General features: G+C 25.1%; 1 protein-coding gene across 1 annotated transcript; it reads left to right on the top strand.

Moving 5' to 3' along the window:
- Positions 1–34,806: 34,806 nt before the first annotated feature.
- Positions 34,807–224,237, top strand: LOC129615131 (hemicentin-1-like). Its single transcript, XM_055530208.1, has 8 exons — positions 34,807–34,840; positions 41,504–41,699; positions 85,445–85,705; positions 85,823–86,019; positions 170,510–172,708; positions 173,017–173,400; positions 178,863–179,222; positions 223,871–224,237. Exons 1-8 carry the CDS (start codon positions 34,807–34,809, stop codon positions 224,044–224,046), a joined length of 3,807 nt encoding a protein of 1,268 aa, XP_055386183.1. The 3' UTR covers positions 224,047–224,237.
- Positions 224,238–288,358: the final 64,121 nt, after the last annotated feature.

Raw genomic sequence — 288,358 nt, forward strand, 5'->3', positions numbered from 1 at the left:
TTCCAAATATTATAAATAATTGTCGCAATTAAATTTAGCGACAGGAATAATATAAAGCTGAATATATTCCATTAAACATTTTCATCAACTTGTGAAAATTTCAAACTAGCCATATTGTAAAAGTTATTTCCAGACTTCTAACTCTAAATAATTTTATCCTAAAGGCCTTAATTTTATTATATGTACGTAATTGGAGACCAATTTACATTCAGTTTATTGTCTTCAAAACATAACACAATTAAATGAAATGTCAACTTTTAGTACATTTCTCGATTTGGTATAACTTAAGATCATTAAATTCATTTATCAAAATGTTTAGGTACATATATTTTTATACATTCTCATGAAATTCCCTTTTGCACACATAAATATATCCTGTGGGAAAAATATAGTTAAGCTTTAAAAGCAAATAAAATATACTTTCCTGTGTGTAAAATTTACTACTTGTAATACAATAAAAGTAACGTTATATATCTCTATATAATACAAAACACATAATAATAATATCACCAAAGAAAACACAACATACAATATTTTCTTTATCTTTTACAAATCAGTTTATATTTACATACATACATACATTGTTCAAGCAATGTTTCTATAAGATTATAATTGAAAACAAATAATATTGAGCTGTAAAGATGAAAAACCCAATACGATGGAAAAAGAAAATTATTATTAAGGGAAAATCTATTATTTAAAAATCTTTGAATAATTTTTACCTCAAAATAACAAGATAAAGTGATAAATTTTGTTATAACAAAAGCAAAAAAGTGTTTTCAAAAAAAGTAATCGTATACGAGATATGTAGGTGTATGTACGTAGGTACGAAAATATTTGGAAAATCTTTTAGAAAATTATCAAGGTTTATGTATGTGTGCTTATAATTTTTCTTATTTTAAGATTGCACAGAACATTATTGTCAATTGGTTAATTATTAGTTCTTAAAGAGGACTTAAATGAGAATAAGAGAACATTAGCTTTGATTAAAATTAAATGAGAACAACAGCTTTGATTAAAATCAAAGCTGTTTGTGTGCCTGAAAAAAACTTTTTCTTTTCAAGAAATTTTCTTTAGGAAAAACATTCATATCACACTTACAAAAAAAAATTTAATTTTCTGTTCATTTATTCATATACTAGTACTTACAAATATCCTTTTTTGTCACATTATAGGATTGACAGAAATAAAAAATGTTATCCTCATATTCGAATAAATATAAAATTTAAGTAACTTAGGTCTAAAAATTAAATACTTTTCCAGTACATTAATTTTTCTCATTTTGGAGAGCAAACCAAGTGAAAGAATTTTATTTATATTTTTACCTATATAAAGCAACTAAATATAAAAAAAGTAAAGAAAGGAAAATGCAAAATTATAACAAGACAAGAAAATATCCAAAGTATTCGATTAGGTATTCAAAACTAACGATAACAGAATTTTTACACCAGCACATATGTGATAATAATTATAATTGGTCGTCGTGTATAAGAACATTATTACTCCATTTGTAAGAAGTAAAATGTGCAGGGAATTAAAGGGTATACACATACATATGAATATATGAAAATATGTCGTTCAAGATGCATAATAAACTTACCTCTTTATTAAAGTATCCGGTATCTGTATTTTTTTTTACGTACGAGTACAATATTTACACATAATGACAATTTACTAAGAAAATTGAGTTCCACAAATCTAATATTCACTTTTAAAATGATTAAAATAATATAATTGGGTACTGTCGCCGTCTACAATATAACCTTCTTGATTTGCTTTGATTTCAAAAATTTTGTAAATTTATTTACAACTTTGAAACTTTGAAAATTCTGCCGAAGAAGTAATCACAACAGTTTAAATATTTGTATAAACATCTTATGGTTGAACTGCATCAAAGGAAATTTTTTTCAATTTGACCTGCTTTATTTTTATTACCTATATAATCTAAATGGTAGAATATATGCACATTTGTACAATAACACTACAGATTATTGTGGATACATAAATACACATAATGTGCACAGTATGTATTTGTATGTAAACAATTTTCAAAAGGAGAATAATATTTTATAAGGAGACCAATGAGCTTTAAATATTTACATTCATTCATACATATATACAAAAAGCTATAGGTAATGTGAGATTTACAGTTTTGCAGTCCATAAGTCAATGGTCAAATATTATCTTTAATTTTTATAAACAATACTAGTTAGGTTATTTTTACATTAAATCTAGAACGATTTACGAATTGATAAGAATATTGTAATGTAAAATGTGAATGGTTGTAAGAAATAAAAAAGTGACGCAAAATTTCTTAAAGGATAATTTATGTAAACACGTTGATATGACATTATTCAAACATCACATTACCATAAAAAATAATAAAAATTTTGAATTTGATTAATAATTTCATATATGTTGTGTATGTATGTTCAAACATTTTTTCTTTTGAGGACATAAACGTGAAATATTTGTATAATATTTCGAAGAAAAGTGAATTTTTAAATGGAAAAGAAAATTTTTTTATTGAAAGTTGTTCAATTTACTGATAATTAGTAATTTTATTTAGAAAACTCAATCTGTAAAAAGACAAATTATGGTCAGAAAAACTTATGAAAATTGTACGTCTACTTATGGTAAAAAGATTTTTGTAAAAAGCACAAAGTCCCACATAACATGAATTTGAGTTTACGTACATCACCCATACTAACGAAAATAAGACACGGAAATTAAGTTCAACTTTTGAATATTGGAAAACTTTTGAACACAATGATTTAGTACTTTAAGTTTGACGATTTTTTTTAATTTTATTTTAAATTTCCGACATTAAATCCCACTTAATTTAAGATTCACTATAATTTCCTCAGAATGATTATTTAGGTCAGTTTCAAATAAATGTAAAAGTTTCTGACATGTAATTAGAAAGTGCAAGAAGAAAATTTATAATTAATATTTTATTTTTTGCAATTCCAAAAAAATCTTAAAATTTTATCAATATTTAAGTAAAAATTGTGGTCAGCAGCATAATGGTATAACTTCATCAATTATTATAAAATTTTTCCAAAATTTAATAGAAAATTTTAAGTTTTCATAAAACGGAAAATAGAAAACAATAATTACAATTTCGTTTAATTTATTTGTAAATATTCGATTTTTAATTGGAAAAATTTGGTTTTTTTTCTAAAACAAACAAAATATTCAAAAATATGTTGTTTTAAAGCTTATGTTTAACAAAATATGAATAAAGGTGTGTTGAGCTACCTTTAATTTTACAAACCGTAAAAAATTACCCACAACAAATAGGGCACACAATTAATTATTTGGTTGTAAAACGTTCCAAACTGTTGCTGCAATGGTAGACGCCACGAAAATAAATTGAAGCAAATAGAGAAATAAAAATCCAAATAAAATTGACTAAATCACTTAAATTGATTCGAACCATAGAAAAAGGGAACTCTGTCCATGTTACTTTAGACATCACAAACGGAATTCAATTAAAATACTTTTAAAATTATTAGTATGTACATACACAAAAATGATTATGAAAAATTGTTTTAAAAAACTTTATTTAAAAGTTTCACTTTTTCCAAATTTTGTCGAAAATTTAAATTACCTTAAAATATAAACCTTTCAGTAATAACTTCTAAAACTCAACTTTGAAAAAAAAAACGAACATTTTATCACATATAATCATATTAAGCTAAGCTTATTCAAGTATGTGACATGGTGTTTGTGTTTTAATTATATAACAGATTATAGCTTTGAATACAAAAAAAAATTTTCATATAAGTTTACAAAGAGTTCATATTTTTTTTTGATAAAACGTGGTAGAATTATCATTATCTATACTTCAGTATTAAATAAAAGTTTTCATAACCGTATTATAAGGTTACCTCAGTTCTAACTTTAATATAATAAAAACTAATCCTCTAAAATTCATGAAAAATAAACAATGGTTTATTTTTCATGAATTATAAGCACAAAAACAAAATTTATTTGAAAACTATTTATCCTTCAGAGAGGTATACAGAAAAGTTTGAAAGAGAACAAACCTTTTTTATATACATATATAAAAATGCCGTTCGTTTTGAAATTGGCTTAAGTCCATTTCACGAAAAAATTATTTCAGATTTTTCGATATAAAATGCCATATTTCTAGAAATAATATCCAATATTCTCTCCCTCAAAGAACTGTAAGTAATTTAACTAAATAATTGTTGAGATTTTCCACTTTCCTCTCGAATAAAATTACCAAAATATTCTTGAATAAAATTTTAGAAGTTTTGTCGAACGATATAGAATTTTTTTAAAATTCTTATCGGAATCTTATGTAGGAGGGATTTATCTCAATGAACCGATCTTGTTCATTTTAAAAAATTCATTGCATGCATAGGAAAAAAAACATTTTTGTGCTAAATTTCAAGTATCTAGCTCTTTTCATTTTCAAATAAACGTTACAACAACATACGGACATACAATTATATCGAATTAGAATTCGATTCTGAGCAGGAATTTATTTATACATATTTGGGAACACAACACTTCTTCTTAGCGTTACTTAATACACGTTACATATATGTACGTTCTAAAAAACTTAATGCTCCTCCTCTGTATTACATAGAGTTGGTTATAAAAATAACACGAACTCTATGATGTTATGAATTTTGCTGTATTAACTATTAATATTTTTATAAATTTATTAAAACATAAAATTAAAAAAGGAAAAAAGTTGACTTAAACCATTTTTAGAATAAATGCTCCTCAATGAGCAAACAATATTTAGAAATAAGTTTTGAAAAACCTTATCTAAAATATTTTAGGAAACAGTCTCAAAAGTTTATGAATTTTGTTTTTATAAACATTTTATTTTCTTATGAATTTTTTCTATTGTACAACTTCAAGGTTTTAACATACATAAATCATTGGAAAATTTAAAAATTAAAAAATAAAATAATTGATTATTTTTAAAGGTTGTTTTCTTTTTTGTTAATATTGGTTGTGTATAAGTTGGTTTGGTATGCAGAAGGCAAGCAATAATTTTATAAATAAGGTTTTAAGGATTAAATATGTCTAGACTTAATATAAAAGTATAACAATACTGTTTGTTTGTGTAGTATACAGAACATTAAATATGTATATATGATTTGTATTGAGTCTTGTATGAAGTTTGCACCGAAATCATGTTTCATTGCATTTCTTTAATAATGTGTTGGTCTATATGTGAACTCTATTATCAGTCCTTTTTAAAACCTGAAAATTTTAGTTCTTATATTAACATCAAACACCGAAATCTCAACATTTTCAATTGAGAACTAATTAACGCTTTCAGAAATTCTTCATGGCTTTTCTATAAGATTAAAAATACGGATTTAATTTGAAATTTGAATTTTTGAAACGAGTTTATTGTGGATTATTTGTGAAGATTGCCTAGTGCATTAAATAAATTTAATAAATAGTATTAAATTAATAGCAGCTAATGGTTAAACAAATTGCCACTTGTCTTAAATTTGCATTAATTTTGGGATTACATGAGAACTTTTCTAGAATATAATGTTATAGAATAAGAGTCATTTATTAAATTATTTTAAATACAGTTAAGTTTAAAACAAAATCAGGCTATGAGAAAAAAAAATTTATATTTCTGTTCCAATTTACTTTCATATATTCGTTATGAATCATCTATCTATTCCATTTGGTTGATAACACAATTTTCTATATTTCTAAAACATTTTTAAATATATTCTCTTGTTTACTCTCATTCTTTACAAAAATTTCACATTTATTATAAAAATATTTTCATAATTTTATAAATTCAATACATCCATTTTTTAACTGGAAAATTCCGGAAAATTCCTACATTATTACAAAATTTTTGTGTTATTTTCACTTTTTATCGCTGCCTTTTTATACACAAATTATTAAATTTTATTTTTCATTCACATTTGTATTATATAATATTTAATCTAGTAAGTATGTATGTATGTGACAATGCCTTTACGAATATATATATGTAAATGTGCACATCCTATATTTTGTATGTATGCATAAATTATAATATTATCATTTTTTGTATTCGATACTACAGCGATACTTTTACAGAATAAAAAAAATTGTCCTTTTATTTTTTGTGTTATTCGAATACCCATTCAAATATTATGTGTGTCTCTTCTATATATTCATTCTATTGAGCAGCAAAAGAAAACCCTAAACAAAAAAGAGCACATCTAAAATAAAAATTCGGAACAAATTTTTAACAATCATCTAGAGAATTTATTGAGGGATCATAAATGAAAGGATAAAACAAGATGCTTTTATATACATACATAATTTTTTTTATCATTTAAATGTCATAAAATGCATGATATAAGATTGGAAAAAAAGGATTAGAATTTAAAATGTATAATGAAGCGAGGATATATTTTAATATCGGTTTGGTGGTAATAACTATCGTTTATAATATTTGGATATTAATGCTGTTAGATATTACTAGATACAGAGGATACACTGGCGGTTGCAATAAAATTATAAAATGATTCAATGGATTGTGTGTTTTGTCATGTTCCCTTAGAATTAGAAAATTGTTATCATACTCGTATATGTAAATAAATATGTTTATTTGATTAAAAAAATTTTAAAAAAATTGACAGATTAAAAAAAAATGCAAAAAGGTCGTCTTAGATTAAAAAGCTCTTGATTAAAAAAATCTCGATTCACTGCTGGAATTTACTTTATATAGGATTCATGCGGAAGGCTATATCACTGTTGTGAATTTTTCATTTTGTATTAATAGAATTATTATTTTAATGATCTCCAAAGCGAGTGGTACGCTTTGAAAAAAGAAGAATAGTTCAATTTCGAGTTTAACAAAGACAGAAATAAAGCTTTAAGTAAAAGCTACTCGTAAGCTAGTAATTCCGAAGTGATCTGCTCCTTCTAACTTGAGAGCAATGTCCGCTTTGATATCAAGTTTTATTATGGCTACTGATATGTGGGGATGGCATAAAACTTTCCAAACCCAAAACTTGTATTTATCCTTTTTTCTAAATATATTTATTTACTACTTTTTTATTAATTTCTAAAAAATAATGGTCTTGCAAGATATTATATACTCATGTATGTAGATACCTGTAACGTGAGACACTTTATTTTATATAATTTGAATAAGCATACGAACTTATAATTTTGTAATAATATTTTTTTTAAAGAATGTTTTACAAAATAAAAAACAAATATGGGTCAAATTTAACATAAATAAAGAAAAAAATGAACGTCTATGTTGTATGTAAAGTATGCGACAAAAAGCAGACTAACATGATTACATGAATTTATAATAAGATACGTCATACAGATTTTTTTTTCCATATTATATTCATAAACATAAGTATGTAAATGTACTCATATGTATACCTACGTATATAAAGTATATAAGATTACTTATGTAATTATAATATATGTATATGGTATACTTTGTAAAATCTGTATAGAATTCAACAAAATAAGAGCATGGAGCTGCTATACTCTTGTTTAATATGGAAAAAAATTTTTTTTTGAAATGACATTAATTTCATACGATATAGATATGTGAAGCATATTGTCGCATAATTCCATATTATGCAGTATATTTGCATAACACATTATAAATATTTAAAATAAATTAATTTTCTTAAATATTTATTAATGATGATAACAACAATAACAATAACAGAATACAAAATTACAACATCATACAATCTTTAAATCCTCTTTTAATAAACGTGATCCTTTTATATAATATCTAAACATTACATATTTGAATACATAGCAATGTACATATATTTTGTAGTAAGTATTAAATATTTGTTCAGTGTATATGATAGAGCTTGCATTTGAAAAAAAAAAGATGTGTGTTATGTTTTTCATATTAAATATTTTTCAACAAGGATATTTTTTATAATGCGAAGTAATATTTTTATAATTCATTTAGAAAATTAATTTGTTTTATTATAAACTACTGTTTAAATATTTACAATTTCTCTTCTTTTTTTCTTCTTTTTTTTGTAATTCAGTTTAAAAAATTATTTTATTGTTAAATGGTATTTTTTCAGTAATTTTTTTTTTTGCAATTTATTTATACGTTTATAATGCATTTTATTGCACAGAATTTATACATAAAATAGTTTTGTGGAAGGAATTTTTATTTAAAAATTGCAAAACGAATAATCTTTTTTTTATGGATTTAAGTAATAAAATATTCATAAAATGTTCGCATACATGCTTATTTAGGTTATGAACTACATTTGAATGCACAAATATTTTATATACATATTTTTTTTGTTTAGTAAAGAATTAAACGCATTTTCATAATTTATATAAAATATTTAAATTTTAAAACAATTCTCATTTTATATTTTAAAATTCCAAGGTTTTAAAAATATTCATTTTTGAATTTTGAAAATGGTGAAAATATTTTCCAAAAATATATTAAAAATCGTGTTGAATTGCTTTTAAAAAATGATAATCGAAATTATTGACAAGAGAATTATTTTAGAAAACAACAAAAAAATAGAAACAAACAAATTTCGAGCCTATCTTGTTGCAAATTTGAATTTCATACTCGGCTTTAAATGGTTTATATTACTAAATAAATATTTAAAAGTGTGTAGAAAGGTTGTTGAATATAGAAAAATTTGAAGTAGTTTAAGCCTTATTATAAAAAATTTAATAAACTTCTTCTAAAATAATTTTTTTCTTTTTTCTTTTTTTTTTAGGTAAGTCAACATTATAATTGCCAATGCACTTGAAGAAAAATCTGCATAAAAGATAAGTTTTTAAGAATATTTTTTGATATATATTACATAATGTGTATAATACACCATTACTAATAAGTAGATTTTTAATAACATACATCGAATTCCGAATTTTAAGCATAATTTCGTAGAGTCAGTAAAATTAAGAAGTTTGAAATTCAATGAGTTTGCCGTCATTATATAATGCTATTAAGGCAAAATTTCAATTTTTAGGAATTGATTTCTTATTTGGCTAACAACTCTAATCACAATTCTATCGAGAAAGTATAATTTTTATATCAACTGATCTATAATACTAGTAAGGTGATTCTTAGATTCCACCTCCTAAAAGTATGCAATAATACATTTTGAAATATTAAAAGTAAAACTTGAATTGATCACTATTTAAAAAAAAGTTACTTAAGTGTTTAAGTGTTTGCTACAATTTAATAATAATTTTTATGCCAATTTATCAGTAACATACTATTCTTGATGAGGAGGAAGAAACGCATACTATAGGTGAATTTTTCTATGGTGATCTGAAAAAATTATCGGATGTATCTTTTGCAAAGTTGATTAGAGGGTAGATTCTGTTATTTTTTCCATTGGGTCTCATTTTTGACCTAGTGCTTGGTGTTTTGTGAAAAGGCCATACAACATCCATTTACTGAATAAATCCTGTACCATAAGATATTTAAGCATTTGAACTATACTGTATAAAAAAAATAACTCGTTTTGACAAACAAACAAATTTTAGAAATTCAATGTCAAAAAGCATTCGCTATAACTAAATCATTCCACAAAATTGAAATTTTTACAAGAAATAACAAAACAATTTTAGAGATTAAAATTTTTGAATATGTATAAAATTTTGGGAGTTTATTAATAAGTATATAAACATTGAATAAATGACACTTCATTTTTGTATACATAATAATATACGACTTTTGGCACATAATAATATACGATTTTTATGAACGAGTAGAAGTTGATAGAAAGAATACATACGTAACAGCCTTCGCATGAATTGTAATATCAATACAATTATGACAAATAACTGTAATTGTATTATTCTTATCCTAATAATATTCTCATATATCTACAATTAAAATAAAGTAAGAAAATTTAAATTGCTAATCCTTCCTAAAGGGGAAGAAATTCATGTGAATTTTAAATTTATATATGATATTGTTTCGATAAGTAATTGAATTAAAAAGAAAAACACTAATCTTAATTGGGTTTATCAAGAAAGTAAAATGAATTTGAAAAATCTAATTATACTCAAATAATACAAAAAATTTATATAGGACCAAAGATCGAACGATACTATATTCAGATTTTGTGTTTGTAAAGGTTTACAAGAATAGTCAATTATAAAAATTAAAAATTTCTACATAGTAATGAGCTAGTTAGGATTTTAATAATAATATGCAAACATTTCATTTGTGTAATTACTAAATTGCATTTCGTTTTCCATTCTTTTTAGTAATCGGTTTTGGATCACTATGAAAAACAATTAGAATTATATCAACAAAACTTATATAACCCTACCTACATATACATACATATATGTTTTAATGTTCGAAACTATTTCTACATTTCAGTTAAATATTTCGGCATTATTTCTATTGTTTCTTTCTAAAATGATGTCATTTATATCATAATTTTTCTAAAGGCAATATGACGTTTGTATTACATGCATCATATGCTTATTACAAATTATGACGTGTTAAAGAAAACAACCTTACGTAAATTTCTCGGTGTATTCTTAATTCTCTATAAAATTCGAGAGCGAAAATAATTATCTAAAACAATAACTAAAGTATCAAATTTTTTACCTATAGCAAATTAAAGAGAAGTAAATTCTTAGTAAAAAACTACTTAATTAGGACCAATATGAGTATTATAGAAGTACCAAGGGGTGATTTAACTTCTTAAAGCTTTTCGGATGAATATTTTATTCGCTACCAAAAACATATTACAGGATTTTTGGTGTATTTATTGTGTTGTTTAAATGAATCTGAACGAAAAAATGTCAAATCGCGTTTGGACTTGTGATCACCAGTTGATGCAACTTATACTGCAAATTTTTGAGTGCTTTTGTACACAAGATGATTGAAGGTTTCTGTAATAATTTCAGTGGACAATAAAAACCAATGAAGCTTTTGTAGAAGCTTCAATCTATATATTCTAAATTATAAAGTTTTATAAAACATAAGATTTTTTACTTCATTGCATTTACTATCTAAACTTTTTTATTTTATGGAATCGAAATCAATACAGATCCGACCGGCTCAGATATTTACTTATAAATACAATTCTAAATTGAATAATATAAGATTGTATAAGGCATATACCTTATAATGTAAAATATATAGGCCTTGTACAAAATAACTTCAATTTGAATTTTTATACACCTGAAGTAAATTGTTTTGCTATTTTGTACATATTTTGTTTTTCTTCATTCTAAAGTAAATATGAGTTGGTGTACTATAACGAATTGGAAATAATCAACACTATTTTGTATATAGGAAACGTACATACATACATACATACATTTAAACTTGAATTCGAAAAAAATCGATTGATGGTTGATTGGTAAAAAAGAAAATTTGCTACTCACTTAAGTGTGACTAATTGGTATTGATTCAAGCGTATCCAAATGTAAGATTGGATTGAAATATCTTAACTTTATTATCCTTATCTGCATATTATAAACTTTCATATGCATACATATACTTGTGTATAAATTTTTATGTATAAGTTTATAGAACGCTATTTAGAATTTCAATCCTTTATTTATTTTTGTTATTATTTTTATAGTGCCATCCTATTGTTACGTTTAAACATTTACTTGTATTGTTCTTATTTCATATTATTTGAGCTTTAGTGTTATTTCAATTTCTCATTCTATATACAATATGTATATATATATATATATATGTATATAATATTTTTCTATTGTGTGTATATTAGTAAAAAAATTGGCGTATTAATACTTATTTAGTTTTTTCGTTCTTTCAAGTTTTATAATATTTTACGTGATCAGGAAACTAATTTAATAATTTATTATACTTTAGATTATAATGGTAAATATTCAAGGTAATAAAGAACCAAATTAATTCATTAAAATTTGATAAATTTTTTTTGGTTGCCGATGTTGAAATGAAACGAATTTTTTAATCAAAATTTTTTTCTAGTGAATTTTTAAAAAAAACTCAATTTTTACATTTTTGCTGATTATTGTCTGCTTGTTTGAATTTCTGATATTTTTTGAAATATTTGTCTAATATTTTTAGTTTAAAAATTTTAGATAAATGAAAAGTAATGTAAAAAAATTAATAGTGACTTCTCTATAAAATGTGTTTCCTTTATCTTTAAGCCTAGCTCGGGAATATGTTGTATTTAACAATGCTTTTTATATAAAATTCTACTCCTTGACATTGTTTTTTTATAGTTTAAAGTATGAAGTCCACAATGTTACATTATATCGAATTTTTAGTCACGCCAAAAAATTAATAAACCACTTTCTCTTGAACCTGTACAAAATCTTGATTTTCGGTAACACAATGATTCGAAATTGTAAGCTGTATAAAGGTTTTTAACCATCTACATGACCTATTTAAAGGAAATGTGCTTGTTCATTATTCTTTGTTTTATTATAAACTTATTTTCTTATATTTTTTTTAAATATTAATTAAAACAAACTTTTGTTAGTTTATTTAAATACACGAGTTGGAAAAAGTATTGAATATTTTTATTTTTAAAATATTCACAAGAGCACTTCATAGAAAAATATTCTATAGAAGTGTATTTGAAATAACTCAAATTAACGCTGACATAAGAATAATTGAATTTCAAAGTTTTGAAAAGTCAATATCAAAAAAAAAAATTTAAAACTTCATGCATATGCAGATAACATAGAACAATTGTGGTATCTCCCTAATTGAGGAATGTGCTGAATATTTAAATTACAAATTATATTTCAACCAAACAGGTTGAAAATGACAATTTTCGGAATGAGACCAGTTTATGCAAAATATTTTATGAACAATTTCTTTAACTGTTTAGTTTGTGTGCAACAATATTTATTAAATATTATTTTGCTTTTTACAATTTTCCTATTAGATTAGAGGTTTTGTAAATAAATTAAACAATTATTATATTTCACAGGTTCATAGAAACAATGAGGTTCAAATAAAGAATTGTATTTTATCCTCATCTAAAAGAATTTTTTATTTCATGCAGTTCAATTGTATTTCATTCGTTTTATTTCTAACCAACTTGAAAATAAATGCTAAAGTAGGAAAATTAACACATAAAACCCAATCTCGAGATTGTTCTTTTGATACAAGAAAATATCAAGTTATTTCATAATCAAACGTTAGTTTGATGTTTTCGAAAAAGGTTCTTGTCTAACAAAATGCATGAATGTAATGTTTCATGTCTGAAACCTCTATTATAATTACTCCTGTAATTTTCCAGTTTTCTTAAAAAGTGCGTCTGAGTATGCAAAATTTATATCCAAGTAAGTGAAACAGAAAATCGAATATTAAAAGGTAAACCGATTTATCATACGAAAGTGTGAGAAGAGAGGGAGTTGTCGGAAGATTGCAAGACTAAATACTACTATACCTTAATTTCCGAAAACTAAAAAAAAAGTCAGCAACAAATTTGAATTAGACTATAAATAACAAAATGAATATGTAGTGAAATTTACGAAAAAAAAAACGAATTCCAAAAGGTACGAAAACTGTATCTGATACAAATCATAATTTTTTCATAAAATTCCATATGGATAATAAATAATAAAAAACAATAAAATGCATATTGTATTATAATATACATAATGTGTGCATGTATGTGTAACACAAAGGCAAAACCACTAGAACAAAATGTATAAATTATTTCACATTTTCACCTGTAGGACTCTGGGTTGTTTTTCTTTTTCATATGATATAAAACACATAATACTTATTACTCTAAAAAATATGCATAGGTAGCAGTAAAATATATTCACATATTATTATTTATGTGTTATAAGAAAACAAATGTGTTTGTGTGTATTGTATTGCATTAGATTTTCTCTATAAATTATTTTATTATGCAAAATGCATTTAAAAATATAAAAACAACTGCCTGTTTGCTAGGTTAGAAACAAGAACAGGCAGAAACAAGAGAATCGAAGAACTTTGATTTATATTGTGAATCTCTTAACTTTTTATGTGTATGAAAACTCTCATAGGTATTGAATATGAAAATAAGGTCGATTGTTGCTTTTTGATTTTCTCTACAATATCACACATTGTCTAGCAATTCTTTAATGTTCATAATATGCAATATTTTATTTTGATATGCATAAAACTTGCACTGAATAATTAATTTGTTTCTCAATTTGTAACACTAAATATGCAAACGGTAAAATCTTTCATCATATCTTGGTTTTAAATTCTTGTGCCAAAACGTTATACCCTTATGTACATAAGTTAAATAATAAACTTATGTAGTATTGGTCGAACTTGAACTTAGTCGTTTAACATATAGTAATTGATGTTTGTTCATTTGAAAATGCATTATAAGAACCATATTATATTTTTTTTTTTTGAATTTGTAATTTCTTGATTCAGTACATCAAGAGTTGATAGTTAAAGAATACAGAATACTCACTAGTACCTTTATTATAGTTAAGGAATATCACGAGAAATATTGTAGCTTTGGAGACTGTTTCAAACTTAGTAAGCTCTTTATAGGGCTAAGTCGGCGTGTTATTTTATAAATCGTTAAAATTTTCCGTGGATAAAAGTAATGTTTACAACTAGGACCAGATTCAAAGAGTTGGCAATAATGAAAAACATGATAAAATCTGTAGCATGACATTACCCTAACCACCGTCTTAAAATTAATTAAAATCTGGAAAAAATCTGGAAAAGTTAAAGTTAGAAGAGTTTCTCTTACATAATTCAACAACGTGTTGTCATTATTTTTCATTGACAACATTTTTAAAGAAAGATCAGAAATAATCTAAATTATTTTTAATTCTAACTAACAACAGACAAACTTAAAGTAAAATTCGAAACTAAAGTAGTAATTCATATTGTTTTTATTGCCGTAAGGTTGACTTGGCGAAAAGTTCATATGAATATGTGTTTGTTTAATATAGGAGGAAGAAATTCGGAAATATCTGCTGGGTTCAGATAACATGAACAATAAAAAACAAAAATATAAACTTTAAAACAACACCTACATATTATCCACCCTTCAGTTGTGTTTTGATTTATAAAACTTGAAACAATGTGGGTATAGATAGTTTCAAATGAAACAAATACAAAATTAAACTCAGCTATGATGTGGGAATGCAATATACATTTAATGTATGTAGAAAATTTTTCATTTAATAATTGAAGAATCGCACAAGTATACCTACTTATTGAATGGATTATAAACTAGATAATATAAATATAAAAACTCTTGATATTTCACCTATGTTATGTGATATTTTTAAAGCATTTTATTCAAGAATTACTCTTGTTATTTAATTTTAAGAACTGGGTGTTTTAGAACATTTCCAAGCTTTTAAACATTTCTGAAATGATATATCGTAAATTGTGTTAAATTGTGTTGTGTTGTTTTTAATTCCAATTAAAAGATTAAACTGAGATGTTTAATTTTCGAATTTTTATGAATTTTATAAAAATATTTGCATCGGACTCACTAATTAACCCTCAATTATATTTATTAACGAATAGTATTTTATGTTGTCTATTCTGTTATGTAAATTACTAGTTTCTTTTTTAAGCATGACAATTTTCAACATAAAATTTAAAAAAATTTAATAAACATTTTATACAACTAATAACATAAATTACTTTTATAGGACACATCACTCAATAAAATGAGCAACTTGATTATCTTAACCCCTTCTGCCTATTTTTGTATTTAGTACGATGTGTTAATATCGTTATCGTTAAAGTATAACGTAATTATTTGGTTTCACTATAAATTGTTTTTATTCGTCCTTGCCTGTACATTTAGATTCACACGGAAATTGAATTATGTTAATTATATGCAGTTTTTACTTTTATCCTATAATAGGTATATTAATATTTAACTATCATAAAAACTTTCAACTTTTTTCGTCAAAACCCTGGATAATAATTTAAATCAATCTCCCCTCTTTTTGTTCAGATATAATTTTACTTTTTTTTCTCATAATATGCTCTAACTATTTACATAATTTTATTTAAACGAGTAAAAAATATATTTTTTTTAGAAAATTTTTTGCACCATGGAATGTTGGCAAATTAAATTTCTCCCCGTATACATTCACGGAGAGCTTCAAATTATATTTTAATTGTATGATATGCAAATCAAATTAATATTTACCAATATAACATAACTGGTATAATTTTTAAAGTAAATGAGACTACATATTTCTCGTTGTTTTTTTCTCCATCAACCATTATAATTAAAAGGAATAATATGGTGAAAAAGGCAAAAAAAAAAAGGAGGTGCAAATAAAATTAAACCAACCGAATAACCAACGAAAAGCCCAAAGTGCATCTATTAACTTTTAACCAGCGAACGAACCACTTAATAATTTTCACTATAATTCCCTTTTTTATGTAGTAATTTGTTATATTGTTTTTTTTTTTTTTTTGAGTTTTTATAGGAAGAAAGTCCTTTTTTGTGTACATTTAAACCATTTACTATCAGTATGCATATTATGCAACTCTCATTATAACACCATTATTATGTAAGTAATTGGTATACTGCATGTACGAAGTTTAAAAATTTTTCTGCTCTTTTCGTTGTTGTTATATTTTTGTGTTTGTCCTGAATTCGTGCTGCAAGAGTTGCTGATATCATTATTATTTCCAAAAAAAAGTTTTTAATTTTATACTTCTTTTTTATATGCTTTTAATTTTATCTTCTCATTTTTGTTTTCTTTTCGCATTCCAAATTAAAATTTTTATGTGTCGTACTGTTAAAGTAACATGATGACCCAATGTTTTAGTGTATTCTAAGTCAAAAAATAAAAAGACACGATTTTATTTCAACCCATGATTTTCTTTATTTTGTCATCTACGAGTATTTTATGAATTCGGAAGTAAATGAGGCACATGAATCCTATTATAAGCACATGAATCCGAGTTATCGCCAGAAACTTACTATAAATTGATTGCAATGAACTTAACGGGAAAATTTAAGTTTCACTTGTTATATTAAGAGTTGATATTTTTTTCCGTACTGTAATTTACACCTAAATTATTTAAATAAAAATTGTGTTCATTTCAAGCAAGAGATAAAATTGTCTCGGTATATCTACTTGCGAACTCAATTTGCTCTGTAAATATTTTTCAAAAGAACCTCTTCCTTTTCATATTTATTATAGTGTATGAAAAACCCATCTGGACACTCTAATCACAAGTCAAGGTTAATTTTTTTTTTTGAAAATCTAAGGAATTAGGTTCATTTTTTGCTTTTTAATAAGGGTTATTTTTCTTATATATTCTATAATTTTTTTCTTTTTGAGAAACTTCAACAATGTTTATATTCAAAAAGTTTTAATTTTTTATAAAAAAATCCATTTTAACTTAGAAAAAAAAAAAGAGAAAAAAAACGTTTTTCATCCTAGAAAATTTATTTTCGTTGTTCTTTACTTAAGGTTTTTTTTTTGTTCTTTAATATAATCCTTGTTTCTTCCTTTATTTTATTTTTATACCTTTTTCCTTTTCATTCCCGCTGTCGTAAACCCTTACATTATTTATTTTTATTTGTTTTAATGTAGAGAAATCAAAAGATTATCTAGAAAATAAAAAAGCTTAAAAAAAATAAAAATTATAGAGTATTATCCGAAATGAGTTACGGAAAACACGAAATGAAAAAAGCGAAAGAGGGACGGAGAAGCGAAGAGAGAAAAAAGAATAAAGCTACTGTATTGCTGTTGTTTATAATTTTGTTCACATCATTAGAAACAAAATGTCATATTAGGAAATTTTCTCACGCAACAATTATGTTCAAAGTGAAAAAGGCCTCCATTTTTTGTTTTTTATTTTTGTATTCGTGTTTCCTTCCAAGTTTTTATATTTTTCTTCTTATTAATGCAATTGTAAATTTGTTTTTTTTTTCCATCACAACATGTTGTTTTATTTATTTTATTTGTAAAATTTTTGCAGAATTATAATTTTTTGTTTTCTTTGTGTTGGTTAAATTGTAATTTTTTTTCTTTTGTGTTTTTATTTTTTATTTTAATATTCTCCCATAAAATCATTCTGCCATTATAAATTAGTTATGTTTTTTTTTTCTTTTGGTTGTTGGTAGTAATTACTTTGGAAGTAATAATGAAAAAGTTAATTTAATGAAATTGATGAAATAAAAAGAAAAGAAAGAGTGAGATAAAAATAATAAGATTTTCTCGAATGAGTTAAAAAAATGTTTTAAAGTAGTGAAATTGCAGTTATAATAAAATTAAAATTTTATTGATACTTAAGGGAATATTATCGTATTTTTCTTGTTTTGGTAATTATTGCTATTATAAAAATGATGTTGTTTAATACCTTATTAACTGTATAACAATTTTGATATCTGAATTAAATAGTCTCGAACCTACTATAATCTAGAGTATAAAGAGTCTAATGCTTATATATGTATGCATATACATTGCAGCTGTAAATTAACTAATTTAAATAGTGTGATTGTTAGCATTTTTAATAAGTAATGAAATTGTCGTACAATACATGAAAAATTATAAAATAACAATATCTTTTTAGAATTGTTCTGTGATATTGCGTACTAATAATAGACGTTTATCGGTAAGGCTCTTTCAGTGACTGGATTCGTTAATTCATAATCGATTTAACGATTTAAATTTTCGTATTTTATTAATGTCAAATAAAACAAAGAGTTTAATCGATTTGTGAAGTTTATTTCTTTTCGAAATCATAAAAATATGCTCTTTACTATGACCTTAAAAAAAATCCTTTAACTATAATGGTTGAACTAATGAATCTAAATTTCTTCTTTATATCGTGTGTAAATTTATATTAAATATTCCATAGAATTTTTTCAGTCCAAAGAATTTGCATAAATCTTTCATTTCATAGTTCAATATAAAAAGTTCAATTCAATTTGATAGCTATTTTTTGTTTTTTCGATTAATCATCCATCTGAAGGTTTTAATAGTCATTTTCGACCTGTATAAGTAGACGATCAAATTGTGAATTCGTGTAACTTTTATGAAAAAAAACCCTATCAAATAAATAATTTCATGCTTACATATTTTTATTTAAGGTCAAAATCTATTCAACTTTTATGGTCATGATTTTCATTTCACTTCATAATTTTTAATTTAAAAAACTTGACATTTAAACAATGAAAACATTATAAACAACAAATTATTAAATTTATTTTATAAACCTACACAAAAATTTAACTTTATCTATCCCTATCCTTTTTTGGGAGTGTAGCTATATTATACCAAACGAAATTTGAAAAAAAAAAACAATTCGAAAAACAAAAATACTGAACCATGAGTTAATAATAAAGGAAATTGTTTTCTCTGCATTATTATTCCACCCTAAAGAAAATTTAAGGGAAAATGTTTTTATTATTATTCAGAACAACGGAATCAAGAATTGAAAATTACTTCCAGACACGGGAAATTTCTTGTACGAACAGATTGTTAATAACGTCCATCACAATAAACAAAGCGTGCAAAAAAAATGAAATCAAGGATTTAGAGAAGGTATTGTTGAATGTGAGTGAAAGTAAGGAAAAAAATGTAAAAATAATATTTAAGATGTATTCATGCATTGCATATTACTTACGCTGATTATTATGCAGTGATGAAGTGAAATTTTTTTATATTCCGTTTTAATTTTTTTTTTGTTTTTTGGTTTTTCTACAGTGTACTACATGTCGCTAATGTTTTTAATATAAGAATTTTCATTACAAGGATAATAATTTTCATTTTTAATCATATTTATTGTGTAGGAAAATGTGGAAAAGGAAACATTTAGTGCAACGTTCAGTGCCTAAGACTTCCTTTTCCCACTTTTAATATTTCTATATACATAATCCATACACGTTAAATTTAAAGCATGAATTTAATTATTTTTATTGTTCATTGATGAAAATTAGTTGCTGCATATATAGAATATTATCACTATAAATTTTATTTTGGTTTGCTTTGAAAGCGTTTATGAAACAAAGCCGTGTGTAGAAAAATTTTAAATACAGTAAAGCTATTATATTTATTGTGAAGAATTAAACTAGTTTGATTAGATCTTGAACTAGTCATAAAAATAGTAAATTTTATGAAATGTATAGACGGCACTAGAATAAAATAAGATAAAGCAAAATATTGTTCAATAATCTATTTATTCATGCCAATCAATTGATTCTGTTTAGTGTGAGGCAGTGATGGAAATTCAAAAAATTTTACAGTACCAAATTAAGCTTTATGAGCGTACCGAACCAGAGCTGAGAGTACCATATTAACAATCTGATTAATATTTGTACTACATTATAATGACAATCATACATATCCATACATGTATACTGCAGTCATAAAAAAATTAGTGTAAAAGAATTTCTATTTTCTTCCAGTTTAATTAAATTAAGTTCATTCTTGTTATGTTGCAAGTAAAGTTTTTAATATTATTTTCTCTTTTTTGTTTTCCTAAAATTTTGTGCGCATCTGAATTAGCATACCTTTCAATGTGAGAAACATTTTCAACAATAAAGAATTACCTAATTCTTACCAGGGGGTTGTACTTGAAGATTCCTGGAATTTCCTTGGGTATCATTTCCTTGGGTTATTGTGCAATTATCAGTTTTAAAAAACTCACTTACAAGCCACCCAATTAAAAAAATATCTTTTTTCAAAATTCATATATCTACAAACTTCTTCAGCGAATTTTACAGCATTTCGCCATAAACAAAAAAAATCTGATGTGATCAGCACATGACCGACCGCATTGTGTATTGTCTTGTTAAATGAAAGTGTTACAGAATATTATAAAAATGTCTGTTAAATACTTGTTTCCAATTTTTAGGACATTAGAATAGGCTTATAGTTAACATACCTAGAAAAATTTAAATTTGGGTCTTAGTAGAGTTTCGCTTTGTACTATCCGAATTCCCTGAAATGCTCGCCAGTTAGTTTCGGTAACAACCAGAACTCAAATATCAAATTTCAAGAAATTCCATCAATTCGTTCCGTAGATATGGTGAAAAATGTAAAATCGTCCCAGATCAGTTTTCGAGCCCTGATCTTTCCAAAAAATTTATATGTTCATTGTTTTAAGACGAGGAATTCAAATATTAAATTTCAATGAAATCGCTTGATTATTTCTCTTTATATACACAAAAATGTATATTTGGCCCGTAGTAAACGTCTAGTTGCCGATGCCTGATTTCTTCCAAAACATAGGAATTTTCGCGGACGGTCGAGCTGAGCTTATATGTAAAATTTCAAGTAAATCGGTTGAATATTTTGTTCAAAAATGTAAAACGGGCCCGCTAAAAAGTGTAGTTCCCGAGGCCTGATATATACCAAAAGTTGATTATAAAATTTCATCAAAATCGGTTCAGCCGAACTTGAGATACACGAGTGCACACACAGACCGACAGACCGACGGACCGCCAGGTTGCTAAAAATAGTTTATTTACACTTCCCTACTATGGAGAAGTACGTTCCCACCGAAAACTCGATATGCAAAATTTGTTGCCATCACATAACCTACCTATTGTTTACACAATACGCTCGGTAAAAAGAGATTGCGGCTTCTTAAGTTATGGGCAACACAATAATTTTCCATGCTGTTTCTTCGTTGCATCACGATATATTTTATCTAAGAAATAAAAAACTTTCAATTTACTTTTACCATTTGTTTGGCATATTTCGTATGCCTTTGAAATAATTTTCAAAATTTGCAAGATTAAGGTAGAGACAACTGTTCAGAATTCTTCTTCAACATTATGACAACAAATTGTTTTTATTATAACTTATAAGTAACCAAAGTTGAAATTGATTTTAGAAGCACATCCAGAGTGAATTTTGGTTTTGGTTACTTATATAAAATTTTCTTTATGTGCGGCTCATATATTTGAAGTAGTTTTCAAACATACTTGCGCAGAAAAATTTTATGAAGCGTTATGTAAGTTTACCATAATATTATTACTGTGAATAAGATCTTGAGAAAATTTATTACAATATTTTTGGATGAAGATTTTGTTCTAAACTTCTTTATTGATTTAAACTTTGAGTTAGCACACGCAAATATAAAAGTCAATTTGAAAGCAATTTGTTTTTACCACCATTTCAAAAAAATTGCTCTGCGTAGTTCTCAAAAAATCTTTCTTTATTACGCACTTCATAACCTCATTCCTAATTACAGTCAGGTAATTTTTTTCCATTTCTAATAAAAGTGAAAAACATTTAATACGTTTAAAATTAACTTTCCAAAATTTAAACTTTAACCTCAAAAATATTTAGTGCTAATAAAATTAAATCTAATTTTTTAATTTGATGATTGATGATGAAAGAGCGTCTTATTTTTAATTTACTCGGTTTAATGATAGTTAACCTTTTGATTTTCATAGATACACACAACAATTTTTCTCATGCTACAAAATCACATATTTTAAGAATTTTTATATTTATTTGTGAAAATACGAGTACGAAATTTAAAGTACCATTTCCCCATATGTAGGCCAGTTGCTTTTTTAATACTCAGATAAAACTTTTAAATTTTGAAATCAATGCGTAAAGTATGACTTACGAGTATTAGTACGTAACATATTTAATAAAGGAAATAAAATTTTAGTAAAAGTTTCTGATCCTTCCTTAATTTCATGAGTGTAACAGCATAATTCTTAAATAGTCGCTTAAGAAACTATACCATAGAAACTGTTATACTACGAAACATTGATTAAGAATAACAACTTATTTCTAACACTATAATTCCTAGTTAATGGAAAAATTTTCTATTTTCTCATATATTAAAAAATAAAAAAAAGTTTTTTGTCAAGCAACTTACGGTTCTTCAAAATGACCTCAAAATTTCTGTAAATGAGTACTTAAAATATTTTATTTTTGGTATATATTAGTAAGTATCTTCGAATTTTGGGATCCTAATGTGTTTGTTGAAATTTTTGGTTTCTTATTCGTATTTTGATTATGAGGCATAGTTTCTTCTTAACAATTCGTAATTGTTATTCCTATTGCGTATTTGTTGTTATTCTTTAGAAATTCAAAATAAAAAAATATTGTTGTTTTTTTTAAGATTCAGTAAGCGTTGTGTAGAATGCACACAAACAGAATTCGTAATAAATAAAACAATTTAAATATTTTTCTAACATATTTTAAGTATATAGATATTAAATCAACATATTTTCATGTTGATTTAATGTACACATTATTTTCTTTTTCATGTACATATGCAAAATTTTACTCATACATAATATGCAAATTAGGTTTTGGAATAATTCAATAGGTATATATTTAACATTAGCTTACCATTCTTCATTTATTCTCTAATAAAGTCAAAAATCTATGCTTTCATTGCTTATCACATTTAATAAAGAATAACAATTAATTCCACATAATAAAAATAATAATAATTGTTTTACTTACCTTAAGAAAATGAGGTTTATCAAAAATGAGAGAATGAATTAAAAATATAATTTCTTATTTTTTGGGTTATTTCATAATAGAAAAACCTAAAATAGCTTAAAATTCGAGTAACATTGAAAAATTATTATAAAAAATTGAAACATTTTAAGAATCAATTTGATTTGCTTTTTATCGTAAGCAAAAAATATGAATAATTTACCCTTTTTTATTAACTTGGAGAATAGCAGGAGTTCAAAATTACAATATTTGCGTGCGTAAAAACTCGCATTTTATTAATATTTTGCTTATTTGCATATAAAAAAGCAACATGATATAACTTGGAAAATTGTGTGTGGTATTATAACATTAAACTTTCTATTTTTAGATGGTAAACATTTGATTAGAGTAATTGAGGTATATAGTAGGTAAAGCCTTTTAATTAAGCTTAAAATTTGTACTTTTGCTACTCGTATGCACTGTCAAATTAAATTACATTGCCAAATTATGACACTGTAAAGTTACATTAAGTGCACTGTCAAGTTATGTCATTAAATGAAGATCACTTGTTATAAGTATATGGTACAATACTCGTATTTAGCCTAGTGTTGATCTTGTTTCGTTTACGATGTTGTGCGTTTCTGTGTTACAGTGTCTCATGATAAATGTATGAATACCTGTATAAACCCCTATAATAATGTTGCGTTACATATGATTTATATATTCCAATTAAACTTGAAGATGTTACAAAAATTGCAAGAAAACATGAAAAATTTACGTATACCCACTTAATTTCTAATTTGTATATCATATGATCAAATTATGTATGAATATTTGTACACGTAAACATTCAAGAATGTCTTCATAAATAATTTTATTTTCTCCAATGGAATCACAAGAATTACTATACGAAATGATAATAACATTAAAAATACAGAAAAAAAGGTAAAATAAAAAAAAACATCATAAAAAACATTTTAATGAATGAAAATTAAAGAAATCAGTTATTTGTAAATTGTAATTTCTACCTACGTTGTCATAAGAAAAATAAAAGTACAAATAAATGAATTGACTACTGAAATGCCAAATGAGCACATAAGATTGAATCGAGAAAGTAACGTATTGTGTACTTTAACATTTCATGAATTTTACATTGAAAAATAATGTAGAAGAAAGCGTGGAAAAAACGAAGAAAGAAAATTTATTTATTTAAACAAAGCAAAAATCACAAGATCTGAACAAAAAGTAATTGTTTTTTTTCACATTTTTTAAATGCGATTGGCGTTTCGAAGCAAAATTTGCGAAATGTTAACAATCCTTATGTTATATGGATGGTGACGCGTTTCATTAGTTTTTAATTTTTGAGTCTTTCTCACTAAGTCATACTAAAATAATACTCTTTTGTACATCAGCTTACGTAGCAATAGAATATAATAAAGAACATTATACGAAGGGTTTGCTTAATTTTTTAGTTATTGACATTGTGTCAATGCATTCTTATTATTGTTGATTACAATATCAAACGAAAGTTTCTTATTCATCTGAAATTCTGAATAATATCACCATTATTTTCAGTAAAAGTGATTTGAGATTCATATGAGATGGATTTATATAGCAACTGCCATTATGTATAAAATAGGATTCTACATATGAAAAACATGAGCTCCTGTGAAGCAGTGTTTAGTTGATTGATCACAGAGACTCTACCTATTTTACTCCCGTTTTTCATTAAAAATTTCATTAAATTTTCACCACTTGCATATATTTAGCGGAAAAACTGTTTTATTTCAATAAAGAGGAAAACATTTTTATTTGGTTATAGAATAAGTAACGTCATATTAAAATTAAAGTCATCTCATTAAATTCCCATTTTGGTTGGTGTTCACAAATGGTACGATTAGGCACGTTTAAAAATTTTTTCTGTAGATTTTTCTTTTGAAAATTGTTGTATATGAGAAAAGAAAAATGAAAATTTTTTTATTTTAATTTCAAAGTTTTAATAGTATTTCCTTTTCAATGTTTGCTTTCATTTTTTATTTTGTCATTTTTACTTAAACGATTAATTTAAATGTTTAATTTTCTCGAATAAAAATAATAATTATAATTATTGTATGATTATTTTATTTTACTTTCTAAATTTTAATGTAACTTTTGTCCTGGAACATTGAAAATTTCGCATACTCAATTTGCCTCCATTACAATAATTGTAATCGTATTATTAGGTATAGATTGAGGGAGTTCGTCGAAGAGAGACGTAGGTTTTAAGGATATCGTGCTGAAATTGTTTTCGTGTACTTATAAAAAAAATGTGTTTCTTTTTTTTTGTTGTTTTTATTATTATTTGCTTTTATTATTAGAATTAACTAAAATAGTTGAAATTCATTTTTTAATGAACTTTTTAAGTTTTCTCCATGAAAGTTTTTTTTCTGCGAATATTTCGTGAGTAATTAAAAATGAATCTGTCGCACATATGTTTTTTGTATTGCATTTGAAGGGTATTATAAAATTGTGATTTCAATTGTGAAATTGATCGGAATGAGAGAAATATTGTAGAATGAAAAGAATTTGCTTAAAAGAAATATTAATAATAGATTTTTGAGTATTACTTTTATTTTCGTAGGAACTAGAATCCATTAAATTAAATGAATTTTGCATTTTAAATTTAATCAAGATTTCTAAAATTAAGCCTGAAATCCCTATATAGGGGAATAATAGAACAAACATAACTAGTTTTTATTTTATAGGAAACTACATAAAAACTTCTTTCCTAAATATTTGAATTTTGGACATTTCACACAAATTCATCTGCAAATTTCAAATCTTCAGAATTCATTGTACAAGTTTACACCACAATTACATTTTCTGCTTCAAACCTTTGCTGCAATTCGGGTGTAAGCTCCACCAAAAAAAAAACTTAACAGCAAATTTCACAATTCGGATAAAACTGGTCTAGCAACAGTCCTCCAAATTGTACATCCGAACTTCTAGAGACATACCCGCACCTGCAACTTACTTCAACTCAAGTTAAGGTATCACTTGATGTTTTAAACTGCAGTACGCTGATCATCAAATGTGACTCCTCATGAAGCTTTTTAATTAAAAGCCGTTTATGTTGTACTATTGGCGAAAACATGTAGTGTCTCATTTTTAATGAATAGAAGTAAGTTCGTATGTTTTTATTTAATTTCTATTAATTGAAATGTTCAGTCTATAAAATGATCTGTATTTAAACCTTATGAACAAGTTGTTATCGTATCCCATAATAGTCAAATCTATTACGTTTATTTCTTTTCTACGCTTTTACGATATTCGTGCTAATAAAAATTCTTTTTTGTCATGAAGTTTATAAAACTTTAATTACACTGTATATTATAGGATATTATTATTTACATTTTATCTGATTAAAATTTTATTTTAAATGTGTTGCTTATTGTAAATTTTTTTGCCTTTCAGTCTTAAGTATTTATGAATTAATTCATTTTCTTCAATTAAAAATTTGAATAAAAAATTATTAAATTGTGTATTGTACATTAATTTAGTATACATACTGTGAAATATGCAGTAAAAATTCTTTTTCGAAATTTCATAATGTAGTGAAATATTTGATTTTTAGAATGGGTAATTAAATTTATTTTAATAGACTTATGTACATAAAATTGTGAATAATACAAGGGAGAAATATAAACAATGACATATTTGTTTATTGTATACAATTGTTATACATAATGGATTATCTTATTTAGAATTCTTTTAAAACTTATAAATTCAAAATTATCATTCAAGGTTTTTTTCGATAGTAAATATTTGAACAACGTGCGTCCTACACGAACATCGAACTTCACGAAGTGAACAAACAAGCTGGAAAAATTATTTGATATTTGTTTGAATTTTTATATTTCCGTCTTATATATGTATGTATATGTATTAAAGGATATCAAGATTTTGTTTATATCCGATTTACAAGTAATGGTTAATTTTAATTAATATCTTATACGCTTGATTAAACATTGTGAGAACAAGGGCTTCCTTTTTGTCTAAGCGCCTCTTTTTTTCTTATTTCTTTTGTGAAATTATTTTGTTTTCTTAATTTTCTTGACAAAATGAGATCTTAAATTCGACATTTTTTTACACATGGTATATGAATAATCATCTTCGTTTTACCTGATTTTTCCGTAATGTTTACAGCTGCGAGGCTTTTTGAAGTATCCACTATTCACAACGATGCAAGGCAACAAGCAATTATTCCAAATTGACGTGCAAAATATTTTCAAAATGTTAATAAAAAACCACTTAAACTTGCCATATATCAATTGTTATTTACTGTTCATTAAAATTTTTGCAAATTGAATCACATAACAAACATTTGATTTCACTTTCTATTTAAAAGCACTTAAAATTATCCTAAATTTTCTTCCACAGTACAATAAATAATAAATTTATTACATGAGTATATTAATTTTTTACACACATGAATAAAGCTTGAACAATATTTGACATATATTTGAAATTATTGTTAAAGGTTTGAAGTTGAATTTTTTCATTTTTGTAAGTCAAATAAAAAAAAATGCATAAAATACATACTCTCAAAATAACACAATTTTTCTCATTGTTGAATTAATTTTTCATTTAATGAAATTAAGGGAGAAAACTCTTTTATTAACAAACAAAAAAAACAAAAAGAGTTCAGGTTTACATTGCATACTTGAAAGAAAAACATTTTTTTTTATTTTTGACCATGACCCGAAAATAGGATTTCATGACCGGAAAGAATAAACTCTATTAACATGATCTTAAAACGAGAGCAACTAAAACAAAATATAACGAAAACAAAAAAGGAAAATAATATTAAAATAAACAAAGTTTATAAAAAAGTATTTTTCGTAAAACAATCATAGCTTACCGTTACAACAAACTTTCAATTATTTTGTTATAATTTTATTCTTTTGTTTGGTTTGTTTATTCCGTGCTTTTTTTCCCCAATGTTTGCGTCAATTTATAGTATTAGCTACTTCTTCTCTTAAATATACAAAAATTAACCTCTCCCATTTTTTTCGGAAGTTTTTGCATTTTAAAATATACCTATATTTTTATTCCCTGTTCATATGGCTTCCTACTTTAATACGGTTTTATTGAAATATATACGCTATAGTACATTTGTGCACATATTTTTTTTTAAACATTTTTAAGCCTTAACTAAAATAATTTTTATTTTTCGTAGTTTTCTTGCTAATTTTATATGTACAATACAAAACGTAAAATAATGTAAAAATGCATTTTACAAATACATCGTAATCGTAAATGAGAAATAAAAGCAAATGCACAAACACATTCCAAAAACGCACACGTGTATTTGTACGTATTCCTGTAAATACAACTGATTCCTGTTAAATTACAAACGATTATATTTCAGTACCAAATATAATATTATACTTCGAATAACGGGTTTCTATTTAAATTTTTCATAAGTGCTTTATTTAGGTTAAAACAAGAGTTTTGTTTTGCGTAAATTCAGTGTGAAACTACATAAGTAATCAAGTATTATTAAGTGCTTAAACACTTTAATTATGTATAAGTTCAATATTACAGCGCCTTTACAGCAGCAACTAGGGCTGCGAGATCGAAGTCTTAGTTTTGAATTTTTAATATTGAAAATGTTGAAAATGTAATCGAAGAGGAAAATAATTTTTATTAAAATAATTTTTTAATAAGAGTATTGGCGTCAGAACAGAATCGACTTTTAAAAGCAAGAAAAAAAGGAGAGTTCAGTGCTGAAAATAAATATTTGACCGTTTATGCATAGTTTTTGCGTAATCGGTCATTAAAGTAATCATGTTAGATTATTGAAGCCAAAACTGACTTACAGGACTGTAATAATAAGAGACGCTCTGTGAGCCATTCATTTTTGTAAAAGAAGGGGAAACTTAGTTGAACAATTGCATAATTGAACAGAAGGTAGACATCTTTTTAACCTTGAAATTAAAGTTCAGTTGACAAGGTTGCCACCTGTGCTAAAACCTAAAATGTTACGTCACCTTGAAAATTAAAGTCTTTTAGTAATAAAAAAGTTAAAATTTAAAATTTTTTGAACATTAAGGTGAAATTATTACGAAATCTGAACAGATTATAGCTAACTTACGAGAAAACTCTCATTTTGAAATTGCAAAATCATATTTAATAATGCTTAAAATTATATTTAAAATTTAAAAAAGTAAAAAAATAAGTTGTGATTGACTTTGTAATTCGTAACCTGCTGACTTGTAAACATCGTCTCCATACGAAAGTTTTGTCATGAGGGCCTCAGATTGCTCGTGAGTATTGATATATATTAGTGCACTTAGATACCAGGCACCCTGTATATGCGAGTTTGCATTTTAGTCATTTTAGCTTTCGTATCATTGTGAAAATTTGCATTTTTGTAGGCATAAAAATACTTATAATGAGCCTGCTGTTTTCAATCGTTAAAACTGTACTTATGTGCATGCATTTTAGTGCACGCGTTATTTGTGAACCTTGATAAAACTTTTTTTTTCTTTTGTTTTGCAATGTTTGTAAGAATTCACAGCTGCCAGCGAAAAAAAAAAATATTTTAGTGACATTAATGTTACAGTAAGCAAAAAAAAAAAATAAAGAAAATAAGAGACAAAAACACGTAGAGATTCAAGAAAATATGAATTGTGCAACAGCTTGGAAAACATCAAAATATAAACTAAAGCTATAAGAATAAAAAAAAAATCTGAAAACAAGAATAAATTAAATTAAGACTAATGCACATGCATAAACGCCATACGTATATAGTACATTCACTCAGATTTAGATCGGATTTTATATTTTTCCATTTAGTTCCATTTTGCTAAGGTCTCTGTAGATAGAAAGGTAACTAACCAGTATTCCAGATGATATTTTGTTATAAAGACCTTTAAAAAAGTTTAGCTTTAAATATTCTGTTGTTTGTATAGTTTTTTAGAATATTAAAAATGACAATATGTTGACATTGTTATTTTATGCATGCATAACATGTATATTTTTATTACGTGTATGTGTGACTGTAAATTTAGTTCTAGTTTGTATGAATTTGAATACAAAGCAGAGATACAGATAATTTCCTCTTGCTTTTAGCCGCAAGTAATAGTTTTACTAACCTAATTTTGAAATTAAATATTTTTCATATTATTTTTTGATTGACCATATTATGCAGAAAGAGAAGGTATTGCATTAATACAAATTTTTATATTTATTGCCATTGCAATACGACCTGCAAAAATAAGTGTTTTTATGTAAACTTATGGTTACTTAATTTTTGTATAATTCAATAATTTTAGAGCAAAATTGGTCTATGAAATATGCAGTCTGACTTAAATGTGTTTTTGTTCAAATGATGATTTAAATTAATTAATTTTTATAAGAGCCAAATTTTATACTTACTAAACTTTTCATTATAGAACAAATTATTCTTGAGGTAAAATTCTGAACTATGCTAAGAAAATTCATTTTGCTGTCAGTTGTTAGCTGTGCACATCATACTCTCTGTTATTTCTTCAGAAGACTACATAGAAGAAAAAAACTTCAAACTTTTCATAAAAATTTTATCTCATCCGGATGATGAATTTTATTGTTTGTGCTAATTTAAATCCATTTCATTGCTATTTTTGTACATATATATATATATATATATTTGCAAACTTTTGTATATGTGTGTATGAAAAGTTGGTAAATTGAAAATGTCCTGCAGCTTAAGTTATATTTTAGCAAAAATGCAAAATATCCGGCTACTTAACAATTAAACAATAAAATTTTACGGGGAAAAAATATTGGGGGATAAATTAAATTTTCATTATTATCTCAAGGAATGATAATAATGCGAAAAAAAAACAGGAAAAAATATCAAAAAGCAACTGAAACAAAAAGAAATCAGAATTTTGAACTTTTACTTCCTTATACTAGATGTTGTTTGGGGAGGGTAAATAAAAAAAAAATTTACTACGTTTTTTTATTACGCTGGTGAAGGAATACGCTGTGAGTATAAAATTTGTATAGTTATATTCGTAAATACATATTTACGTTTATATTTTATTCAGATACAGTAATACATGGTATATAATTTTTAACAAATTACATAACCATAGAGACCTTAGTATTTCGAAATAGGAAAAAGCATCAAATCTAAAAATGGTTTAAAAGTCGGAATAGCTTTTAACCTATGATAAGGTTTAAAGATGCCGAATGATAATGTTTAAAGATGTCGTTTGTGACAAGAACATTGTTGGGGCTCAAAAAGTCTTGTCAAAATTGAAAATTTAAAAAGGGGTTAGCATTAAATTGCCATTGTGTTTGGAATCAAGATTTGTTAACTAATTTGATAGCTTGTTCATGTGCTTAAGTATTAAAAAAAATAGAATTACTTTCTCTATTTTTAAGTTGTTACTAGAATGAAAAGCCATAATGATGAATTTAATTTGAAACTCTCACATAATACTAAACTCAAAAAAATATTTGGTAATCTCACATTAAGTAGATATATCTTAAACTCAAAAACTTACTTGGTAATACTGTAAAAGCGCAACTTAATTTTGCTATCCTCACCAATTTTTCTTGTTGCAGAAAAATTAAAATCTTTCATTCAATTATTTGCTTTTGTAGTTATTCAATATGCAAACAGACTTAGGGTACACACCTATTCATAAAAAAATAATTTTTGAAATATTAAATTATTAAAAATCTGATAAATTCAAAAGAAGGTCTTGTTGTCTTATTGCAGCAGTATATGTCAACATAATGTCTAACTTTACTTTTGTATTAGAAAATTTAAACAAAAATCAAAAATGCATGAAAAAAATTTTAATTTAAAAAGGAATTAAATTTTCTAGACAGGAAATTTGAGCTTCATATAACAATTTTGACGTGGAGCTCAAAATTGTATAAAAACCTAAATGTTTTTGAAAGATAATTGGCGCAAAGTGATTTGAGATGTTAAGCCTTAAATTACTCAAATGAAAAATGAATCTAAATAAATTTCAAATGAATCTGAGTAGTGAGTATCTGTCCTAATTATTGATTTATTCATTTTTAAAGTCTTAACTTTTAAAGAAATTGCTTTCTCGTTTATGTTTTAACAAAATACCAAAATTTGCAGTATTAATATTTACTGCACTTTCATTATGTGTCTAGATAGTGATGATTTTATTGCAGTATTTTAACAAAATTTAATTTTATAAGAAAATTGTCTCAATTATTTTACGTGTGAACTGTTTTTGGAAAATTTGCAATATTCTTTCTTGATTAAAGTTAAGTTTTTATTGCACAAAATTTAAGTATATTTTAAAATGGAAGAACTAAACTAGTGGAATTTCCATATAACATAGAAAGAATATAAAAACAAAATGAAAAAAATTTGAATTGGAAAATTATACGAGTTTAGTTTATACACAATATACTCGTATTATCTCTTTAATGTGAAATAAATAAATAAATATAAATGTGGTTGAAACTAGTAGCTTTCATAAATTAGCATTTTTTTGCACACACATTTATTGTACATATGCAGAATTTATGGAATGACACAGAGTTTTCTCACAAGAATATGTATAAAAGATTCAAATATGGAAACACTAAAATGCACTTATGTCAATATATATAAAAATCTAAACTTTCTCCATTTTTTGAAGACAGAATAAATAAAATAAGGAAGCAAAAAAAAATAAAATTGTAGGAAGGATGGAAAATTTAAATTTATTCAATTTTTTAAATTCTTTTGTTAAATTTTTGCTTATATCCATTTATTTTAGCACATCAATTTTGTCCAATATTTCTATATATACTGGTTGTGATAGTAAGCAGTCTTGTATCCAGCTTTCATCGGAAAGCATTACTGAATCAATGTTTAAGTATTGAAAATTTACTGTTTTTTCCTTGTTTTTTTTAAATTGGGTGTTCCGGTAAAGACTCGAAGTTGTTCAAAATTAAAATTTTGGAAATGTTGAAAATAATTTTTCGAATTGTTTTGGAAATTTTTAATATCCATTTCATCTCCATAATTACATTTTTATACTTGTAATTGAGTTGTTTTTCATTTTTGCATTCTTCTCTAAAAGTTCTGTAAACAAAATTTGAAACTTTGATAAAAGACAAATTTATCATTGTCAACTCTAGTGCTAAGCTGTACTTCGAATAGGAACAAATCGAGCACATTTTCTTAAATTTCCATTGTCATTCTGCATATTTCTAGGCTTTGCCTGATCAATAAATCAATAAATTTGCAAAAAAAAAACTTAATACAATTTTAGTTTACATGAATTTTATATTTTATTTAATATAATTATAAAATATTTTTAAATAAAAAGCAAAAAAAAAAAAATATTTAAAATTCAAGCAAAAATTATAAATATTTTTATAAAGAATAAGAACTATGAATTCAAAATTTCAATTAAAAAGAAAATTTTTTTTTTAATTAACATCAGCATATAGAAAAATATATTTGTATAAATAACAAAAAAAGTCTTTGTTTTGTAAAATGTACTTAAAAAACCAAAATTGATTTTAAATTATTTGCAAATCTTTTAAGCCAGAAAAAATATATAAATATAAATTTGTAAAACATTATTTTTTTTAATTATTTTTTAACAAACAAAGACTTAATAATATTATTTATGAATTTATTTAATGTAATTCTTCTAAAATTTATCTTTATTTGCAAAATAAAAGTCTCAATTTTTAAATATAAGATTTATATACTTAAATAAATTTATATTCGGTATATATATTTAGTAAAATCATATAACAAACTTGTTGTTGGGATTACAGAAATTTATTTATTTTAAAAGAATATTGTCAAAATTACAAATCATGGCATCCAGAAACCTAAATTGAATAAATAGAATAGTTTTTATATAAAGAATGTATTAATTAATTTTATTTCTTAAATGTGAAATTATATAATAAATATTGATATGAATAAAAAACTTTTGATCATACAAATAACAATCATTGTTTAAAAAATCTTAATGAAAAAGTCGAACTTTGGTTTACAAGTTAGTAAAAGGTAGTTTAATAATCTAATGTCTAATTTAATTTTAAATATACTGACAAATTCACGAATCTGCAATATTTGAATCTGCAAGCGAAAGCTCTTCAATTTAACAAAGTCCCATAGTACATGCCTTCTTAGATGATAGTTTAATATTGGCTTTAGTACAAGTTATTTCAAAATATAATAAATTTTTAGCTTAATTAATCTAAGAGGAATTATTTATAGATTATGATGTGAATATAGAAAAAATGTGTTAATTTTATATCAAATTTTGACTGAGTGTAGCATTTCTATATAATGTACAATTTAAAATGTAAATCTACTTCATTTCTATCAAAACTGTTCAAGAAATTTAGAGCATTTCTTTATTTAGAGCATTGCACGATGAATAACATTTTTATATTATGACTGTTAAATTGACTGTTATGCTTTATGACAGTAAAATATTCAATGGCTTATTTTGCAAAAGAAATTGTTATTATTAAAATTAATTTAAATGTAAATTTAAAAACAATTGGTTTTAAATCGAGAAAGTACATTTTTTTCAAATTTGTTGCAAATGTGTTAAAAATTCTGATTAAAATTTCATTTCCAAAATGAATACAATATTTTGGTTTTCATTTTAATAAATTTGCAGTGTAATAGTTATAGATTTTTTTTTAATTTTATGAAATGCATATGAATTTTTCATTTTTTTCACAAAATTACTCTCAAAACTCGAAATAACAATATTTGATAGATATCTTTATTTATACGAAGAGCGTGTATTTATTTACAGTCATGCTAAAAAATACACGATTCAGGTACACTCATAAAATGTTCTTTTAAATCATTGAAATTGTAATTCATATATGTATGTATAACAGAATACAAAAAAAAAATTGATGTTATTCAAAAATTTTTTCTCACTTTGTTTTCAATTTTCCTATATTTGATGGTATTCTCAGCTGAACAACCATACATATTATATTTTATACATGGTGTATATAGCGTTTAGTTTGCACATCACAGCAATTATTCAAATTGAGATGGAAATCTAAATGCAAACAATAATATTTGTTAGAGTATATACTCGTATGCATTTACAATTTATATACAATATGAATATACATGAGCAAATACAAACATATGTACATATATTCAATGAAAACAACAATAAATGAATGGTAAATGGATAAAGGATGTCTTCGAAAATGTTCATCATTTTGTGAAGTGATTTTTCTTTTTCTTATTTTTTCTTCCTTTTAAAATTTTGTTTTGTTTCTTGCACCCTCATTTGCATGTAAAAATTGAAAATAGAACATTTGATTGTTCTTTTTTTTCTTTTAGTTGTTATGTCTTCTTAAATCTTAACGCTTTTGAGAATTTTTTTTTTGTTTTTTTGAAATTTAAGCTTTGTGCATAAAGTTACAAGTGTATCTTATATATATACATTCATAAATGTATATTTAGATATTAAAAGTAGGAATGTGTTTGACATTAGCTGATATTAAAACAAAAACAAAGTCCTTAAAAAATAAGAGAAGAAAAGAAAAAAAGAAAACTGAAAAATAGTAGGAAACAAAAAGGATAAATGAACAGTATTTATGTGTATACCGTTAGGATTACATATTATTGTACTTAATACATCAACATGTACACAAATATACACTTATGTTCGTTGTGACCTGAGCAATGAGCAGTCATATAAAATCTAAAAAGTCTTTATTGAATTACTTTTATTCAAAAGGAAAAAAAAAATATATTTTCTGATTTCATTTTGTTTTTTGTTTATGGAATTAATTCATAAACTTCTTACGTCATGAGAATTATCAGAATCAACTTAAAATAAGCATCAATATATTATCCAGACATATATGTACATATGTATGTGCTGTTATTCGTTAACAATAAATTTTATTCGTTATTTTTTCACTTTGATTCAGTTGTACTTCTTAATTTGACATTTAAGGTCCTTATTTGAATATTAATATGTATAGTATATTGTACATCGAACATGCATTCCTAAATAAGACTTCAAATGCAACAAAAAATCCTAAACAAGTGTAACAATTCAATATATTCCATATACAATATGTAGGAATGTTCGTACACACACATACACATTGCATACTTATAATCCTTTTTAAAGTAAATTGAACTATACAAAAGACGTAAGAGTATTTTCGTTCAATGTAAGAGCAAGTAAAGTACATACTTAAATGTCGCAGAGTTTAGGAATTAAAATATGTGTGCAATTATTGTTTAAGTATATATATATATATATATATACATATATATAGTGTATTAGGTATTACTTATATTTCAATGAGTTTTGTACATAAGAATTTCCTATTTTAATCCGATATAAAGGGTATTATAATGTTAGAAGGTTTCATTGATTTCTTTAAGATATTCTTTCATTTTATTCTTTATATTAGACTTTTCATATAAGTGTATAATGTATGTATATTATACACATATTAGTTGATTAAATACCAGATACACAATATATACATAATAGGAAATTGAATTTTTGAATAAGTCAATTTTGATTTCTAATTACAATTGTTGTAGAATACATTCGATTTAAATGTGTTTATAAATATGTATGCATGAATGGTATTATTGGTTTTAAATATTGTTGATATGCTATACGAAACTATGTGAATAAAATAATGAAGAACTTGTATCAATGTCTCAAATGAAAAATAAAATTATTGAAACATTTCTTTTCAAAAGTAAGTAGAAAATTCACAAAAAAGTTTTAAGAGTATAAATTTCAAACGGCGGTTTGACCTTTACATAAAACTTCTGTTGATTCCGTTTAGATTTTAATTAAAATTTATTTCAATTCGAATTCTTCTGCATGTAGGAGAAATAAATTTGCACTTTATAATTATTTATATGGAAATTATCAATATACGAATATATTTAATATAGAACCAAAAAACTCAAATGAAAAGCAATTACTCAGTTTTGTGCTACTAGCATGAACACTTTAAAAATCTTTTTGCAAAATGGCCATATTAAATATTATTTAGAAAAAAAAGGATCCATTTAACAATTCAAAAATATTTTTTGCAAAATTAGCAAAATATTTTCCTTTTTTTTTTATTTAAAACGAGCATTTTCTGAGATTGCACATTTTTTCTTTACCACTTTATCACTTGTTAGATTTTGTTTTTTCTTTTGAAAAATCCATTCTAATGTATACCTGTTTAAAATTATAAAAATTCAGAGAACAGACTTAAGTAACGTTAAATTTTATTTCACTTTGAATTTTATGGCCTTCAAAATAATCCTTTATTTTATTAAAAAAAAAAGGCTAAGAGAAAAAAGGATTCTTATTATTTCAAGTTGAAAATTTTCATCAAGTCCATATACAGATAAGTGTGCCTTAAGAAAAACTAAAAAGAGCAAAGAAAACGAAATATTGTAGCACCTCCTTTAAAAAAGAAAACAAATTGAAAAAAAAATTTAACTGCTTTAAATTTTCTTTTATCGCTTGAGACATTTGAAATGTTCAATGTCATTATTTTCATTTTATTAAATGTGGAAAAGTGGTGAAATTTCCGTTTTAATAGTGCATGAACGAACATTCGAGAAAATACTTTTTTCTTGGCGTTAAATTTATATTTTTCTCATTAAACATAAAATGAATTTTAATTTGACGATTTGATTGGTAAAAAAGCACATTTTATAGTTTTGTCGTTACGCAAATGCCAAAAATTCAAATACTATAATATTTTGAAATAATTTCTTTTGTATCGCATTGAACACCAATCAATATTTAAGGGAACCGTGAGTTCAGAACGGCCTTTTGAATTCAGAATCATTGGCCTAAGTTAGGGTTCCATTATGAGAGAATAAAATTTTTCGAAGTAGGTTGGGTTTCCTGTTAAGTAAAAAGGCTTTCCTGTAAGTGAAAAGATATCCATCTCTCTGAAATCGAATTTTTTAATGATTTAATTGTATATAAAAATTTATTAAACAATTTTATATCTGAAATGGTGTAATAGTTTTGCTAAGCAACGCGAAAATGGATGAGCGGCAAGAAAGAAATTCATAAGCATATTTTTTTTTGCAATTGCCTTGTAAAATTATCTTAAAATGAAAATTATAAATTATAGGAGAAAAAGCCTTCAATTTACGTTTCTTTATTCAAGTTTATAATGAAATTTCCTTAATTAGTAAGGGCATCTAAATTTGAATATTATAATAAATTAAATGCCATATTTACGAGTAACATAGCACTTCTCTAATTTTTCCAAAAACAATCTTTTGCATCTAATGCATAATTTACTTACATAATTTCCTCCATTCATACTTTATTCAGGCTCATATTTGAAATCCTATTCGGTTAAATTCCTTAAGTGTTTGAAAAAATTTAAAACAGTTTTCTTTATCATTTTTAAAAGAATTGTTGAATTCGTAATACCTAGAGCTTGCCGTTTATAACAGTCTTAAAAATATTTTTACATCTTTACAAGTTAAAAAGAAACGAAAATGAAGTCTAACCAATTGTTTTCTTTTCAAAATTTTATACCACCAGCACTGAAATCACTTTAAAATCTTAAGAAGAATTTACAAAAGAAAACTATAATAAATTACATAAGAAAAGAAAACTTGTTTTTACAATTTGAAAATCTGAAACTAAAAAGAAAAAAAAATCTATGAAAAAATTAAATGCAATTGGGAAAAAGGTGTGTAGGAATAAGGATTTTCTTCTTTCATTCCACCTGCGGCACTTTTATTTCACTTTTTTTACTTATTTTAGTAATTTTACATAAAACAATAATAATTTTTTTTGTTCAGTTTTTTATACAGTTTAATGTTGACAATAATAAAGATGGCGTTTTATACTCGTATTTTGCTTAAGTAGACAAAATGCAGGAAGAATATGCGCTTGCATCGGAACTCATTTTGTGAAGTTTAAAAAATTAAAAATCGTAAGCTTTATTTTATTGGCTTTAGAACACATACGAAACAATGTGTAGAATTTATACAAGTGGGCAAACTTTTTCAAAATTTTTCAAATTCTAATGGCAAAATTTTAATTTTAATTAAAATCCTTATAAAATAAATAGCAATTTATTCCTAAATTGTAAAATAAAGAACAATTGTTCAATAATGCGTTTAAGAACAATAAATTATTCCCGTGGTTGTCTTACTAAAATGACACAAAATTATTTATTAAATTAGAAAGTGAATTTGTGCCCATCTTAGAATCTTACTTAAACTCACATAATGTAAAAATATGTACGAAAATGATATTCTTGAATACTGAAGGGAATTAAACATCGCAGCTTATGAGTACATAATAATTATGGCCGTTAAATTGAAACTTCACAACTGGAATACCGTTCTTCTGCAACATTGCAACGTGCATTTCCTTAACTAATCCCATAGTTCCCTATACCTTTATTCTTACTCTCTTTTATAAACATTTTTTTCTTTTATCATTTCATTACTATTATAATTTTGTTCTCTATTTGTACAATTATTTTTATTATGTAAAAAATAATCAAGACATTTTGTTGTTTTTTTTTTATTCAAAGTTTCGTTTGTTTTGTGTAAAATTTTTTATAGTGACAAAACAACATAGAATTCATACAATTTTCATGAGTTGATTTGACGTTTTTGTCATAAAAATGATATTAAAAGTATAGTTTCAAAGTGAAATGTTTCATTTTCTATGCATCAACTTATCTTAGATCCTTAATGAAAATTTAATGTTTTACTACAAACTAATGCGTCAAAGTTTTTGAGTCGTGTACTTTGTTGCGTTGTTAAATAATCGGTTTTGAATATTCTTCTATTCAATTCTAATTTCCAGCTGATCTTGATGTAAGGGCTCTTAAATCTGTATTTTCTGTAATTTATTCATGTTTAGCTTCTTTTCCAAAGAAAATGGCATAAAAATTTTACGCCTCATTAATCGCTATTAATTCTTCACCATTTCCTCATTAAATAGCAACGTTTTCGCTTGCCAATTTGTTTTTGATCTTTCTTGCAAATGTTACTTTAAATAAAAGTTGATATTTCGCCTTCGTCTATTGAATTTTCTTTGAAATATTAAAAAATTCTTAAAAAGTTTTAAAGTTGTTGCTGTTATTTAAACTAATAACAAAATTTATATAAATTTTAACATTAAAGCTTGTACTATTGCAAAATTCGACCGGAATAAAATTAATTAAACATTAGAGCGTACACGTTTACTGAGTACCTTATTGTAAGGATGAATTTTAAAAAACTTTTCTTGAAATTTTGTTTTTATGTGCAATTAAACTAACAGAAAAATTTTCTATTTTGAATTGATTTTACCTTGGAAAATTTTATAGTTTTTGCACCAAAAAATTATTTTCATTTGTAAAAAGGATAAAAGGAAAAATTTAAGATAAAAAAAGAAAAGAAAAAATTCTTTTTATTATAGTAAGTAGATCCTTAGATTCTTTCGTTATTTTCCTGCGTTAAATGACTCTATTGTTTAGTTTTACTTTCTTTTTGTTTTTTTTTTTGTGTTTGTACATAATTTAAATAAAATGAAAATGAGAATTTTATCTTGCTCTTAACTTAAAACAAAAAAAAAAACAAGAAATTGTATTATGCAATCCAAAAAATAGGAAAAAATCTATTTCAAGATTCTAAAATAGAAAAAGTTTTCTAATCCCTTGGAAAATTTACTATGCTGTGATAACAAAGTCAAAAATGAACCTTCTTTTCTTTTAATTCTTCCTTTTAAATTGCATTTATTTTAAACAATATTTATTAAGATTAGTTAGTAGTCTATTTAAATGACAAGATTTATTGTAAATTAATTCAAGATGAAAAGAAATGAAGAAAAAAAAATATTAAAATTAAAAGTAAGAATTGCAAATAAAAGGGAATAAATTGCTTTTTCTTTCATGCTTTTTTTTTTCTTTCATTTTAATATTCTTGACATTTTAAATTTAAATATTTTGAAAACATTTTTATAGTTTTTCTAACAAAGTCTTTGTTAAAAATAGAAAACACTTTTGTTTTAATAAAAATAATCTTCAACAAATAATTAAAAAATTCAGGACACAGAGAAAACAAAAAATTAATGTGAAACTTTTTATTTTTTTTGTATTTTTTCAGGTTTAGCCATATTAGCATTAGTATTAGCAGAAGAAGCCCTTGATACTAGAGAGGGTGAAGATCTTATATTAAAATGTCGTTTTAATGAACAACAAAGATCTTCAGAATTCTCATATTATTGGGCGAGATGGACAACGAATCCAGTAAAATTCGAAAATGTAGCTATCGGTGATATACAATTAAATTCAAATTACAGGTATGTAGAGAAAAATGGATTATTTAATTTAAAATCTTTATAAAAGGAAATTTTTATTTGTTTATTTTCGCACTAAAATCTTTAATCAATGATAAAAATCATAGATCACAATGAATTGCTTCCAATCATCAGTAAGTTATATAACAAAAATTTAGATATCGTCCTGTATATTCCATTTTTACTCAACGGGCTAAAAGAAATTAAGTGAAAATGATAATATTCGCTTAATAGAATTTTTAATTATTAAGTGGGAAGAGGTTTGATTAACATTTGAAACCTTTTCATATTATGGTCTTTCATGACCAGAAACGGCCACTTGCGATGTTGTTTTTTCCTAAAACTCCAGCAATCGTAGATGGAAATGAAACGGCCTCAAAAATCTTAACTGGATCTTCGCTTAAACAAGTAGTATAGTTCCATATCTCATAATAACCATAAAAACTCTCTGAATTCAAGTTTTTTTTTTGTATTTTAAATAGATATTAAAAGTCTGTTAAAATATTTTTGATTTTGTGATTTTTATTCTACAGCTCGTGTTAATAGCATTATATCTTCACTGTGAAATATAAAATCTTATATTATTTGTTTTTCCACGACCACTTATAACTTTTATTCCATAATCAAATCAAGTATTTCTGACCAATTTTATTATTAAAGAATTTGAATTCATTTTTCTTTTATTTTTACTCGGAAAACTTATCAATTGAATGATTTGACATTTTTTTTATTATTTGAATTCACATCGCACTAAACTAAAAAAAAAATCCTTATGTTTCGACTTATAGTGCAACAAAATATCAAAAAAACCCAAAAATAAGCTGTCCAAAACTTTTAAAATTTATTTTATTCTCAGAAAAATAAAAATTTTTATTATATTAAAGTTATAATATTAAAAGCGATAAAAATCAATCAATTTTTTAGAAAATGTTTTAGAAAATTTTGGCGTACTAAAAATAATATTTTTTTTTTTATTTAATATTTAAGAAGTTAAAAAATAATGAAAGAGATAAACGCATAAAATATCTGATAAAGTTAAATTTAAAATTGATCGCCATAAAATGACTTCTAAAAAGCAAATTTTTATTCAATATTCATTGGAAAAATGCATTATACAATTTTTGCATACAATATTTTCCAATTTATATGCAAATAAATCATGCATCAATGATCCAGCGATGAGAATTCATCATTTATTTAAAAACTTTTCAAATATTAATATGCTCTGGTATGATAAAAACATATGTACACATATACAGATAACGTGGCGCCAGCCAAGAAGGATAATTTAGATTTTGAATACACACATGCATATATACGTATACGGCATACGACTTTATCAAAATTAATAGCTAAATTCTATTTTATAGAAAAAAGGGCACGTAGAAATTATTCTATATTTTTTCTGACAATTCTTTCGAAATAAACTTACTAAAAGTTTTATTTTTTTTTAGAAAATAATGTTATGTTAGATAATAATAGAAAATTTTTATGTTTGATATAGTTTTGAAGGTCATTTAATATTTTGTAGAAAGAAATAAATTTTATTAGGCTTGAATTTTTGGTATACATTAAATCAAAAATATTTGATTGAAATAGGTTCAGTTTCAACAAGTAATTTTATTTAGTTTTATTAAAGAATTTTTTAAGAAATTGAATTCTATCAAATTAATAAATGTATTTTTCCATAATTTTTTATGGTAGAGGCGCGTGTATAATTAATTTGGTTGAAAATTGATTTTATTAGTTTTTAATAAATCGCACGCATTGAAATCTTGTAAATATTCAAACCTATTTAACAAAATAAATTTGAGAAATTTCCAGTTCAAATATCAATGTATTAAAAATCCCAGTTCTCACTCCAAGTTTGTATACTATAATGTTTTTTTATAGATTTATTGATTATATTCATTCTATTTTAATAAAGAATAAAATCTAGTATTTTATTAAACCTCAAAAAATTAAATTTATCGTTCAATACATAGCTGTCATGAATAAATTTTTGCAAAATCACGTTTTTATAATAATATTTGACTCTATATACTTTCTGATCAAATCAAATAATTGAAACTCATCCTTTTTTAGGATGTATTCTATATTTTTTTCCTATATAGAATAATGAGTATATTAATTTTATATACTTTATCACAAAAAAGGTGACAATGAATTTTATTTAAAATATAATGATGAATATTGTATAACAGTTAAAATGTTAAAGTGATAGTAAGTGAAATAAAGTAAAAGTCAATATGATTTATTGGGAAGTGACTAAAAACAAAAATTTTTGTTGAAAATATCGGTATCGGTATCAGATGTATTGAAATTTGAATTCTAAATAGTTCGAAAAGCATAGTATAGAAAACATATAAGCAGAAAATGTGACAGATACAGAAACTATAAGCTTCTTGGAAGTCTGTAACTTTTTTTTATTTAAGACTTGAAAATATTTATAAGTAGTTAGGAGTGCATGTAGCAACAGGAATTGAGAGTGTTCCCTCCCATTCTTGAAAGGTTACAAGTAGTTTATTAATTTAATTCAACGCAAAATATTTTGAATGATATTCGACTAGTCTTGCTTCTGCATAGCCTTAACCTATATTGTAGAAGGTCTATATTTAATTGAAATTATTTTCTAAAAAAAATTCAATCAATATTTTATCTATTGTTGTTATAAGTGGAAATACAATATTAAATAAGTGGAAATTAATTTAATGAATAATTGACTAAAATTTTCCATGAATTTTGAACAGAGCTAAATATTTTAAAACTTTTATATTAATATTTTAGAAAAATAAAGTCATTACAAAGCAATTTACATAAAATAATTTTTTAAATTTCCAACTATTCTATAACTTTATATAAGCACCTTCATGACTTTTTCTAATATACGTAAACTTATTCATATATACGTACATTGTGTATATGCATACACAAAATAAATCAAAATCTAAAAGTAAAAGGTAAGAATAGCAAAAACAAAAAAGAGGAATTTTAATGTAGGTGAGAAAATTTTATTTCTTTCGGCAGTTTATTTTACGGTCCAATAATATTAAACCATTTTACCTTTATAAGTATACAATAAATAATAATAAAAAAAAATCAGGTGATTCATCTTTAAATGATTACCGTAGTTTATAAAACTACACTGTTTATAGGTAATAATATGTAAATAAATACATACTACATACAAATATTATGTGTGTATTTGTAGGTATACATACATTTTTATTAAATATCTGCACCTTATTTACCTTATTTACACTTTATGAAAAATCGTTTAACAAAGGTACCCGTAAGTGATTGTAGTTCTTCAGGATAAAATACTACAGAATTTGTAATTTTCAGTCCATTAAATAGAAAAAAAAGGTTTTTCTTCCTCTTTGCCTCTGTGTTAGTATGTTCGGAAACTTATTACGTACATATTCGTATATAGGTATAAAAATTCTCAAAATTCATAAGTAAATTTTCAAGTAATTTTTAAAGTTATTTTTTTTTCCTTTTTAATATTTTTATAGTTTTTCTTTTGCCATATTTTTGGTCAAGTAGATTTCTATTGATTAAAATTGGTCCATTTAAATGATTTATGATTACAGCCCTCCATAACCTATTTTATAAGTAGAGGTACACTAAAATTTGTTAACCTTATTGTTGTAAGCTTGACCACACTTTTTATATAAGAAATACAAGTCTAAAAGTACAAAAGAAAAAAGTTACTGCGCTTTTTAGCATTTTTCTAAAAACAAAAATTGCAAAATTGTGCCTTTTATTTTCAATTCCTCCGTCCGTGTTTCGATTTACAAAACTTCTACATTTAGATTCTTTATTATATCGAGACCACAAACATATATTATTTAAATTCTGTACACCCAGAAAGTAGTGACTCCATTCTCAAAATTCAAATATTACAAAACACCGTTATTTGAGACCAGTTTTTTTTTAATTTTTGACTTCGTTTTTCTTCCAAATGGTAAATTGTAGGAGCCTGAAATTTTTGAAGCTTTTTGTCACTAATAAATAGTCTACTTCCTCCCCAGTTTTTGGTATCAAAATACGTAAAAATTGAATATTTCCGAAACTGCATGCTTTTTAAAATTTCTATAAAAGCAAAAAGCTAACGGAAAATGCCATGCCATCCTAAAATATATTTATTTGTCTTCAAACACTTATAACTGTTGGATTCGACCATTACGTAAGTGCTTTTTTAAATTATTTTCTTTTGATTCTCCCAAATGTATGCAATTATTTGATGTAGGTATTTGTTGTATATTAATGACTTTTACATAATACACAGAAAAAAAAGAGTAGAGAATTTACCTAAAACAATAGTATAAATCACCTAATGAAATGCTTGATTTTCAGCCTCCTAAACTATTTAGCTACATTGCCTAATTTAAATTAGCTGAATTTACTTTTTAATAATTAGGAAAATTAACCAAATAAATTAGCTAATTTATCTACAATACTAGCTAAAACACCTAAACATTTGTCTGGATTTCAACTAAGCAAATAGTTGGTTCACCTAATCTTTTAGTTGAATTATTTTAAAATCTTTTTGGAATTCAACTAAAGAAATTGGAATTTCACCTAAATAAGTAGCTGAAAAATATTCCCTACAATAGATAATATGCCTAATTATTTAGTTATAAGAATCGAAAATATAACTATTTAATTAGATAATTAAAATAGAGTTTTTACCTATTATATTAGAAAAAGTACCTAAATAAATTCGGCTCTCTTCAAAATTTATTTAGGCTTAATCCTGAAAATAAGAGGATGTTATAAATTAAAAATTAAGTTTTGTTTTATTAAATTTTATTTTTTCCGTTAATGTTACCTTATTTTAGATTTTTATTGTTTTTAAATAAATCATACATGTTTATATATCTATATAAACGGTGGCTTAATTTTGATAAATATATTTTTATTAGACATATAGTTATTAAATGAAATCCACCTATCTTATATCATTTGTTTTAATTATTTTTAACAGTTTACACTTTTGTCTGCTTACATTATAACATAAATAATGTGGTTCATAATTATTTATAAGCAATTCTTCACAACAAAAGAAAAATGTATTATTTTTAAAACATATATAGGTAATCAAAAAAAAACTTATTGGTTTTCAAATCACTAAAAGTAATTACGTCATTAATTTGGTATAAAGTATTGTGGACATATAATTTATTTATGCAACTTAGTTTTTCAAATTTCAAATTTTTCAGGCTCCAAATGTAATGATTGACTTTCTGAAAGTCCTGCAGAACTACATCTTCGTTTCAATTTGTATCGACTTTTTAACACTCCTGCGTTTTGGTATTTTTTAGATAAACTGACCTTGACCTTTAGCTCCAACGTAAATTTACTAAAAGTAAAACTATATCAAGAATTCAAGTAATTACATTAACGTATAAACAATAAAAAAACAACTACTAACCAAATCGAAAGTTTCGCTTATGCTACTACCTTTGATATTATATAATTGATGACATTATGTATTGATAGAATATAATTTACCTGTAAAATCGGGAATTAACTCTTCCAAGCCCCAAGCCAAAAGAAGCGCTTCGGTACCCTTGCACAACCTCGAGTTCGCTATATTCAGTGGTAGATTTATAATTTCTACATTTTAAATAACAAACGAATTATTTTTTTCCATCAGGAAATCGGGAATTATTTAATTCTTTTGATAGTTTTATCAGAACAAGAACCAGATCCTGATTTTTTTTACTTATGTACTTATTTGATTTCATAAAAATTTTACACTTTTAAATTGCCGTTCACTTATGTATTCAATAGTAACAAGTTTCTCGTATAACTTTTAACACAATTTTAAAATTATTTGTAAACAATTTTTATTTTTTTTTAAGTAATAATAATGACTTTTTTAAAATTTTTTAAAATTAATTTCAATCACTAAAAATTTACTTTACAAAAACAAAACTATGCTTCTTAACTATATCAATATTCACCATGTACTAGCTTCTATTCAAATACTTTAAAAATTAGAATACAAAAAAAACTAGCGGTACTTTGGATTTTCTCTTAATAAAACGAGTGTTTTTATGTGAATTCAGCTAATGTTTTCGATATTTCGACTAATGTTTTAGTTAATTTTTTTTGGAGCAAAATAAAGTGGCTGAATCACCTAAAGTTATAGTTAAGATATTTAGAAAAGTAGTCATTGAAGAAGAAAAGTAACGGTATTTTGTTTTTTATTTTTTCTGAACAAAATATTTGATCTTTTGATAAGTCAGCCAATGCTTTCGGTAGTTCAACTAATGTTTTAGACAATTTTTTGCAATAAAATGAAATAGCTGAATCAACTACTGTTGTAGTCAAAATATTTAAAAATGTAGTCATTGATTAGGAATTTATATAAAAACTGTAAATTTATTTTTTGTTTTCTTTTCTAAAATAACCAAATGTTTAGGTGAAATGTCTATTAAAATTAGTTGAATATTTTCAACTATTTATTTTAGATAATACACCTAAAGGATTAGACATATCACCTATTTTTTTAATATTGTATTCAACTAATTCTAAATAGTTGAGCCAGCTAATAATGAATTTTAAAACAGCTAAAGGAGTTGTCAATACTTCTAATTGTTTATAAAAAACACCTAATTTGAGATCAGCTAATTACGATTAGTTGAAAAATCTTATTCATTTTTTTCTGTGTAATTGTTGTTAACATAACAATTGTTCAAGAGAAAAGTGTTACTTTGCAAACCGTTACTTTGATTCAACTTTATTATTATTTAATGTGAAAAAAGTTGATTTTTGGGCATTTTAGTTAAACATTTTGAAAAATTTATAAAACATAATTTTTATTTGTATGTATGTATATGTATAGGTATTAGGTATATTTACATTTGTGGAAATTTATTTTAGTTTTCTTTTGTATTTTATTATTTTATTATTGTTATTGTTGTTGTAAGAAAAATCCAAGGGAACAAATGAACATCAATTTAATACTAGGAAAAGGTGTTGAGTAAAAGTTTATTGCGCTTTTCTTTATTACTCATTTTTTTTTCCACGTGTTTTTTATATTCTAAGTTCATAAATAAAAAGGAAGTCGAAAGAAAAAAGCAGGAAACTATGATTTATATTATAGTAGAAATGGAATTAAGAGGAATTTTGGTTTTCTTTTTTTAAAATTACAAAAAAAATATAAGATCATTCAGAATTGTCTGTAGGTCAAAGTATTCGGTGTGAAATTGGCGAATTTAATTTTCGAGTTTTTAATTTTTAAGTGTTTGATAACAAAATCTATTCTAGGATAGTTCGAGGCTATTATATGTAATAATGTGCAACCTTATACTTGAAGATTTTTTATGATTAAAAATATTTGATGATTAAGAATTGTATGATTAACTTTCACAATTTAAATCTTCGTTAACAATGATAAGTTTTCTTCATTAGTTTTCTAAAAAACCATGTCCATTCACATTAAGTTAATCACGAACCTTTTGCATGGAAAAATTCTTTTCAGATTTTCTAAACATTTATTTATCAAACGTTTTTCGATGCGGAAGACTAGTCAAACAAGTTCTGATAAAAATGGCTTAATGTTATTGTAGGGAAAAGAAATGAAGCTAAATTTGCCAGTAAAATTTTACAAATTAGACTTTTTCATATAAAGTTAGTTTAATTAAATTGATCAATCATACTAACGTATATAGCTAGGTACATACTAAAATGAAATTTAGGATTTAATTTAAGAAGACGTCCTTTATCTAAAATTGAATAGCTTTGATTCACAAATAATTCGCCATCCATTAATTAAATCTAACAATATTCGATACTATATTAGAAGCTAAATGTATTTTTCATTTTTATCGACAATTGTAATTACGATTTCCTGTACTTTAATTTCTTTTTTAATATCTTTTGAATTGATATGCAAGTAAGTATACGAAATTCAAACCGAATCACAAAGAGAAAACAAACATAAAATTAATGCAACTAAAATATTTTTTATTTATCGAATTGTAAAAGACTTGTATAAAGAAAATCAGTTAATCATTCAATATAAAATATAAAGGATATTCGATAGGAATAGAAATGATACGAAAATGAGTAGAGAAAACTTAAATTAAAGAATTTTCTTGTTTTTTTTTTTATTTTTTACGATGAAACTTTTCTTTTCATATACATTATTTGCTATCTCTTTTTCTTTTATGTTTATTAAATTATAAATAACATGTATGTATATATGTAGATGTACATATACTTACAATATATACATAAATAATGTACATTTTCATTATGTTATTACATAACTTTATTTATTACTTTATGGTAACACATGACATGTTTAAATAAGAAAAATATTATAGATCTCAAATTCTATAATGAATGATTTTTAGGAATTTAGTGTAAACATAAAATTATCCAAAATGTTGTAGATGGATGTACAAAAATATAAATTAATATTTTATACAAGAAAATAGATAAAAGTTGATTGAATTTCATATAGGAATTGAGATAGTTAATGAAGAAAAAAATATTACTATTCTGTTTTTGTTTTATGATTTGGAATCTTTATTTTATAGGATTTTAGATGATTCCAAAAAACTTTTTATGATAATAATTTTTATAAAACCATAAAAATTTTTATATTAATACCAGCATATAAGTTGATGTGTTATGTTTGTATAGGTGGCTTGACCTTGATTTGTTTATTTTAATTGGAATCTTTGAAATGAGATTCATAAAAGTGAGTTATCTATTTTTTGACTTTTTATCTGGCAATTGATGGGCTGCCAAAATTTTTTCAACCAATTTTTTATATTGAGACCTTTAATTTACCATTTTTGTATTTTTGCGTTATGTACTTGCTTAAAAGACTTACTTAGTTAAAAATCCAACTAAAACTTTTAATCAGAACAAAAATTTTTCACAACTGAATTATTATCCCAATTACAATATCTTACATGAAAAATATTAATAATAATTCAACTTGCTTGAAATTTCATATTGTAATTTACATATTAATATTGCAGTTATAATAGATTAATGTTGCTTTTCATTCGTATAGTCAGTGTTCTTTCCTAAAGGTCATATTTAAATTACCAATTTCTCTAATTTGATAAAATATTTTTCTTCCATAATACTTTTCATATCAAATTAATTCTGAAAATGTTCATACAAATGTATGCAAATAATATGTAACTGCATGCACAGTGTTTCACACAAACGCTAGCAAATAGTACAGTCCTTATATTATAAAAAACCAGCGAAATATCTTACTACAGGTATAGAGCTCGAATTTAATATTCTCATCTATTCAAAATGTTTGTTTTAATTAATGAATTTTTTTCAGAATCGTTTTCTGCAAATATTTAAGATCTATTTAAAATAAGCACCAAAATTAATGTGAATGTTACGTACTATATTCAATAATTATTTTACAGCTAAAAGCTACTATATTTTAAAAAAATAACTTATGTAGCCTAAAAATTTTTAAATGGTTAAGTTAAAGTAAATGAAGAAAATTGGAAAAACTAAAATGGTATTTAATGCTTCTTCCAAATAAAATTCGATGATTCTTCTAAATACATGATCCTCAAGAATGCTTTAAAATTCTTGAAGACACAAAAAAAACAATATTACATTAAAATGAAAATTTCATTAGGCATTGAAGTTTTTGTTATTTTTATAGAATATTTCTTGCATCCTTAATGCTATTAATATCTTCTGTTTTGTTTTTTCCTATTAAAACTATAACCACTGTAAATATGTATGTGGTGTTTGTGAACTATAAAAATATAATTTTTCTAAGAATTGGTTTTTACATTTTATTATTTTTATAAAAATTATTTTTTAAAAATCTGTCTATCTCGACGTCTAAAATACGTCTATCTAAAGGTTATATAATTGTGAATAATAATGGCAGAAAACCATCGGCCTCAACAAACTATTGTAACATAGAAATAAATTGGTTTTTTATTTGACCACAAAACATAATGAGAAAAAATAATTTATTTTTAAATAGAAATTTAAAAATAATTCTGAAAAATTTTGATGCTAGCCTTTTTCACCAGGAGATGAAACTAGATTCTTTTGAAATGTAAAATTGATTATAATGTCCCGTTGAAAGGCAAATATAACGCTCTAGGTGTATAAAACACCTTTATCAGTCTATATAAAGTAGAATTTTAGAAGAGCAGTTAAACACGTTCTGATAAAAATTAGTTAATATTTTTGTAGGGAAAAGAAAAGTTATTCATTCAATATTTAAATTTAATTTAAACAAAATTTTTACCCCTAAACACTTAAATTTTCATACAAAACTGCGTTTGTTTTGGAGGAACAAAAGGAAAAATTGATGAAAAAGATGAGCTGAATGTTCCTTTTCTACGGTTTTTAGCTTATGGTTTTGATTTATTTTCTAATTCTTATGGAAAAATTTTTATTAGCTGTTCAAATTGAACTCAAATCTAAAGACGAAAAACACTAGATGCATAAATGTAAATTTGAAATGAAGCAAATTATCTAGTTATACGAGTATTTTTACTCCAATACTATAATCCTGTATTTTGAACCTTATTAATGAATTTAGAAAAATGTTTAAAACATTTTAAAATAAACCTAATTCGATATAACGTTGTTAACTTATAGAGAAGGAATTTGAAATTTATATATAAAGAATTTGAAAATTAATTTAATAAAAATTCTTAATTCAGAATTATTGGTTTTCAAGATTAACTATAAAATGTTAAATTTAATTGTAATCTCTATAAAGCTTGCTTTCTTTAAATAGACGTGATGTTTCTAGAAATTTCTAGGTATAGATTATTTAGACTGAGTCGCTCAACATTTTTTGTGTTAAAAAGATGACTTTGAGAGATGTCGCCTATTCGATAACTCTTAGATAACAATGGTCAAAAGAAAAGAGAATATATAAATAAAGATAATGACAAAAGGTATATTCCCAATATATTATATGTGAACATTTAATATAAAGCCTAGAGGCGTTAAACATAATGTTTGTACACGAATATCCTTTTTTTGCTCCTTTTTCTTTTTTCTGTTTGTTTTTTTTCTTATTTAATAATAAAGAAGATCTGTCAGAAAATATGTTTTTTCCAACCTTTTCTCTTTTATTTTGTCCATAATATTCTGCTTTTGGTTTTCCATTTTATTTATTTACTTGTTGTTTTTTTTTTGTATTCTTGTGCCATACTATATGGTTTTCATACTAATAAATATTCCTGTTAATAAGATATATGGAAGATAGTTTTGAAACAAACATTAATTTAACCACCTCCGTCTATGTTCTTATGAAATTCCTGAATATAAATATACAGAAGGAAAGATATACAATAAATTCAACATTCTTATAATAATGTGTAGGTCATTGTGGTGAAAAATTGAAAAAAAAAGAAACTAAACAGAAGGAAAAAATGCAAAAAAAAAGAAAAAAGAAAACGAAACCTTTGAATTGAACAAGATGGTTTCTTAGCTGCTTTAAGGATGAAATTTGGACAATATGCGTGTAATATAAAAGAATATTTTTCAAAATTTATACTGTCCAGAGGACATAAAGGGAAATAGAAGACAAAAACATTATACAATGTCGGTATGTATAGGCCAGCAAGGAGAACAAAATTATTTATTTTTCTGGTTTTAATTTGTTTTTACGTTCTAAAAGAATGTTATGTATAGGTTACAAGACAAAAAAAATTGATGAAAGATTTGAAAAATTGATTTTACACCAAGTTAAACCAAGTGTTGCTCTACCAAATTTTGTTTTTAATTTCGTAACCAAAGATATCACAAAATTTCGAATAATTTCTTGGAAAATGTAAATAAAGGTTGCCTTATTTTATATACACTTATACATATAGTAATTTATTTTAATAATTTTTGGTTTTCTCATATAAAATACATAGAAATATAATTCTATAATTGGAAAGAAAAAATACATACATTTAATAAATTATAGTAAAAATGTTGAAATTTTAATGTAACCAAGTATTAATGAGATAGAATTTTTAAAACTTAATTGGAATTTGTAAATTCTGATGGGATAACTTACTTCTGATAGCAATATAATATTATTAAATTTGTAAGTACATATTTCATTTCAATTGAAGAGAAAAATATTGCATATACAAAACTACAGTTTTTATGTAAAACGGAGGCAATAGGAACAGGTTATTCTTATCCCATTTTATTATTTTTTAAGCTCAATAATCAAATACGTATTATAAGGATCGCAAAGAAACTATTGCACAATATTAAAAAAGAAACAGACGATATCTGAAGCTATGCAACAGTTGAAATGAACTTCGAAATGAAATTGATATTTTAGAATGCTTAAAGAAATTTATTAAAAATTAAAGAAATAAAAAACCATCACGTTTAAAAAAATTTTTTTATTTATTCCCTCATTCCTTATTTTATTCAATTATTAAAATGAAAGGAGCTTGTTATAATTGAAGTGTATATAAAGAATTTTGTTCTTTTAATTAAAATGAATTGATTAAAATCTGCTATGAACTCAAAAACAAACTGCTATTCATTTATTTACATACACAATAATTTGTATACCTATTTACGGATCCGTATAGTAAATTACAGAGCTTTAAATCGTCATATGGAAAGAAAGACGAACTTTAGGAATTTCCCCTTTACTTTTCTTTCGTAAATAATTCTATACTAATACACAGAAAAAAAAGAGTAGAACATTTAGCTAAAACAATAGTATAAATCACCTAATAAAATGCTTGATTTTCAGCCTCCTAAACTATTTAGTTACATTGCCTAATTTAAATTAGCTGAATTTACTTTTTAATAATTAGGAAAATTAACCAAATAAATTTGGTGATTTATCTACAATACTAGCTAAAATACCTAAAAATTTAGGTGGATTAGAACTAAGCAAATAGTCGGTTCACCTAATCATTTAGTTGATTTATTTTAAAACCTTTTTGAAATTTAACTAAAGAAATAGGAATTTCACCTAAATAAATAGTTAAAAAATATTCTCAACAATAGATAATATACCTAATTATTTAGTTAGAGAATAGAAAATATAACTATTTTTTAGTTAATTATAATAGGATTTTTACCTATTATATTAGAAAAAGTATCTAAACAAATTAGGCTCTTTTCTAAATTTATTTAGGTTTAATCCTGAAAATGAAAGAATGCTATAAATTGAAAATTAAGTTTTGCTTCATTTAATTTTATTTTGTTTAATATTTTTTCAGTTATTTTACATTATTTTTAATGTAAAAACATGACCGTTCGTCTAAACAGCCTTTGAATATCTTGTTGTAAAAGTAATAAAAGTCTAATGTTTTTCTGATCCTTCCTTTTTATAAAAATTAATAATTTTAAGTTTGAAAGATTCCCATTTTGAAAGAAGTAACAAATTTTTCAGTGAAAATGTTTTCTCGAAGTCAAAATTCAATCTAAAATACAATTGAATATTTTTGGTTAGTTAAACAAAATAACTTGATTATATAAAAACTTACCAAAGAAGCTTCAAAATTTTGTTTTAGAATAAGTAATTAATTAAAAATTTCATTCGAATATTCTACTATGTTTTCTGCATAATAAGTTGTTTGTATTATTTTTTATACGATTTTAACTGTTTTTATTTAGAATAATACTTAAATTTATTTCACAAAATCTTGGAAATGTAAACTATGCTGGTTTACTATAGCAATATTCACCATATACTGGCTTCTTTTCAAATACTTTAAAAATTAAAATACAAAAAAAGTAGCGGAATTTTGAATTGTTTTCTTGATAAAACAAGTGTTTTTTTCTAAATTCAGATAATGTTTTCGATATTTCAACTAATGTTTTAGTTAATTCCTTTTTAAGTAAAAAAATGTGGCCGAATTAACTAAAGTTGTAGCTAAAATATCTAGAACAGTAGTCATTGAAGAGGAAAAGCAGCGGTACTTTGTAATAAAACATTTTGATTTTTTCATAACTCAACTAATGTTTTCGGTACTTCAGCTAATGTTTTAGTCAATCTCTTGATATAAAATGAAATAGCTGAATCAACTAAAGTTGTAGTCAAAATATTTAAAAATGTAGTTATTGATTAGGAATTTACATAAAAACTGTAAACTTACTTTTTTCTTTTCTTTTCTAAAATAACTAAATGTTTAGGTGAAATATCTAATTAAATTAGTTGAATTTTTCCAACTATTTATTTTAGATAATAAACCTAAATGAGTAGACAAATCACCTAATCTTTTTAATATTGCATTCAACTAATTCCAAATAGTTGAGCCAGCTAATAGTGAATTTTAAAACAGCTAAAGAAGTTGTCAATACTTCTAATTGTTTATAAAAAACACCTAATTTGAGATCAGCTAATTACGATTAGTTGAAAAATCTAATTCATTTTTTTCTGTGTATAATTCCTTTTTGTTCATTCTTTTGCAAATTTTATTTTACATAATTGATCTTAAGTATCTACACATACATACATATTTCTATAATATAGAAATTGACATTTATGTAAGATGTATGTATGTATATATGACAACACCTTATATACATGTACATAAGCACACGTTTAAACTCTTTTATTTCACATATTCCACCATATTATTTATTTATATGTACATACACACATATGTATAAATGTGTTTATTTCATTACTGAATTTTCATATGTACTCTACGTTATTTCTAATTAAATTTTTATTGGATCAGTAATTTGTACCCAGAAATCTTAAAATAATAATAAATATATAAATAATATAAATTTCATAATTAAAAAGATATAAAAGGTGGGGATTGTCGGAGTTAGTCGTTAATTTTTAAATACCTTTACTATAATTTATTTAAAAAATTTCTTATTCACAAGTTTATAAATTAAATAAGTGAAAAGTTTTTGCCATAGCAAACAATGTAGAGTTCTAGTTAATGAAATATTTTAAAACAAAGTTTAACTATAAAAAGAAATTTTCACTATAAAATACTCTTTTATTATTTTTAACTCTAAAACTTTGAATTTCTTTATTAAAATTTCATTTAATATGCAGAACTTTCTTTTTTAAACCTTTGAAAAGTGTAAATTTAAAAATATTTAATATTTATACAAAGAATGAATAATTTTAAAACTTTATTTTGAAAAGTATATTAAATTTTTAATAATTCGAATCAATTGTCTTAAAATATTCTTTTAATAAAACATTTGAATGCAAAGTATAAAGTAAAAGTTCTTAATCAAAGAATTGAAGATTTTTATTAAAAATTTTAGCGTTAGAGCTCTCGTACATTCGATGGAAGTTATAATACATTTAAGAATGGGTATTCAATTTTTAATATCTTGGGAATGTACACGCAACTATTGTATTATTCTAACAGGGAAAAATGTATAAGTATATAGTTTTCGTTACGTTAATATTAAAAATTTGAATCTGCACGAGTTTATGTTCCTTTGATCTGCATTATTATTATAACTTTGCACATAATATCTTTAAGAGCGTTTGCTTATCATAATGAACCTGCAACGTATAATGTTGTACAAATTTTAAGCTCAAATTTATTTGTTTTTCCTCAAAATTTTGTAGCAACGCAAAATGCTATATGTTTTCTAACCTAGTGCATTTCATGCTGCTATATTAAAAAATTATAAGTTTTGTTCGTAATATACTGTAGATATTTCGTAATACTGCCTTCTAATGTTTTTTTCAAAATAAACACTATTTCCATGTTTCGGTAACCAAAACAGTTAATTACTTAAAATAATTTCACTATAGTTGTTTTGAAAATTTGCGAATTTACTACATTTTGGTGACAGTCTTCCACATATAGTAAAATCATAACAATTTAGGAAAAGGTTTCATTAAATTTTTTTCAAAATTTTTCTAAGAAAAATTTTAGTTTGTTTTTCGATAGTGAATTTTTGATTAGTTTATTGATCTATTCTAGCTCATGTTCTAATAAATATTGTAAAATATCAACTTTAAACATTGTTTTTTTACCATAGGTATAAAAACTGTATAAGTTTTTGCACATTATTACATATTGATCGTCTAATATTAATAACTTCTAATACAATTTTTATTCAATTTATTCGTAGAACTTATATTTTTTGTTAAGAATGTTATGTAAATATTTTAATTTTAAAAATATACCATGTAAAATAATATTGTAAATCCGCAACTTAATTTTATTTACAAAATTTTAATATTAATTTTCTGAAGTGTATAACAATATGTGCATGTGTGTACAGATATGAAACAAATCGCATTCTATATGTAAATTTTCAAATATTTTTCCCTATCACTTTGAAGTTTTACACTTTGATAACATAAACAAATTCAAAAAAAAAATTCAAATAATATCATAAAACCACCGTAAAATTGATATAATCTGAATATTTGTAGGTAACTCAATTTAATTTTTTTAATTAAGTTTATATTTAATTAAAATATACTCGAAAATTTGTTAATATTGTTAAAAACACAATGAAAATTTATAACTTTTGATGAAAAACAATATAAGTTTTATATGTAAGTTTATACTTGGTTACGCTGACCAAACTATTAACACAAAAATCTAAAATTTAAATTTTCAAAAATAGTTTGAATATGTAATGTAATATGTAGGTATGAGGTTTGTAAAGCTATTGTAGCTTATGATTAATTTGCCTATATATAGAGAATGTATTGTGTATCCTTTATCAAAGTGAGATCTAACTTAGGCAAGCTAAGAATAAAATATATTGAACAGAAGTAGGTATTAGCAAACTCAGAAGAATACCCACATAATGTTGCTATAGGAAAATATTCAATAATACTGGTATTCAATCAGGAAATTTATACGATATTACATGATCTACAGATGTAAGTATTTCTTTACTTTATAAGTGTTATATTATGACACGCATAATAAATTTCAATGGAGAAAAAATAAGAAATAGCAAAAATTAAGGATGTGTGAAGAAAATTAAATAAATTCCATTTAACGAAATCTCGTCGTGTTGCTTAACTTTAAATTAATGAAAATTTTAATGACGAGTTTAAAATTCTTGATATATTAATCAAAAACACTTTTATTGCATTTATTATACCATATTATAAAAATATCGAAAATAACAACATCCCTTACCCGTTATATGAATTCACAAAAAAAAAGCAATTTTTAAAAATTTAAAAAAAACCTCAATCGTTTCCAAATCCATATTAAAAATAAATTCAATAAAAATGTGTGAATGCTTAAATATTATAAAAAAAATATAATTATGTATTTTAAATAACATTAAAATATTCGGCAAATATTTTATAATAGCATTAATATAAAAATAAATAAAAAGTATTTGTATGTACATACGTATGTATCAGTGTACAAAATAAATTGTATATAGATGTGTATATAGCTACATACATATTTTCATTTAAATAATATTTGATCATAGCACGTTAACACGTTTATGGTTTAAACACTCCCCAAACCAATCAGTCATCACCAAAATTACTGAAATTTTAATCTTGCCAAAAAATATAATGCATATGGATAGTGGTTAACCGCTAAAATTCCATAATATTTTAGGGTCTAATTTGAAATTTTGTATAAAAAACAATATAATAATTTTTGAATTTATGAAATAAAAAAAAAATAATAACAAAATAAAAGAGAAAACCAAATTAAAAATAAAATAAAAATTAACAGGTAAATTTTGGTTTTATTGCAAATATTTATTACCGTTATTTTGATTGCCATATTTAATAGTGCATTTTATTTTTCAATTTTATTTTTCGATTGTTATTATTACTTTTATTTTCAATAGCTTTTGCTGTTAATATTCCAGCAAATATAAAGGAATCATGTACAAATGCCCATAACAACAATATTTAAAAATTTTAAAACTTGCTTATGAAAATGAACAAAAATTTCAACGATAAAGGACATTTTGTATACATACATACATACCTAAACTTATAATAACTTGCAGAAATGGCACCTCCGCAATGAAAGTTTCCACATATCAAAAATTACCTTATTAGGTTTTTAAGTACAACACTCGGTAATTTTTCTACATTTTAAGATGACGGGTCCTTATTATTATTTATGTCAACTTCCTTTTATTGAAATTATAAAAATTGAAATTATTAAAATTATAAATTAGGACTACAATGTACGTACTTGAAAGTTATAATCATACTCTTTTAAAAATTTACACCTTTAGTCTAAATTTAACAAATTTCGTATATTCAAAAACTAATTGAAAAAATTTTAAATTTATAAAATCTATGAAAACTATGAAGACGATAGCGCACAAATACTACCACCATTAACTTGTTTTTCCGATATTTTTGCAAGTATTTTTAAAAAATTTACATGTATTTTTAAAATTCTTTTAATAACGTATTCTAAAACTACCATAATGTAGGTATGTACATGTGTACCTAAATCCCAATACAATGAAGTTCATTTTAAATTGTTGGTTTTTGTATTGCTTGTATCGTTGTGGTCGCCATTCAATATTTCCATTAAATTTTCATATAGAATTTTATTTTTTAGTAAAATAAAAAAAATGTATATCATAGAATTTTCTATATCAATATTGAGAAGACAAAAGAACCCAAATATGAATGTCCATTAAACATGGAATAATTTAATATTTATTGTAATTTATAGAAATAAATTAAATTTTTAAATATATATTTTAAAAATAAATATTTTTCAATTTGTGGGAAAACTATTATTGTATTCTAATACCTTAATTGCTTAAAAAAATTTTTAAATTTTATTGAAACAATTATTATTTAATTCTCCGTGAAATTGATTTCTTAATAAACTAAGTTAAATGATTTTTTGCTTGGTTGTGAGGCAAATAATGTTGTAAATTATGTAGAGTACATAAACGACCGATGTCCATTTTACTGTTTTTCTGAATATTGTATGATTATAATTATGATTGTTATAATATTTTAGAATTAACTAGAGACTTCAATTACTATATTTTAAGCATCCCAATATAGAATAGTGCAAGCTATTTAAAATTTCACAAAGACTTTTGAAATTTTAAATATAGCTGACAATAAAAATTATACACAAAACAAACCTATAAAAAAGATTTTGTAATAATATTTAAAGTATCAACTAAGTTAGGCATTCATCTAATTTAATGGAAACGGAAATTTCGTACTTCTTATTTTTTCAAGTTAAAACCGAATAATTTTTATTATCTATCTAGCATTATAAATTACATAATCTTATCTTCTTATATTCTTATAATCTTATAAACTTCAATATTCTACCCAAAAATTATTGTAGCATAATGTGTAAGAAATACATATATATTATATACCTAGTTTTCCAAGTTGATTTTGGAAAATAATATTATTATTTTACTTATTATACCCACTTTCTTAAAATTCATTACAAATACTTACTCAACTTACAGTTGAATTAAAATGATTTCAAATAATCATTTTAATTGAAAAGTCATCAATTTTCGTTACTATAATATAGAAAATCTAATGTAGGAGTTTTTAAAATAAATTGTTATATATAAATATTTTTGTAAAACAAGTAAAAATCTTTTTATTTTTTTACTTTATAACTTGTATACACACAAAACTTCTTAAACAAATCCATAATTTACGCTACCCTATTAACTGTACTCAATTAAACATTTTACAACCATAATTTTTAAAAAAATGTCCTTCAACTTTCATAAACTTCGTTTTAAAAAATTTTTTAAATATGAAAACTGAATTAAAGAAACAATGAAATCATAAATAGCAGCCCACGTATGTATGTACATATATGTATGTATGTATGTATTGTAAGCAAAGAATCCTGGAAAAACAAAAATAAGTATTTTTTAAGCATTTTAGGCAACAGTAGCTGCTCTCATAATAAATTCAATCTTAATCGTTTTATATACACACATAAAGAACAAAATAACATAACGGTAACGATGAAAATAACATAACCAGAATTATTTAAAAAGAAAAAACAAAACAAAAAACAACATAAACTTTATTATGTGGCAAATAAAATCTTTTTATTTTAATTTTCTCGATAAAAAGACAAAAATTTTAATGTGGAAGTTTGTGAATTCGACGTTATTGTGAATATTTTATTTGGTATACAAAATTTAATTTTTGAATTTACAGTACGAGTATTGCCGCAATTATTATTTAAAATCTCATAGCCTCAGTTAAAATTTGATAAAACTACAAAAATTACATTAATGTATTTGGGAGCTTTTGACATAAGGTTTTCTTAATATAAAATAACGTTATTTGGTATTCAATCTGTGTAAAAAAAAAAACTAATTGAGAATAAGAAATAAAATTGAGCAAATGCTCATTTAGATGATTTTCTAGAGATTCCTGATTTAGAAACGGCAGTTCTTATCTCTCATTGCCTCAATTGGAATCAATGGATGAAAATAATTAGGTTACCTTAAATTTTCCCTTTTAGTTCTTTTGAAATTCAGGAGGGTTTTACAATTTCAAAGCAATATTTTAATTGTTATTATGCTTCGTAGGTTATGCGTGATAATCAAATATATTATAGATCTTTACATTCAAACAGCATGAAAGCAAAACTGAAACTAGAACCAGTTTACTGCAAGTATAAAATTGTCGAGAAATTCACGCTAAAACACGCCATTGTTTTTTTACTGTTTTTTGTTTTTTGTTGTATTTATCAATAATAATTATTTGCTGTGTGAATGTAAAATTTTTGTACAATTGTATTAAAATCATTTTTTGTACTTGAAAATGAAAAACAAATAAAAGAAATTTTTAATACCATAAAGAATGTGGGAGGATTGGCGATGGTGGTAGATAAAAAATATAAATATAGAAAGAGGCAATAACAAGAGAAGAAAATTTAACCAGAAATTTGTCGAAGTACGAAAATGTGGGAACAGCATGCAAACATATTCATAAAAGAAAAAAAAAAAACAAAGAAAAAGAAGTAAAACAGAAAGACATAAAATAATAAAAAACGCAAAGTACTTACATATGTATAACAGGTAACCATAAATTAAAGTAAATTTCCAAAGTAACGACATTTTTTATGTTAATTAAACGTAAAATCTTGTTAAAATTCCCTTAATGTAGTCAAAGCAAATAAATAAAAAGACAGGTGAATATACTACAGTTTAACATTACCGTTACATTAAATACACGTCTATTGTATAGAATGTTGTATAAATTCTACTTTTCACATCCGAAGATTTGGACTTCAAAAGTGTTTTACATTTTTTGAATCTGCAAACCAAAATTCACTGCCTTGCGCATAATTCCAGTTTCCACGCATCATAACCAAATTAAATCTTTTAATATTTTTTTATAAAGTATGAGTTCTCTGCTTTCTTGCAGTTTTAGTAACTTAGTTTTGATAAAAAATTTCTTGTTTTATTTGAATATTAATTAGTTTTTAAATTCCAAGATTTTTTTATTGTTAATAAAATAATGAGGTTTTATTAACAGAGGCTTTCAATTTTGTTCTGTAATTTTAGCTTCTTTGCCACAACAGGCATCTTTCTTGTTTTACGTGTATTTCATTCTTAAATATTTTATGAGTTATAATTAGTTTTCAATTATGAGAATCTCAATTATGAAAATCAGAATTTCACTGTAACACCATACTAAAAATATTATTTTATTGTAGCTATTTTTATTTTTTTTTAAAGAACGAGTTAAATTTTCATTGAGTTTATTTCGTATTTAGCACATAAAATCAGTAAATTTATTTGTACTCATTATACGCATTTACATAAGATTTTGTGTGTAGGTACTATGTAAATGTATGTATATATAAATATAACTCTTTTACATTATAACAAATGTGCATATATAATAAGTAATACAAAAAAATAAAATTAACAAATATTTTTTTCTCTCTTTCTTTACCTTTAAATATTTCCCTTTTTCCTTTTAACTCTTTTTTTCTCTTTTCTCCCACATTTCTTTGTTATCCACCTTAATAATAATAATAATATAGCGAAAAATTTCAATCGACATTGTATGTTTTCTTTTTAGTTTTAATGTACATAAATAACAGGTAATTGCATAGCTACCTATGTACATGTTTTCTTAAATATTAAAATATTTGTATGTACAAAAATAATAATATATTTCAAATATAAAAAGCAGGGTACAATAATACATTAATTTTATTTAAAAAATGTTTAAAAGCCAAACATGACATATACATGTGGTTAAAGTATAAAAAATAATGTTTTCTTTGTTGTTGTTGTTAAACCACTCACTTAACATTATTATGAACATGATTAAATAATGTTTAAGGAAACAATATTATCGATTTTAAGATTTAAGTTTTAAATTATTACATAACATAAATGCGACATTTTTCCAAATGATTATTATTAGTAATAAAGTTTTTCTGAAAAAAAAAAAAAAACAAACTTCACTATACAATCTGAAAAAATTACAGTTTAATCTGAATAAATTTAAAACTCTTATGTATTAAGCATATTAGTGTCAATCATTTTAAACATAATTGCTCGCTTATGAAGGCAAAAGATTTTTGAGTAGGTAGCATTGAATAATTAAAATTTTTTGAATATATTTAGGGAAAAGCAGTTGTGTCTAGAGAATTCTAAAACATACGAAAATTAAATATTAAAATAGCGAGAATTATAACAAATTTATTTGTGTTAGCATAACATAAATTGAAGAAGTAATAGACAAGCCGTACAATAGGCAAGCATCAAAATACCCGTTAGGTACAATACTTAAATAAGGGTAGTTATTCCTTATTTATACGTTTATTTATAAACTAACTAATCTTAGCAATTACACCAATTCCTGTACCGACTGAGCCAACGTTTCATATAAATTTCCTTGTGAGTATCAAGTTCTATATTTTGCTTATCAATCGTTGACATCGTTGTCGGTCGACGAAGAAGTTTATTCTGTTAAATTTTTTGAAAATAATTTTATTGTATGATTTTGATGATCAAAATGTTAATAGTTTTATTTTTTTTTTCAAAATTTAAAATGCAGTTTAAATCAAATTAGTTGATCAAAAGTCTTCCCACCTTACGCACAGACATATATGTGTGAGGAGATTCGGAATATTGAAAGGACAAATTACTGATGAATAGTTTTCTTAAATTTCAAATTATTTTTTCGTGATTTAACGTTTATTTTAAGAAAACATTTTATTTCAGTATTACAAAGGTAGGTAAATTAAAATGCGCGTTTTACGTGTAGCATTTAAAGTAATATTAAAAAAAGTACAAGGGTAAGAAAAACTTGCAAGATAATTTTTTCGTAAACAGTAAATAAAATTGTTTGCAAACATTTTTTCCTGTTATTTTTAATACAAATTTATTACTTTATTCAACGCATTCTAAACAAAAAAGAAAAATACAAGAAAAAATTACTGTGTTTTATAAGAAAATTAATAATTCTTGGTCAACAATGTTGTCCTTGTTTTAAGGCTAATTTACATAGAACAACAAATTTACAACACAAGGAAAACCGAAAAAAGAAAAACAAAAATAAAAAATAAAGGATGTCAAAAAGATTTTTTTATACTTTGTCCCTGTAAAATTAATTTTTAAATTTTTGGGTCTTCACTTGTTTTTTTTGTTTTTTTTTTTGTATTTTTTAAAAAGGAAGGAAATTTTGTTAAATCATCTAGAAATTGAAAATTGTAGCCAACAAAAAAATTATAAAAAAAAACCAAAATAAAAAAAAATTGGAATTTCTTGATTTTTTTCTGTTATGTCCTTTTACTAAACTCGCTTTTGCTTTCTCTACACCAACAATCTAAGAAAACTAATTATTTTCAAAGGATTTCTTTTTTTAAATGGACCAAATAGGGAAAATTGCGTTTATAAATCGGTAGAAGGAAAATGTGTTGAGAGTTGAGTTGAATGAGAGAAAAAGGAAATCTTGGAGAAAAAGCAAAATACAAAATTGAATCCTTATAATGAAAAGAAAAATCTTTAGTCAGCATTCAATAAAATAAGGATGAAAAAATGTTTTGTTTTTGGGATTTATCTTTGAGCATTGAATCAAAACCATTATAATATAACAATATCGAAATATCAAAGTGTATATGCATATATATGGAATGATCGAAATACCAAGGGTTAAGAAAAATAACAATTTGATAAATGAAAGGAGAATGTTTTAACCGTGATTAATGGTATAACATTCGTGAATGTTTTTTTGAATATTTTAACTTTCTCTTATTCTCTCATTTAATTTTTAGCAATAACCTTAAAGTAATAATACAATATTAATTTGAATCATTTGCTAAGAGTTGATAATAGAAATATTTTATAAAATAGTAAAAATAGAACAGATACACGACATTTTCAGAGTTAATTCACAATCATCTATGTCAAAAATTAAAGACATCAAACAATAATTTATGTGTTCTTTTTCAAGAATTTTAGGAATATTTTCATTTGCATTGTAGATTGCAGTTTTACATTAAATGAAATCGAAAACAAACTTAAATTATTTAAAATTATTCCACAGATTTGAATAGTTTTATAGCTAATTTTAAATATCACTCTTGTAGTTATGATTTTATACCAGTTGAGTTAAAATGAAAAGAAAATTTCTAAAACTTTAAAGTTTTTGTGAATAATTTTTGTAGAAAGGTTTTTCATTAAACTTTATTTTAAATTCTGTTCAAAGGGAAAGAATTTAAGTCTAAGATGAGCAGGAAAAATTTTAATTTAGCTTTACTATATAATCTTCTTTTTCTTTTTTAAATCCAACAAAAGGGTTTTTGTAACTTCCTAGCTAATTTTCAGTCATTTTTGATCTTTTTATTTCAATTATTTTCAATGAAAATTTAAAATTCTTGATGTTTCTTTAGTTTTATAAAATGGCAAAATTCTTGTCCTACTCATTATTTTTTATTATTTTTCCATTACTTTTTCTCATCCCAGTGCGTCTTTTTATATTTGAAAAATAATTTTTGTATTTTCTTTTTTTCTTTTTCATTATTTTCCTTTTTCGTGGACGTTAATGAAAAATCAATGAATGAATTTTCATTTGATGAAGGAAAAGTCTAGATTTTGTTTTGATTTCATTCTTTCTCTTCTTTTTATTTTTTTCCGTTTTATATTTTCTCACGGCACAATGAATACATTTTGGTCCTAAAGCCGAAGAGAAAAAGGAAAATCATTTAAAAATTATTATTAAAATTACTTTTCATTATTGGAATTGATTAATTAAAAAAAAAATTAATTATTAATTAAAATAAATTTTGACAGACTTTTTAGCTGGATTACTTTTTAATTTTTTATAATTTGGAGTTTTTTGTGCTGTTTTAATATCGGAATTGGTTTGTAATGGCGATGAATTAATTTTTATATTTTCATTAATTATAATGATATGCTAATAAAATATCATGAAATTTCTGATGAATCTAAAAGATTGGCATAAAACAGTATGCTTTCATCTTTTCATAAAGTTTAATTATGTTTGATTTTCCAATATTAAAAATTTCCACGCCTTTCGATATGCAATTGTTTTTAATAAAATTGAAATTTAAACAAGATTCTATAAAACGTAAATTATTATTGCTTAAAGAAATGAATGAAAAAATTTTATGAAATTATTTTAGTTTTAAGCTATTTAAAAAGGAGATCTTGTTAACCATGCATTTTAAAAGTTTTTTTCGTTTTCATAACTTTTATAAGAAATGAGACTACTTAAAAAATTTTCCTCTTAAAAAAACTCTTAATTATTTTTAGTGCTTTTTTTATTTTTCAATAATTAAACGTTTCATATTAAATCTTTGGATCTCGTATTATCTTCTGGCACAAAAATTAATTTTGTTTATATAAAATAATGTAGAATCTGTGAAAATTAGTCCTTAACCTATATAATTAAAATCCTATACGAGTATTGTATGCATTATTTATTAGTTCATATTAATTTAAATTCATCACGTATATAGAGATTTAAATGATTTGAAAGAAAAAAATTAAAATAAGCAAAACTTTAACCTCAAACAGATTTAACCTTTTTTTAAGTTAAATTTCATAAAATTTCATATACAAATTATACTTGACTGTCAAGATCTCATCAACGAAGGCCGTCAGCTAAACAAAAACAGCAACATCATTCATGAACTATTAAAACATTTTTATTTTCTTTTTTTTTTTTGTTTGAAAAACATTTTCTGATGAGTGCCATCTTAATTTCATTTCACAATGCAAAACTGTGTACACAGTTTCTTTTATTGTATTTTTATGTGGAGGCCCACACACGTTCATATATGTGTGCACTTTTAATATGCATAACAATTTTTGTTTTTTTTTTATATTGTTCCACTTTCCGCATCCTTACAATGTACAAGTGCATATATATATTTATGTATGTGTGAAATAATTTTCACTTTCTCTTTAGTTGCATCTACATTCTATATGTGTTGCTCAAATACAATGTACAGTTGAATATGTAAAATATGCAATTGTAAAGTTTCCCAAGGATTTAAAGCCTTATGTTTTTATTCGTGTAATGAAAATATAAGAATAATATAAAATATCAAGTGCAGTAGCATTAGTCAAATAAAATAATTTTATGCAACAAGAAAAAAGCTTTTAATATAAAATGGAGATACAAAAAATTTTTTGATGTTCCTTTGAAAAAGACAGAAAAACGTTAGACAATTACATAGAGCATGCTTTAGAATTAGAATATTATTCTTTATAGTGTTTTACACCATACTGCTATGTTTCCTTTATAAAACATTCTATTGTATTTTATGACCGAATTATATGTGCATATAGGCTAATATAGTTGTCACTTGGGGTATTTTTTTCATGTATTTTAGCGTATTAAATTTAATGTACATATTTTATTTAAGAATTCAAAGAAATCACAAAAAAAAAATTATTTAAGTTTTTTGAATGAAATTTGAATGAATGAATTTTTATATTGAATGAAATTACTGTTACCTAATTAATCTACACATCTTTTCATATATAATTTATGAAAAAACTTGAACTTAATTGTTAAACTTTAAAGGTTCTTTATCAAAGAACAATCGTATTTGTACAAATATAATAAAAAATATCAAATTATAAAAATATTGCATTCCAGATATTACATTGAACTGTAGTGTGCGAATTTTGATTTAAATTATGTTATTTATTATTATTATTGTTCTTAATTAATGTCAGAATAGAAATTTGAATACCCCAAATATATAGCAAAAATTATTGTTATACTGTATGAAGAGTACAGAATAATAGCTTAAAATTGGTAGAATATCCTTTGTATAAAACTTGAAAAGTATATAACTTTCAAACAAACTGTAACACTGAGTATTACAAAACATCTAAATTAATATTGAAAACTGATTGCACAGTCGCGATTTCAGGGGTTTTATGGCGAATGGTGAGCATTGTTCCAAAATTGCCATAAATATTAGACATCCAGAATTTGTTTCCTTAAGAACAGCCTCTTTTCCTGTGATCTGTCGATAAAATTTTAAAATTTATTTGATATACATTCGTTTTACTTTTTTACACTTTGAAGTTCTATCGAACTAAAAGAAACATTCTTTAATAGCAATTATAACATATAACATATTAAAGATTGTTTCAATTTAATTTTATTTTTGAAAAAAATTTTATTGATTACTTCATTAAAAAGTTTAAAAACTTTATGTAGAAGGAAGAAGAACGCACAGAAAATTTACATTTATTTTGATTATTCATTTTATTAAAAACTTCTTAAAATAATTCTCTTCTAACTATATAGCATTTCTTTAATATAAAAGTTTACACACATTGCACTGTAAAGAAAAAATATTTATAAATTAAAATATACTTGCATAAATATATACGTTGAAATATTTCATTAGAAATTATTCAAATTTCGGAACTTCTCTTTTAGTCCCTAATTTATGCTAAATCTCTTTAACAAAATGTGTACTTCGTTGCTCTAATAGCTCTCAAAATAAGTTTTATTTCATAAAAGTTCTTATAACTTTCGTAAATTAAGGAATTATTGTTAATAGTTTCATTATAAAATTAAAAGCAATGAACTAGTAATAATTCACTTCCTCTTGAAAGTGAAAACAAATGAAAAGAAAACAAAAGAGAAAAGGAAAATTCTTAAGTAAACTTTGAAAATTTAAAATAAAGAAAATCATGTAAATGCAATAATAAAAAAGTTTTCTTGTTACATGAAACACAATTTAATTTAAAGATTTACAAAATTGATGAATTTTTGTTGTATTTATGTGTAAAAACAGATGTAGGTATACGTCTATGGTAGTATTTTATTTTGTACACTTAAAATAAAACTTTTAACTTTACTAGTCCGGGTCATTATTATATTTATAGATTTTTTCTTGATACAACATACTTTCCCAATTATTGTTGACTTATGTTTACTCTAAATATTGGAAATATTCTACATAATGATGTTTTACATATTATGTATGCATACTACACATGTGTATGAATTATATAAGATTCTTAGTATTTAAAATTAATTGACTGAAATGTCGAAAGTTTTATAATATTCATTTGAATCTGAGAGCATTCGATTAAATTCAATTAAAATAAGAAAATCCGTACTTAATAATAATAATATTGAATTTGAAGGATTGAAATGGGAATTCTCTAACTTTTTTTACTACTTAGGAATAATATTTGGGAATATTCGAAAATTCAGTTCTAATTTAGATTTAAATATAAGACATGTTCAATAAATCTTTACTTTCAAAAATCGTAACATGCATTTTAAAAGATTTTTTTAAATACTGCAAAAATATTTTAAATACTGTAATGAAAAATGTAGAATATTGAAAATTTGAAAAAGCAAAATAATTACGAGTAGTTTCTGATCTATAATGATGCAAAAAAGGAATTTTAAGATTTTAATTAGGGCCTTATGTAATTATTTGAATTATCAAAAGTCCCCTTTGAGAGTTATGTTATTTTTAATTTGTGAACAATATATAATGAGAGAAATTCGCTGTTTGCAAGCAAAAATTCTCTGAAAAACCTAAAAATGTATCACTAAATACATAAAGACATATAAAGGTTTTAAAATGTTGAACAATAAGAAACTTAATTTGTAATAACAGATGCTTTCCCTTAAGAGAAATTCAGAAAATTTTCGGAAAAATATTATAAATTTTAGGTTAAGCTGTGTGACTCATGCTTATAATTTATAGGAAAATATTTTGTACTACTTATAAAATGAATAACATCACTGTTGAATGGTCTTTCATTTTTATTATATAATTTGCTTTAAAGACAGAATTTCAAAGAATTAAAAGTAGATGCTTTCAAATTATTCACAAATTTATTGATTAATAATTAATTTACAACTAATTCTCGTATTCAAACCCCGGCCAGGTCAATGTAAAAACTATATTCAATATTGTAACTTAATATACAATACTAATAATGTAAAATATTTCATAGTATTTCATATATTCATGATATTCGATATTAAAAAGTTAGAAAAAACTAAGGCAGGCTAGATCTACCTATATAAAACTCTATGATATACTCCTCTCATACTCCTCCTGGGAGTGAACAAAGAAAAATGAAATGTAAAATTACAATTAGCGGATACGATTAGGGTGCTTTTATACATTATGAAAATGCGTTATGTATTCTGAAATTTTTTAATCAAATAGGCAGTCACAATATACATGTGCATATATACGCAAACAATTCTTGACATATAAGACAATTTCAAATGAAGTTTCGTAATATTCTTTTGTTGTGTTCATATCAAAAGAATTTCTGCAAAAATTTTCTGTCATAATAATCCCATTCATAACTCACATTATATAAATTTATTATATACATACATTATTACTCCTATGTACGAGTATGTAGCTTAAAATTGTAGGAAATTCAACATTTGACATTATGAATATGAAAAATAAAACGGTATAAATGCATGCACTGAGTAAAAATAAAAATTTCAAAGTATCAAAAAATATGTTGTCAAAAAAGAAGTAAGATAAATTTCTGTCAAAACAATGGTGTATAAAGTAGCATTTTTCCCTTTAACAAGACGTGAAAGTACTGCTTTTAAAAACAATCTACTATATTATTAAAATTACTTACATTAATTTACCAAATTTTTTTAAAGATTGCATACATTCAGGATGACGCAAAAAAAAAAATTAAAAGAGTCATTAACATGTTCGAATTTAGAGGTTATATAGTTTCTAGTTATAGATATGAAATTTCAGCTTTCTATCTTCAAGGCTGTAAAAGTATTGGAAACATGTCTAATGGACAGACGGCGGACAATTTTTTTGGAAAAGTTCTAAAAGTGGTATAATAAACTGAAAGTTTAAAAAAAGACATCAGACGAAAAAAATATTAAAACTAAAATTAACAAAACAAACTTTATTCCTATATAAGGAAATTTTATGTGAACAATGCCTAATGGTTGATCATAATGAGATTGCCGGGAAAATTTTTAGAAAAGTTCAGTAATTTTAAATTGAAGAAAAGTTGATTTCATATACTTTCATGGCAATAATTTTCATACAATTCATTTAGAAGCCAGAAACAATTAAGGAAACAATAGTTATTAAGGTCCCTAATCAATTGGAAAGTAGTATTCATTAGTTCCATTATAAAATACTTGCTCAATATTTTAATTACAGTAGGAAAAAATAATTCCTAATAGTCATGACTTTTAAAAACTTTTTAATCCCCGCTTAAAATTAGTGAGCTTTAAAAGAAATTTGTTGTTTTAAAATTAATAATTGGCCTCCTGTTTTCGCGTTTAGTAACTACTCCCAGATATTATAAAGTTTTTTATCTAGAGTGATTCAGGAATTAATTCAAAAAATTTGTGAGTAAGATTCAATTGTTGTATATTCAATTTAATTTCTTAATTTATGAAGTAAGGTTAAAAGCAAAAAAATAAATCGTCATGTCCAGTTACTGTGCTATTGTTATTATGTATTGCAATTCATATCGGGTACTTACTGTTGAGCTTCACAATTCTATTTAAATTTTGATGCTATTTCGAAATTATTTTATTTTTAATTTTTATTAAAACATATTTTACGTATTGCTGCATTACATGACTGGCAACTCTAGGTCGCTTTAACAAATTTTCATTTCACAATTTAATTATATAATTTCATTTGTGCAATGCAAATCCTTATATATCCTCAATTTTTATTCTAACAACATCAAAGGTAATAATATAAAAGAAACCTTTCAGACTTATTGTTATTATTTACTTATACTTTATAATTTGTACTCGCTATATACAAAATACAAAAAAAATAGAGTACTTTTGAACTTTTCCATTTTAGTTTTTATGCAAGTAACATTTTAAAGATTTTCCACATTTTAGTATAAGAGCTCATAATTAATTTTATAAATTACATGTGTTTATACGTACATACTTCTACATTTTAATTATCAAAAACAATTTATATGTATATAATTTTCTTTTTAACAAAAAATTTGATATTATTGAAGTTCATTCATTGTCATATGAGAAAACTTTTTTTTTTATTACTTAAATTCTGGTATTCCATTAGTTTCCAAAAAGTTTTTAACATATAGAGTGAGTGAATTTCATATTTTTTAGAAAGCATAAGTATAAAAAACATTTTTGGCTTTTTATAAACTTTGCTTTGGCAACCTTAAACAAATAAAAAGTAAAATAGTTGCAATTTTACATTAAAACAGGGAACTTTTTTTTTTTTGATAGCAAACTTATTTTACTTATGCTAATGCATTTAGTAATTAATCTTATTACCATTTTTTATTAAGGATCATTATTATTTGGCAAATTTCAGCGTAAAAAAAATCAAGGTTTATAAGAAATGAATATTAATGAAAATATGGTTTTTGGGGAATATACGAATTTGTAAAAATTCAAAACTGATTTCGTAATTATAATTATAATCTTGGCAAGCATTCGGTATTATAAATTGATATAAATTAACGTTTTACATAATTTTAGTAGACAGCAAATAAATAATTAGTATTTGCCTTTTTATTAACAAAAATCTAAAAATATTTTAAATTATGTCTACATATACAGTTCTAACTTAACTAATATGCTTAATAGTGTATTTTACTTTTATTAATTCTATCGTTAAAACTAAATTTTCTTTATTTAATTCTTGGAATTAAATATTAAACTTTTACTCTGATAAAATTCTATACGGATTAACATAATAAGACGACCATGTAAATAAGGTAGAATTGGGTATTTAAAAAAAAAATCCCTCAGTACTGATTGAAGTAGAATCATTGAAATTTTTTAATTTTTAGATTATTTGCAAAATGCTGTACGCGTTTATTTTTCTATTTAAATAAAAAAAAAAATTATTCTAAAGATTATGATATGCTACTTATTCAGCAAATTACGATTTTAATATTAATATTTTGCTTCTTACAACTAATCAAATGAATTCGAGGCAATTTTTCGCATAGAATTTCAAAATTGCTAAAATTGGTAAAGTGTCTTATTTTTCTAAAACATCTATGTAAGAGAGTAAGAGCAATGTATACTTACATAATTTTTTTTTGCTCTCATTATAAAGAAAAAACTTTATTAGAAAAACAAATATTTTTCATTTTTTCTATTTTATTGTCCTTTTATTCATGTGAGTGTATGTATAAGGATTCATAAAAATTGTTGTACAAAATGTTAAATTTAAAAGTGACCATTGTTATTATCACATTTCATAATTTATAATTCACAATAGAATAATATTATGTACTTGCATGAAGATAACCAGTATACTATGTAATATAGATACATAAGCTTAAATATAATTGTGTTGATGTAAGTGTTCTATATAGCTATACATTACATTATAACTTTTGAATTTCAAGTGAGATTTTCATTATAATAATAAATCATCTAGTATGGAATACGTATACTAGAACTCACTAATAAATGCTTGTGTTAATGGGCATACGAACCACTTCATTATAATTTTATCTTCTTTTATGATACTAAACATCTGTTATAACCCTCAAAAAATCCCTTGATTTTTGTGTTGCTTGTCTTTTGTTTTATTTCTTTTACTTTTTATTTTGGTTCCATTGTATATGAAAACACATTTCACCCATAAAAATTTACCACCTCCTGTTGATGATAGAATTAAATTCAAAAAAAAAATAAGAAAAATAAAAAATAAATGTGTTTCTTTTTTTTTTACTTTTTTATATCTCCATTGAGACTAATATCTTCTAAATGTTATGTTAGTATATAGTACACAATAATGTTTTTATATGCATGTAAAAATCTGCTAGAAAGCGGAACAGTGGTCTCAGAATAAAATCCCTGTTATTTTATCATTTAGTTTAACAAATTATCTAGGATTCTTATGGTGGTTTCAGTTCATCAAAATTCCATCACATTAGGATATTATAAAGCAAAACATACAGAGAAATAATTTTCCAACGTTTAACGATGCCATTCAATTATTTGTTCCGCTCTACTTTTAGTTTTCTAATTTGTTATTTTATTTTTCATCATTATTTTTTTTTTTTCTGATTGTGTATTAAAGATCTTTTTTCTGCCTTTGTTGTTCTTTCTTTTTTTTTGTTGTATTTTAATTCTTTACGCCAATATGATGAATTTAAATAAATAAAAAGAAGTCTTCTAAAAAAGGACGTTGAAAATTTACCATTGTTCATTCTTGTCTTACTATATACCGAAGTAGGATTCTATAATGTTTCTTGTATGTGTGTGTATAAAAAAATTTTAGCAGCCCTGACCCCTAGAGTGTAATTTACAAGTGAAACAAATTATCTTTGGCAGTCATAATTTTTGGTATTTTTTAAAATTAAAAATGAATTTTTAACTCCTAAAATTATGCTACAAATTTTTTTGCCATTTTTCTCTTTTTCGCGTTAAATTTTTTTTATTTTCTTTGCACAAAAAAAGAAAACAAACAATCAAATATAACAATAATAAAATAAAATTAAAATCTGTTGCCCCACCATTAATTTATAAGGGGTGTCCCTTAAGTTTTGCATATTATATACTTTTGCTTTGTCCTAAAAGCAAGTAGAAAAGTAGATTGTTGGGGATATTTCCACATGGTTTTAGGTGAATTATATAATCCAACACAATATACACTTTAAATGTATGTATATATCATATTTGTATGTAAGTATGTGGGTATGAATTAATACAAGCTTATGAGAAACTTGTGTATTTCTATTGTATAGTAACGCTCAAAAATAATCTTTGAAAGCAGCAATTTTATTTTGTGTTTTTTTTGGCGTATCATACTTTTCCTTTAGCATCCAACTTATTATGATGGTACTTTTCATATTCTGTCATCATACTTCTTATTTGCTGTTGTTTGTTATTTTCCTGCTAATATTTTTCTTTCTTTTTTTTTACAAAGAAATAAAAGTAAGAATTTCACATCCTTAAGGGCAAATAAAAATAATAAGAGAAAAAGAAACGTCGTTTGTGCATTACATAACGGTATTTAGTGCCACAAAGTACTGCTAAAATAGCTATAAAAAAATTTATTTTCATTTTGTAATTTTTTTCTTTTGCTTTTTATTTTTTGGTCTGGTGTATATGAGACAATATCTCCCCCGTTAGCAGAAATAATAAAAATACCAAAACATAAATGAGCAATTACTTTAAATGTTAGGACAATATTTTAGATTTGGTGCTGGTAGTAAAATTTATTTTAATGCTATATGATTTTGCTAAATAATTATTCTATAATAGATTAATAATGAAGGTAACTATACATATGTCTATATGGAAATGGGCTCAAATATTGAAATAATAAAGTGGGCAATTTGATTTTGTAAATAATTCTATAAACAATCAGAATTTGAAATTGTTCTGGGAACATGTACATACTTACAAATATAAAGTTGTGCTATAAAATTTTTATAGCGATCAATTTTTTTGCAATTTTTTTCTTTATTTATTTTATTAAAATATTTACCATTGATTATAGAGAAGTAGTCCTGAAAATCTATTCTATTGCAAATAAAGTAAATTTTGTTTCTGGTACAACTACTTAATAGCTGTAAAATTCATAACCGGTAAAGAATTTTCTGTCATATTCGAGTGTAAAGGACAATAGAGACAACTTACTGTTAAAAAATTGTTAAAAATTTAAAACATGCTCGTTAAGATTGAAACTATGGTTTATTAATAATCTTAAATTAATTAATTTTTTTTATATTTTAACGTCTACCGTATACAAAACATTATTATCTTGACCTATTTGTTTATCTAGAGCAGGACACCATTAGAATATCTAACACAATGTGTTTTTATTCTTCTTTTTCAACCTATGTTTTTAATGAACAAAGTATTTAAATGGCCTTAGATAGCAAATGTGAACAGCAAAGCAAACAAATGCGTAGCGCACTTTTTTCACAAGAGGTTGAATGCACTTTCAAAAAATCTTTTTTACATGTGCTTAGAAATTTCATTCAAATTTTTCCAATTCATTTCGTCAAAAAAGTTGAAATTTTATTAATTTTATTTATTTATGCCTATTAAATGTAGTAAAATTTTTCAAAAAAATTGTTAACATGTCCTATCATTACGTATCCTACACCGTTGTCTACAATTTATTGTGGTTAATATTAAATGTTTTATTCTCATTTCATTTACAACAAATTTTCTATCTATATACAGCAACGAAGAACTAAATATTAAACCAGGACTACGGTTTATTACTAAAAATTTTATTTTTCTTATAAAAATCAGTAGCAGCATAATCAGTATAAAGGAAGGAAAAACCAAAAATTAACAAATAAGACCGAAAATCATACTAAAATTTTCTTTCTTTTTTCTTATTTATATTTTTTACATAATAATTTTTCCTCTTTCCCTTATCATTTGGGGCTTCGGGCTCAAAATAAAAAAAAAAGCAGTTAAAATTATATACTCAAAAATTTTGACGCAGACAAAACGTTAAGCATAAAAATCATTTAAAAAGAAATGAAATAAGGAAAAAACGTTTTAATAGAGAAATTACATTTATTTTTGAAATTGTTGTAAGTATAAGGACCCAAAAGAAAAAGGACAATAAAACAAAGAGGAATGAAAATCAGTAGAACCCAAAAGTAAAACTGAAAGAACAAAGATATTTTTACTATTATTTTGCTTTCAAATAACTTAACCTAGGTTAATTTTAGGAACCATTTTCAAATAAATCCCCTAAGATATAAGTATATGTATGCGTTTATATAAAAGTAATTTAAAAATAAAAACGAATAAATATAAATTTTTAAATCACTTTATAATGATATTTAAATTATAAGACTATTTTATATATAGGTCCATTTTTTTATTAATGTTATTAACCGCATTCAATTGTATGTATTCATGTACGTGAATGTATAACCCGCGTTATATTAAAAATTTCCAAGAAATTTAAGAAATTCGTAAAAGAATTGTAAAATTTTACAAGATTATAATTTTTATTGTTCATAATTATATGAAATAAATTTCAATATTGGTGAAGCAAATATATAAAATGAATTTGGTCACATCCTTTTAAATATAAAGGAATTATCCTTTATCTACGAACAATAAATCATGTTTTTATGCTTAGCTCATTGCAGTTATTACAGGGTTTCTTTTTATTTTACTTTTATTTTCTATTTATTTTACTTTCGCAATTTATTACAATTATGTATACGTATAAAATATAAAATGAAAAAAAGAAAATAGAAATTGTTGTTGTGCTTCCGATGGTACATTTAAAATTTTTCCTTTTCAGCAATTTTTCTTTTAAATGTATGTGAAATAAAGATTTAGTTCTTAAGATTGCGAGAAAGATAATCATTAATGGTTTCTGTTTTAATTGAACTATTCTTTGAATTTCAGTCTATAACAAGTTCAATTCCAATTTTTTACGGATTAAAATATTTTTAAGTGAAACATACATACAATTTTTATAATAAAAGTAAATTTCAAATTCATTACGTATTTTAATACCCCAAAACCTGAAAAAATTTACTTCCCAGCAGTAATTAATGAAATAAAAGTAAAAGTGCAGTTATTATACACTGATTTAGAGAACTGACTTTACAAGCAACACTGGTTATGTACCAAATACTTATTGAACGGAAATGTTTTTTATAAGAATAAATAAATTGCGCCGAATAATATAAATTTGTTTTCTCTTCTAAAATATTAATGAAATAGTCGGGTCACTCATATAGAAATAAGCAATGACTGTAATATTTGCTTGCATTGAAAATAATCTTAAATTTTAAATTAAAAAGCAAGAATGTATGTATCTACATCTTTAGCTGTACGTATAAGGTATTTATTTTAAAATATTTCTAGGGCTATTTAAGGTAGCTTTAATTTTAAGTGGCAGATCTTTGCTGCCAACATACTATCAAACAATTAAAATAGTCTGATATCAAAAACTGTACGTAACAGTTTTTGTTTATATACAATCAAATATACAAGGCCGTATGAGCTTACGTGGACTCCATCGTGGCGTTTCGCAAAAATTTTAAATTAAAATAATACGACCGTCATCTTTGATTTTCTTCCCAACGTTCTGGTATATAAAATTCGTAAAAGATTTCTAGAGTGCATTTTAAACTTAAATCTTATATTTATTAATTTAAACTCAAATAATTACTGACAGGCAACTATATAGAAAAACTTTCTAAACAAATTAGTTTGATTTTAGTGCATTTATCATACAAACCTACGTATAATGTATGTATATAAATAAATTATTGTCCTAAAGTTCAATCAGTATATCCATGACAATATTAAATATTCCAATGTCATGTTATGAAAATCTCAATGGATTTGATGAAACTAAATGAAAGACTTTTATAAAAAAAAAGTTTTATAAAAAAAACACAAATTTGTACCATCACTTAAGACAAATTGAGGTTTAAAGTTATTTTTAGCTTTATATACCATAATTAATCTATAAGCCTTAACTTTTGTACGATCCAATATAAAAGTTGGTTATCTCTTTTATTTGAATGAACTTTTAATAAGCTTTAGTATTAAAAAAATTGTTTAAAAAACAAAAATGAAAAAACAAAAGAAAATTTCTAGGATCACAATCTGCACTCACATAGAATAAAAAGTTTTCTATTCAATACATTTTTTTTTTGTTTTCCAATTTTTCTTTATTCTTGTTGTTATTCCTAAGTAATTTTACAATCGATTGACCAATTGACCTAGATAAGCCCTTATCTACTTACAAAAAAAAATTGTTTTAAATTTATAAAAAGATTTCAGAATTAACGGAATAATCAGGGAGCAAACTACCTATACCCTCAGTAGTATAGTTATTGCAAAGAATTTCACAAGTTAAAAAATATCAGTAATATTAGTTTTATATTTTTATCCTTGCAAAAAACTTGCAATTTTACATCCATACACAGAAATTTGTAAGGAAATTTAAAAAGAGATAAAAAAAGGAACAAACTATTTCTTATGGCCATAAAAAGAAAGAAATTTTAAAAAGCCTTAGAAAAGGTTCAACTTTCATTCAACTTTTTTATTTAATAATTTAATCTAGATTTATTTTTAATAAAAGATGATAATTTTACATAATATAGCAAAAAAAAAAATGATGTAGAAAATTTTCAATACTCCTCTAATGTGCACAGGTCTTTTGGTGGTGTGAACTGAAATTTTCAAAATCAGCAAGACTTCCGAAAATAAGATAAGATAAAAATTTAATATACAAGGAAATGTGATAGAATGTGATAAAAATTTAAAAAGCACAAATAAAAATCTTCATTGGGCGTCCAAACAAATCCTTGTGGTATGTACAAAATCTTCAGATTTCTATTTTGGTGCCTATAAATTGCAAAATTGAAATACTTTCAACAAAACTGGTTTTCCTAATATTTTAAATACATATTTCAATGATCTTCAAACCTTTCTTAATTTTTGTTTAAATTCAATACTTAATTTAAGGACCTGCTCTTACTATTATAAAATTTATGCAATATCCTTCATTTTCTGTTGTTTTTAAGATTTTCAATTAAATATTTGATGGTAAACTTTTGTATACATAGTATAACAATTAATAAACATCGTAACATTGTTGGTGTGCTTTAGAACATTCTTTAGAAAGCTGTTTTTCCACATCTTTTAGAAAGATTAGTGATTGAATGTGAAATTTTTAAATTATATCTTAAACCCCATTTTGGATTTAATTTAAAAATTTAAAATCCTTTATGCTATATAATTATATACCTTTAAGATTAAAGTGAAAGTTAAATTTACTCAAAACTATATTTTGTGACTTACAACAATAATTTATTTAAGCGGCGTTATACATGTTTTCATTACACAATATTAGGGCATACAATCATATATGATCAAATAAAATTAATTTTTTTTTTAATAAACAACTTATGGTTCGAGAAACGAATAAATTTATCGTTTTTCCATTCAACACTAAGATATTGTAAAATATTTAAAAAATTTTGCAGATTGAGGTAGAACTTTTTTATTACATTGAAATTACATAAACTATAAAGAGCAATTTATTAAATCATTGACCCGATTATATTATTTTAGTATCAATATTATATTTATACCAAATGGATGCAATTGGTTAGGGCTCTGTAGCAAAATGAGCATTCCGTCAAATCTATATATACAATATGAGCACACGTGAAATATAATTTCAATAATTTAAATAGATTATATCTAATTTCCAACGCCTGTTTGTATGCTTATTACTTTGAAGTTTCTCTCATTTTGTGGCTAGAGGTAATAAACGGTCATAGAACTTAGGTCAAGAGAAGTCAATTATATTATACATACATATATAGTTTATTTAAATTCGGTTAATGAAAATATGCATAAAATTAAAAAAAAGGCAAGAATTTTTTCAAAAATTTAATCTAAATTGAGCTTAAATTTACTTGTTTTTTTTTGTAAATATAGCTTTAAAACCCTAAACCTTTGACGTCTGAAATGTATTTTTAATTGCAAGTAAAATTTTTTCAATCCTTAACATCTGCCAAGAAGGTAAAGTTATAAGAATTATTATGTCGACGGAATACACAAAAATTCATTAATGTTTCATCATTTTGTATGTCGAATTATAAAAATTCTCAATTCTTCGACAAAATTTTGCGGTTTAATTTTCAGAAACGACTATAGTACGAATGGAATTGTGAATTTGTTATATTAGCCTTCGTGTTATATGGCATTTTTATAAATATAAAAATTGTAAAAATAACATTGAATATTGAAGATAGCCAACCAAAAAAGCCCTTTAATTCAGTCCTTAATTTTTTTTTTTGATTTTTTCGTTTTTGCTTTTGTTCGTTCTTTTTCTTATTTAACTTCCTGTATATCCTTTTATTTGTTCATTAAAAAGTTCCAATATTTTTTTTTACTCTCCATTCTACTCTGAATTCTCCAATTCATTATCTTAGATTGGATCATGGATATATAATTAGAAGTTTATCCTTGATTGTATAGTTTTTCTTTCTCTCTTTTGTAATATAGAAGTGTATATGAATGGAAAAGAACAATTTAAAATAAGTTTGGAATGAAAAGCTCAAGGATATTGATAGTAGATATTTTTTTCCCCACTTAGAAAAACGATATTACCATATTCTATATTACGGATAATGAAAAACAAAAATGTTTTTGTTCGTTTTGAATAATTCTTTGTTCTGTAGAGCAGGTACAGATCAGTACCAATCACTTAAAATTGATTTACATATAGACACTCTATACTTTAATTGTAATTGTATAAGTGGATGCTATTGTAGATATAAAAAAAAATATTTTGCTGCAAATATAGATTTTTTACTTTCTTAATTAATTTGCATGCTTTCTTTGTTGAATGTTGTACTTGTCAGTTGTAATTATGTAAGTAAAAAGAAAATTTCTTAAAGATATTTTTTCAAGTTCTTTTTAAGAATATTCAAAGAAACCAAAGAAGAAAGGGAAGTTTTTAAAATCTGTCCTTTAATTGAAATTTATAATTAATTTGATTGCAACTCCTTTAATTGATAAAAATTTCTAAATTTGCATAGACCTTTTGAATCCTTAGTAGAATAAGAAGATATTTTATACAATTTTCAAAGTGCTGAAGAGGCACATAAAAATTGAGGTAGACTGTGATTATATTAGATTATGCATACTCCTAGTTTTATGCCATTATTTCCTTGTGGTGTGGCCAATAATGTGCTTGGAATTTGACTGAATATTTTCTAATTAATTGCAATTGTTTTATACAAAAAAAAAAATTATTATTGAAAAAATAAGGATTGAATATAAATTAAATATTAATTATTTATTTTTAATTTAGATCAGATTAATTTTCTTTATTTTCATATTAAAGTGCAAAGAGCTGGCAAAATCAAAAAGGAAACTTGAAAAAAAGAAAATCATTTTGATAACAAACATAAAAATTCGTTATGAATTTCAAAAAAAAAATTTATTTTTCTCGAATTTTTTAATAATGGTTTTGAAAAATTAATAACCATTGTCTGCAGTTATTTTTTATGTTCTATATGAATTCGCCAATCGGAAATTCATTTCCCGGTCAGGTACATTGATAAATAATTAATAAAAAAACAAGAATAAAATCATACAAAAGCTTAGAAAATTATTTGAAAAAGCAAAACCATATGAATTAAAAATTGAACATAAAATATTAAACATTTGTAATTGGGAGCGGTTTAGAAAGATAATCCATTGTAATATCCGAAATCATTATACATTTCACATCATTTTTTGAACAACGAAAATCATTATAATTCCAGTCAAATCACTCAACCACTTACATTTTATTTTTAAATATTTTTAGTGTTTTAAACACCAGTTTTATAGTGTTAACTATAATGTCTAGCTTAAAAATATAGTTCGACAATCCAATTTTTGAATGGCAGATGGAAAATATTTTTGTTTAAATTGGGCGCTGTCTACGGGGTATCAATCTTAATTTTGAAGTAAAAGTACGAAATAAAGCCAAAGTCAAAATATTTCGATGCTACTTTAACTGGAAAAGTAAAACGTACAAGCAATGAAAAAGAGAACATAACAATAATTATTCTGACTTTAAATATTAAAAAAGTTGCCGTATATTATGAGAAAACAAATTTCACCATATTAGAACGAGGGTAGAAATTCTAATATTTTTGTATACAAATTTTAATGTGATTCTTTTTTCTACTTTAATTGTAATTAAATATTACATATATTAGGGACCTGATACTGCGGCCTCATAAGTCTGTAAAATATGACATTATCGAGAGAACTACGCAATGTAGTTACCATGTTTCCAATTATGATCACGTTCTATCTCATAAGCTTCGTATTCATGAAATTACAAGTTTTGAATGTCTAAAAATATAAGAAATTAGAGAGAGAAACAAAAAAAAAATTTTGTTGAGAAAATTTCAAAATAATCATGACAATAACATGATTCATCACCTTTTTTACTTCATCGAACAAATCAATATTCAACAAAATTATGACCGGCGGTTAAAAAATATCCTTTAAAAAAAACAAGCAAAAACAAGAATTAAAAATTAACAAAAAATGAACTTAATTCTAAAAAATTGCTTTTTTCCTCTTTTTTTTTTCTAATCCTATGGTTTATTGATTAATTTTTATCCTTTCATAAAATATTTATGTAAGTGTATTTGTACCTTATAGAATGGCAAATTCATTCTGATTATTCAGAAAAAAAAAGAAAAAAACATTCATCTTTCCAATATACCCTAATATATCCTTATTCTTTATCATCGTATAAAAATAAAAATCAACAGGATTCTCGATGAACCTTTATTTTCTCTCATCGGTTTCATACAAATATATACACATAAACATAGAAAAGGGATGTTTTGTAATATTAAACCAAAAAATTTCCACCTAGATGTATAAATACATATAATATGTGTGTTTGTAGGTGGTAATTTGCCTTGGTATGATTTCCTTTCATTTTTTCCTTCCTTCTAAAATTTTCTGTTTCTTTTGCCGTAACGTTTGACCATGGAAACATATTGTGTTTATGTGTAGTTTGTTAGATGTATCCGGATGCTTACCAGTTTTTGTTGTTAATAATAAAGGTTTGTATGATATGGCTAGAATATACCATGACCTGAATCGGATAGCATAATATATAAGCTAAAAAAGTAAATAATAAGAAAAAAATTTTAATATCAACCCTATTCAATACAGAAAATTTGCTTCCCCCCACAACACTTAGAATTCAATTTTTAAACTAAGATTCGTAGTAACTCTTGCAATATTTTAAAATTCAACACAATATGCTGCCATTAAACGTTTTTAATAAAATTCTAATTTTAAGCTGAACACATCGCATTTTAGATTGATTTCAGAATATTGAAAAGAATGAAAATGACAAAAACTAACAAACCAACGACCAGATAAGAAAAACATGAAAGTTAAATTAAAAAAACGAGAAACTTTGAATCAGTAACAAAAGAAAAATTGAGAATAAAAAATAAATCATAAAATTAAAGAGTTACCAACCGGTATACGTAAAAAAATTTGAAATTAAAAACCCAACAAATTAAATAATTTCTTAGTCTCTAGCAATTCAAAATTTCGATTTCTTGTTTTCGTTTGTATTGTTGTCAGATTTTATGGAAAAGGATGAGAAAAATTTGTGTCTCATCTTCTGAATTTTTAATTCTCTTTTGTCAAAACTCTCTTACTTAGAAATCCAAAATTTTTTACAATAAGAGTACTTTTATGTATGAGTGTGCCAACTTTGTTTATTTTTTTTTGCAATAAACTAATTGTGTGAATATTTTTCTAATTTATGTATTTTATTATTTTATAGACTTGACTTTCGTCCTGACAAAGGTATATATGATTTACAAATACGAAATGTTTCGTATAATCGAGATAATGGTCGTTTTGAATGTCGAGTTAAGGCACGTGGTACGGGTGCTGATGTACATCAAGAGCATTATAATTTAACGGTTTTAACACCACCACAGCCACCATTAGTTGCACCAGGTGCTATAGCTGTAACAACAGAAGATAAAAAGACAGATTTAACATGTAGCAGTATAGGTGGATCACCTGATCCAATAATTCAGTAAGCATCTACATATTTATTTAACAGACAATAATTAAAGATTTTCAATTGTTTTATTATGAACACATAAAATATTATACGCAAAGTTTTACTAAATGAATTGTTTTATTGCTCTAGTTGGTATCGTGATGGAAGCCCGGTACCTTTACAAGCACCATTAAATCGAGGTGGTTCAAAAGATTTACACACAACTTCAACATTATCCGTAACACCAAGGCGTGAAGACGACGGTGCAAGATATAAATGTGTGGTATGGAATCGAGCAATGCCGGAAGGAGAAAAATTGGAAACTACTGTAACTTTAAACGTTAACTGTAAGTATTATAGTCCTTTATCTATATTTCTTGCTTAAAGAAATTATAAAATAATTTATAAACATTCTAAATTTTCACCTGTGCACAATATAATTTTTCTTTTTAAAAGTATCATTCTCTATAATTAAAGTTGGGCGGAATCTCAAATTTCATTTTATATGTTATAAAAATTTTATAATTCAATGAACATTTAATAATCTTTATTCTTTTTCACCTTAATTATAATTGCTCAACTTAAAACATCCTTTAATTAAATTTTACAGTTTAAATTATTTACAAAATAGCAATATTGGAGTGTCGTCTCACGTCTTACTCCTATACTTACCAACCGCATTGCATACATAAAGGAAGTTATGTGATGGCATAAAATTTCGCGTATCGATTTTTTGCCGGAAATGCGTTTCTCGTATTAAAGAAACGAAAAAAAAAACTATTTTTAGAGAGATATCAGTCGGTCCGGAATTGGTGCTAATCACATGAGCTAAATTTGCACTTTTGCTTATGTGCATAGAAATAATCAACCAATTTCGCTTCATGTTAAATATTTGAATTCAAGGTGTTAAATACATTTTTTAACCATATCTTAGCAATAAATTGGTGGATTTTGTTGAAAATTAAAATTTGAGTTCTGTTTGTGCAACACTTTCTCGATACCATAAAGAAGATTTACCATAAGAAGATTTACCAGAAGGCTCAGTGTAGGTTTTCATTTATTGTACGAAAGCTAACTTCCTCTTTTATCTATTTCAAAAACCCACCTAACTGTTGAAATATCTTTAAAACGAACTAATCCTTAAATGGAACATTTTGAGCAACCTTCCGCATATTTGTATAAAGTACATATTAAAAAAAAAAGACAAAGGTAAAAAATTAAATAATTTAGAATAGGGGAATGAACATAAATTCAAGAAGAAAAACTGTTTGTTTATATTATGCACGTGTATATCTTACACATTAAACATAAATATCCATACATACATACACATTAAAATATAAGTTGACTTGTTATCACCATTTTGCAAGCAGCAAAATGTCACACTAGTTAACTGACAGTCCTTACTAACAAAAATAAAACAATAAAAAAAATTTCTTTAAGTTGGGAGAACATTTATCTCCATTAAAGCCACATCTCCACATTTTCATATTCCTTTAATTCAAATGTGATGTGATTTTTTTTAGAAATAGTTTTATACACACACAAACTCCAGAACCTTAAATCGAGTATTTTTTTACATCACATTTAACCACAAAAAATATTTTTACCTAAAACGTCCTTCTCGTTTAAATTCTCTGCTTTATTTTTAATATAAATAAAATACAAATAAGAAAAAAAAAATAATTTTATTCTTCACTTAAATTCTTTCATCCTTCTTTTTACTTTTGTAAGGAAGATGGATTTTTATTTTATGATAACAAAAATAATGTTAAAATGTTAAAAATAAATTTAAAAATGAAGTGGGGCTGGTGGATATATGTAACAGCATTTTTGATAGTCTTTTAAAATGTAAACTATTAAAACTGTAAGTGAGTGAGTGAGCAAGGACATACAATCAAATTGGTTATCATAATAATAATTAGTAAGCAACAATTGAATGAATTTCAAGTTATTGTCCTACTTTTATTGAAGTTTATACAGCTCAGGTATTTAGTGCAATGAATTTGTGTCAACTCCTTATAATATCCTTTCCCTATGATCTTTGTCTAATTTAAATAACATTACTAACAAAAACAAAGAGATTATTTGGTGATCTTACCAAATTTCATCATAATGGAACGAATATATAATAAAGGTATTAGGGTTATCCCTAATTGCATTATTTAACTTAGATTTATAGGTTTTTGGAATGACAAAATTATAAATTTGTTAAAACTATCGAGACGTTATGATGTCAGAATAATTTATGGTAGAAGTAATTAATAATTCTGGTTATACAGGCAGAGTACTCGAAAATACTAAAAATAATTACGAAGCAGAATTTTAGAGTGTGTCTAGACGAATAAAACACATAAGAAACTTTTTTGTTTTTTCGTCCACTTCCCGGAGAAATTCACTCAAGTTTAACAATGTTGCATGTAACTCGACATACTTTCTATTTCAACACACACTTTTCTAGTAATGTATGAAAGGTGTCAAAAACGTGTACAAAGGTGTAAAATGTAAATATTCAGAAAATTAATTTCCAATAACTTTTTATAATCGTTTTTTTTGGTTACAATTATGGATTAACTTAGTTTTTTTTCTAAAAGTGGAAACTGATATTCAGTTTTTCATTTTAACACTTTATCCACCGGTTGTGGTTGAGGCTACCACTCAGTAAGTACCGGCTAAGTCGCGCCCGAATTTACTCCCAGTACCGGCTAAATTTTCACTATATCCATTGTGTTGTGCTTATTCCTTTTGGTTTAAAAAGTTATAAAAAGAACAACCCGCTGACAAGAACCGTCGACAATCAAAAACCGATTAATGGGCTACCGGTTAATATGCGCTGGCAATTGAAAAGCCGATAAATAGGCTACCGGTCTATGAGCGTAAGGAATCTAAAAGCCGATAAATAGGCTCTGTCGATAAAGTGTTTATATAACATTTGTAACAAAAATCTCACGAATAACAAATCTACGAAGCGAAATCTTTAAATCACATAGAAATTTAAATTTATAAATTAAACCTAGGACCCTTTAAAGCACAAAAAAACTAAATTCTTTAATTTATTACGTATAATCTCAAAATCTATAGTCCGTATGTATCGTATATAATATGTGTACTGGATTTAATATAAAAAATTTCAAAAATTTCTTTAAAAATCCGAAAGAATTTTTCAAAATAAAAACGAAATCGGTCCTTTTTTCCTTCAAAGAAGGTCAAAGTCTGAATTGCAAAAGTAACCTTAAAATAATTTCTCATTATATTCAAATAAGTAGAATAATAGTTTACTTTTAAAATTATACGAAAATAAATTACTTAACATTTATCTAAGTTGAAAAATTCACAATGTGAAATATTTCGCTTTGGTATACAAACATTTATACAAATATACGGGGTAAATATCTAAATAAAAATGTATAAAGTACATAAATAACTACAGTCAATCTTTATTTTCTCGACCACTTTCGTACTTTTTTCGTAATTTCAACTTTTGTTGTTAATTTTGACTTATATTTGTTGGAACAAGAATATTTGAACATGTAATATTATTGTTACATGATTGAATATCTAATGAATCGGGATGAATTTCTTAATGCTCAAATTATATTTGTTCCATTCAATAGCATAGTTAGAATATTCAATATTTCAATTTCAGGCATAGTATTTGAACTTAATTATTTTATTTGACCAGATATTTGTTTTCATAAATCTGGAACTTTCTGTATTAAACAAGTACCAACATAATTTACAATTCTAGACTAACCTTTTATATTTTTATATTATTTACGTTTATATATACTTGAACGTATATTTTCTTGTATGTTAAAGATATAAATGTGAACTTTTGTCATATGAGTTTTAAAAAAATTTGGTTTTTTTTTTTGCCGAACAAAAAACCAAAGTGACACTCGGGTCCCAAGTAATGATCTGTAACGAAAGAAAAAAGATCCACAGAAGAAAAACCCAATCTAAGGAAAACATTAAAAAAAAAAATATTTTTTATGTTAATTTATAGTTAAGTCGGAAAGGTTCAAAAATAATTTATAAGTAAAACTATTGATTTTTTTGAAAAATCTAAGGATTTGTTACAAATTCAACACGAAGAACTTAAAGTGGGATTTGTTTGTGTACTATTGAACAACGAGATTTTCTAAAATTTAAATAAAATACGAAAATAAATAAATTATTGTTGAAAAATCATTATTAAAAAAAATATATAGAATAAATGGCGTATAATACGAAATAAAGAACTTGGATGAAAATTTTTCGAATAATCGAACATGTAAAATTTTTTTTCCTTGCTTTTAAACAATCTTTAGTAGCGCGTCGGCCTTCTACCATGCTTGCTGAATTAATTTTAAACAACGATTGTTTCCCATAAGAAATATTACATTTTATTGAATTATATGCATTAATTATAAAAAAAGAGAAAAAAGTAGGTCTTCATCGTTGAACGATGAAGACCTACTTTCTTCATCCAAAATTATAGTCGATTTCTTCCAGTTTTCCCTCGAATTTTACAAAATTAAGTAAAAATCGTTTCTTTACTTACATTATGTAAAATTTTCTCTCATTATTTCTAAAATTAGAAACAATAACTAATAGCGTTAGTCTGAAGCTTCTTAATTAATTATGTACAAAAATATTAATCAACAATTTTTCTAAATTCTTCTATTTTTCCTGATCCGATCCGATGTGAAATTTGAATTTTTATTTTTCTCCGTAAAATCTAAGAAGTACAAACAAAATTTTTTTCGATATTGATTTGCTTTTTCCGAATTTCTCGAAATCTAAATAATTACATATTTCGAAAAATGAATGCACTTCTTAATTGTTATGTTGGGAACAATCGGGAAATTAATTTTTTTAATATTTAAAGAATTTATTTAATAAAAAGAGCTATAAAAATATTTTTTTATTCAAAAATTTCAAGTGTCACATGAAATTCACATGCATAGCACAATAGTGACAATTAATATAGCATGCAAAACACTTGATAATTTCATAAAGAAAATTTTTCTTCCTTAAAATATTTTTTGTATTTTTTTTGTTTCAAGATTAAGATGATTAAAAATGGTTTTTAATTAATAATTTGTTTAATGAAACAGAAAACAAATTTTTTTTATTGAGGAATTTTTATTTTTTTTTTTAAATCTTCGTTGTTCACTTAAAAAAAAAACTCTTCCTTTTATTTAGTTCTACTTAAGTGGGTTCAAGTGCATGTTCAACACATAAGTATTTCACTGTATTTTAATATGCAGGGTGAATTGTTGTATATCTGAATGTGATAATATCAAATCAATCTGTTCAAAAACATTTTTCATTATATTTGTTTACTTATTTTTCTTAAAGTGCACTTTTTATTTTAATGATAAACTCGAATTATATAACATTGAAATTGGAAAGCAAAATATTCTTGTCATAAAACAAATTAGGCGGATTAACACCATATAATAAAATGGTATATTTCAAGCTGGAAATATTTTCGTGACGAGAGTGTTTAGTTATTTTTTAATATCGATATAATAATAGAGTAGCAGAAGAGTTCCCTAACAATTGTTTCATTGCTCGTTTGAATTGCGTTTCTCAAACTAAGAACTTAGAATATAACATTGAATTTAAAAAATATTGACTTCAGAATTTCAATAGTACGTTATTAATACACATTTCACCTTGAGAATTGTAGTTGATATATAATTCAACAACTACTTTAGTATACTACTTTAATGCAATTTTGAAATCATGAAAATAGTATTTTCAACAACTCACATAATTCACCCTGCCCATAACCGTATATGTTATACGCGTTTGGTATTAAATTATAAATTTCAACATATAAAATATTTTGAATTTTATATAATATATAATAATACTTAAACCGAGTAATGTTACCAAACACATAGTTATGTATTTTAAAATTTATGTCTAATGATGTAAGTACTAAAATGTTTAAAAACAACTTCGGTGCCAACATTTCTTTTACCATTTTTATGACCACTTTATGGTGTGTATTTAATAAAATGACGTATTATGAAAATTTTTGTAGTTTATTATGTAGTTTATTATCCCTCATAGAATTTTTGGCATTTTCCGCGTCATTTCTTATACAAGATACAAATTTACTTAATCGCAAGAAAATTAAAAACTATTAAACTTGGATTATCTTGCCTGTAATATTCAAGATCGGAAAAATGTTTGATAATGTCAAATGTTTTAGACAAAAAAAAAAAGAAGCTTTAAAACAATTTTTAAATTATTTTTGTTTAATCGTTCTTCGATTTGACTCCAATTAAATTAATTAATTCGAATTTGTCTAAATGTCCCATTATTTAATTGATCCTCTTCTTATTTACATCCAGAATGCCAAATTTCCGATATGATCTGATTTACAATTAGAACTTATTCTCCTTTAATAACACTAACAATTTATTTCGTTTACTAAAATTGTTATCATTTTAATGTTTCGTATTCTCGCATGTATTTTAAATATAATTTCTTAATGTCTTGTCTTTCAAACACAAATTAGTCTGCAATTTCAATTATTAAACTTGCAATATTAAAAAAATTTTTTTTTTTTAATTTTATGACTTTCTTCTGAATTAATTTAGAAAATGTTACTGCTACAATTTTTTATATGTACATAAATACTAAATTGAAAACTTGTATTAAAATAATTAATTTAATCCTGTTGGAACTTAAGTTGAATAAATTTCGTTAAAAAAAAATAAAAAGTCCAAGATGGAGTGCACTTTTTAATCAATCTAAAAAAGTTTCTTCTTTTTTTTTTCATTTTTTGTTCATCCCATATTCATTATTGTTTTTTATTCTCAAGTTAAAATGAATATAAAAGTTAACTATATTCAAAAATTTTGTTTTTGGTTCCAAGTAAAATTTTCGTTCCTAAAATGTTGTATACTTGCAATTCGAGTTTCTTGTATTTCATGCGATGTTAGTATACGCGCAACTACAAAAATAATATACAGAAATATTTATGTCCTACTTATTTATATATGTATATGTATGTATGTATGTATATATTTCGACAATGTAAAAGTTTCATATAGGTCAATGTGTTCAGAATTCCGTTTCCTTAAATAACTTTTAGAATTAAAAAAAAAAAATTTTTTTTATAGAGTCGAATAACTTTTCTGGACCAAATTTCTTAGCTTCTTTCTATATGGAAAAAGTGAAATGTGTTCATAAAAACAAAAAAAAAATACTTCTATTTCATATGAAAAATTAAAAAAAAAAAACCTTATAGAAGAAGAAAATTTTAAAGAAATCTTTATAACGATAACTATGATTAAGGAAATATGAAAAAGGAAATTTAAATTCACCTTTGACTGCCATTTTACTTAATAAAAAATGAATCCTCAATTTAAATAAAAATTTAAGACTGGAAGAAATTTTATTTCTTTTGCAAACACAATTTGCTTTAAAAATACATTTTGTACACATTGTTACAAACTTGTTTTAGAAAATATTTGAGCATTAAAGAATTACAAAATATTTTCTTATTATTTTTAAAATTTCAATTTTTTGAAGAGCTCGTACACTCTTTTTTCTTTTGTTTTTCCTTTACTTTTTATACAAAGTCTTTTTCGGTAATATCCTTCAAGTGAAACAAGAAATATAAAGATAAACGTCAATTCGAATTTCATTTTTCTGAATAACACAAAAATATTTCAACTTTATGGCATAACTTGCCCAATTGTTTCAAATCTCCTAAATTTTTATTTTCAATTTTATTTTAAAAGAAGAGAAAACTTTTCATATATAGTAAAATTTAATGGTAAAGGTAGAAAGAAATTTAAAATTTTGATAAGCACCGACTGACTGTAAGAGATGAACTGAACTGAATGATAGGTGGAAAAATTGAATTGGAATTTTTTTGGCTTTTAATATTATTATTTTTTTTTTAGAAAAAGCAAATTCACTGACTCGCTGTGTCACACAACGCCACCAACTTCTCAATTTCTTCAGCAAATTACTTCCGGAATACGAACTAACACGAATTTCGTGGAAAAGGAGACAGGGGAGAAGATATGAGGCTCATAATTTATATAAATTTATTACAATCTAAATTTAATACTGATGTATGTATTTAGAGAGATACTCAAAACTAACACAATAAAACGGGACTAAAAACTGATTTCAGAAATTTATGTCCAAGTTAAATTAAAACCAAAACCAGTAGTAGACAAAGTTAATGTTGTAAAACTCTTGTACCACCACTGTACCGACGATTAGACTCTTTTAAATTTGAACTATTATATCTCTTTCAGACCCAAGCTTTAAATTTGATATAATTTGTATAAAAACCAACATTTTGATAAAATTTTTTGATAAAAAGTTTTGTATTTGTATTTAAAATAAAATTTGCTTACAGGATAGTCAAAAAAGGACCTAACACAATCGTGTAAGTTGGGCTATTATGTCTAAAACCGTACTAAGGACATTTTCTATTTTATTGAATTAAAAACCTGTAATTAGCCACGATTTTTAATATCATTTAACAGTTTTTCGAACAAATTAAAGTGATTAAATATAAACTTTATTTTAAAATATAAACCTAAATGAAAAATGAACAAAAATATATTAATTCATATGTATTAAAAATAATAACAAAAATTTCAACCTTCTTGGTAGTAGTACAACTAAATTATATTAATTAATTCAATTAATTAATTCTTATTCATTATATTAATTAATTCTTCCACATTATAAAATAAAACTTGAGAAAAATCAAATATTTTTATTTTATTAATTAAATTCTTTATATTTTAATAAAAATTAGAAAAAAACAGAAAACTTTATATTTTTAACTTAATATTTGCACCTTCTTGGTATTACTTCGTTGCATTTTGTGCATATAGCTCTCGAACGACTAGAACATCAAGTGTTGCGGCATCTTTTTTCTGTACCGTCAATGAATTGAGGCCAATGGTCAAAACGATCAAACCTGATGTCTTCAGGAGCATTACGTGGACGGTATTTTAAACCATAATATTCTGCTGGTATTTTAATGCTGGATGCTTCCGATGCTTCCAAAATTTTAATACTTTTGCACATTACCTCACCAATTTCAATTTTAAATTGCAAAAAATCTTTGACTTGTTTTTTAGGAACTTTAAGACGGCGTGCATCTTTCCTATATTCCGTCCATGAATTGAGAATGGCTAAATCTAATAAATGAAAAAATACTTTCACTGGCCATTTTTTAGTTTTTAATACGATAATATTCCATCATCATCTGGTCGCATATACTCGTATCAACACCGTTCATGTTTTCATTGTAATCTAAAATTACTGCTGGAATGGGCACTGGTACACGGCGTTTTAAATTCCTATTCCACCGATCAATTTCACCGACAGAGTCTTTTCCGCATATGGTGGACGCAATTGTAACACATTTGGTATCACACCACTTTACAATTGAAACTTCGTCATTTTTCACAAACTGTGATATGTCCCCTCTGTTCATATCTCTATCCAAGGGTAAATGAAGTCGCTTTTCCAAACGATTCCATAATTGTTCCAGTTGATTTGAGGCCTGTTTCGTTCAACCTTTCTAACAACGGTATTGTGGTGAAAAATCTATCGAAGTATAAATGGCTAACTTTTGGCAAACATTTGGTTAAAAATATAACAATAGATGGCCCGTGACCTAGTCCGCAATCTGGAAAGGTTCCAGCACCCTGAAAGATTTCAAAATCTACCACTAATCCATCAGCGGTAGCACAAACAAAGTTTTTTAATCCAACTATGCGAGGTTTCGATCTAATGACCTGACGAGCTGGACATCTTCCAGTGAAAGGAATCATTTGTTCGTCAATGGAGTATGCTTCTACAATAGTCGCAAGCTCATTACAGCGTTTTTTTTACCATATCTATTACAGGTTGTATACGCCATAATTTATTTTTTTTGTAAGGCTTATCTGTGTCCACAAAGTGCATGATATTTCTCAAATTGAAAAATTTATTTCTCGATAAGCTAGTTGCAATTAATTAAGCTAGTTGCAATCATCATCCGAATTTTGTAACAATTATAATACTTTCTGAATATCGTTATCATTGTTTAAGTCGTAATTTTTTCCCAAATTTATAAGAAAATTATTGTAAATATGCTCGAAACAACTAAAATAATTAAGGTAACACAAACGTGAGTCCGATTTCGTAACAAAGAAGAAAGCCCAACTTACACAATCGTGTTATCTAATTTTTAGTTTAATTTTTCTCACAAAAAAACTCAACATTCTTGTAAAATTATATATCAACACGAAAGAACAATATTTAACATGTAAAAACATGTTATAAAAAAAAGCAGAAAAAAAATTAAAACGCAAAAAATATGTACATACCTAAAGACATCGTTGTGTACTCTATGACTTCTCTCACTGGAATAAATGCAAAATACTAGAGAATTTATTTTTTCTTGTTTTGTTTTTTTTAAGCACAAAACGATAGATCACACAATCGCTGCATTTGGATTTTTATGTAAAAAATTATTTATATACGCATTTACAAAACTTAGAATTCACCTAACACAATCGCTTAACTTGGGTCTGAAAGGGATATGGGACAAGTTACGAATTAGTTCATAAATATAATGGAAACATATAAACATAAAACTGCCAGTATTACATTCATCAAGAAATTTACAATATTCGTATAAATTTAAAATACATGAGTATAATATGCAACTTTGATACTATTTTTCTAAATCATAAAAGCAAAAGGCCAATGTGTATACACTTTGTGCTGTTCCATAAAACAAGTTATTTCTTTAGTTTCTAATTAAATAAAGGAAATAGAATTGAATCGTTAAGGAAAAAGCAATTTAATATATAACTGTCCATTTCCTTTGAAAGTTCGCTTATTCCTTTTTTTCAATGGACACATGAAACAATACAAAATGTAATTTCATGTGCTAAAATATTAGGGTTACCGATATATTAAAACGAAATTTATAATCCTTGTGAATTTTTTTGCGAGCATTTCACTCAATTCATTCTCTCAGTAAATATCGTTTTAGTTGTGATGGGTGGTTTCTTCCTGGTGATAATAAATTTAATGTTCTTGAAATTTCGTTTCCGTTTATCATAAGCCGTTTCGTTTATATTTTAAATAACCGTAAAATATACACGGAATGCTAAGCTTACATCATAAATACTGTATAAAAAATATATCGAGAACCCAACAAGAGACTAAAATCAGGAATAATCACATTTTGATATTAACTAATTTTATGTGTTAAAGTATAGAGTGTCGAATAATAGTCATTTTTATCCAATGCTTTATAAAGTCTACCGGATTTTTGTGGATAATACTCATTTGTCCTAAAATGCATGAGTTTAAAAGAAGCTTAGAGTCAATTTTGCTCTTTATTTTTATTTTAACGTTAAAAATATTTCAAAAACAAATGCGTTAGTTATTGAACCCTTAATTTTTTCTAGACTCGATTACCGTTACTCTAAAATATCTTTCTGACACAGAAATTTTTGATTTCTTGGTTATCAGATGTTCGGTAACCTTTTCCAAATCTTTTTGCAGTTTTAATTTGCAGCAGAGTAATTGTTCCCTTTTTCATTTTGGCGAAATCTATGGCTAAAATTCCCATGAAAAAATTATGAAAAAGTAACAAAACCGAAGTTATTGTATTTTATTTTTAAAAAGGTATAAAGGTAAAGGTATAAAAGGAATCCCCAATAAAAAGTTATCAAAAAAAAAAGCAAAAGTGCAAAAAGTTACTTGTTTTTTCTCTGCACTTGTGATCCCGCTTTTCATTTTTACCTCAAAAAATGATTTGTTTTCCTTTGAGTTGTTGTTGTTTTGCCTTTTTGTTGTTTTTTTAAAAAACTTTTCTTTTTTTAATTTTTTGGAAAAATTTCTTTCCACCGATCCAATATGGAATCAAAGTTGATTTTGCAACAAAAATTTTCACAAGAAAGTTTTTTTTTCGCTCGTTTAACTTTTTTTTTTATTTTTGATTTTTTTTTGTTTTTATTCTTTGTATTTTTATTTGCATTGCTTTCAGCATGTTTTTTTGTTTTTGTTTTGAATTTTAATTTCTTGTTCATTTTCCGTTTTTTCTTGTTTTGTTGTTCTTATTTTCTTTGCGTTACCCGACTGAACCTTAATATATATAAAAGTTAACAGTTTTTAAAGTTAAGAAAATCCTTGAATCCTTTAAGTTTTTAACGTTTTTCAAACCACTTGAAAAGCACCAAAACAGAGCATAACAGAAAACTTTTTATTCGTACATCACGCTTTTATACTTGTGTATGTTTTTTTTTGTTTTTGTTTTTTTACAAAAATTTTCTTTAATGCTTTTTTCCATGTTTCATTTTTCCCCAAAAAAAAAAAAATAAATAAATTTTTTCTTGTTTCTTCATATAATTTTGATGTTTTGTTCTTGATAAGAAAAAAACAAAAATTGGAAAAGAAAAATATGATGGGAAAGTTTAGTCAAAGTTACAAAAAAAAATCATAACAATAATAACAACAATAATAACAAAATTACATCAATACAGCAAGCATTAAGCATGAGGAAACTATTTTACAAAAGAAAAAATTTAACAGTAGCAACAACAGAGGGAGTAAATACAAAAACTATTAAAAAGAAAAGACGAAACAACTAGACTTTTTAGAGAAAAAAAAGGAAAAATCTTTTTATCCTTCAGTTTAAATTTTTTTCAGCGTTAAAAGAATTTAATTTTTTTTTTCTCAGATGAGCCTTCTTTTTCTCCCTTATCAACAATTTAAGAATGACAAGATGAAAAACAGATGAGAAATCGTTACAGAACAAGCATTATAAATAGTAAAATAGTTTAAATTTAGAAAAAAAAAGTGTTTAACAACTTAAACTTTTAAATTTTTAAATTTTAAACTTGAATTACTATACACCAAACTATTTCAATCCACTGAAAACTTTATTACACCAACTGCCATAAAAATGCAATTTGTATTTTATTGACTTTTGCAAAATATTGAGTTCTAAACATTTTTTTATTGGAATATTCTCAATAAACTGTATTTACATATAATAGTATGACAAAAATTACACTTTAACTAAATGCAATTTAAATAGCCACATATAGAAATAAAAAGTCGAAAAAAACGTCAGGTTCTTTTCCCATAAAATGTAGATCTTTACTACACTGTAATAATTCTCCTATAGCCTCCTTTCATGTACAGAAAGCTCAACACATTTTATTTTAATCGTAATTAATTTAAATTTATTGAAATTTATATATAAAAGAATTTGATTATTATTAGTTATTATCTAAATAAATAATTTTTATTTAGATAATAACTGGTTATTTAGAATATTAAACTTTTTACGCAAAATACTTAAACTTTTAACTCTTAAATATCGAAGAAAAATAGACGAATTCAGTCTTAAATATCACTTATTGTAGCTTGTGATTTCTAAATGAAATTTGTGTAAACGATCAAATTTTATTTTGTCCTGAAAGTTCTGAGAGTTTTAAAACTAAAGCTGCTGGCCTACAAGAACTACGTTATTATTATTTTGATATAAAATAAACTGATTTTATTCCAGTTTACCGTGTTCTTAATTGTTTAATCGTAAACATAAATCTTAGTTCAATTTCTTAATTTTTGATTCCCAAAATTATTTTTAGTTCAAGCTTACTCTTTCTTGCCATGATTGTTTATTATTTCCAATATACCAATTGACCAAAAAGTAGATGTCGAAAATCTTTTCGAATTATTTATTTGGTAGTAAGGTTTAAGAGCTGAAAAATGTATTGTCCGTATGCAGTACATAATTACTGAATCAGCTGTGTTAATTGACTTAACTATTGTTCTTAAGTTTAAACTCACTGGAATTTTTGAGTATATTTTGAGAGCAAATTAAGTCGTCTACTTCATAATATTCATTATTTTCCTATGCCTGAAAAGTTGTACAACATAACATGTCTTATTCAAATGAAAATCCTAGGCCAAAAATGAACAAGTTTTTATTGTATTTTAAACTGTTTCGGAATATAAAAGTTAAACTAGACTTTTTACAATTTAAGATTTGTCTTAATCGTTTTTTATTCCCGTAAGAAATAAAAAAAATTTAATAGTTCTTTTATTTTAAATTTATTATTTGTATAACTTCAGATTAACAATTTTAATGACTCTTTAATTACAATAAAAAATTCTGTAATTTTTCAACGTTTGTTTTCTGTCTGAACATTAAATATAAATTTTTATACTAACTTATAGGCACACAAAATAATTATGTATGAGTATGTAACATTTTTTTTTCATTGTAGTCAACCACAAAAGTATATTTCATATTCATACATTAATTTCAATCTCAAACAATAGAAACAAAAATTTATCATATGCAACAAAATAAAAATAATTTTCAAGTTAAAAACCAAAATAAAAGTTTTTTAATAACATTTCGTTGAAGTCCTGCTGAAATTATAATTTTACCATACATATAATTTATAAGTACACATATAATATTATAATAATATTGTTTATATAGATATTCGCTTTAACATTAATTCATATACATATATATTCTTGTACATGTGAGTCAGGAAAACAAAAATATTAAAAATATATTCTCAACAAGCTTTCGTTTTTTTAATCAAAATTAAGAAACAAAATATACAAAAACCTTAACCAACAGTTTTGCACTTGTAATTGTAATAAAGAAATTTTCACCAAATAACAAAACATCGAAAAAAAACAACATACACATAAGCTATCTTAAAACCACAATTAATTAAAACACCCTCTTTTTTTTCACTAAAGAAAATAAATCAGAAGCTGACAAAACATAACCTTATTTTAATTAATTTTCATGATTATATGCAAAACCTTTACTTCTTGTACTCATCATTGTTATTTTCACATTTTCCGGAATATATATATATAGATACATACATATATCTGTAGACATACATACAAATATACAAAATTAAAATGAAAAAAAGTGTACAACGTAATACGTATCAACAATTTATCTCCAAAAAAAACAAACACTAACTATACAGCAGAGAAATTTCACCAATAAAAAACTGCAACAACAGAAAAACTAGGTTAATTAAAATTGAAAAGAAAATATAAAGAAAGAAAAAATGATAAAACAACAACAGTTAGTTTTTCAATTCATACATTTATATTGTATGAATTCATTTTGTTTTTAAATAAAAATACGAATATCCTTTATTATCCTTTTTCTTGTTTTTGCTTTGGCTATAGTGTTGTTGCTAAAAATATAAAATATCTTATATTATTTTGATTTGAATATTCTAAAGATTGAAAATTTTTTTTGTACATATGCTTACATATACATATTTACATTGAATTCAGAATTTTATATAAATTCTAAAATACCATAAAATCATACATGAGCTATAAACAAAATAATTCTAATTTATAGTGAGATAAAATGTACGTATAGGAAAGGATAGTTTTTATGAAATGTAAAAAAAAAAAATATTTTTTTATGTAAAAATAATATTGAAAGATGTAAATGAATAAATGATGAGCGAAACAGAAAATTTGTAAATGTGATTCTTTGTAATGCGAGCTAGTATGTTGTACTTGCTCAACTTGAATGGGAAATTCAAGTAAACGTTTGAATGAAAATTAAAATTTGAACGTAATCCAGATTTGCTGCGAAATGGTTGATTCTCAATATTTTTCAATACTTACTCTTCTTTAAGGACTATCGTTTATTTTGATATAGTTACAGATATTCTAAGTTCATGAACAAAATATTTGTGGACAAAGTGGAAAAGTTTTGGTTTTGGAAATAGACTTAGGACATTTTTAAAATGGAAGATTCAATTATGTATATGATATATAATATTATATTCGTATACAAATGCCGGCCAATACATAACAAGAATATTTTCTTGTTTTTCTACATATTGTAAACAATTTACGTCAAACAATACATATATATATATATATATACATGTATTGGTACTAGAAAATTCTAAATTTTATTTTCAAAAGTAAATTCAAAAATAAATATGTAAATATTTTTCTATTAAATCTAACTCTTTCTGACAAAATTTAATACATTTTCTTGGAAAATAAAATTTAAGTTTTCTTGGAATATATCAAGGCTCTTACAAGAAAAGGTTGTTGCATCCTACAATCGTAATTTATTTAAACCACATTGTAAATATACAAATATTGAAATATATATACAAAAATATTGTTCTTTTTCCTTTTTAACTTAAAATAATTCCAATTTCCTATGAACTCGTAAAATATTATGAAATAATTTTATGACAAAATAAAAAATAAACTTAAAAAGCAATAAGAATTTGAAATAAAACCATTTTTTTGCTTTCGAAAAGTTAAAATTTAACAGTGTTTTAGTTTCTCTTCATGATATCAAAAAGTAATGTCTATTAATTACTTTAAGATTATGTGAAAATCTGAAAATTTAATATGAAAATTTTACGTTATAACCTTTACTAATAACGAGAATCAATTCGTTTAAATCAATAGTAACCGAAGAAAGTAATCCAATTAAAATTTTTTATTTTTCACAACCCTAGAAGTATGCAATTTTTTATGATTTAATTTTTCATTAGTTTTTTTTACTCATACCCGTTATTTTTTAAATGTTTTGCATAAAAGCTGCGCTCTTCAATTTTTAAAACATTCTTAATATAAAAGTACCTATGCTCATATTACGTAAAATATGAAAAAATAACATATATATAAAATTATACAAGAGTTATACAATAGATTCTTTTATTGAAGAAAAAGTTTTAAATTAATTTTGAAAAAAAGTTTAAAATAAACTTTAAACAAAAAAAAACTTTAAAATATTTGTTTAAAATGTTTTCAAAAATATTTTTCATTTAATCTTTATGATATTTCCACCTTGTTCCAGTTGTTTAAAGATAAAACTTAGAAATTCTAAAAACTATTGTTTTTTATTTGAAATTGTGTTAAGCATCATTATATAAATCTCATAATTGGATATGATTCTTATATACAATTGAATGAAAATGAAATTACATAGTTCGTAAAAAGAATGACTGGAGGTGGAAGTATTTAGTGGTATAAAGTCCAAAATTTATTCAAAACAGTTTTATCAAAAGATTATTCTAACTGTAATAATATTTCCCAAGTTGTCAGGAGAAAAATAATAAAACTTTTTTCATAAAAACCAATTTTGAGGCTCAATGATTTAAAAAAATGGTAAATGAAAAAAGTGTTCCCTTAAATTTTTTTATTTATCTAAACCCATTTTATAGGTTCGGGAGCACCATTCTTAAAATAATTTTGAATGCTTCAAGTTTAGATTGGTTATGGACGTTGATTTTAGCATTCACTCAACTAGTGTATATTACTAGTGTTAATAATTTAAAATAAAGCAAAATTTCTTCTCCATTCTTTTTGGAAAATTCCTATAAGTTCATCCAAAAGTGTTCAACTTTCTAAATTGATTCAATAAACTATGTCCTTTAATTTAAAACATTTCAGGACCAATTGTTAAAGTCATGTCTTCTTAATTAAACAACTATTTTATAGTTTTTTATTCAAATCAAAGTCAGTTCATGAATACTTAGACATGTGCCAAAAAATAAAATTAATAAAAAATTGTGAGAATATTTCGCCAATATTTCACAATTCACTTTCCATTTCAACTTAAAAAATAGTTTTTCAAAATTAATTTTGCATTTATGCTTTGTATAGGAAAAAAATTTTTTTTTTCGGTAAAATTACATTAATTGTGTGTGTACAGCTTTTAAAATGAAAAAAAAAAAAATTTTTTAACAGTTGTGTTTGGTTGAAAATGGAAAATTAAGTTCTAAGTTCGTTCATTTTCCACACACACATTGCTTGCACATACAACATTTTATGTATATGCTTAGTTATAAGTAAATAAATTTTTATCTTCGGTCACATGACAAGTAACAAAATAAATTTGTGTATTAAAAGCACACCTAAAAATTGTTCAAATGAAAAAATGACTGCCTTTATTTTTAGCAGAATTTTTTAAAAATTTTAAGAAATAGACTTATAAATTTAAAGTTTATCTGTCCATTTTTTCATTAATTTTTTTCAATATAGAATTCAAATTTAAATTTTTTAAATCATATATATTTGGTTCTAGGTTGTCTTACCTAGGAATGATGTCTAAAAAATAAAGGAACTCGTAAACAACGCTTCTAATGAATATTAACGGCTTTAATTTAAGAGACATTAAAAGCTTTGTAGTTTAGTTTGCAAGTCAAATTCCTATTCTATTTAAAATTAATATACCATGATCAACCCTCTAATCTTCCTGTTTCAGAATTTCCCTTATTTTCTTCTTTAACATTTAATTTTAAGAATTTTTTGACACAATTTGTTTCAGATATAATTTTTTGTATTTCGGAAAAATAGTCCGCTGGAAACAAAACAAAATAAATAAGGACAAAATAAATTTGCAAAAGTCACCGCAAAAATTATTTTCAATCCTGCTAAAGTTGAAATGTGCTTCTTTGAAAATAATTGTTCAAAATATAACTTGATGTTAATTAAAAAAAAGCACAACAGAATAAATAATAATTTTTTTCCCCTTTTACTTGCTGGTTAACTTCCATTCGAAACTTTTTATTTTAATACACATATGGTCAACAATTCAATGAAGGTTTCATTATTGTGTTCATTTTGAGTTTAATATAGCCCGCACATTTTTGTACGTACTTACATTGTATATATATACTATTCGATTTACTTTTTTCATGTCATATGTTTACAAAGTTAAACTTTTAATAAAGGCAACAAAAATTTAGTGTTTTATTTTTTCTTCTTTTTTTGTTAATATACACGGCCTACCATTGTTTTTTTGTGAATATGTTTGTGTACATTTATTCAGATACACGTAATATGAGTTCTTTTAAAATTACGATCCTGTAGTGTTAAATTACACAAGACACAAAAAAAAATTAAACAAGTAAAAACGTTTCAGTCGGTATAAACCGATTGAATTATACCCTGCACCTTTCGTTATTGTGTAGCAATTACTCGAACCTGTGAAGTCATTCTATAGAAACTTCACGGATATGTCTGACCTATAATCGGACACACAACTGCCAAGTTTCATGGATCTGACTTTATTATTTTTCCAAATATTAAGAATAAGCTTTAAGACTTGTATGGGAGCTACTCGAACCTGTCAAGCAATCCCATTAAAACTTTAGAAATAAGTCTTACCTATAATTGGACACACGACTGCCAAGTCTCATGAATCTGACTTTATTATTTTTCCAAATATTTAAAATAAGCTTTTGGACTTGTATGGGAGCCACTCGAACCTGTCAAGCAATTCCTCTAAAACTTCAGAAGTATATTTGACCTATAATTGGACACATGACTGCCAAGTTTCATGAATCTGACTTTATTATTTTGCCGAATATAAAAAATTTGCTGTTGGAGTTGTATGGCAGCCACCCGAACCGGTGCAGCTATCCCATTATAATTTTTAGAGCATATGTAGAATATAATTGGACACATGTATACAAAATTTTATATTTATAGCTTTATTAGTTTTTGAAATATTTAAAATAAACTCTTTGAGTTGTATGGCAGCTACCCGAACCCGTTGTCCGAATTAGTCCAATAACAATAGGGCTCATCCTTGGCACAAAAGAAAAAACTTGTGAAAGTTTGGTGTCGATTGCATTATTCGTTTTTGAGTTATCGTGCGAACGTTTTTGAGTTATCGGACGGACGGACGGACGGACGGACGGACGGACGGACAGACGGACATGTCTAAATCGACGCAGAATTTTACGCTGAGCAAGAATATATATATATGTCCATACCGCAGATGACTCCTTCAAGTAGTTACAAACTCCATACCAAAGTTAATATACCCTTCACGAAGTGCAGGGTATAAAAAAATAGGTCTTATATACTGGAAAAAGCAAACAAAGAATTAAAAAAAAAAAATCAGAGGAACTGAAAAATTTTATATACAAAAATGTTTGTTTTGTTAGCTAAAATTTAAAAATTTTGCTTAGGTAACGATATTCGGTACATAACCATCAAAATAAAACAAAATTTAGAAAGCAAACAAAATTTTTCATATAGAGAAAACAGGCTTTAAAAACCCCTGCCTTTCGATTGTTCTGCTTTACATTTTGGCGAAAAAACAAAGAATAGAAAAAAATTAATAATGAATGGAAAAAACATCTACGTAAATGCCCGTGTAAGAAAGTTTTTAAATGAAAACTCATCAAAATTTTTAATTTTAACGCCCATAAAAAATATGCAGAACATAAAGAAAAATATTAGCGAAAATGGATTATTTTATATGGGATATTAAAGGACTTCTATAAAATATGCGCGTCACTTAAAATTAAATATAATAAAATAAAGAAGGTTCATTAAAATAAACCGCTAGTAGAAAGAAATACAGATGTACTTACCTAGTTCGTAAATTTAATATTTACAGTTTAAAGGCATCCATTTTAAGTATTTTATTTAATTTTTTTGTTTATCTTAGTCCTTATAAATGCCACATTCATATTTCATTTACTCTTATACTTGGTTAGAAGTACTGCTTTTGAAATAAAGTCGAAAATATTTATTTTATAAAGTCGAAGGCAATGACCATTAATTATTTTTAAAATATAATATTTTATTTACACTCAATTTGATTTTGAATTTATAATGAGTTATTTTTTCACATTGCTAAGCAATTTAACCGTTACACGGGTATTAAATTGGATCACTAACATATTGCTGTTACAATTACATCTTATGTCACTCTGCCCATATGTTTCATAAGGGCAAAATTATATTGTAGAAAATTAAGAAATTCAATTAATTTAAAAGTTCGGTATGTATTCTTAGATATGTTTACATGATACATACATATACGAGTACATACATACAACTTTAAAAAAAAAATGTGGTTAAACATTTAGTTTTGGTGGCGGTTGCGTTTGGTGGCAAAAAATGGTTAAACATTTAGTTTTGGTTTTATCGATCCTAAATATTTTATTAATAAGCAACGTGTATCAAAAATAAAATCTATTGCACGAAAAATATGCGAGAATTTTCACAATTATTTTGCGTAAAATCTGGGTATATTTTTGGGTATATTTTTTTTTTACTCAGATCAAAGATTTAATGAGATATTTTTAGTTTTTTATAATATATTTCTTAAAAATAATGTTTTTTTTATCAATAAATTTAAATTATTTTTTTATTTTTTTCTATTTCAGGTAAGTTCATTAAAATTATTTGCAAGCTTTATATGTTAAAATGCTGAATTGTAAGTAAAACTTTTGAAAATTGTTATGCAATCATTTAAAAATTAAATTTATATTAAAATAAAATTTCTTTTTTGACCAAACTTTCCTTAAAATAATAAGATCTTAAATAATTTCGCACTAATGTTCCATTAATAACTGAAAATTATGACCTTATAGTTAAGCTATTTTACATCTTTGAATAAAAATTTGATAATAAAGCAATTACACTTGAATGAAAATTAAGTTTGTTTGGAAATCGCAGTATAGTTTAAACATAAAATTGTCTACTCGCAAACATTATTGTTATTAGGAAAATAATGTGTAGTACAAAACGCATGTTTGAGTCAAAATTGTTTCATTAATTTTTACAGCATAAGCTGACACATTAAAAGCAGTTTTAGTTTTTTCAATAAAGTTAAAAATAAATTCGTGATAAATTCGTGAAAATAGCACAGTAGTCCTATTTTGCAATTAATTATTTACAATTAAATTAAGAAAAACTATAACACAAAATTCATAAAGGAAAATATTGAAATATTGAAAAATATTAGGAAATATTGAAAATTGAAATATTTTATGTGTTGCAAATGGAGTAACAGGCAAACATCTTCAAATTAGGTTTCTCCCTCTCTCTCTATATTAAGAAAACTTTATCCAAAATGAAAAATAATAAAATATTTTCCAATTTATAGTAAAAAATATTATTGAATTAATTTCATCAAAAATATCACTATGTAAGGCAAGATATGGTGTGTCATTCTGTTAATTTATGGCCATTTTGCTGTGGCTAAAACTGAATTATTTCTTTTTTTTCTAAATTTTCCGAAAGATTTACAAAATTTCTAAAATGTTTGATGTATGGAATTCAATTAATTGAAAGAGATTCAAATTTTTATAAACAAAATTTGCATATAAATATTAATTATATATATCTAAGTATGTTAAATTAATTCAAATATGCATGCATTAATAAAATAATAATATTTTCATAAATAATAATATTATTTATAATCAATATAGAACACTGAATTCTTATAATGCGACACTATAATTCCTATGAGAATTTAATTCTGATTAAATTATATTTTATATAAAATTAATATCATATTATATTAAAATAATATTTATATATTATTTTAGTAACACATAAATTCACAGAAAAAAAAAAACTATAAAAATCAAAAAGAAATTTCGATAATATTGGTATGATTAATTTTTTAATTAAAATTTATTATTGATATATATTAAGGATTTACGCATATTAAGTATCATTATGTCATTATATATCTATATCCATATATATACATACATGCTCATACATTAATTAATCTATAAACTAACAAAATTATTATACTATCAATACTCAATGATTCTGTCAATGGAAATTATAACTAAAATAATCCATTTACAAATAATAATAAAAATAATTTTATTATTTAATATTTTCTATATGAACTCATTTACCTTTTGTAAAGCTCCTCTTTCATGCCATTATTTTCTAATATTATTCATTTACAAGGAAAAAAAAGTTCAATTATTATTACTCTAAGGACATTAGCCTCATAAAAAAAGGAACTATGATTAATATTTATATTGTATTGATTTGCTGTCTTCGACATTTTTCTATGTAAAAACAACTTCTCCTCATTTTATTTTCTCTCTCTTTAATTTTCTCTGAATATTAAATAACAAAATAGGATGCATATAGTTAATTAAAAACAAATCATAGCGTCCAGACTACTTTATATATTAAAAACAGAAATTAAACAAAAACGAAAAAATAATAATAATGATTATCAAATGATTAGTCATTAATGAGAATATTATAATTATAAAGTAATATTGATGATACAAGATAATAGGGGACCAAATAACAAAATATTGTACATTCATTATTATTAAATAAAAAAAAAAAATTCAATAGAAAAATAAGAAGTGGGAAATTGGATCCGTTTCCATGAATTTATACAAGGACTTTACTGGAATGTTTTAATATGTTTTTTTTCTGTTTAATTCCCATCCTTATTTATTCATAATAGAAAAAATAATCAACATTGTCTCCCTCGTGCTTTTTTATATTTAACAAGGAAGTTATTTAGATTTTTCTATTTTTAATTTTTAAATTTTTTTTTTTTTGACTGAGCAACTGAAATAAAGAAATTGCATTTAAAAATTGAAATGAAGTTGAAAAGAAAATGAAGTCATAACCTAAAAAGTTAGACCTGTACAGAAGACGATGTAAAGCAAAAAAAAATTCCTTTCTCTTTTATTATGCAATTTGAGCGAAAAATACAAAAATTCATTCTATATATGTTATTCCTGATTACTTTACAACCATTACCATAATTTATCTTAAAATATTACATTGCCATTTTTTATAACTATAAAATATGCATTACTTATGCGATATATAAATATATATATATATATATATGTATATATAGGTTGATGCCATCTTTGTAAATGAATGAATCAATTTTCTTATTTCTTTTTTATAATGTGCACCATCATATTTGTAATTTGTAATTTTTTAATATTCTTACATTATTATTATTACTTTCTTTTATATTCATTTCGAAATGATAGACTTTACTTGGCATTCGAGTAACTTCCTTGGCTTGTAAATATCATTTCACACACCCATAACGTATATACAGTGCAATATTGTAAATTATATAGTTATTGTTCTGTATGTAAAAGTAATCATGTATCCTATATAAAATGATGGCCTTTTTAATAATTTTAATACCAGCAAGATGAATCGATTTGTACACTTCATATATATTCAAATATACATATATATATATATAATTTTAATGCATATATTTGGAAAATTGCATGTGAAGTTACATTTACATTCTTATTTTGAGGAAATATAAATATTACAGAGAGTTAGGCAAAACAAAGTAGAGGAAAAAAAAGTGGTACGTGTTTTTTTTTTCTTTTTAAATAAAATTTTTGCTTCATTTAAAACTCATTAGTGAGATGAAAATCTTTTCATATCTCTTTGACTCTTTTTCTCTTCATTTTTTGTTTTTTTTTCTTAATGTCCTTCTGACTCTGGTTCTCATACAAATATTCTTATTTCGTTTCTTCCTTATAGTATTCAAGTTAAAATAGAAAATAATATTTTCCATATAGAAGAAGGATACGAAAACCATTTATAGACAAAATGTAAAATACAACAAAAACAAACAAGAAAACCAACAAACAAAAGCAGAAAAAATATTTATTGACAAAAGAAAATGTCCTCGCCGTATCATTGAATTTTATTTCTTATAATATTTATGTAGGCACATAAATTTTTATATACAAACGCATATACATACATAAAATATAAATATATTATATTTTGTATAATTTCGTATGAATAATGTAGTAAAGAATAAAAATTCAACTGCAATAATCATAAATTCCTGTTATATAGGCGATTATTATTATTTTAATGCTTTTGAGCGTTCATTTTGTTTTTTGTTAAATTCTGCATTATACATATATACAAAAATGTTTTCCTCTCCTTCATTTATAAAATTCTTAATTTCTTAGCCTTATTCATTATTAACTGAATAATGGACTTAAGGATTTTTGTATGTATATGTGGAGAAATTAATTTAGTAAACGATTAGTGATGAAGCAATGAAATAGTGTCTTAAATTTCTTGTTATAAAATTTTAAAATCATTCAATATATTAATTAGGATTCGAATATTAAACAAAAATGTAACTTTAGCGCAAATGCTTATTACATTTTTAATATGTGCCTACAATTGTCAGAAAATTATAGGAATACTTTTGTTCTTTGAAATACACTTGACTATCACTAATTTTACATTCTTTATTTTATAAATTTTCATATTAACAATTAAATTTGCAATTATAAAAGCTTACATCCATTATTTGATTTGTTAGGAATTAAAAAAAAACCCCTTAGATTTGATTCAACTTGAAAAAAAATTCATAAATATCTGTAAATTTTTTCAATCGTTATAGAAAGTCAGAGCCTGCTTTGTATCCCACTGTCGAAAAGGAAGCTGGTGACAATATTAATGTGTTATGCTCTTACAAAGTAATTTTCAATTTAGAAGAATATTTTTCGCAAATGCCAACCAATTAGTTAAGATCATTAGATTTTAACTAATTGGCTAATTTCAAAGTGCTAACTACTTTCTCTTATGATATAAAAAAATTTAGTCATCATTCAATAACGATTCAGCCGCTTTATTATAATAAATGAACTAGTTTAGTAGATAAATGAACTAGTTTCAAAATTTATTCATGAATTATTGAGAAAAATGAGCAAATCTGATTGAAAAGTGAAAATTTTAAAATGAAAGTGGCTCCAAAAAAGATTCACTTCCTATTAGGTAGTAAATTTCACGACTTTTGAAATAAGTGGTTTTATATTATTGCATTTCTTTTAAGTATAAACAATTTTCACTGCCCCATTTATTTACACAACGTTAAACATCTGTGTGTGAGATAAATAAAACATAAAAATATTAAGATGTTTAGGTAATTAAATTTAAATTGATTTCAAAATTTTAATCCAACACAAATATTGTTCATCATTTGAACAATATTTCAGATTACCCCTATTTGTTATCTGTAGATCTATTGATTAATAACATCATAATGTAATAATGCTATTATTACATTGTAAAATTGAATTTATTTTTATTTAAAAATATTATTATAAAATTCTCTAATGGCTTATTAGGCGCATTATTTTCCATTAATGACAGAACAGTTTTTTTTTCTTTTTAAAAAGCCAGAACACTAAACGCTTAAACAAGTTTATTGTGCACATAAAATAATAAGATAATAAATTTTTACTATCCATAACTAATTATCAATAATTGTTATACACAATTATGACAACTATTATTAAAGTGAAATTTCTATAGGTCCGCGAAGAAGCGCAATTACACTAAAAATAAATAAAAAATAATAAAAAAAAATTCTACATTTATAATTGAATAACCTTAATATAATGAAAGGAAGGATAATTTCCTGTTGAAAAAAAAAACTATTATACATATAATATTTTAATTATATGGACATAAAATGTATGGTGTGATAAATTTTCAATTCCGTTAGCAATTATTCTCAAGTGAAGTAAAATCATTTGCTTCATAATCAGAAAAATATTAAAATTGTTTTTTGTGATCGTCATATTTACGCTGGAATTCAGACATCAATTCAGATCCAAAAATGTGTTTATTCAATTAAAATATGAAAATATAAAAATTAACTATTAGTGTGGAAAAATAAGAAAATTAGAATCTTGGTTGTAATTCAGATAGCGGCGTTAAAACTATGTAATGTTCAAAATATTACGAGGCTTCCTAGTGTAACAGCGAAAATTTCTTATCTGTTAAATTATAATAATTTTTAATGTGTACAATTTACTTATACTTTAGGTACAAAAATCTTCTGCTCTATATTTTGTGTTCAGAACTATGAATTTCCCCATTCTTTCCTATTCAAAGTTACTCATTTATATATACAAATGTATGTATACTTACAACTTTATTAATTAACAGAATAAAAAAAACAAAAATTATGTCATTATATTGTGTATGAAAACAATATTATGAAAATGGGGGTGGAAAAACCAGAATAATAGAGTTCTAATAATCAAGTTCATTATTTAATAAAAAAAAAAGACAATCAAGAGACAATTAACTTTAATATTATGATAAAAAAATGAGCATTGAAAAATATTTTGAAATCAGAAAGGGTAAATTTTAAAATAAAATAATATATAAAAGCTATTAATGCTAAATTTAACCTTTTAATTATAATTGTGAACTTAATTTTATCTATTTTAATTGCCAATTTCTGGTAATTTTCAAAAATTTAAATGTTAAATGAGAATTTTTATTTTCTATTAAAATATCGCAGACTCAACTCATTAAAATTATTAGTTTTTAATGTTTCCTTATTCAATTTATTTACCAGCCAGCTATTACAAACGCATTTTAACAATGTTAAATTTTGAAAAAAGTGTAGAGCGCCCTATTTTGTTTTTAAGATTTTTTATTTAAATTTTATTTTAATTAATATTTAGTTCAATATTTTAATTAAAGTTATGTACTACACACATGCGAACAAACTATAAATCTTTTTTTTTTTACAAAACCAACTACATTAGATTTAAATTGATATAGATATTATCTAATTTGTTTAATTATTAAATTTAAATTAAAACTATTTCAAGCTACACTAAACTTGCATGTAACATTCAGTTTACATTTGCAAGCTAAAAATTTAGTGAACTTAACTCACAAAAAAATTGCCTTGCTTTTACATTTCATGAATTTTATGAAAATTTGACAACTAATTGACATGACAAAATTTTGAATTTACGAAAATGATTATGTTTTTTAGAATTTACTTGAGAAAATGTAAGATATTTTAATTTTTAGAAAAACCAGCAATGCATAAATTTTTTTCAAATATTAAATTATTTTCAAAAATAAATTGAAAATGTTTTTAATGTTTACAATATGTTTACAATAAACGTAATAAAATGTTTCATGTTAAATACAAATTTGTAAACAACTAAATTCTTAAAGAACAAGAATTAGAATTCATGCTCTACGGATGCAGAAGGATTTTTCGAAGTATAGCAGCCTTAATTTTCTAAATAAACTCTCAATTTGTGTTTAAATCTGAAATTAGAAGAGCTTATCTATTTATTTGATAGTTCTATATTCTTAGAAGAATACAATAATCATTCAAATTCTAATGATTGGCGCTTCTACAAAATTTTACGTTTTATATCAAATTCTTCTATAATCACAAAATAATCTATTTCAAATTTCAATTCAATATGTTTTTTCTATTGACGTAACATCAATTATTTCAGATTTCAAATTACATATAAATTACGTTTTATAAAGCTTTCCTTATCTCCTTTTCTGAAAACTTAAAAAAACATATTGATATAAAATTTATCAAATTTATAATATTGAACAATGTACTCTTAAAATAAGTCCTAATATTAACTTGTTAAATTAAAGAGACACATACAAGCCTAAACAACATATTTATCCTTAGGTTACAAGTTCATTTCATGTATATATAAGTATGGTTACATATATGTACATATATGCGTAATATACCAAATTATTCATGTAAATATGTTGAATATTTTTCGAGAAAAAAGAATAATAATAGAATAAAATATGGGATATTCACTCCTCTTTAAATATGTGATCCCAAGCAATTCACTTACGCATATCAATAAGGATTCAATTTCCCATATATACCGTATTTATACAAAAAAAAAATTTATGTGTGCCGAAAATTTCCTTAAGCCTTTAAGTTTGTAAAAAAAGAAGTAATGAAATTATTTGTTGCTTTTATTTTCTTGATAACTACGGCTATACTGTATGTAACCTACACTATTCCTATATCTAGACAATAAGAGTTAAAATTTTCAAGGCAACCAAAAGAACAGGAATTTTTTTTTTGTTCTGAAAGAACTGCACAAATAAGTTAATTTTATTTTTGTTTTTTTTTTTTATTTTTACATTTTTTGCCTATTCTACCACTGTTTTCGCTGATAATACAAGACATAACAAATTAAAGTAGAACCCGAAAGGGAAATGTTTCTTTTTTTCTATATACTTAAAGCGAATTTAACCTTTTTTTTAGTTGTTTATTAAAAAACGAAAAAAAAATATCATTGACAACTAAATATTTATAATTTTACGTACAGAGTGTTTTTTTATAAATTTCAAAAAACAAATTCTTGGATAAATAATATTAAGAAAGGCTGTTTCTTCGTAACTGTTAGAATATATTGGTAATATATCACAGAAACGCATTCTAAGCTAGAAAATTAAAAAATGTTTGCTCCTCTGAGTCGAACTCGACTCAGAGCCAGATACCAGTCATTCAATATTTTTTATTAAGTGTTTTCTAATAAACAGCATGCACTCGTTTTTGAGAACTTATGCTGGATAAATTCATGTTTATCAAATCGAAAATTAATTCACTTGAATTTCTGTTATATTTTTGCTACGGAAATTTAATTATAGGAACTCGAAAACAGGAGCATTAAATTTTGTTTTGATTTTATTTTACCACAAAATGGCGTATAATTGAATAGTTCCTAATGAATATTGTAATGCAAATGTTTCACTTGAAATATCGGTTGCTACATATACGGTTTTCATTATTGAAATCAAACTATACTTACTAAGTTTAGTCTTCCAGTTTTTTAAAATTCTGTAAAATTTAACCTATATAAAATTTTATACTAAATACCACGCAATTAAATGTTATAATAGTTGATATAAAGTTGACAAGTCAATATGTAACCCAGTCCTTACCATGAATATTATTTTTTTTTAAATCTTAAAATAATGTTTTTCACATTACGTCAGCTTAAATTCAATTTTCATCAGTTACATCATCGCTTACAGAAAGAATTCTGTACAAAAATAAAGAAAGAAAACAAATTTTCTCCTATTAGGGCATTTATTTAACATTATTCCAAAATGGTGATTCACTGTTATAGTACAATATTTTTTTTTACACAAACATGTTCACTTACAAACACACAACAATGCTTGTACGTTAAATCATATTGTTATATTTAAAACGTTACGTACAATAATAAAGCTTTAATAAAATTGTTAAAAACATAAAATATATTTACATATTTAGAGGAATATAGTTACAAAAAAAAGAAAGAAAAATAGAAGGATATCACAAGGGAAAACATAAAGAAAAAAAGAACAACAACAAAAAAAAATAAAACATACCATTTGCATATTATTGTATTAAGTTTACTTATTCACATTCACATACTTTCGCATTTGTATACAGAGATAAATAGTGAAATAATAAAATAAAAGTACAGTAACATATCAGAACAAAAACAGAAATGAAAAAATGCAAGAAAAATTTAAATAAGGATAACTAAAACATTAAGGAAGCAACAAGAAGTTTCTTTCATTTTTTTATTATCCTTGTACGTTTTCTTCTCATATTTGTTTTGTTTTTTACTTTTGTATTATCATGCCTTCCCATTAAATCCAAAACTCTTTAGCATTTAAAAAATAAAGGCAAAAGAGAAAAAAATTTAAAAGAATTGAAACAAACCATATATAGAGAAATGGCAAGAGATTCAAGACCAAAAGCTAACATTTGTTAAGAGCTCTCCCTCTGCTCTAAACTAACTTTATTGTTGGTTACTATGAAATAAACTTAATAATGATAATACTTCAACAAAGGGGTTTCTTTTACCCTTTAGTTAAGGAAAAGGAATATCAACTAACACGTCAAGTTTATAACACTCAAAAAAAAAAAAACGAAATATGTTACTAAAAAATAGGGATTATTTAAAGATTTGATGAGCCCATTTACATCAAATTTATTTATATACGCATTTTAATAGTTCTAGGGCTTAATTTTTGCGACTTGACGTGCATTTTGGTTTCTCTTTTTACCTTAAAGTTATAGAATGTGAAGGTGATTCTATGCTCTCGTTTGAATTGTTTTCAAAATGTGCAATATCTTATTATGGACTGGAACAATTAAATATACATTTATAAAAATTTCTTGAATTTCGTTGTTTGTAATATAATCACTAGGCTTGCGTAGATGAAATATTTACCTTTTTTCATATAGACATTACTGCCATAGACAGCACTGCTGTTACCATTTTATTTACAAACATCAATTTTTTTTCGTAATTTATTTTTTATTTGCTCAGACTGCAAGTAATGCAATCAAATTCCTCTATTTATGCATGTTTCAATTCAAATATTTTTATATTTCTGAAAGTGTAACATGTTTTAAAATTTATAGTTAGAAATAGATTCATAGTAAATCTTTTAAGAATTTCAATTATCGTAAGAATTTTAACAATTATCGTTCATATAAGAAGCTATAGCAAGTAGCTAGAGGAACCATGTTTTTTAAGATAAGTAGGTTTTTATCTTAACTCAATACTGAAGCTTGAGCGTAAAGGCTGACATACCGTTGAAAATATTTATTTTGTTGTATTCATCTTTGATTTTGAAATACATTGCTGATTTAATTCGGCCCTTGCTGTGCCGAATTTCCAATTTGACAAGGAAAGCAATTCGATCTATAAAAAATAATTTAATATGAAGAATTACAAGAATCTATACCTTCCTTTTCTAATAGATTACTTCTTGTATTTAAAAACTAAACCATAAATATAGGTATTTAAACATCAGTTCTTACCAACAGGCTTTCTATACAAAAAAGATATCTCTATTTATATATTAAGACGTAAGATAAATAGAAATCAATTCGTATATAAGCAAAATTGATTGATTACGAATGGCAGAAACTGCAATTTTGAACTAATCTTTATTATCACTTCAATTTTGTACAAATGAAAACAGTGTGCCATGAGTTTTGGTGTAGTTAAGATAAACCTTTCTATGTTAAAATAAATCAGCTGCAAAAAAAAAATCATGTTTATGTTTTCTGATATTTTTCAATAAAATCTAAAAGTCATCTTAGTTTTTTATTTTTCTGCGCAGATAATGCTGCAAGGTCTCACCTTACAAATCGAAACAAAATAAAGATATTGTTTTCTATTTTTTTTTTATTTATCAATTTACTTGTTCCCATGATATTCACAAGAAAAAAAAACAAGAGTAGTTTTCAAATTTAATAATTTTTGTTATAAATCAGAAACAAGGTCGAATTAAATTACAATAAACGGTGCACCTCTATTGTAAATTAGTTTCAAGATACATTTTGACATTAGAATCTATAGTTAGAGTGTAAAACTACGATTGTATAACTTTTGTTTCTTGAAAAATCTTAATTTATGCAATAATTTGTTAAAGTATAAGATCTTTGAATTAATTTAATCTATCTCCTAACAAATTATAGAACTTAAAATGAATAAATTAAATTAATTAATTTATTAGTTAATTAATTCATTTAAGTAAAAAAGAATTCCAACTATTCAAGTTATAATTCGGGTGTTGGGATGCAAATTGAATAAAATATGAACAAAAAACATTTCATTTTTTTGAGAATCTATCAATTTAGTTTTCATATCATCTCAATTAATACAAAATTAGGAAAATTTCGGGATAAATTCAAAAAGAAATTTCGGCACTAGATTCCAATTTAATGTTTACATATTCTGCAATTTTGTAAAAGGCTTGATTCAGTAGGTTTTAGTATTCACTTTTCGGGAATTAACAAAATTTTGTGTACAAAACAATTGTTGCACGAATGGTTATATACTTTTATTCTTCGTTTTCAGGAATTTGAAAAATTTAGTTTTAACGAATCGAAAAAGAAATTTCGGCCAAACATTCAAACTTGTAAAATGAAACTAAAATTTGGCTTCTTTTGGACAAAAATATGCTATTGACACAATCACTACATCATGGCTGAACTGCATGTATTGTTACTACGTGCCAATCCAAGTACAAAAAGTGTTTCGTCTATTTTTTTTTACTTCTTTGGTTGACGATAGCTGTAAATATTTAAATTTCCACCGAATTTTCATAATATACAATACCAATATATAAGCAGCAATGAATACAAATATTTTTTTCACTGTTGAACTGCAACATCACCTGCACTAAAGGATTCATGTTTAACTTCTAATTATATAATGAATTATGTGCCAGTAAATTACATTATAATCTTCTTGCTGCAAACATTTTAGAAAGTGTAAATGACGTATTTTATTTTCCATCGACGGAAGTTCAAAATCCCTAATTCTTTGTTTCTCATTTTCCACAATTTTACCATTGACAAAAAAAAAACTATTTTAAGAGTCATTAGAATTTACAAAAGTGTTCTTTGTTTCAAACAAAAATTTCACTCCTACAATTTTTATTTTCAAAAAAATTTCATTTTTTTTTTTTGAATTTTAAAATTTAATTTGTTGAAAAAGTAGAGGAAAAAAGAGAAAATCATGAAAATTTTTATCTTACAAGAAAATTTATTATTTTCCGAATATTTTATTTTTTACACTTTTTTTTATGACAATGAATTTATTTACAAAATGTAAAAAATAGAGGCGATAAAACATCAAATTTACAATTCAAATTTTTTTTTTTGTATTTACATTCGAATGTAATTTAAACATAATCTTTTATAATATTTTTTTTTAATGCTATAACAACTAAATTGATAGCAAATAGGTAATGCCAAGAATTAAAGATTTGTAAAGGTACCAAAAATTATTTTTAAAACAAATTTACATCCATGTTTTTTTGATGATAATGATGATGATGATGATGATAAATTTTTATATTTACGAGTTCCAATAATTACTACTTCTGTCATCAGAACATAACATTAATTCCAGAATTTCTTATTTTAATTTTATTGAAATGGTATGAAAAAATTTGTCATGCCCATTTTAGGATACTTCCATCATAAATTCACTAAGATAATGATTCCAATTTTTTATCAAAGTATTCTATAAAGTGAAGTTGCTCTTCCAGGAAAAGTATAACCACATCAAATTTAAATGCTCAATGTATTATGATATTGACTTTTGGACTTGCAAAATACACGAAATCAGGAGGTGTTGGAAAATAAGAGAATAAGTAAATTCATTTTCGTTGAATTCAATGCAAGAGTTCATAAGTCCAGTTTGATCATAAAAACTATTCTTTAAAAATAGACTAATTTATTAAATCAATTGAGTTAATTAATTGAGAACGCCTGCTCGATCTTATGGGTGAACTCCCTATTACATATGATGCACATACTATCACTTCTATGTCCGTTACGTTATAAAAGCTGGGACAAATTATTAGTCTATATATTTTTTCATAAATAATCATGAGCGGCAAGAAAATGTCATATCTTTTCCCATAATGTGCCCTTTAATTAGCCTTACCGAAAAACTTGTTAAAGAGAATTTTCCAGAAACAAATAAAAAATAAACAAACAAAATCAACTTGTCGGTGCAATATGGAAAATTAGTGTATAGTTTTCTTCGTTTTTTTTTTATTTTCTAATCTTTTGTTTTTGTCATTTTTGTCTTGAATCTTCTCACAAAACGGGATTTATTTTTGGTACATTTGATTTGATGTAAGTAAAAAAGGGAAGACAAATTTTATTTTTAGAATTTTCTTTCATAAAAAATTAGGAAAGTCATAACTTTTACATTAGTCGGAGATTTTTATTACATTCATGATGGTTTCCTTTTTTTTCTGTTATTTTGCGTTTTTCTTCCCTTGTTTTTTTTTGTCATTTTCTTTATTGGTTGAAACTGTTTTTATCAAGTTTCAGTGACATAGGGAAAACAATCAAGTGGTTTTTTTATGAAGTTTTCTTTTATTTTTATAAGGTTTCCTCAAATGTTTTATGATGGTTCACTCCATATACAAACGAGTACATGTAGTTAATCCCAAGGAAATGATGGACTATAAATGTGTTTTTGTACAAACATACTAAATAATACTATAATATAAAATATTTGTATATGAATGTAATTTGCCCACACACTATACATAATACTTATGTATAAGAATTTTACTTCAATTGCAAGTTAGTATAATAAAAATGAAATAAAGAAACACAAAAAACAATTTAAGCATTATGTTGTTAAAGAATATTATTTTGAAATTGATTAAAGATCATTTATTTTGTTTAGGTCAATCAACTTATTTTTTGCACCCTACATATATACCATATTAAATAAGTATAGCCAATATATTCTCAAATTACAAAATGTCTGAATGTTTAATACTTTATTACATTTGATACATTTGATTTATTCGAAAACATTTAAGTTATATAATTGTAGTAGTATGTTTGTGTTATATACGAGTATAACAGTTAAGCAAAAAAAAAGAAAAGGATATACAGTAAAGTTTTCAATAATTGACCATTCAATAATTGAAAAAAAAATCAACTCTTATAAAAAATGATTGATTACCAAATACAGATTGATTTTCATTCTTCTTCAGCCAATTGTTAAGAAGCACACTTAGAAAATTTTAAAATTCCATATGTGGAATATTCGACAGAATTATTCACGTTTCAATATTCAAATTGGGAAGTTTTTTTGTAGCAAAAGCAAACTAATTTTTATTCAAGAAATTATTTTAATAACAGACTTAGTAACAGAAGAGTCGAATATAAATAGTTGCAAAACCACGACGTCGAAAATAAAACAAAGCAATATTTTTAGTACTTAATTTAAAATGTTTTAGAGAGAAAAAAAAAACAGAATTTTAGAAATAATTTTGAATGAAAAGTACCAAAATTACCAAACCTACTTTAAGAAAGTTTTGTCTCTTTTTGATAACGAGGCCTCAAATTTAAACCTATTATATAAAATTATTTAACAAAAAGTAATAAAAAGCTGAGCAAATAGGCAAAACTCTTCTTTTGTCAATCACATGACGTGTGACAAGCAGAACATCATAAAGTAAAAGTGTTTTACAGTTCATTTCTTTTTCTTGTCTTACAAAAATGTTTTTTCTTGATTTTTTGACTTTTAGCATCTATTTAATAACATAATTTAAATATCAACTGTAAATCAATCCCAAAAGTATATCAAAATCAATGGTAATTCATCAATTTTTAAGTGACCAATGTACCATAACCTAACAATTCTTCAACAAGGGTAACACTTAAATATTGTCATTGTAAATTTGCGTAGGTTAGCAAATATTTTGAAAAGGGTTGCTTTTTTTTTGTGAGGGTGGTATGAGAAAAGTTTTAAACTCTAAAAGATGGCATGCTATCTAAACTGTACTTTTTTATGTATATATGGTCTTGTCTTATAAAAATCAATACTATAATAAATTATATAAGTTATATAATATAAACATACTTGCGATTTATGTAATATTGTACATAATTTGTTCATATATAGATTCACATAATACTTTTATGATGCTAAAATAATTGTGGGCGATGACATTAATGAAAATCAAGTTAAATATATAATATACCAATATGTATACTTGAATACTTATATACTTATTCTATTTATTTATTATTATAAGTACATATTTCATTATAATACGTGTATATGTATGAGAATTGACAAAATAAAATTGAAACATGTCTGTTGTCACTTATATATAAAAGAAGTTAATTTAGATATAAATAAGTTATTAAATAACATTTATACAAAAAAAAAATGTGAGTAAAACGTGCCTATAAAAAAATTAGTAAGGTTTGATATAATCTATTATATAATAAAAAAGGCAATGGCGGTTATATAATACAAAAGAAGGAAATAAAATATAAAAGTAAATTGTAATTTAATTGAAATAAATGAATTCTATTGAATAAGAATGTTATTTCGATATGAAAAATTTATGGAAAAAATTCGACTTCTTTTATTAACGTTTGTAGGCATTTGCAGATGAAAATTAAATATAATATTTATTGTATAAATATTATCGATGTATATATATATATATATATATATATATGTATGTATAAATTAATTATGAATGCCACTTTAATTGGCTCTTGTGTAGTTTTTATTACATTTTTTATTTTAAGATTTTCTTATGCTTATTTGTTAGTATCCTTTGTGATTATTTGCAAACGCAATATTTTTAATCTATTTTTACTAGTGTAGGTGCACTTATACATGTCTATATACGTACGTTATAATATATACGTTATATTTAGGGTACTGAAAAGGTAATATTTTTCTCATAAGAGCCTTCAAGTTAATTTTAAAATTTTAAAATTTTAATATAGAAAAACCTACTCCAGTTTAATTTTAAACTGTAAATCCCTTATTTCGATTATAATTTTGTGTTAAGAACTGCGCTTTCTTTGAAAAAAAATTTGATACTAATTAAATGTACGAAAAGGTATTATAAATTAGATAAAAATAATTCTCATTCATTTTAAATTCGTTAATTATCGGGACACAGCTTTTAATCTTATGAAAAAATTCTTTTCCTCTATAGGAAAAAAAAACGAACTTGACGAGCTATTGTAAAATCAACATATTTTGGAATCAAAAAAACATTTCACAAAAAACCTAATTTAAATTACTTACTCAAAAATCTAGTTTTTATTTAACACAATTAGGTTTCTAGAACAAAAAACAGTAGAAAGTTCTTTTGTATATGTTTTTGAAAATTCTACGACACTCAAAACTTGATTATTTCATAGACTTGTGTCTGTAGATAATTATTTCGTTATTTCTTTAGTAAAGAACTTAAATTAATCCTTCTGTAGTTCATAAGCTATCTAAATTTTAAAGTTTTCTACTTTATTATAACTGTGATAAAACTCAAATTTAGCACACTTATACCATATATATAAATTTTCACATAAAAAGATTTGAAATATTGTTGTAAATTTTAACTTTAGTAAATATTTTACCGGATTATATTCACAAAATGTGCCATTTATATTGTATGCATCTACAATTTATACATATATATATATATATCTTCATACACTACATATGTATGTAAGTATAACAGATTCATTTCAATTATAATGCTCGTACTAAAAACTTTTTCTTATACTTTAAATTTCAATTTAAATGAAAAATTATTACCACATAATTATACATAATGTATATACTAACGAATATAACTGTATAAGTGCACATGATATATATACATACGAGTATGTCTGTTTATTTAAACAGCGTTATATGTATGTATATACATATGATATACAAGTGTATTTAATACCACAATCATTGATGCGTTGATTCTCTTTTATTTTATTATCGTTGTTGTTGGTGTCGTTATTGTTTTGGGAAATGGAAAATTCTTTTCAGATTTTTTCGTTTGATTTTTCCGCATCATTTACAACCTTTTCAAAAGTATGCATACGGCACTATGCTTTGACTTTTTATAATTTATTTATTTTTTACTCTTTTTTTTTCAATTTTTAGTGTGTCATACACCATTTTTTAGCTCTTCTGCGTTCATATTCAATATACCTACGTGTGTACATATGTAGTAACATTATTATAGAATTATGTGTCTTCTTGGTATCGTTCTCTTCAAAAAATATAAGAAAGAAATAAAATTTAGTATAATTATAATGAGCAACAAATTTTTGTTTATTCATAAAAAAATAAAGAAAAACAAAATATGTATTTAAAAATAATGTATTTAAAGAAACACAAAAAAAAATATAGAAAAGAAATTTTAGAAAAAAAATCCCTTTTTTTTCTCCTACCTCTTCCCCGAATGATTTATAACTTCATTAAAACTTAAAATGAAGTGAACTGGTGAACATTTAATTAAATAGGCTGGTTGGCATAATGTACAAGCTTAATGATTTATGTATTGCTTCGCATAGCCTTATGTATATAAATACGTAGCTATATATTTATATGTGTCTATATAGCTATATATATGTGTATGAATTTGTATATATATAGATAATACGTTTGCGTAATGCAATAGATCTGAACGCAATTTCATTCAAATAACTTTAATTAAAATGTATAGGTACGTTAGTACATGCATATGTATATATGTACATATACAAAGCTAGATATCTATCTATATTATAAATCTTGATGAAAATGCATTTCGACAATGTAGTTGCAATTATAAACTGTGTATATAGATGAAAGTGAAATTCACTTTTTTGAATTAAATTTTTTTTTCATTTTTCGTTTTTTTTTTTTTTGTTACGTGTGGCCATGTGACATAAAAGTATGAACTAGAAACAAAAAATTCATATCTTTTTACACTTATTGGAATCAAAACATAAAATGATAATAAAAACCGAACTAAATTCAAAGTTATTTATGCAAGTTTCTTTAAATAAATTTTGTAACTTATTGCACAAAATAAAAAAATATTTCATAACTGTGTTTGATAAAAAAATTATACTTAAAAAATAAAATACATACACTCGTTAAGCATTCGCAACATAACATTAAATAAAAGGCTTATTTTAAAAATTTAACTAGAGAATCGAAAAAGCAGACTATACATATACATTAACTGTGGTATGTGTGTAACATACAAATATTATTAAAATTCAAATTAATTTTTAAAAATTAATAAATTATTCGGCATCATATAACACACGTCTAATTCATGTAAAACGAAATTTTCTGAGAATCGTTTACAATTTTCAACATCAAAATTTTTGATCGATTCTCATACGAGTACCAGATTCAATTTTTTCAATTTAAATATTGAACATTTATCTATCATCAAATTATTACAAATCTATTGTTCAAAATAAATGTATGTAATAATTAAATACAAATATATAAATGCAAATGCAAGTATATAAATACTTTCATAATATAATTTAAAAATGTGGAATCTTGCATATTCATTCAAAAATTAATTTCTTTAATACCAGGAAGCTTTCGTTCAATAAACATATACATCTATAATATATAAATTTTCTACACATAGTCTAGAATATGTGTATCAAAATATAATAGTGCATTTTAATTGTTTTATACAATAAAGGATTCTATTTTATTATAAAAATTTTAAAGGATAACATTCATTTTACAAATACAATACTTTTATAAATACAATAGTTTTATACATACACATATACACAAATATTAGCGTATGTAAGTATAAAAGATTCTTGAAAACTTTGATTCATATCTATCAAATTAAAATGAATCGCTTACATGACATTGTAACGGCAAATATAAAAGGATATTTGTAAGGAAAATAATATAATATAATAAAGAAAATGAGAACAAAAGAAAAAAATAATAATTTAATGAAAACTTAAGATGCCATAAAAATTTTCCTGTTAACACAAAACTTTGAATCATTTTATTTCATTTTTAAATAAATACCCTATTAATATATGAACTGGTGAACTTATGTAATATACGTATTATACAATATATGACTGTGTACTTGTATGCATATATATATATTATATATTAAATAACTAAATATGTACCTAATAACATTGTAATAAAAATTTTTATATTATTTAATATATAAGCATAATGTTATGTCGTAGATTTAAGTTTGAATCAAAACGTACATTGTTATACTTAGAATCCTTTTTTCATACCTAATATATTAAACTATAAATACTATACAATTTGACCACATTTTTGTGGCATAAAACAATAAAATAAAATATTATTCTTAACGCAGAAGGATTTACAAAACATAAGCAAAAAGAGAAATGAGAAAAAGTTCCTTATATACAATTATACAAAATGGCATAATGATTTTCATATATACATATGTGTGTATAGTTAAATATTTTATATCACATACAAAAATACATAAAAATTTGCCATAATACACAAAAAAAAAAAGAAAAAACGCAAAAATTATCACAAATATAAAAAGAAAAGTAGTAAAATTCTAAATTGTGATATATGATAAAATCATATTGTAGGTGTATTAAGAATTTTGCATATAGGAGTATAGCATATAACCCCTATTATTTTGCTTGGTTGCGTTATTTATATCCTTTTTATTAGTCAGACTACTTAAGGATTAGAAACTTTCTTTATTGTAACGCATAGTATACATAAAACGAACACGTGCTTAAAATTGTTGTATTATTTGGAATTACATTAAAAATATATAGGAAGTAACTTAAAGTATATAATTGTATATACATATATAAAGTACATAATTATTATGTACTTGCAGTGCATAATACAAAAGCTCTGGTAGGAAAAACTTAAATCTTTGGTCAATTTAATAACAACACAATTTTATTGTAAAAAATTTTCATGTTAATGCAAAACACAAATGCATATACAGGCATAAAAATTCAAACTAGTTTTATTTCTATACCTAAAAATCCACACATTTCAATGCCGAGAAATATACTGCTTTTATTATTTACGAAAAATCTCTTTTACCAGTAAACTTTTCCGTTAAATTTAGAAAATAAAATAAAATTTTAGTGGCTATAGGAATAAATCCCTTATACTAAGCCTAAAGCGATTTATTGGTTTTCATTTTTATTTTTTGAAAAAAAAAACTCTTGCTTTCGATGCTACCAACTTTTATTTCACTAGAACATTCATACATTCTGTTACGTATTATTTTATGGTATGCACAACGTGTATTTGAAAAGTTCAATGTTACAAAATATCATAGCTTTAAAACTATGGATGCAAAGTGAAAAATGTTACTATTATACAGTTGTGAAGTCATCAGGTATTGTTTTTATTGAAGTATAAACAATAATAAAATTTTCTATGTAAAACAAAACTGTGAATGTTGGGATCATCTATTCGCAGACCTAACGGTTTATTGATTCAAAATAATCAATATCGAATATATGTATATAAATATGTTTTCATGTACATTTCTACTCATTTAGAAACTGCAAACATCGTTTTATAATTTAAACTTGGTATTTCAAAGCATTCAAATACCCAAAACAAATGAAAAATCTTTAAGACTAACACAAAATAAAAAAAAATCGCAATTTAAAATAAATTCATTCTTTTAATTGTTTAAAATTATCTTTACCAAACTAAAGTTTGAAATTTAAGAAAATAAATTAACAAAGCATCCCAAAAACCGATTATGATTTTATTAACATCAAATTTTCTGAACTTTACCAAATTTGGTTTCATAAATTTTGTCATATCTAAGAAAACCAACCAGACAAAAAGTAAAGCGTTCCATTTAACACTCAAAAGGTTAACTCTCTCAATCAGACGATACATGCTATAAATATGAGAGAGAGTGTAGTCTATTTACATACATGCTATATATATATATACATAGTCTGGTCTAATTATATATACCTTGTATTTTATATAAAGTTATAGACTATAGTTTTTCGTCCTAAATGGCACAATTTCCATGTAAGAGCTACATACATTGAGCTATTTAAGAGTAATTTGGCCATAACATTCCTTTAAAAGGAACTTATAGAATACATCAAACTTGGAAATTAACCAAAAGTATTTAGGCAACAACATAAGCAGACGAACTGTAATAAGTAAGTACATTTTGTTCTACATTGATTACACTAAATAATGTCTCTTATAATATATGTATGTATATACATGAATGTACATATTTATACATATGCATATTTATAAATAAGAGTCATTAAAAACGATTTATTTGTCGTACATGAATTGAGGAGAAAAGGTTAGTTTTTTTTCAGTTTTCATTTTGCTCTCTCTTTCCTCTTCAATCCTTTGTTTATATTTAAACAACACCTATCAAAAACAAAACAAATTTCGAAACAAGGCACATTTATAATCACACTTTGGATGTAAGCCAAATTGAACTTTAGGTCATTTTTAGTCTAGAATCGAAATCAAAAAAAATATATTAAAAAAATGGCTATTTTAAATCTAAAAAAAAAGAAAATGAAAAATCAAAAACTTGTGCCTTTTTATTTTCGGTTATGGTTTGAATGTTCAATATCATGGTATTTTATTTTATCTTAAACAAAAAAAAGGAGAAAAAAAAACAAACATTTGGTGTAAAAAATTTATTAGTTTTATTTTTGATTATCGCAAAGTGATTTCTCTTCTTTATCAGGATTATAAAGCAACCAAGACAAATGCAAAACCTTTCGAAATCATATTTTATTAACCTTTTGTTTTATTTTATTTCTTTTATCAAAATAGCTCGGGTCCAATTTTGGAGTTGAAAATTTTCCCTATATTGATTTATTAATGTGTATACGAGTATATATTTAGTATAGTATACGATTGGAATAAATTTTACATGAGGAATCCTTTGAAAATTTATTAAAATTTTATTGTTGAATTTGTTTTTTATTTCCTATAAACATCAAGTAGTGTACCACTTTGTCAAGGTTATACCATAAATTATTGTTGAGCAATTCAAAATAAAATGAAGCATAAAAAGAAAAATCTATTTTCGATCAACTTTTCATTGTAAGCCCATTCCATTAATTTGTACAAAAGATTCTCAACAGAATTGAATATTAAAAGAAAATTTTATTGTATTTATAAACCATTGAAACATATTCACCACACATACATATGTATGTATTTTGTTTATGTGTATATGTAGTCTATTATATGTTGAAGAAACTTGATTCTATAACGTACAAGCGTTGACAGCTTTGAAGTTGTACGTAAAAACGATGACTTTAAAGAGTTTTGTAGATATTTAATTAAGTGAAATACTTGACATCTTGTGGAAATGTTGGGTCATAATAATAAAAACTTTGTTATGTGCTTAGTCAAGATTTTAAACTTCTTTAATCTTTAAAGAACAGCATCATATAAAACTTATTAATATGGTGGAACTCCTTTTCTTTTTAAAGCTCGATAAGTAAATAGCTGAAAGAATTTAATTTTTGCAAGAGAAAAAGAAAATCCAATATTTTATAACCAAAGAATGTATATTTATAAAGAATCGCAAAAGTCTAAAAAGAACATTTTTTTTCATCTCTACTTTGTGACAACGATTAGCTATTCACCTCAACATAATGTGGTGTGTTTGAGCTTAAAAAGAAAAAAAAGCAAAAAAATTTGTTTTGGAATAAGGAATGTGAAAAAGCAATAACAAATTTTGTTATGTGTAATATGGTGTTGTTCGGTTTAACAAAGTGTTTGTTGAATGATCTAATAATATGCATACATACTCGTACATATGTATACTCGTATGTATACCATATATGAATTTTATTATTACTGTTGTGAACATATACGTTCAAATGAATTCAGAATTAAGAATAAAATTAAGAATTGACAATAAATAAAATATTAATATATATACTTACAAACACATACGAACTGCATCATAATTCTTCAATATTAAATCAACACACACTTTTTTTGTATTCAAATTCAGTATGTGTATTCAATAATAATTTACCAATTAGTAGAAAACTATTTACATATGATTTGAAAATTTTTTAAGTTCTTTTTCTTGATCCAATATGATATTTAAAAACAAAAGTAGGTAATATGTATGGCTTGAATAACAAAAATAATGGTACTTTTTTGCAAAATTAAAAATTGATTTTGGTTACATGAGTTAATTTAAATAGTTTTTTATATTATTTAAAGTAATAATAATTGTTCATATTTATTTTTCAAGAAGTTTTATTTTTTTTTAGGTACGCACATGCATACATATGTACATACATATATACATACATATTTAATAAGCATTAACAAAATATAATTTCCTTTTTGATCTGAAAATTCTTCTAAAGTATTTTAGAAGAGAAGATTTTTAGTATAAAAGAAATTTCAGTTATTTAAGTCAGATAAATTTAATATTCATGATGTTTGATGAGACTTTAATAGTAGTAAAGTTTTCTATGGTATAAAACTATCGAAGTATTTATTGAATGATCTTTATTGCTGCAAAATTAGTAGTCGATGATGTGAAGAAGATGTTCTATTGAATGGCTCTGTGGAATTTTTCGCTAACTAGGAGCAATTTTTTCGCAATAAAACGAGAACAAGGAAATCTAATATAGTTTTTCGATGATCATAACATTCATTTTCTGGATCAAACCAGTCGGGATATAATTCGTTTGTTTTTGAGACACATGACAGTTCGCTATTTGTTTTTTTAAATTTACATTGTGCCAAAAATTGTCAAAAATATGTTTAAATACATTAAAATTTTGGTTACATATTTCGAAAAAGTTATCGCTCGGAATTTTTAAGAATATTTGATCGGATTTGTTTTCGAAATTTTTGTATTTTATTAGTTGTTCTGATGGTAAATTTAATAAAGAATCATTTCTAATCATAATTTCAGAACATTTCGTACAATTAATTTTATGACTTAGTATTTTAAAAAGACCATAGCCAACAAAATACATTTTAGCTGGGTCTGCTTCAGGTCTATTTAATCCGCCGATGTCATCATCAAGAATTAAATTATTTATGTTTTCTTCTGCCTCTGACAAAATTTGTGATTCATCTGAATCAGAAAATGTTAAATTTATGTTTTCACTGATTCCTGTTTCCCAATCCAGCATAATATCTGTATCATTTTCACAGTTTTTGTTACTGTGCATAAACGTTACTATACGCATAGACATAATTCTAGCGATAATCCAATTAAATTCACATACAGATGGATTTTTATTATTTCCACCTTTAGAACGTACTTGAGCAAAAATATTTTCAAGAGGATCTTGGTTTATTCTGGATGTAAGCAAAAATTCAATTTTAGGCGAGTTGCAAGCAAATAAATCTTGACTTAAGCCTATTATGCCATTTAGATTCAAAATAGATTAATATATTTCATAAAAATTTATCAAAAAATGCACCTGATCAACATTGAGTTTCAACAAAAAAGTGAACATTTCTTTTGAACTTCGTTTCAATTCTAAGTAAATAAACATATGCACACATATATAGAATTATTCACCCATAAAGAAATTGCATAGCTTTAGATGTATAAGAACAACTAATTTTTAGCAAAGCATTATTTTATACACATTATGGACTTATTAAAGTTTACATGATTGTGTATTCACCAGCATACATATATAAATGAGAATTTCAGTTAAAATAAAAATAATTCAACACACCACATTATGTTGAGGTGAATAGCTAATCGTTGTCACAAAGTAGAGATGAAAACAAGTAAAAACGTTTCAGTCGGTATAAACCGATTGAATAATACCCTGCACCTTTCGTTATTGTGTAGCAATTACTCGAAGCTCTGAAATCATTCTATAGAAACTTCTCGGACATGTCTGACCTATAATTGGACATCCGACTGCCAAGTTTCATGAATCTGACCTTATAATTTTTCCAAATATTTAAAATTAGCTTTTGGAGTTGTATGGTAAGTACATGAACCTGCCAAGCAATTCCATCAAAACTTCATAAATATATCTGATCTGTAATCGGACACACAACTGCCAAGTTTCATGTATCTGACTTTATTATTTTTTCAAATATGTAAAATAAGCTTTTGGAGTTGTATGGCAAGTACCCGAAACTGTCAAGCAATTCCACTAAAATTTCACAAATATATCTGATCTATAATAGGACACACAACTTCCAAGTTTCATGAATCTGACTCTATTATTTTTCCAAATATGTAAAATAAGCTATTGGAGTTTTATGGCAAGTACCTGAACCTGTCAAGCAATTCCATCAAAACTTCACAAATATATCTGATCTATAATCGGACACACAACTGCCAAGTTTCACGAATCTGACTTTATTATTTTTCCAAATATTAAGAATAAGCTTTTAGACTTGCATGGGAGCTACTCGAACCTGTCAAGCAATCGCACCAAAACCTTAGAAATATGTCTGACCTATAATTGGACACACGACTGCCAAGTCTCATGAATTTGACTTTATTATTTTTCCAAATATTTAAAATAAGCTTTTAGACTTGTATGGGAGCTACTCGAACCTGTCGAGCAATTCCACCAAAACTTCAGAAATATATTTGAGCCATAATTGGACACATGACTGCCAAGTTTCATGAATCTGACTTTATTATTTTTCCAAATATTTAAAATTAGCTTCTGGAGTTGTATGGCAGGCACCCGAACCTGTCAAGCAATTTCACTAAAACTTCACAAATATATCTGATCTATAATCGGACACACAACTGCCAAGTTTTATGAATCTGACTTTATTATTTTGCCGAATATAAAAAATTTGCTATTGGAGTTGTATGGCAGCCACCCAAACCGGTGCAGCTATCCCATTATAATTTTTCGAGCATGTGTAGAATATAATTGGACACATGTATACAAAATTTTATATTTATAGCTTTATTAGTTTTTGAAATATTTAAAATAAACTCTTTGAGTTGTATGGCAGCTACCCGAACCCGTTGTCCGACTTAGTCCAATAACAATAGGGTTCGTCCTTGGCACAAAAGAAAAAACTTGTGAAAGTTTGGTGTCGATTGCATTATTCGTTTTTGAGTTATCGTGCGATCGGACGGACGGACGGACGGACGGACGGACGGACGGACGGACGGACGGACGGACATGTCTAAATCGACGCAGAATTTTACGCTGAGCAAGAATATATATATATGTCCATACCGCAGATGACTCCTTCAAGTAGTTACAAACTCCATACCAAAGTTAATATACCCTTCACGAAGTGCAGGGTATAAAAAATGTTCTTTTTAGACTTTTGCGATTCTTTATAAATATACATTCTTTGTTATAACTTTTTTAATACATTGTTTTTAAATTTAAGGATAACACATGTGGAACAGTTAGCACTTAACGTGTGTTGTTCTGTGCTCACCTGTGTTTATTTGAAATTTTATATATTAGTGCACCCATACTAGTAAAAATAAATTAGAAATATTACATTTTCGAATAATCGCAAAGGACACGGGCTTTAGACAATAATTTGGATTTTCTCACTGATGATACATTGGGACTCAACGAAAGGTTTTTTTTATGTTTACCGGTGACGATGCGACACAACGTCTCAAAGTCTGTTTCAAAAAAAGTTAAAGAAGTTATGAAAAATTGATTTGATAACTGAAGAAAAAATAATAATTTGACATCCACAAAATTTGCATATAACTTTGAAAGTGTAAGTTTTTCACTTCATAAAATGCAAAATAAAGTTTCTAATAAATTCAAAATTTAATTTACTTCATAATGTACGTAGGGTACGTGGATATTTTTTACCTTGCGTGAAAATCTCTTAAAAACCAATTAAATATTTAACTATACAATTATAAAACATTAATTATTGTTAATTGTTGCTATTATTACAAAAACATTTAAATGAATAATTTGACCTCCACATATATTTCTAAGCATTCTGTATCTAATATTGATTTATGACATAAAATTGCAATGAAAGTAAATAAGAGTACGCATGGTACAACTCTTGTATTAGCATAAAAGGATATTCACTATTAAGAAAATGATGTATAAGATTCTATAAGAAAAAAAACAAAACTGTAGTTTCCATTATTGTATTTAAAAAGGATTTTATTGTAAAATATATAAAAGTGCATAAATTATTATCATATTATTAATCTATAACAATGTATATAGGCTCAAACAATTTATATGTCTAGTAGTTCTTTAAAACCAATTAATATATTATTCGCTTTCCAATTTTTCAATAATATGCTTTAATAAACTAGAACAAACAACAATAAAACACAACAATTTTAAAAAATAAGCATATTTTGCTTATAGTATTTTTCCCCCCTTAAAATTATTTCAAGAGGAAAAACTTTGACCCATTTTCTCTGGTTTTTCTGATTCTATTATTTTTTTTCTTTTAAATACATGTATACATATAAGTGCTTTATATACACAAGTATGATTTTAATGCACCTTGTTAATAGATTATTGTATAATTATACCAATTTTAGTACAAGTGTTAGGGTTTCTTTTAATACCCAATTAATGTGTTTTGTTTTTAGGTTTTCTTGTTTTTTCTGTTTTTTTTGCCTCCTTTTAATGTAAATACATAATAACACCTCAAAATAATATCTAGAAACAACAAAAACACAATTAAATTACAAGGAAAATAAAAAAACAAGAAAGAAAAAAAAACTAATTTTCCATTATATAATTTAGGTTAAGCCTCAAAAACCGATTTGACTTTTGAACTAAAATAGAATTACCAAAGTGTTTTAATTATGTACTTTCCATTTTCATATTCTTAAATATAATAGTTCATATATATGTATATCAACATATATTATGTATTTATTATAACACATTGTAGATATATTCATACACTTTAATAAAATAATGGATTTTGCATATAATTATAAGAACTCATACAATGTCTATACTTTTCATAGTCTATAATAATGATTTTCATACATACACAAATAATTTTTTTACATACTTAAAGTAGATTATTATACCGTTTTGGTTAAAAATAATCCAATATAATTAATTTGATATTTTCACTTGTACACAAATTTAAAATAAAGAGAAAAATACCTTTCATAATGTTAAATATTTGTAATGTGTATGACCATCATTTGTGTTCAGATATATTGGAAAAAAAATCTATGCTTTGTCTGTCAAATATACAATATGAGACCGAAAAGGAGCAGAACCTACAACTTATTAAAACAATTTTCAAGCCTTATAATATTTTTTGTCCAAAATAATATTTGTTTAATACTATTACTTTGTTTAACTAATACACACACCTTCACCATAAGTTATCTTAAACGTTAAAATCTCAGATAGAAAAAAGGATTCTAAAATGACTTCTTCAAATAAATTAGAACAAATTCGTAAAAATAATCAATTAATAATTTTTCGAAATTTAATACTTTGTATGACGTATTAAAATTCCAAATCATCTTCTTAACAAATTATACATTGTTTTAAGCTTTCAAATAAAAAACCAAGAAATATGTACTCTATTATATTTTGCAGTTCTGAAATGAATTTGCTATTCTGTATATGGGCACGAGGGGGCTAAAGACAATGAAAATTAGATTTTTTACTAGATTTTTGGTTTCCTATTAAACAATTTCTTAAACAATTAATAAAAAAAATATCACAAGTTCTAAAATTCGAAAATTCCATTGGCTACAACGGTTAAGAGCACATTTAAATATTGCAAACCGTTATTTTTATCCAGGGTATTTTGCGGAAATATGTACCATAGAAATTCCTACAACAAAAATATAATGTGCACGTATTCGAAAGTATAGGTGTACAAAATATGAAATGGTGAAGAGAAGAAAAAATTCATTTAATATTAATTAATTTTTTCTCTCCTTCCAGCTATTAATTTCAAATTCAATTACTATATTAAATATTTATTATAATAGTTTTAATAATATAATTTTTAATTTAAAAAACAAAAACAAAAGTCAGAAACACACAGAAGAAAAAGGCAAACCCCAAAAAATTAAAAAAAAGTAATTTAATTTAATCGTTTTTTAATTTTAAGCTCCCCTATATAGAGAAAAAAAAACCATATTTCGTACGAATTCTTAATATCTAAGAAATAATTTTAGACCATAATTTTTCAACATAATTTTTACCCAAGTTTATGTCTACATACACACATGTGCACAATGTTGCCATATCAAGTAATTTTACATTTATAGTTTTTTATTTTCATCTTATGTGGTCCATATAGCAAAACTTTACAGGAATTTATTGGAAAATGCTCGCCGAATAAACATAAGAGTTTAGAAAATAAAATTCAAGTAATTTATTTAATTTTTTGCTTTTCGTTTTGTTTTAATATTATTTTAGCTTCAGGTTACTAAGAATTAACCTTAAAAAATCGGAAAGAAAAAAAAGTTTAAAAATTAAGAAATAAAACACTGGAAAGCTGTAGAAAAAAAAGAGTTAAAAATCAGTGCACTTCGATCTTAGCCAAGAAACCAGTAAAGATGAATGTTACTAAAAAGTAGTGAAAAAAAGTAAAAACGTAAAAAATTGTAAAAAAAAAATGAAATTGAAATCTTCACTAGCTTTTTCATTTTATTATTTTTATTATTGTTTTCTTTTCGCTTCCATTTTTATTTTTCTCCATTTTTCCATTGAAATTTTAGCTTTTTCAACTTAATTTCTTTCAATTGTTGTGCTGCTGTTACTTGAATAAAGCTACTACTACCAAAACAATAATTGCTCAAAAAAAACCCATTAGTTTAACTTATAGACTTTTAATTGAATTCGAGATTTTTTTTCCATTGAATTTAAGTTTCAGTTATCATTGGTTTTTTCTACTTTAAATTTTATTAATTGCTTTTTAATATTTACTCTCATTTTAGTTTCTTTATATATAGTGGTATCTTGTTAAGTATAGTTTTAAAATTTTAATGGAAATTTTTTGATTTCAAATACATCCACGGTTTTAGAGTGGAAATTCGCAACATTTTAAAAACCCTCTTATTCAATTTATTACTCTTAAGGTTAGCTTGAAATCAAATATAGTTCTAGAAATATTTTTATTTTATTCAACAATTATTTAATTTTAAATATGGACTTCGACTTTTTGCTTTACAACATTTAAATATTACAAACATAATACAGATTTCCCAGAATTATTTTATAGTATTATTTTCTGTTTTTAAAAGAAATAATTAAATTTATAAACAATTTTCCATAATTAATATAAAATTCAATTTAATTAAATTTTGAAAAAACTGCTGTGTAAATTTTTAAAATTAATTCTTCTCCATTTTGAATAATTCAAAAGTTGAATGTGTTATTTGAAGAATATTAATTAATATTAATTAATATTAATATATTTTCACCATAACTATTATTATTGTTTAATATAAGAAAAATTCATGAAAATTAATACGTGATTAATTTAAAATTTGCTTCTGTGTTATCTACGATGATTAATTGCGCCTTTAAATATGCTTTTTTTTTTCTTTTTTTTAGAAAATCGTAAATTTTTGTTCATTTTGTTTTCAATTTATTTAAGCAGTACTTTTATTTCATTATCATTCTTGGAATAATTTTATATTTATTAACTTTTTATAAAATCTAATAATTTTTGGTAATGTGACATTAATTAATATAATTGCATATAAAAATAGAACACAAAATCAATTATAGAAAATATCATCCATTTTTAAGATGTAAAAAATTTGGAAGAACTGTTTCGGTTATCTATACTTAATATAAAAGATTCGGAAAAAAAAGACTGTAAAACCACACAACAAAGTAACAAAGTGCATTGATTTTTCTAGAAATTTCTAACAACAAATATGTAGGCTACCCCAGTAACCAGCAAGTAATTCAAATTAGGTTAAAACACATTCAAAACCCACTTTTTTAAACCAACAAAAAATTTTTAATTTAAAATTTGCTCGCTTCCAAATCTTTTTAAATTTTCTTTAATTATTTGTGCTTAAATCATTCTAATTCTATACTTATCTATTGTAATAAATTTTTTTTACTTTTATTATATTTGCAAGTCACTGTTTTGTCAACAACTGTCAAACTCACTTCTAATTGAAATTTCACTTTTTTTTTCGAAATACAAAATGTAATTTTAATACAAAATTTCAACAAAATAAAAAAAAATAGCATGTAACAATAAAAATAAACCAAAACAAAAAAACAAAATGGTTTCAATATGGCAAAAGTTTTCTTCTATTCTTTGTTAAGCAGAAAGACTACATTTAAACAAATACATTTTAACGGTAAATATACGAAATTAAAACAAAGACACACACACACACATACAAATATAAAAAAGACACAAAAAATATAATAATTTAAGAAAAAAAATTAAAAGTAATCATTCAAAGGGAATTACACAAAAAATTCATTAAATTAAACAAAAGATATACAAAAGTCTGGCGAATAAAATGTGATGGCCCATCAACTTTAGAGAATTACTTTTTAATTTTTCTTCTCTTCCGTTAGATAGGTATTTTAAAAGGTACACGATATACCAGGTAGACTATAAAATTTTCAAAACAATGAAACGGCCACCTAAACACAAAAAAAATTTAAAACTAAATAAATGTAATTTATAGGTTTCAAGGTGTTATTAGATTCGAAGGTGGTACTACAATATTGTATCGATTAAATAATTTTGCATAATTATATATTGCCACTACATAAACTTGAATTGGAAGTAAATGTATTTAAAATTGTTTTAAATGGTCTCTGTATAATTGTTATTATGTAATTTGATATTACTTTTCGTATATTTTTCCTTTGGTGTTGATAAAGGACTTAATTATATTTCGGTGAATATTCGTTTTTAATACTCGTAGTTGAAAGATATCTCCTTTCGCAAAGACATTCTTGGGCAGGTTACTAGAATTTTAACGTGTTCTTTCGAAAAGAAGATGGCTCTATTGGAATAGCTTTGCACGTTCTTTGCCTCAACGTTCGAATTGTTATTTCGACGATCTTAATGCTAAATAGAACGCCATTTGTCGCTCCTTGTTACTTTCTAAGAGACTCTATTCAGTTAAACGATAGTGCTAAAATCTCGTTGACAGTTGCATGACAAGAAATAATAGGAAATCTTACGAGGAAATTCTTTCAATGCATATATAATAAAATTAAAAATGGATTTATAAACGAAAACTTTTTTATCACAATATTTAAGTCACCTTTCGTAATACCAAAATATTAAATAAAATTCAGAAAATATAAAAAGTGTAGGGGACTATACCTACATAATTCATTTCGGTTAAATAATGGAACAAAAAATTAACAAAAAGGAAAATGTAGGAAAATTGTAAATGTAAATTTTCAAAGAGCGAATACAGGTATTCTAAAAAAAGGTCTAAAAAAATATTTGGTAGAAAATTTAGAATAGAGAAAGCCATTATTAGAACGGTTATATTTCAACGATTCTTTTTGTTTTTAATTTGCTTTTTTTCTGTTCTTTTTTGGTTTTTTTTTTCATTTTTAGTCATTCCTACTATACGTAGGCTTAGATTTCAATTTCATACTATAACATAAGAGAATCATTACTAATGGTAAACATTTAAAAATAAAAAGGAGCAAATAATACCATTTAAGAAAAAAATGAAAACTTAAGATCAATCTCTGCTCTTGCTTTTACTATACTGGTTACTGGTCCACACTAGACGTTTTTTTATTGTAATTTTCCTTTTTCCTCACTTTTCTTTGAATGTTGTTCTTTTTTTTTTTTGCTTTTGTTTTTTAAACCATTAATAATGTTACAAGACGGAAAAAAAATTAAAAGGTAACTAACTACTTGCTTTAATTTTGGGTGTGTACCCTTTTTATAATTCAAACATAAAACAATTTACCAATGTTTCATTTTACAATTATTTGAATCCTAGTAATTTTAAAAGGTGTGATTCTTTAAATAAATCACAGTAATATTTTTTTAATTATTTTATGAAAAACATTCTTACATTCGAAGTTTGGGTTTGTAAGGGATTTAAAAAATAATTGAACACTTAAAAATAAATTTTTTTTTGCTATAAAATTTCATTTTACACTAACTAAGTTAAAATGGACTTAATTACACTTTAGTCTTATATTACAATGATATATTTTCCTAGCATTAAACATGCAAATATATTTACTTTTTAATGCGCGGTATAAAAATTAAATAATTATGGAACGAATGATCAATATTCTATCATCATTAAACAGTGCTTGTTATCTGGTTGCGAAAATGCTAATTTAAAGACAGAATTATAATTTCTCAAAGTGAAAGTGGTCTAATGTAAAGGTAATTTGAAGCAGCTATAAGTTGAAATCGCTAAATGCATAAGAAATAGTTTTTATATGACAGAAATTTTTGATATACAAACTTAATACACAAGAAAAGTGTAAATTGTAATTACATTTTACAGAGATTTTCGCGTGACGGATGTTTGCCATATGTAAGTTCACTGTATTCGAAAATGTATTTAAAAATATATTTAATACAATTAAAGTTTAATTGAAATTGATATTTAGTAAAAAAAATTGAGATATTTGAGAACTTAAGCGTACAACCAAATTTTACTTAATTTCGCTTATTCCTGTACTCATGTGTAATATGGTTATTAGAATGTAGATAGAAATTGTAGAATGAAAAGTAATTTTGTACACGTTTCTTAAATAAAGTTTTTAAACCGTCTTTAAAAGGAAACCGTCTTTGTCAATCAAAAAAAAACTTGACATTTCTGTTTGTCTTATAAATATTATTATCAATCTTATATAATTAGTAAATTAGCAACCTATTGTCGATTTTCTGCTTCTAAATTCAACAAGAATTAGCGTTATGTCAATTTTAATATTAATTATGGTATACTGCCAGCACTTATAGTCAATAGATTACAAGTTTTGAAAGCATCCACAAATTTGTCGAACGCAAGTTTTTTTATTCGTAAACGCATTTTATACGGTACAGAGCGTGATACATCATCAAAACTTGAGTTTTTTCTACAATACCGAATGCTTTCTAGATATCTTTATTAGACTAAAAGAAAATCATCATTTTATAAAGAAAATTGTAAATTATAAGGAAAAAATTATTTATTTTCTATAATATTTTTATTTCTTCCCTTTTTTTCGTGATTATTAAAACACAGCACGGAAAATTATAGCTTATAATGATTTAATATCGCACCTACTTATCAATATTCAATTCTTTAGTCCAATATTATTTAGATACATTATACAACACAATACTCAATGTAAGCATATGAAAGAAAAATGGAGCACTGATCATTACAAAAACAAATAAAGAAAAACACAAAAATTGTAACAACAATTTTTCAAAACTCGACTTCATTTAACAGATATTTCAAGTTTTATAGTAGTAAGTGAAAAATCAGCAAATAAACCAGTTATTTGAAATTGATTTTATGTTATTATTCATAACACATAATGTATTCATACATAATATTATTATATACATACATACCTATATACCTTTCTAAATTTTAACAACATTCTGGATATATTTATGTAAGAAATACATACTTATAGTTATAGGTATACATTATGTGTACGAAACGAACAAAGTTAGTATATAAGATAAGGAATTATTCATAACATAACAAAAACAAAGATTATAAGAAAAATATACTAAAAAAATATAATGGCTCGTGACAAGAGTATTTTAAAGAAAAAAGTTTTGCACATTCGTAATATTAAAGTTTCATTTATATTTTTGTATATATCACGTTATATATGTACATGATATGTACATGCGGCTATTTCATATATTCCTACAGTTTTTTTCCTCCTAACATTTTTCATATTTTATTCCTTTTAATTTTGCTTTACATTACTTTTAACGAAAAGAAACTGACGGTGTTGTTGCTTAATAAGTTATTAAAATATACAGCCTGTCTAATATACGTATGTATACAGTGTTTTTGGATATACCTATTTATATAATACTGCTCATAATTATGTGTATATTGATTTATATTATATACATATAAACATTTGAGATTTTGACCACAATTTACCAATTCTATAATGGTTTCCTTTTTCGTTGATGTTTTCTCATATATTTTTTCCGCAATCATTTTACTATGGGCTATGGTTTGTTTATTGTATATTATATATATATACGTTTATAAGTATAACAATTTTATGTTATAATTTATTACTTTAAGAATAATATGGCTATATTCATATATGAACACTTAACCTATGTCTGTTTTGTATATCTATACTTACTGTATGTAATTTGGTTATCCTTCATTTTTGACACCGCTTATTTTTTTATTTTCGATTTGGCTTCTTTGTTACTTCTTACATGTATATTGGTAAGAATTAATATAAAGTTTCTTTTGATATGCAGTACTTTGTTCCGTTTCATTAAACAGAAATCCTTGCCAGAAGACTAGAAGATTGGTTGATGTTTTTTTTTGAATAAAAAGGTAAAATGCAGAAGGTAGGTTACTGGTTCGCGTCCAATTCGAAGAGAAATAGGTTTTAATAAATTTGTCTGCATAAATTTTTCCATCTGTTCTGCAGTTGTATTAAGAAATTTCCATTGGTTATTCTTATAAGAAACAATAATAAAAATTATAAACAACTAAAATTCAAATTCCATGTATCGCATGACAATGTAACTAGTCATGGTCGAAAATCGAAAAATTTTTTTAAATTCACGTTAAGACTTAAACATTTTGAAATGAAAACAGATCTGAATAAAAGAATAAGTGTTCCAAATATTATTTTCTAATGTTGCCAAAATGAAATCATTTTTAAAAAATCACGGGAGAAATTGTAGAACGATTAAATTCGATTCTAGTCGATTTTCTAATCGGGAAATGTAACATTGTAAAAGTGGCAATATCATACAACTTTGCAATCCAACTTTGCAAGAATTTTTTTGCCTCACAATGAGAATTTCAGACATTGAAATTAAATACGAAATTTTAAGTAATAAAAAATTTTATTATGTTGGAATGGAGAATTTTTATTCTCTTGTTAAAATGAGATTATTAAAAAAGTAGTAAAAATCTATACAACTGAAAGTGTTATACTTATAGACACCATACAATTAGATAGATTTTTTTATTCCTTCATCATAATGAAAAATAGCTACGATTATATATAATGCAGTATAACTCTTATATACCTACTAATTATATTATATTATAATACATAAGTAGATTTATTTATACAATTTTACACAAATAGAAAATGCTTAAGATAGGGAAAGGAAAATCGCTCTTATTGATTAAATTAAATTAATTGTAGAGAAATCTGACGCAAAAATCCCAGAAGTGTTAAAGCAAACAACAAAAAATATCTTCATAATGAATAAAAATCTATTCGTATATATAGAAGAAAGAAAAAGAAATTGTATAGAGTTACAATAATAAAATTAAATGAAGAAAAATTGTATAAGATGATTAATAAGAAAATAAATTAAAGTATATATTTATTGAAAATTATAAGATATTTTAACCAGGAATTTTATATAAAGGAATTTAATACGTTATGTCCATAGAATTTTTATACATAGAATTTAAAAAGGTAAATTTATAAAAAAACGTACTTCAATATCAACACCAGTGATTTTATATAATTTTGAGTAAGTTATTGTAGGAATGCTTCACTTCTATTACGCATTGAAACCTCTATTTAGATAAAATACAATGTGAAAATCTTGATCTTTCGTGTGAGAATTTTCTTGTCAATTTTTGAGATGGCACGTAGTACGCTTTTAGTAACAGTTTTTAATTACAACGGTAATGCTTTTATCGATTCCCTAGAACTATAATTTTAATTATGTTTAGTTGATCGCGCTACATTATTTAAAATTTTTTGAATATTAATTAAATTTTTATTTTAAATTCGAAAAAAACACTAAAACTATTAAAATGAATACTAAAATTTTTGACTTACTTCGATTTTCACCTTCTAAATAAAAAATCAAATATTGAATGTACATTTTTTTTTTACCATGCATATTACATACAAATTTAAAATGAATTTATAAAGAAGATTAATTAAAAATTTTTGCTATTTTAAATTAAAATAAAAAAGGAAAAAAATATCTACTATGGTTTCTCTTATTTTAACAGTTATTATATATTTTGTTTTTCAATTTTTTAAAATATCAGTAAAGAAAAACAGTATATAGCAGCAGCTGGGATTGGACATCATGGTTTTTGCTTATTTTAAAATAAAAAAAAAATAAAAATTTCAAATTGCTTGATATTTTTTTCAATTTTCTATACTTATAAATTAAAAAATATATAATTAAAATCTTATTAAAAATCTTCAAGAGCATAATATTAATGGCATTCTCATATTATCATATGTTATAGCTTTTATATGTATATATGTGCGTATGTACATATAAACATTAAACATAAAGAACAAAGATGTTTAATGAAAATATCATTTGTGTATATTATATTTTTAAAATCCTTTCCTTTTAATAACCTTGACTTAAATTTTATCTATTATATATGTTTTGTATATATACAATGGATATATAAGTTTAATATATATGCGTAAATGTAATACTTGTATAGATATAAAAAAAACTCTATTTAATATTAAATTTATGAAAATTAAATTTAATGAGATTGATATATACATGTATATATTATATACATATATATTTGTTAAAAATTATAACTAACATTATATATGCACATAAAATACATAATATTTTATTTATATAAATTCTAAATTGTTTTAAACTGCTCAACACTTAGATATTATGAGAATGTAAAGTGTGTATTTTGTCGTATACATACAAATATGCTTTATTCAATTACTTTGAAAAGTATTTGCATAATACGTTATGTATAGTTAGACAATGATTTACAAGTATTGTATAAAAATATTCTTTAAAAAATGGCCAACAACTTCGATGACAATGAAAATTTCAAAATTAGTAATAAAATCCAAACTTACTTGGTGATGCACTCTTCTTCTTTATATGCAATACAGAAATAAATTATATACATATAAAATAAAATGTTTTTAATTATTTCTGATATAAAATGCATTTTAATGTAATTATTATTGTTATACAAAATTATTATTATACAAAATTTTAATATAACAAGGTTTCCCTTTATATTGTTATACAATATTATTATAATTATATTATTTTTTAGATTATACACAGTATACAATATGACTATATGAAAAAAATTATTTTAACGTATATGATACATAAGATCCTAAATAAATATGTAGTGTAATATTTTAAATCAAAATGTGTGTACATACACTGTATACCATAGATATACACCTTCAAGTTCTTATTATCGCATAAAAGATTTATGAAATCTGATAATATGTAAGACCATTTATGAGTAACTGTAGTTATATAAAATTTGAAGTTACACTTTTAACATGCATGTATGAGTTCATATAATATATATATAATGCATATGTGCATATAACAACACCTCAATTTACGACGTTTCATTTTGCTAACACATTTTACCATTGTATATTATACTTTCTTTATATATGTGTTATGTATATTAGATATGCTTATGCTGATATGTATAAGTACGGTTGCATGGAAATATATTTATATAAATATATACATACGTTATAATATTATGTTTATATAAATGAAAAATCATTTTTGAAAATGCATTTTTGTAATTTTTCATAATTTTCAAAACTTACTTTCTCTAAAGAGTTTCCATACATATGTTATTATAATATAATGAAATATAAAATTTTTATTTATGCTCTTTTTTTTCTCTCTTCCATTTTTAAATAAATACTGCTATATTGTATAAACATATTTTTATTATTCAACAGAGTGATATTGAGATATGTGAATTAGAATTTCTATTGTAGAATAGAAAGCGTGAATTAAATTAATTCTATGGTGCAGGTTTCTTTATAGAAATATGCATATAAAGTGAACTGCAAAATATTGAAAATGCGTAAATAAAAACATTATTCTCTCTTAATTTGAGCTGCAGTATGGTAAAGTAACAAATACTTCAAATTTAAATATGCATCTTTAAACGGAATTCTAATTACATTACTTCATTAACACTTTCATATGTTAAAATAGTAATATCTTGATATTATATTTGGGATTAATACAACGTCTAGACCATATTTAAGTTACGGCTAAATTCTGATTTTTCACTCCAAATATGTGTATTTAAAAAGAGGCACAGGGATGTTATGCAAATGTTGGTATATAACGCTCCTAATATTTTTTTCTTAATATCGTAAATATTGGGAAGCCTTAAAATCGTATATTCATAACTAACTGTCTTTCATAAAATAGAATTGTATCGAAAATCCTAGATACTCTGTATATCGTCTTGAAAAATTAATCAATTAGAGAAGAATAAATTTGTATTTTTTTTTTGGTTTTTTTTTTGTGAATAAACACTCTGTATTTCAAACCTCTAACATGTTACATTTGTAATAGTTATAAACTCTTTATACTCTTGACTGTTAACTTATTTTGCTTTACACTTTTGAATTATTTACTTTTGCTACTATTTTTAAATTAAAAGTTTTCCTTTTTTTTACAATACCATAAATAAAAAAATATTCTTTGTTTGAACAAAAAAGGAAATATGTACGTATTGCTGTGATAAAAAACTGAAATTTATTTAAAACGAAATGATTTTTCGTTTCGTTGTGAAAATTCATATCCTCGAATGATTGAAATATTACTTTATAATAAAAAAAAAATTATTCTGGTAAACCAGGTGTAAAAATAAGAAACTTGGTTATTTTCTTTCAAACTTTCAATATGTGCTAAAGAAATAATAAACGCAAAAAATAACATGCGATAAAAAAAAATGTGAGTTTCCAACACCAAAAAGCATAATTTTCTTTCGTTCTTATTACGATCGAATGCGATTTTATATAGGATAAACTAGTGAACATTTATTTTTTCCAAGTAATTTTTTTTTAATATATTCAATAAGTATACGTAGTGATATATATTTTTTTATAAAATATGTAGGTATATATATATACCTACAATATATTTTGCCGTCATTTTGAAAAAAAAAAATTTTTTTTAACGATAAATAAACCATAAATCCATACGTTTTTAAATTGCATTTATGCAACGAGTCGCAATTTTTATCGACAACATTTACAGTAAAGTGGGGTTGCCATTTTAAACATAGGTGATTGATAATATAGCAGAGATGCACAGTAGAATTGAGGTATTGTCGTTTTATTTCTACACCTTACATTCGAAGGTTAATTAAATAAAGCTAATCAATTAAATTGGATTTTGTATAGCAAATAAACTCAATTAATCAATGGTTGTTTTTTTTGTGCATACATTGTAGATGCCAAATGATATTGTTATAATAAGGGAGAAAAATGCAATTGGCACACATTTTTTCATTTTCAATAATAAGGTTTAATTTTATAAGCGGATTTGACAATTTTCTTAATGAATATTTGTAATTTAATTATGTGTTTGTAGATATTTTATTTGTATTCCACTAATTATAAATGAATTTTTGGAATACGGTTTGTTATCGAAAAGTTAGCAATTGTTACCAAGCCAAATTTACTAATAGCTATTTGCCATACTTATTGAAACTGTTTATTTTAATCAAAATATTGAGAACAGAATTATTACACTAAGTGAATTTTGAAATATTCAGAAGGAATGTATTGTACCTACACACATATGTATAGTTTCAAAATGCTAAATTAATTTTCGTTATATGCAGAAGGCGGTTTAACAAATTTATGTAAATCTCCCAATCCTAAATAAATGACATTTCTCTGTATTTCTCTTCTGTATAAGAGAGAAAAGAATAAATTTTGCATATTTTTTTTTTAGAAACTTTAAATATCTTTTAATCCAAAACCTTTTTTTTAATTTCATCTGTATGCCGATACATTAAGATGCACCCCATTTTACTGAAACATAAACATGATTAAATTATATTATGTAAAAACCTTGTATTAAATAAAGAAAAATATCTTAAGAACAAGTTTTACACATATGAATGTTTTACAATTTTCTTTTAGTTCATTTTCTTAATTTCTTGCATTTTTTTCTTATTGTTCCTTACAAGAAGCCAACAAAGAATTCATTATAAGATCGAATGGAATATATGCTGAACAAGTAAATGGTGACGTTTCAATATTAATATGAACTTTTACAGTTCATTGCACTTTTAGTATTTTTATTAAATGGATTCATAAAATAGAGGAGGAAATAAAAGAGTAAGAAAAGAAAAAATTAGTGCGGTATCGGCACTGCAAATAAAAAAACTAAAAAAAAGTATAAAAGAAAAAAAATAATCTAAGAAAACAACAAAGAAGTTTTTAGAAGCGGTCACTCAACGACCAACTGGTTTTCCTTATTTTCGCCTCAATTTTCTTAGCTCTTAGCATAAGTAGATACTTCTTATACTATGTACATATAGATATATTGATAATTGTTGTACATATGTGTACTTAAGAGCATAATGTATGTAAGAAATTTATATTTCATTACTTATAAACGGACTTTCCAATTGATGTGGAAAAATAGCCAATCCAATTAATTAAGAAAATCTATATGTAAGTGTATATAACATTGTACGTTCCTATACATTTTGTACTTGTATCTACATATACATAAATATGCTTTAAAAGAAAAATCTTTTAACAGAAAAAAAATATACTTATGCTGACTATAACAAAAAACTAAGAATAGGTAAATTAAAAATTTAAACTGGAAAAGTTGTTAAAGTTTCCATTTAATTTTCTTTAGAAATGTAATGCTTTAATTTGTAAATAAAAAATTGCAGACTGATTAAAAAATAAAAAAAGAATATTTTGTAACCCCAAATTGACAACATAGAATTAAACTGTTAATAAATTCTAATTGCAAAAATTAAATTATTGATAAATTGAGAAAATAGTACCATACCTAAGGTAAACTGTAAAATTCTGAACAAAAAAGAGTTTTAAAGCGTTCATTGAGTAGAGCGGGATCCCCTTTTCGCAAGTTTTCCGAGTTTCTTGATTTTGTTTCAAAACATTTCTTTATTAACACATAGAACTATTGAAGATAATTACTCTTTCGTTGAATATTGATCCTTCGTCAAAACAATTTTATTTACAAAATGATTTAGAAAATATTTATTTCAAGTGTCAAAAAATTCAATTCATGGCATTGAATATTTGCATTGCGAGTTTAGGCTTTCAATAATTGAGTGTTTTTAAAAAACTCTCACAAATTTCACTGCTTTTTTTTGATATTTAATTGACAGAAATAAAAATTCTAACATAGTTCATATTTTGATTTTGCCTTCAATGTTCCTATAAAATTTTAAACAACATTCAAGATTTTATCTTCTTAATGAACAATGCGTCAATTCTTTCCATCACTCAAATTAAACTTTTTAAAAGAAACGGCTCGTAAAATTTATATTTTTTAATAATTCTTATTATCAATTTATTTAATCAACATCAGCACTGTCTTTTTCACTTCAACACTTCTCTTGAAAGTCAAAAACAAAAGAAAAAGTTATGAAAAATTATTTATAAGAAAATAAATTTTCGCTTTGTTTTATTATACTTATAATTTATTTATCTACATACGTACAACAACAAAAACACATACGAATTACAAACATAGAGCCATACACATTTTATATAATACATTTTTTTATAATTATACAATTTTTCATATTTTTTTACTGTAAAATCTTGACAAAAAAAATTTAATATACTTCCGTGTACATAAAGGATTATATTTCAAAATATTTCTAAATAAATGAGTAAATACACAATGGTAAACATACAATTATGTTAAGAAATCTGATACAATCTGGGATACGAACGATATAGAAGAGAACCCCTATAAAAGTTATTTGTGAAAAATTTTCTTTTATTTTAAACAAAAGAAAGAAAAATAACAACAAAATAACAAAGTTTTTCTTTACTTTAATAAGAAAAATTATGAGAAATTCTGAGAAATTCAATAGAAGTTCAAACTAACAACAATACAAAATACAAAGGAACTAAACAAATAAAATAATTTTTAAAAATAAAAATTTATTTTTTCTTGCGAAATACTAAAATATTTCAAGACCTTTCCTAACAAATAACGTCAACTTTATAAATCAATTTGATTGGTGCAATAAAAACTAAGAGGATTAAGAAGATTTTCTTATAAATTTAATTTTAAATGGATACGCAAACTTTTCATTTCTATGAAAAAAATATTTTGAAATATGAACACAATATTAAATTGTGGTTTATATTGTTTTAATTTTAAATTGTTTATTGTTATCTAATTCACAATAGTAAGATAAATAATAAATAATTGAAATTATGGGAGATGACTAGAAATTATTTTATCTTTTGCAGTATAATAATACACACTGGTATTATGTATTGCACTTCTCATGCATTCTTGTTAAATACAAAAAATTGAAGACAAAAAAGCAATCGAAATTTTATTAAATTTCAACTAGAACTGAACAGTTTCGCAAACTATTACGCAGATTGCTGTGGACAATCACGTGAAATTGCAGAAATTATTGTTCTACAAATTTTGTAAAATATCTATTGTTTGCTATAATCGAATTTTTATATAAGTTATCTTCTTATCTAATAAGTTATCTTCTTATCATAAGTAAACGCGTATGCTTTAATTAAAATAATAAGCAACACAAATTTAGACTCTATGCCAACATAAAATTTTTTATTGAAAATGATTACTTTAAAATTTCTCCTAAATTTATGCAAAATTATATTAAAATATGACAAGTATTTAATAGATGATTTTCATCTATTACTAAAGTAATACCGTTATACAAACGCAACCACTATAAGCCATGGTTATTTTCATATAATATGAAGAATTTTTCCCTGAAAAACTCATATGTATCGTATTTTTGATACAAATTCTTTGTGCAAATAATTGTAACAAATTCTTACTTAGTGCAATCTTATTTTTTTGTATAAGTTTATTAAATTAAATAAATCTAGTCAATAAATCTGTTATAAATGTTCGTTCATAATTTTGAAACAAAAAATTAAAGGAACAATCTTCTGCATTACACAGCCATCACATTTATATTAAAACTTTAATAAATCTTATTGATTGACATGCAACTGTTTGATTTTTTTCCTCAAATAAAAAAAGAAAATCTGATGTGGTTAGCACGTAACCGATTACAAGGTCTGTAGTTTAGTGAAAGTGCAAAATTATGAAAATGCCTTTTAAATCTCCCTTTGAAAATTTTAAGGACCTTAATAGTAAAAACAGAAAAATGAAAACTTCGGTCTTAGTAGAATTCTGCTTTATGTAACTCGGATTCCTTGAAAAGTTCGTGTGTTATTTCCGGAAGTAAACCAAACTTAAATATTAAATTTGAAGAAATTCTGTCAATTAATGTCTTAGATGTGTTAAAATATATAAAATAGGCACCTAGTTTGGTTATCGAGCCTTGATATTTCTAAAAAATTTATAAGTTTTCTGTTTTAACACATTATTCAAGGAAATTGGTTGATTATTTCAATTTATAAGCGCAAAAATGTAAATTTGGCCCATACAGTAAAAGTAAAGTTGTTGACCTCTTATTTCTTCCAAAATTTAGGTGGCTTTCCGTACTGTCACACAAGGCATATGCATTTTCCATTTAATCTGTTGAATATTTTCTTAAAAATTATCAAAAAAGTAAAATCGAGTCGTAAAAAAATACAGTTCACGAGGCCTAACCCGAAATCCTGAAAGTCGATCAATACATGATATCGGTCGGAATAAACTTATATAAAAATATTCATCACACACAGGCCAACAAACCGACGTTTTTCTCAAATTCGTTTATTTATGCTTCCCTGTCATAGAGAAGTGGGTTTCCACCGAAAACTTGATATGCGAAATTTAATGTGATCATATAATCGGCCTTAATGTTTGCAATACGGTCTGTAACAATGACATTTTATAATGTTCCCAAATTTTACTATCTGCAAATGTTCATTTGAAGAATTTTATTTTAAAGAACAAAATTTGTACTACTTATTGTAGATAAAAATAAGTAAATTTTGTTTGAAATATTCAATTTCTTACGTACAATGTTCATGTACCACGTTTCCGAAGGGCAAAACGATGTAAGTCTTGAATTATTTTTGCTTCATGTTACTTGATTATAAAATAAAAATTTCCTTATTACTTTTTCATTTTGGTTTTTATTATAAATATTTTGTTACTAAATTTATCTAACTTTTATGTTTTTCGAAACAACACTCTATCAAAATAATTCAACTATATAAGAAACTTGTTAACATTGCATTGAGTTTATATTATGTCTCATGTTTTCATTTTAGATTTTCGTTGTATAAGTACAAACAAACTTTTTTTATAATGGTGGTTTTAAGTAAGAATGTTTTCACAATATTTTATTTGTCAAATCGAAAAATTGTTCAAATTTTCCATAATAACTACGTTTTCTCTTTTTTCTCGTTTTGTTTTTTTGCTATTTACTAGCAACAAAATATTAAAAACTTAATAGCATAAAAGTATTGTATTAGAAAAATAAACATGTGACATATTTGTTCAATAATTTGTCATATATTGTTTTTATTTTAATTTTTCTCTTATGCATTTTTTTTTTTCTAAAGGACTTCTTTATTTCAAAGTCGCCCTTCGGTGATATGAGAGTAATTTCAATAACGAAAATTTACTTGTTTCTATATCTCAAATTTTTTTTTTTCATTTTAGTTTTATTTTGAGTTCTGGCAAGATAACTGTTGCAAAAGTAAATGTTTTATGGATTTAGATTTTTTGAAAAATTTCAATATTAAGTTTGTACATATAGGAATGACTAACAATTTATGGTAAATTACAATTTATAGTAATAATTAATAGAAGAATCATGTGATACATGTGAAGCTGCATTATTCAATTAAAATCTTCGCTATTAAATTTCTCAGTACGAAAATTATTTAGCTAAGCGAAAAAAGTTGGTTATCTTAAATTTAACACAGTGGCATGAACGGTCTAGTTATTAATACGCAGTCCCAAAGTTTTACATTTCTATATGGATTTACAATTATTGTCAAGAAATTTTATAAGTTTATATTACACTAACTATTTGATTTCGACATACTTGAAATTTGCCACAAATTAAGATCATATTTTTCAGAATGTTTCCATAAACATCGATAATTTTTTTGGTTTTGTTAATGCCAAAATGTATGCTGTGCCTTAAATATAACAAAAACGTTTGCAAAGAATGCGAAGCTTTAGTAGTTTCCTCAATCAATAATTTTGTCTAGAGTCTAGGCTTTAATACACAAATTTTTTCTTTCGATTCGTAAAAAGGTTTTTTCATAAAAAATGAAATTTTTAAATTAATTTCAACAATTAAATTGCAAATGAAAAGTGTAAGTTCGCCAAGGGCTTTTTTGAATAGCATATTTTACTCCATCCTTCGTCTTTCAAAAACTTATATTAAATTTTTTTTTTCCTTCTAATTCAATTTTCTATTTGATTGAAATTTACATTGATCTTGTGACCAGACTGTGTGGAAATTTAAAAAAATTTTTTTCTTCTTTCATTTGGTATCTAAAAATTTTATTATATTTTTGCAGTAGAGTAATTCATATTTTTCCTATTTTTTTTGTTTTTTTTTTAAACTTTAAATAAAAATTTATAGGAAAATTTACATATTGAATTTTTCCTAAAAAAAAAAATAATAAAGAAATGAAAACAAACCATTATTGAGTATACAAGAAATATATTGAAGACATAACCAAAATAACAAGCCAGAATATTAAATCACCATAACAGAAGAAGGAGCAACCTTAAGAAATATCCTTAATGTTATAGTTTTCTTTTTCTTTCTACCATAAGTTTTTTTTTATTATTGTCTATTTTGTTTTCTTGTTTCGATTTTCATTTTCGGCTTTTTATGTTCTTCTTTTATTTTTTGGTCGTTTTCTGTTTGCTTATATATTAAGAATTAAACAACAACTAAACAAACTGAATACTAGCAAAATTGTAGAATACTCTTAAAGTTTCTATAAAGTAATAAAATAAAGAAAATACACGAAGTTGAAAAGAAAAAACAAAATAACAATGGAACATAAAATTAAAAGAGGAACAGATGTTTATGAAAATATCAGTCCTCTAGAAAAAAAATAGACACTTGGAGAACATTGTGAAGTATTCAAAATAGCAAAAAAAAATTCGTACTCTTATTGCTCTTTTCGTAAAATTTTCTATATATGAGACATACGACAAAATATTGAAATTTTGGATGAAAAAAATTCACAATTGGGAGTTACCAGATTATTTTATTATATCTAATTAATTCCCAAACTACTAACTTATTTTCTGATTTTCAAGCATTGATTTTTACAAAAATTAAAAAATAAGAAAAAAATATAACATATTTATATTTTTATCATTGTTGACCTACATATATAATGTTATAATGTGTTAGTAGAGTCAATAGAGTGATACAAAATATGACCACATAATCAGGGATGTATATTTGTGTAGAAAGAGACCAAACATAAAAAAAGAAACAGTAGAATAATTTTGTTTTTTTTTAATTAAAAATTTAACATTACTATTATACAATTCAAAGCCTTCGAATTCTAAAAATTAAAATGTTGAAAGAAATTTTTGAAACCAAAATTATAAACGTTGCAAATAAATTCTTAAAATTTAACAAAACGGGTGCAGTACATTATTAAAATTAATACACGCTTGTGTGAGTATATAGGTTAGAGAAGTGTAAAATAAGAGTTAGTCTATACCTAATCTATCTGAAAAGTTACTTCTTCTACTTTACAATTGAATTGTCTCAAAACAAACGAAGCTAAATGAAATTGTATGATTGCCCACACTGCATGTCGAACAGAACTTTTTTAAAAATAGTTCGAAAACGTTGAAACTAGTGAACTTTTATTATTTTTAAAAACTATTTCATATAATTTATTCATACAATAAACTATACGTTTTTATGTGTTTTAATTTTATATATTTTTTTTTCGCTGTTTCAATATTCCCCTAGAGATGCGCACTATACATAGATCGTAATTAAAAACTCCATTAAAACCAGAAAATACAGCATCTATAATAATATATGGTCGAGATTACAATTAAATTATGATAAATTTGTTATAAAATGCACAAAAAATATTTTATTAAATAAATTTTTTATTATTAATAAATTAAAAATTATAAAGCATAAAAATTTTGTTTGACAAGTAGTTTTTGTCAGTGTTAAATAGTTGTATGGCATTGCTTGTGAACAATGGAACTGCAGTTCCTATTACTAATTTTCGTTACTTTTAAAAGTTGATTTTAAAAATTAATTCTTAAGCGAAATCATACGCATTTTTCAAATTTCGCAATCGCAGGAAAGTAATAGTTGGCTTCTTTTACCGCATATTTGAATTTAAAAAAAACAAAATGACCATAAATTTTAACTTCACCTAAAATTCGTTTTTTCCAAATTTTTAATATCATTTTAACAGCTTTTAGCCACTAATAAATAGTTTATTTCGTTAGAAGATTTTACTCTCAAGTTATCGTCTCTCACAATTTTGTAAAATTTTAATTTTTAGCATATCTTATATTCCCGAAACCGCATGCTTTTTCAAAATTTCAATAAATGCAGATACCTAGTGGCAAATACCATGTCATGGCCCTAAAAAATATAACTATTTTCTCAACTCACGCAATTAACCCTTAACTATGTTAACTTCTATGTTGCCTCTTTCAAATTTTTTTTTGCCTCATCCTAAATTTATGCAATCTAATCTTTTTTTGTATATGAATGAAAGTAATTTTAATAATGTAGTATGTATATATGTACCTAGCTAGATTGTCTTCTATTTTTTGACAAAAGCGATTAATGAAACCTTTATAGCTTTATATAGTCTGATAACTTTCTGATAAACTACGTACTGATATGTGCATAATTAAGTATTCTTTTATTAAAACAATCTTTAAGTACTAAATCGTGTAAAAAATCAAGAGCTGACTTTTATTTCTATTTTTAAGTAATGTACACGAATAACTAAAATATTCGCTTAATCCCCAGATATCATCGAGGTAGGTTTGACATGCATTAAAGTTGAAAGTTTTTCCATTGTGCATTTTTTTTGGTCTCGATTTTCTTGTTTACTTTAAAATTTCAAATGTATGTATATTATCCGAGTGTAATACAAGAAAAAGAAAACAACTATCTACAAAGTTGTAATGGTTTTTATTTTTTGTCCGATTTTCCTTTTTTTCTTTCTTCATGTAAGATAAACAAATACAAACAAAAGAACTTCAATTTCCTGTTCTATAATGGACTTCTTTATTTCACATAATAGAATTTATACAAAATAATAAAACAAAAAAGAAATTACTTCTAACTTCTTTGGGGGATCTATTTTTCCTACACGAATTTTACACACATTGGAATTAGGTGGAATGCGAATCACCATCGTTTTACATTTTTAAATTATCTATACATCTAAACATACTTATATGTGTTTACATTATAATCTAAGTAAATATAACTTCAATCTGTTATATCATATTATAATGGATTTATATACAATGGATCTTTTCTCTAAATTAAATGAATTATAGAAGAGGAATACAAAAATTTCTTTGGTGAAAAAAAAAAAACTCATGATTGAACTGGACTTTCTTTCATATACATACATACATCTATATATTAAGACAGAACGTACATACTCGTATATTATAAATGTAAAATACAATTTCCTTACGATTTATTATTATGTAGTGTGCCGAACAAAAGCAAATAAATTAAAAGAAGTTTAAGAAACAAAAACTTCTTGTTTATTCATTCCATTACTTTGCAACAATTATTATCTTTAATGTTCAAGGCATAATATGGACAGGGTGTTAATTATACATTCGATTTCATTTGTATAAAATTAAACAAACGTAATAGTTTTTAAATTGTACAATGACACAATAGGCTGATTTTGTGTTACAGAGAGCTTAATTGGGAAAAAATATTGATTAATATAATTATTTTCTTTTTATTGTAAGTGGGTTTACAGTAACCCACCCAACCGAATTTCACACCTTGAGTTTTCAACAAAGATGTATTTTTCTGTGTTAGAAAAGCTCAAAACAACTATTGCTAGGTAAATTTCATTTTGTTTACATATGCCTTTTCATACACAAATATATGATGAATTTTTTTCGAAAATAATTAATTTTAGAAATTTGATGCTGTACGGCAATTTGATATTTTTAATAATTTCGAACATAATAACTTAGATAAAGGATTTTCCTGGAATTATTATACATATAGACTTTTCCATCGACGGAGCTAATTAATAAATTTTTCGTTAAAATGGAGTATCATCTAGAAACAAGACTTGTACTATAGTTTTAAGGCCTTAATGAAATTTCAATTGGAATTGTAAATATATAACCGAACCTAAATAATGCTTTAGTTAAGTTAATTTATCCACGGTTCCATTATCTATGATGCGTAAATAATTTTAGAAATGGATTCTTCTTTTTCATCTACACCTTGTAAAATTTTGTTCTTTTTCATTTTCTTTAATAAATTTTCCATCTATTGATGAGTGAATTACTGACTCCAATTTAGATATCTATCAGAAATAATAATAACAAAAAAAAATGAATAAAAAAAAATATGTTGCATGTAATCTAAATTTGTTGTACAACAAAACGATTTTTTTTTTTGTTCCATTTTAAAAGATGCTTCCTCCCATGTTACTCGGTTCCTATATACACTCATGTATAAATAAAATGTGTGTAATACTGGTGTTATCAAACGAAAAATTTAGAAAACAAAACATTGCTTTTCATTGTTATTGCATATAGCGTACAAGATGCTGTTTTGTTCTTATTATTGTTATTAATGCTGTGATTTTCGCTATTTTCTTTTTTCTTTTTGTTTTATTATTATTTTATTTCTGTTGTATAAAAATACAAATAGCTACTATGCATAGCTTCTATGTAAAGTTCTTTGTATTGTTAAATTAAATTTTTGCTTTTGTTTTTGTTTTTTTTTTTGATATTATCTTTGGTTGCTGCTTTAATTTTTTTATTTTGGTTGATAGAATGTTGTTGCTTACGCTAGCGATAATATTCATATATAAACAAATTTTATTAATTGGACAGTAATCGATGGGGGCACGTGTTCTGATTGCAAATAAAAATGTAATATTGTATTTTGTGTTTTTGACTGCAAGAACATAAAAAAGATAAATATTTTTATATTGTAAAAGATCCGCATGTATGTATGTATATCTAGAAAATAGTGTATAGAATAAGAAAAACAGGAAAAAATAGAATATAAGAGACTGGTGGAATTCTATGGTTTAATTTTTTTTTGAAAATCGCTTGAAAAAATATTTAAAAAAAAATTAATTTTTTTTTATTTTTATAGCTTTTAGATTTGAATTTGATTTTATTTACTGAATACTGACTGGAAGCTATTTGGGCATGATGTTGCATCATTATAATTTTTTTTTCTCTTTGTTTATAACATTTTAGATATCTGCTAGTCCAGATTTATGGGTACAACTATAAATGTATAAAGTATGTGTGTATATCTGCATAGGTATTTTGGTGGTTTGGCTTTCGTGGACCATCTTCCTATAAATTTATAGTATATTAGTTCCACTTTTGTTTATGAATTGGATTTTCTTTTTTCTTTATGTTTTAAAGTTCTTATTCTGTTTAAAAGTGTACATTAATTTGAAGTTATTTAGATATTTAGCCATATTTTTTTTATTCGGGTGCTTTTTTTATGTTTTTTTTTGTTTTCGTATGCTACAAATTAATTGAATTATGTAGGTATTTTTCTCTACTTTTTAAAAGTATATTTATTTTGAATTCTTTATCGCAACTTTATTTTTTATACTTCTTATTTATATTACATTATAAATTATAGTATCTGGGCTTTAAAAAAATTTTGTAATAAAAATAAATATTTCTTTTCGTAATTTTTAAAGAATTTTCGGATGAACAACAAAAAACATTTTGTATCTGCGTAAATACTTACATATTATGTATAAAGTATGTATGTACACGGGGTTATGCATCCTAAGTAAATAAAATTTTTACTTTTTTTTTATTTTATGTCTTTAAATATATATATATATACATCTGGTTTTATGGGTTTTGTTTTATAAAAACAATGAAATTCCACAGAAATGTAAAGCAAATTTGGATTTCTTGCAGGGGAAAAATAAGAAATTAATTAATCAAAATAATAAAAGTTGATTTTTTGAATTTTATATTATAATTAGTGTAAAATGTTTATATCTACCTTTTATACATATAAATACGTACATACATATACATATGTATGTCCATAGATTTACTCAATTAAAAAATTTAAAAGAAAATTCTTTTGATTTTCAAAACAGATGAAATTTATAATGAATTTAATTATGTAAAATTTTATTAATTCATTTATGTGTAAGAAAATTATTTTTATTTGTAATAGAAATTTCATAGATGTTTCTTTAATTAATTGCAAATCAAAACATAAAGTAAAAAATCAAAGTTTTAATTTTTATAATGATCAATTATTTTCCTTATTTTCATTTAGAAATATTGGAATTGTTGCAATTTGCCAGAATATACAAAAAATTCATAAAATTTTTTAATTTTTTAATAATTTATTTAGAAAACCAAGATATTCTTTCGGTCTGCTTTGAATTATGAACATGTTAAATTCTTTACAATTCTTATACTTTAGAAAAACAAAGTACTTGTGAATTTTACGCTTATATTTGATGAAATCTATGTTGTGCTTATTGTAGCCTGGGTAAATTTGAAATTTCTAATTTTAAATTTTATTTAATTATGTTTTAAATTTATTCGTGTAAAATTATTTGTAGTTTGAAAGCGCAAAATATTTTTTTATTAGCATATTTTACTCGGTTTCATACCCATCAAAATTGATGGTACATATTTCTTTTATTCACTTTTTATATATTTGTAAATGGTGTAAAATCTCATTTCTTGATGAGTAAAATTCTAATAAGTTTTAATCACACGTACAGAATTCATTAGCGAATACAAATGTGTACGTGTGTTGAAAAATGCTAGAATTTAATAGAATCCACTAACAGCCTGATCGTATATCTCGCTTTTTTACTCACTTTTTATTCACTTTCGAATCCGAATTCTCAGTATTTTCTAATAAATATTTCATTTTTCCAATAAGATTACTCATTTTTCTCAATTGGATTTTTGAATTATTTCTCCAATTATCGACTGAACGTCTTACTTTCAACAACAAAGTGAATAAATTTTGGTTAAATTTAAATAAAAATATGGAAATTCTGTTAAATTTTTATAAAAATGCGAAATTTGTTTTAGCAAATTAAAGTTGAAATTTACGTTTAGTTTTTAAAAAAGTTGGAATTGTTCAACAACTTTTTCAATTATTTCGGAACCAATTAACTTGTGTACATGTGTATATGTGTCTATAAAATACGATTAGCGATACAATTTTATAGCTGATCGAACTAAGGATGATTGAACTTGTATTGGAACTATCAAATTTAATGATAGAAATATGTGTATGTAACTTAATATAAACACGATAGTATAAGAAAATTTTGAATTAAAAAAATTTTTTAATATTAATAGACATAAGCACATACATACGAGTAATATGTTTTTATTTTGTTCATATTTACATAAAATTAAATTAAGTATTTAAAAAACTATTTTACATATTTGGAAAATTTAAAGTAAATTGATTGCTTTTATGAAAATTATTTTGTTCCAATTTCAATTATCCAATTTAAATAAAATTTCAATAACCAAACAAAATTTCCACAATTATTATTGTAATAAATTTTAATTTTACAAAATTTCTATTTGTATTTTATAAATGATAATTTTAAACCACATTCAAAATGCACACACACATATACAGTATTGTGAAATATACAAACATATTCCACCTGAAATATGATTCCTAATTTATATTTTAAATATTAACAACAATTTCAATAAAATTATTATAATTACATTTTATTTTCAATAAATTATTCTATTTATAATGTTTTAGAAAATTTTTTATAACAATAAAATTATGTTGAAAAATTGAAAATTCAAAATGTTTTAACAATAATAAATTTTGTTATAGAAATGAATTAGAAAATTAAATTGGAAATTAATAACGATTATCAGAACTAAATCAGCATGTATTTGGTTTAATAACAAAAAGATTTGTACGAAATATTGTTGATATTATTGATTTAATAAATAACTTGCAGTATATCGTTAATATTGTTTTCCATATTTATTTTTTCCAAAGACTAAAAGTAACAAATCAAAGAGCAAATCACATAAAATAGAAGTAAGTTTTTTTCGTTCAGATATTTTTATTAAAAGTATTGGTCTCAAATTTATTGAATGTGTGAAAGATTTGGAACTTATAATTCACGCTTGGCTAGATTATGTGCAAAAATGCTGCATTATTAGTCTGCATGACCACAAAAGTAAAAGAATCCTAATTTTAATAGTTTATTAAAAAAAGCAGATAAAATTTTTTATTTTTTCTATTTTGTTATTAAGTCAAAACTTAAACCATTGGAGCTAAAAAAATTTTACTTCAATAAACCTAAATATTTAAATTCAAAATCACTGAAAGTTTTGTATATTGTACTTAAAATATATAGACCTATCTAAATACATAATTACACACTATATATTTACACAAAAAATAAATTTTAAAAAACAATAGATAAAATAAAAATGGTTTATGAGTTGCTAAAAATTCCTTACACAAAAATTTACAATTCGTTTTCTATGTATGAAAAAGTAGTGGGTAAAAAGGAGTTGCAGTAAAAATTTATTCTGACAAATTTTTCATTTTTACACTGAACATCTTACTAAAGTATTTTTTATTCAGCTCCTTTTATTTATCTAACAAAGTGGCAGTATGTGTGTACAGTGTTTGTGTGCATATTTTAAATACATAATATATTTAAAATAGTGCAGATATTTCAAATATTTTTTATGTTTCCGTATTAAATTTTTACATTTTTACAAATATTTTTCTTTCATTTTATTTTTAAATTAATTTTTTTTTCTTCAAAAATGAACATTATAATTTCTTATTATTATATTTTTTTTCCAAAGCCCTTTTTGATTTCTTTTCATCACTTCTATGTAACTCCTAATATAACTTAAATGTACTAAACCAAATATTAAGTGAAAGGGGCGATGATAGTTGAGTTTCTGCACTTAAACTCATATTGTATTTTGTTTAGTTTCTTATTTTTTGTTTTGTTTTTGGGAAAAATATAAAATTTTATTCCTCATTATATGGAATTGAGGAAAATTGACGCAGAGGTGGTTCCAAAACCCATTACGTACACATAAAATATAAAATATTTTTCTTTACATGTGTTGAAAATGTAAAAAAAAAAATCTTTTTTGATCAAAAACAGAAAATTGTTATTTCATTTTTTTCTTATTTTTCTTGTTATTTTTCCCAGTATTTCTGGTTCTTTGATGTTAACAAAATAGAGTACAGAAAATCTATTAGGAATTTTAATGGCAATAAAAGATTTTTCATTTTTCCATGTTTTTTCTTTAGTAATTTTTTCCTTTTTTTTTATTTTTTGATAAGAAAGTCTTCTTAAAACTTTTTATCCAGTCAATATATAAAGTAAAAGTCTTTTAATATTCCCTTCTCTTCTCAAATATTTTGTCATAAAAAATAATTTTTTTTTTATGAAATCATGAATGATTCATTCGAAAGAACAAAATAAAAATAAAGAGAACAAAAATTTTTCAAAAGAAAATATTTTGAATCCTTTTGAATTTCAGTTTTTTTTTAATAGAGTTTTTCTCATTTAAAATATGCTCAATGTTTATTTTGGTATTGTACAGAGTGATTAATTTGAAAATTTCATCACACTGTGATGAAACTAAATAAGTATAAAGAAGGGATTAAACTTATTTGAATTTACACCAATTTCTGAACGAAATTTGAATTATTAATATTGTAATTTGAATATTCATTCATGGTTTTACTAATTTTATAAATATTACAATTATACTAATTGACAACTATTGTAGCACACACATACATGCTAATCAACTTACAATTTAATGTATATTTTCATACGACTTCTGAGCTGAGAATATGTGAACAATAAAATCTCAAAAATAATCAAAATCACAGTGTAGAAGTCTGTAACACTGACAACTTTAAATGAAACACCGTATAACAACAGAGAATATTAATATACACATATGTATACTAAATAGTGTACTTTTATAGTGTGAAATAAATAAAATTTATAATGAAAAAAAAATCTTAAAACTTGAAACAAATTCTATAAAAAATAAATATTAGGAAGTTTATAATTGAAGTTGAATATTAAAGAAAAAAAAAATAAAAAAAAAAGTACTCCTAAAAAATTTCGAAAATATTTTTCACATATTTTGTTCAAGGGCCTAAAATTATCAAATTCAAAAATCTAAATAGAATTAGTTTACATCTAAATCAGAAAAAAAACAGAAAAGGAGGATGACACTTTTAAGGCATTCTTAAAATATAATTGAATATTTTAATATTTTAAAAAATGTCTTAAAATAAACAATTTCCCATTAAAATTTTATTTAAAAATTACATATTTCAAAAAATAAACAATATTCATGAAATATTTCTGACTAATTTATAATTAAATTGGACAGATTAGTTTTCAAGTTAAAAGAAAAAACACTTGTTAAATCTTACACAATGCGAAAATTTAAAAAAAAAATTTATGTAATAATATTAGCTATGACTGGAAGAATATCGTATTTTAATTTGAAAATATCGTAAATTTTCAGCATAAAATGTAGGCCAACAATACCATTAAAATTAAATACAAGTTTCCTTAAATTTTTTAAATTTAATGTAGACAACCTAAAGTATTAAAACTTAGCCACATAAAATTTTATTCAGAAATTTTTGCAAGTAAACTTGTATAAAAAGTTTTAAAATTTTTTCTTCCCATGTTTCTCCGAAAAAAAGTTCTTTTTTGTCTCTTCCACTTATATTAAATCAAGTTTTAGAAAAAAGGTTCAAATTTCCTCTAAAATCTCCAAACCATTAAGTTTATTACTATATTTATTTTTTTTTTGTAATATTAAATTTAATATTGAATATATACAGTCCATGTCAAAAAAAGTTTATTCTTAAAACAAATGATCCGATTCATACTTTTCAAATAATTGTGGGCTGTTTCTGATTCTTGAATAGTTTTTTTTTTAGGTTTTTTATTAATTAAAATTAAATTTAATGTGTTACAAAATATAAAACAGAAAAGGACCACAAATTGTTATGATCTACACATAATTTCTAAAATAATAAATTTTTAATATTTTCTTGGGGACAAACTCTAATTATCCTTATCTAAAAATAAAGTATAAAACGGAATATGTGTATAAATATTTAAATAAAAATTTAAAGGATGTTAAAAAATTTTACATGTCAGAACGTATTTATAGTTCTTCTTTGAACTGTTTCTATTAAGTAAAATTTGTTTTCTAAATTTTCTGTAACATTTCCGTGATGGCATTTAAAATAGTAAGCTATATCAAATATATTGTAAAAACAGATGTAATGAATTTGATTTCAATTACCAAACTGATAAGAGGGGTTAAACGTTAAAATAGATTTTTAATATTTTTTAGGCATTTATGAAAATCGCATTGCACCCTAAATATAAAATGTAAAAATATTATTTGAGTGTTACCACATAATTATCTTTTGTATTTGCGTTTAATAAATTTATTAAACATTGGAATCTCTGCACAAGAAACACCTGAAATTTATAAAGATTTTAATTCAACACATCGATTTTGTATTATAGCTCATCTTCAAAATATAATACTAATTTCAAATATAGTTTTTGTTAAAAAGATATGTATATTTTACATGTGGTATTGGTTGCATTGCATTAAAACAAAAAAAGGAAACAAATATTGCGTTGCATTACGTAACCAATGGTAATAATCTGCCTAGTAGATATGCAATTTGAATTTTCCTTTATATATATTAACAGCTATATTGTAGACATTAACCAAAACATTAAACTAGACAGCTTTACAAAGTGTCAAATAAAATTCTACAATGTAATCAATATTTCTTTAAGTTAAGCTATTTTTGTATACTTATTAGTACATACTTTAATATTTTACGCTAGTCTATGTCAATAATTCATTTAAATAATATTTTCTAAAATTAAAATAGCGTATCATAAAATGTAATGTAAAAAATAATATAGGCAAAATAACAGATAATAACCTTACAATTAATTTAAAAAAAAAATCAAAATAGGAAAAAATTCAGTAAAACTGTTCTAAAGACTAAAAAAATGTCCTGTCAATATCAATTTAATATCAAATCTTTGTATAGGTAAAATATTTATATTGTCATTATAGTACACAATAAACTAAAATTAAACCAAAAATCGTTAAATGCTTTTATATTAAATTAAAAGCTAAGAAAATAATAGCCATGTAGTTAAAAAAGGATAATGTGTTTACGAAAATTATGTAATAAATCTTAAATTACTAATTATTTTAATTTGAGAAATTCTCTTCTTCTTCCTATTTCATCATTATCTGTATCTATACACATACTTATACTACATAATACATTATGTAATATATATTTCATTGTTATTATACATTTATCATTATGAATAGTCCTTTTCATCCTTAATATATGATATACTTACGGTAGTGGCAAAACTTGATGAAATTGACCATAAAATTTATTTTTCTTTACATTATTTTATGATCTAAAATTAATATACCTACATACATATACATATATATGCATATATAATACTTGTGTGTATTTTTGGTTGAGTAACATAAATTTTATAACACTTTATTGTTTGCTGTCATATATGTATATCTCTTCGCATACATACACTTATACAGGCATTTTATTTACATTAAATGTGTATTATAAATTTGTATAATAATGTAAATATGTATATTTTACATAATATGCATTTATATAAGAGGTTGTAAATCAACATTCTATATAAATTTAATATTAATTTAAAATTTAATACATTTTAAAATAAAATTATTATAGTAATTTTTGTCCATAAATTTAATTTTAAATGATTATAAATGATAGCTGAAAGGATCCAAATAATAAATAATATCCTAAATTTTAAATTACATATAAATATGTTGATGAACCATGCGCATATTATATATGTCCATACATATACATAAACTGTGCATATTATTTACGCGTGTTGGCATTTTATAATACTAATTGAGACTAAATTGATTAAAAAAAAATTTTATATATGGTTAAATTGAATTTTTGTTGAATTTTTAATAAATTTACGCAAAATATTATTATTTATTTAATTTGAATAAATTTTTTATTTATAATTTTCATTTTAAATATATTTATAAAAAAATTAAATTACAATATAAAATAATTATTATAAGAATTAATGAAAATTTTATAAATATTTGCAAATTTTAATACTTCTATAAAATCCAATACAAAAACAAAAAGTATTTTGAAATTAAAATAGATTTTCTACATGCTTTGAATTCAATGCCACACCACGTCAATTAAATATAGTGATATTAAAATTTTAACTAGGAGCATTGGTATTTTGAATTTTTATACATTTCGAAAATGCACAAACTACATCGAAAACTACCACTCACTTTTTTATGTAATCCAAAATTTAATCAGTAATTTAATAGAGTGCCTATTTGAAATGAAACTATACATTTGTCTTTTATAGTTTTTGGCTTTTTTTATATTATGATAATGAAATCAATTTTTATTTGTTATGTTATATTTATTTTTTTTTTAATTCAGAAGATTTAGGTTGCTAATTAAGATTATTAATTGCAATGAAATTTTATTTAGACGTGTCTACTGCCATTTAACATAACACTATACTACAATTTTTTACCTATACTCCGATTTATTAACGCCATAATGTTCTTTGTTATTGTGAAAATAAAAAATAATAACGCCGACAATAAAAAATGCTTTCCTCTACGTGTATCAATCAATTCCATATTCTGTTGAAATTTTGCTCTCTTGTTTCAAATTCTGTTATGCATATTTTAATTAAAATTTTAATTTTATCCCAATTAAAAATTTTGAATGAATAATAAAATTAATTTGAAAATAAAAAATGACTACTACATTTTTATTTTCAATTTAGCCCACATCATCAACATAAAATCGCGGGAAGATCGTGGGGTATTTTATGAATTGCTTTTTTTTAAAAAACAAAATTAGATTATTTTAAATGAAATTATGGTATCCTTCTTCTATACTTAAACTACCAATCAACTTCATTGTTTAAAATAGCTAAAATTAATAATGTTATAAATCTATTTAGACTTATAATTATACCAGAAAAATTTGAGTTTCTCAAAATCCTTAAAATACTTTGAATAATAATATTGAAAAACAGGATTTCATGTAGGTTGTGAATTTCCATAAACGTAGTTCTACAATTTAATAACAGTGACCATACATATACATTCATATATGATTAAGAAAATTTCAAAATATTTATAATTTATAATATAATTACTCTACAGATTGCATAAAATAAATTTTCAACATCATTGTTTGTTATAAAATAAAAGGGAAATTAAAACAAAAAAAATTATAAAACAAAATGGAATAATGACAAGAGATTTCATGATGAATGAAATTTAAAATATATTCAATTTAATTATTTTGCATTTGCTATTATAAACAATTTGCAAATTGATATAATATATAAGCATATAGTATAGATATATATATGTATATAAAATAAATATTTTATATTTCCGTACCAAAAACGGAAATGAGAGAAATCGTTTATAGGCAAAGCTTAGTTTAACATACGTATATATACTTGTATCTTATGTTATACTATGAGTTTTGAAAATTTATTAACAACTATAGAATTGGTAAAGTCAGCTTGATTGACTCTGTGGCATCTATTTGTATTTTTGATTTTATGAGTTGCTTGAGAATTTTTACTTGAATTAGTTTAAACTTGACAGGTTTAAGATTTTTAGAAACATAATTAAATTATTAAAATTATATGGTAGCTAAAGAAGAAATCAAATAATTTCAATTAAATTGTTAGAGAATGTTGACTACTTACTATTACTAATGTATAAAAAACATACTTATTCATTTCATTAAGCCCGCCGTCCATGCGTGTTTTAACAAATTTAAACTTTATATACATATTGATATTTACGTAAAGAAAACTTTTACCTACCTTGTCTCTTTGAAAGTTAGGCCCTGTAAGTAATCGAAACCATCATTCAATATTATTTTTCTTTTACCAGCTAAGCTGTGGAAATCTAAAAATTTAATTTTAAAAATTAATTAATGATTTATTTTATGCGAAATAAAATTCTTCCACTTCCCTCTTTTCCACATAACTTTTTTCAAAAATATTTTGCCACTAAAAGAATTTATTTTTTATTATCTACTTATAATTAGACGTCCAACTTGATCTTTAATTTAAAGTTTTAATTTTTATTCTTATCCCAAAAATTGTCACCAATTATTGACAATGAAAATTAAAACTATGTATTCTTTTTTTAAGTAATTTCACTTATTTTTAAGTAATTTCAAGGAAAGCTACTGCTTTACAAACCATTAGTTTGATTTAAATTTATTGCATATATTTTTAATAGAAAATGTTTCTTTGAATTTTTACAAAAATTTGTAAAATATTTCAATACGAGTATTATGTCAGTTCTAATACTACAAATACCATGGCACAATTTATTAACAAAAAAAAAACTAATTCAACAATAATAAAAATTTTTGAATTCATATTATGTACAGTCTATTATGTACATGAATTTACATACATACATATATATATATATATATATGCCATATTATTGCGAATGATAAAATTCTATGACTGTAAGTAATTTTAAATATTCTAATATACACAAATGCAGATATCATACTGTGTACAGACCGCTCAAATTTTTGGATACCATTAGAACTTAATCATTTAAATAATCCCATTTTACTGAATTAAGTTGTTTTTGTTTTTGGAGTAACAGTATCCTTTTAATACAGTATTGTGTTTATCAATATAATAATTATAACATATGTAAATATATATATACATATATCTACTTACATATATGGAATTACATTCATTGATATACTATAATACATGTGCATAGAATTTATACATGTATAATGTATCCATATACGCATAGGATATAATTTATTTTTTAAAAAAATAGAATTTTATCTGTTTTCTAACGAGTATTCAAAATCTGATTAAAGTCTATTCGATTACGAGTCAATTGTTTTTCCTGAAAAAAAAAATTTAAAAAGTCCTTTTTATGTTTCGGTTATTTTCCACAATAAAAAAAATTAAAAATGAAATTTCTTGTTTAGGATTTTTTTTTCTTTGTTTTTGTCAAGAAATAATGTAAAATTTTATTTATTACAGATTTCCTTTTTCCATTAAATGGTTAAATTGTAATTTTAGGAAAAAAATATCCAAATACCCATTCTCATCAATTCTGAAAGGATATTAAAAATTTCGGATTTCAGTTTTATTCAGAAGATTATAGCAAATTTTTGAATTTTATATAAGTACCAATGTATAATTTGTAATTTGTTAAAAGGAATTGAATATACGGTCAATGACATTGGGCTCACAGTAGCTATAAAAATGATTATTCTCATATATTAATTCATAAATTAATTATAGAAAATTTCAAAGAACCAGTATTTTAAAAAATGGTAAAAGAGAAATAAATTAACAATGGGGAAAAAGAAGCAGAATATTTAGGATATTCTCCAGTATACTTGCAATTAATCATATTAAAATTTCATAAAATGAAATTGAAGATCCTATTCATATTATAAAATGGTTTCATGTTATCCGTATCCGTATAATATGTTATTGAAAATCTTTTGATTTTTGTGAATCCAATTGTTGAATAAATAAAAAATTAAGCAAAATAAGAGAAAATAAAAATGAGTAGGAGGAGTAAGTCAGTTTTTCTTCATTACAGATTTAGACTAAAAATTGTAAAAGCAATTTGTTAAAAAAATCAAAAACTTGTTTACTTAATTAGAGTAGGTACACAAGTTGTAATGGAATTTCTTTGATTTAACCTTTTTAAGCCTATGGGGATTGATGAGGTGTCTCAAAAGATTTGAACTGTTCTAAGATATTTTCAGTAGACGACTTTTTAATGGACTTTTTAGTTATAATTGCTTTCATATCTGTATGTATAATATGAATATTACATGTATCTAAGAAATAATAAGATTTTGGAATGGATTCGTTTACGCTCAGATAGATAAATAGGTAAATCAAATAGACTAAATTTTCTAATTTTTATGTGAGCACATCTTGAGATATTTTGTTCTTAAAATAACGCACTATTGAAAAATTCAAATATTATTTTAAAGTCGACGCAAAATGGTTCACAAATATTTCTATTTCTTTATTTATTAAGCTTTTGATAAGAACTCGATGTTATTTCAAAATTGGAATTTATTAATTGTACAGTGAAATAACTTTATTAGGCTAATTTTGAATATGAAAATTATTAAAAATATTCGAGTAAGAGCATTCGAAAATCAAAACAAAAATATAATTGAATTTATTTCGATTCGACAGATAAGAGGTAATAAAAGGTGCAAATAGAAACCATTTTGTTTGTTTTATCTTTTAATTTCTTGATTGCATAACACTTTACGGACAACTATTAATATCATTGCCACATATTAATTAAAATTTTATTTTGATAAGTTGGAACAGAATAATTTTACTAAAACAAAATTTTCTATTTTTTCTTACAGATTATCCTAGAGTTGAAGTAGGACCAGCGAACCCACTACGTGTTGAACGTGAACGTACAGCCAAATTGGAATGTAATGTTGACTCTAAGCCAAAAGTTTCGAACGTACGTTGGACGCGTGAAGGTACCGACGGTCGCACAGATGGTCGTTATATCGGTTCGCAATTTATTCACTCTATACAACGGGTTTCAGAACAAGATGCAGGAAAATATAAATGTACCGCAGATAATGGATTGGGACGTACGGGTGAACAGGAAATATTTTTGGATGTATTATATGCACCAAGTGTTGTTATTGAGTCTAAAACACGGGAAGCTGAAGAAGGCGCGCCTGTTAGCATACGTTGTAATGTAACATCAAATCCAAAACCTGTTACTATTGAATGGTTGAAAGAAGGTAGTCCAGATTTTCGCTATAATGGTGAAGTATTAAATTTGGGTAGCGTAAGAGCAGAAAACGCTGGTAATTATGTATGTAGGGCTGTTAATATTATGGAACCATTTGATGGGAAACGTGTTGAACGTGTTGGTAATTCAACTGTTGCCCTATTAATAAGACACCGACCCGGCCAATCATTTATTACACCAAATAAACCAATAGTTCATGTTGGAAATGGTGTGACATTAACATGTTCTGCAAATCCTCCTGGTTGGCCTGTACCACAATATCGTTGGTTTAGAGACTTAGACGGAGAATTTACAGGATCGAATTCAAAAATATTAGCGCAAGGTTCACAATATATCATACCAAGAGCTCATTTAGGTAGCGAAGGAAAGTATCATTGTCATGCAGTAAATGAATTAGGAATTGGAGAAATGGCAACAATTATTTTAGAAGTCCACCAGCCACCACAATTTTTAGCTAAATTACAGCAGCATATGACAAGAAGAACGGGTGATACAGATTATGCCGTTACGTGCAGTGCAAAAGCAAAACCTAAGCCAAGTGTAAGATGGCTTAAAGATGGGAGTGAAATTTTGCCAGAATTAAATCTTTATGAAGTTAAAACAAATCCAATTCAGGGTTCAAACGGTATGGTTACAGTACAAAGTATGTTAAAATTTCATGGTAAAGCCAGACCCAATAACAACCAGTTGATACCTGGTGATCGTGGAATGTACACTTGTCTTTACGAAAATGAAGTAAGTCAAGCCAATTCAACAATGCATTTAAGAATTGAACATGAACCAATCGTTTTAAATCAGTACAATAAAGTTGCAACTGATATAAGAGAAACAGCTGAGGTAATCTGTAGAGTTCAGGCATATCCAAAACCTGAATTCCAATGGTTATATGGTAATAACCCATCACCATTATCAATGTCGTCAGATGGTCATTATGAAATACATACAAGTTCAGATAACAATGATATTTACACATCCGTCCTTAGAATAAATCAATTGGTTCATAATGATTATGGTGACTATACGTGTCGTGCTACAAATTCACAAGACGCTGTGAGAACTGTCATACGTCTTCAACAAAAAGGTAAACCAGAAAAACCAACAAATGTTCAAGCAAAAGAAATTGGACCAAATTTTGTTACATTAGTATGGGATTCTGGCTTTGATGGCGGTCTAAGCAATACAATGAAGTTTTTTGTTGCATATCGTCGAGTTTCAACTCCACAAAAAGAACAAATGATATCTGATTGTGCAACATTAGCTACAAGTAACACAGATTGGATGGAATACGATTGTCAACGTGAAAGTCCTTGTAAAATTCAACCATTAGATCAACATCAAAGTTATGCTTTTAAAGTAAAAGCACGTAACGCTAAAGGTGAATCGGAATTTTCGCATGAAGTTTTAACAACAACAAAAGTTAGTAAAATTCCACCGCCATTGCATGTCACATTCGATCCAAATTCAAGAACATTAGGTATAAATGTTGGAGCAACATGTTTAGCATTAATTGCTGTAGTTGAAACCTTAATTAATCGTGATACACCATCAGCAGCATGGGAAATTGTTGATACAGTACAATTACAAGTTTCTGGTAATGGACCAACATTTAAGGAAACAGTTATACATCATTTAGCGATTCCACGTCGTTCTGGTAATGCCAGATCTTTAGGTAGCTTAGTATTAGAAGATGATGTACCAATGGCATTGGAAGATGATATGGGACCAACAGTTCGTGTTAAATTATGCCTAAAATCAAATAACGAGCATTGCGGTGATTATGCAGAAGCTGAGAGTAAGTTGTATTGTAAATATGTACGTAGAACAAGTAGAAATATGTTTGTGCGTGTATATTTTTTTAAATCGAACTTCTTATCATTCTGTACTTCAACTTTGATTTATATTGCGAAGTTTTGAAATTAATAAAATAAAAGACTTACATAAGTTCAAACCTATGTATTTCTTCAATCATACAATAAACAAACACACATATCTCAGATCTACATCAACAAACATTATCTATTTACAAAATTGAATGAAAAAGAAAAATTATTTATTTATTCTCAATTTCTTTTCTTATTTTTTTTTCTCCATTTCTTGTAGTTGGATCATCTTATATAGCTGAAGCATCAGCATTACCAATACCAACATTAATAGCAATTATTGTTTCCTGTATAGTATTTGCCCTATTTGTTGGACTATTACTAATGTTCTGCCGTTGTAAGCGTAATCAATCAAAGAAAAGTGCTGCTGCAAAAGATTACGAAATGGATTCAGTTAGACCATCAATTGTTGCCCAACAAAATCAAGCACCACCACCATACTATCCAGCTAGTGGTTTAGATAATAAAGCACTTGAACATTCAATGGATTTAGCACTCAGTATGGAAGATCAAAAGACTGCTGTCTATGCATCGCAGAATGGTTTTAGTTATCATCCAAATACTGGAATTCAAGTGCCTCAGCATACAATACCAGGAAATGAATGTAAGTTTTTTTTTTTCATTTTCAGTTTCCTCATCCTATAAATCTTTTTCTTTTCTTGTTTTTTTTATTTTTGTTTTATATTACTCTCCATTTATTTCATTCCATCTTTTTTATATATTTTTCTTTTTCTATTTATATTCCTTTTGTTGTTATCCTTATTATTGTATTCGAATTGAATGTTTCTCTAATTTTTTGTATTCTACATTCTTTTTATATAATAACAAGTACTTATGTATGTATGTACAATGCAGATTGCTATTTTATTAATTGTTCTTGTAATAAATATAAATATGTATTATGTACATAACTATGTATGTACGTGTGTATTTTTGCATATATAGCCTGTAATTTTGGCCACTGTATTGAGAGAAATGAACTGAAAATAAAAGGATCGTTACGTTTTTAGTAAAAAAAATTTTTTTGTTGAATATTTCCATCACTAAAAAATGGCGACACCAATAATAAACGAACTGACTGTGCAATACTTTTTCAACAAAAAGTTTGTTTTCTTCTAACTACACAACAATCAAAATAAATATACATGTATACTCGTATAACGGCAATATGTATTTGTTAGGTTTTTTTTATTTTAAACAAGATACTCATAGAAATCAAATATCCTTTAGTGAGTACATGTATCTCTATTCTTAATGGAAAACTGATATTTTAATCAACATTTTTACTATGTATGTAATACAAAAAAAGAGAAAACAAAATGCATGAACCATAACGTCCTTTTATCAGGATCAAGCAATTTTACAAAAAAATAAATTTTTGATAAAGTCGCCGTAAAATTGGTTTTTTCGAGATACTTTTTTAAGATCTCTTAGTTATATTGATAAATCTTTTAAGAAATCGAACTTTTAACAATATAAATTCTTCAAAGGAAAATTATTTTAAATAAAATGAAAAATTTGTAAGTCGACTTGTCCAAGAATTTTGCATATGACTTCTTTTTTATGTCGCTTTTAAGTTTTCGGTGGAAATAATATTCTAAAATTAAATTACGGCAAAAATTTTTCAATTTTATTAAACAAATGTAGAGAAACTTTATTGCAGACGATGCAATTTTCACTTTGGCAACCTACTTGTTCCATCTGTAGTGCAATTAGTGCTCATTTTAAAACAAAAAAATGCAAAATACAATCTCCTGTTTAAAAACAATCAAATAAAATTTGATATTCGTTCTATGAGAAATTTTGAAATTGAAATTTTTAAAAGAGTTCTACTGTTTCAAACGAATGTGTGGGTACACTTTTTAAATAATAGTTTTTAAAATAAATTAAGGACATTCTGTTGTGATCTGTTGGGAGAATTTGTAAATCAAATGATTGTATTTTTTTTTTTGCATTTTTTTTATCAATTTATTAGTTTTATTTAAAGATTATTATGAAACAATTTTTTTTTCCGTTCGTCACTAACCACGAGAAGATGAATTAAAATTCCGAAAGAATTTCATTGAAAATAATTTTAAACAAAATTACTATATAGAGAATATAGAGAAATGAAAAAAAAATTCAATTAATTGGAATCGTCATAAAAAAGAAAACAAATTTTTAATTTACAACTTCAAAATTTTTTTTTATTATCCGTATAAAAATGAAACGTGATTTTGTTAAATATATTTTTTTTTTACATTTTTCTACTTGTATATGCCCACGTTCGATTCATACAATCGAATTTCCATCCAGGACAATTATTATTTTCAAACAAACACAAAAAAAGTAAAACAAATTTGTAATCGAAGAAAAACTCAGGATTTCATTATTTTCCAATTGGTAGCTTGAATATTTTTAAAAGCAGTTTAAAATCAGAAATATTAATTTAAAAATCTTATTGCTAGAGTTTTTTTGAAATTTAAACTGAAGAAGTACAAACGTAAATTAAATAATTTTGATATTTATTTTTTTTAACAATTAAAATATTTAAACAAAAGTATTGATTTCTAGCAAAAACAGCTATTTTAAACTTTTTTAGTAACCAAGAAGGAAATCTTTGTTACTTTATAAAAACTACGATACTTAATTCTTTAAGTTTTTCAAACTAAACAATTTAATTGAATTCCGAAAATATTGAAATTTCTGTTTGGCAAGAATAGATTCTTAAGCCGACTAAAATGCAAAACATATGAAGGTGTATTAAAATTCTTTTCGCCTTAACTATAGCTCTTTTGTCGAAAATTAGATACAAAAGACTGTTAAAATGATTGATTTTAGGAAGAATATTTTTTTCACACTGTCTCACAATTTTATTTAAGTATATCTTGACTATATACTTTGATAAAATTAAAAATAAAACTTTGAAGTCTTACTTTAAAAAACTTCAGTAAAAATTTTAAACATTCTTGTATTTTGAACCGCCATACATCGTATTACATTGGGCTTTAAATTTTCAATATCAGTTAACGTTACAAGTCTTTATTTTTGAACGTTTTTCCTCCATGGCTTTAAAATTACATATAATTATCTTGTATGTAACAAGTAGACAAATTTATATCAAATCATTAAAATAATTTCCTTAAATGTTTCCTTTTTAGCTAATTTTTTTTTTCGTACAAAATTTATTTACAATTAAATATCATTTACAATTTCAATCTATTGCCATGCCATGTATACTTTACCAGTTTTACCTTTCTTGCAAAATAATTTGTTCTCAAATTGGTGTAAAATTACCCTTATTTTCTAGAAGCAATTATTATTTTTTTTTTGCCATCATGTGAAGAAAATTAAACCAAATATCCATAAAAATACGTACATTTGTATGTTTATGTTTCTATCTATTGTATTCTTCTTCCTTTTGTCAGGCAATTCTAGGAAATTTCAAAGTATTCATTTCTCCTTTGTATTTGCGTACGTATGTCGTATGCAATAGACATGAGTGTAAAATATTAAAGCAATTAAATTTCAATTTGTATTCAAGATAACATTCTTCTACACATTATTTTATACTTTCTCGTTTGTTTATTGCATATGTGTATGTTGCGTATAAAAGTAACATTAAAATAAAGTATAACAATCAATAAAATTAATTGACTTTATTTCATTTTTTAAACGGCTAAAATTTCCGATAGATTCATGAAGCCACCTAGCATGTTTCCGTGTCATATTTTTCTTGTTAATGTACCACCATCGTTTTTCTTTCCTTTTTTCTTTCTTTTTTATAAAAATTTAAAATTTTTACTTTAAAAATGAATAACAAAATCCCTTTTTTTCTATTTTTTTTTTCAATTTTCTCACTTACTATGTAAGACGGCATTCTTAGGATGCTATACGAGAGACATATACGAGAAAAAAAATATTTTTTTTTCTTCATTTACTTTTATAACATTTTCTACTCACAATTCCATGTTATCCTTTTTTTCTCAAAATGCGTATGTATGTATACCGTTTTAATAATATAATATGTAAGTATGTTTGTGTATATTACAAATTTCTCTGAATTTTATTTGAATTTCTCACGTACATTATTTTATTTCATTTTCTTAACAATTCAACATTTAAAATAAATTCCAAATTAAATTCTAACGATTCAATTCAATTGAATTTCCCAATGAAACGGAACATATTGTATAATATTTTCTTTGTTATATAATGTAAGGCTTACTCGTATATCTATAAACATAAATGAATATGATACGAACATACTTACTTGACATTCTATTTTTGATGGAATAATATTGAGAAAAATAAGAGAAAATTTTTGATATCTGGGAAAAAAATGCCAAAATACGAGTAGTAACCATTTTTTGTTAATAAAATCTCTAATGGGTTCTTTCAAATCTTTGTTAAGTCTTTGATTAAATAGTGTAATCTTTGATAACTTTACAAAAAATGTTTCACATTTGAAAAGCAAATTGTAAGTTAAATTTGTAGATTTTAGAAGTCTTTGTTACTCAATTTGTTTAAATATCTTATTTTTTGTCAAAATTTACTTATGAAACCAATAAAGCTTGTTAACAACCTTGTATCAAATGAGAGCTATTTTTCGATATTACGAATACTTCGTTCGAAACCTAATAGTGTTAGCAATTAGGAACAAATTTATATGGTAGTTTAAAATTGCTACAGAATATTTTTCCATGTATGATGTATGTTTATATATAAAATTTAGTTACTTACTTAAACAAAATAGAAAAAAATAAATAATCAGATTTAAAACAATATCAATTGTTTAGTTTTCAATTTCATCCAAGGACTACATCCAAAACCGAATTATTTCTTTTAGAAATTCAATGTTAAATTTAAAAATACAATTTGGTAACACTATTGTTACGTTGTAGCTGAAAGAACTTCAAATTTTTTTCAATATATTACACATTTCTATATTAATAAATATTTAATACACATTTAAAATATTCGATTGACGTTTCCGAGCTCCTTCTTTCTTCTACACATACATGTTCTATGCATATATAATTTCTATGCATATAGAATTTTTTCTTGTTACTGATACATTGTTTTTGATAAATTCATAATGCCATGTATTAAATTGTTATAGAATAATTTAAAAATATTTTACTTTTGTTGTCTTATTAATGATTGCCTAAGAAACTTTAATAAGAATAATGAGGTTCTAGTCGATTTTTTGCTGGTTTTAAAAAGCAAATATCCTCGCAGTAAAAAAGTATAAGTTATATTCAAACTAAAAATAAAAAAGGGATAACCTCCTGAAAAGCTGATGTGGAGTTGAAAAAAATCTCTGGTGATGGAAAGTTGCAATTATATTTAGCTATTGAAAGCAGAAGCTTTCCTCCTCATCCACATAATAAACATTTGAACGCATTGATTTAAAAACAAACATCAAAACTGTGATATTAGCTATTTACACAATTCCGTATGCTATGTAGATCTACAATAAAGCTATCTTATAAAGAGAACGTGCTGAAATTCTCATGTACTCAATGTGTTTTAGTGCATTTTGTTTTTCCAGCAAGCGTTACCAACAATTTGAAATTTGTTTTTTTTGCAAGAATTTAAAATTATTCTTAAAAATCACGTCATATTAGCCTTAAATTCAATTTAACATAAATTATTTATAATTTTTCAACATTGAATTCTATAATGAATTCGTGAATTTAAGAAAATTTTTTAAAAGTTATGTAATAAAAATACAATATTAGTTTGACCTTCATGCTTTCGTACTTATTTTATGTGTACTTGCAATAAATTATTATATGAGACACAAACCATTTTTTCATGTAATATGTGAGAAAAAATCTCGCATGTATTTCAATAGAATAACGGTTGATCCTTGATGAATATTAATATTTGCAAAATTATTTATGGGGAATCAAAAAAATTTTTTGTATTTTCATAAATTATGTAACACACAGTGTATAAATGTCATGGATATATTATGTAGCACTTATTTATTTAATTAAATTTAACTTAAAATCATTAAAAATGAAAAACAAATACTCAATATTTTTTAATTTTCTTTTCCAATACATGTTTTTATTTTAGGGGTTAATATGAGCTACATAGAAAATAGTTATTCAAATTCAAATAATGGTGGTAGCGTTAATTCACAAGATTCATTATGGCAAGTTAAAATGTCAGCAGCAGCTGGTAATCAAACAAATTTGGTGCCATCTCATAATTTTGTTGATAGACAACCATCATATGGTTATGATCCATTAACGCATGGTGGTTATGGTGCTGTTGATGATTATGCACCATATCCACATTTAACAACAACATCAAGTCAACATGGTGATGAATATCATAATATGAGAAATAGTCAAAATCCATCCAGACAAGATTATTGTAGTGATCCATATGCATCAGTACAAAAACCAAAGAAAAGAGTTGATCAACATTTAGGTAAGTGTTTTAATTTTTTTTACTCCATTTCGTATTCCAGTTATGTCTGCAAATTCTAAAGTATTGAAACTTTTACACAAATAATTTGAAATAAAAATTTAATATTTGAATAATCGAGTATTACCGTCCAACTACAGTAAAATGTAGCTGTTTTGATTAGGAAAAGGTCGACATGTTTAAGTTACATCAATCACTAAAAATAGAAATAAATGGCAATTTCGGGAGACTTTTGTGGCATGATAATGAAATATGCGTAAAAAACTGTCGCTTCATATTTTGCTAAAACATTTTGAAAGCAAAAAAAAAAAATAATTTTTGAATACTTTTCAAAAATTTTTACGTTATTCTTTTGGTTTACGAAATTTTAATAATTATAACTAGGAAACCCAAAAGTAAGAAAATTTACAACTAAACCGATTATAAAACAGCGTTCCGATTCCCATTAGACCACTATTTCCATTTTTTTTATCTTTTATTTTAAAAACAAATCCACCCTAATTTATTGTCCATTGTGTTGGAAAAATTTTATTACATAATATTTGTTAATTTCAATTTAAAATTAAAATTAAAATTCATTTTTAGAAAATTCAATATATTCAAAATTATCTACATAACCTAATAAAAATAACGAATCTTTCTCATTTACGTAACGAACAATATCAAAAATCAAAAAACAAAATTAAAGTTTTCAAATATAAATTCTTCACTATTTAACATTTTACATATTAAATAAAGTAAATAGTAAAATTTTCATTGAAATTTTTTCTACATACCCATTTAATTCTCCTATATTTGAACCTATGCATAGAAACATTAAACATTATACATACATCCTACATATGTGCAAATAGTAAATATATGTATATATGAATTCAAAATCATTTCAAAATAAGTGTGTTCCAATGATTTTCTATACGAACATATAGCAAGAAACTATATGCAATACGAGTAGCATTAAAAAATTCTAAAACTATAAAAAAAAAACTTAAAATTTCATAGAATATCTAATGAACTATAAAACCCCTTTAGCGGAAAAAAGGGTTAAATCAAATAAAAAAAAGAAATGTATATAAAAGGAAAAAGGAAATGCTACATAGTAATGAATATTAAAATAAAAAAGAAAGCTCAACTTTAGAAATAAAAAATCAACTTTTGCAAGTTCTATTTAATGTAACAATTTATTTACAGTAAGATCCAGTTAAAAAAAATATTCAGAAGTTTATGAAAACCAAATGCTATCAAATCTATTCTTGCATTGTGAATTTTCCTTTCGATGTATGTTGTGTGTTAAAGCTTTGCATTTTTATGTTTCACAATGAAAATGTGATCCTATTGCAAATAATTTTGACATACATAGTATATTTCGTACCTTGTTGGAGTTTCACTGTACGTGCATACATGCAAATTATAAAGAAAATTATGTAGGGTTTAACTTAAATTCAAAAGACCGTTTAAATATCATAAAAAACAGTTTTGTAAAAAATTTCTTGCATAAATTGAATATATGACAAAATTCACTAACCATGTGATAGAAGATTTCCTGACTGTTTTCTATGCACATTCGTCAACTCACAGACTTTTGATTGATTTAAAAATAAATTCTATTTTTCAAATTACTTTCTTAAAATTAATTTTTCAAATAGAAATACATAGTAAAACTGATCGTTTTAGAAAACATTAAGTTTTAAATTGGAGTATAATTTAGTACTTTGTTTCGTAATTGCTTAAACAATATAGTGAGTAAATGATTCGAAAAAATTTATTTCATCAAGTTTTGTAAAAATTTTAACATTTAAACTTGATTCATGAAAATTTTAAAATGATTTTCATAATTTAACTTTTTGGTCACAGCATCGAAATGAAAACTATCAAAATATAAAATGTAATTGAGATGCAGTTTTGATTTGTCTATGGAAATCAAAAATAGCAGTAAGTAAGCTGTGGTATTATTTCAATCTTAAGCACAATTTCTAATAGAATGTAATTCTTTAAATTAAAGTATTAAGTAAACATCGTTTTCTATTTTCTAAGAATATATAAAATAATATGGCCAAATTTAGAAACAAAAATTTAAAATCAATGAAAAATTTTTGTAGAAATTATTCGAAAAACTTTTCAATCTAATTGTTGACATAAAAGTACTTATAAAATGAATTAAGCAATTGGAGTAAAATATTTTAATTATTTATTAGTAAGAAACCTCTTAATTTTTGCTCTCTTTTAAACTCGTACTCGGCCATTAAAAAAAAGGTGATATTTACGCTTAATTTAAGTGATAATTCCCTTTAATACGTGATTGTAAAGGTGTAATATTGTGTATTTACTCGATATTAAAATTTCGATATGGCCTAAAATTTTTTAATATTCGAAAAATTTATAAAAACTCTTAATCAATAAAATGAGAATCATATTTATACTTTTATGAAAATGCAAGCAAATTAGCAATAATTAGAAATTAGCAATAATCCAGCTAGAATTTGCCAAAAACTTCATCTTTACTCACATTTACCCACAAAACTCCTGTTTTCTAGTGGTAAAAAATACATCTTCTTTCAAGAGCATTCCGTATAATGGAATTTTCTGAAAAAGTTCCATTATAGTTAAGATTATGTTAATTTCGAATCATAATCACTGAATATTCGTAAAGAACGCAAGATAATGAATATGTGAATAATAGTTCAAGTTATATTAATAGAAGCTTTATTGCATTTGGATAGTAATTACACCCGAATCAAAAATTTTAATTATTAATAACTTTGTTTTCGAAAATAAATTTTAATTATTATGAAAATATATAACGTCTACAAAATAATTTGAATTATAAAGGAAAAAGCAACTAAGCAATTAAAAATTATTGAGAAAATTATTATACACAAATACAAATAAACTAGAAAATCTTCATACAAGCAGCATTGAAAATTATTTTCAAGTGTATAGTTAAACTTTTAGTTAACTTTCTAGATATTATATGAAAGGCGAAGATGCTTTGAAAAATTTTAATTAAATAAAAATAATTACCGCAAAACTTCGCGCTATATTCGAATTTAACAAAATAGCTATAAACGCTCATATTATAAATATTATTAATTGCACAATTATTATCCTTGTTGAAGGATAATAATTAAAGAAAATATAAAGTTTAATATATTTCGTACGTACGTTTCGTATATTATGGTTTCATGTGCATGCATTCATATTGAGCATACACAATAAAAGTGCAAAATAGGTCAAAAGTTTTCAATTCATTCCATTCGCGTGGTTTCCACTTTTTAAATGTACACAATTAAACATTAATTTTTCCTCTTCTTTTATTTTAAGCCAGAAGGTTAAATTTTTTGTTTTTTTAACTATTATTGTTGTTAATATACGTATAACCACTATTAACGCTTAACAATCGCGTTACAAAGAAAGAGAGGTATTGTTTTCATATTTATAACTTTACATAATAATTCATTTTGGTAAACAGATACTTATTCTTATTTGAGTAATGAAGCTAAAAATTGATTCATTTTATATACTTGATTAGGTTTTGAGCAACTCAAATTCAATTGAACAAGTACACACCAAGAAATGTGCCGATGCAATAATTATAAACTAAGATTTATTGACATTTTAAACCAAAATACCTATCTTTCATCGGAATTTGGTGACAATTTTATAAGTACTTAATAGCTTCTAAAATATTTTTAAACTCAATTTTGATTTTACTGATGTGCATATTAAAATTTTAGAATATTTTGAATTTTATAATTTCAAATAAAAATCTTTTAACAAAAACTAATCGGGAAAATAACATCATTTCCTGTATTTTAAATTTTTATACATTTTTTGTGCTATGAACTCCGTTACAGTAATCTGTGCATTGAGACAGTGATTGCATTTTAATTTATTGGTGTACGTATGTTAGTGGCTTTTCCTAGAAAATTTAACATTTTGCAGGAACTAAAATTAATATCCTATAATTAAGAGAAATCTTAAGAAAAAATTAGTTATTCTCATATGAGTAGAGAAAAATAAAAAGAGAACATAATTGTTCTTCTTGTAATGAAAAAAAAAAAATAATTCGAACAAAAAAATGGGCTACCAAAGCAATTAAATAAATTAACGTAGAATAACAATAACAATAACATTAAATGAATTACTACATCGTAGGTTGAATTGCTAATGTAAGGTAATTTGTTGGAATATTTTAAACTAAAAAATAATTTTAAATAACTTTTACAAGTCTTAAAGAGTTCTAATCTATTATTGCACAAACGTAATGCAAAAATGTTATAAGAAATTTTTGAAGTTGATTACAAAGTGAATGAACTTGAAAATGAGATGAGAAAATGTGTTTTACTGAAAAGTGTAGAACAATTTAATATTTTAATGAACTTCTATAAAATAGCCACATATGTCTAATACCCTTTTACCAATCATTTATAGATATATACAGATACATTAAAACCAATATAAGTTTTAGGGTAAAGTTTATTCCATTCCAAATATAAGAAATTTGCAATAAACAACACATTCAGAATTTTCCAAGGACCTTCACATAGTGTACTAACTTGAAGAGCTATAAAAGGCGATTATTAATAAACAATATTTTATGCGAAATACAGTTAATACAATAAGATTAACTAATATAAAATAGTTATGCTATGAGACAACTATTATGATTTTTTATGGTTTCATAGCAATATAAATTTGTGAAGAATACTACTCGTATTAATAAAAACAAATTGCTTGTAAAATATTTTTGAAAACATGAGAAAAATTTAACCCTCGTTACAATCTTATCTTATAAAAACCAGTGACTAATGTAAATGTAAACTCTCTCTAAACATTATTTTACGATTTCTTGTAATAGAATATAACTGATTGAGCACTATAACATGTATATATACATATATTATATAAAAAATTAAAAAAAAAAATTATTGTAAAATACATAATCTGTAATTTAATTTTATATTTATGAGTATAAAAGGTAAAAGAGAAAAAAAACTTTAATAAAATATAAAATCATAGAGAGAGAATTATGAGACATAAAAAAATTCAATATTATATTTAAATGAAAAGCAATAGCAATGATTACGCTTGAACTGAATTTTATGCTTGTATAACAGAGAGCAAAACAAATAAAGGATATTTAAAAATAAAAGTAATTCATGTTATTTTTCAAATTCATTTTTATTTTTCTTGTGTTTTCTCTTTTTTTTGACATAATTTCATTTAAATTCAAATAGGTATCTCCATGGATTTAGAAACTTTTTTACTCTTTTTTTTTGTTTCCCCTCATCAGGTGTGTCGCTTCAATTCAATATATCAATATAACAAGTTTTGTACAAAGTTTTCATATTATGCTTTTTTTTTTGATAATTTTTTAGTAGGAGATTTGATTTTTATATTTCTTTCATCAAAAAATTTATTGATATTTTCATTTTAAATATAACAGTTTTGTTGTTTTAAAATGGAAACTGTAGTTTTATTTTTACATCATCGTTTATAATTTTGTAGAATTTTGCATATATGTAGGATAATGTAATATTCTTCTAATTTTCGATTTTGTTTTTTTTTGTCTTTTATTTTTTATTTAATGCAAAAATATCGGAAGAATAATATTGTAAATTTGTGTTATTAAATGCAGAGAGAATAACGTAAAGAATAAAACGTAAATAGAATTTTTGTTTTTATTTTATTTTTTTTTATTTTTTCCCGTTTTTTGATGAAATTTTGTAACGACATTTATGCATATTGTTAAAATTATATACCAGAATACCGAAATATTGTATGCAGATATACATATGTAACAATATGTATATACTTACATACATACATTTTATTTTATAACAACGTACCGGTGTTGACTTAAAGCGATTTCAATGAGAAAAAATATTTTATTCGATCCAATTTTATTGAATGATTTAAGATTATAATTTTTTTTTCTATCTATGTAAATCCTCTCTATATAATAATAATATCACCTTTGAATTCACTCTTGAATTAAAATGTGTTTTTTTTTCTGTTCTATAGGTATAAAAATAATTCAAGTAAAAAAATATTTATATAAAATAGACTAGGTACACCTTTACAAGATTTTACTTGTCTCTAAATAAAATTACTATTCTAATATTGAATGTGCATCCTGTTAAATAAAAAAATAGACAAACTTATAATCTTGTTGAGATAAAATGTTATACTGAAATTTTTTGAAAGATTTATTTGTCAAAGTTACATGTTAAACCTTATGGAATTAAAATTAAAACGGTGAATTATAAGAAAATGATCTATAAAAATTGCTAAATATGTGGATTCTTTCTCGGTTTTAGTACGATTTAAATTAAGACGCTCCACGGTTTACGCTGATTGAAATTCTGTTTCTTGTAGTTTCTTGTAAAATTAATTAAATTTTATAATATTTTTTAAAATAAAGAGACTTTATATAAATATTGAAATATTATCATAAATTGTAATAAGCAAGTGGTTAGTTCTAATAATTTTGCAGCACACTCCATATTTGAATTTTTACAACTTCGTTTTGAATGTCTTTTTTTTAGTTTTATAAATTTAAAATAGCTAAATTACATTCATGATTTTATTTATATTTGTTTCATTTACTATACAAGATTGTTCACATTATGTATTATGCAATATCTCCTTTTAATCGAACAGATAAAAGCCGTTTATTATGATAAATAATTTTCCTATCAGAAGTAAATATTATTGCTCCTTCGTTTCGATATTTTTGATTAAAAATTACCATACTTTTCTGATTCTGTGTTTTTTAATGATTAATAATATTGGTTAACTATTGGGAAAATGCGGAATTAAGGGATCGGTGTAGTGTGCAATATGCATAATCATTTATTGAATAGTAATTTTGTTGAAATGAATAAAAAGGAGATTGTAATCTGCATAATATGATTTGAAATGAATAAAAGTTACAAGAATATCAAATATATTTTATACTTGACTACATACACATAAACGTAAAGCTGATATGTACATATATATTTATATTTACATTGTATACCTACAAAGAAATATTTTGTCTGACTATGTAGGAATTCATCATGTTTTAATTCATCCAATATTAAAGAAATTGGATCAAAACTGAACTTGAATCATTCAAATTAAAATTATAGAATAAATTAAAAATTTATTTTTTAGTGATTTTAAAAATCGTCAATTGATTTGGAATTTCAAATTTTAAAACCTTGTTTTATGTACATATACTTTTATTGTATAGAATGAATTAAAAAATGAAGAGATAAATATATGTATATGTATATAATATGTACGTATATATTCGTAAATTTAAAAGTACATAAGTACATGTATTTTTATTTCATTTTACGGTTTGACTTTAAAAGTTTATCGTAATTTTTTGTTAGAAAATCGAAATGAAAATCAATTAAAATTATAAAACTGTAAAGTAAAGACTCTTGTAAACCTTTTACATCTACTTTTCAGAATATGTATATAAAATGAATTTAATAAAAAACTATTTTCGAAATAACATATTTTATATTTGAATTATTTTTAAAGTAATTTTGCTTACAAAAATTTTGTTATTGTCAACGAAATGTGCAATTGAGTACTTATAAAAAATATAAATCAATTTTATGTTAAAACGGACGTTATTTTATTCTAGTATTATTTAAAGAATTCCGAGAATATTTTAAACATTTTGTTATCCAAAGGGGAAACATTCATATTACATCTTTTTCCTAAATTTATTAAATTTAAATGCAAAAACCAACTTGGCTCCATAACTATAATAATAAGAAGAATTTTTCTAAAGAACCATTTATATAAATTGTTATAATTTACATTTGATAATAATTTTCTAGTCGCATTTTAATTACAGATTTATTGCATGGTAAATCACAATTCACAATTTTAAATACACGTACATTTTATTTACTTGATCAACCATTATTGTGAGACTCTTGAACTGAACAACTTAATTTGGTTTTATATCTAATATAAAATTTCCAAATAATTGTAGGATACTTTAAGCATACTTTTCATACATATGAAAAGTAAATTAAATGTTAATAACTTCAGTGTCATACGAGGTAAAGTACTTTTCAATGTTTTACGAAAAAGTTACATTTAAAAATTTAACGAGACAAAATAAAGTTAACCGTGTCAACTCTGTGATACCCGTACGAATTTGCTATTATATGTGCGAATAAATATGCCATAGCTGACTATAGAACAGACTTAAAGAAGTTGCTATACATATTACCATATTCAATATTTTCTGATATGGCCAAACTACTATTGAAGTTGTATGGCTACCAGAAAGAGCCAAGCAAATTTAACGAATTTTATCAAGCACATTGGCCCAACTAATATATTTGTTTGTGTGAAATTTCAATATTAAAGCTTTTATAGTTTCTTCGAACATGCGTTGGTACGGGTATAAAAATGTTGTACGTAGGCAAATAACTTTTCCGTATTCTGTAAAATATAATCGCACTTGTGCAATAAAAATCTCAACATTTGTAAAATAAAATTATGGAATATTCCATAAATTTAATGTTTGCTTCATTAAATTTAATTTGCAAATTATCACTTTCATTATTATTTCAGTCTTAAAAAAAGTTTATTCAAATTTCATTTTATGCACACTTTCTATTACATAACATATGTTACACGTGTTTAATTGGAGCATAATAAAATATAATTTAAAATTTCAATGTTTAAGAAACAATTTAAGACTCTTTTTTAGGATTTTAATTAATTATTATTTTTTTCTTTTTATGTTACAAATACTTTTCATAAAATTAATGTACAACATAATTAAATCTAAGAAATTAAGAGAAAAAGAATAAAAGACGAATAAGAAGCAATAACGAGCATTCTTGTATTATTCTACATAAAAGTATTTAACAAGCAAAGCATTTATTTTTTATAAGCTCTTAAAGATTAACACACAATATATTTTCAATGGGTTTTATTTAATGATAATGTCACGTATAATGTAACATTAGCATTGGTGGTATGTGTAAGCGGGTTAAACTAAACCTTCTTCTTAAATTATTTATTAATTTTTGTAATTTAATTCTAATTTTTGAAGTTTTGCATTTTTATTTGCATTTTCCAGAAATTGAAAAATTTTGTATTTAAATAGATGTATTTTTTCTATTTCACAATAGTTCCTCATCTAACACTTTTCGAAATTATTATTAATAGGTGAATGGGTTAAGTTTTTACTGTAAAAGTATTTTTCCATTAAAATCGACGTGTTCAAAATTGCATTTCTTTTAAAATTTATTAGGAAATTGAAAAAAGACGTTTGGAATGAAAAGTGAGCTTCAATAATCTAAATCCCCAACATAAAAACCTTTACAGAAGTTTGAGAAGTAAAAAACATATTACAATATCTATAAATTTTTTTTTTAATTTTCATGTGTTACGACTTAATTAAAAAAAAGTTCAATCATGTTTTAGTACAAAGAAATCCGTAATTGTTTTGAAGAAAAGCCGTTCATATTAATCCTAGACATAAAATATTTCTATAACTTTGGGTTTTATAATATTAGAAGATGCAAAATTTTAAATTATAATTTAAATAAAGTTGGGTCAAACCAATGGTTTGTATTGTAGCACTTTTCCCTTTAACAAGTGAAAATTCTGCTTTTAAATACAGTCTATGTATACCTATCACACTATAAAAATTATTTTCATTCATATACAAAACTATTTCTAGGATTGCATATATTTAGGATGACGCATATATGCAGTCTTTGAAATAAAGCAAAAATTAACATAAAAAGGGGTTAACATAATGCTCGATTTTAAGGGTTAATTGTGTGAGTTAAGAAAAATAATTATATTTTTTAGTGTCATGGAATTTACCGTTAGCTTTTTGAGTTTATAAAAATTTGGAAAGGCTTGCGGTTTCGGAAATATAGGGTGTCAAAAATTCAAATTTTACGAATTTCAAGAGGTGATAACTTGAGAGGGGGTGGAGATGGAAAAAAAATTTCTTCTAGCGAAATGAACTATTTGTTAATGTCTAAAAGCCCCTAAAATTTCAAAGTTCTAGAATATAGGATCTAGAAGAAAACCGACATCAAAAATTTGGAAAAAAAGGACTTTAGATAACGGTAAATTTGAACGGCATTTTGTTTTTCTAAAGTTTAACTATAGTATATCACGCTAGGGGAAGCAAGCCGCTGCCTTTCTGCGTTTGCAAAATTTCAAAAATGCTTATGGTTTCATTGCAACAAATATTTAAAAAAGGTCATTTTTAGGGTTTTGGGGGGGTATAACTTCTAGAGGGGGGGAGATAGGTAAAAATTTTGTTCTACAAAAATAAGTTTCTAGTAAAGATCTATGCATATGTAAAATTTTAGCTTTCTATCTTCAAGGGTGTAGAAGTTTTGTAAACAGACACACGGACAGACGGACGGACGGACGGACGGACGGACGGACGGACGGACGGACAGAGTGAAACTAATAAGCACTTTTTTCAAAAATTTTTTGGAAAAGTGCTAAAAAGAGCATATTTCTGTTGCACTTAATTTAATGAATTTAAAACAAATTCCATTTTTGCTTCTTCTTTTTCTATACTTTTAGGTTTTGGTATATGTAAAAGAATTTTAAACTTATAATCAAAGTAAAGTTAAAAGCATTAAAAATTTAAAATGAAATTTTAATATTGTATATGTATTTAATAATTCATACTTCAAAATATTATACAAGATGAAGAAAAAACCACTGAATTGAACTTTAAAATTTTTTTTTTCCTAAAACAAAAAATTTAAAATTTTTTTTCTTGAAAATTCTTCATTTGCTAAACAATATCAGACGCATTATTAATTTTCTACTTGAAAGAAAATTGAAAGAAAACTTTATTAACCATAAGAATTTTAAATTGCTTGTTCATAAGTATAAAAAAGCCGTAGATAACAAACAATTTTATTCAATTAGAATTTTATGAAAAACCAATTTTTATAAGTACTGAACTTTATCAAAACCATTAATTTTACAATATTACATAAAATATTAAAAATCTTGAATTTTTGCTTACATTTATGGAAATTGTGAACCCTTTAATTATTATTTGAGGGCTCAAAATAATTTAAAAAAAAATTTGTTAAGATATTTGATTTCATCAACTTATTTGATTTAATTTCGTCCCACTTAATAAGAAAAATAAATTTAAAAATAAAATTAAAAATAAAATAAATTTAAAAATTGTATTCAAAATCAAAGAGTTTCCCAATGCTCAATATATTTCGTGTTTTTGAATTTATTAAAATTTGAAAAAATGAAATTTTCGTAATTATATGAGGTTTTCCGCGAATATTGCAAAAGGAAATTGTTTGTGTTTTTCAAAGTTCCTTTTTCAAGTTTCTGCTTAAAATAACCCATTGTATAATAGGTAACCTAAATTTTTTACAGTGTACACTTTCATTCTTCTACTCAATCTTGCTTAAATACCTAATATTATAAAGCTTAATTAAATGTTTTAATGTAATGCACGAAATTAAAATTCATATAGAATACTTTTTGTTATTAGAAGTTCTTGGACGCTCCAAAAATTGTTATCTTTGAAGTAGTCTACTTACAAAACTATTCAGAAAAAAATATTATTATATGTAGGTATGTGATTCTCATTAACATTACCCCTATATACCTTACATTTTCAATCGTATGAACATTTTTGACCTTATAAGTAATCGTGTTATATAACTATCATGTCAAACATGTTTGAATATTTGAAATTACAAACAAATCATTTGAATCTACAGCAAATGTCAAAATTTCTTTAAAAATTTATAAATTGCAATTGATTCCATTATTTTCTTAAGTTTAATATTAGTTTTTTCAATCATCATTTTTATTCAAAATGTCTGATAAGGAAAATCATCTAATTTTCTTTTATTTTTTAAATCTTCTACATATATTTATGATTAAAATTAACATCAATTATAAAATTGCCTTTTAAAATACATACATGTATATTGTATAAATAGAAAGGTAGTAAGAATTTAAATGAATAATAACTGTAAGTATGTACGTACATCAAAACTACATATAATGTATGTATAACAGATTGTATACAATAACAGATTACAAAGAAAGAATGATGATTGATTATGCACTTAGATTTAACAATAAAGGATTTTCAATATTCAAAATTTTTCATCCATCAAAAGTCTTTCTCTCATTTTTTCTTTTTTCAAATTTCCAGTAATAGAACAGTAAAAATGTTGTAATATAACAGTATATTAAAAATGTTTTTCTATCGGAACATAAAAAAAAGAGCATATAACTATTTAGCATTATTTTTTGTCTTATAAATATTAATGGCTGTAAGTATGTATTTGTTTCTACTACTCCTATGTATGACTGTTTGTCTAAAGAAGTCTATGTATATATGTAATATGTAAATTTATGTTATTTTTAGGTTTACATTATTGTATTCAAATGCATTGTTTATTTCAAATGAGTGTAAGAATAAAATATTTAAAATTCAAAAATGAAACAAAACACCAAATAAATACCTACATACCCGAATATTAAAAAATTTTGAAAAATATCTCAGAAAACTAAAAATTAGAATAATTTTTCTCCTTAAAAGATCCTTCGATAAATCTCATACATAAATGTATATTTTTTTTTCGTATGCACAGAAAAAAAAACAAATTGAGAATTCGTCTATCAAAAATTGTAGAGAAAAAGAAAAACAAAGCAACAAAACAAAAAACAAAAATGAAAAAGTACAACAAAAAATATTTTTCCCATTTAACCAAAACAAAAATGAAAATCTATACATAGGAGAAAAAAAAATCCTTGGAGAAAAATAAAAGGAGAAAATTTATTAAATCTTAAAAATCAACTTTAATCCTAGGTATTATTCAATTTTGTTCGGAGATGGCACAGAAATTAGTTTTTTTTTATGGCTTGATATTATGCATGTGTGTATGTGTGTCAATATTTGTACATAGTAATATTTTCCTATTTCTGGTTTGATTTCATTTTTTTGTTAAGATTTTTTTTTTGTTGTTGTTGATTATTTCTTTGAGTAGATGGATTAAGTAAAAGGTTTTTGTTTTTTTTTTTATTTGTATGAGGTGATAAGAATACATAAATAAATATTTTATGCATAAATAAATTGTTTAGAAAATTTTATACTTTATGCTTTTTAAAAGAAAAAAATTGTGTGTTAAAACATTAAATTTGAGTATGTCGTAAATCAAAACTGGTTACAAGAAAAAACCCAGAGAAAAAAACTGAGAAATTATAATTTTCTTTTTATTATAAAAAATAAATTTTCTTTCCGTATTAAAAGTGTAAATGTGTGTATGTTTACAGGATGTTTGTTATTTTTCAAATATTCTAAAAAATGTTTTTAAAAGAAATTTTTAAAATTTTGAGAAAAAAAAAACTTGATGAAAAATCCTTTTCTATTCAAAAAATTTTATCTTTAAATTTTTTTTTCTTAAGCTTATTGTAAATTGGTACTCAAAAATCAAACAAAGAAACAAAATTCATCAAAAAAATTTGGTTCTTCCTTATTTAAAATTTTGAAAGGTGTAATAAATTTTTAATAATTTATTTCCATAATTTTTGACTTTAATTTCAAAATACTCGGTTAAATTCTGGTTTAAAATTTTTGTTAGATTTTCGATAAAAAAGTTTTTTGAAGTATTTATGATTAAGTTGATCATAAGTATTTTTTTTTTGAATTATCAAAATATAGAACAATTAAGCCATTTTTCAAATATCCTTAACGTTATAGGTGATTACTATTTTCTATTTTCCCCATCTTTTTTAATATTCTTCCTTAAAAAAAATTCTCGATGAATAAAAATTTTCAAATAAAAATTTATTCTAAACGGTTTTGGATCGGGTCTTTCAAACATCTAATATTCATAGCTTTCCTGGTTCGTTACGATATTTCTTGGAAACAATTAAATTTTTATAACATTATATAGCTACAATAGACTAGCCGCTTATTACCTGCTTAGTAATATGACAAATGAAACTAGGGCCATAATTGGACATTGCAAAAGTCCAGGAGTACAGGACTATGACTGAAGAAAATCCTTAAGAATATTTTAATAATGTGATTTTAACATTTGTAGAGACCGGAATTTAGTTTTCAAAGAAAAGTTTATAACAAAATACTTTTATTTCTCAAACTCAAGAACGTGATTTTAGGAAAGAAAACTTGTTTAAAAATTTAATAAAAAAATCCTCTCTTGAATTATCACAAATTCTTTGCTAATTAACAAAAGAATTAAGAGTAATCTGTTATTCCTATTTTTTTTTAAATAACAGGTTCATTAATTTTTTTGATGTATTATACGTATGTTACATAATTTAGTTATAAAAAATATAATGTGTCATTTTTATTGAAGATCAAATATTTCTTAACTTGAATTATTTAGGAACAAAATAATGACAAAACTAATAATAAAAACGCTTCCAATTCTTTTCACTATATATACAGAAACATGACAAAGTTAGTTGCACTATATAAACCTATACTTATTTAAATTTCAAAAGTTTAAAAGTTTTTTAAAGGACAATTGGCATCCTTAAATTTATTTTCTTTAAAATGTGCACACAAATCATTTTTAAGACGATAATGCAGTAAAGAATTTTGCATATCAGAAGTGATCTGCTAGTATATATTGCATGTATATTTTTTAGAAAAATCTAAAAGTAAAGATTTTTCTTTCTTAAAGAAAATTTTAAAATATTTATGACACTAACAATCTTATATCTTATAAGAAATACTTAAAATATAAGAGTAAATTACCTTTATTTATATGGAAAAATTCAAAAATATTTAAAATAAAAATTAATTGCAAAAAGAATATTTGTTTTTCTTTTATAAAAAATCAATTCTATTTTTTTTTTCTTATTTATATATATGTAAGAAAAAATCAATTTATTGCATAAAAATTGACTAATTACATAGTTTATAATTTAAAAATTTATAGTTTATTATGATAACTTTGAGGTACAAAGAAAATTTTTTGTCTGGAAAATCGTTTGGAAAATTTTCCTTCACTTGTATTATACATATAAATATAACTTTAATTTATACCTATGTATGCATACATATGTACGTATATTTAATAATAACATATTTTATAATTGAGTAAATTTAAATTGAGTTGTAAATATTAAATTACCTATATATACATACGTATTATGTAAATATGACTTATTACATAAAAATTGAGATCAAAAAGGACAATAAATAACATAGACATAAATCTCTTTATGAATATTTTCAATATTTTATAAAATGATGCACTAAGCCAATTTGATATATTTGAATAATCTGCAATGATCTATACATGAAGTATAATAGGTATTTTTATAAGTATGTAATATGTATGTAAATAAAATCATAAATAAAAAATATCGAAAAGTTTTTAGTATTTAAAAAATTGTGGTCAGTTCTTTTGGCCGTATTGTCTGCCCATAATGTATTTAGATCATTTTATAATTTGAAATTCTCAATATTAAAGCTAAAATTCTCAATATTAAAATGTGTAAATTAAAATTCTTTACAGACACTGAAAATACAAAACTTTCAAGTTAATTTTACAAATAAGCCTTTATAATGAAATTAAATCTGTTATTGAATATGCGCTGCCTTATAAAACTTTGATTTGCCTCAGACTTGGCTGATGTAATAAAAATTAAATTTAAGAAAGTGTTGATGTAGAAATTTTGTACTTTTTTCTTTAATATTACAAGCTTATAAAATATTGATAAAAATAACTTTAAAATAAATTTAGGTAATTATTTAAATTTTCAAAATTAAAATTGTATTAGATAGGTTTTTAATTGAATTTTATAAGTTTTTAAATACAAACATCAAGAAAAGATGTAGATAAAGGGGGAGAACCAAAAATTTATAAAGATTTTTGGTTTCTCATAGCACAAAAATTTTGAATAACACGAAAATTTCTGAAGCAAAAATTAGTTTCAAGCTTAATGTAATAATAAAATGAGAAACCCTAATTTGGGTACCTCAGTTAAAAATATTAAAGTAATTCTCAAACTAGTTGCTCTATGAAAAAATTTGACACTTATCTTCTTAGAGTAAGTTTCAATATTTTAAGTTTTAATAATAATAATTTATATAGGAAACTAAAATCTTAAATTTGAATGGTTTCTTTGAAGAACCAATTTTTTTTTCATGAAACATTTTCATTTGAATTTATATTTTGCAACGAAACCTTTTCTGTACCTAATTCTTATATAGCAATTTCAGGATTTTTATAAAAGTTGAAGTGAAGAAATTCAGTTTTGCTGTTTACGTAATATTTATATTAACTTCAATAACTTAATCCTCTAAAATTAAGTATTTATTGTAAAAGAATTTACTTTCACGTTTCTCATTTTATAAAGAATTTATATATGAATTTTGTGTTGCTAAAATGCATTTCGTTGAAAACCAATTAAATTTTCAAATAAACAAAATTTTTTAATTATTTATTTTAAATGTTTTAGCACAAGAAAAATTTAATATTCTTGTAAGATTCCTCATATTTAGTTCAAAAACAAAAAACAACTCTTGCAAATTAAAGAAAAACAAAATCATCATAATTAATGTCCTCTTTCGGACGGAATTAAAATATGTTGACTAAAATATTTGTGCAACAATATCCGGGATATATTTTCAGATTATTATTTTCGTTGTTTGTTTTTTTTTTAATCTCATGGGAAATCATAATATTCTAATTTATAAATTTTTAATTTATAACTTCTCCCATTTCAATTGTATTGAATGTAAAATTTGTACATGTCTATTTAATTATGTTAGTTTGTCGGATTCTTATTTATGCTATATATACAAAATATCAAAGCTAACTGAAAGTTAAGTATATAAAATTTCCATTTCTATTATTTTCCAAATTTCCAACTTAACATGAACCGGAAACAAATTTTTTCTTTTTGCAAAACATTCACAAATGTCAAAACGACAATTTTTATAATGAATTTTTCTGCTTTATTAATATTTCACAAAATGTCCTTTCTCTGTCTTTTATTTTATATTATTTATAAAAAAAATGAAAGCCAAGATCAAAAAGTTTAAAAAAAATTTCAAATTCTGCCAAAATAAAAATATAAAATTAATTTAATTTTTTTTTTCTCTTTTATGTTTTTACATTAAAAATAATAAAATTCTCGTTCTTTTTTAAAAATAACAGCATAAAATTTTCATATTATTTAAATTTTGCTTACTTTTAATTTTTTAATGAAAATATAAATTTTTTAAAAATATTTTTATAGAACGGTAATGGTTAACAGAGTTGTTTTGGCCTTGCTGGTAACAATTATTTTATGAGTTATAGTAGTTTATTAAAAAATTAAAATTGATAATGTTATTCAAGTTCACTTAATATAAAATCGACAATTTATGGATCCTGCCATGGTCTAACGCAATTTTCAACGTTCAGCAATCAAATGCATTTTTTCTATTTTACTTTTACGTTAATGGAGTTGACAAACAAAGCACCTGTTTAAATGTTTAAATAAAATATCTCTTATTACCGAATTTTAATTCCCATTATTGAAAAATTACAAATCCATCAAAATATTACTGCTCAGTAAACAAATAAGGAAATTAAAATTATTTATAATTAATAATAATTTAAATATTAGAAATAAAAAAAAACATATTGAGCAATATGGTCGCAAACTCTTAATTCTTCTCTTAATAATAATGAATTTGCTGAAATTTAAAACAATTTTTCCCTACACTTTTTAATATCATTTATGAATTCGGTCTAATCTGCAAGAATGAGAATCCAATCAAACTATAATAATTATTTATTTTCAAATTTTTTAGAAAAGCATTTTAATTTTTCAAAATTTTATAATTTTAATGCATAAGTAGTACATGCATAATTTAAAAGTACAATTAAATTTTTAGATATCCAACCTGAAATAAAAAGTGGCGATTCACTAATTGAACAAAGGAATTTTTGAATTTAAATTTAAAAGCACACATAAAACTCAAGAATGTAACAGAAAACTTTTTAGTGTAAAAATGAGATCCCACTTATCATTTTATTCCATAAAAAATTAATTATTAAAATATTAATTGAGTTATAAATGTATTGCTTTAGTTTTAAATAGGTTGAGTTCCTTCAATGCCCCGCCAAATAGTTTTCTATAAAGTTTAAGTTTTTTGGTATTGTATGAAAACTAGATATAAGTAATTTTGATATTTCTTTTCTTATAACTTCCAAAAATTATTTTAATTATTCATCGAATAATTTACTCTCAAAAGTCAGTACTTGCATATTTATACTTAAAAAAAATAGTACATTATTTGGGCATACCCTGTGGGAAATTTCTCGAAAGTTAAAAAAGAAAAATTATTTTTTTAAGTCTTACAGCTAACATTTTCCACTGTGTCTACAACATTCTCATTTAAATCCTGTATCCCGATCCACTTTAGGATCAAAACTTAATTATTTTTTTTACGAATTTACAAAATAAGGACACTTAGACAAAAGTTCATGGTTTCGAATTATAATATAATAGGTGTTTCACTCATGTCAATTTTGACTTGAGTAAAACGTTTTATTGTTTTAGAAATGTTCAGTTTTCTATATATTCAGGGAAAGTTTAATTACCCTGAAAAGGAACATTTTCTCCTAAAAATAATGTGATTATGCTATAATCCTAATAACATATAGACTTTGCGACCTGCTATTCGAACAATTCCAATTTACAGAATTTTAGTTAAGAAATTTTATTGTTCACCATTCCAAATGGATAGATACATTTATAACATCTTGCAATTGTATTAGAATGAAAGAGTATCCTTCAATAAATAGAAGAACAGAATTGTAGAAAAAGTTTTTAATTAAAAATTAAAAAGTTAAAGCACCGAAAAGGAAATAAAACAGTGTTGCAAGCATAAGAAAAAATCTATTAAGCGAATGAAAATTAAAAACAAACCAACAAGCACAAAAAGCCGAAAGCAAAAATTGAACATAATTTTAAATAAGTTGTTAGCCGGTTATTTGAATTTTGCTGGGGTAAAGTGTGTAATTAGCTATGCAACTGCTTAATAATTGATCCTATGATACAGCGTAAATTAAGTTATGAAAAGTTAATAGTGGAGTGGTTGAAAGTATCTATGTGTCTGAATACTATGTGAAACAATAGTAAAAGAGTGAAAACTAATATTTTGGAAACTTTTTCTACTAACAAAAAGAACAGAAGAAGAAACAGCAAAGGAAAACAACATCATAGGAAGACAAAAGCAATTTTCTTTGGCTAAATATGAAAAAATAGAATGAAAAATTATTTTAACCAAAATAAAAATATTTCAAGATGAAATATCAAAGGAGAATTACGTCTACGGTCATGAATTTTTAAAGAAAAATTATTAACAATAATTTGGAAATTATTAAAACAATTATGTTTCACTGGCATTTTGTGTTTTTGTTTGGTCTTATTTTATGTATGAGATTCAAGTAAATTTTAAAAAGAGTACCTACAAGGCAGGCAACAGGAAACAACTTTATTCTATTTTAAGTTTGAAAAAGAAGTAAATTTGAATATGATTGCATAAATGGTGAAGCTACCGATTGCTCCAAATCATGAATTCATCCAAATGTGAAAGTATAAGTCGTCGCCATTAAGTTTTGTTATCAAATATTAATTCTATATTTTGAAAATTTGACAACTAATTAGACATGTACATATGTGAATGAAGTGGCAATGAAGAATCATGCTTCATTGCCACACTATTTCTTAAGACTTATTGTTTTTCTATACCAGAAAAGTAAAGGCTCTTAATGATAATTATAACCATGTTATCGCACTCGTTTATGCAAAATTTCAGCACTATAATTTGAATAGTTTCCATAATATATGACCAAATATATTATGGAAACTATTTCAAAGTTGTATGACAGCTACCATATGACAATGAGTTAAGAAATGAGTTAACACAATGAGTTAAGAAATTTCATCAAGTTTTATCAAAAATGACAAGTAAGATATTTCGCATGTGTGAAATTTTAGCACTGCTTTTATAAATTCTGAGATAGCCAATACCTTTTGAAATTGTACGGTAACCTAAACCACTGTCTTGAAAACGTCCAATTTAAGTAGGGTTCTGGCATTTTCTGTAAAAAAGCATTTGTGAAAATTAAGTAAACTTCACTGAATTTTTTTTTAATTTATCGTGGACCGATAGTCGGACATACAAGCGGTTTAATGGACTCAGGATTCGACGCTGATCAGAATCATGTACTTGCGTCTGTATTTCAGATTGTTATAAGCGTTAAAAAGGTAGTGGAAAATTTATAATACCATTCGAACATACATTCGTAAGGATATAATAATGCGGTATCAAATAGAGTTCAATAATAGTCATAATTCAACGTTTAAAGCATCAAAGGAGTAAAATTTTTGTTTTGCACTAAATGTTTAATCTCAACATGGGGATTTCATCGATTTATCACAAGATTTAAAAAAGATAGTAGATACAAACAAATAGTTTCTAAAAGACCTAAGAGAAGGGCTTTAAGTCAACATATAAACTTAATTTTGTACATTATATGAAATAGCAAGCAATGCTAGAAAAATTCAAATCAATCTATTTTGTATTTTTTTAATTTTTCCAAAAAATTGTAGAATACAAAAAAAAATTTTGTAGTTATTAGAAAATATTCAGTTCGACGCAATTTCAAATTGTGTATAAAATATTTTAGAAATCATATAGTAAGAAAGTCATGAATTTTTATTGTGGAATATCTTACTTTTCGCGAAACACTTTAATTTTAAATTTAATTTATATGTTTTCCACTTACTTTAAATATAACAATGGCCTAAATAAATTATGTTTGTTCGTGTATTTTGGAATATTATTGCGTTTTTTGATTTTTTTTTTTCTGAGAAATTACAAAATATTTAAACGTTGCATAATATTAATACATCGCATACCACAGAAAATCAAAAACAATAAAAACAACGAAAACAAAACATATTTACATGTCATGTGCACATATTTGCCTTATTAAAATATAAAAAAAAATAAAATTATAATTCACAGCACGTTGAAAACGTGCGACTACTGACATACACACAACCCAACTACAATTATTTTAAATGAAATTAAAAAGCAACATTTTACAATAAAAACGAATTCATAACGTATAATAAAGGATATAAAACCTGGTGAAAAAAAACAAAGGCATGATAATTTATGAACAAAACTGAAAAAATAAAAAAAATTATACTATTGTCCTTTAAATAAAACCATTACTACAATTATAAGGGAAAACATTTATAAATCTTAATTTCAACTATCGTTTCAAGCAACGCAATCATTTAAGTATAAAATTTTTATTTTATGGACATTTTACATTCCTTATGTAATTAAAATTAATTTAATTCCTTAAACTTTATCTTTAATATTTTATAAAATGTTTTCCTTTTGTTTTCCACATTAATCAATACGAACAGACTATGGTCACTCACATTCAAACAGGAACACTTTTTCTAATTTAGTTAACTTTTTGTTTGTTTATTAAAAGTTTTGATAAAATTGAGATTACTACAGAATTGGAACTGAAAATGCCATCATTTAATAATGAAAAAATTTAAAAAGAAAATTTTTTTATTTAAATATTTTTAAATTACAAAAAATGAAATTCTTCACTCGAAAATTTCAAATTCAAAATGATCAATAGAATCAAAGAGTGAAATTTCATTATATTCCAAACTTATGCAATCATAATTCTTTAAAAGACTGTTCAAAGTTAATACACTCTTAATGAAAATCATGATCAAAAACACATTACTTATTATTATTTTTAATTTTTAGTTTTAGACATAACAATTATTGTCTAAAAATTCTAACACAGAAATTTAAAAATTAGAAAAATGTCCTCAAAGTTACGCTAGAATCTAACTATAATGTTTAAGAATTTAAAATAACCATCAGTCTCGCAATAGTATATACATACGTCCCAAAGTGGTTTAATTTAAAAATATGAAAAGTAAAATATAAAATATTTTTAGCAATGGCCATAGAAAGAAGTTCGTTTTTTGAACCTAACATTATTAATATTACACTACAACTATGTAAATACGTTCTATATATAACCTTTTTTCGAAATTGCATTAAATGCAAATGCACATAACAACACATTCACATAAAAATAAGCTCATAAAAAAACCTTAAACTACAAAATCAACATCAGAGGTGGAATTCTAGAAAAAAAATCCTATATAGCAATATCAAAAGAATTTTCGTGGTGAGTATTTTTAGTTTACACAAATAATTTGCATAACTTCAGGAGAACGAAAATATTTCACATTTCAAATGTTTCAATGTAATTTTTCCACAAAACAAAATAAAAATGGCTACAAAATTTTAATAAAGAAATTTTTATTTTTGTTTGTTTTTAATTAGATACAAGAAAAAATCGTGTTTTATGATTAGAATGCTTTTGTGATTTTTTTTTATGCACATAATTCTTATTTTAATGCTGGACGGGGACGACCAATGTAAAATGCAATTTCAAACTGTAAACGTCGCTTCGAGTGATTTTTTTATATCCGATTAAAATATTTATAAAAAAAGAATAGAAAAACCTTTTTCCTTACCACACTCATGTATGTATGTATGTGGTTTTCCAAAAAAAATTTTTTTAGAAATTTTAAAATAAATTCTGTTGTATAACATGAAATTATTTTATACTTTTTTTCTTTTTATTATTTTCAACTTCCTGTAAATGACATGAGATTAAATTTTATTTTTAAATAAAATTCACAGGTAAAAAAAAACTATTTTACTTTTTTTTATTTTTTTTTTTTAATTTAAATATAAATTGTTTGCACATTTATATCAAATGTTAACTACACTAACTGGTACAGTTATAAATTTTTTGAATATTTGATAGGTGTGCATGTAAAAATATTCACAGCCATACTTGCTTATTGCATATCATACATAATACATACATATACGTATATACATAATAACCTTTTTGTTTGTATATTGCAAATTTTAACTAAATTTAAAGGATGAATATTGTATGTAACCTCATAACATCAAATCTTATAAGAAATAAAAATTTCAAAAAAAAATATTTTTCAAAATTTTATTAAATAAAGGTGGTTTTCTATCAATCCTTCACAATCTATGAGTTTTTAAAATAAAAAGTATTTTCTATTATTTCTTTTCAAAATTTATCATACAGTTGCCTTATACATTAACTTAGATTGCAATATATGTGTAAATCCATTATGTATTTTGGGGGAGCGGCAAAGGTATATCGAAAGCAGGTTATTCTCACTAATTTTTCTTAAATTTTATACATTAAAACAGTCATTATTTTACGCTAAAAATTAAAAATGAACGTTTTAAACTTTACTATCATATTGTTTTTAATTGTGCCATAGTTTTTACTAAATTTTAATAAATTCGTTTGAATGGGACCATGAAAAATACGTTTGTATCTGAATGATTTATAAAATACTCGATGAATATTTTTTAATCAAACTAATTTAAAAGATTTCGTGTCTGTATTGCATAAACGTTTTTTTTTTCTGATTTTATTTATATTTTAATACAAATGAACGAAAATTATCAAGAGGTTTCGTCTAAATGGAATTAAATTTTTTTTTTTGCTCTATTCAATTTTTAGCTTAGCAACTGCATTAAAAAAGGCTTTAAAATTACTTGGAAAAGTAAAAAAATAACAACTACTCACATAAATAATAATCGTAAATCGAAAAATATTTTCCAATAATAAATTCAAAAAATATTTTTTAGAATTTAAATATATTATATATATAAAAAAAATTATAAGTCTTTTTCAGCAGTGCTTAAAAGCTATACAAAAAAATTTTTAGTTTTTGTTTTTTAATTTTTTTTTTTTGTTTTTATACCCTTTTCATTTTTTACAAAATTGTAAAATAATAAAAAATTTCCACCTACAATTTCAATTCTAAAGTAAATTATGGTAGTTGAAAATATTATTTATTTATAAAAGGTAAGGACACACATACTATACGTATATAACATACATATGCACATACATACGTAAAATGTGTATGTGAACAAAAGACTATACCAATAATGTGCAACTTGTATAAAAGTTTCATATTATATAGAACTGTTATACATATATGTGTCGTGTGCATTCCTCATGGAAATTAAAACACCTATTTGCATACAAATGCTATAAACTCATATATGTACATAAATATGTAGGATATATATGTAGGATATATATGAATAAATAGAAATGTTTTTAATATTCTATATTGTTAAAATTTTAATCCCCTTTAGGGCACATAGAATATAAAATCTAATTTCCTTTCAATTCTTTTGAAAACATATTCATTGTGAATATGAGTGAAATTTTGAAATGTTTTAAAAAAAATAAAAAACTTTTTTCAATGTTTTTTTTTTTTTTTTGCAGTAATAAAAGTGTTGGCTTTCGCGTATACCTTTTTTTGTTTAGTATATTATTACTATTTGAATGTATATAGATTTTTTAATATATAATCATTGCCCAAAGTTAGTCTATTCATAGAACTTAATTTGTCTGTTATTCATTATTATAGAAGGTATCAAAAGCGAGTGTGCCGAAAATACATAAAACTTCAAATTAATAACGATAAAAGATAGTTTCATGCTAATTCTAAAGACACTATTTTATGTACGTAGATGAATATAAATATATATATTATGAATTATTTTTGGTGAACGATTAAATGAGCTTTTCGCTTCAAACAAGCTTAGCATTAGGCGTCGGTTGGCAAAAATTCAAATAAAATAAACTTTTTGCTTTTCTCACTATAAAAAAAATAAAGAATTTTTAGAATATTAAAGGTGTGGTTTTATACTTAATAAGCTCTATGCAGACTGGAACAATTCCCTATGCTTCATTCCTATGTACTTCTATCAAACATTAACCCTTTTGTTCATTATAGTAAATATTTAACATGTTCTCCACAGACATAGTAATTTTCGAGAATCGAAAATAAAACTTAATAATAAATTTTTTTAAAACTTTTTATATTGAATTCACACTAGGAGAAAGTTAAATTGTATGAATATGGCTAAAACTTTTCGAATACATAAGATTTTTACATCACGTAACGAACTGCTTATTATTCTATACGCTTTATAGTGAGGGAATTTTACTACATTTTGTATTATGTAACACATAAATGTAGGAATGTGTGCGACTATTATAATTTACTGATATTGTATGTATACCCGGTATATAATATTGCCTGTTAAACGTCTTAAGAAATTTCTATCAATTCGAATTTTTGCCTATCTTGTATCAATTTATATGACTCATAGACTATTGGAGATCCATTTAGTCATAGTGAAACTGAAAAACGCAATTGGAAAGCAACCTCAAAACTGAAAAAATAAACCCCGAAAACTTATATTTGAGGTACTCAATAAAAATTTTGAGATTTGTAATTTTATAACTGACCTTATTTTTAATTGCATTTTTGTTTTACATTTGACATTTGGACAACAATTGGTCAAGTTGAAAAACGAAAAATTGAATGCAATTTTATATTATTTGCTTTGTTGGAAAATAAAAAATTTGTTTTTAATATTTTCAAAATTTCAATTGACATACAACTCTTTTGATATCTTTATTTTCGATTTAATGTTTGAGTTCTCAGTAAAAATTTCCATAAAAATCAAATAAAATAAAACTTTAAATTAAACTGTATTGTAAACCTCACGATATAACTTCCAATTTAAGAAATTTCGAAAGCATGTACATAATTCAAACAAATGTCGAACAATAACTAGATCTTTTCTAAATTCTGATATAAGAACCCATGGGCATAATTATATGTTTTCCATAATCTAATAATTGCAAGATTTCTTGACTTGAGTTTCGATAATACGATATTATTATACGATTATACACATTTCAGCTTATGAACTTTGATATATTGTATGGTTTGTCAAATCATGTGTGTTACGTGTTACGGCAACTTGAAAGTCAACTAATTTTTTTTGCTATATCCTTTAGTTTACTTAGATACTGAAATTTAGGCTCATCATTTATAATGTACGTAGTTGTTTGTTTATTACACTTAAAATATAATTTTTTTCCTTTTTTTGAATGAATCAAAAGTTCGTACATATTTTTTTTGCTGAGCCTCCTGTTCTATTCTAAAACCCATATTCATTTTAATTGAAGTTCTATTGAAATTAGAAAAAAAGGAAAGTATATTTTATATACACGCCATCAATTGAAATCAATTTTATTTTTAATTATTTAATATATGCAAATAAAGTTGAAATATCAAAGCTAAATTCTCGAATTATTAGAATTTTTTATTAAAATTTAATAGAAAATAAAAAAAAAAACAAAAAAAAAGTAAAATAATTTTATAGTTTTCACGTTTGTTTTTATAGTATAAATCAATAAAAAAATTTAATCATAGTTTAGCTGCATTTTAGTCACAAGGTTATGTCAGGACACCCATAAGGAATGCAATAAACAATAATGTTTTCTGTCAGAACATGAAATCTACATTTTTGACAAAAAAGAGTTATGAATGCAGGATTGCTTAAAATTTTAAGCGCTGTCTAATGCAAAAAAAAATTAATTTTTCCAGTAGCTTAAAAAATCCTTGAAGAACATTATAACCAACCAATTGTTCCAAAAATTTTTCTGACAAAATTACATATCGACAGTTATTCACTTCCCCATAACATTTTATAAGAAGGCATTAGAATATAGATATGTAATGTTATACACTTTGAAAAAGAAAATGTATTCTAGTTTTTTTTACTGTTTCGCTTCAAGTTGGAAATGAAACTTCTATACACATTTCATACTTAAATGTTCATGTTCGTTATTTTCATATAAGTGAAACGCACATTTTATAATCTTCAAAACTAGATAAGTGAACTTATTCAGTTCTTATTGATACTAATTCCAATTGAAAAAAGTGTATATCTTCTTTGATATAGAAAAATAATTTAAAATTTTAATATTATGTAATATTTAGTAGCAACATTTTAAAATGCTAACTCTTTAAACCATCTTCGTTAAACTTTAACTAGTTCATGTTGTAAAACAAAAATAACACAAAAAAACTTTCAACGGTGTTTTACTCGAAATGACAAAAATGCAGATATCATGTTCTGACGGAAAAGCCTAGATAATATTAAGTCTGAGATTAGTTTTACACACACTTTAGGCATTTTCTAATTTAACCTTACATGTAACTGTGTCCCAAACTGAATTCTTTCTTTTTTGAAGTACTAGAAACTTAATTCGATTGATTATTTTATTTATAGAATATTTTGTAATACTTTTTACCGGAAAGTTAGAATTACAGCTTTTTAAATTGCAGCAACAAAGAAATAATTAAAATTTTTAAAAAATTCAAATCTCTCTAAAATGCACTTTCAAGTTTATAAAATTTTATTTACATCTGAAAAACAAAAAAAGAAAAGAAAAATAACAAAAAAGTGAAGTTCAATGCACTAAAAATTATCTGTGTTGATTGCTTATATGGGAAGAGATTGATATTTAAAAAACTAACATTTAGCCATATTTTAGAAGAACACTTTTAATACTTACTATTTCAAACCCTCTATGTTTCAACGTCTTCTTTTATGGATACTATATATACATACATACATATGTTTTTTCATAGGTACAACTATAAATGGTGGTTTAACAAATTGTTCTTATTTCATTACGGTAAAGGAACTAAAAAATTTGAATTTTTGGAAAATTCCGATAATTTCCGAATATAACGTAATGAGAAATTATCAAATCTCCTAAAACAGTTTTGAAAAAAATTTCTGAATAAATAAAGTTTCTAGATGCATTCTACTTCTTGATATTATTTAATAGAATTATAGAACCTTCTTTTCTTTTTTACACAAATCTAATGACTTTACTTTAACATTTTGGTAAACGGTATTAAAATCAATTCTATGAAATTCCAGCAGATTTTATAAAAATTAAATAAAAAAAAGTCATGTTTACATGACTGAGACGTCTGATTGAATAAAGTGTCTTAAAATTTCTAATAATCAGTACGTTATGATACCTGCCTTTCGAAAAATTTGAACATTTTTCAGGCAATAAATAATTCACTAAAAAATATTAACCAACTCAATTAATACTTTCAAATTATTTTAAAAATTGCATAATAGAGGTACTGTACTGTAAAACAAACTGTTGAGTAGAATAAAACTTGAGAAGATTCCATTTTTTTTTCACAATGAAATAAAGATACCAGAGCATCTGGCTAGTACGAAAATAAAATAAAATTTCCTTTTATTCTGATTAATTCCGATTTGAGCCATGTCTATGCAGGTGCATCGTATAAAAAGTCATAAGGAAGTTTTAACTTACACTATATGAAATGTCCTTAAAAATCAATTTACATAAAAGCCCAATTCTCATGGAATAACTAATTTTAAATGAAGGGTCGAATATTTACTGAAAATTTTCATGATTTTATTTCATCCGCCCCATTTCGTTTTCTTTAAAATTTTTAAATATTTTACCAGAAAATATTTAAAAGCCAAAGTTTTATTTATTTACAAATTATTTAAAAAAAATTAATCTTATTAAAAAGAGTAAAAATAATTATTTTTAGAGAACTAACTGTTGAGTAGAATAAAACTTGAGAAGATTTCATTTTTTTCCACGATGAATTTTTATTTTTGATTTTTCATATTGACTTTGCAAGAAACTTTTCTTGTTTTACTCGCTTTTTTTTTGGTTAATTTAATTTGTAAAAGTCTTTAGTTAACAAATAAACAATAAAAGGGAAGAAAAGAAAAAGCAAGAAAATCTGCCTTTTCCAAAAAGTCAAGGAATTGATATCCTTTTCTTTCGTGTCCATAAGAAAAACAAGTGAAATAAATCGCGCAAAAATTATGAACTTTCTTAATAATAAAGTCAAATCTAAGGTATACGCTCCAGTTTACTTTACAGTATTTTTCTCTCAATTTACAATAAAACATTTTGAACCTTTCCTTTTAAAGGCAGTCCATTTCAAAGTTTTTAATAAAAAAAAGAAAAACGCAAAAATATCATTTCTTCGTCAAAAGAAATAAAAAACAATTTTTTTGATTATTTAAATACTCGTACCAAGAAAATTTTTCTTACATTTTTTTTATTAACCAACCGCGAATATTAAATTTAAAAAGAAAAACAAAATGAAAAACTTTTCGAAAAAAAATTCGAAAATAATTTAAGATCATAAAAATTTATTAAATTCATAAAATAAATTTTAGAAAAAAAATGTTAATTTAATTTGCATTACGTTTGTTTTTCGTTTCGTTTTCATTTTTTAATTTAATGATTTTTGAAATGCTCAATTTAATTATAAATAATTTATTCTAATTAAAGCAATTGAAGTTTTTTTTAATATTCTTTTGTTATTGTTTTGTTTTTGCCTGGTTTTTTTTTTGTATTAAAAACGTATGGAATAAATTAATTAATTAATATTTTATTGAATTGATTTGAAAATTTCAAATTAAAATTCATTATATAATATAAAATTTATTTTAAAATGAATAAATGGTATACAAAGTTAATTAGTCAAATATTCATTTCATAAATAATAAAATAATTGCTTCATAAAAACTTAATTTTCAAACAGAAGTGACATACAATGCATAAGTAATGAAATTTTTATAATACAGTTTGAAAATCAGATCCAATGGACACAATAACAACATGAGTTAGCTGTACATTCTACTGAAAAATTTTACTCCGTATCATGTCAAATCAAATAAACTGATAAAAAATAATTTCTAGAATATCTTAATCACTCACTGAAATAGAATCAGGATTACTTTCTTTGACTTTTGATAAAAAACCTGCAATGCAGATGTGCTTGGATCTTTATACCCGTACGAACGTATGTTCGAAGGGTATACTAAATTTGCCTTACCGTTTGTAACGCTAAGAAATAACGGTGTTAGATATAGACTCAAGTGTATGTTTTTGATCAGCGTCAAATTTTGAGTTGATTTAGCTTTGTCTGTCCGTCCGTCCGTCCGTCCGTCCGTCCGTCCGTCCGTCCGTCCGTCCGTCCGTCCGTCCGTCCGTCCGAACGATAACTCAAAAACTAATTGAGCTAAGTTCACCAAATTTTCACAAATGATTTATTGTAGTAAGTGCCAGAACCCTATTTAAATTGGACATGATCGGGTTACCGGTTCGGGTAGCTGCCATACAACTTCAAAATTTATTTGGCTATATCTCAGAAACTATAAAAGTTATGGTACTGAAATTTCACACAAACGAATATATTAGTAGGGCCAGTATTCCCAATAAAAGTCGTTGAAATTACTTGGCTCCTTCTGGTACCTGCCATACAACTTCAAAAGTTATTTGGCTATATCTCAGAAACTATAAAAGCTGTGATATTGAGATTTCACACGTGTGAATATATTAGTAGGGCCAATGTGTCTCATAAAAGTCGTTGAAATTACTTGGCTCCTTCTGGTACCTGCCATACAACTTCAAAAGTTATTTGACTATATCTCAGAAACTATAAAAGCTGTGATATTGAGATTTCACACAATTGAGTATATTAGTAGGGCCGATGTGCTTGATAAAATTCGCTAAAATTTCTTGGCTCTTTCTGGTAGCAGCCATACAACATCAATAGTAGTTTGGCACAACCAGTATTTTGAATAACACATAGTACTGAAATTTTGCATAAATTAATATGGTAATACGGCAACTTAAAGTCATAGTCTGCCAGTTAGTTATGGCACATTAGTTATTCGCACATAGGATAACAAATTCGTACGGGTATCACAGAGTTGACAAGGTCAACTCTATTTTTTTTCTCGTTTTTTTTTAAATCATTAATGAAACTTGTTCTTCTGATCATAAAAAGATAAAAAAAGCTTACAGATCATGACTATTCGTTTCATGAAGATTTCAAGGCATTTCTGTTTTGAAGCTCTTAAATTGCAAAATTTTTATTTTAAATTTTTAACACAGAAATATGATGAATGAAAGTTGAGTTATCTACAAATTAAAGGGCAGTAACTATCATTATCGTATATTTTAATCTTATTTCGCATTCAATTATTGAAATAAAATCTATGCTATTTTTACAATATAATTTTACTCAGCTATGTGTTCTAATCAATCTAATCTAATTCCTATATCGGAATAAATCAAATATATAAGTTGCTAGAATCATAATTATGGGTTTCTATGTGTAAAGAAGGGGGACAATAGGCGACATTAGTAGAATTAAAAAAAAAATTTAGTTGTGCATTTCATTTTCATTAAAACGATGTGCATTGTGTGCGGTGATTATTTTCTAATGAAAATTCGACATTTCGTTGAATTTTTCCACTTTAATCACAACATACAAAACTTACAAATTCTAGTTAATTGACTTTATTCTTGCACAATTATTTTAATTCCTTAGATGTGACAAAGTCAAACTTAACTAATTAAATTCTCGTACCAAAAGAAAACATAACTTTAAAGAAGCAAAAATTCTTATTCTATTCTATTCACTCTATTTTCAATGTTTATTAAATACAAAAAAGGCTATTACAATTATTATCACTAACTACAAAAAAAAAGCATATCTATGCTAACATAACAATTTTAATAACACTTTAAGCTCAATTTTCAGCTACAATAATTTCTGAATAAATTAAATTATGTTTGAACAAAAAAAAAGCAAAAACAAGAAGAAAACTTTCAATTTATTTAATTTTAAATTAAGTTTGTACAGATTTTTAATTATTTTTAAATATAAAGTTTCATTTTTGGAAACAATGCCAAAACAAAAAAAAACAATGAGGAACAAAACAAAATATTTAATTTATAAATTTTTTACTGCATCATTGTATTGGTACACTTCTATACCATTATATGAAAAGGATAATGAAATTTTGTATACTAATGTTTAAAATAATGTCCTTGCCAAAAAAAAAGAAAACAAATCCTTGTTTTTTCTTTTAATATTTTTATATTGCTTTGTTTTTGTTTGTAAAAATTTCATCTTCCTTATAATTTAAATATTTAATTTTAAGAAAATATTCATTTAGTTTTCTTTTTTTTTATTCCGTAATTTTCGTTTTAACAAATAAAAAACCATAATAGAAAAAAAACATATAAAACAAAAATATTGAAATGTTCATAAGTAACATTTTAAAAATTTCAAAATTTATACGGTTTATATGAAAATTATAAAGGACACGATAGTACAGTTAAAAAAAAAGTTCATCTTTTTATTTGGTTTGAATTTCTTAATCCATTAATTACAAATGTATATATTTGTATGTATGTATGTGATGTATTATATAGTATCTTCTATTTTTGTAAAGAAAATTTTCAATTGAAATCTGGGCAGATATCTTAAATATTTTCAATTATTTTCTTTAATATCATATCAATTATTTAAAATGGCAAGCAATATAGTCTAGAACTCATCTCAAATCTTAAATCGAATTATCAAATTCGCAAGTAAAACCCAGCTTTTTTATTAAATTTTAGTAATTTTCCAATATACAAAGAAAAAAATATTGAACAATTCCTAAGAATTCTCAATTCCCAAATCTCAATCTGAATCATAGCCCCGATTGTGGTCTCAAAAAATTTCAAACTTACTCGTCTACAAGTTTTTGAGCCTTTTATATAAGCCATTTCAAAAAGCTGTTGGTTTAAAACTTTATGAACAAAAAAACACAAAAACAACTTATCTCTTTCTTAAAATCCTTGTACCAGAACAAAAGGTTAACCCACTTTTTTTCTTCTAGCCAATATATTATATAATGTTGTATACCTTTCTAAAACACTCTCTCTACTGTATAGCAAGGAAAATCGTGTATGATGCCTTACAAGTTTTTTAATGTCACTATAACCTTAAGAAATTAAGTAATTAAACGCCATTAAGTTTTATATTCTTAACATTACTTAATATTTTATGTTTATCTTTAGTTTCCTGTTTTTCCTTGCATTAACTATCGAATAATCCTTTTTATAAATTTTAAAAGGATTATTTGTTTTGGCAAGGAAATCGAAAAAGTACATTAAACAAATACAATTAATTACATTAAGCAAATTTTATAATGGAAAATATTTTGCAATAAAAATTATGTTTTTCTTTTTCCTATTGCCAAAATTAAAAAAAAACTTTATCCAATAAGAATCTATTACTTTTTTAATTAAATATGGTAAAATAATAAAATTTAGCTAATTTAAATTCATGCCGAATCATTGAAATCCATATTATCAATTCCGTAAAACAATTTATAAAATTGACTTTAAATAGGCCTCTAACACTTTGCCAATTAATGTCATGTTAATTGGTAAATCTATATATGTACATGTGCAATAAAAACTTGTTATATACAATTATTGAAATAAGCGAAAAGTCCTTAAAATTTAATTATATGTAAATTATTAAATTGAAATGTTATTTAAAAATTCAATTAATGGTTGATTCAGGATTTAATTTTGGCTTGAATTTTCTAATTACAAACATTTCTTAGACGTAGTTTTAGTTTTAACTCTTGATATACTGGCTATTTCTGAAAATCTGGTGTTTATGTAAAAAAAAAATTTTTAATATCTAAGATTTTACTTTAAAGTCAATAATCATTAACAGAATCTTACCAAATGCAAATTAAAAACTGCTGCACATTTTAAAATAATACGAAACCCTTTATTAAATTTTATTATTATTAAATTTAATTAAAATTAAATTTCAAGAGTAAAATTTTTTTTTTTAGTTTTATATGCAACCAGTGTATAATTGAAAATTTATGTAGCAGCGATAATTAATTAAAATACCTTTTTGATATTATTTTTTTTTTAAATTATTCTTTTTTTAACAAATTAATCTAATACAAGGATACAAACATACGAAATATGTATTAGATTTCGCGGGTGTTCGAATAACAGCAACATGTTTCAACCATAATTTTCTCTTATTTAAATAACATAATTATATAATCTAATAATTTATTTTGATTTTTTTTTGTTTTTTCGTTTTTAATAACTCAATTATTTTAACAAAATTAATTTTTATGTTCATTTTGTTAATCTATTCAACAATAGTCTAAATTAAATTTACAGACTAATTTTGTGATTATTATAATTAAATGAAATCAAATTTAAAACCTCTTAAACCACATTTAATTTATTAGATTTGTTGATTTTATAAATATGTATAATGCACAATATTACATACACAACATGTATATATATGTTTTGTACATTTTTTGGTAAACAAAATAAGTTTTCCATATAAAATTGCCTCTTATATTATTTAAAGCTTTAAACATTTTAGCAGAAAGAAATTATTATGCAAAAACCGCTTATAAACATAATTTCATTGCATGATAAAGGAGTTGAAATTTAAATTTATAATAAAATCTGGTCATTCTAAGTATCGGGTACTACGATTAAACTAAAATAATTGATCTACAAAACTTATTTTTTGACAATATTATTTTGTAAGCAGGCTATTTTTGTTTTATGTTACAATCTAGCCCAAACTTATCATCCAATATGTTGTAGATAAGATGTAGATAAACCGAAAAGTAATAACTAAAATCATTTTCTCACAGAATTTCATAAACATTACAAGTATTCATTATTCCAAATTAAAAAAAAAATCTAATAAAATCGGAATAAAAATAATTTCAATTTCTAATTAAAATATAAAATGTATTAGAAAAAATGGCGGGGGTATTAAATAACATTTATATGGCTATATTCGATGAATTACCATTGGCTGGAAGAATGTTTTTTCTAAATTCGGTGATCACTTCAAACATAAAATATTTTGCTTGCAAAAAAAGAGTATGTGGCTACTATCTGTTACTTACACTTAAGCATGATGAGAGTAAAATTGCGTCTATTAAGTAGTGTAATATAAAATTTTTTTTCATTTCGTATTTTTGTTTTATTGTAAAATTAGGCTGCTAAATAGTGTTTATGAAAGATTAATAAAGCTTTACTCTTAACTCAGACATTAACGAACAAGTTCCGCTTAGAATTATAGCTTATAATTGTATTGATAAAAAAAGTCAAAGTAAACTTAAACTCCACCTATTGTTCATAATTCTATAGAATAAAATATAAAATATGTATGACAAAATTTCATACTTTATTTTCGTATTATAACGGTAATGTGATAGTTTGATACCTTGCTATACATAAACATATATGTGTGTATGTAAATGAAACACAAAATATTTATCAATAGATGCTAGGTATATAATACAATATTCATTTCCTAGAAAATTGAAGAATCTCTAAAATATTAAAAATTATATATATATAATTTTTATATATAATATTTATATACATATATTTTCGTCCGCACCTCCTAAAAAAAGAAACCAAAATATTCCTTATACATGCATATAAATATGTACATTATAATAAGAAAAGTAAAAATTTCACCCACAAAAATATTTGCAACAAAATATAATCCACCACACTTTCAAAAGTTCACTCCAAAATTCAAAAGAAGAAAATATGTTGCTGTTATTAATTTATGATTGAAGTTGATGAAAAATAAATTTTTTTCGCAAGTTTTTCTTTGTAAAATAAAATTCAATTTCAATAATTATGTTTTTAATTCATTGCAAACTATATCCGAAATTACGGCAACAACACTTTATATCTAATTTTCACGAAAATATATTTCCCACCCCTTTTTACCGACCGTATTGTGTAAACAATAGGTAGGTTATGTGATGGCAACAAATTTTGCATATCGAGTTTTCGGTGGGAACGTACTTCTCCATAGTAGGGAAGTGTAAATAAACTATTTTTAGCAACCTGTCGGTCTGTCGGTCTGTCGGTCTGTCGGTCTGTCGGTCTGTCGGTCTGTCGGTCTGTCGGTCTGTCCGTCTGTCGGTCTGTGTGTGCACGCGTGTATCTCAAGTTCGGCTGAACCGATTTTGATGAAATTTTATATGTAAGTTTATTTCCACCATGGGACGGATCGATCAACTTTTGGTATATATCAGGCCTCGGGAACTGCACTTTTTAGCGGGCCTGTTTTACATTTTTGAGCATATTGAAGAACATATTCAACCGATTTACTTGAACTTTCATATATAAGTTTTAATCTACCGGCGATGAAACCTCCTAACTTTTGGAAGAAATCAGGCGTCAGCAACTGGACGTTTACTACGGGCCAAATATACATTTTTGTGTATATAAAGAGAAATAATCAACCGATTTCATTGAAATTTAATATATAAATTCCTCGTATGAAAACTATGAACATATAAATTTTTTGGAAAGATCAGGGCTCGAAAACTGATTTGCGGGCCGATTTTACATTTTTCACCATTTTGAAGAAAATATTCAACCGATTTACTTGAAATTTCATATATGAGCTTTGTTTGACCGTCCGTGAAAATTCCTAGCTTTTGGAACAAATCAGGCATCGGCAACTGGACGTTTACTACGGGCCAAATATACATTTTTGTGTATATAAAGAGAAATAATCAACCGATTTCATTGAAATTTAATATTTGAATTCCTTGTATTAAAACAATGAACATGTAAATTTTTTGGAAAGATCAGGGCTCGAAAACTGATCTGCGGGCCGATTTTACATTTTTCACCATATCTACGGAACGAATTGATGGAGTTTCTTGAAATTTGATATTTGAGTTCTGGTTGTTACCGAAACTAACTGGCGAGCATTTCAGGGAATTCGGGTAATAAGAGCTAAATTTACATTTTTCTAGGTATGTTAACTATAAGCTTACTAATGTCCTAAAAATTGGAAATAAGTATTTAACAGACATTTTTATAATATTCTGTAACACTTTCACTTAACTAGACAATACACATTGCGGTCGGTTATGTGCTGACCACATCAGATTTTTTTTTATTTTGAATACAATTAGTAAAAGTTTCAGAAATATACTATTTTCAAATTACCTACTTCTGAGCCATTGTAAATAAATCATTTAGTTAAAATAAAAAAATTTCTAAATGCGCCACAATAATTTCGTACGTATTTTTTAGTCGAATTCCAAAGATTTTTCGAAGAATGGAGAAATATTTATAGACGACAAACTTGTGTCCATCGTTACATTTTTTATTCAGCTACATTTTATTTTGAAAAACAGAGCCAAAAGAGCTATTTATATATTTTTATTTCAACATTCATACATACATATATCAAAATTGGATTATTTATGAAATTACTGTACATTATATCCCTTTTAATTGAGTATTAAATTTCCATCGCAAATTTAATCTTAATTTAATCCTAAAAAAAAAGCACCATTTTCTATCTTTGTGCAAATTTCTAAACATGTTATGTGTATGTTACGGCTGCAATTAATTAATGCTAATATTAAAGAAATAATTTGATTTATTACATAAAAATTAGTTTGTACTGCACAGATTATAAACAGACGTTGTTTATGAAAACATTTAAAAAATATTTATTAATATTTTGACACCACAAAAATTTGTACACCTATACATTTTTATGTAATTACCTATTTATATACTTAAAAAATTCATTGAATTATGACGTTTTTTCGTCATTTGAGCATCACAAAATAGAAATATTTCGAAAATTAAATCTTCAAATTGACTTATTCTAGGCGCACGTAGTATTTATAATAGAGTTAATTGCATGAATTTCGACATACGCATAAATGTATACACTCATTGTATAAATAAATATAAGAATTGAAAAACAAATATAATAATTTATAAAATGGAATCAATAATAGAAAATATAAGATGACGAAACATCAAATAAAATCACCACCATTTTATTTTCACATATGTGCAAAAGTATATTTACACATACATATATGGATGTATTTATACATGCTTTTAAAAATCCATTAAAAGGCAGTAGAAAATCATAAAGAAAAGAGGAAAAATTGAAAAGCAAAAATTGGTGAAAAAAGACATTAAAAATAAAAATTTTTATGAAATTCAAAACAAAGTAATGGAAATCATAATCCTTCAAAACGATATCTCATTTTAAAAATAATTTTTATTTTATTTTTTTCTGAGCTTTTGTTTTATTCAATATTCTGTTAATCCTTGTTCATTTATGTCTGCATTAAAAAATACGGCGAAAAAAAAAGACGAAAATATCCAACAATGGCATTATTACTGTTATTGATACTTTGAATAAAATTTATTTATCCAATTTCTCTGAAAATGTCAGAAAAATATTTTTATATATAAAATACAGTCTAATCTAGACAGAAATGATGTTGTTGCAAGGACAAGAGCTTCATTTCTGATAGCTCACCTCAAATTAGAACTACAAAACCTCTTGTTCTAGAAGCTTGCCAACACTTATTTTAAGAAACTGAATAAGTATCTTTTATTTTTGTCTAAAAGTTCATCGTAATAACTACAATAATTTGCAGTTATGCAGTGTAGTATAGTATATGTATATTTCTATGAGTTATTCACATTTATAGAGACTTAGCCTTAAATAATTTTAAACTTAAATAATTTTAATTAGTTTAAAAAATAAATATTAATGCTTGATATATACAGCGTCACACTCGTGCTTATTTAATTACATTTTAATATGATATTGTCCTAATCTTAAATAGACCTTATACTGTTTATATTTTATATGTATAATATAAAAATATAAATGGGGAATCATAACGAATACGTATATAAATCTAATGAAATATAAAGTGACTGTAATCAAAAATTTAAATGAAAACATATACATATGTACATATATAGAGAATGATGTAATTGTAAGCTTGTTATTTGAATAAAATATTCTGAAAGAAAAAAGTTAAAAAAGAAAATATAGGAAAATTTAATAAAATTCAAGTGAATTTGAAACATGTACGAAATCAGTAATCTTAATTTTATTTTTTGCGTTACGTACATAATACGAATTTAAATCTATTATGTATTCAATATACATATGTATACGACATATTTATATAGAATTTTCATTTAATAATAATAAAATGTGTAGGAAGCAGATAATAAAGTTATTTTTCCGATGTACAGGCACACATTTCAGAAATTAATAATATACTTACGAAAAATAAAATATACATAATACTAGAATTTAAAAAAAAAGTAATATATGGCAACTTCCATTTCAAAAGGATAACATATTTGCAATTGTATAATTGAAAAGTCATTGCATAAGCAAAATATTCTTAATAAATAATTGGAATTCATACTACTTTTAAAAATAATAAAAAAAAAACCAAAAATAATTTTTTTTAAATTACACACATGCATAGATATTTTATAACTGTATGAATGATTTACAAAATATATGCAAATACAAATATCTATATATATGCACGTAGATCCTGAAAATTTTTTAAGAGAAACCTTACTAAGATTTAACACCATTCTTAAATTAATTAATTTTTTTTTTTAAATCTTTTTGACACTGCAATTCGGTACACCTTTTTGCTTTGCTATATTCTACGCTGACACTTAAATAACATTACCGTTTGTTAAGTGTAGAACATCATTTATATATTTTGTATAAAACTTAAAATTTTAATAACCATATATTCTATTGAAATCCGGAAACTATAAACAAATGTTGACTTTTTTTTGTAAAATATGTTAAAGCTAAAAGTTATTACGCTACAAACCAATTTATAATAATGAACTGATTGGTATGTGTGAGGTTTGAACATAAAAATTCTAAATTCCAAAATATTTTAGTAAGAGATTTACTCGTTTTTTTTTCAAATTACAAAGTCCTTATAACAAAATAAAAATTTTCTTAAATCCAAAATAATGTGATTATTACTTGCAGGCTGCTAACGATTATTTTTCAAAATTCATTGCACTTAACTGAATCTTATTCAAAAAGTGTTGAACTTTTGTAAGCTTTAGCGAAGTTATCAAAAACTTACTCACATATTTTTTTATCTATTTATAATTTTTAATTAATTTTGTAAATTAAGTTCAAAGAGTCAAAATAAATTAGGAAAATATTTATCTATCTTTACTTAATAAAATTTATTAAAATTCTGCCATTAATTTACTAGTGCTCTTATACCAAATAGATAGTATTTCATTTAAATTTATATTATAAATATTAAGTAAAAATCTTAATATAGTGACAATATTTCAGTTTTTCAAATAAAATAATTAAAATGAAATAAAAAACAAATTATTGTTTCTTAATTTATTTTGCTCAAATAAGTTATTGAAAATATTTTAAACGAAACTACAAAGGTCGTTGTTATTGTAGCAAAAGCAAAAATTTTCTATAATTTATATTGCTTTTATTATTAAAGTCTTTACATAATAAATGCAATAATTTTAAAGGTCCAGAGCAATATTATTTTGTTTAATAAATTTATTTTGCACAACAATTTGTTGCTGATTCATACACAGGGTAGTTCGGAACTGGTGTTAAAAGAACTCATTTTACTCAATTTTCACTTCATCTGGCAAATGGTATACGTGATGTATGGTATAAAAGTTATGTATAAGCAACTAAGTTAAAGAGTTATAGAACTTTTTTAAGATATTTTGGTTAAAGATTAACGACGTTTGCAAAAAATTTTAACTTTTTTTCTTGATGAATTATGTTTAAGCAACTATTATTTAAAAACGGTAGGTCTGATATTACTATATACATGTATCAGTTAGTTAAAAAAGATTCAAACAGCAAATTGCTCTATCTTTGGAACTGTTATCGATATTTGTTAGACAGAATTTTTTCAACCTGGTTTTCTTGCACCCTCCTGAATAACCTCCAGACGTCCGAGTTCCACCAGACAAACTATTTTTTTTTTTTCTAAAAACTTCCAAAAAATTAAACACAAAAGTTTTAGCTTCAGTGCCGCACCACCCTATACAATACCATTAAGGCAGGGCAATGAAAGCTGGTATCACAAAATCAATTCTTATATTTCCATAAATTTTGAATTGCTAAATTTTTTAAATATTTCGTACAAAATGCTAAAAATTTCCTAATATTCAAACATTGAAAATCAAATTAAAAATCGATTTATTTTCTAAATTATACATTTCAATACATATATACATATCTAAATAATCTAAATAACAAAATAAATATATTATGTTACCTATGTCTGTACGTTTATGTAATACTACCGGCAATTTATCGTAGATTGTAAATTGAAACTATTGCAATTGTAAAAGAAGTTTCAAATTCCAAAAAAAAATTAAATGTTTTCGAATTCTATGAAAATGAATTAAAAATGAAATTAATTTGCATACTTAGTTTACAAGACAGCACACTTCCTTTTAACAATAATTTACTTTTAGAACTAATATTTGTAGTTCTTTTCAAAACGATATAAAGTAATAAGTTTACATTATAGTTCTCCTTCGGCACTAGATTATATGTTTGAACAAGAAAAAAACTGATGACCAATTTCTTAGGTGCGCGGCACGTGCCGAATCCTGCGACAATGCAGGTGGTTTTGGTATTAGACTTACCGCATCTCGTTCAGATGGCGGGGAAAGCGACCATTCTGAGGCTAGCAGAGAATGGGGTTGCAATGATCACAGCCGAGGATCTAGATTGGGCTAATATTGTTATGAAATGCGGCAATGTATTTTGCTAATATGGTTAGAAAATATAGCTTCAAGAAGAACTTCACCTCGTTGCTGAGTGGTCGGAAGAGCTAGCGCGGCGAGTTTGCAAATTACCCGCTTTGAACCAATTAACCGCTTGATTCACACGCCGCTTGGTTCACACGCCATTGTGTGGTACACGGATGGGTCAAAGGTTTGCATGGGAAAGGGTGCGAGTGTATTTGGTTGAAGAACCAAGTTGTTCCAACCCAGAGGAACATACCCCTCCGCCTTTGAGTTGCAGGTGCACATCGTTTAGGTGGACGTGTGCTGTTCAATCTTGAAAGATATCGGGGACAGGATGTCGGTATTGTAGGGGCGTGTGCGATAATTAGTGAGGTCACAATAGATCATTTGTTTTGGTCGCGGTGCACTGTTACCCCAACTTTACAATCTTAAATCTACAATATGTTCCAAGAGAATCCATGTATAAAAACAATATACAATTTTCTCACTATAATAAAAACGAGAAAACAAATAGAGTTGACCTTGTCAACTCTGTGATACCCGTACGAATTTGTTATCGTATGTGCGAATAACTAATGTGCCATAACTAACTATGGGGCAGACTATGACTTTAAGTTGCCGTATTACCATATTAATTTATGCAAAATTTCAGTATTATGTGTTATTCAAAATACTGGTTGTGTCAAAGTACTATTGATGTTGTATGGCAGGTACCAGAAGGAGCCAAGTAATTTCAACGACTTTTATGAAACACATTGGCCCTACTAATATATTCGTTTGTGTGAAATTTCAATACCATAGCTTTAATAGTTTCTCAAATATAGTCAAATAACTTTTGAAGTTGTATGGCAGGTACCAGAAGGAGCCAAGTAATTTCAACGACTTTTACGAGACACATCGGCCCTACTAATATATTCACTTGTGTGAAATCTCAATATCACAGCTTTTATAGTTTCTCAGATATAGCCAAATAACTTTTGAAGTTGTATGGCAGGTACCAGAAGGAGCCAAGTAATTTCAAAGACTTTTACGAGACACATCGACCCTACTAATATATTCACTTGTGTGAAATCTCAATATCACAGCTTTTATAGCTTCTCAGATATAGCCAAATAACTTTTGAAGTTGTATGGCAGGTACCAGAAGGAGCCAAGTAATTTCAACGACTTTTATGTGACACATTGGCCCTACTAATATATTCGTTTGTGTGAAATTTCAATACCATAACTTTTATAGTTTATGAGATATAGCCAAATAAATTTTGGAGTTGTATGGCAGCTACCCGAACCGGTACTCCGATCATGTCCAATTTAAATAGGGTTCTGGCACTTACTACAATAAATCATTTGTGAAAATTTGGTGAACTTAGCTCAATTAGTTTTTGAGTTATCGTTCGGACGGACGGACGGATGGACGGACGGACGGACGGACGGACGGACGGACGGACGGACGGACGGACGGACAGACAAAGCTAAATCAACTCAGAATTTGACGCTGATCAAAAACATACACTTGAGTCTATATCTAACACCGTTATTTCTTAGCGTTACAAACGGTAAGGCAAATTTAGTATACCCTTCGAACATACGTTCGTACGGGTATAAAAATATGTACATGCAATTAATATTTGAATGTATGTATGTTTAAGTATACACAGTATTCATAACATCTATAGCAATGACATAAGATCAATAAATTGTTAAATATTGATTCTTGAAAATAAATTACAAACTGGTAAACAATTTGTAAAATTTTATTATTAATACTCAACGATTATTGATGTAAAATGGAAGACAAAAAGTAAAAATAAGGAAAAAAAATAAAAAAGAGTACATTCCCCAAAATTAAAAAGAAAAATAAATATATAATATAATTTTTGTATTTACACATTAACTTTTAATTAAAAAAGATTGTGCATTTTAAAATTGAAAAATTTTTATTTTATCTCTTAAATGCCTACCTAAAGCGGATGTAGTACAGGATATAACGCTTTAACAAGATTCATAAATAGTAAGTCAAATGTAAGAGTATAATGCAACACTTTTACTTATTCAAGTATATTGTAGAGCTAATATTATTCTTATATACTCTTATTGAAATTATTATTGTATTTTTGAACTTATTTTATGTTAAAATCCTTTTTTTCAACAATAAAAATATTGGTATTTTTTATTTTATTTATATTTCCTCGTTTCATAATTATTGCAAAAGTACAAATTTTTATATATCAATTATTTTATTTATTATTTGAACAATGAAATTCAATATGCTTTTTTTTTCTTACGTATTTTATTTTTTATTAGTTAAAGGTTCTTCACTTATGTGTTGTTTTTAGTAAAATGTTTATTTTACAATTCAAATTATATTGTTTTTTAAGTTTAAAATGATAAAAACAAAAATGATTCAAACAAAATTTTTACAAAATGAATACTGTAATTATTGTCAGTACGAAAAATCAAATTAAAGGAATTTTTTATATTCATTTCATAAAAATAATTTAAATCAACAAATTTACTGTGTTACATACAAAAATAAGTAATACCATTCAAATAAGAAAATTTCAACATTTTTTTCAACATATTTAAAATAAGAGATTTAACTTTATAAAAATAATTCAAAAATAATTAATATTTTATTAATTTTTATAACTATTAATCAAAATTTGACGTTATTTGTTTAAGAACGTCTATACGAGTACGTACATAAATTGCTCGATACAAGTCATAAGTTAATATAATTCAGTGTTCAAAAGCAAAATAATAAATGATATATTCTGGAAAAGAGAAGTTATTTTTCAAGTAAGATTTAAATTTGAAGATTACCCTTTCAATTGATTCATATAAAGAAACCAAATCGGATAGAAAATTATAAAATATCAAATAATTCAAAATAAAAAATTGTAAGTTGAAGAAAAATATTATTTGAATTGTTATTTACCATCATTTTTATTTTTAAAAATATAGAAAACAATTTCTTTTTAATTTTTTATATAATTTTTATATATACATATAAAATTTTAAGATTAAAGAACAAAAACTAATTTTCAAATCTTTATTCTCTTTTATTTATTTCATCAAATAATTTATATAGATTCACCATATCACGATGTAAGCGGTTTACCTGATCCCTATATGGAACAAATGGAGCAGGATGATACAAAACCACCACAACAACATATGTCACTTAGTTATGATGAAAATTTGGAAAGTGGTTATTCAACACCGAATTCAAGAAATCGTCGTGTCATAAGGGAAATTATAGTCTGAAAATATAATATTCAGGGTGCATTCTTAACATCTCCTTCTCTTTTTTTCACTATTTTAGTATAATATTTTTTTTTTTAACGTACACAAAACTAAATTTAAATTACAATTATTATTTTACACAATAATTTTAAGTATATAAGAGAAAAAGTATAATTAAATAAAATAAAATTGTAAAGAGAAAAAGTAAAATCTACAAAACACAATAGATACATTTATATATTATGTATAACATTAAAATGTAAAAAAAAAATAAATAAAGTTTGCAATTTATAAAATGAATATGAAAACTGACGAAAAAAAAATCAAAAAATTTTATTATATTTAATTCAATTCGAATATGAAAAATTGGAAAAAAAATTGTAATTAATATTTTTTACAATTGTAATTATTAAAAAAAAAAGAACCTTTTTTTTATTCAAAATAAACCTTAAAATTGACATCATAATGCACTATTGGTATAAAAAGAATTTCAAAAGCAAATAAATTCAATCATTTATTTAAAATATTTCTATTTTATTATATAATTGTAATTATTATGTTTATGTAATTTTAATGAAAAAAAAATATATAGAAAAAAACAATTATATTAATTATAAAATTCTATAACAATTTTATTTTAATTGTTAATAATAATTTACATTTTTTTTATTTTAATAAATTAATCAAATTGACAAAACATCCGAAAATTATTTAAGTTAAATGTTTAAAAATATAATTTTAATATAGTGTTAAATATACATTCATATAGGTATATATAGTATATAGGAATACATTATATATAACAATATAAATATTTAATACTATAATTAGTAGTAAAGAACATAAAAATAGAATGAGAAAAGTTTTCAAATTTAATTTTAAATTTAATCATTTTGGATTTAAACTTAAAAACACTTTTAAGTACATTTATACTGACGTATTAGCCTTTCTGTACTATTAATTCGGCCAGGTGATATTTATTTTTTTTTATTATTTCAAAAATTTTCCGATTATTATATTATTTCAATTATACAACAATATAACAATAAATTGTAGTATAATTTTTAATGCAAAGCTTACGAAAATAATTTTTAACTGAGAAACATAAACCGGATTAAATACGGAGATTTAAATTAATTCGCCAATGCCACAAATCATTACCACTTTCAAGCTTTAACTTATTTCTTCTCAAAAATGGAATGTATAAAATGCGCTAAATTATCATTCAATCGAGTTTGTCTACCTCGATTGATTTACTACAAATAGTAAAATTAAGATTTTTTAAAAATATTAAAATCTATAAAGATATTTTAATTTACTTTATTGATCTTGGTTCTTAGTAACTTAAATTCATTCTAAAGTAAGATAAAAGAAAACTGCTCCAACAATTTTACATTTATTTTAATATAACAAAAGAACGTTATCTGTTCTTATTAATAGTCCGGACAAGGAAAATCAAGAACTTAAAGATTTGATATTGTTTTTAAGTGGTAAATCCAATGAAAAACGGTATAAGAATGGAAATAGATGTATATTTTTATTTAGTAGACTGATTTTATTATACACATACTTTATTCTCTATGTAATTATGCAATTTTTTATTTTTTTTTTATTTTTTTTTTTAATGATACATAATATTAAATTAATATTAGAATACCGTATAAATATATTATGTATTTCATATATTTTATTAAATATGAAATCTCTAAAAAGCCATACTTTTGTTCTCCACTTATGGAAATATAACACTCTACGTTTTAAAATACTCCTAACACTCCTGGTGTATCGGCCTATAATGAAGTAGTTAAGAGTAGTAGTTATGCATATTTATGTTGGTAGATATACCTTAACATTTTTATGAGTAAAAGATAAACATAAAATCTTCAATACCTTTTCAATACTTCATAATTTTTAGAAATTTTTCAATCAAATTTCAATCAATCAAACACAATACATGCAACTACAGAGTTTAGTTAGTTTTTGTAAAATAAGAGGATGTAGTTACAAAATCAAGGGGAAAAAAAAAGAGGAATGAGACAACTTTCGCCTAATTTAGTTTTCGTTTCAAGTGATGTGTAATTTTTTTTAAAAATTTTTTCTTAATTATTTTCTTTATTAAAAATATGAAAAAATTTTATTATTTCGGCTTTTTTTCTATAAATATCTTAAATGTTGCGTGTTTTTCAACTTTTAATTTGATACTTTCCGAGCTCTGTTAAATCGCTTCCCTTTTCAAGTTAACTTCATTCAAATAAACGTCACAAAAAGAAGGATGTTCCGTGCATTTCAGTCATATTCAATTTTAGTATTTAATCAAAATTATTTAAAAAATTGTTTATTTCTAAATTTTCAATTTATAATCAAATTTTTAGTAAGTAAAACAGTTTTATAATCAGAAAAATCTAATTTCAATAGGAAAAATAAATAAAAAGAAAAATTAATCAAACTTTATTTTAATCCCAAAAACTTATATTTTGTATTTTATTAAAGATTACAAATAAATTCCAAATAAATACACACACAGACAATAGCTATAACAGTAAAAATAGAGAAAACGAGCGCAATTTTAAAGGAAGTAGCAAATTATAAGATTTCTAAATTAAAAATGTAACCTACTTTTTTATTCTTTCTTTATTTTTGCTTAAGAAAATTTCTAACACAAACAATTTTAATAAATAACACAACCACAAAATTTATAAACCAAAAAAACAAAAATTAAATTTCTATTTCACTTTACATAGATCCTGAAAAACTTGCTCAAATATTTATTTTTAGTTTAAATAATTTTGATAAAATAATTTTACAAGCAAATTATAAAAATATATTCTTTGAGGAAAATATTTATAATAAAGAAAAATTCAAAGTTTTTCAAGATTTTTATTTGTTTTCAAATGAGAGAAATAAACAATTTTTTTTAAAATTTATTATTTACTGTCAAGGCAGTAACGGTATTTTTCAATTTGTACTTTTGTTTTTTTTTTTTAAGGCAGCAACGATAATGTCACATCATAATAAAGAGGAGCTCATTAAATTCCTTTGTAACGAAATTAACTGATACTTAAAAGAACGAAACCAATTTTAATTCAGATATTCTCGTTTTCTCAATGTACAATTTTACATTCTCGTTTTCTCAATGTAAGAGATTAGGGCTCTAAAACTCTTATTTACAAAAACAGAATTTAAATAAACTTTAAAATCAACTCTATTCAATAAAAATACTTAAGTCGTGCTGCTCTATCAAACAACTTTATTGTTTTAAGGCAATTTGTATAACGAAATTTTAAATTTTAACCAAACTTCATATTTTCAATTTTGTATTATAATTTTTAACAATAAAAATTTATAATTAATTAAAACATAATGTTATATTAATTGGTATATATATAATATAGTAAAACACTGCCATTTATATACCATAGCAGATAAAATGTACAAAAAAAATAATGTAATTATACACATATTTTGTTTTTATTTTAATAATGCCCACTATATTTCATTCGTATATAATCAAGTGCTTTTTCAAAGATACAATTTCACTTCGTCCTTTCTATTATAGCATAAATTGGAGTTTTCTAAAATAATATCAAATATTATTAAAATTATATATATATATATACAAGAAGTCCAAAAAAAATTTAATGTAATAAAAGAAATTTTTTGTTTAATTCCAATTTTATATTTTTAAATACTTGAATTTAGCATATGAATATGCAATATTCACTTACAAAGACGATAAAATCAGAACGAATTTACAAGTACATATACACATATAATATTTTGGTATACAATATATAATTATTATTGAAATTTGTTTACACATAAGCTTATATTGTGAGCTTTTGGAGAAATACTCTGTATTTAACATTTTGAAAATATTAAAATAATTTCAAATTAATTGGAACAAATGAAAAAATGCAGAATTAATTCGGCACTATTAATAATCAGTATAGCTATTTTTATTAAATAACTAGAAATATGTAGAATTTAGTGAAATTTCTACTTCCAAAATTATATGGAAAAAATTTGAATTATTTCTTATATTAAATAGAGTGTTTAACACATAAGACCTCGAACAAAATTCAATAATATTTATAGAAACTTCTTAATATTTTATTCAAGTGCAAATCATTTTTTTTTTGTTATTATTATTATTATTATAATTTAGAAAAAAACAAACTACTTTTTAACTATGAAGACCAAAAATTTTAAAAACTAAAATCTTAAACTTCGAAATCTTCCCAATTGACATTGAAAATGTTAAAAAAAAATATTACAATGTACATTTTATATAAATTATAAGTATACACATACATATTTTAAAATAAATTTTAAATAATTATTACTTCTTGTTTTATAAGAAATTTAAATAAAATTAATTTTAAATATTATTAAACATATTTTATATAGATAAAAACCTAACATACATGTATTTATATTATATAAGAAATTGTAATAAAAAACATCGATAACATTGACACGTACGTTCATCCAAATTCCATTTGTAAAAGTTTCTGCTAAAAATTTCAAACAAATTATAAATATTATATAATACATACATATATGCATATTATACAAATACTTACAATGTATTAAAATACTAATATTATACATATAAAATATATATATATAAAATAAATTGAACAAAGATAATTAATTTTTATTATTATAAATTAAATTTAAATTTAAAATGAGAGGAAAAAAAAACAAAATTAAAAAAAAATATAGGGTTCATATACAACTAAATTATATACATATATATAAATATATTTAAATAGGTAGTTAAGTAAATAGATATTTTGAAAATGAAAAATAAAATAAAATTTATAAATTTAAAAAAAAACAACACACATAAGTACATAAATATAATTAAGAGAACAAAAATTAAGTAAAATTAATTTCAAAACTATGAAATAAATTCAAAAAATTGTAAAATAAATTAATATATTATAAAAAATAGTTAATAACGCGAAAATAAAAAAAAAACTAAATGCAAAACAAAAAATAAAAGAATCAGTGCTGCTTTTTTGGCAGGTACCTTTGATTAAAAAATTAACTTACAAAAATGTGTAAAGCAAAATAATATTGCATCTATATGGAAGCTATGTGTACATATACATACATGCATACATAAATATATGCATAAATATGACATACATAATATAAACTGGACTTGAAATTAAAAGTGTTTCGTTTTATTAAGAACTAAAAAAATATTTGATATGTAAATTAAAAACAATACTAAAATATAAAACCTTTAAAATGAAATTTATTATTAATATAAAATAAACTTACAACATTTAATTCTGTGGCAATCACACAAAACACTCCTAAGTAAAAGTTTCCAGTAAATAAGGTTTAAAAATCTAAAATTCTGTTTTAGAATAATTTTAAAATTAAAGGACTTTAACAGAAATCGAATGTGATTAATTTAAGAAAAAAATTTGAATTTTTTATTTTCAATTATCAACTTTCATTAACTAACTAAGATTTTGATAATTATAGTACAAAAACAAATTTTTAATTTTTGAGAAGCAATGCTTTCTGTTTACATGATTTAAACACTAGCCCACCCTAAATTGATTTGATTTATTGTCGCAGAATTATAAGATCCCATTTTGTCCCAAAAGTTTATAAATTTGAAAAATGAAATTTTTTAAGTAAAATTTGTGGTTGAAATTCAACGAATAATAAAAAATTAAAAACCGCCGGTTGTTTTAAAGCCTTGAAAATATTAAAACTTTAAAGCCAATTTTTAATTGAAAATGACAAGATATGACAGCAATGTGTGTCTATTGTTTTTCAAAAACGCTTACAATTTCAGCCTAAAGGCAAATGTCATTTATAAAAAAAATTAAAAATAAAAATGAATTTATTATTCTTTCGCATATTAATTAACATTTTTACATTATTTACAATATGAAGTGAAATCAATAGCATTCTATTCAGTAAAAAATATTCAAATTCGCAGAGATTTTAAAATATTTTATAATTAAATAATTGAAAAAATACACATATTTTACGTTTTTATATTATTAAATAAAAATATGAATAAATGCTTGTGAGGTCTTTGATAAATTTTATTTGCATCAAATCTGATTACTTTCTGTTTAAATCAAGTGGCATATGAAAAAAATCTTTATTTTATTAATTATTTCAATTGCTTTTAAATATATGAATTATAGGGGTCTATTTATATAAATATGTATCACTTTAACATTATCGAAAAACAATAATAACCATTTTACAAAATTTCAGCCATAATAAATTCGAGCTGTTCGTTTATATGAAAAGTCAATAATTGAATTTCTTTTAGTGATTCCATATGCCTAAAAGGCTACCTTATAATATCATTGCGACACCCCAAAAGTGTTTTACGCTACACATGTCCCTAATACGATTAAGGACGATTTAGATATACATGTCCAATAGAAAACAATTAAATTTTAAATATAAAAAAAATTTTGAAATTATAACAAAATTATTTTACTAGATAATTATAAATAGTCAAAATTAAAAGTTTTAAAATTTTTCAATTACAAAACTGTAATAATAAAAATTGGAACATTAATTATTATTTACATATTCCCTAACAAAACACTATTTAAATTTATTATCATAATAATAAAACATGTTATTTGGTTTGAACAGATTTGAACAGAATTTGATGATGTGATGAAAAAAAAGGAGTTAAAACATATCTTAGGTTTCTAATTTTGTCGTTTTAAAATTTTATTGCTAGCTTTTTGCATACGATCAAATATTTTCACATTTATATCGGAACAATATTGAAAAACTAATAAAATAAAGATTGACTAAATTCCATAATTTCTCGAAAGAAATTTCATTTTATTTAGAATGTTGTATTAAAATTTGATTCTGCATACATATTTTATGTATACTTTTTAAATGAACAATGATAAAAATAAAAAATGAGTATTAAAAAATTAGCAAGGACCCTAACATTGTATAATAAAATGCAAAAACAATTCATAATAAAAAAGAAAATAATGAAAGCAGAAATACACATATATATATAAATATATAAATGAATTAAAGTAAAATGAAAAAAGTTCTACATATACGATATAAAATAAGTAAATAAAATAATAAAAATTTAATAATAATAAAAAAATTAATATAAAATTAGAAATTTTAAGTAAAGCCATTTTGTGACTGCTTAAAGAAAAATAAAAATAAAAATTTTTATTTTTTTTTTTTAGTTATATAAATTTTTAGAATATAAAATAAAAAAAAATTAACTAAAAAAAAATAATATGTAAAATTAAAAACAAAAACAGAATTGTACATTTGTAATTTGAACGAATCCACCCTTAGGTATTAGATATAAAATAAAATATAAAAATAATAAATGCAAAAAAAAAAAAAAAACAAAAACAAAATACTAATTTTAATTAATAAAAAATAAAATAATTTAATAAATTAAATAAAAAAAAAACTAAAAAAAATTATTAAAACAAGTTATTAAATGCTTAGCTAGTTAATTTCTAAAACGGAAACATAGAAAAAAGCAAACGAAGGAGGAAAGAAATTTTTGTGAAATTTTCTTTAATTTTTTTTTTTTAATAAAAATTTCAAAAAAAAATTTTTTAATATTTTTAAATTTTTTAAAAAATTTCATATTTTATACAGAAAACTTATTATTATTTTTATTTTATATTTTATTTTTTAATTATTAAATATTATTTTTAAGCTTTTGTATTTTTAATGCTTACATATTTACATAATATAATATAAAAAAGAAATATGATATAATGACTATGTAATAGTAAAATTTTTATTTAAATGTTGCTTTTAATTTTTAAATGTGCTTTAAAATAAAAAAAAATTTTTTTTTATTAATAAAATATTTTAAGTTTTTCCCCCCACTTCGTTTTTAGTTATACATAATATACAAATTTTTTTTTATATTTACCAATTAGTTGCTTTGTTTAATTCTTTGTATAGTTCATTTTAGTTGTATTTTACATAATAACAATTTTAGTTCTAACATCGTTTTTTAAGCAAAATTTTTAAGTTTAATCATTGTTAAAAAAACTAAAATAATTTTTTTTGTGTCTTTTATTGTGAAAAATTTAAAACAACTTTTAAAGTTTTATTTTTTTTTGTTTTTAATTTAAAATTAGCATATTCATTAATTTAGTTTTTATGTAATTAATGTCAAATATAATATATACGTGTATATTAAACACATATATACGTGTCATGTATTATAATACATAAAAATAGAATTTCTTCCATAAAAATTTAAGTATATTATACATAAAATTTACTACTTACATATAAATTATACTTAAAAATTGAAAACAATTGTAAAGGGACTTGGAGGAAAAAAATATCCTTTCCAAATATAAAACTCGTAAAAAATTTAAATTTTTGGTAAAAAGCTCATAACCATTGTGCATACTATAAACATACATAATATATTTTTTAGTATACTATCATCATTTGATATATTATGTACTTATTAAGTGAATAATAATTCTATTGTTATTAGGTTGTGAAAATAATATTAAAAAGAAGAAAAAAAAAACAAAAATTAAATATAAAAATTTTAAATATTCAATTTTTTTATGTTTTTGTTTGTTTTTTTTTTTGTTTTCATTTTGTTTGTATAATCTACTTAAATGTTTATAACGTTTATACCTACTTAAATTTTTGTTTCCCGAGGAAGAAATCTTATTCAATAAATTTATTAAATTATTAAGAAAAGAAATCTCATATTATTTTAATTACATTATTAATTTTTTTTTAAAGAACTTGTTTATCATTATGTCTTTAAGTACATATACATACGCATAAATAATTAATTAGACATGTATAATTTAAAAATATAAGTAAGAAAATTTTTTTTTTATTTTTATTTTTACATTTGTTAACTAAAACACAAAAAAACTCATTTAGAATTAGAATGGACTCGAAAAAAAAATAAAAGAAAAAAATAATATAATTTAAAAAAAAAACAATGTTGGTGTAACAGAACAAGAAATGAAAAAATTGTTTATTAAAACTTAAAATATAAAATATTTAAAAATTAAGATAAAATTAAAAAATTATATATGCATTTCTTTTTAAATGCATTAAAAATATTTAAAAAAAAAAGCGAAAATATATGAAGAAAAAAAATATAAAATAAAATTAAAGCTCAGCTCATCACATTTTATATTTTGTATGTCGTAATTTATTAATTACATTGTATTAAATAAAAATATTTTTAATCAAATATTAAAAAAATTTCACACAAAAAAATTGAAAAAAAATTATTAAATAAGATTCTCATTTTCCTGTTTTGCAAGCAATTTTAATAATGAATATGTATTTTATACTTATTTAAATTATTTTTTACTATTCCTGTTTACTGACTTGTTAAAATTTTAATTTGACTTTTGTATATTAAAAATATTAATAATTTTCTTAAATATTGCTTCTTGAAAATTATATAAAGTAAGGAATAAATAATTATTTTCTTTTTTTATTGGTATGAAAAGAAAACTTCCTTTTATTTGGAATAAAATACTTTTTTTTTATTTTTCGCTAATTTATTTCGTGCGCTACATACGCACTTTATCAAAGCTGATTTTCTTCTCTTTGATAAAGTGCGTATGTAGCGCACGAAATATATTAGCGAAAAATAAAAGAAAGTATTTTATTCCGAATAAAAGGAAGTTTTCTTTTCATACCAATAAAAAAAAATCTGATGTGGTCAGCACATAACCGACCGCATTGTGTATTGTCTAGTTAAATGAAAGTGTTACAGAATATTATAAAAATGTCTGTTAAATACTTCGCTCCAATTTTTAGGACATTAGTAAGCTTATAGTTAACATACTTAGAAAAATGTAAATTTGGCTCTTAGTAGAGTTTTGCTTTGTGCTACCCGAATTCCCTGAAATGCTCGCCAGTTAGTTTCGGTAACAACCAGAACTCAAATATCAAATTTCAAGAAATTCCATAAATTTGTTCTGTGGATATGGTGAAAAATGTAAAATCGGCCCGCAAATCAGTTCTCGAGCCCTGATCTTTCCAAAAAAGTTATATGTTCATTGGTTTAATATGAGGAATTCATATATTAAATTTCAATGAAATCGGTTGATTATTTCTCTTTATATACACAAAAGTGTATGTTTGGCCCGTAGTAAACGTCTAGTTGCCGATGCCTGATCTTTCCAAAAAATTTACATGTTCATTGTTTTAATACGAGGAATTCAAATATTAATTTTCAATGAAATCGGTTGATTATTTCTCTTTATATACACAAAAATGTATATTTGGCCCGTAGTAAACGCCCAGTTGCTGATGCCTGATTTCTTCCAAAAGTTAGGAATTTTTGCGTATGATCGAGCAAAGCTTATATATGAAATTTCAAGTAAATCGGTTGAATACTTTCTTCAAAATGGTGAGAAATGTAAAATCGGCCCGCTAAAAAGTGCAGTTCCCGAGGCCTGATATATACCAAAAGTTGATCGATCCGTGCCATGGTGGAAACAAACTTACATATAAAATTTCATCAAAATCGGTTCAGCCGAACTTGAGATACACGCGTGCACACACAGACCGACAGACCGACAGACCGACAGACCGACAGACCGACAGGTTGCTAAAAATAGTTTATTTACACTTCCCTACTATGGAGAAGTACGTTCCCACCGAAAACTCGATATGCAAAATTTGTTGCCATCACATAACCTACCTATTGTTTACACAATACGGTCGGTAAAAAAGAATTATATTTCGGAAAAATTATCAACCATTGAAAAAAAACTTTTTTTGAATAAATAATTTTCATCTCCTTAAAAAATCTAAAGTTGAGTATAATTTGAAAGAAAGCTTTGAATTTAAATATTAATAAAACAAAGCAAATGTGCTGAAATTGATTAAGAATCAACCAAGAATAAATTATATACATACCTCAATTTAAAATTTTTGAAACTTGCAAACCTAACCAAAAATTAAGAAAAAAATAGCAAAAGTCTATGTCTTAATATAATAATGTCTTTTTCAGATGATGTTCTTATTTTAAATATGAGTTTCTTTCGAACTTTCGTTTTAATTCTTTCGTAGTAATTAGATTTTTTATGAAAAGTAAATGATAAGTATAGCTGAAAATTAAATATTTTCTAAGAAGCTTATGCAAATTATCGGAGATTTATTTAATGTGTGCCATGAAATTAACTTATAATGGTTGTTAAAATTAAAATTTATTTGAAAATATAAAAACCCTATTATAATTACGAGTATGTTATCATAATTTAATAACCCCTAACTTTAATGTTGAACTTGATCTATACCTATACATTATTACTTTAAATTGTAATAGCTGCCCATACTTTAAACCATTTAGTTGCTTATTCCCTTTACATTTGATACAATGTAAATCATAAATTTAAACATACAAATATTAAAATTATAAGAATAAGGAAAGAAAAAAAAATTCAGTAAGAAAATAAAAGCAAAAAAAAATTTAAATTAAATTCTATGTTTTAGTTTTTATTTTTCTAATTTTATTTTTATAAGTAAATATAATTATAAATATAACTACATAAAATAGAAATTAATTGTACTTAAAATTTAAAAATAAAAAAATATAAAAAAAAACTAAAAAAAACAAAACGATATTGAACGAAAAATTTAATTAAAATGTTAATTTTTTTTTAATTTTTAATTAAGAAAAAACCTTAAAAAAATAAAATGATGAAATTAAATAAAAGTATATTGCGAAATCGCAAATAAGTTTTATATATTATGTTCATTAAATAAAAAAAACAAATTGATAAATAAATTTAATAAGATTCTTATTTTTTATTAAAAAAATATATTTGTTTTATTTATCGCAAACTCGATTGGCGCAATTTTAATGATGGAAAGTAAAGACTTTCCACGTAAGTTTTACTTCATTTACCGAAATTTTATTTCATTTTAACTTGTCTAGGTATATCCGTAAAACCTTTCTTATCACTTTTAAAAATAGAGACGTTTCAGGTATGATAATAGAACAAAAAAAAATGAAAGCAAGTGATTTAAGAAAAATTATTATACTTCTTGATGGCATGATATTTACCGTTAGGTCAAATGAAGCTTCCATACAAATATTTCCAAAGAGCGCTCTTCCAGTTCGCTAGGTCATCTAAGAGCTGACTTGTTAGATTTTAAAAATTTTGATGAGATAAGAAAAAAAAAAAGGCTGAAATAAAATTGACCACGGATAAGTGGCAAGCCAAGTAAGACGGAGGCAATTCCCATTCGTTGTAGGTTATTTTCACGGCTGCCACATACCAATTTCAACGGTTGCAAAAAGTTTATTGATAGTTCTTACGGATTTCCAGAAAGCTGCTATGATGTTTACGTATGGGCAAGTAGTTCAATTGGAAGACCACTTGAAGATTTGGTCTTACGGATTATTTAACTGTGCCATACAGAAATAACTTATTTTTCAAAAAAATCTAACTGAAGTCCGTTCGCCGTTCTAAATAATTTAAACGTAATTCTGAAGAAAATGATTTTGGTTTTGATAGTTTATCTGGAGATAGCAATAAAGATGATAATCATGTAATTTTAAATGAAATTGGTCAAATAATATGCGGGTTGTTAGCTGATATATTATTCTATTCCTGAACAAGTTTTTTAACTTTCACGTACAATTTATTAATGATTTTTTTCTCAGAATTAAAATAATTTAATTTTATACGTACAGAGATTGGCGTTAAATTTTTAATTTGACAGACGCTCACAATTATTTATCATTTTTATTAATTATGCATCCTCATCATGAACTCCACTCGTATGAACTCATGAATTGCAAACTTAGCCAAGTCGTAGGCTTTTTAAAGATCACAAATTCCACTCGTAGAGATTATAAATTAGCAATGGCAGCAACATTTTTGGAGTGTCACAATCGGTATTTTATTTTAAAACGTTGCTTGTTATTTTTTGTTGCTATTTTAGTAAATACCATTCATACAAAAGAATATTTGTTAGAGGTTAAAACCGGAGTTTTGCATTTTTGTTTAGTTTCTATCAAACATGAATTAATTTTTTTTTCATGTTACCTATGAAGAAGGAAACAGCAAAAAAAATTTACAACTTAAAAATTTCAAACGACCGTCCTCTTTTAATTTCTTATTAAATTGACTATTTCTCTCGTAGATTTTTGACATATGGTTACTCTGTTACGAATATTCGAAGCAGAATTTTAGTAATTGACAGTATGCCGGAGAAGAGTTGACAATATGACATTCGCAATTTTCCGAATTTCAGGACTACGAACGGAATTCATCATAGGGTTGATAGTTATATTTAATTAATTTTCATTTTATTATTAAATTATAGTTCGAAGCGAATGTCGAAAAAAATCGTCAACGCACAATTTAAACTCTTATAACTCTATCAGAAATTGCAACTAATTCCAACTTATCTTAGAAATATTTGCCTGTGTCTTATAAAGATTGCCATTTTGAAAGTTTTTGTTACTAAATTAAACAAAATTATTAACCATATTTGAAAGCCCCTCTCAAAACCGAATATTTTCTAACAAATTTGCTTGTTGATTCATTTTCGTTAAGGATTATATTAGAGATTTAGCTTTTAGTGAAACGAGTTAATAAAATTTATATTTTAATTAAATTAAAACTAGTAAAAAGTGTTAACGGATTAGTTTTAATATTGAAATAAGTATTTAAATTAATAATAAATTTCATAGTTTAAATAACGATATTAATCTCAATAAACTGAATATTTAAATTTATTTTCTAAAATAATATTTCATAATTTACGACAAATAAAAGTCACATACTAAAAATCAGTGCTAAGTCCAACAATGTATGACGGTAATAGCATAGAGTGAATGTAGAACAAAAAATACAAAAAATTGTTCAAATTATTGTATATATTCATTATAGTGCTTATTTGCAAATCGCTATTAGCAAATTGCTTCTAAATTAAGTATATATAAACCGTGATAAATATAAATTTTTCGAAATTCGGTAGATCATATTCTTATGTCAAGTGTATATAAAGTATAGAATTTGTATTATAGAATTTGTACAAATAAGATACACGTATTTGTATGTAATATGCATACATTTATGTAGACAAATACATATATCCTACGCATTAAATACAATTAAATACTATACATTGATAAATAAATTTGGAAAATTTATAAATTGTTGCAATAAATTTGAAATGACTTAGTTACTGTAAATATTTAACCCGTATTCAAAAAATTAGTTTGTTAAAAAAAAAATTTAAAAAAATGTTTATTAGATTTACTCAACTATTAACATTAATCAACAGATACCCTCTTAAGTTATCACCTTTTGTAATTTGTATACAACACCTTTTTAGCGACCGTATTGTGTACACAATAGGTAGGTTATGTGATGGCAACAAATTTTGCATATCGAGTTTTCGGTGGGAATGCACTTCTCCATAGTAGGGAAGTGTAAATACACTATTTTTAGCAACCTGTTGGTCTGTCGGTCTGTGGGTCTGTGTGTGCACGTGTGTATCTCAAGTTCGGCTGAACCGATTTTGATGAAATTTTATATGTAAGTTTACTTCCACCATGGCACGGATTGATCAACTTTTGGGATATATCAGGCTTTGGGAACTGCACTTTTTAGCGGGCCTGTTTTACATTTTTGAACATTTTGAAGAAAATATTCAACCGATTTACTTGAAATTTTATATATAAGCTGCACTCGACCGTCCGCGAAACCTCCTAACTTTTGGAAGAAATCAGGTGTCAGCAACTGAACCTTTACTACGGGTCAAATATACATTTTTGTGTATATAAAAAGAAATAATCAACCGATTTCATTGAAATTTAATATTTAAATTCCTTGTATTGAAACAATGAACATATAAATTTTTTGGGAAGATCAGGGCTCGAAAACTGAATTTCGGGCCGATTCTACATTTTTCACCATTTTGAAGAATATATTGAACCGATTTACTTGAAATTTCATATATAAGCTTTGTTCGACCATCCGCAAAAATTCTACGGGCCAAATATACATTTTTGTGTATATAAAGAGAAATAATCAACCGATTTCATTGAAATTTAATATTTAAATTTCTCGTATTGAAACAATGAACATATAAATTTTTTGGAAAGATCAGGGCTCGAAAACTGATCTGCGGGCCGATTTTACATTTTTCACAATATCTACGGAACGAATTGTTGAAATTTCTAGAAATTTAATATGTGAATTGTAGTTGTTACCGAAACTAACTGGCAAGCATTTCAGGGAATTCGGGTAACACAAAGCGAAACTCTACTGAGAGCCAAATTTACATTTTTCTCGGTATGTTAACTTACTGATGTCCTAAAAATTGGAAAGAAGTATTTAACAGACATTTTTATAATATTCTGTAACACCTTCACTTAACTAAACAATACACATTGCGGTCGGTTATGTGCTGACCACATCAGATTTTTTCATATTATGTCCATGATATTTCTTGGCAGAAGAGCGAAATCGCCTTTGCAAAATTGTATAAAACAATAAAGGAAATTTTAAAAAACATTTTTTAAATATTATGTGGAGACCTTGCTTTTGTGGGGTAGACAAAGCAGAGAGTTTTCAGAAGCAGTCACATAGTGTTTCACTTTTGTGTGTTAAAAACTTTGTAGAGTTAAAAGTTTTGTAAACGCACTCACTGGCGGACGGACGGAAGCAAGCAAATATTTTTAAAACTGTTATTTACATAATATGTATATTTGTATATCTACATATTATATTATGTACAATGCGTACACAATGCACGTACATACATTGCATGTTTAGAATATTTTTTTTTTGCAATTATACAAAGTAATTTATAACCGTGTAATTATTTTATGTAAAAAGCATGTTTAACATTCCAAAAAAATTTATGTACGTTTACATGTATATATGAATATGTAAGTATTAAAAATTTAATACATTCAAATATAATAATCAATAATTATTATTTATGTGGCTTATTGTTTATCATTTTAATAAAATTCCATTTAATTAGATTCATAAATATTGCAAAACTAAAAGCCCTTAAGGTAAATATTATACATAAATTTGCAGTCGCATTCATACTTTTCGTAATACAAATTAAATTCAAAAATATATGTATTTACCGACCGTATTGTGTAAACAATAGGTAGGTTATGTGATGGCAACAAATTTTGCATATCGAGTTTTCGGTGGGAACGTACTTCTCCATAGTAGGGAAGTGTAAATAAACTATTTTTAGCAACCTGTCGGTCTGTCGGTCTGTCGGTCTGTCGGTCTGTCGGTCTGTGTGTGCACGCGTGTATCTCAAGTTCGGCTGAACCGATTTTGATGAAATTTTATATGTAAGTTTGTTTCCACCATGGCACGGATCGATCAACTTTTGGTATATATCAGGCCTCGGGAACTGCACTTTTTAGCGGGCCTGTTTTACATTTTTGAACATTTTGAAGAAAATATTCAACCGATTTACTTGAAATTTTATATATAAGCTCAGCTCGACCGTCCGCAAAAATTCCTATGTTTTGGAAGAAATCAGGCATCGGCAACTAGACGTTTACTACGGGCCAAATATACATTTTTGCGTATATAAAGAGAAATAATCAACCGATTTCATTGAAATTTGATATATGAATTCCTCGTATTAAAACAGTGAACATATAAATTTTTTGGAAAGATCAGGGCTCGAAAACGGATTTGCGGGCCGTTTTTACATTTTTCACCATTTTGAAGAAAATATTCAACCGATTTACTTGAAATTTTATATATAAGCTTTGCTCGATAATACGCAAAAATTCCTAACTTTTGGAAGAAATCAGGCATCAGCAACTGGTCGTTTACTACGGGCCAAATATACATTTTTGTGTATATAAAGAGAAATAATCAACCGATTTCATTGAAATTTAATATATGAACTCCTCGTATTAAAACAATGAGCATATAGCTTTTTTGGAAAGATCAGGGCTCGAGAACTGATTTGCGGGCCGATTTTACATTTTTCACCATATCCACAGAACAAATTGATGGAATTTCTTGAAATTTGATATTTGAGTTCTGGTTGTTACCGAAACTAACTGGCGAGCATTTCAGGGAATTCGGGTAGCACAAAGCGAAACTCTACTAAGAGCCAAATTTACATTTTCCTAAGTATGTTAACTATAAGCATACTAATGTCCTAAAAATTGGAAAGAAGTATTTAACAGACATTTTTATAATATTCTGTAACACTTTCATTTAACTAGACAATACACAATGCGGTCGGTTATGTGCTGACCACATCAGATTTTTTTTTTTTAATTTTACAATTCGATTATTATGTGTTAATAAAGTTAAGTCAAACCAATGGTTTGTAATGTAGCACTTTTCCCTTCAACATGTGAAAATACTGATTTTAAAAACTACCTATGTACAATAATATTAAAATTACTTTCATTTATGTACGAATTAATTTCTTTGGAATTGCATACCTATAAGATTGCAATACCGAATATATATTACATTTTTCTTATAGGTTATTTAAATAAAAAGAATTATTTTTCCTTTAAAAATTAATACAAAAAAATTTGTGTATCATAGCGTGTTAAATTTACATACACAAAAATATTACTTTTCTATAATTACTAGAGCGTTAAGGTAGTAAGAAACTAATTTACAGTTAAAATCATATAAATATGCAGTAGCTTCAAAAATATATACTTACGTACTTTACCATTTTGAAAAATTTTTGAGTTCTATTTTTGGCATCACATCAAATTAACTTTTTCTCGCTTAAAATAAGTACAATGTTGTCTAGTTTAGATTTAGCGTTTTCCACTTTCGTTTGAATTTTGAGATCAACTTATATGTAATATTGGAATATCATTAATTCCTTGGCTTGAAATTATTCAAGAAAACAAAATAAAGTAATGAATATTCTTTTAATAAAGTATTGAATATTTTCGAAGGATTCGAAAATTACGAATGATGACTGAACCCATCTGTGTGGAAACATATATAAATTAACAAATTGACATCTACACTTACTGAGCATTTTGCAACCTTCAAATGATAAAGTTAATAAATTAAAAACTTTCCTAATTAGTAAATGAATTTTAATTTAATAAAGTTGGGTCAAACCAATGGTTTGTAGTGTACCACTTTTCCCTTCAACAAGTGAAAATTCTTCTTTCAAAAACATCTACGTATACTTACTACACTATTAAAATTATTTTCATTCATATACGAAACTACTTTTACGATTGCAAATATTTAGGATGAGCCATTTATGTAGCTTTTGAAATAGACCAAAAATAAACTTAAAGAGGGGTTAGAATAATGCTCGATTTTAAGGATTAATTGTGTGAGTTAATAAAATAATTATATTTTTTAATGTCATTTAATTTATCGTTAGCTTTCTGGGTTTATAGAAATTTCAAAAAGTTTGCGCTTTTGGAAATATAAAGCGTCAAAAATTGAAATTTTACAAACTTCAAGAGGCAATAACTTGAGAGGGGTAGAGATGGGAATAAATTTTACAGAGAAAATTTTTTCTTTTTTCACTTCTTCTAATTAAATAAACTATTAATTAGTGTCTAATAGCTGTTAGAATTTCAGACTTTTGTAGCCTGTGGTGTTGAAGAAAAATCACATCAAAAATTTGGAAAAAACGGATTTTAGATAACGTGAAATTTTAACGGTAAATTTTTAAAGTTGAAATATAGTATGCCGTTGTAGAGTAAGCCATCCAGTATATTTCTGCAAAATTTGAAAAATGTTTATGGTTTGACTGCAATAAATAGTTAAAAAGTGCCGTTTTTAGAGTTTTAGGGGTTGTAACTTTTAAAGGGGGGAAGTAAAAATTTTATTCTACAGAAAACAAGTTTCTAGTAAAGATCTATGTTCACGAAAAATTTCAGCTTTCTACCTTCAAGGGTGTAAAAGTTTTTTTAACATGTCCACGGGTGGGCAGAGTGAAACTAATAAGCACTTTTTTTCTAAAATTTTTTGGAAAAGTGCTAAAAAGGACAATCGGCAGCAAAACACAATTATATATATACGTTACATACACACGTATATAATAATTATGCATACATAGGAAATTCCGTGAAAGAATGTTTATCTGTAGTTGGAAATTGTGTGGAAGAATGTTTATCTATAGAATATTCAGGCCACAAAAGTTCACTATAAATAAACGAAATGTGTTAACTGTCACAATTTAAAAACTAGTTACGAAATGTAATGAATTAGTTAATCGAAATATTTGAGAATGGAGTGTCATTTGTTTACCTAGGGTCTTTTTTGATAAAAAGCCAGCTATGTATATGTTTTCCAACAAAATGTTAAAAAAAATAGCTACACATAAGAAAAAGCTACTTTTTGAGCACATTTTTAAGACATTTCAAAGGCTGTGTTAAATATTCTTCTTCATTTATAAAAAAAAAATGTGAAAATTCGTTTTTGTGCATGGCCTGGAAAACTCTTAAAACTTAATAAAAAATTTCTTTAAGATATATACTTGTGTAAAAAATGTTCTATATTATTTTACATGATTTATTTAAAAAATTAACTCATTAGATTTAAATACACTTAAAGGATTTTGTCATTTAAAAAATTTATAATAGAGTTGGGTCAAACCAATGTTTTGTATTGTAGCACTTTTCCCTTCAACAAATAAAAATACTGCTTTTAATTGATATAGTCTCCGTATACCTACCACACTATTAAAATTATTTTCATTCATGTACGAAACTATTTCTAGGATTGCATACATTTAGGGTGAAGGATTTATGCAGTCTGAAAAGCAAAAAAAAATTTTAAGAGGGGTTCACATGATAAGATTAAAAAATTTTATGGGTTAATTGTGTGAGTTAAGAAAAATAATTATATTTTTTAATGCCACGGAATTTATCGTTAGCTTTTTGCGTTCATAGAAATTTGAAAAAGCTTGTAGTTTCGCAAACATAAGGTGCCAAATATTCAAATTTTACAAATTTCGAGAGGCAATAACTTGAGAAATGATAAACGTACGGTGTAGAAGAAAAATGGCATCAAAAGTTTTGGAAAAACGGATTTTAGATAACGGTAAATTTTAACCGCCATTTTGTTTTTTTAAAGTCAGAAATGGTATGCCGCGATAGAAGAAGCTAAAAAATGCCGGTTTTAGGGTTTTAGTGGGGTATAACTTTTTGATGTGGGAGGGGAGATAAGTATCAAGAGGGGAGATAAACTAATAAGCACTTTTTTTTTAAGTTTTTTGGAAAACTGGATTTAAAACCCCTTTTTAAGTTATTAAACCTTTGTTTTGCACCCCATTTGAAGCATATTACGTAATGGAAAATAAAATGATAATATTATAGCTAATTTACGAGAATATTTATAATTTAACTACATTGCATTCCATGATCAAAAAAAAAAGAATAAAAACTTTCTTTAATGTGTAAATTCTAGTTTAGTGAAAGTGTTACAGAACATTATGAAAAAGCCTTTTAAACACTTCTTTTCAATTTTAAGAACACTAGTAAGCTTTTAGTTAACATTTGAATTTCTGAAAAGTTCGATAGTTAATTTAATCAATTAGTTTCGCAGATATGGTAAAAAGTGTTTAAATTATATTGGCCCCCATTTCGGTTTCAAAGCTCTGATCTTTCCAAAAAATTTATAGATTCATTGTTTTAACACCTCGAATTTAAACTTTAAATTTCAAGGAAATTGGTTTATTTTTTCTTTTCATATGAGCAAAAAGGAAAATAAGCCCGTTCCCGGGGCCTGATATCCTAATAGTTGATCAGTCTGTGACATATTCTAAGAAAACTCATTTACAAAACTGCATCAAAATCGGCATCTCTCTAAAAATAGGTTATTTACGCTTCCCTAATATGGAGAAGTGCGTTCCCAACGAAAACTCGATATCTAAAATTTGATGCCATCACAACCCACCTCATTGTATACTATATATTGATATATATATATATGGTTATATATTGGTCGGTATTGAATTACTTTAATTCTGTAAAATTTTATACTTGTCATCTAATAATAATAATAATAAAGGCATAATAAATAAAAATTGAGGTATGTAAACTGTTAAATATTGAAATTGATTCGAATTACCGTGTAGACAAAAAATTATTAAAAAAAAAATCGAAAAATCAATTTGGGTACACAGATAATTCAACTCAATTCGACAACCAGATATTTATGCTTATAGTTTTTTAGAATAAAAAAACGAAACTGAAATTTGTTCAAGTTTAGTTAGCTATAATTTGAGGAGAGAAAAGATTTTATTCTAGACAAAATAATTCCTTCACTTAAACCTATTTATACACAAAACTAATCGTATTCGCAAAGTTTTAAAAATTATCTATTTGCCAAATTTTAACGATTATTGTTTTATTCAATATGTCATAATTTTCTCTAACTGTATTCACTAACAATACCCTTTGTTCCAGGTGTTAAGCCAATTTAGTAGTTCAAGTAAAGCAAAACAAATGACTTATTTTTCTCTGTAAAATTTTAAGCAATATTCCAACAACAAATTGCTTGTTTTATGAACTCATACATTTTTTAGAAAATGCGAATAAAGAGCATGAATGTATACTTATAGTTAATAAGAAAAAGTACTTATTTTGCAATCATCTACAATTCTATCATATAACTATAATATTATATTTACAAAAACATTGTTGTTAATCTATTATGTATATGGTTAAACTGTACTTCATATGTTTTATATTTCATATGATATATTTGATAAGAATGAATTTTATGTAAATAAAAATGGGTCAAACCAATGTTTTTATAATTAAGTACTTTTCCCTTCAACAGTGTGAAAATACTACTTTAAAAAACAATCTATAAACTACATTATTAAAATTACTTTTATTTATGTAAATTACTTTCATTTATATGTAAATTTATTATTTATAAATCTATTTGTAAAATTACTTACATTTATGTTAGAGTATATTGCAAACGTTGGGTACATTTAGAATGAGCAATATATGCAATCTCTGAAATAAAACCAAACAAAATTTAAAGCTTTCTGCATTTATAAAAATTTAGTAAAGCCTCTTAAAAATAAGATGTCAAAAATCAAAATTTTACAAATTTCGTGATTTGATAACTTGAGAGGGGTTGAGGTGGTAAAGAATACTAGATTTTCATCTGTCGAAATGAAATACTTATTACATAAAGATTCTGTGTCAAATCTTGACTGGAATTCTGAACAATATATCAATACAGGGTAAACTTGATAACCAAACTTTAATGAATTGATATGGTTATTCAGAGTATGGTGAAACTAATTCTTCAACTTTTTTTAAGTGACTTTATTTTCTACATATATCAGTACATATATATTAAATTTAGAATCAGAAATATCCCTACTCCAATTTATTTTTTAAACTATTAGTTTCACGTTATCATAGTTTTTATTGAAATTACAAAGACCATTTTATTTACAATATGAAACAATACAAATTCAAAATTATAATACACAAGGATATTAGTTGAACCTAATTATTTACACATAACCAAAACTGATAATTTTTATGAAGATCGCAACAGATAAATCTATTTTTAAAATCGTTCTTATTTTTATACCCTGCACTTCGTGAAGGGTATATTAACTTTGGTATGGAGTTTGTAACTACTTGAAGGAGTCATCTGCGGTATGGACATATATATATATTCTTGCTCAGCGTAAAATTCTGCGTCGATTTAGACATGTCCGTCCGTCCGTCCGTCCGTCCGTCCGTCCGATCGCACGATAACTCAAAAACGAATAATGCTATCGACACCAAACTTTCACAAGTTTTTTCTTTTGTGCCAAGGACGAACCCTATTGTTATTGGACTAATTCGGACAACGGGTTCGGGTAGCTGCCATACAACTCAAGGAGTTTATTTTAAATATTTCGAAAACTAATAAAGCTATTAATATAAAATTTTGTATACGTGTGTCCAATTATATTCTACACATGCTCTAAAAATTATAATGGGATAGCTGCACCGGTTCGGGTGGCTGCCATACAACTCCAACAGCAAATTTTTTATATTTGGCAAAATAATAAAGTCAGATCCGTGAAACTTGGTAGTCATGTGTCCAATTATAGGTCAAATGTATTTCTGAAGTTTTAGAAGAATTGCTTGACAGGTTCGGGTACCTGCCATACAACTCCAGAAGCTAATTTTAAATATTTGGAAAAACAATAAAGTGAGATTCATGAAACTTGGCAGTTGTGTGTCCGATTGTAGATCAGATATATTTGTGAAGTTTTAGTGGAATTGCTTGACAGGTTCGGGTACTTGCCATACAACTCCAAAAGCTTATTTTAAATATTTGGAAAAATAATAAAGTCAGATTCATGAAACTTGGCAGTTGTATGTCGAGTTATAGGTCAGATATATTTCAGAAGTTTTGGTGGGATTGCTTGGCAGGTTCGAGTAGCTCCCATACAAGTCTAAAAGTTTATTCTTAATATTTGGAAAAATAATAAAGTCAGATTCATGAGACTTGGCAGTCGTGTGTCCAATTATAGGTCAAACATATTTCTAAAGTTTTGGTGGGATTGCTTGACAGGTTCGAGTAGCTCCCATACAAGTCTAAAAGCTTATTCTTAATATTTGGAAAAATAATAAAGTCAGATTAATGAAACTTAGCAGTTGTGTGTCCGATTGTAGATCAGATATATTTGTGAGGTTTTAGTGGAATTGCTTGACAGGTTCGGGTACTTGCCATACAACTCCAAAAGCTTATTTTAAATATTTGGAAAAATAATAAAGTCAGATTCATGAAACTTGGCACTTGTATGTCGAGTTACAGGTCAGATATATTTCTGAAGTTTTGGTGGAATTGCTTGACAGGTTCGAGTAGATACCATACAAGCCTAATAATATTTAATATATAATAGCCTAATATATTCTATATCTTAATATTTGGAAAAATAATAAAGTCAGATTCATGAAACTTGGCAGTTGTGTGTCCGATTGTAGATCAGATATATGAAGTTTTGATGGAATTGCTTGACAGGTTCAGGTACTTGCCATACAACTCCTAAAGCTAATTTTAAATATTTGGAAAAATTATAAAGTCAGATTCATGAAACTTGGCAGTCGGATGTCCAATTATAGGTCAGACATATCCGTGAAGTTTCTATAGAATGACTTCACGGGTTCGTGTAATTGCTACATAATAACGAAAGGTGCAGGGTATAATTCAATCGGTTTATACCGACTGAAACGTTTTTACTTGTTATAATCTTCTACAATTCGAAACACATAATAAGAATTGCTTTATTCTATTCTAGACATTATACAAATATATGAATGTAATATGTTACTAGCAAATATTCCTATCATAAACATATTTTATTATCTATTGTTCTTATCCCTTTAGTGTTAAGTTTTAAAAATACAAAATTAAGTAAATAGTAAATTTCTAAAACCGACATGTGAATTTATAACTATTTGTTGTTGTTGTGTCTTAAACACTGTGTGTAACAGTTTTTGCGTATAATATAACTGTTTTTCATGCTTTAGTATATCTGTATAACATTTTATTTGTACAACGGTTCAAGTGTATAATATTTTTTCTGTATAACTCTTCATACCTGTAACAATGTTTGTGTAATAGTTAAAAACTTTATACATATCATAATTTATTTGTATAACCGTTTGCGTGTATAACAGTTTAACACTCTATATGCATAATAGTTAAACACATCACGGATAACAGATAAAATTTTTATACACGTTAATTGCTATACCCATAAACTGTTATTTACGTCACCTGCTATACACATTAGATGTTAAACTGTTGTAAGCATAAAATTTGAACTGTTATAGGTATACATAAAATTATATGCATACTGTGTAACTGTTACGCATTTAAAGTGTTAAACTCTTGCTTATACAGGTTACACTTATAGCGCTTAGGATGCATAACAATTCACGTATATAACACGTATATAACAATTCACGTGTATAACACTTTATATGTATAAATGTGCAATGCTTAGTGTGTACACTCTACGTATACTAGTATATTTGTATAACACTTTATTTGCATAACAGTTTAACACTCAACGTGTAAAACAGTTAAAATTTTATATTTTCACCAATTTAACACTCTATGTGTATAACATTTTGTTTGTATAACACTTTCTGCGTTTAACTGTTATAACAATAACTGTTACATCCAAAAAATGTTAAATTGTTATACAAAGATACTATTATACAGTTAAAAACTTTGGGTATAACAATTAAAATTTTATGTGTATAGAGCTTGTTAAACTGTTATACACTTGTAGTGATTGTAGCTGACTTGTATAACAGTTTGTAGGTATAGTAATAAACGTATATAAAATTATCTGTGTATAAAGTTCAGTTTTATTTTAATAACCGTTTAACACTTTGTGCATATAGCAGATAACTGGTATAACGGTTTTAGTGTATTTCAGTTTATGGGTATAGCAATTAACGTATATAAAAGTTTCTGTGTGTCACAGTTTCTGTGTATAACAGTTTAACATTTGATGGTATACCAGTTTACTTGTATAACAGTATTTGTGTATAAGAGTTTCTTTGTAACTGTTATACATATTCACTCTAACAGACAGGAACGGCTATTCACAGTATAAACTTTTATACGCATGAAGGATTAAACTTTTATATGCATGAAATTTATCTAGAATGGTAATGAATGTTATATGAAGTGTTAAATCACTATACGTTACAGTTTGTGTATATGACATTTAAAATTTTATACGTACAACAGTTTAACACTTAATGTGTTAGTCGGTGACTTGTATAACAGTTTGTGTGTATAACATTTTGTAGGTATAGCAATAAACGTGTATAAAAGTTTCTGTTCCACAGTTTCTGTGTATAACAGTTTAAGAATTTATGTGTTTAACAATTTATTTAACAAGTTTTGTGTATAAGAGTCTTTTTATAAGTGTTATACACATAAACTGCAATACACAGGAATGGTTATTCACAGAAACAGTTATACGAATGACGGATTAAACTGCTATATACGAGTATATGAAATTTATCTGTTATACATGAAGTGTTTAACTGTTATGTACATACAAGGTTAAAGCGTCACACATGCACACTGTTTTGCAAATCAATTGTTATACATATAAAGTGTTGTACACAATATTGGTAGGCGTATCAGACGCTATATAACAAATCTGTTATACATACAAACTATTATGGGAAGTAATAAACCATCATACCCTTACATTTTTACATCGAAAACAAATAATAAACTGTTATACACAGGCAGTTTTATACAGGTAAACACTTCGTGTGTATAACAGTGGAACTTTGATGTGTATAACCATAACTGTTATCCCAAATGAGTGTAAAGTGTTGTACACAAAAACTTTTATACGCATTAAATCTTATTCTTATAAGTGTTATACACAGAAAGTGTTATACAAACAAAATGTTATACACATGGGGCGTTAAACTGATATACATATACAATTTTAACTGTTATGCACGTTAAGTCTGACATATTTATGTGCCATCTGTCATCTTTCATCCATCATCTGTCTTCTGTCATCTGTCATCTGTTACCTGTCATTTGTCATCTGTCATTTGTTTTCTGTCATTTGTCATCTGTCATTCGGCATCTGTCATCTGTCATTTGTCGTTTGTCATCTGACATTCTTCATTTTTCGTCTGTCATCTGCCACTTGTTAGCTGTCACATGTGATCTGTCATCCTTTATCTGTCATCTGTTATTTATCTTTTGTTATCTGTCAGCTGTCATCTTTCATCTGTCATCTGTCATGTGTCATCTGTCTTATGTCATCTGTCATCCTGTCCTCTGACATCTGTTATCTGTCTACCTTCAGCTGTCATCTGTTGTTTGTAATTTGCCATCTATCAGCTATCATCCGTCATTTCTCATTTGTCATCTGTCAGCTGTCATCTATCATCTATCATCTGCCATTTGTCATCTGTCATCTATCATCTGTTATCTGTCATCTGTCATCCGTCATCTGTCTTGTGTCATCTGGCATCTGTCATCTGTTATCTGTCATCCTTCATCTTCCATCCATCAGTTGTCATTTGTCATCTGTCATATGTCATCTTACATCCATCATCCGCCATATGTCATACACAGAAATTTTGACACAGAGGAACTTTTATATGCATTAATTGCTATACCCATAAATTGTTATACACGCAAACTGTTATTCAAATCAGTTTCTATCACTTCAAGTGTACAACAGTTTAAGAGGTGTAAGCAACACTTTAAAAAGTGTATAACAGTTTAAGTCTTCACGTGTATAACAGTTTCTGGGAAAAACCGTTCCCATCTATTAGAGTATTATGCGTATAACACTTATAAATATACCCTTATTCGCAACAACTATTATATACAACAAATGATAAACTGTTATACACAGAAGCTGTGACACAGAGGAACTTTTATGTACGTTAATTGCAATACCAACAAGTGTATAACAGTTTAAGAAGTGTATAACAGTTAAAGAAGTGTATAACAGTTTCTGGGAATAAGTGTTCCCGTCCACTAGAGTTTATGCGTATAACACTTATAAATATACTCTAATTCACAAAAACTGTTCTACAAATAAACTGTTATATACACCAAATCATAAACTGTTATACACGAAAACTGTGACACAGAAGAACTGTTATGTACGTTAATTGCAATACCCATAAATTGTTATATACGCAAACTGTTATACTAATCAGTTTCTATCTTTACAAATGTCTAACAGTTTAAGAAGTGTAAGTTTTTGAAGTTTAAGAACAGTTTTTGGGAAAAACCGTTCCCATCTATTAGAGTTTAAGCGTATAACACTTATAAATATACTCTTATTGACAAAAACTGTTATACAAATAAACTCGTATATACACCAAATGATTAACTGTTATACACAGAAATTTTGACCCAGAGGAACTTTTATATGCATTAATTGCTACACCCATAAACTGTTATACACGCAAACTGTTATACAAATCAGTTTCTATCTTTACATATGTATAACAGTTTAAGAAGTATAAGCAACAGTTTAAAAAGTGTGTAACAGTTTAAGCCTTCACGTGTATAACAGTTTCTGGGAAAAACAGTTCCCGTCTATTAGACTTTATGTTCCTCTGTGTCACATCTTCTGTGTATAACAGTTTCTGGGAATAAGTGTTCCCGTGTACTAGAGTTTATGCGTATAACGCTTATAAATATACTCTTATTCACAAAAACTGTTATACAAATAAAATGTTATATACACCAAATCATAAACGGTTTTACACGAAAACTGTGACACAGAAGAACTGTTATGTACGTTAATTGCAATACCCATAAATTGTTATATACGCAAACTGTTATACTAATCAGTTTCTATCTTTACAAATGTCTAACAGTTTAAGAAGTGTAAGTTTTTGAAGTTTAAGAACAGTTTTTGGGAAAAACCGTTCCCATCTATTAGAGTTTAAGCGTATAACACTTATAAATATACTCTTATTGACAAAAACTGTTATACAAATAAACTCGTATATACACCAAATGATTAACTGTTATACACAGAAATTTTGACCCAGAGGAACTTTTATATGCATTAATTGCTACACCCATAAACTGTTATACACGCAAACTGTTATACAAATCAGTTTCTATCTTTACATATGTATAACAGTTTAAGAAGTATAAGCAACAGTTTAAAAAGTGTGTAACAGTTTAAGCCTTCACGTGTATAACAGTTTATGGGAAAAACAGTTCCCGTCTATTAGACTTTATGTTCCTCTGTGTCACAGCTTCTGTGTATAACAGTTTCTGGGAATAAGTGTTCCCGTATACTAGAGTTTATGCGTATAACGCTTATAAATATACTCTTATTCACAAAAACTGTTATACAAATAAAATGTTATATACACCAAATCATAAACTGTTATACACTAAAACTGTGACACAGAAGAACTGATATGTACATTAATTGCAATACCCATAAACTGCTATATACGCAAACTGTTATACAAATCAGTTTTTATCTTTGCAAATGTATAACAGTTTAAGAAGTGTAAGCAACAGTTTAAAAAGTGTATAACAGTTTAAGCCTTCACGTGTATAACAGTTTATGGGAAAAACCGTTCCCATTTATTAGAGTTTTTGCGTATAACACTTATAAATATACTCTTATTCGCAGAAACTGTTATACAAATAAACTGTTATATACAACAAATGATAAACTGTCATACACAGAAGTTGTGACACTTTTATGTACGTTAATTGCAATACCTACAAGTATATAACAGTTTAAGAAGTGTATAACAGTTAAAGAAGTGTATGACAGTTTCTGGGAATAAGTGTTCCCGTCTACTAGAGTTTATGCGTATAACACTTATAAATATACTTTTATTCACAAAAACTGTTATACAAATAAACTGTTATATACACCAAATGATTAACTGTTATACACAGAAATTTTGACAATAAACTGTTATACACGCAAACTGTTATACAAATCAGTTTCTATCACTACAAGTGTATAACAGTTTAAGAAGTGTAAGCAACAGTTTAAAAAGTGTATAACAGTTTAAGCCTTCACGTGTATAACAGTTTCTGGGAAAAACCGTTCCCATCTATTAGAGTTTATGCGTATAACACTTATAAATAAACCGTTATTCGCAAAAACTGTTATATACAACAAATGATAAACTGTTATACACAGAAGCTGTGACACAGAGGAACTTTTATGTAAAACCAACAAGTGTATAACAGTTTATATAACATAACTGTTATACACTTGTTGGTTTTTATGTAAAACCAACAAGTGTATAACAGTTTAAGAAGTGTATATCAGTTAAAGAAGTGTATAACAGTTTCTGGGAATAAGTGTTCCCGTCCACTACAGTTTATGCGTATAACACTTATAAATATACTCTAATTCACAAAAACTGTTATACAAATAAACTGTTATATACATCAAATCATAAACTGTTATACACGAAAACTGTGACACAGAAGAACTGTTATGTACGTTAATTGCAATACCCATAAATTCTTATATACGCAAACTGTTATACTAATCAGTTTCTATCTTTACAAATGTATAACAGTTTAAGAAGTGTAAGCTTTTGAAGTTTAAGAACAGTTTTTGGGAACAACCGTTCCCATCTATTAGAGTTTAAGCGTATAACACTTATAAATATACTCTTATTGACAAAAACTGTTATACAAATAAACTCGTATATACACCAAATGATTAACTGTTATACACAGAAATTTTGACCCAGAGGAACTTTTATATGCATTAATTGCTACACCCATAAACTGTTATACACGCAAACTGTTATACAAATCAGTTTCTATCTTTACATATGTATAACAGTTTAAGAAGTATAAGCAACAGTTTAAAAAGTGTGTAACAGTTTAAGCCTTCACGTGTATAACAGTTTATGGGAAAAACAGTTCCCGTCTATTAGACTTTATGTTCCTCTGTGTCACAGCTTCTGTGTATAACAGTTTCTGGGAATAAGTGTTCCCGTATACTAGAGTTTATGCGTATAACGCTTATAAATATACTCTTATTCACAAAAACTGTTATACAAATAAAATGTTATATACACCAAATCATAAACTGTTATACACGAAAACTGTGACACAGAAGAACTGATATGTACATTAATTGCAATACCCATAAACTGCTATATACGCAAACTGTTATACAAATCAGTTTTTATCTTTGCAAATGTATAACAGTTTAAGAAGTGTAAGCAACAGTTTAAAAAGTGTATAACAGTTTAAGCCTTCACGTGTATAACAGTTTATGGGAAAAACCGTTCCCATTTATTAGAGTTTTTGCGTATAACACTTATAAATATACTCTTATTCGCAGAAACTGTTATACAAATAAACTGTTATATACAACAAATGATAAACTGTCATACACAGAAGTTGTGACACTTTTATGTACGTTAATTGCAATACCTACAAGTATATAACAGTTTAAGAAGTGTATAACAGTTAAAGAAGTGTATGACAGTTTCTGGGAATAAGTGTTCCCGTCTACTAGAGTTTATGCGTATAACACTTATAAATATACTTTTATTCACAAAAACTGTTATACAAATAAACTGTTATATACACCAAATGATTAACTGTTATACACAGAAATTTTGACAATAAACTGTTATACACGCAAACTGTTATACAAATCAGTTTCTATCACTACAAGTGTATAACAGTTTAAGAAGTGTAAGCAACAGTTTAAAAAGTGTATAACAGTTTAAGCCTTCACGTGTATAACAGTTTCTGGGAAAAACCGTTCCCATCTATTAGAGTTTATGCGTATAACACTTATAAATAAACCGTTATTCGCAAAAACTGTTATATACAACAAATGATAAACTGTTATACACAGAAGCTGTGACACAGAGGAACTTTTATGTAAAACCAACAAGTGTATAACAGTTTATATAACATAACTGTTATACACTTGTTGGTTTTTATGTAAAACCAACAAGTGTATAACAGTTTAAGAAGTGTATATCAGTTAAAGAAGTGTATAACAGTTTCTGGGAATAAGTGTTCCCGTCTACTAGAGTTTATGCGTATAACGCTTATAAATATACTCTTATTCACAAAAACTGTTACACAAATAAAATGTTATATACACCAAATCATAAACTGTTATACACGAAAACTGTGACACAGAAGAACTGATATGTATTATACATTAATTGCATTACCCATAAACTGTTATACACGCAAACTGTTATACAAATCAGTTTCTATCACTACAAGTGTATAACAGTTTAAGAAGTGTAAGCAACAGTTTAAAAAGTGTATAACAGTTTAAGCCTTCACGTGTATAACAGTTTCTGGGAAAAACCGTTCCCATCTATTGCAGTTTATGCGTATAACACTTATAAATAAACCGTTATTCGTAAAAACTGTTATATACAACAAATGATAAACTGTTATACACAGAAGCTGTGACACAGAGGAACTTTTATGTACGTTAATTGCAATACGAACAAGTGTATAACAGTTTAAGAAGTGTATAGCAGTTAAAAAAGTGTATAACAGTTTCTGGGAATAAGTGTTCCCGTCTACTAGAGTTTATGCGTATAACGCTTATAAATATACTTTTATTCACAAAAACTGTTACACAAATAAAATGTTATATACACCAAATCATAAACTGTTATACACGAAAACTGTGACACAGAAGAACTGATATGTACATTAATTGCAATACCCATAAACTGCTATATACGCAAACTGTTATACAAATCAGTTTTTATCTTTACAAATGTATAACAGTTTAAGAAGTGTAAGCAACAGTTTAAAAAGTGTATAACAGTTTAAGCCTTCACGTGTATAACAGTTTATGGGAAAAACCGTTCCCATTTATTAGAGTTTTTGCGTATAACACTTATAAATATACTCTTATTCGCAGAAACTGTTAAACAAATAAACTGTTATATACAACAAATGATAAACTGTCATACACAGAAGTTGTGACACAGAGGAACTTTTATGTACGTTAATTGCAATACCTACAAGTGTATAACAGTTTAAGAAGTGTATAACAGTTGAAGAAGTGTATGACAGTTTCTGGGAATAAGTGTTCCCGTCTACTAGAGTTTATGCGTATAACACTTATAAATATACTGTTATTCACAAAAACTGTTATACAAATAAACTGTTATATACACCAAATGATTAACTGTTATACACAGAAATTTTGACACAGAGGAACTTTTATATGCATTAATTGCTATACCCATAAACTGTTATACACGTAAACTGTTATACAAATCAGTTTCTATCACTACAAGTGTATAACAGTTTAAGAAGTGTAAGCAACAGTTTAAAAAGTGTATAACAGTTTAAGCCTTCACGTGTATAACAGTTTCTGGGAAAAACCGTTCCCATCTATTAGAGTTTATGCGTATAACACTTATAAATAAACCGTTATTCGCAAAAACTGTTATATACAACAAATGATAAACTGTTATACACAGAAGCTGTGACACAGAGGAACTTTTATGTACGTTAATTGCAATACGAACAAGTGTATAACAGTTTAAGAAGTGTATATCAGTTAAAGAAGTGTATAACAGTTTCTGGGAATAAGTGTTCCCGTCCACTACAGTTTATGCGTATAACACTTATAAATATACTCTAATTCACAAAAACTGTTATACAAATAAACTGTTATATACATCAAATCATAAACTGTTATACACGAAAACTGTGACACAGAAGAACTGTTATGTACGTTAATTGCAATACCCATAAATTCTTATATACGCAAACTGTTATACTAATCAGTTTCTATCTTTACAAATGTATAACAGTTTAAGAAGTGTAAGCTTTTGAAGTTTAAGAACAGTTTTTGGGAACAACCGTTCCCATCTATTAGAGTTTAAGCGTATAACACTTATAAATATACTCTTATTGACAAAAACTGTTATACAAATAAACTCGTATATACACCAAATGATTAACTGTTATACACAGAAATTTTGACCCAGAGGAACTTTTATATGCATTAATTGCTACACCCATAAACTGTTATACACGCAAACTGTTATACAAATCAGTTTCTATCTTTACATATGTATAACAGTTTAAGAAGTATAAGCAACAGTTTAAAAAGTGTGTAACAGTTTAAGCTTTCACGTGTATAACAGTTTCTGGCAAAAACAGTTCCCGTCTTTTAGACTTTGTGCGTATAACACTTATAAATATACTCTTATTCACAAAAACTGTTATACACAGAAGCTGTGACACAGAGGAACTTTTATGTACGGTAATTGCAATACCTACAAGTGTATAACAGTTTAAGAAGTGTATAGCAGTTAAAAAAGTGTATAACAGTTTCTGGGAATAAGTGTTCCCGTCTACTAGAGTTTATGCGTATAACGCTTATAAATATACTCTTATTGACAAAAACTGTTACACAAATAAAATGTTATATACACCAAATCATAAACTGTTATACACGAAAACTGTGACACAGAAGAACTGATATGTACATTAATTGCAATACCCATAAACTGCTATATACGCAAACTGTTATACAAATCAGTTTTTATCTTTACAAATGTATAACAGTTTAAGAAGTGTAAGCAACAGTTTAAAAAGTGTATAACAGTTTAAGCCTTCACGTGTATAACAGTTTATGGGAAAAACCGTTCCCATTTATTAGAGTTTTTGCGTATAACACTTATAAATATACTCTTATTCGCAGAAACTGTTAAACAAATAAACTGTTATATACAACAAATGATAAACTGTCATACGCAGAAGTTGTGACACAGAGGAACTTTTATGTACGTTAATTGCAATACCTACAAGTGTATTACAGTTTAAGAAGTGTATAACAGTTGAAGAAGTGTATGACAGTTTCTGGGAATAAGTGTTCCCGTCTACTAGAGTTTATGCGTATAACACTTATAAATATACTCTTATTCACAAAAATTGTTATACAAATAAACTGTTATATACACCAAATGATTAACTGTTATACACAGAAATTTTGACACAGAGGAACTTTTATATGCATTAATTGCTATACCCATAAACTGTTATACACGCAAACTGTTATACAAATCAGTTTCTATCTTTACAAGTGTATAACAGTTTAAGAAGTGTAAGCAACAGTTTAAAAAGTGTATAACAGTTTAAGCCTTCACGTGTATAACAGTTTCTGGAAAAAACCGTTCCTATGTGTTAGAGTTTATGCGTATAACACTTATAAATATACCCTTATTCGCAAAAACTGTTATACAAATAAACTGTTATATACAACAAATGATAAACTGTTATACACGGAAACTGTAACACAGAGGAACTTTTTTGTACGTTAATTGCAATACATACAAGTGTATAACAGTTTAAGAAGTGTATAACAATTAAAGAAGTGTATAACAGTTTCTGGGAATAAGTGTTATCGTCTACTAGTGTTTATGCGTATAACACATATAAATATACTCTTACTCACAAAAACTGTTATACAAATAAACTCTTATATACACCAAATCATAAACTGTTACACACGGAAACTGTGACACAGAAGAACTGTTATGTACGTTAATTGCAATACCCATAAACTGTTATATACGCAAACTGTTATACAAATCAGTTTCTATCTGTACAAGTGTATAACAGTTTAAGAAGTGTAAGCAACAGTTTAAGAAGTGTATAACAGTTTAAGCCTTCACGTGTATAACAGTTTCTGGGAAAAAACGTTCCCATCTATTAGAGTTTATGCGTATAACACTTATAAATATACTCTTATCTACAAAAACTGCTATTCAAATAAACTGTTATATACACCAAATGATTAACTGTTATTCACAAAAATTTTGACACAGAGGAATTTTTATATGCATTAATTGCTATACCCATAAACTGTTATATACGCAAACTGTTATACAAATCAGATTCTATCTTTACAAGTGTATAACAGTTTAAGAAGTGTAAGCAACAGTTTAAAAAGTGTGTAACAGTTTAAGCTTTCACGTGTATAACAGTTTCTGTGAAAAACCCGTTCCCATCTATTAGAGTTTATGCGTATAACACTTATAAATATACTCTTATTCACAAAAACTGTTATACAAATAAACTGTTATATACAACAAATGATTAACTGTTATACACAGAAATTTGGACACAGAGGAACTTTTATATGCATTAATTGCTATACCAATAAACTGTTATACACGCAAACTGTTATACAAATCAGTTTCTGTCACTACAAGTGTATAACAGTTTAAGAAGTGTAAGCAACAGTTTAAAAAGTGTATAACAGTTTAAGCCTTCACGTGTATAACAGTTTCTGGGAAAAACCGTTCCCATCTATTAGAGTATTATGCGTATAACACTTATAAATATACCCTTATTCGCAACAACTATTATATACAACAAATGATAAACTGTTATACACAGAAGCTGTGACACAGAGGAACTTTTATGTACGTTAATTGCAATACCAACAAGTGTATAACAGTTTAAGAAGTGTATAACAGTTAAAGAAGTGTATAACAGTTTCTGGGAATAAGTGTTCCCGTCTACTAGAGTTTATGCGTATAACACTTATAAATATACTCTTATTCACAAAAACTGTTATACAAATAAACTGTTATATACACCAAATGATTAACTGTTATACACAGAAATTTTGACACAGAGGAACTTTTATATGCATTAATTGCTATACACTTAAACTGTTATACACGCAAACTGTTATACAAATCAGTTTCTATCACTACAAGTGTATAACAGTTTAAGAAGTGTAAGCAACAGTTTAAAAAGTGTATAACAGTTTAAGCCTTCACGTGTATAACAGTTTCTGGGAAAAACCGTTCCCATCTATTAGAGTTTATGCGTATAACACTTATAAATAAACCGTTATTCGCAAAAACTGTTATATACAACAAATGATAAACTGTTATACACAGAAGCTGTGACACAGAGGAACTTTTATGTACGTTAATTGCAATACCTACAAGTGTATAACAGTTTAAGAAGTGTATAGCAGTTAAAAAAGTGTATAACAGTTTCTGGGAATAAGTGTTCCCGTCTACTAGAGTTTATGCGTATAACGCTTATAAATATACTCTTATTCACAAAAACTGTTATACAAATAAACTGTTATATACACCAAATGATTAACTGTTATACACAGAAATTTTGACACAGAGGAACTTTTATATGCATTAATTGCTATACACTTAAACTGTTATACACGCAAACTGTTATACTAATCAGTTTCTATCTTTACAAATGTATAACAGTTTAAGAAGTGTAAGCTTTTGAAGTTTAAGAACAGTTTTTGGGAACAACCGTTCCCATCTATTAGAGTTTAAGCGTATAACACTTATAAATATACTCTTATTGACAAAAACTGTTATACAAATAAACTCGTATATACACCAAATGATTAACTGTTATACACAGAAATTTTGACCCAGAGGAACTTTTATATGCATTAATTGCTACACCCATAAACTGTTATACACGCAAACTGTTATACAAATCAGTTTCTATCTTTACATATGTATAACAGTTTAAGAAGTATAAGCAACAGTTTAAAAAGTGTATAACAGTTTAAGCCTTCACGTGTATAACAGTTTATATGAAAAACCGTTCCCATTTATTAGAGTTTTTGCGTATAACACTTATAAATATACTCTTATTCGCACAAACTGTTAAACAAATAAACTGTTATATACAACAAATGATAAACTGTCATACACAGAAGTTGTGACACAGAGGAACTTTTATGTACGTTAATTGCAATACCTACAAGTGTATAACAGTTTAAGAAGTGTATAACAGTTGAAGAAGTGTATGACAGTTTCTGGGAATAAGTGTTCCCGTCTACTAGAGTTTATGCGTATAACACTTATAAATATACTCTTATTCACAAAAACTGTTATACAAATAAACTGTTATATACACCAAATGATTAACTGTTATACACAGAAATTTTGACACAGAGGAACTTTTATATGCATTAATTGCTATACCCATAAACTGTTATACACGCAAACTGTTATACAAATCAGTTTCTATCACTACAAGTGTATAACAGTTTAAGAAGTGTAAGCAACAGTTTAAAAAGTGTATAACAGTTTAAGCCTTCACGTGTATAACAGTTTCTGGGAAAAACCGTTCCCATCTATTAGAGTTTATGCGTATAACACTTATAAATAAACCGTTATTCGCAAAAACTGTTATATACAACAAATGATAAACTGTTATACACAGAAGCTGTGACACAGAGGAACTTTTATGTACGTTAATTGCAATACGAACAAGTGTATAACAGTTTAAGAAGTGTATATCAGTTAAAGAAGTGTATAACAGTTTCTGGGAATAAGTGTTCCCGTCCACTACAGTTTATGCGTATAACACTTATAAATATACTCTAATTCACAAAAACTGTTATACAAATAAACTGTTATATACATCAAATCATAAACTGTTATACACGAAAACTGTGACACAGAAGAACTGTTATGTACGTTAATTGCAATACCCATAAATTCTTATATACGCAAACTGTTATACTAATCAGTTTCTATCTTTACAAATGTATAACTGTTTAAGAAGTGTAAGCTTTTGAAGTTTAAGAACAGTTTTTGGGAACAACCGTTCCCATCTATTAGAGTTTAAGCGTATAACACTTATAAATATACTCTTATTGACAAAAACTGTTATACAAATAAACTCGTATATACACCAAATGATTAACTGTTATACACAGAAATTTTGACCCAGAGGAACTTTTATATGCATTAATTGCTACACCCATAAACTGTTATACACGCAAACTGTTATACAAATCAGTTTTTATCTTTACAAATGTATAACAGTTTAAGAAGTGTAAGCAACAGTTTAAAAAGTGTATAACAGTTTAAGCCTTCACGTGTATAACAGTTTATATGAAAAACCGTTCCCATTTATTAGAGTTTTTGCGTATAACACTTATAAATATACTCTTATTCGCAGAAACTGTTAAACAAATAAACTGTTATATACAACAAATGATAAACTGTCATACACAGAAGTTGTGACACAGAGGAACTTTTATGTACGTTAATTGCAATACCTACAAGTGTATAACAGTTTAAGAAGTGTATAACAGTTGAAGAAGTGTATGACAGTTTCTGGGAATAAGTGTTCCCGTCTACTAGAGTTTATGCGTATAACACTTATAAATATACTCTTATTCACAAAAACTGTTATACAAATAAACTGTTATATACACCAAATGATTAACTGTTATACACAGAAATTTTGACACAGAGGAACTTTTATATGCATTAATTGCTATACACTTAAACTGTTATACACGCAAACTGTTATACAAATCAGTTTCTATCACTACAAGTGTATAACAGTTTAAGAAGTGTAAGCAACAGTTTAAAAAGTGTATAACAGTTTAAGCCTTCACGTGTATAACAGTTTCTGGGAAAAACCGTTCCCATCTATTAGAGTTTATGCGTATAACACTTATAAATAAACCGTTATTCGCAAAAACTGTTATATACAACAAATGATAAACTGTTATACACAGAAGCTGTGACACAGAGGAACTTTTATGTACGTTAATTGCAATACCTACAAGTGTATAACAGTTTAAGAAGTGTATAGCAGTTAAAAAAGTGTATAACAGTTTCTGGGAATAAGTGTTCCCGTCTACTAGAGTTTATGCGTATAACGCTTATAAATATACTCTTATTCACAAAAACTGTTACACAAATAAAATGTTATATACACCAAATCATAAACTGTTATACACGAAAACTGTGACATAGAAGAACTGATATGTACATTAATTGCAATACCCATAAACTGCTATATATGCAAACTGTTATACAAATCAGTTTTTATCTTTACAAATGTATAACAGTTTAAGAAGTGTAAGCAACAGTTTAAAAAGTGTATAACAGTTTAAGCCTTCACGTGTATAACAGTTTATGGGAAAAACCGTCCCCATTTATTAGAGTTTTTCCGTATAACACTTATAAATATACTCTTATTCGCAGAAACTGTTAAACAAATAAACTGTTATATACAACAAATGATAACCTGTCATACACAGAAGTTGTGATACAGAGGAACTTTTATGTACGTTAATTGCAATACCTACAAGTGTATAACAGTTTAAGAAGTGTATAACAGTTGAAGAAGTGTATGACAGTTTCTGGGAATAAGTGTTCCCGTCTACTAGAGTTTATGCGTATAACACTTATAAATATACTCTTATTCACAAAAACTGTTATACAAATAAACTGTTATATACACCAAATGATTAACTGTTATACACAGAAATTTTGACACAGAGGAACTTTTATATGCATTAATTGCTATACCCATAAACTGTTATACACGCAAACTGTTATACAAATCAGTTTCTATCACTACAAGTGTATAACAGTTTAAGAAGTGTAAGCAACAGTTTAAAAAGTGTATAACAGTTTAAGCCTTCACGTGTATAACAGTTTCTGGGAAAAACCGTTCCCATCTATTAGAGTTTATGCGTATAACACTTATAAATAAACCGTTATTCGCAAAAACTGTTATATACAACAAATGATAAACTGTTATACACAGAAGCTGTGACACAGAGGAACTTTTATGTACTTTAATTGCAATACGAACAAGTGTATAACAGTTTAAGAAGTGTATATCAGTTAAAGAAGTGTATAACAGTTTCTGGGAATAAGTGTTCCCGTCCACTACAGTTTATGCGTATAACACTTATAAATATACTCTAATTCACAAAAACTGTTATACAAATAAACTGTTATATACATCAAATCATAAACTGTTATACACGAAAACTGTGACACAGAAGAACTGTTATGTACGTTAATTGCAATACCCATAAATTCTTATATACGCAAACTGTTATACTAATCAGTTTCTATCTTTACAAATGTATAACAGTTTAAGAAGTGTAAGCTTTTGAAGTTTAAGAACAGTTTTTGGGAACAACCGTTCCCATCTATTAAAGTTTAAGCGTATAACACTTATAAATATACTCTTATTCACAAAAACTGTTATACAAATAAACTCGTATATACACCAAATGATTAACTGTTATACACAGAAATTTTGACCCAGAGGAACTTTTATATGCATTAATTGCTACACCCATAAACTGTTATACACGCAAACTGTTATACAAATCAGTTTCTATCTTTACATATGTATAACAGTTTAAGAAGTATAAGCAACAGTTTAAAAAGTGTGTAACAGTTTAAGCTTTCACGTGTATAACAGTTTCTGGGAAAAACCGTTCCCATCTATTAGAGTTTATGCGTATAACACTTATAAATAAACCGTTATTCGCAAAAACTGTTATATACAACAAATGATAAACTGTTATACACAGAAGCTGTGACACAGAGGAACTTTTATGTACGTTAATTGCAATACCTACAAGTGTATAACAGTTTAAGAAGTGTATAGCAGTTAAAAAAGTGTATAACAGTTTCTGGGAATAAGTGTTCCCGTCTACTAGAGTTTATGCGTATAACGCTTATAAATATACTCTTATTCACAAAAACTGTTACACAAATAAAATGTTATATACACCAAATCATAAACTGTTATACACGAAAACTGTGACACAGAAGAACTGATATGTACATTAATTGCAATACCCATAAACTGCTATATACGCAAACTGTTATACAAATCAGTTTTTATCTTTACAAATGTATAACAGTTTAAGAAGTGTAAGCAACAGTTTAAAAAGTGTATAACAGTTTAAGCCTTCACGTGTATAACAGTTTATGGGAAAAACCGTTCCCATTTATTAGAGTTTTTGCGTATAACACTTATAAATATACTCTTATTCGCAGAAACTGTTAAACAAATAAACTGTTATATACAACAAATGATAAACTGTCATACACAGAAGTTGTGACACAGAGGAACTTTTATGTACGTTAATTGCAATTCCTACAAGTGTATTACAGTTTAAGAAGTGTATAACAGTTGAAGAAGTGTATGACAGTTTCTGGGAATAAGTGTTCCCGTCTACTAGAGTTTATGCGTATAACACTTATAAATATACTCTTATTCACAAAAACTGTTATACAAATAAACTGTTATATACACCAAATGATTAACTGTTATACACAGAAATTTTGACACAGAGGAACTTTTATATGCATTAGTTGCTATACCCATAAACTGTTATACACGCAAACTGTTATACAAATCAGTTTCTATCTTTACAAGTGTATAACAGTTTAAGAAGTGTAAGCAACAGTTTAAAAAGTGTATAACAGTTTAAGCCTTCACGTGTATAACAGTTTCTGGAAAAAACCGTTCCTATGTGTTAGAGTTTATGCGTATAACACTTATAAATATACCTTTATTCGCAAAATCTGTTATACAAATAAACTGTTATATACAACAAATGATAAACTGTAATACACGGAAACTGTAACACAGAGGAACTTTTTTGTACGTTAATTGCAATACATACAAGTGTATAACAGTTTAAGAAGTGTATAACAATTAAAGAAGTGTATAAATGTTTCTGGGAATAACTGTTATCGTCTACTAGTGTTTATGCGTATAACACATATAAATATACTCTTACTCACAAAAACTGTTATACAAATAAACTCTTATATACACCAAATCATAAACTGTTACACACGGAAACTGTGACACAGAAGAACTGTTATGTACGTTAATTGCAATACCCATAAACTGTTATATACGCAAACTGTTATACAAATCAGTTTCTATCTGTACAAGTGTATAACAGTTTAAGAAGTGTAAGCAACAGTTTAAGAAGTGTATAACAGTTTAAGCCTTCACGTGTATAACAGTTTCTGGGAAAAAACGTTCCCATCTATTAGAGTTTATGCGTATAACACTTATAAATATACTCTTATTCACAAAAACTGTTATACAAATAAACTGTTATATACAACAAATGATTAACTGTTATACACAGAAATTTTGACACAGAGGAACTTTTATATGCATTAATTGCTATACCCATAAACTGTTATACGCGCAAACTGTTATACAAATCAGTTTCTATCACTACAAGTGTATAACAGTTTAAGAAGTGTAAGCAACAGTTTAAAAAGTGTATAACAGTTTAAGCCTTCACGTGTATAACAGTTTCTGGAAAAACCCGTTCCCATCTATTAGAGTTTATGCGTATAACACTTATAAATATACCCTTATTCGCAAAAACTGTTATTAAAATAAACTGTTATATACAACAAATGATAAACTGTTATACACAGAAGCTGCGACACAAAGGAACTTTTATGTATGTTAATTGCAATACCCACAAACTGTTATACACGCAAACTGTTATACAAATCAGTTTCTATCACTACAAGTGTATAACAGTTTAAAAAGTGTAAGCAACAGTTTAAAAAGTGTATAACAGTTTAAGCCTTCACGTGTATAACAGTTTCTGGGAAAAACCGTTCCCATCTATTAGAGTATTATGCGTATAACACTTATAAATATACCCTTATTCGCAACAACTGTTATATACAACAAATGATAAACTGTTATACACAGAAGCTGTGACACAGAGGAACTTTTATGTACGCTAATTGCAATACCAACAAGTGTATAACAGTTTAAGAAGTGTATATCAGTTAAAGAAGTGTATAACAGTTTCCGGGAATAAGTGTTCCCGTCCACTACAGTTTATGCGTATAACACTTATAAATATACTCTTATTCACAAAAACTGTTATACAAATAAACTGTTATATACATCAAATCATAAACTGTTATACACGAAAACTGTGACACAGAAGAACTGTTATGTACATTAATTGCAATACCCATAAATTGTTATATACGCAAACTGTTATACAAATCAGTTTCTATCTTTACATATGTATAACAGTTTAAGAAATATAAGCAACAGTTTAAAAAGTGTGTAACAGTTTAAGCTTTCACGTGTATAACAGTTTCTGGGAAAAACCGTTCCCATCTATTAGAGTTTATGCGTATAACACTTATAAATATACTCTTATCCACAAAAACTGTTATATACACCAAATGATTAACTGTTATACACAAAAATTTTGAAACAGAGGAACTTTTATATGCATTAATTGCTATACCCATAAACTGTTATACACGCAAACTGTTATACAAATCAGTTTCTATCTTTACAAGTGTATAACAGTTTAAGAAGTGTAAGAAACAGTTTAAAAAGTGTATAACAGTTTAAGCCTTCACGTGTATAACAGTTTCTGGGAAAAAACGTTCCCATCTATTAGAGTTTATGCGTATAACACTTATAAATATACTCTTATTCACAAAAACTGTTATACAAATAAACTGTTATATACAACAAATGATTAACTGTTATACACAGAAATTTTGACACAGAGGAACTTTTATATGCATTAATTGCTATACCCATAAACTGTTATACGCGCAAACTGTTATACAAATCAGTTTCTATCACTACAAGTGTATAACAGTTTAAGAAGTGTAAGCAACAGTTTAAAAAGTGTATAACAGTTTAAGCCTTCACGTGTATAACAGTTTCTGGAAAAACCCGTTCCCATCTATTAGAGTTTATGCGTATAACACTTATAAATATACCCTTATTCGCAAAAACTGTTATTAAAATAAACTGTTATATACAACAAATGATAAACTGTTATACACAGAAGCTGTGACACAAAGGAACTTTTATGTATGTTAATTGCAATACCCACAAACTGTTATACACGCAAACTGTTATACAAATCAGTTTCTATCACTACAAGTGTATAACAGTTTAAGAGGTGTAAGCAACAGTTTAAAAAGTGTATAACAGTTTAAGCCTTCACGTGTATAACAGTTAAAGGGAAACCGTTCCCATCTATTAGAGTTTATGCGTATAACACTTATAAATAAACCGTTATTCGCAAAAACTGTTATATACAACAAATGATAAACTGTTATACACAGAAGCTGTGACACAGAGGAACTTTTATGTACGTTAATTGCAATACCAACAAGTGTATAACAGTTTAAGAAGTGTATATCAGTTAAAGAAGTGTATAACAGTTTCCGGGAATAAGTGTTCCCGTCCACTACAGTTTATGCGTATAACACTTATAAATATACTCTAATTCACAAAAACTGTTATACAAATAAACTGTTATATACATCAAATCATAAACTGTTATACACGAAAACTGTGACACAGAAGAACTGTTATGTACGTTAATTGCAATACCCATAAATTGTTATATACGCAAACTGTTATACTAATCAGTTTCTATCTTTACAAATGTATAACAGTTTAAGAAGTGTAAGCTTTTGAAGTTTAAGAACAGTTTTTGGGAACAACCGTTCCCATCTATTAGAGTTTAAGCGTATGACACTTATAAATATACTCTTATTGACAAAAACTGTTATACAAATAAACTCGTATATACACCAAATGATTAACCGTTATACACAGAAATTTTGACCCAGAGGAACTTTTATATGCATTAATTGCTACACCCATAAACTGTTATACACGCAAACTGTTATACAAATCAGTTTCTATCTTTACATATGTATAACAGTTTAAGAAGTATAAGCAACAGTTTAAAAAGTGTGTAACAGTTTAAGCTTTCACGTGTATAACAGTTTCTGGGAAAAACCGTTCCCATCTATTAGAGTTTATGCGTATAACACTTATAAATATACTCTTATCCACAAAAACTGTTATATACACCAAATGATTAACTGTTATACACAAAAATTTTGAAACAGAGGATTTTTTATATGCATTAATTGCTATACCCATAAACTGTTATACACGCATACTGTTATACAAATCAGTTTCTATCTTTACAAGTGTATAACAGTTTAAGAAGTGTGAGAAACAGTTTAAAAAGTGTATAACAGTTTAAGCCTTCACGTGTATAACAGTTTCTGGAAAAACCGTTCCCATTTATTAGAGTTTTTGCGTATAACACTTATAAATATACTCTTATTCGCAGAAACTTTTAAACAAATAAACTGTTATATACAACAAATGATAAACTGTCGTACACAGAAGTTGTGACACAGAGGAACTTTTTTGTACGTTAATTGCAATACCTACAAGTGTATAACAGTTTAAGAAGTGTATAACAATTAAAGAAGTGTATAACAGTTTCTGGGAATAAGTGTTATCGTCTACTAGTGTTTATGCGTATAACACATATAAATATACTCTTACTCACAAAAACTGTTATACAAATAAACTCTTATATACACCAAATCCTAAACTGTTACACACGGAAACTGCGACACAGAAGAACTGTTATGTACGTTAATTGCAATACCCATAAACTGTTATATACGCAAACTGTTATACAAATCAGTTTCTATCTGTACAAGTGTATAACAGTTTAAGAAGTGTAAGCAACAGTTTAAGAAGTGTATAACAGTTTAAGCCTTCACGTGTATAACAGTTTCTGGGAAAAACCGTTCCCATCTATTAGAGTTTATGCGTATAACACTTATAAATATACCCTTATTCGCAAAAACTGTTATTAAAATAAACTGTTATATACAACAAATGATTAACTGTTATACACAGAAATTTTGACACAGAGGAACTTTTATATGCATTAATTGCTATACCCATAAACTGTTATACGCGCAAACTGTTATACAAATCAGTTTCTATCACTACAAGTGTATAACAGTTTAAGAAGTGTAAGCAACAGTTTAAAAAGTGTATAACAGTTTAAGCCTTCACGTGTATAACAGTTTCTGGAAAAACCCGTTCCCATCTATTAGAGTTTATTCGTATAACACTTATAATATACCCTTATTCGCAAAAAATGTTATTAAAATAAACTGTTATATACAACAAATGATAAACTGTTATACACAGAAGCTGCGACACAAAGTAAATTTTATGTATGTTAATTGCAATACCCACAAACTGTTATACACGCAAACTGTTATACAAATCAGTTTCTATCACTACAAGTGTATAACAGTTTAAGAAGTGTAAGCAACAGTTTAAAAAGTGTATAACAGTTTAAGCCTTCACGTGTATAACAGTTTCTGGGAAAAACCGTTCCCATCTATTAGAGTTTATGCGTATAACACTTATAAATAAACCGTTATTCGCAAAAACTGTTATATACAACAAATGATAAACTGTTATACACAGAAGCTGTGACACAGAGGAACTTTTATGTACGCTAATTGCAATACCAACAAGTGTATAACAGTTTAAGAAGTGTATATCAGTTAAAGAAGTGTATAACAGTTTCCGGGAATAAGTGTTCCCGTCCACTACAGTTTATGCGTATAACACTTATAAATATACTCTAATTCACAAAAACTGTTATACAAATAAACTGTTATATACATCAAATCATAAACTGTTATACACGAAAACTGTGACACAGAAGAACTGTTATGTACGTTAATTGCAATACCCATAAATTGTTATATACGCAAACTGTTATACTAATCAGCTTCTATCTTTACAAATGTATAACAGTTTAAGAAGTGTAAGCTTTTGAAGTTTAAGAACAGTTTTTGGGAACAACCATTCCCATCTATTAGAGTTTAAGCGTATAACACTTATAAATATACTCTTATTGACAAAAACTGTTATACAAATAAACTCGTATATACACCAAATGATTAACTGTTATACACAGAAATTTTGACCCAGAGGAACTTTTATATGCATTAATTGCTACACCCATAAACTGTTATACACGCAAACTGTTATACAAATCAGTTTCTATCTTTACATATGTATAACAGTTTAAGAAGTATAAGCAACAGTTTAAAAAGTGTGTAACAGTTTAAGCTTTCACGTGTATAACAGTTTCTGTGAAAAACCCGTTCCCATCTATTAGAGTTTATGCGTATAACACTTATAAATATACTCTTATTCACAAAAACTGTTATACAAATAAACTGTTATATACAACAAATGATTAACTGTTATACACAGAAATTTTGACACAGAGGAACTTTTATATGCATTAATTGCTATACCCATAAACTGTTATACGCGCAAACTGTTATACAAATCAGTTTCTATCACTACAAGTGTATAACAGTTTAAGAAGTGTAAGCAACAGTTTAAAAAGTGTATAACAGTTTAAGCCTTCACGTGTATAACAGTTTCTGAAAAAACCCGTTACCATCTATTAGAGTTTATGCGTATAACACTTATAAATATACCCTTATTCGCAAAAACTGTTATTAAAATAAACTGTTATATACAACAAATGATAAACTGTTATACACAGAAGCTGTGACACAAAGGAACTTTTATGTATGTTAATTGCAATACCCACAAACTGTTATACACGCAAACTGTTATACAAATCAGTTTCTATCTGTACAAGTGTATAACAGTTTAAGAAGTGTAAGCAACAGTTTAAGAAGTGTATAACAGTTTAAGCCTTCACGTGTATAAGAGTTTCTGGGAAAAACCGTTCCCATCTATTAGAGTTTATGCGTATAACACCTATAAATGTACTCTTATCCACAAAAACTGCTATACAAATAAACTGTTATATACACCAAATGATTAACTGTTATTCACAAAAATTTTGACACAGAGGAACTTTTATATGCATTAATTGCTATACCCATAAACTGTTATATACGCAAACTGTTATACAAATCAGATTCTATCTTTACAAGTGTATAACAGTTTAAGAAGTGTAAGCAACAGTTTAAAAAGTGTGTAACAGTTTAAGCCTTCACGTGTATAACAGTTTTTGGGAAAAACCGTTCCTATCTATTAGAGTTTATGCGTATAACACTTATAAATACACTCTTATTCGTAAAAACTGTTATACAAATAAACTGTTATATACACCAAATCATAAACTGTTATACACGAAAACTGTGACACAGAAGAACTGTTATGTACGTTAATTGCAATACATATAAACTGTTATATACGCAAACTGTTATACAAATCAGTTTCTATCTTTACAAGTGTATAACAGTTTAAGAAGTGTATAACAGTTTAAGCCTTTACGTGTATAATAGTTTCTGGGAAAAACCGTTCCCATCTATTAGAGTTTATGCGTATAACACTTATAAATACACCCTTATTCGCAAAAACTGTTATACAAATAAACTGTTATATACAACAAATGATAAACTGTTATACACAGAAGCTGTGACACAGAAGAACTGTTATGTACGTTAATTGCAATACCCATAAACTGTTATACACGCAAACTGTTATACAAATCAGTTTCTATCTGTTCAAGTGTATAACAGTTTAAGAAGTGTAAGCAACAGTTTAAGAAGTGTATAACAGTTTAAGCCTTCACGTGTATAAGAGTTTCTGGGAAAAACCGTTCCCATCTATTAGAGTTTTTGCGTATAACATTTATAAATATACTCTTATTCACAAAAACTGTTATACAAATAAACTTTTATATACAACAAATAATTAACTGTTATACACAGAAATTTTGACACAGAGGAACTTTTATATGCATTAATTGCTATACCCATAAACTGTTATACGCGCAAACTGTTATACAAATCAGTTTCTATCACTACAAGTGTATAACAGTTTAAGAAGTGTAAGCAACAGTTTAAAAAGTGTATAACAGTTTAAGCCTTCACGTGTATAACAGTTTCTGGAAAAACCCGTTCCCATCTATTAGAGTTTGCGTATAACACTTATAAATATACCCTTATTCGCAAAAACTGTTATTAAAATAAACTGTTATATACAACAAATGATAAACTGTTATACACAGAAGCTGCGACACAAAGGAACTTTTATGTATGTTAATTGCAATACCCACAAACTGTTATACACGCAAACTGTTATACAAATCAGTTTCTATCACTACAAGTGTATAACAGTTTAAGAAGTGTAAGCAACAGTTTAAGCCTTCACGTGTATAACAGTTTCTGGGAAAAACCGTTCCCATCTATTAGAGTTTATGCGTATAACACTTATAAATAAACCGTTATTTCCAAAATCTGTTATATACAACAAATGATAAACTGTTATACACAGAAGCTGTGACACAGAGGAGCTTTTATGTACGTTAATTGCAATACCAACAAGTGTATAACAGTTTAAGGAGTGTATATCAGTTAAAGAAGTGTATAACAGTTTCCGGGAATAAGTGTTATCGTCTACTAGTGTTTATGCGTATAACACATATAAATATACTCTTACTCACAAAAACTGTTATACAAATAAACTCTTATATACACCAAATCATAAACTGTTACACACGGAAACTGTGACACAGAAGAACTGTTATGTACGTTAATTGCAATACCCATAAACTGTTATATACGCAAACTGTTATACAAATCAGTTTCTATCTGTACAAGTGTATAACAGTTTAAGAAGTGTAAGCAACAGTTTAAGAAGTGTATAACAGTTTAAACCTTCACGTGTATAACAGTTTTTGGGAAAAACCGTTCCCATCTATTAGAGTTTATGCGTATAACACTTCCTATCTATTAGAGTTTATGCGTATAACACTTATAAATATACCCTTATTCGCAAAAACTGTTATGCAAATAAACTGTTATATACAACAAATCATAAACTGTTATACTCGAAAACTGTGACACAGAAGAACTGTTATGTGCGTTAATTGCAATACCCATAAACTGTTATATACGCAAACTGTTATACAAATCAGTTTCTATCTTTACAAGTGTATAACAGTTTAAGAAGTGTAAGCACCAGTTTAACAAGTGTATAACTGTTAAAGCCTTCACGTGTATAACAGTTTTTGGGAAAAACCGTCCCCATCTATTAGAGTTTATGCGTATAACACTTATAAATATACCGTTATTCGCAAAAACTGTTATACAAGTAAACTGTTATATACAACAAATGATAAACTGTTATAAACAGTTTATCATTTGTTGTATATAACAGAGGAACTTTTATGTACGTTAATTGCAATACCTACAAGTGTATAACAGTTTTAGAAGTGTATAACAGTTAAAGAAGTGTATAACAGTTTCTGGGAATAAGTGTTATCGTCTACTAGTGTTTATGCGTATAACACTTGTAAATACACTCTTATTCGTAAAAACTGTTATACAAATAAACTGTTATATACAACAAATGATAAACAGTTATACACAGAAGCTGTGACACAGAGGAACTTTTATGTACGTTAATTGCAATACCTACAAGTGTATAACAGTTTTAGAAGTGTATAACAGTTAAAGAAGTGTATAACAGTTTCTGGGAATAAGTGTTATCGTCTAATAGTGTTTATGCGTATAACACTTATAAATACACTCTTATTCGTAAAAAGTGTTATACAAATAAACTGTTATATACAACAAATCATAAACTGTTATACACGAAAACTGTGACACAGAGGAACTGTTATATACGTTAATTGCAATACCCATAAACTGTTATATACGCAAACTGTTATACAAATCAGTTTCTATCTGTACAAGTGTATAACAGTTTAAGAAGTGTAAACAACAGTTTAAAAAGTGTATAACAGTTTAAGCCTTCACGTGTATAACAGTTTTTGGGAAAAACCGTTCCCATCTATTAGAGTTTATGCGTATAACGCTTATAAATATACCCTTATTCGCAAAAACTGTTATACAAATAAACCATAAACTGTTATATACGCAAACTGTTATACAAATCAGTTTCTATCTTTACAAGTGTATAACAGTGTAAGAAGTGTAAGCAACAGTTTAAAAAGTGTATAACAGTTTAAGCCTTCACGTGTATAACAGTTTTTGGGAAAAACCGTTCCCATCTATTAGAGTTTATGCGTATAACACTTCCCATCTAAATATTATAAATATAGCCTTATTCGCAAAAACTGTTATACAAATAAACTGTTATATACAACAAATCATAAACTGTTATACACGAAAACTGTGACACAGAAGAACTGTTATGTACGTCAATTGCAATACCCATAAACTGTTATATACGCAAACTGTTATACAAATCAGTTTCTATCTGTACAAGTGTATAACAGTTTAAGAAGTGTAAGCAACAGTTTAAAAAGTGTATAACAGTTCAAGCCTTCACGCGTATAACAGTTTTTGGGAAAAACCGTTCCCATCTATTAGAGTTTATGCGTATAACACTTATAAATACACTCTTATTCGTAAAAACTGTTATACAAATAAACTGTTATATACACCAAATCATAAACTGTTATACACGAAAACTGTGACACAGAAGAACTGTTATGTACGTTAATTGCAATACATATAAACTGTTATATACGCAAACTGTTATACAAATCAGTTTCTATCTTTACAAGTGTATAACAGTTTAAGAAGTTTATAACAGCTTAAGCCTTTACGTGTATAATAGTTTCTGGGAAAAACCGTTCCCATCTATTAGAGTTTATGCGTATAACACTTATAAATACACCCTTATTCGCAAAAACTGTTATACAAATAAACTGTTATATACAACAAATGATAAACTGTTATACACAGAAGCTGTGACACAGAAGAACTGTTATGTACGTTAATTGCAATACCCATAAACTGTAATATACGCAAACTGTTATACAAATCAGTTTCTATCTTTACAAGTGTATAACAGTTTAAGAAGTGTAAGCAACAGTTTAAAAAGTGTATAAAAGTTTAAGACTTCACGTGTATAAAATTTTCTGGGAAAAACAGTTCCCATTTATTAGAGTTTTTGCGTATAACATTTATAAATATACTCTTATTCACAAAAACTGTTATACAAATAAACTTTTATATACAACAAATAATTAACTGTTATACACAGAAATTTTGACACAGAGGAACTTTTATATGCATTAATTGCTATACCCATAAACTGTTATACGCGCAAACTGTTATACAAATCAGTTTCTATCACTACAAGTGTATAACAGTTTAAGAAGTGTAAGCAACAGTTTAAAAAGTGTATAACAGTTTAAGCCTTCACGTGTATAACAGTTTCTGGAAAAACCCGTTCCCATCTATTAGAGTTTGCGTATAACACTTATAAATATACCCTTATTCGCAAAAACTGTTATTAAAATAAACTGTTATATACAACAAATGATAAACTGTTATACACAGAAGCTGCGACACAAAGGAACTTTTATGTATGTTAATTGCAATACCCACAAACTGTTATACACGCAAACTGTTATACAAATCAGTTTCTATCACTACAGGTGTATAACAGTTTAAGAAGTGTAAGCAACAGTTTAAGCCTTCATGTGTATAACAGTTTCTGGGAAAAACCGTTCCCATCTATTAGAGTTTATGCGTATAACACTTATAAATAAACCGTTATTTCCAAAATCTGTTATATACAACAAATGATAAACTGTTATACACAGAAGCTGTGACACAGAGGAGCTTTTATGTACGTTAATTGCAATACCAACAAGTGTATAACAGTTTAAAAAGTGTATATCAGTTAAAGAAGTGTATAACAGTTTCCGGGAATAAGTGTTCCCGTCCACTACAGTTTATGCGTATAACACTTATAAATATACTCTAATTCACAAAAACTGTTATACAAATAAACTGTTATATACAACAAATCATAAACTGTTATACACGAAAACTGTGACACAGAAGAACTGTTATGTACGTTAATTGCAATACCCATAAACTGTTATATACGCAAACTGTTATACAAATCAGTTTCTATCTGTACAAGTGTGTAACAGTTTAAGAAGTGTAAGCAACAGTTTAAGAAGTGTATAACAGTTTAAACCTTCACGTGTATAACAGTTTTTGGGAAAAACCGTTCCCATCTATTAGAGTTTATGCGTATAACACTTCCTATCTATTAGAGTTTATGCGTATAACACTTATAAATATACCCTTATTCGCAAAAACTGTTATGCAAATAAACTGTTATATACAACAAATCATAAACTGTTATACTCGAAAACTGTGACACAGAAGAACTGTTATGTGCGTTAATTGCAATACCCATAAACTGTTATATACGCAAACTGTTATACAAATCAGTTTCTATCTTTACAAGTGTATAACAGTTTAAGAAGTGTAAGCACCAGTTTAACAAGTGTATAACAGTTAACCATCTATTAGAGTTTATGCGTATAACACTTATAAATATACCGTTATTCGCAAAAACTGTTATACAAGTAAACTGTTATATACAACAAATGATAAACTGTTATAAACAGTTTATCATTTGTTGTATATAACAGAGGAACTTTTATGTACGTTAATTGCAATACCTACAAGTGTATAACAGTTTTAGAAGTGTATAACAGTTAAAGAAGTGTATAACAGTTTCTGGGAATAAGTGTTATCGTCTACTAGTGTTTATGCGTATAACACTTGTAAATACACTCTTATTCGTAAAAACTGTTATACAAATAAACTGTTATATACAACAAATGATAAACAGTTATACACAGAAGCTGTGACACAGAGGAACTTTTATGTACGTTAATTGCAATACCTACAAGTGTATAACAGTTTTAGAAGTGTATAACAGTTAAAGAAGTGTATAACAGTTTCTGGGAATAAGTGTTATCGTCTAATAGTGTTTATGCGTATAACACTTATAAATACACTCTTATTCGTAAAAAGTGTTATACAAATAAACTGTTATATACAACAAATCATAAACTGTTATACACGAAAACTGTGACACAGAGGAACTGTTATATACGTTAATTGCAATACCCATAAACTGTTATATACGCAAACTGTTATACAAATCAGTTTCTATCTGTACAAGTGTATAACAGTTTAAGAAGTGTAAGCAACAGTTTAAAAAGTGTATAACAGTTTAAGCCTTCACGTGTATAACAGTTTTTGGGAAAAACCGTTCCCATCTATTAGAGTTTATGCGTATAACACTTATAAATATACCCTTATTCGCAAAAACTGTTATACAAATAAACCATAAACTGTTATATACGCAAACTGTTATACAAATCAGTTTCTATCTTTACAAGTGTATAACAGTGTAAGAAGTGTAAGCAACAGTTTAAAAAGTGTATAACAGTTTAAGCCTTCACGTGTATAACAGTTTTTGGGAAAAACCGTTCCCATCTATTAGAGTTTATGCGTATAACACTTCCCATCTAAATATTATAAATATAGCCTCATTCGCAGAAACTGTTATACAAATAAACTGTTATATACAACAAATCATAAACTGTTATACACGAAAACTGTGACACAGAAGAACTGTTATGTACGTCAATTGCAATACCCATAAACTGTTATATACGCAAACTGTTATACAAATCAGTTTCTATCTGTACAAGTGTATAACAGTTTAAGAAGTGTAAGCAACAGTTTAAGTAGTGTATAACAGTTTAAGCCTTCACGTGTATAACAGTTTCTGGGAAAAACCGTTTCCATCTATTAGAGTTTATGCGTATAACACTTATAAATGTACTCTTATCCACAAAAACTGCTATACAAATAAACTGTTATATACACCAAATGATTAACTGTTATTCACAAAAATTTTGACACAGAGGAACTTTTATATGCATTAATTGCTATACCCTTAAACTGTTATATACGCAAACTGTTATACAAATCAGATTCTATCTTTACAAGTGTATAACAGTTTAAGAAGTGTAAGCAACAGTTTAAAAAGTGTATAACAGTTCAAGCCTTCACGTGTATAACAGTTTTTGGGAAAAACCGTTCCCATCTATTAGAGTTTATGCGTATAACACTTATAAATACACTCTTATTCGTAAAAACTGTTATACAAATAAACTGTTATATACACCAAATCATAAACTGTTATACACGAAAACTGTGACACAGAAGAACTGTTATGTACGTTAATTGCAATACATATAAACTGTTATATACGCAAACTGTTATACAAATCAGTTTCTATCTTTACAAGTGTATAACAGTTTAAGAAGTTTATAACAGTTTAAGCCTTTACGTGTATAATAGTTTCTGGGAAAAACCGTTCCCATCTATTAGAGTTTATGCGTATAACACTTATAAATACACCCTTATTCGCAAAAACTGTTATACAAATAAACTGTTATATACAACAAATGATAAACTGTTATACACAGAAGCTGTGACACAGAAGAACTGTTATGTACGTTAATTGCAATACCCATAAACTGTAATATACGCAAACTGTTATACAAATCAGTTTCTATCTTTACAAGTGTATAACAGTTTAAGAAGTGTAAGCAACAGTTTAAAAAGTGTATAAAAGTTTAAGACTTCACGTGTATAAAATTTTCTGGGAAAAACAGTTCCCATTTATTAGAGTTTTTGCGTATAACATTTATAAATATACTCTTATTCACAAAAACTGTTATACAAATAAACTTTTATATACAACAAATAATTAACTGTTATACACAGAAATTTTGACCCGGAAGAACTTTTATATGCATTAATTGCTATACCCATAAACTGTTATACAGGCAAACTGTTATACAAATCAGTTTCTATCACTACAAGTGTATAACAGTTTAAGAAGTGTAAGCAACAGTTTAAAAAGTGTATAACAGTTTAAGCCTTCACGTGTATAACAGTTTCTGGAAAACCCCGTTCCCATCTATTAGAGTTTGCGTATAACACTTATAAATATACCCTTATTCGCAAAAACTGTTATTAAAATAAACTGTTATATACAACAAATGATAAACTGTTATACACGCAAACTGTTATACAAATCAGTTTCTATCTGTACAAGTGTATAACAGTTTAAGAAGTGTAAGAAACAGTTTAAAAAGTGTATAACAGTTTAAGCCTTCACATGTATAACAGTTTCTGGAAAAAACCGTTCCTATGTGTTAGAGTTTATGCGTATAACACTTATAAATATACCCTTATTCGCAAAAACTGTTATACAAATAAACTGTTATATATAACATGATAAACTGTTATACACGGAAACTGTGACACAGAGGAACTTTTTTGTACGTTAATTGCAATACCTACAAGTGTATAACAGTTTAAGAAGTGTATAACAATTAAAGAAGTGTATAACAGTTTCTGGGAATAAGTGTTATCGTCTACTAGTGTTTATGCGTATAACACATATAAATATACTCTTACTCACAAAAACTGTTATACAAATAAACTCTTATATACACCAAATCATAAACTGTTACACACGGAAACTGTGACACAGAAGAACTGTTGTGTACGTTAATTGCAATACCCATAAACTGTTATATACGCAAACTGTTATACAAATCAGTTTCTATCTGTACAAGTGTATAACAGTTTAAGAAGTGTAAGCAACAGTTTAAGAAGTGTATAACAGTTTAAACCTTCACGTGTATAACAGTTTTGGGAAAAACCGTTCCCATCTATTAGAGTTTATGCGTATAACACTTCCTATCTATTAGAGTTTATGCGTATAACACTTATAAATATACCCTTATTCGCAAAAACTGTTATGCAAATAAAATGTTATATACAACAAATCATAAACTGTTATACTCGAAAACTGTGAAACAGAAGAACTGTTATGTGCGTTAATTGCAATACCCATAAACTGTTATATACGCAAACTGTTATACAAATCAGTTTCTATCTTTACAAGTGTATAACAGTTTAAGAAGTGTAAGCACCAGTTTAACAAGTGTATAACAGTTAAAGCCTTCACGTGTATAACAGTTTTTGGGAAAAACCGTTCCCATCTATTAGAGTTTATGCGTATAACACTTATAAATATACCGTTATTCGGTATATTCAAAAACTGTTATACAAGTAAACTGTTATATACAACAAATGATAAACTGTTATAAACAGTTTATCATTTGTTGTATATAACAGAGGAACTTTTATGTACGTTAATTGCAATACCTACAAGTGTATAACAGTTTTAGAAGTGTATAACAGTTAAAGAAGTGTATAACAGTTTCTGGGAATAAGTGTTATCGTCTACTAGTGTTTATGCGTATAACACTTGTAAATACACTCTTATTGACAAAAACTGTTATACAAATAAACTGTTATATACAACAAATGATAAACAGTTATACACAGAAGCTGTGACACAGAGGAACTTTTATGTACGTTAATTGCAATACCTACAAGTGTATAACAGTTTTAGAAGTGTATAACAGTTAAAGAAGTGTATAACAGTTTCTGGGAATAAGTGTTATCGTCTAATAGTGTTTATGCGTATAACACTTATAAATACACTCTTATTCGTAAAAAGTGTTATACAAATAAACTGTTATATACAACAAATCATAAACTGTTATACACGAAAACTGTGACACAGAGGAACTGTTATATACGTTAATTGCAATACCCATAAACTGTTATATACGCAAACTGTTATACAAATCAGTTTCTATCTGTACAAGTGTATAACAGTTTAAGAAGTGTAAGCAACAGTTTAAAAAGTGTATAACAGTTTAAGCCTTCACGTGTATAACAGTTTTTGGGAAAAACCGTTCCCATCTATTAGAGTTTATGCGTATAACACTTATAAATATACCCTTATTCGCAAAAACTGTTATACAAATAAACCATAAACTGTTATATACGCAAACTGTTATACAAATCAGTTTCTATCTTTACAAGTGTATAACAGTGTAAGAAGTGTAAGCAACAGTTTAAAAAGTGTATAACAGTTTAAGCCTTCACGTGTATAACAGTTTTTGGGAAAAACCGTTCCCATCTATTAGAGTTTATGCGTATAACACTTATAAATATACCCTTATTCGCAAAAACTGTTATACAAATAAACTGTTATATACAACAAATGATAAACTGTTATACACAGAAGCTGTGAAACAGAGGAACTTTTATGTACGTTAATTGCAATACCTACTAGTGTATAACAGTTTTAGAAGTGTATAACAGTTAAAGAAGTGTATAACAGTTTCTGGGAATAAGTGTTATCGTCTACTAGTGTTTATGCGTATAACACTTTTAAATACACTCTTATTAGTAAAAACTGTTATACAAATAAACTGTTATATACAACAAATGATAAACAGTTATACACAGAAGCTGTAACACAGAAGAACTTTTATGTACGTTAATTGCAATACCTACAAGTGTATAACAGTTTTAGAAGTGTATAACAGTTAAAGAAGTGTATAACAGTTTCTGGGAATAAGTGTTATCGTCTACTAGTGTTTATGCATATAACACTTATAAATACACTCTTATTCGTAAAAACTGTTATATACAACAAATCCTAAACTCTTATACACGAAAACTGTGACACAGAAGAACTGTTATGTACGTTAATTGCAATACCCATAAACTGTTATATACGCAAACTGTTATACAAATCAGTTTCTATCTTTACAAGTGTATAACAGTTTAAGAAGTGTAAGCAACAGTTTAAAAAGTGTATAACAGTTTAAGCCTTCACGTGTATAACAGTTTTTGGGAAAAACCGTTCCCATCTATTAGAGTTTATGCGTATAACACTTATAAATATACCCTTATTCGCAAAAACTGTTATACAAATAAACTGTTATATACAACAAATGATAAACTGTTATACACGGAAACTGTAACACAGAGGAACTTTTTTGTACGTTAATTGCAATACATACAAGTGTATAACAGTTTAAGAAGTGTATAACAACTAAAGAAGTGTATAACAGTTTCTGGGAATAAGTGTTATCGTCTACTAGTGTTTATGCGTATAACACATATAAATATACTCTTACTCACAAAAACTGTTATACAAATAAACTCTTATATACAACAAATCATAAACTGTTACACACGGAAACTGTGACACAGAAGAACTGTTATGTACGTTAATTGCAATACCCATAAACTGTTATATACGCAAACTGTTATACAAATCAGTTTCTATCTGTACAAGTGTATAACAGTTTAAGAAGTGTAAGCAACAGTTTAAGAAGTGTATAACAGTTTAAGCCTTCACGTATATAACAGTTTCTGGGAAAAAACGTTCCCATCTATTAGAGTTTATGCGTATAACACTTATAAATATACTCTTATCCACAAAAACTGCTATTCAAATAAACTGTTATATACACCAAATGATTAACTGTTATTCACAAAAATTTTGACACAGAGGAACTTTTATATGCATTAATTGCTATACCCATAAACTGTTATATACGCAAACTGTTATACAAATCAGATTCTATCTTTACAAGTGTATAACAGTTTAAAAAGTGTAAGCAACAGTTTAAAAAGTGTATAACAGTTTAAGCTTTCACGTGTATAACAGTTTCCGTGAAAAACAGTTTCTGGGGAAAACCGTTCCCATCTATTAGAGTTTATGCGCATAACACTTATAAATAAACCGTTTTTCGCAAAATCTGTTATATACAACAAATGATAAACAGTTATACACAGAAGCTGTGACACAGAGGAACTTTTATGTACGTTAATTGCAATACCAACAAGTGTATAACAGTTTAAGAAATGTATATCAGTTAAAGAAGTGTATAACAGTTTCCGGGAATAAGTGTTCCCGTCCACTACAGTTTATGCGTATAACACTTATAAATATACTCTAATTCACAAAAACTGTTATACAAATAAACTGTTATATACAACAAATCATAAACTGTTATACACGAAAACTGTGACACAGAAGAACTGTTATATACGTTAATTGCAATACCCATAAACTGTTATATACGCAAACTGTTATACAAATCAGTTTCTATCTTTACAAGTGTATAACAGTTTAAGAAGTGTAAGCAACAGTTTAAAAAGTGTATAACAGTTTAAGCCTTCACGTGTATAACAGTTTTTGGGAAAAACCGTTCCCATCTATTAGAGTTTATGCGTATAACACTTATAAATATACCATTATTCGCAAAAACTGTTATACAAATAAACTGTTATATATACAACAAATGATAAACAGTTATACACAGAAGCTGTGACACAGAGGAACTTTTATGTAAGTTAATTGCAATACCTACAAGTGTATAACAGTTTTAGAAGTGTATAACAGTTAAAGAAGTGTATAACAGTTTCTGCGAATAAGTGTTATCGTCTACTAGTATTTATGCGTATAACACTTATAAATACACTCTTATTCGTAAAAACTGTTATACAAATAAACTGTTATATACAACAAATCATAAACTGTTATACACGAAAACTGTGACACAGAAGAACTGTTATATACGTTAATTGCAATACCCATAAACTGTTATATACGCAAACTGTTATACAAATCAGTTTCTATCTTTACAAGTGTATAACAGTGTAAGAAGTGTAAGCAACAGTTTAAAAAGTGTATAACAGTTTAAGCCTTCACGTGTATAACAGTTTTTGGGAAAAACCGTTCCCATCTATTAGAGTTTATGCGTATAACACTTCCCATCTATTAGAGTTTATGCGTATAACACTTATAAATATAGCCTTATTCGCAAAAACTGTTATACAAATAAACTGTTATATACAACAAATCATAAACTGTTATACACGAAAACTGTGACACAGAAGAACTGTTATGTACGTTAATTGCAATACCCATACACTGTTATATACGCAAACTGTTATACAAATCAGTTTCTATCTTTACAAGTGTATAACAGTTTAAGAAGTGTAAGCAACAGTTTAACAAGTGTATAACAGTTTAAGCCTTCACGTGTATAACAGTTTCTGGGGAAAACCGTTCCCATCTATTAGAGTTTATGCGTATAACACTTATAAATATACTCTTATTCACAAAAACTGTTATACAAATAAACTGTTATATACAACAAATCATAAACTGTTATACACGAAAACTGTGACACAGAAGAACTGTTATGTACGTTAATTGCAATACCCATAAATTGTTATATACGCAAACTGTTATACTAATCAGTTTCTATCTTTACAAATGTATAACAGTTTAAGAAGTGTAAGCTTTTGAAGTTTAAGAACAGTTTTTGGGAACAACCGTTCCCATCTATTAGAGTTTATGCGTATAACACTTATAAATATACTCTTATTGACAAAAACTGTTATACAAATAAACTGTTATATACAACAAATCATAAACTGTTATACACGAAAACTGTGACACAGAAGAACTGTTATGTACGTTAATTGCAATACCCATATACTGTTATATACGCAAACTGTTATACAAATCAGTTTCTATCTTTACAAGTGTATAACAGTTTAAGAAGTGTAAGCAACAGTTTAAAAAGTGTATAACAGTTTAAGCCTTCACGTGTATAACAGTTTTTGGGAAAAACCGTTCCCATCTATTAGAGTTTATGCGTATAACACTTATAAATATACCCTTATTCGCAAAAACTGTTATACAAATAAACTGTTATATACAACAAATGATAAACTGTTATACACGGAAACTGTAACACAGAGGAACTTTTTTGTACGTTAATTGCAATACATACAAGTGTATAACAGTTTAAGAAGTGTATAACAACTAAAGAAGTGTATAACAGTTTCTGGGAATAAGTGTTATCGTCTACTAGTGTTTATGCGTATAACACATATAAATATACTCTTACTCACAAAAACTGTTATACAAATAAACTCTTATATACACCAAATCATAAACTGTTACACACGGAAACTGTGACACAGAAGAACTGTTATGTACGTTAATTGCAATACCCATAAACTGTTATATACGCAAACTGTTATACAAATCAGTTTCTATCTGTACAAGTGTATAACAGTTTAAGAAGTGTAAGCAACAGTTTAAGAAGTGTATAACAGTTTAAGCCTTCACGTATATAACAGTTTCTGGGAAAAAACGTTCCCATCTATTAGAGTTTATGCGTATAACACTTATAAATATACTCTTGTTCACAAAAACTGCTATTCAAATAAACTGTTATATACACCAAATGATTAACTGTTATTCACAAAAATTTTGACACAGAGGAACTTTTATATGCATTAATTGCTATACCCATAAACTGTTATATACGCAAACTGTTATACAAATCAGATTCTATCTTTACAAGTGTATAACAGTTTAAAAAGTGTAAGCAACAGTTTAAAAAGTGTATAACAGTTTAAGCTTTCACGTGTATAACAGTTTCCGTGAAAAACAGTTTCTGGGGAAAACCGTTCCCATCTATTAGAGTTTATGCGCATAACACTTATAAATAAACCGTTATTCGCAAAATCTGTTATATACAACAAATGATAAACAGTTATACACAGAAGCTGTGACACAGAGGAACTTTTATGTACGTTAATTGCAATACCTACAAGTGTATAACAGTTTTAGAAGTGTATAACAGTTAAAGAAGTGTATAACAGTTTCTGGGAATAAGTGTTATCGTCTAATAGTGTTTATGCGTATAACACTTATAAATACACTCTTATTCGTAAAAAGTGTTATACAAATAAACTGTTATATACAACAAATCATAAACTGTTATACACGAAAACTGTGACACAGAGGAACTGTTATATACGTTAATTGCAATACCCATAAACTGTTATATACGCAAACTGTTATACAAATCAGTTTCTATCTGTACAAGTGTATAACAGTTTAAGAAGTGTAAGCAACAGTTTAAAAAGTGTATAACAGTTTAAGCCTTCACGTGTATAACAGTTTTTGGGAAAAACCGTTCCCATCTATTAGAGTTTATGCGTATAACACTTATAAATATACTCTTATTCACAAAAACTGTTATACAAATAAACTGTTATATACAACAAATCATAAACTGTTATACACGAAAACTGTGACACAGAAGAACTGTTATGTACGTTAATTGCAATACCCATATACTGTTATATACGCAAACTGTTATACAAATCAGTTTCTATCTTTACAAGTGTATAACAGTTTAAGAAGTGTAAGCAACAGTTTAACAAGTGTATAACAGTTTAAGCCTTCACGTGTATAACAGTTTCTGGGGAAAACCGTTCCCATCTATTAGAGTTTATGCGTATAACACTTATAAATATACTCTTATTCACAAAAACTGTTATACAAATAAACTGTTATATACAACAAATCATAAACTGTTATACACGAAAACTGTGACACAGAAGAACTGTTATGTACGTTAATTGCAATACCCATAAACTGTTATATACGCAAACTGTTATACAAATCAGTTTCTATCTGTACAAGTGTGTAACAGTTTAAGAAGTGTAAGCAACAGTTTAAGAAGTGTATAACAGTTTAAACCTTCACGTGTATAACAGTTTTTGGGAAAAACCGTTCCCATCTATTAGAGTTTATGCGTATAACACTTCCTATCTATTAGAGTTTATGCGTATAACACTTATAAATATACCCTTATTCGCAAAAACTGTTATGCAAATAAACTGTTATATACAACAAATCATAAACTGTTATACTCGAAAACTGTGACACAGAAGAACTGTTATGTGCGTTAATTGCAATACCCATAAACTGTTATATACGCAAACTGTTATACAAATCAGTTTCTATCTTTACAAGTGTATAACAGTTTAAGAAGTGTAAGCACCAGTTTAACAAGTGTATAACAGTTAACCATCTATTAGAGTTTATGCGTATAACACTTATAAATATACCGTTATTCGCAAAAACTGTTATACAAGTAAACTGTTATATACAACAAATGATAAACTGTTATAAACAGTTTATCATTTGTTGTATATAACAGAGGAACTTTTATGTACGTTAATTGCAATACCTACAAGTGTATAACAGTTTTAGAAGTGTATAACAGTTAAAGAAGTGTATAACAGTTTCTGGGAATAAGTGTTATCGTCTACTAGTGTTTATGCGTATAACACTTGTAAATACACTCTTATTCGTAAAAACTGTTATACAAATAAACTGTTATATACAACAAATGATAAACAGTTATACACAGAAGCTGTGACACAGAGGAACTTTTATGTACGTTAATTGCAATACCTACAAGTGTATAACAGTTTTAGAAGTGTATAACAGTTAAAGAAGTGTATAACAGTTTCTGGGAATAA

The sequence above is a fragment of the Condylostylus longicornis genome, unplaced genomic scaffold (assembly GCF_029603195.1).
Source record: "Condylostylus longicornis isolate FDR11 unplaced genomic scaffold, ASM2960319v2 ptg000135l, whole genome shotgun sequence".
Classification (NCBI taxonomy): Eukaryota; Metazoa; Arthropoda; class Insecta; order Diptera; family Dolichopodidae; genus Condylostylus; species Condylostylus longicornis.

What these genes read in the sequence shown, in the direction of transcription:
- LOC129615131 (XM_055530208.1), top strand. Translation starts at nt 34,807, where the DNA reads ATGACTGTTAAATTGACTGTTATGCTTTATGACA. An exon ending in CAATTAAATTCAAATTACAG is followed by an intron (nt 41,700 to 85,444) that starts GTATGTAGAGAA and finishes ATTATTTTATAG; the next exon opens with ACTTGACTTTCGTCCTGACA. An exon ending in TGATTATGCAGAAGCTGAGA is followed by an intron (nt 172,709 to 173,016) that starts GTAAGTTGTATT and finishes CATTTCTTGTAG; the next exon opens with TTGGATCATCTTATATAGCT.